The following is a 288,358-nucleotide window of genomic DNA, read 5'->3' on the forward strand; positions in this document are numbered from 1 at the left end:
CCCCACTTTGGAAGTCAGAAATTTAAGTGCAAGCGAGTTTAACATACACTGAGTCATTCAACAAAATTCACAAATAGATTTTGACTAACTAATTCTTTCGGAGAGAGATGTTTTACAATTTCAACAACAGTACAGCCAGAACCATCTAGGACCAAGAGTCGGAACTCGCTGAACACTCTTAACCACCCTACACACAAGGAATTTGGTGCACTGATCTCGGTTCGGCGAAACAAGTTCTTTGGTGTCGCGTGCTACAAACAGGAGAGGAAAATGCCAACAACGGTTCTTCCAAATCGTCTGTTTCCCTATGAATGCAGTGGACATGAGTTATTTCAATTTTGCTGCTGCTGTTATTGTGTTTCATGAGTTCGTTTTTTTAAAAAAAAAAGAAAACAGAAGAAGAGATGCAAGTGGACCAAGCTGTGGTTACGTTTGAGAGATAAGTTGTTCTGAAATGAATATTTTAAATCACCTCAAAGTTAGCAATGTGAGGAACTATCAAAAATATTTAAGAATGACTGAGGTTGAATTCCATTATTCATTAGAAATTTTCAGACCACAAAGCAACATACTCACATGAGAAAATTGATATCGGCAGACATCGCCTCGTTGCTACACTTTGCTACTTGGCTGCTGGGAGAAACATGGAAGACTTGAAATTCAGTTACTCAATTCTGTTTTTGAGAAACTAATTGTCTGCACCGGGAATGGTCTCGCGCGTATTGAGCAGAAGTTTATTCAAAGATTTATCACGCTATTTCTTATCTCGGTACTTGTTACTTTTAACTTTCCATTAACACGGGTACTGCTGATACTCGTCAATAAAATCGTTGAGAAAAGATTGGTTAATAAACTTAGCACTATCTCCATCAGACATTCTAGCTTAGACTGAAATAAAATAAGTAAACACAAACAAACGACAACTGAGTCGTTCCGAGCTGCAGCGTCTCCACTGACAAATTTGTGAACAATGTTGTATGCGTCGTCTGCATACAGGAGAACTTTCGGAGCCCTGGTGGCGAACTAAACAAATATTTTCCACCCCGATGGAAGACCATGTTCGTCAGAAACTTGATTCTTTAACTCCACACACAAGAAGTAAAAGACGAACTTGGTTCACGTGAACCGAGTTGGGTGAACCAGGTTCCCATGTGTGTTACGCTCTTTATATTGGAACTTTTTTCAACACTTAATCATTTTGAACTTTCCAGCAGAAAGGGATTACAGTAAGCGTTAGACAAAGTAGTTTCGAGCTGAATGTATTTTCTACAAAACGTAGTATATTGCTAAAATATATATTATATTTACATATTTCTCAAACCGTTGTATCGTAGCGTTCCAACATGAACGCGGGGATCTTAAATAGGGATGCAATTGCCCCTCCCTGATTAATAATATTAATGGTGGAGACAGCCCTGAACGGGCAGGTACAAATATCTAACTTATCATTAAAATAAACTCATGATTTGGTTTAGACTGAGGTGAGCAATGCGAATGGCAGAATGGGGTGTAGACTAGCTTTCCCTGTTCGGTTTAGAAATAAGACCAGTAGCTCCTGCTTCTCCGATTATTCCATATTAAAATAACTCGTGTCGCTCTAATGCGCACCTATTTAAACCCTCGCTTGGCCTCTCGTCACCTCTAGCCAAAGGCCAGTGTTCTTACCATTTCCTGTGAAAGTCTTACCCTACACATTTCTGAGCAGGAGCTGACAAGGTCTGCCAGAGTCAATATTTCTCAATCGAACAGGATATGCTATGACACCCCTCTTGCAGGACAATTTCCAAAATTGAAATTGTAATCATTAAAAGTTTAAATTGAACCTTCTGCCATTCACCAAAATTTAGAAGGTATTTTATTACATGAAAAAAAAGGTTACATAAAATAAAATTTAAAAAAAAGTGGGAGACCCTTCACCGAAAATTAAATGGAATAAAATTAAGCTCAAAGCTTGACAGCTGAAATAAAGTCTTTTGTGTTCATTAGCCACACGCTGGAAGAGTATTTCGTATTGAGAAAGTTGACGGTAGATCAACATTCGATAGCAAGTGTTGTTCGCAGGTCCGGGGAGACAGCGGAAAGTTCAACACACTGGCTCGTAACTCGAGATATGCGAATGGCTTCTGTGTTTCGCATAACAACTCGGAGAGATAGGTAATGGGATCTGAACAACTGCTAACTAAGCGCCGAACGTAATCCATGAGAAACCTTGAGGCCGTATGCTCGCAGTCTTCCGCCTAGTTAGGTTGACAGTTCAAGAGGCGAGAGAAGAAGACAGTGGTAAACACCAATCTCCGATTGGACTGTGCGGCATGTGTGCACACTATGACCTGCGCAATCAGAAGGCAGGGCAATCCAGATACACGCAAACCCCAGAGTCCTGGGGTACGAAGCATTGCTCCGGGAGATGCACGGTCATGGACCGATCACAATTGCACTGGGGGACCGGGTTCGAATCCCGGTGTGGAAAGTTCAGGAATACTGTTCAGCACAGGTCAGATGAAAACACGTTGGCAGTGGGGTGGGCGAACACAGGGTAGTCCATGGAGAGCCACTCCAAGTAGCGTTTGCAAGCCCCAAAATATGTGTTGTCCTATGGCGGACACTGGGTGGGGTATTTATGATAGGCCCCCGAAAGTTCACAGCAGACGCTATTTCATATTTCCGGCACATATCGTATGGCGACACATTTCGTAAGCTGGTTGCATACGAAAACGGAAGGTGTACCGTGCCGTTCCATACAATATGCAAGGTGTCCGAGGGGTTGCGCTTAGGTTGAAGTTAGGATCATTAGTTACGAAAGATGCATAATAAAATGGACGAATAAATCAATGCGACATAGGGACGCATTGTTAACGCTCACTAGTCAATGTTGGTTTGCGCTTGCATACGCCTGACGTATAGCATAAATAAACAGTTAAAATGAAGTTCCAAATTAGTAATAGGATAACAATAAAGGGAAAATGTGACAAAAATATTTCATGAAATTTTTGTTCGTTCACGATTGACTGATTCAATTTCTTCATGGCCAGTCGAAAGTCAGTCCAAGCAGGAAGAATGACATTTGAAAAATTCACAGAGTTATTAAAAAGTGGAGAAATTGCTCGAATAGCTGTTTCTGTATCTAAAGCTCTAGGAGTGTGGATAATTTCATCATCAAAAATCAATTGATCAAAATTCTTATAATTACAGAAAAAGGATGTTCCTTTTTTAAATTGCCGTTTAAAGTATGTGATTGGAGGAATTTTCCTGTACCGGAAACTATCACTCCTGTTCGAGTGCGAACTTTCGTGAGGTGGCCACCGACGTTGGATTTTATTTCTGTGGAACAGGAAATAGTGGAATTATAAAATAGAATATTTGTTAAGCATTTTATATTATCGTGAATTGAAAGCTCCGTATTAATACAAACGTAAATAAAGCAATTAAATTTACATTGACTGTCAAGAATTTCCACGATTTGGGTTTGACCATTATGTTCCATTTTATATGATAATTGGGGAACCTTAACCCAGAACCATTTATTATCAACAAAAGTGCAAACATTGATAGTCCGAAAAACTGGAGAAATAGCGTTACGGGGTAAATTCGGAGTTTCTAACAAAATTGAAAGAATGAGTGGATAATTCATAATTGACAAGGTAGACATTGGTTAAAGCGTAAAAGAGACCCAGATCCGTCATATATAGGGTGTCTTTAAAGTCAGAATGAAGACTCAGAAAAACACGGAGCCAATCGGGAGAAATCATATGATAAGTTTCATCGAAAAATCGGTTACCATAAAATCAATCCGGGTAAATAATTCTGAAGCGTGCAGAAGTGCCATTAGGTGCCTTTCTTCCATATAGAAGTCAGAAAATGTCGAAACTAAATCCGCTTTAAGAGCAATAAAAGAACGTTTGAATATTACCAAAATGTTATTAACAACTCGGAAAGCCTGGATTTCGTCATTCTTCATTTCCTGTAATTCTGCCTGAATCTGATCTTGATTATATGTTTTAGAGCTTGAACAGAGGAGCTAAGGTGATAAATTGAAAAGGAGTTATAAAGTGAAAGGCCTGCCGAAAATAAATTCATTAAATTAAAAAAAAATCGATCTTTTGCCTCGAATGCTCCCAGATACATTTTTCCACACCCCATGGCAGTACGGCCGGCTATCGCTGGTTTTAAAACGACAAGGGAGTTAAAGTGAAATTTCGCGCAAATATTGCTGAATACGTTCATGGGTATCATTTTGAATAGGTGACCACTTAACACAGCCTCAGTGGTTATAGGTCCGAATGTTAATATCAATATGAATATTGGCAGTTGTATATATGTATTCGGAACTGTGAACCATTAGGCCTTGTTGTTCGTAAAATAAGCCCAACCCACTTAAAAAAATATCTTCATTTTCATTTGCAACTGTATATTGAAAGGTGGGAAGGATTGTCAGGAATGGAAAATACACCTCCAATAAAATTGCGCGATGTCAGCCATGCTTGGTATCTGGAAGGGAGAGAAAAAAAATGTTGGTGACGTAAACAAATTGAAAACGCGATAAAGATTAAGAACAAAAAATCAAATTAAAATTGCTGAAAGCAAATCAGAAACATCCCGGGTGTGACCCTAGGAGGTTGCCTTGGCTGGTCTTAAAACCGTTGGCAAAATAGGGGGGGGAGTGCATTTGTCTCTCTTAGGGAAAAATGTCAATTCAAAGGTGAAACTAATCTGGGTTATTGATTTAGAAGACATTTCGTGGCTATCTGTGAAGTAAATTTACGGTTCTGAGAACAAAAGAAAAAATATAAGGCATTGCGTTAAACAGAAGAGAGGAAAAATTACTCTATGTCATGCTATAGCCCGCCGTGTATTTTCTTTGTCACGTAGCATAAATGCTCGCTGCGTAAGAGATTACACTTGACCCATGACAACTGCAGGCGTCTAAATCCAGTCTTTTGAGTTTTTAGATTAATAAGGTAAACAAAAAAATATTACTTTTTATGCTTGCCTTGGTAAAAAAAATAGAAAAGGAGCCTAAAATGAAACATCATGACGCCGGGCCGGAGAAAAGGTATAGGATTTGGCATGGACAGTCACAATTAACCGGGTTGGTGTTGTGCGACGATTTCCTCAACCCTACAAATAACCTGTAAAACACGTTTCTTTCGTATGATATTACTTCAACTAGAGTCTATGACGTGTGGGACATTAAAATATAAACACAATTACTCGCTATTACCTACTTTACGAAGACTAACACGAAATTAATCTGTAAGAAGTAATTAATATCATTCGTGAAAATCATTTGTGTTTTCACTTTAACCCCTTTAACTTCCTTTACTTTAACAGGATTAGTTTGAACAGAGCGAGATGAGGTGTTAACATCTAACTTTAACGGATTAAGAGTTTGACATGCAACATTAAATGTATCTAGACGGACGGGGGGAATTTCAAGTGGGGAAATTTCGTTTGGAGTACCTGCTTCGTCATGAAAAGGGTCTTGAAAAGTTGAAACTGACTCAAGATTTCGACATATAACGGGTTGGTTGGGACCACTGTGCTAAGAGTCGCTATCCGACTGGGAAATATTTAAAAATTGTACCCTTGAAGACATATTTACTCGTTCCATTTCCCTTTGGCAATTATTTTCCAAAAGTTTTAACTTTTTACATCTTCACTGACAACAAATAAAAGCAATAATTAAAATACAAATATAAACTAGTGTTAACGTAATTACTGAACAAATGATGTACGGGTACTGGAAGGATCTCATGACCACTTTCTTGAAGGATAGGGAATTTACATGAGAGATAAAGGCAATTAAAATTAATAAATATAGGAAGAACTGCATCTTGTTGAATTAGGTAGCAATTATTGAACCTAAAAAGGTAAAAAGGTAAAGTGTTCCCCTGTGCTTAGGACCACGCCATGAAGGAGTATAGGGGGTGTGGGGGTAACGCCCCACCCTTGATCCGGTCGTGAGTGGGGGTGATGTCATCAGCACCACGTCCCTGACCGCCTTTACCCCCAGGGTTTCCCTCGGGTACCCATGTTATTCGACTCTAGGTGGACGCCGGGGCCGCTTCCAATGTTAAAAATGTTCCCGGATTTGAACCGGCCGGGGATCGAACCCGGGACCTTTAGCATGGTAGTCAGACGCGTTACCGCCTGAGCCACCGCGGCCACCTAAACTAGCTTAAATTACCACAACTGTTATCGTTAGTTATAATGAAAAAATTAATTACCTTTTGGCCACTTAATGTCAAATCAATAAATTTGATAAATCACATATTTTTACACAAAAAAATTTAAATTTTCTCGGGTGTTTTTGATAGTTTTAAACACAACGCAATTAGTTCAATGCAAATAGGAATAATTCAAGGAGGGGTAAAGAAGATAATACTCAACCTGTCAGCCAGGAATAATTTTAACTTAAAATTGATAAAAAATATATCTCGTCAAACGTATGAAACTTCACACCTTGCTTATTACAAGCAAAAATTCTAAATGAGAAATTGGTTCTCTGCTTCATTTTAGTCGGCTTACGCAGACTTCTTTCTCTATTTAAGGCTAAATGTCACGGGGACATTAACATGTCTTACGTTATTAACTATAATAACGGGTCTTTTCACACAACTACCGGTAGGTTTAATATACAGAAAGAAAAGACAAATATACACTAAATAACGCTCGTGCCGCACTTTCGTTGTTTTAATTAACTAAGTGAGCACGCTGACAACATATGTAATTCTTTTCATAACTCATGCATGGATGGAAAAATGCACATATATTTCAGAGCGTGTAAATAAATAACTTCATATATAAATCATGCAATTGCCTAACAAATAAGTTTTACATCTACGAGAAAAGAACAATGGTGCGTACATTAGGTTTTATACGTTTGGCGAGAAAACGATTTGTCGTATTGATACTTTAGGGAAATGGAACGAAAAATAAAATTATAATAAAATATATAAAAAATATAAAAATAGGGTCCACACAGAAAGTGAACAATTGCGACATGTGCTTTGGGTTACGTATGGGCGGTTACTGGTTCGAAATCTTCCTATTGAAGAGATACAATATTCGTTTCTTCCTCACCCCCTGAAGGGCGGTGATAGCGTTTTAACCTTTGTACCGCGACTGAATCGGACACAATCTTGACCGTTTATTTTCGTATTCCACTAAATAGGAATTTCTATTTTCCTTACTATTACCGCGGGCCTAAAATAAACACCTGAAAAGCACTTAGTCGCATTTGCTTTCTGAGTGGGGTTATATAATAAAACCAATTTACCAGGAGCGTAACTTGTTGCTTGATGACGTCTGTCATAATACTTCTTTTGGGACTCAAATCGATTACGTAAATTTTCATGAGCAGCTTCTCGTGCCTTGTCTAGCCTTTCAAGTGTGTCTGAGTTTGCAATATTTTCGCAGGGATCTGCGTGAAGCATACTTTCCCAGGGCAGGCGGGATTCGAACCCATGCATCAGGTAAACGGACTAAATCGACTTGAGTCGCCGCGTGTAACATTATACATAAACATTGCTGGTTGTAGATAGGTAATCCAGTCATCATGTTTTGGGGTTACAAAATTCTTAATTATACTCTTTAAAATACCGTGACCTCTCTCCTCTAATTTCGAAGTGTTATGATGATACGCAGTAACAAATTTTAACTGAATACCGAGTTTAGCACAAAGTTCTTTAAACACAGAGGAATTAAATGAACCACCCCTGTCACTGTTTAAAATTTTTGGACATCCAAATCTTAATATTATGTGCTCGTAGAGAAAGTTAGCATCCGTTTGAGCAGTGGTATCGACAATAGGAGCAGCAATCATATAGCGGGTACCAAAGTCCATGCATGATAAAATGCATTTACATTTATTTGGGCCACTAGGAGGGAAAGGTCCCGCGAAATCTATAGCTAGGCGTTCAAAAGGGCGACAGCTCGGAAAGGTCTGGAGCTCGCCTTGTGGCAACCCTGTAGGGCGCTTGTTTGTTTGACAAAATAGGCACTGGCGACATTTGTCCTGTATAAAGCGTTTCATATAGGGAAATATATGCGATTGAGCGCATTGTAATATGTTTTAGTAAACCCTAAATGGCCACCACCACACGGGTGAGAATGTAGTTGTTCTACTACAGTATGGCGTAAGGACTTAGGTATGCAAAGTAATTTCTTACTTCCCCCACCCATCTTATGGTTCCTATACAAAATACCATTTTCCAGCCCATAATAAGAAGCCTGTAGTTCGAAGGGGGGTGGGCGATATCTGGCCCTCGAAAACTTTTTTTGTTTTCTGAAAAAATGAGTCGTCACGCTGGTGTTTTCCCACATCTATTGATTCATCCTGGAGAAGAAATATACGAGGTTCGTCCAATTCTGGCGATTCTTCGTCCGGGGGGTTGGTTGACTCCCTGCTAATAGCGTCGGAAATATTTTGTTTATATTTACAATGTACGACCGTAAAATCGTATGAATCAAGTTCTGCACTCCACCGCGAGAGCTTCGAACTCAAATTACGAGTGGTACGCAAATAACTGACTGCTTTTTGTCTGTTACAATTTCGAAGTGTTTTCCAATTAAACCTTCGGGTTTAAGAAGGCTAGAGAGTTAGTTAGTTTCCAATTAAATAAAACCCAAAAGGTTTTGAGGGCATACAGAACCGCTGATAGTTCTAGTTCCATGATGGAAAATATTTCTTCTTCTTTTTTGAATGTTCGACTTGCATATGCTACAGGAAGGAAATCATTATTTGCATTTGGCTGTGTTAAAATAGACCCAAGACCTTTCAGACTTGCATCACAGTAAACGCGTGTTTTTTGAGAGGCGTCATAGGGTAGCAAGACTGGGGCAGTTATTAAAGAGTGCTTTAAGTTTGTAAAAGCTGTTTCTTGGTAATCCACCCATAGAATTTTTTTACTTTTTCCCAAAAGGGACTGGAGAGCTTGCGCCTTCTCTGAAAAGGATGGGACGTATCTACGAACATATGAACATAAACCTAAAAATCGTTTAACTTGTTTTGTGGTGTAGGGGGTGCGGTAAGTCTTAATAGAAGAAATAAAACGGTCAGTCAAGCGTAGGCCATAACACCCCACCAAATGTCAAAGAGCGAGTATCTCAAAATAACCAAATTTACATTTGTGTGGAGAGATTTTCAGCCAGCGTTTTGTAGACACTTAAACAATTGTTCCAATGTTGTCAACATTTCATTAAAAGTATGGCCCTAGGTAAATAAATCATCCATATAAAAGGCGAAGTTATCACTTTGCATTCCGCTACACGCCAATTGAACAGTTCTGTTCATCGCTGCTGGAGATGTAATATTACCCTGACTTAAAACATTAAATTCAAAATGACCTAGGTTGGTAATATAGAAGGCTGTGTACTGTTTACTGTCTTCTGTTAGGGGTATCTGAAAGAATCCTGAAAGTAAATCTGCGCTAGAATAGTACTGCTTTCCGCTCAATTCATGCATGATAGACTGAATGGAAGGCATGGCCATCGCATCGAACACAGAGCGTTTATTTAAATAGCGACCGTCTTGAATAAAGCGGTAACTTTCGTCACGTTTTTTCACGAGAATAACTGGTAGTTATAATTACTTGTACTATATCGGATTATTCCCTGTTATTTTTCAAAGTCTCAATTTGTTTCTTTATCTCTGTTCCCAAATGTACCGGGATCGGATATTGCTGCTTATGGAACGGCGTGGGATCAGAAAGCTTTATCCTATGTTTGTAATTGGTGGCAAGACCCATGTCATTCTCGGACCAACTGAAAACATTTTTGTATTTTAAGCAAAGCTTTAAAAGTTGATTTTTCTCATGTTCCTCTAATTGTGGATTAATGTCAAATTTGGATATATCCACTTGTGGGATATCGACGTTTTCTGATTCTTCCTTTGTTAAATTAAATGTAACAGAACTATTTTGCTGATCCACCGTTGCCAACTCACAGGATTCTGCACCATCGATCCGAGTACCTTTGCGAAAAACAATTCTATAATTCAAAGGGTTGGATACCCAAAAAAGTTGTGTAGCAGGGTTGAGTATCGACCTGGGTACCATTATGCCATATTTAGCCTGAAAATTTGCATCCGGCTCAAGTAAAGTTAAATTCTGATTTTCTGTATTGACTAATTTTAAAGTGACGCACAAATTTAATCTTGGTTTCACAACAATTCGGTTAGAATCCACATATTCAGATTCAACAGTATGTACCAGCAAACCTGCCACCTTAACGGAAACATCAAAAGCTTTCTTCGAATGAAACCGAATGTGGTTGCGTGGGGGAGTGCCAAATCTGCTCAAAGCCAATTTATTGCTTTCAAAATCTAAAGTTGCATTTTGGGCTATGAGAAAATCATTACCAAGGATGGTATGATGACCAAAATCTTGTACCACTCTGAAGAAGTGCCTAAATGTAAATCCATTTAGAGAAAAATCTAAAAGTCCAATTTCTTTAATTCTTAAACAATTATTCGTGACACCTTTAACTAAGGTGTTAATTTTAAATCTCTTAGCATGGGCAGGAATACCCTTGTCACTTGTTACACTTATTTGGCTACGACAATCGACAATAAACCTTTGACGTTCCCCATTTATATTGGCATTTACATAAATTAGGTCTTCAGACGGGAAGGCAGAGACTAGAATCTTTTTACTGCCCGCAGGTATGTATCCATTACTTGCGGTTAATTGGCGTTTAAATCTTCTGGATTTTGCATATAAATTCTTGGTGGTGGTTAGGAAAACCACATTTATAACAAAGTTGTCGGCCACGCCGGTCACCTTGATCGGGACGACCGCGAGGGGCTGGTGACCCTCGCCCCCAGCCAGGCTGAAAATTGGAACGGTTCTGAAACCGGCCGTTGTTTGAACGATAACCTCTACTTCCCCTGCCCTGAAAGCCTCGTCTGCTGTTATTTGAACCGCGATTGTGATTAAAATTACCCCTTTGATAATATTGGCCTACAGTTTGAAAATATTCATGATCATGTGACTGTATAACTTCCTCGACTTTTAACGATAGGTTGCTGACCTGCTTAGCCAAAGCTTCTACAGTGGACGGTTCTGAAGTTGGGAGAGACGTTTGTTGTATTTTGACGAGGTCCATTTCAGCTTGCAAGGCCTGCAGCTGATTAGTCATGTCTTGATTACCACGAGGTGCTGATTCCGGAGCAACCGCCGTAGTGCTAACTACGGGGTTCTGGTGAGGAATGCGCAACTCAGCAGGAGACGAAAAAGGCGTTTCCTTCTGAGCCGAATGCAAGAGCTCTTGCACCGTTCTACGACGCATAAGGAACTTTGCTTTTTCATATTCTTTAAGGTCTTTAAAAATCTCCTGAACTGAATTATACTGTTTTTTGTATATCTCCTTGATAAATTCCGGTTGAAGACCTGCGTTTATATATTTAAGATGCTTATAACAGCCATGTTAGGGTCCATCTTAAATAAGAGGGTATGCTTATCCCTAATGTAAGATGATACCGGTTCATCGTCCCTGTGGAACCGATATCTGATCTGCTCCTCGATCTGCATCTGATCAAGATAGCCTGTGAATTCTTTAGTGAGCTTCTTCTTGACGTCCTCATACCCAACTAAATTGACGCCTTGTTGCTCGCTAATTGCATTAAACCAACGTAGGGCTGCCCCACATAACAAAGCCGGGAACATTTGTCGCTTTTTCGTCTCCTCCCAATTATTAAAAAAATCCCCGTACTTTCGAAACGATCTATGAATTTAGTAACACACGCCCCCGAGGCATCCTGAAATTGAATGCTCTCGAAAAGGAGGGGATGAACAAAAGGTATTCCCAATAATCATAGACCAGCAAAGCAGTCGCGCAATGCACCCATCCATAGCAGTTTTGCTGGCCAACTAAGGGATTACCGTTTTGTATCAGAGCCAAGATGTGATATTAAGAATTTTTTGAACAGTATAAATTCTGATGTGCAGGCCATTCTAAATTCACAAAATGGTTCTTATAAGCCATCCATCAAATTGTATACACAATATAAGAAACCAAATGGCACAAAATATACACAGCCCCACATAACATAAACTGTACCTGCACACTCAAATATAATCTCAGACAAAATACTAAGCAGGTTGATAGAGCAATTGCTTATCAAACACTCTGAGTTTGCTGCTAAGGAATCGGGTTGGAACCTATGTGGATCTCCACACAAGGCCAGAGATATCAATGGTATCATTATCTATTAATGTATTTATTTGTTCTACTGGTCGTGGCAATTGCTTCACAGAACCTCTCAGAATCAGTACACTTGATGATTATTCCGCTGATTATTATAGATCTGCTCCTAATTGAAGAGGATGGCACATATCATTAAACTCTGATAACAACCTTGAAGCTTTAGTCAGAAAACAACAAGGCAAATCCAATAGAATATACAAGTTGTGTTGAAGATGTTTGACTGTTTATGATGGTCAAAAAGTAATAAATTGTGCTCGTGAACAGAATAAAGAAATTGCTAAAAACAAGTTAGTTGAGCATCTGAAATACTGTGGCAACCATACACCTATTCATATGGTTAAGCCTAAGCCAAATGAAAATGCCAAATTCAAAAAATTTGAGGCCGTGTTGGAACACCCAGCATATATAGTCTGTAATTTCGAATCAAACCTCGAACCTCTTGCATTCTGCAACCCAGATCATGATGAATCTTCAAGTACATCATACCAGCTACATTAACCTTCTAGTTTTTATTATGTGGTTGTACAGGATGGTGTTGTTAGTAAAGAAAATTTATACATGGGACCAGATACCATCAAAGAATTTGCACATAGAATAGAAAATGAGTGCCGTTGCATAGCCTCTAATGTATTATTAAAATCAAAACCTATGATGCCTTTAACAGAGGATCAGATTGAAGATTTCAACAATGCAGAAAAATGCCCGATATGTGATTCTGAATTATCAGACACAAATATCAAGGTGCATCACCATTTCCATACAGATGGTAAATTCAAAATGGCCCTGTGTAATGGCTGTAATATTAAGATCCAGAGACCAAAATTTGTCCCGATATTTTGCCACGGTGCATCCAATTATGATTTTCATCATCTGATCAGATACAAGGGGTTTGACAAGCAGAATTTAAATATTTTAGCAGAAAATGATGAAAAATATATAGCTATTAGCAAAATAATTAGTGTTAATGGTAAGCCTATACACTTAAGATTTCTTGATTCATACAGAATTCTGTCGGCTAGCCTGGCTACTCTGGCCAATCAATTATCTGATGACCAATTCAAAATCACATGTGCTATGTTTCCAAATCAGGACGTGAAATTAATTATGCGGAAAGGTGTATACCCATATGACTATGTTACTGATTTTTCTAAATTTGAAAAAATGTGATCTGCCTTCACAACAAGAGTCCTACAGTAAACTCAGGGCATCCGGAATCACTGATGATGATTATCACCATGCCCTGTTGATGTGGACCAAATTAAAATGCCAGACACTTGGTGATTTTCAGTTTATTTCTACAGTGCTCCAGGCATAGCATGGTCTGCCATGTTTTTGAACACTAAAATGCAATTGGATCTGTTTATGGAACAATGTATACGAGAAGGCATGGTGCAATGTTCTCAGGGATATGCCAGAGCCAACAACAAATATTTTCCCGATTACAATCCAGCACTTTATGTGGATGTCAACAGCCTATATGGCTATGCCATGATGGATAAACTGTCATATGCATTGCTTGAGTGGGTCGAAGATTTCAACATTGACTATGGTCTATTCTTAGAGGTTGATCTGACAATTCCTGATAATTTACACAGCCAGTTTTCTGATCTGCCCCCAATTCCGGAGGTCGAGTGTTCACCTGGCTCTAAACAGAAGAAACTTATGATGACTCTAAAGCCAAAACAGCGTTATGTCATATACTACAAGAACCTCCAGTTCCTGTAGCATCACGGTGTTCAAGTGACCAAGGTTGGCAAAGTCTTGAGGTTTAAACACTCAACATGGTTGAAGCAATACATCGATACAAACGTCGAGCATCGAACACTTGCTGTAACCCAATTTGATAAGACCTTGTTCAAATTGATAGTCAATTCAGAGTATGGTAAAACCATATAAAATGTCAGAAAACATGCTGATGTCAATTTGGTTATTAACCCCAGCCGGAGCAAAATGTTGGTGGCAAAGCCCAACTTCAATTACAGAAGAATTTATGACGATAAGCTGGCACTTTTTAATATGAAAAAAAACAAAGATTAAGTTTGATAACCCTACTTATGTAGGGGCTGTGATATTAGAATTGGCCAAATTACACATGCTAAAGCTCTATTATGATGTGCTGAAGCCTTTTTATGGCGATCGTGTAAAACTGATGTACATGGACACAGATAGCTTTATTCTTGATATTCAGACAGAAGATGTCTATCAAGATATAGCACAACCTGCATTGCTTAAATATTTTGATACCAGTGAACATCCAAAGATTCAACCCTACAACAAAAAGGTGCCGGGTAAGTTAAAAGACGAGACACTTGACGATGTTATTGTGGCATTTGCTGGGTTAAGGGCCAAGATGTACAGCTTTGAAACATGTAGTGGTGCTGTTGCCAAAAAGGCCAAGGGCATTGGAAGAGCTCGAATTTAAAGATTATGAAGATTGTCTCAAATCAAAAAGTTCAATCAGAACATCAGAATGCAGAATCCAGAGTAAAGATCACTTGTTGACCACAAAGGTTATAAGAAAAATTGCTCTGGACCCATATGACGATAAGAGATGCATATTTTCATGTGGCATACATAATTTTCCATGGGGTCATTGTGACTTGATAAGTGGCAAACAATGCCCAATGAACTTATTTGGGTTCAAAAAACAGGCTATTATGGACCTGTCAGCACCTTCTCCTCATATACAATCTATGATATCTAAACTAAGTGGTTTGTTAATTATTAATCTGAACAGCATACTTACAGATGTTGATGATAAAACAGGTAAACCATGGTACATATTTAACAATAACTTGAACCACTACCTGTAGGTGGCCAATTACAATTTATTACAACTCCCGAGGGCAATGTCATGGCTTCAGTAGGCAAAAAATATTTACAGAATAAAGCACTCGGACATGGTTTCTGGCACTGTATATTCTGTCTCTGCCGGGGACTGCTTACATATTGAGGTCCCGGCACACTATGAGAACCTTATATCTCTTTTTATAGAATTAAGAATCAGATACTCTATAATAAATAACTACTAAAGCAAAGTGCCAAATGATATTTTTGGGCATAAAAGGCGCAAAGATCACAGTGATGAGATTCTGATGCTTCATGTCAGAATCAAAAAATTAAGAATTGATTTACAAGCTCTACAAACTACATTCAATGCCAGTCTTCAACTAGAGATTACCAAATTACAATCGCAATGCATGGACCATCTTCTTAAAATTGACAAGGAACTCAAATTGCTGCTTCAGAAATAAACTGACTTGGCCACATTAGATAATTTTCAAAGTTTAGAGGAAGCTGTAGCAGCTCTTCAAGCCAAATTTAAGACTCAGGCTAAAAACTCTGAGCAATTGAAACAGCAAGTAGAAGAGCAGATTGGTAGTGTCCAGACTCAGCTCCAAACAATTGTCAAAAGCATAAAGTCACAAGAAGATTTAATCTAGTAATTTCTAATCTAAAAGAACAGATTCAATCACTGGAGATTCCCAATCTGGACCCTCTGAACAATGCCATAGCCGAGGTTAAAGAAAAAATTGAGACACTTGAGAATTTTATGGACAACCTACAATCTTATGATGCTCTGAGTGCTATCAGTCGTAGTGTTGCCAACGTCAAGCTGCAACTAGAGACATATCAAAATTTTGGAAAAATTCAGAGTACCATAACCCATCTTAAGGGTGCCATAGCAGCAGTACAAAGTGATTTGACAAATGTACAAGAAACTCTAGAATCCCGCTTGTCTGGTATTGTAGACACCCTTGTCAGTGTCCAGCAACAGATCACCAAACTTGAAAACCTCAACACTGAATCTGAGCTATCTCATTTTCATCACTTGATCGATGATATCCAAACAAAGCTTGAAATTTTACAACAATCAACACCTACTCAGGCAGACATAGCCCTGCTCCAAGATGCTATGCGTAGTGTAGCTGATGCTACTGAATTAAATGCTGTGAAATCAGCCCTGGAGTCTTTGCAGAATACCGTAGCCAAACTGCCTACATCACAGGAACTGAAAAATATTAAAAGAGCCGTGAATCGCATACTGAAATCAGAAGATATCAAGAATATCCAGACAGAGATCAAACAGCTTACTCAGACCGTGGCCACTCTTCCAAGACAAGTCCACGATCTTACAGCCCAAAGTTCTAAATTGGCTGTTGTTGAAAATCTACAGCAAATTGTAGCCAACATCAAACAACAGCTAGGGACCCTAGAATCCAACCAAGCAAATGCTCTGTCTGTTTTTACCACACAGCTTCAAGAGATTGTGCAACAATACAAGAAACTTGTTGTGGACATAAAGATCAAGCCGGGCCACGACGATGTTGTTAGGACTATCAATGAGCACCTTCAATCTGTAATGAGTAGATTGCTTAGAGCAGAAAAAGAAATAACTGGCCTAATCGAGAATCCTAAGCATACAGTAATCCTTGAATTGAACAGTATCCCTAACAAAGAATAAGATTCACCATTTACACCAGGTGGCAAAATATGTATCCTGTCCCTGCACAATTTTATTACCAGTTTTTTTTTTGTTGGTGCAAACTCAGACCAATCAAGATCAAATATTGGCTCCAACACAGGCTCACCACTACCCTACCTAATCAATAACCAATGCCGACAACAAACGTAAAGGTCACCAGTGTAGAGTTAGAGGATTTTACAGACCCCGATACATGAGAGACAACTTATGCTGAAGATGATTTTTCTTTGGAACTTAATATACAAATAGGAGACAAACTGTATTTAGAAAATCCCGGGTATCTTCTGCTGAACACCCCATAGCTGCAATATTCTTGTTTAAATACTATGTCTTGACAAACTATTGTTGATGAACTATACAGACCAGCCAGACATAACTATAAGCGACTGCCAGTGGTTACAAAAGGCATAGATGATTTGTGGCAGGCTGACTTGGTTGAGATGGCAAGTGGACAGCTGAAAAACTTAGACAAGATCAACAAGGGCTACTAGTACCTACTCTCTGTCATAGCCACATATATAAAATATGCCTGGGCTGTGCCGCTAAAATCCAAGACTGGAACATGTGTTACAGAAGCCTTCAGGACAATCATCAATCAGAGTGGAAGATCACCGCGCTATGTACAAACAGATAATGGCAAAGAATTCTATAATTTGGTGTTCCAACAATTTATTAAAAGCCAGTCAATACAACATTACTCACGTTACAGTGATCTCAAGGCCTCTATTGTAGAAAGATTCAACAGAACCCTAAAAAAATCATATGTATAAACAATTTACACTTCACGGTAATTATAAATGGCTTACTATCCTACCAGAACTTCTAGATCGATATAACAACTCAGTCCATTCCATAATCAACATGAAGCCCTCTGAGGAAACTTCATCTTATGAGCAGCAATTGATCAACACTGTTTACTATCCTAGATACCAACCAACAACCAGAAAAGCCAAATACAAGGTCGGTGATCAAGTAAGAATCAGCAAATATAAGCACATATTCAAAAGAGGCTTTACCAGAAACTGGAGCACTGAATTATTTACAGTGGTTTAAGTTAAACCTGGGACCCGTAACACATATATAATTAAAGACCATCGCGGAGAAATTCTCAAAGGCCGATTCTATGAAGAAGACCTCAGCAAAACTAAACAGCCGAACACATATCTTACAGAGAAAGTCATTCGCAGAAAAGGCAACAAGATACTGGTTAAATGGCTAGGTCTCCCAGAACACAGCTGGTTCGAGGCACACAAAGTGATACTATGAACCCCAGGGAGGTTATAAAGAGACTACCAGAGCCTGAACAGCAGACTAAGAGAAATGGCAAGCTTCTGCCTGATAATATTAGATGTCTTGGTGAAACTACATTAATGGTTGATATTTTTTTATTGGCACCCAACTGGTTAGACTGGAAAAACAGACATTTGCATGTCTTCTCTAAGAGCTTAGAACAATTAAAATATCAGCAGCTGATGACACTATATGTTAGACTGGATATAGTAACTTCTGAATCAGATGTTAAGCCACTCAATGACTGTCTTGATAACTCTGTTGTTGTGTTTGGTGACATTATACTGGATAATCAAAACAAGGTTAGAAATTTCTTTACACGGGGGCGGCACAAAAACATAGATTGCTTCTACCTGGCACAGACTTTTTCTAAAATACCAAAGCAGCTGATACGAGACAACAGCAATTTTATATGTGTGTTTCATCAACACCATACTAACCTCAAACACATACATGAAGAGTATTTAGGTGGGGACTTGAGCTACAATGATTTTTTTAAGTTTTGCAGTAGGTGCTGGAACCAGGACAGCTATGGGTTTGTCACAATTGATATGACAAGGAAAACCAATAGTGCTAAATACAGAAATAAAATCAACAATTTTCTAGACATTGAGACATATATAAATAACCATGAAAAGGCCAATCATTGATGATCTTAAATTAAGAGACAATCTTGTAAAAAGATTCAATGGATGGAAATCAGAGAACCGAGGTATTTATGAACAACACAAGCAAACAGAACAGCCTATTATTGATGCTATTGGTGAACTGGGTAAAAATATCAAAACTATTACAGAGCAAAATCAAAATTTGATAGTAGTAGGATCAAGCCGCTTCTGCGCCTTGAAGTGGGTCTCAGTTTTGCCAACCCACCCCCAAAAAATTCACCATATGATATTTTACAGGCGAGGCTAACCTTCAAATAGGAGTTGACAGCGTTGCCTTCTAAGATGATAAATATGCAGTAAGATGAAGAAGAATTAATGACGCTAACTGGCGGTGCAGTGTTAATGTTTCCTCTTCTTCTTCTCCTCCTCTCTATCTTCCTCTTCCCCCTCTTCTTCTTCATCTCTGTATTTTCTAGCATACTGATCTATTGCATGCTAACCAAACCTCTTGGTAGGCAGGGGCTCTTGTAACGCCACGGGTTATTCACATGTATGTATGTATGTAATGCGATTTGGGGGAGCCCGACTCTGTGCCCGAGTGGTTAGCACATCGCGCAGCGACGCCAAGGGTCCCGGGTTCGAATCCCGGTCGGGCTTGGTTGTTTGTGAATGTCCATCATCAATTTCATCATTTCATCACTCATCCCCATCTTCACAAATTAGCCAAGAGGCACAAAACGCGAAGTAAAATAAACTAAATCAATCAATCAATGAATCAATCAATTTGGGGGAAGAAGGGGCCAAAATTTTGAACTTACGGCAGGAAAATGTTTTCAATAACATGTTTTTGTTCGAAACAAATTCATAGATAGATATTGTTAATAAATATTAATATTTTGCTATTCATTGTAAATATATATATACTTATTGTATTGTAGCAATTAGTTTTTTGGTATCGAAAAGCGACTGTCATCGTATTTGAAAAATTACGCTTCGCCTGTGGACATCTAGAAACGACAATTTCGTTCCCTCTGCGTGCTAACAATATTGACACAATACAGAAATTTAACAATAGGTATGGCCTTGGGACGGCGGAAGTTATACAATATATTTTTTTGTTTTTTCAGTAGCTGAACGATGGGATTCCTTACTGGCCAATTTTAACCTTACAGCTAGAAATGTTTCCAAAAAATAACCATGCGTATGAAAATGTTTGCCTCCAGGAAGCAAGCTATGGAAGTGCCCGTCCAGCCTACGTCATCGAGCTTCAACGAACTTCTGCCTTCCATGCTATCTAAACTTAACGGTCTGTTAATTATACACTTGGATATAATTTTGACCCAGTGCGACGAAGATGTGGGCAAAATTTTCTATGTATTCTACAACAACTTAAATTATTACCAGTTCCCCATCTCTGGCAAACTTAAGTTCGACATGAACCCTGAGAACAAAGGGGAGGCCAAGGTTTCCTCAGGCAAGAACAGCTATCTCATCAAGCATGATAGGATGGATGCGACTACAACGTACGATGTGTTTGCTGGCGATCGCCTGTACGTGGAGCTCTGGGACGACTACGATAAACTCATCCATCTTTTCATAGAAGTGAAAATCAATTACCCTATAATAAATAAACAGAGCAACAATGACTAACGATATTTTGGATCACACCAACCGCGACACCACGGCGTCGAGCTACTCATGCTAGACGTCAGGGTCAAGAAGTTGCGAAGCGACCTGCAGGCCCTGGACTCCACGCTCAACTCCAGACTTCAGTCAGAGATAGCAAGCCTACAGTCTCAGTGCCTGGACCCCGTACTCAAAATTGACGCCGAGCTTAAATCGCTGCTGCAAAAGTACACCGACCTCGCGTCAATAGACAACTTCGACAACTTGGCACTGAGCGTAGGCATGCTCCAAAACGAACTTGTGAAGCTGCAGGAAGCGCAAACTTCTGACGTGGAACAGCTGAAGCGACACTTGCAGGACCAAACGAGCACCATCCAGACTGAACTGCAAAACATTATCCAGAGTATAAAAACTCAAGATGAGTACCATCGCGTGAATGCCAGTATTTCCAAATTGCACGAACAGTTTCAATCGTTCGAAATTCTTACGTTGGAAAACATCAAGGCTGAGCTTCAAACGGACGCTTTGCATGCAGCCATCAACGAAGTCAAAACTAAACTCCAAACGCTACAGGACTTCATCGACAATCTACCTTCGTCCAGCGAGCTGAATGCTATTGCCCGTAGAGTTGCCAACATAAAACTTCAACTTGAGACCTACGAAGTTTTCGGGATGCTGTAAAGCACCATAGCACATATTGAGGATGCTCTCGCTGTTATTAGAAATGATCTGGAAAACGTACACGAAGCACTGGAATCCAAACTGCCTGGCATCAGGGATTCTCTGGCAAGCGTCCAACAGCAGATCACCAAGTTGGAAAATCTAAACACCGAATCAGAGTTGTCGCATTTTCATCACTTGATCGACGACATACAGGATAAGTTGAAAACTTTGCAACAATCCACCCCCACCCAGGACGACATAACACAATTACAAAAAAGCATAAGCATCCAACATTGCTGCTGCTGCCTCAAAGTTGGACGCGATAAAAAAGCTTTTGGAGTCACTCCAAAACAAGGTGTCCACCCTGCCTACATCGCAGGAACTGAAAAGCGTAAAGAGGGCTCTCAACCGAATACTCAAATCCGACGACATTAAAAACATCCAAACTGAAATTGAATTGCTTCGGGCGTCTGTTGCAACCTTACCCACCAACAAGAACATCTGCGAGCTACTTGGCTTGATTGCGGAAATTAGAACACGACCAGTTCCACGACCTCGCAACCCAGAGCTCCAAGTTGACACTCGTGGAAAGTCTACAGCAGATTATCGCCAATGTGAAAGAGCAAATTGGCAGCATCGAGGCGAGCCAGGAATCGGCCATAACCAATTTCAGTACCCAACTACATGAGTTAAACGAAAAATTCAAGAGACTTATTGTCGATGTGAAGATCAAGCCCGATTACGACACTGTTGTCCGTGCTATCAACGAGCATCTGGAATCGGTGAACGGTAGATTGGAGGATGTGGAGAGCGGGGTTCGAACCAATGTAAACACCCTGAAAGCCAGCATCGGCAATCTCAAGTCCACCGTTGTCATTGAACTGTACACCATTCCAAACAGGGAATTTTCCTCGCTCTTCCATCCGGGTGCCAAACTCTACATGCTGACTCCTGCCAAAGCCTATCAAAAGTTTTTCATCACTGGCACACTTCAGTTAGTCAGGCTTTCATTCTGGTCTTTGCCTTACGCAACCCCCTACCCAAACATGACCGTGACGAACATTAGTGACGAGCTTCAAATAAGAAGAGTGAAGTTGGTCGATTTTACCCACCCCGAAACTCGCGAAATTATCGACATAGAAATAGGTGATAAGCTGTATATAGAAAACCCGGCATTGTCTGCAGCCAGAAATCCCATCCAAGTTATATTCTTATTTTCGCGCAATGTCTAGGCAGGCTATTGTGAACGAGCTGCACAAAGCTGCACGGCGAAACTACAAACGACTGGCAGTAGTGACCAAAGGCATAGACGACTTGTGGCAAACTGACCTTGTGGAAATGAGCAGTGGCAACTTAAAAAATTTACATAAAATCATCAAGGGATACAAATATCTTCTCACTGCTATAGACACTTTTTCAAAATTTGGGTGGGCTTTACCCCTCAAGACAAAAACAAGAACCTGTGTAGTGGAAGCATTCAAAACTATTTTGGATTAAAGTGGCAGGCGACCTCGATTTCAACAAACAGACAACGGAAAAGAATTTTACAACTCTGTTTTTCGGCAAATTATTCAAAATTAAAATATTCAGCATTACTCCACATTTAATCACATCAAAGCCAGCAGAGTGGAACGTTTCAACCGAACTCTGAAAACACGCATGTGGAAACAATTCACGCCTCAGGGGAATTACAAGTGGCTCGACATGCTTCCGGAACTCGTTAACAGCTATAATCACAGTTTGCATCGCACGATAAAAATGAAACCGGCTGACGTCAACAAATCTGACGAGCGACGTTTAATTTCCACGGTTTATTGTCCAAAGTACAAATTTACAAGCAAGAAACCGAAAGACAAAATTGGAGATCAGGTGAGTATCAGTAAAGTTATGCATCCGTTCGAAAAAGGCTTCACAAAAAATTGGAGTACGGAACTTTTCACCGTAGTTCGAGTCTTACCCGGAAACCGTCACACGTATATGATAAAAGATAATCGCGACGAAATTCTGAAAGGAAGATTTATCTTTATCACGTATCTTATTGAAAAAGTTTTACGTAGAAAAGGTGACAAACTGTTGGTGAAATGGCTGGGACTCGAGGAAAATGTTGGATCAACGCAAACGAGGTGATTATGTAACGGGTGCTTGGGATGTGGTACGGCGGCTGCCAGATTTTCCATCGGAACGTCAGGATTGGAAAAATTCCGATCTTCTACCCGACAACATTCGTTGCCTTATTGTTGGACCTTCTGGATGTGGAAAGACAACGTTACTTATTGATAATTTTTTTCTTGCACCCAACTGGTTAAACTGGAAGAACAGGCACCTGTATGTTTTCTCCAAAAGTTTGGAACAATCTAAGTATCGACAGCTGTCGAAACTGTACGAGGGACTAGGCATAGCTATTTTTGCTTCTGAAATGAAACTACTAGACTGCTGTCTCGAAAATTCGGTGGTGATTTTTGACGATGTGATCCTGGAGAACCAGAACGAAATTCGCAATTTTTTTACTCAGGGTCGGTACAGAGGCATAGACTGCTTCTACCTTCTTAGACCTTTTCCAATATCCCCAAGCAGCTACTCCGAGACAATGCTAATTTCATTTGTTTGTCTCGTCAAGACTACACCCATTTTAAACACGCTTACGATGATTATGTAGGTGGGGACATAAACTACAATCAGTTTTCCAAATTTTGCTCTTCACACTGGAACCAAGATGATTTCGGATTTGTCAAAATAGACATGACGAGGAAACCCATTAACGGAAAATACAGAAACAAAATTAATAATTTTCTAAAAGTGGCAACGTTACAAGAAACGTCTTTATCTATTATAAATAACTACATACAAAAAAATGAAACGCAAAATTGCAGACGACAACCTGAAGGTGCGTAGCTACCTGGCAAAACGGTTTAAAGGTTGGAAATCCGAGAATCGTGGAATTTACCGCTCAAAATTATACCATACACACACCGATATCCAGCATTCACACTACTCTGTTCGAACTTGCTCCGGCTCCGAGACGTCAGGCCCTAGGCAGTACCTCTTCGGACAAGCTAGTCGAACTGGGTCCGTTGGCGAGGGATTACATAAGCACCGGGAAATTCGAAAAAGGCGAAGTATTCGGATTGTGCCCGAACATGGAACATAACGAGGGTGTGGTTTGGAAAATTGGAAAATCGAAAGTCACGTTCAAGGGCGACGACGTGAAAATTAATTTGGGCGAGAAGAACAGCTGGACTAGGTATCCCGGCACGGTGGGACTGTGGGAACTTATCACTAAGAAGCAACCTAAAGAATATACAGACGAGGATTACCAAAGTTTAACAGAAATTTTGATCATGACGGACGCCCTGTACCAAAACAACGACGCGACGCAGAATCGCGTCAAATCTAGCAGTGAAGAAAAATACAGGAACCTCATGAAGCCAATATGTACCCAGCTCAAGACTGGCAGCGGTGTCAAACTCTACAATACTCTACCTAAAGAGTTAGTTTGGGTAGACGACGTAAGAAAGCTTCTAGATCGATTGCTGGTTATCGCAGGCGAAGAAAATGTAGGCAATCGCAACTTTCAAAACGAGAAGGCAGACATCATGGACAAGATTAGCACCAAGCTTAGCAACTTCATTGTCAAAGGCATAGGGTACCTCATCAAAATCGTCAACACCCTGCCTCCGAAATTCTGGGTTGTAGCCGAGGGTCGAAGTCTCGTGAACGATTTTATCTACAAGCTGCCCTTCGAGTGCACCTGCCAGGTTACCAAACTTGAAGAGCGACTGGAGAAAGGAGACAAGGGTGTGAACCCCCTAGACGCAGCATCCAAGGACCACGACATTACCTACAATATTCACACAAATCTCGACGCACGTCACGATGCCGACAAGAAGTTGGAGCATGCAGCTTTCGGGAGACTCGTCAGCAGAGATGCCTCGCTAGGTTAACCGGTTGCTGCATTGGGTACGACCATCGCCATGAACACAAAACGAAAATTGGGGTTGGGGCTATAAATAAATAACACCCTGTGAAAAAATCAACTTGTATAACAAACCTATTAGGGGGCAAAGCCTTACCATTTCATGATATATATATATAACATACTATCACCATGAAGCCCAAAGGTGTCGTTTACCAAACACCCTACGCAAACCTCAAGTCTCTCGGAGCTCTTTATGGATTGCTTACCAAAAAGCAGTACGAGAATAAACATTCCTGCTTGGCAATAAGTCATGGAATGAAATTGTTGCTTAGCATTCCTCAGTTGAGGAGGTTACAAGGTTCGCGAAAGCAACAGAAGACTGGAGGTTTCATATTCAGCATCCCGGCTATATTGTTAGCATTGGGCGCTGTATGCAGCTTGGCAAGAGGCAGTGCCGCCATTGCCAAGACCATCATCGATGCAAAAAAGAACAAGGCCGAGCTGCAAGAGCAGAAACGCCACAACCTGGCTATGGAGAAGAAGGGGAAAGGTGTTACCAAAAAGCGAAAGAACAACCTCGAAGCTTTGAAAATGTTAAAAAAAAAGAAGAGCCCTGTCCAACTTCGATATTGAATCTTTGATCGAATTGTTGGGGTCAAGAACTTCAATGGCGTTTTTATGTCTGATTCTCTACCTTTTGTTGTGAAGAAAAAAGAGTGTGGCGTGGTTAACCTGGACAGTTACGAAAATCCAGGTACACATTGCATATGCTACCTCAAAGCCAACAACAACAAAGCATTTGTTTTCGATTCATTCGGAGGCATACCACCTGCTGGGTTGGTAAAGTATCTCAGTGTTGCCAACCTCTACTACAATGACGAACGCATCCAGGGTTTCAGCAATGTGAACTGTGGCCAACTCTGCGTTTCCATGCTTGTCTTCCTCTCGCAATTAAATAACCCAACAATCGATGATTTCCAGAAAGCATTGTGGCACGTAAAGCACTATGGGAGTATTCCATCTCACAAGCGAGACTTAGCTTCTGAAACTCACATTGCATGACGATATCATCTATCATAAATCTATTGCTCTTCGTGCATTCTACAGCATGTACCTGATACCTAATGTGACGGTACACAACAATACCATCAAAATTGGCAGCGAAAAAATCAGCATAACCCCTGGCAAGTACAACCTGTCTACCTTGCAGGCTCAATTGCCAAGAAGTGTACTGCTGTCGCAAAATTCTGTAACTCACAGGGTTAAACTGGTGTCTGAAACGGAAACCGTAGACCTGGGTACCATCGGAGAGCTTTTGGGATTCGAGAACAACACAAAGCTCGAACCTGACATCAAGTACATTGGTGCTAACATTCCTAAATTTCTAGCCATCGAGACTCTGAACATACATTGCAATGTGGAAGAAGGTATGATCACCAAATCCTCGGACGGCATCCCAGGGAATCACAAGCAGACAAGCATTATCGCTACGTTCAAAGCAAACTCTGAGTTCATGGAGCCAATGGTTTACACACCCTTCTCACCGATATACTTTCCCGTATCTCGTAATCGCATAGACAACATAGAATTGGCAATTACCAACGAGAAGGGAGAGGTGGTTGATTTTGCAGGAGCCACGACCACTGCCGTCGTAGAGTTTAACATATAATAAATAACCATCATGGAGCAAATCGAAAGTTACGAGTTGCAGTCCTTCCCTCCCAATCGTCGCACGTTTGCCAACCTCAATGAAGCAAATCGAGAGATAGAATACGACGTGGACGTCGGGGATGGATTTATTCACCCTCACAGAGCTGATATGTATATTAAGTTTGATGTAGTGAATTGAGACAATGGCGAAGCATTTCTTGCCAATGCAAATTTAAGACTTGTAGATAATTTTGTGCCGTACTTATTCTCGCAGGTGGAAGTTAGAAAGCATGGCACCGTCATCGATAGGGTTGACTACCCCGGGATTACCTCTACAGCTGTGGGAACACTGAAACTCGCAAAGACCGATGCAGAATACTACCAGGCAGGGGGATTCGAAGCAGGTACAAAAATCAAATCTTTAAATCACACAGTACTGTTTCCCATGCGCCTGCTTACTGGCTTCTTCTCCGACTACACAGGGATTATGTGGAAGGGTTGTTTGCGCGTCACTTTTCGCAGAAACGCCAACGACAACAATGAGCTGATGCGTTACAGCACCTTGAGTGGAGACGGTTCAGCACTTCCCAACACACTACCTGATCCTGCCAAGTGCATCATACAGTCTATGGAGCTGCGCATGCCCGTAGTGGAACACGAAACTAACTACGCTCTCAAGTACAAAGCAGACATTTTGAAGAATCCCCAAGTACCCATCCAATTTTACGGTTACCAGTGCGTGCAGAAACCTGCTTCCGGCAACCATTTTGAATTTCACGTGACCACACAGTTTAACAGAATCTGGTACGATATGCTAGAGTTTGTGGTCGTGCTCTTCCAGACGGGGGAGGACAAGAACCAAGAAAAAGATTCGAGCCAGTTTGACAATTGCAAGATCAAGAACATCTACCTCAAGAATGGCAGGAACGAGATATTCCCGCGTGAGAACTACAACCTGAACATTGCAAACAAAGACTTCCTGAAACTGTACGAGGCATACACGTCTTACAAGAGAGTGACCTCCGGCAACGTGGACGTGTACTACAACCCCAATGAGTTCATAGCTCGCAGACCCATGTTCGTCATTAACACATCGAGGAGAAAGCTTGAGAAAGCTCTTAGAAATGTAACTTGAAAATTGCTAGACTTGGAATCTGCTGGAATCCAGAAGGCACCAAAGAGACTTAATATAAAAGGAAATTTCGAACAAACAAATTAAATTAAAATTAATTTTTTAACAATGTAAGTGTAGTAAAAACCATGAACATACATTTATATACTTATTATTAATTAATATAATCTAATATAAAGTTTGTTTATCTTTTTTAATTTTTTATTATTATTATTATTATCAAGTCTACATATAATTATTTGCGTATTTTATGTCATATTTATTTATCTATTACATATCTAACAATTACAGTTTCCGCATAATTAGCATTCTATCAAAACTTAGTACCCTGTGTTACTGATTCACGTTAAACTGTGCGGCTGTGATTTCATTCTGAGATCTCATAGCAGCCTCAGTCTGCACGGACATTGAACCTCGCACAGCCACTGTCGCTCCCGTGGAATGCAGAGTCAGCTTCATGTCGCATAACCAAGTTGACACGGAGTGCTGACGCCGGTATCTTATCGGGCGTGTGTCCTCAACACATAAATGCAACAACGGCGAGATAAATAAGGAACTACAAAACCTCTTACAGTAAGTGTATATTAGGAATCGACATCCACTAAATTAATGAATTAGCCCAGTATTTCAGTGCATTTAACTTCCTTCCAAATAGCAAATTCTCCCCACACACTACAATAAAGCCTGATCTGGATACCAGACAGGGAACTTGCGTCCGTGCAGACTAATCCAAGCAATCATTCACCCCAATTTAAACTCTCACCCCATCATACTCTCCCCTCAAGCTTAAAACAGTTCTGGATACCAGAATGGTTGTCCCTCCTGTACATAGCATTTCCTATAGTACTATCTATACGATAACTAAAACTAACCAATAAACTAACATAAACTAATCTATAACTACTATTAACAAGTTTAATTAACAACCAATCATACAAATTCACAGTAAATTTACAAGAAATTTTAAGACTTGTTCCGGTCACCAGAACGGTCTATTAAAATAATACAAACTAAAAATTATTAAATGTAGCTATGTATAGAATCTCCATGTATTTTATTTTATTTTTTTGTAATTGTATTTTATGTATGAAAATAAAGATGAGAACAAGTAGGATAAAAAGGCGGGGGAACCGTTTACATTCAGGAAACTGACGTCCTGGTTTATTTAAAGGTACCAGGACATTGAGAGCATACCCTCGAAATTACGCGGGTGGAGGTGGGCTACTTCGGGAGGTCTCCCCCTTTAGATATGTGTATGTATATATGTATGTATATGTGTATGAATATGTATATGTGTATACATTCTAAAGGCCAATAAATATGTATAGTTGTAGTCCTCCTCAGAGATGCCTGAGCCTCGCAGCTTGCTGTAGAACTTTGCTCGAGGAGGCAGCGACTTCTCCGCAAACTTGGTTGAGTCGGTGATGTATTCGTAGGGGTAGACCCCCTTACGCCTGAAGATACCTGCGTCCAAGTTCGGAAAGATGGCAGAGGTGATGAGCATTTGCTCGTCCATGAGCTTAGTCGCCAGGGCATTGAGACTGGCCGGGAGGGACCTTAGGGAGTCGAGGAAACGAGTTCGATGGAAGAGCCTGATTCTGGGATTCGCACACATTTGCTCAAGCTAATATAACGCTCATCGTTCTGCGCCAGGACGTTGATTTGCATGTCGTCGTACCCAAGATGTGGCACCAGATGGTGGAAGTCGTACCCCGAGCCATTGTGGAAAAACACAGGGATGAAGCGCGAGTCCCGGCCAACAAATTACACCGATTGCACCAAGGACCAATGTATCTACCGTTGAAGTGATCATGGTGTTGAACTTTACGGTTGTTGGTGCTAAACTCACAGGTGCACAAAGGACAGGTAGTAACCTTCTCGTGCTTGATTTTGTCGTCTGAAGACAGCGATTCTATAGACTTGGGGGTCAACAGGAACTCCCCTATCTTGTTGGCTTCCACAACCATCCTTTCTAGAAAATGTTTGACTGCATCGGGACCGCGATTCACATAGGGCTCGGGGTCAACAAGTCGGTCTCGCCACACCACAACATAACCATAACTCGAGGCCTCGTGGAGTTGGTGACGGTTAGTAGAGGAAACTTTTGGATTGGGATCGCATGTGGAGATAGGTTTGCGGAAGGCCTCTAAATCGGCGATGTTGATAGCAGGGTGCTCTACCATGGCACTGTGCATGTGAAATATTTCTACAGTGCCAGGTTTGGGCAAGACTGCCACCCCTATCTCGTTGGCATTGCAATAAAGTTTGTGGCGAGCGAATTTCTCGACAGCCATGTTGGAGCCTCTGATGGTCTGATAATCCAGCTGTTTTTGATTATCAAAAGTGGAGAAGCACCTGCGACAAACTTCTATGTGTTGCTTTAGTTTGCTTGTTTGGCTAGAAACAAGTCTGGAGAGGGAATGGATGAGTTTGTAATGGTGATGGGTCTCGTTCTTGATGAGCTAGAGATGGATTTCTCGAGCATCATTGTTGTCTACGTCGCTTACCCGAATAGGGTACACCACATTTTTCTCAGTGAGGCCATAAACATAGATAGCCAACTGCGGGTTGTGTGTACGGGCCTCGAACTTCCGAATATCCGAGACCTTCACCGGGTAGTCGATCCAAAAAATTGCATCTTCCAGCTCTGGCTCGTACTGCTTGTAGTGGTTAACTCGGCGCGGTTCTTTTTTCCGGTGGACAGGGTGCAACGCTGCAAGCACCTACCAGAGAAAGCACTTGGCGTCACTGTTCTGAATATTCAGAACAGCCTTCTTTGCCACAATGGTACGTGGTAAGGGGACGTAGCTGGACGCGGAGAGAGGCACAAACTTGTTAAGTTTGATACACAGTTCGTGAGGTTCGCCACACAGCGAACCTCCTGAGCCCACAGCTTGATGCTCCTCCTGCTTGGCCACCAGTTCCTCGGCAAACTCGTTGTGGATGGCTTTTAGGTTGTCGACATCCGCCAGATTCAGCGTCTTCGCCTTAGTATTGTGGTAGGAGCTATAAATTTCATCAGACAGCTTCTAGTACTGGCAACATAGCGATGCGTAGATTTTGGTGGAGTGCGTTGCAAGCGCATCGCTGAGGATGGAAATAATTTTGGCTTGCACGTTCTCCAAAAAGCTACGCACGTCACTTGAGCCCTCCGACGTGAGGACAAAGTCCTCTAACAAACCCTCGAAAGCAGACTGGTTCGCTTTCGCCACAGGCCTGACACGTTTGGCGGATGGCGGCAAGTCGGCTTTCGCTTTTCTCTTGGTCGAGCGTGGGACAGGTGCTCCGACGACTTTGCATGTTGTTATATGCTTCTTTAGATTACCAATAGTAATATGTTTACCGCACCTGGGACATGGTTTTGTAGCGGTCACATGCTTCCAAGGTACACAGGTACGGCAGTGTCTTTGGAAATGTTTACTTGAAACACTAGTTTCACACATAGGGCAATTTTTTTCCGATTGCATCTTGTTCAAAAAAATATTTGTGAGGTATGTCATTTTATATATATTTAGTGGAGTGCCACAAAATAAATGCTTTGCAATAAAAAAAAAACAACTTAGAAGGCTAATTCACGATGGTGCTGGGTTTGGCGTGTGATATTCATGCATATGCTATTCTTGCTCCTTAATCAATCCTGTAAAAAAAAAAAAAAAATATTATGTTTGTGTATAGAAAACACAAAAGTATTATGTGTACATAATTCTATTTAAGTTTTTCTACCAACAATCTTTTTTTTTCTAACCCTCAGCCCTCTTGTCGTATGAAGTATAAATCATAATTTCAGAAAAACAGAGTTATTTCTGGTCGCCATTTTTTAAAAATCAAACCATAAACATTATTTATGTTTATAGTATTCATCGAGCAATAGCAGATAAAACAAGAATGGGTTTTCAACACCCCATCGTTTATGAATTACAAGACATCTTAGAAATTACATCTTGAAATTTAAATTTAAAATAACTCGAAAACAGCAAGCACTAGTCATCATACCTCTAATAGGTTGTAGAGTACTTCTAATATTTTATCAAATGCTATTAAAATTTTCGAATTAGGGTAAAAACTAAGCCGGCAAATCAAGTTTCTCAAAAAATAAAAAAAAATGTCTGTAATTCCGAAACTTGAGGGGTAGAATCGATTTTATTTGCCAGTCGAATAGTTCTCCTCGAATCCTATCCAACAAACCTAAAATCATCATCCTAGCTCAATTAGGCGCCAAGAAAATCAATGTCTTGGAAAACGTCTTAAGATTTTTGTCTTAAGAAAATTTTCTTGACAGACCGGAAGTAACATCTTGAGATACCGGAAGCCGTCTTTCTTAAAGATTAAGATATTTGTCTTAAGACGTTTTCCAAGACATTGATTTTCTTGGCTCCTATGGGGCTTAGAAGCATGTAACTTTGATCTATGTATATACTAGTACTTTTCCTACATGTTCACTCACCTTACAACCCACCCGATCAAAAAATAAAATTCACCCCCTTCACGCATGCGCACATGTATAAATTTAAATATAGGCTCGATATTGAAACAAAATATCACTTTTCTTCTTCCCTCTGGCCAAGATTGCAAATAATTGCAGGAATAATACCATAATATTTTAGAATGTAGGTCCAGGTCCCGAGCCAGACAACATTTGAGTTGGTGTTTTTAAGTTCACTTTATGCGCAGTAAGGCTATTCGGGACTGGACCTACAGTTTTTTTTAAAGTGGGATCCGAACCACTTGTGCCTCCACCGGGTATCGAACCCGGGACCCCTTGATTACAAGGCAATGACGCTACCACTGCGAAATAGAGGAGGCCCCAGACAACATATTTGTACTACAACACAAATAAAAAAAATAATATATGTGCATATGCGAAGTCCAATACATCGTTGGCAATGTGTGATGTGATCAGCACCAAAACAATTAATTTATATGTATGTATATTTAAGTTCCGTGCTGCAATCATGAAATTAAATTTTAATTAACTTTTCTATCCATCTCTCAATCTATATAGACTGTTCATATTTGGCACAGTCATTGCAAGGGCCGTAGCAAATATAAACAAAATCTCAAGCCACATCATCGCTATTTTTGCGAATGCTTGCTGTGACCATAAGCATAATTAGATATAGTTGCCGGATTTTTATTTAATTTTAGGTGTAATATCAATAAGCGTGCATAAAAACTAAATATTTTAAATAATAAGATTCGAATAACTATGTACTTCCACTAGATATCAAACACACGGAACTCTTCGATTACACCCCTCCATTTTTCTTGCCTTCCTCTAACAATTTAACACATTTCGACTTTTTATTATTATTTTTGAAATATGCCCCGCACACATATTTCCTACCAACAACGGCACACAGAAGAGAGAAATATTCCAGCTATCCACATACTGAAAAAGCAATATACAACTAGTTTTTTAAGAATTCGCGAATAACATATTGCTCACAAATTCTTAAAAAATAGTTACATTAAATTTTCAACATGCTCAAAATATATAAAGCAGAAAGAGACATGAAAACACCTTCTATATTCTCTCTTTTTGTATGTTTTTGTGAGTATATATAAATCAAAGCCAACTCATGCAAGCTAAGAAGTAAAGTAACTCACTGGTAAATTGTTTTTCTTCACCGTAGTTCAATATGAAACAGAACTTTTCCACACTAGCGCTTTAAGTTTTATCCTTTTTAGTGAGGTCGATGAGTGATATGTTAGCCAACGCAACGTGGACTAATAGAAATCCGAGACAATTCGCTCTAGAAAATAGTCCCCTACATTCCAACCACGATTTCCAATGCTACTAACTGATGTCACTTTTTCTCAACAATTGCCAGGGTTACTGCTGTAACCCTGTAGACACATAGCATCGTTTGTATTGAAACATGAACAAAACAAATTGTATACGCCAGTGAGAAATTCCATCTTTATTGTTCAGCTACTGAAAAAAACCAAAAAATATATTGTATAACTTCCGCCGTCCCAAGGCCCTACCTATTGTTAAATTTCTGTATTCTGTCAATATTGTTAGCACGCAGGGGGAACGAAATTGTCGTTTCTAGATGTTCACAGGCGAAGCGTAATTTTTTAAATACGATGACAGTCGCTTTTCGATACCAAAAAACTAAATGCTACAATACAATAAGTATATATATTTACAATTAATAGCAAAATATTAATATTTGTTAACAATATCTATCTATGAATATGTTTCGAACAAAAACATGTTATAGAAAATATTTTCCAGCCATAAGATCAAAATATTGGCCCCCCTCTTCCCCCAAATCGCATTACATACATATATACATACATACATACATACATCTGGAGGACCCGTAGCGTTACAAGAGCCCCTGCCTACCAAGTGGTTTGGTTAGCATGCAATAGATCAGTATGCTAGAAAATACAGAGATGAAGAAGAAGAGGGGGAAGAGGAAGATAGAGAGGAGGAGAAGAAGAGGAAGCATTAACACTGCACCGCCAGTTAGCGTCATTAATTCTTCTTCATCTTACTGCATACTTATCATCTTAGAAGGCAACGCTGTCAACTCCTATTTGTAGGTTAGCTTCGCCTGTGAAATATCATATGGCAAAATGTTTAAAAAACAAAAGGGTTTGTGAAGCGACTAGTCAGTGTTGCCAACTTCTATTGGTAGGTTAGCTTCGCCTGTAAAATATCATATGGTGAAATTTTTTTGGGGTGGGTTGGCAACACTGAGACCCACTTAATGGCTTAGAAGCGGGTTGATTGTACTACTTTTGATCACAGAGCTTGTGCTGGTAGCTGCTAGGAACATATTAGATTATCCAATCACCCCACTTTCTAGTATTCATACACCTAGTCCTATTCCTCCTCGAAGAATTGAAGCTAGTCAGGATCCTATTGAATAGGGTCTTCTTGCTCAAAAATATTTAAGCACACCAAAAGACAACAAAGATGAGGTCTTTGGTTTATATGCTGACACAGAGCTTGATGGTATCATCATACATAAAATTGGCAATTTCAGAGTAACATTTATGGAAGATGATCTGATTGTATATTCAGAATCTCATCTTGGAGAAAGAGGCAGTTTTGTTAAGTATCCTGGCACACCTGGATTGTGGGAACTGATGACTAGGAAAAGGCCTGGCAACTATACAGATCAAGACTATGAGCACTAAAAAGAAATACTAATAAAATCAGATGCTCTATACCAGAACAATGATCCCACACAAAAAAGAGTCAAGTCTAGCAGTGGAGCAAAATACAACAACTTAATCAAGCCCATATGGTCACAGATCAAGACAGGTAGTGGAATCAAACATTACAACGCCCTGCCTAAAGAATTTGTCTGGGTTGGTGATGTCAGGAAACTTGTAGATATGTTGCTGGTCATAGCTGGGGAAGAAAATGCCGGTAACCATAATTTTTACAATGAAAAGGTTGGAATTATGGACATGATAGCCACCAAATTGTCTAATTTTATAGTGAATGACACTAAGGGGATTGGATATCTTATAAGAATTATTAATACTCTACCACCTAAATTTTGGAATATCTCCGAGGGTCGGGGGCTGGTTAATGACATCATAAACAAGCTGCCATTTGAGCTACACATACCAGGCTATCAATATTGTGGTCCCGGTACCAAACTAGAAACAGAGGGGACCCTGGTGTTAATCCCCTAGATGCTGCTTGTAAAGACCATGACATAGCATACAACACACATACCAATCTTGACAAGCGATATGTGGCAGACAAAAAATTAGAAGAGGCTGCATTTGGTAGATTAATAAGCAGAGATGCTTCTTTGGTGAGAGAATAGCAGCATTGGGGACCACCATAGCTATGAACACCAAACAAAAACTAGGGTGGGGGTTATAACAGACTAAATAAACTGGCTACAACTTAATTAAGCTATGTAATCCCAGAATATACATACATATATATATATATATATATATATATATATATATATATATATATATATATATATATATATATAAACCTACGATGAAGGCCAAGGGTGTTATGTATCAGATACCTTATGCAGGTCTGGGACTATGATAGTCTTCTAACAAAAAAGCAGCGCAAGAAGAAAAGCTCTTGTCTTCCCAATGGCCATGGTGTGAAATTGTTACTTAGCACCCCCCAATTAAGAAAATTACAGCCAAAGGTCTTAAGAGAGCCATGAATAAGTTTAAAAAAAACAAGAGCCGCTTACAAACCAAGATATTGAAGCTTTAATCCAACCACTGGGCATCAAACATTTTAGAGGTGTTTACATATCTGATTCTTTACCAGAACAACCACTCAACAAAGAGTGTGGCATTGTTAATTTGGATAAGTACAAAAATCAGGGCACTCACTGGATCTGCTATCTTAAATATTTGAACAATGAGGCATTTATATTTGATTCATTTGGAGGTATTCCACCTGAGAATTTAGTAAAATATCTAAAATCAACTAATCTTTATTACAATAATGAGCGGGTTCAAAACTTCAAAGATGTTAATTGTGGACATCTGTGTTTATCTATGCTGAGACATCTGTCTCAATTAAATAAACCATCAATTGAAGATTTTCAAAAAGCCCTGTGGTATCTGAAACATCATGGGAGTATTCCATCTTACCAGCCAAAATTCAATATTGAAGCTCAGACTTAGGTTCCGTCCTTAGGACGTCATCATCATCCCATGGAAGGCAATGGCAAACCACCATGGGTTCACCTTGCCCAGCGACCTTCAGGTGTAAGTCCTACGTTCAGGCAGAAAACCCCATCATCATCATCAATATATTATTAACTTATCTGTATTAAAAATACTTCATGTAGAGATGGCGAACAATGAAAGGTTGACCTTAACTCGAACCTGGATATGTGGCATAACGCCACCAATCCCGAACTCTAGCTTTTTAAAGCTGGTCAATTTTCCTATGTGTTTTGCCAGCCAAGCTTGCATTTATCACTATCTCTACATGAAGATTTTGTGATTTTTTTTAAAAAAAATACGTTGTCTTGAATGAAGAGAACTTCCTTTCTTCTTCCTTTGTGAACACTGTAAGAAAAGTTTGAGGTCTACCTGGGTTCTTTGCAAACTTCAACTTCTTCATCTTCCATATATTTTACAGGAATCTAGATATAAATTGAGTCAATATGTTTCACTTATCCGAATATTAATTTATATTTCCTAAGTTTCCATATTTTTTTCTAAATTTGTCATACACTAACACTTTGACAACGTAACATCTTTTATGCCATCTTCTGAACAGAGAAAATAATCCACAGTTCCAGACTGTACCTGAAGTTTAAAGTGAGATCCAATGTGTCACCACTAGAACTGAAACACAGAACTATTGGTAACAACAATATAAATTGATTCCAGATTATTTTACAATGTTTCAGAATTACTTATTATAAAGGTAGAATTGTCTATTACAGTTATCAGTCCAAGTTATGTTGCCGCGTCTCCCATGGCGCAGTGGTAGCGTCATTGCCTTGTAATCAAGGGGTCCCGGGTTCGATACCCGGTGGAGGCACAAGTGGTTCGGATCCCACTTTAAACTGTACGTCCAGTCCCGATTAGCCTTACTGTGCATAAAGTCGACTTAAAAAAACAACTCAAACTAAACCAAACCAAGTTCTGTTATGTGGTTCTACGTTATAAATCTAAGAAACTTTAAGATTGTTACTTGAATTTCGAGTATAAAGTTCGCCTGCTCCATGGGCAATGCAACTATGGATAACCTTACCTAGAAGGTGACTTCATCTTAAAGGCAGCATTAAATATTGTGCATTCGAAAGAAGGCATGAGTTATTCAACCTTATAGGAGGATAGTCATAAAACTTATGCATTTAAAGGGGAGACGAAAATATTAAAGAAAAATCAGCAATTAATGGCTTAATAAACAGTCATCAGAATTTCAAAATCAATATACACTAGAATTTTGAAATCTCAAAATTTAAGAACTCTTAAATTATTCCAATTTCAAATTTGATTGTGGTATTGAGATATTTATTTTTAACTGGTGCCACCCACATCACATCAAGTCCTGGCTAACGGGACAAGATGTGTAAAGCGTACCTCTGAACACTTTCACACCCTCATTTTATGGTGCATGGCTTCTGGAAAATATCATTTTAAGACCTACTCTTACCTACGTACGTTGGCAGAAACCCCCTCCCCAAAGGAATAATCCTGCCAATGCTCCTGAAAACCACTAATCACTCAACTGAAAACAAATATTATTGTAATTTAAAATTAAACCTTTGACAAATATCATAGTAAATAAGCAATGTCCAATATTGAAAGAAAAATAAAACAGTGCACTTAGAATTTTCAATAACGAGAGAAAAATAGAACAAGTGGACTGAGCAGTCTCACCGCCGGGCAATGCGCTCAGCAAATGCCTACGAAATGTCTCTGGTCTCGTGATCCAAGGCTAACAAATGTCACAAGGATGCGCGTTACACGATCAAGTGAAATCTTACATGTTTATTAATGTTCACAATAAAAACAATGCGGAACCCAGAATTTAACGGCGCTCTCTCACCAAGTGGCAAATCATTGAACTAACAAATATACCATATTTGCCATATTATGATTATTACTGCAACCAGGCTATAAAATTTTTGTATATTTCTTTTTTAAATTGCGAATCTTTTTATAAAAAAATAGAAAGTACAGTAGGTAGCGGGTACCAAGAGACATCTATTCGTAAAGTTGTGAAGATGTTAAGCACAGGAGAGAAAAGCAACATAGTAAAGACAATATTGCATCCTTATATAGCATCCATAAACACAAGGCTGGAATTTCAATTGCAATTCTCAAATTGCCATACAATTTATATATATATATATATATATATATATATATATATATATATATATATATATATATATATATATATATATATATATATAAGCTGATTAATGAACCTACCGATTTGAAAAATCGTAAAACTGATGTGAAATTTTAAATCTTTATTCAAGTACTATTTATCTACTCTAATCAGATATAGCAACTTATGTGAAATATCATGTGTACCTTTCACGAACACAGGAAAGCACATTATCAAAGTAAATATGATATTTAAACACTTACCGAGTGCCCTCCACGTACTGCTCCACATTGTATACAGTATTCTCGCATGCGTGATGACACTTACAACGAGACCATGTGGTTGCGTGCTTCAAAATATCTGAGAAAGAAATACATGAAATATCAGTATCAAGAAAGCAAATTAATCAAAGTATTCCAATAGAATCATACACATATATACAGGTTGTTATTTTTATGGCTCCTCCGGACCTCATTAACAGACAGAGGACATCAAAGCAAATAACTTTTCTCCGTAACCTTTTTTTCTCGTAGGTGTTATGTTTCTGCACTACTACAGTCATTAAGAAAAATATTGTCTTGTGAATGATGGCAAGCCGACAAAACATTTGATCGTATCTGTGACGTCATTTTCCGAGGTCAAACAGCGCACGGCAATTTTGGGGAAACATACAAATTTTGAGAAAAATCGACAGGCTACCAACCATATTATGAGCTGTAAAACGAAGACGGTAACGTGTCAAGTATATTCAAAATCGACGTTCTTGAGAGCTGTACGCAGAAAGTGACAAATCCCGATAATCAAGGTATCGAGGTTATGAGGTGTAACCAGTGCCTTGGGGACCCAGTTGCTGATGTTTTCACAGAGGGAAACCTGAATCAGCTAATGCTGGATCTTATGTCAAATATGAGAATGCATACGTGAAAGGGGTTTAAGCAGAAGCAGTAGGAGAAAAAATAATATGAGAAACAGAAACACAAGGAGCAAGAAGAATACGAAATGCAGAGACAGAAAGAAGGAAGATGAATTCCGGAGTATTCTGCAGGAAGAGAAAATGAAGGAGATAGAAGAATACAAGGAACAGAAACTGACAGAGAAAGATTAGAGTTAAGAAATCTTAACATAGAAGGTTAAAAGCAAATACAGAAAGAGAAAGAAGATGGTGAGAAGCAGAGACAGAAAGATAAGAATGAGATTAATCACGTGTTGATGAATTCCAAAGATCTACATGAAGTGATTGAAAATGAATCACATTCTTGGTGCCTGTTTCAAGATTTTGTCTTTTAGCCCATTCTTTCTTGACTCAATGATGAGTCTTTGACGGCTGTCCCACTCACAAATGAATCATGGGAACTTTGTATATCCACCTTGTTGACCAAGAAGCATGGAGATAACTTTCAAATCACCGCAAATGGTCCAACTGTGGTCGGCATATTTTATTTTGTTGAGGACGAGAGCCAGGTTTTCATAGCTTTCTTGTAAATGTACGGAGTGTACAACTGGTACAGATGCATACTGGCTTCCGTGATGAAGAAGGACAGCTTTCAGGCTCCTTGTCGATGAATCTATAAACAGCCTCCATTGATCTTTATCGTAGGTGATATTAAATTGGCTCATCAATCCGGGAACATCAGAACAAAAGACCAGGTTCTCCGCTTCCTCAAAGTACTGAACAAAGTCCTTTTCTCGATTCCTGTACCAATAAAACGTGGTTTCTTTGGTCAATAAATGTTTTTCTTTCAATCTGGAGCCCAACAATTCAGCTGCCTCTTTCGAAAGACCCAGATCTCTAGTCAGATCATTAAGTTCAACCTGAGAGAAGGGCTGAGGTGAATCGCCTCCAGAGGGCTTATATTCGGTATCAGAGCCTTGGCCGTCTGGATGTTCCGAGTCTGAAGACTCTGAAGAGATGACTGGTAATTCGGTTGGAGGCAAAGGCACTGGCACATCAAGTCCATGAGGAACGGGGCGTATGGCCGATAGAATGTTCTCAGGATAAGAGATTAGCTTGTGATTTTTTCGGTTATACCAACGGACATGGCAGGCACAAAAGTAACAGTCATCACAGTGGTTCCTCGGCTCCCTCCATGTCATAGGAATTCCAAAGCGTAAAGCAGTCTTCTTTCCGTTGAGCCATAAGCGTAGATCATTGAGACACTGCACACACACTTTATGAGGAGCCCACGATTTGTCCTGGTCTCCGAGTTTCATGCCAAAATACGAAAGATAAAGTTTTCTTACATAGTTTGTAATGCTCCTCATGCGATGTTTAAGAGCACTATATTCGCCGCATATGTAACAAAAGTCATCTGGCACATTTTCACAACGTCTCGGACTCGAAGCCATGGTTCACGAAACGCACAGAGGAAAACACTAGTTACAATTGTTTTTGTGATGCAGTTTCCACTTGTCACTGTATCAGCGCACGCACGACACTACACATGAAAGACAAATTGAGACGAACCTACAAATTTCCACGTCTTTTATCTTACTATGAACATGGTAAGTACATGATCTGCTGGGTTAAATAGCGATAAACTGAGTCCCTCATGAGGACATCTGTTTTATATCGTTTCTGCTGCCTCCAGACAAGTCGCGAGAATTCAGTCTTATGAATAACACGTTCAGGATCAATCCAGATAAAGCTTGACACAACTGGAAGGTGTCTGCCGATTACGCTGGCTTAGCGAGCGTTCCTGCACAGTCGGCGAACCAAGATAAGGATTTGCGCGACGCTATTGGTCGAGAGCGATTGCGACAGGGAGGGAGGGACGTCGATGGGGGAGTCACTGAGGGGTAACGTTTCACCACGGTAGAATAATGGTCAGGCAGGGAGGAAAGATATTCCATGCCTAAACAACATATTAATGGTAAATGTTCATACAAATCCAAGTACAATTAAATTTTTCAAGAAAACGTGACGTGATAGACATTTTTCTTTATTTTTTTTTAACTCAGCACCACAAAATACATAAAGTTCACCTATCACTTCCCTTGTATTTTTTTCATCGCAGGCCTGTGTTATTTTTAAAACTTTTGTCCTTTATGTCTTTCCGTTTTTGAATATAGTTTGTCATGGTATGTGTGCGTACTGTTTTTTTCTGGTAAGGATCTGGTCACTCTAACCTTGCTACCTCGATATCACAAACAGTTCACCCTTGCGATACGCAACCAAGGTTCAGAAAGATAACTGAATCACCGTTCTCGACGCCGCGTTGGGGGAAAGGAGTGGATTGTTGGTAAATAATCATTTGTACACTCACGGTCAGTTCTGTGTTGTAGCAATGCTATTGACTTTTAATGGGATCATTAATACCAAGAAGAGTCCGTGACTGTACAACCCTAAACTGATGTTGCGTTACGATTTTTTACAAGGTCGGCTAAATTAGCTCTCATAACATGTCGCAATAGAACCAGTGACTACACGAAAAGGGAGGTAGAGGCGATCATACCATTATCCCCCTCCCCCAATCACAAACAGAATTAGTATCTCATAGACCATTCAACTTACATATCCTCAATTGCTTTTTTTTTACCTGGCACTGTTACCTCGGGATGCCGATATTAGAATTCAATTCAATTCATTACTTATATAAAGTTTATCGTGTCATCTAGACAGAACAAAGTGAGTCGACTAGAAAAACAGAAAATCTAAATGTCTAGGCTATTGTGATATACGGCCAAGTTTTATTATTTCTAATTGGGTGTAGTTTAATCAAGTAACCTTGAAAGGAACCGTTTCCATCGACGTACGGATGAAACATTTCCAACCAAAGGCAGAGCAAGACATGTCGCACAGGCGTAGATCGAAGTGAAAAGCCTACGAGCAATAGACGAAAAACCTCTATTTTATGATATATTAGTTTAGATTTCATTGTCGTTGGAGGGAATATGATATGATAGATATCTATTTACCTTTAAACATTTGTCATATTTCAGGATTTATATTACGGGAAATGAAGCATTCTGCCGAAATCCATGGTTAACAGTTATTAAATTGCATCAAAGTTTCCTCACTTTGTCCTACATTGCGCCAATTTTTGTGACATTTAATGAAAATGACGAAACTTTTATTTATGTTATTTATTTTTCTAAATAAGCATTGAAACCAGAGACCTAAACGAATACGTACATGTTAGAGATTTATCCTGCAAGAAAACATATTTAATTACATTATTCTTCGTAATAAAGGAGTTAGTTAACCACCGGTTGCTTAAGCTTGATTAACATCTACGCTCAATTAACGCTCAGATCACCCCTCCCCTCACGGTGCGGTCAAATATTGTTGAATGATTTTGAAATAGAAGCATTCACACCTGGTCAAGGTTCGTTTCGATCGCGCTCAGCTCGGGGTCCGGTTACGATAGGGTGGAAATAATATTTGACCGGAGCATGAGGGGGCGGAGCTTGACTTTGCGGAATCTTAATCTCTAGCTTAATCGTTGATGTCAACATTTGTATAGCTCAACCCACTGTTCAGTAGCAGTCTTCAGCCACGTGTCAGAGGATGCGTAACCCAGTTTTGTGCTTAGACGGTGAAGTGAAACACGTACTGAAACACAGAGAAAGGGGCATGAATTAAAATCCTTAAATCATATTTTTCATTTGTGTGTGTGTTGAAAGGGAAAGAAGATGTTGGTCAACCCTCTACCAAGGGAAAACAATTCTTGATATGTAGACAAACTTGTTCTTCGTCTACGGAATACTAAATAAAATCAATCCTTCTTTTTAGTCCAGGAACACGACTTTTAACACTTTGTGCGTAACAATCGGATCCTTGAAACTAGGCTTAGAACCTGATGCTTATCTGTCACGCGTTCTGTTGGCAACTTTCTGATAAAAGAAGTGGTCAACAATGTCGATATGAAACAAAGAGGCCGAAAATGTTCATGCCAAACCTAGACCGACAATGTAGTGTTTACCACTGTTGACATTTACAGTTTTGCGCATTGTAGCTCCAAATAAATGATTGCCGACTTCATACCGAAAGTATATCAATAAAGAGTATTATATTTAAAAAACCGAACTCCGTGGCCGAGTGCTCCCAGGTTCGAATCCCGGCCTGGTCATTAGTATTCATTCATCAATTTCATGATACCATCACTTATCCTCATCTTCGTAAATTAGCCAAAAGTGGAAAAAAAGCGCAGTAAAGTAATCTAAATCAATCAATCCGTAGTCGAGTGGTTAGCACAACGCGCTACGGCGGCGGCCTGGGAATGGATGTTTCTTGTGATGTCCCTTCATCCATTCCGTCATATCACAACGCATCCTTATCCTTGCAATTAGTCAAAACTGGCAGAAAAGCGACGAAAATCAACCAAATCTATCAATCCACGTTTTCGCAATTCTTTTCCTTCTTTATTTTCTTCCAGTTAATGCCAGTGCTGAAACAGACAAGTCCGTCGTTGAAAATCTCCTAAACATTGTACATTGCAAAATTGTCAGGCTTTTTTTTATATATACAGAAATAACGGTGCATTCTGTGAAGAAAGCATTACCAGAAACGTTGATCGTACCTTGACCGGAGCGAAGCTTGACCGCTAGTGTGGATGGATACCCCTGACCGTGAGCGGAGCGTTAAGCGAGAGAGTGACCTGAGTGTTGCTTGAGAGTAGATATGAAGCAACCCTTACACGATCAGTTTTCTTGTTCCTCGTCGGTTACGGCGTTTCACTTTTGCCTTGAACTGTTTTCATAAGTACACCTGAGTAGTATAATTGATGCTATTATAAACTCACTTATAGCGTAGAAATGAAGAGGTTATTTGATTGAACAGCCCGATTTGCCTAAACTTAAAACAATGTCAAGAGGGGCATATGCCCCAATTCTTCAAGTGTGATATGCTTTTAATTCCAAGAATCCTGAATTCTAGTGTAGAAAAGAAGAAGCCTCAACAGACAGATTTGCCTACACTTAAAACTATGCCAAGTTCCCATATGATTTCATTGTTTACAGTGTGTTTTTCTGTCAAAATCCCAAGAATCTTGAATTCTAGTGTAGAAAAGATGAGCCCCCCCCTCAGATTGATTCCGCCATGTGTACAAAGGCTGAATCTCTCAGTTTGTTGTCTATAAGCTTGTCAAAAATATGCCCCTCTTGATATTGTTTTGGCTACACTTGAAATTAAGTCAAAAATACTTATATTATTATGCTCTACAACTTACAGATCAATACATTAGGGCAAGGGCAGGCTGTTTCATGTTCTTTCAAATCTTTTGATCAGTTGCATGTCCTGGCCAGCAATAAATGATGCACGCCTGGGAGATTTTATATGCTTGCATGCATGAGATAAAATCTATACTGTGCCCTTTCAGGGAAAATTCTCTATACATGCCATCATGTCATTAACTTCAAGGGAAATTCTTAGTAAAGAGAAAATTGGCCTCTTGCATGTTGTCATATATGCCTGAATTGGATTCAGGTTTTGCCTTCTTCTGATAATATATACCCGAGTGGGACTTACAGAATATTTATTGCACATTTTAAAGTCCAACTTTGAATTGTATTTAGCTGATATAGAACTCATAACTCCTGGGTTCTGATGCTCAATAGAATGTGGACATAGTTCCATGGCTTATATGCTTTATAATCAAGAGGCCCCCAGGTTTGAAACCTGGTAGAGTGTGTGGGCCTCCCTGACGGCAAAGTGTTGGTATTATTGTCTTGTAATCAAGAGGCTTCTGGGTTTGAGTCGGACATCTAGAATTGTTCTGTGACTCTCTCATTTCTTACATCATAAACATATGATTTTTCACCTATGAGAATAACATTACATATGATGTCTGCAGGGAGTGTATCGTGGAATTCACAGATAATTTTAATGTTTGTCCTGTCATTAACCACAACTTGTTTTCTTTTTGAAGTGTTGATGACAAACATGGGTCTCTGTGCTTTGAATTCATCTGGTGTGTAATACATGTCAGTATTGCCAGTAGTGACCCTTTTGTATGCTGTAAATGCTTCATATAATTTAAGGAAATCATCCTTGGACATGTCTAAATTATAATTTTCTCTAGGAAATACCTCACTTCTGCCATTTTTAAGATAAATGTTCTTGATGTTGCAGTTATCAAATTTACTTGAATTTTTTTCCTGATTATTGTGTCTTCCAGTCTGAAACAGTACCACCACAAAATCTGGCATGTCATATTGTATACTGGAGAATGAATTTGTAGCATCAAACTCATAATAAGTACCAGTGGCGGGCTTCTGTACACATTGATATGTATAAAATTGTAAAGGAATCTGTGGATTTTTTATTATATCAGCTTTGTATTTAAGAGCATAACTGGCTTCATATTCAACAACCGGGATTCTTAGCTCCATAGTCTGAATAATGCATTTGCCTTCATCAGGTAGGGTATTAGGCAGGGCTTCCCCTGTAGAGTTTAATGCACTGTACCTCATCAAAGCATTATTATCATTGGCAGCTCTTCTAAATGTAATTCTTAAACCACCCTTCCACATAATATATTTGTAATCTGAGAAGAATCCTGGCAACAGGCACATAGGAAACAATACTGTGTGGTTTTTAGATATAATTTTATCACCAGCCTCAAATTGACCTATTTTGTAGTAAGAAGCCTCGGTTTTGGATAATTTTAGTGTGGCCAAAGCTGTGGAGGTAATACCCGGATAATCTACTCTGTTTATAACAACACCATGTTTTCTGATCTCAATTTCAGAGAACAGATGAGGCACAAAATTATCTACCAATCTTATATTTGAATTTGCAGGATAATCTGTACCATCGAGTTTTACAACATCAAGTTTGATGTATAGATCTGCTCTGTGGGGGTGTATAAAGCCATCCCTTACATCAAGATCAACCTCAATCTCTGTGTTGGGTTGATTTAAATTTGCAAATGTCCTCGTGTTTGGGGGGAATGATTGTAGCTCATAACTCTCAATATTTTCCATTTTTTCTTGTATGTATTTTTATTTAAATATTAATCTCTATGATAGCAGTTGTTGTGGTTCCAGCAAAATCAACTAATTCTTCTTTTTCATTAGTGACCATCAATTCAATGTTATCTATTCTATTATGACACACAGGAAAATATAATGTTGGGGATGGATTGTAGATGATGGGCTCCATAAATTCAGAGTTAGGTTTGAATGTTGCAATGATCCCAGTTTGTTTGTGAGTGCCTATGCCATTTGATTTGGTGATCATACCCTCGGCCACATTACAGTGAATATTTAGAGTCTCTATGGCAAAGAATTTAGGTATATTAATAGCAGTGTGTTTGATGGCTGGTTCAAGTTTTGTGTTGTTCTCAAAGTCTAACAGCTCTCCTATAGTACCCAAATCCACTGTTTCTGTGGCAGATGCAATCTCTACTCTGTGAGTGACAGAATTTTGACTTAACACTACACCTCTCGGTAATTGAGCATTTAAAGTAGATAGATTATATTGCCCTGGAGTGATGACAATTTTTTGATCCCCTACTGCAATTGTGTTGTTGTGGTGTGTAATATTAGGGATCAAGTACATGCCAAAAAATGCTCTGAGAGCTATTGTTTTGGGATACACTATATCATCATGTAATTTGAGTTTCAATATTGAATTTTGGCTGGTGAGATGGAATACCCCCATGATGTTTTAAATACCACAAGGCTTTTTGAAAATTTTCAATTGATGGTTTATTTATTTGAGACATATATATAAGAACAGATAAACACAAATGTCCACAATTAACATCTTTGAAATTTTGAACACGGGCATTATTGTAATAAAGATTAGTTGATTTTAGATATTTTACTAAATTTTCAGGTGGAACACCTCCAAATGAATCAAACACAAATGCCTCATTTTTTAAATATTTAAGATAACAAATCCAGTGAGTGCCCTGATTTTTGTACTTATCCAAATTAACAATACCACACTCTTTGGTGAGTGGTTGTTCTGGTAAAGAATCAGACATGTACACACCTCTAAAATTTTTGATGCCCAGTGGCTTGATTAAAGCTTCAATATCTTGGTTTGTAAGCGGCTCTTGTTTTTTTTAAACTTATTCATGGCTCTTGTTTCTCCATGGCCAGATTATGGCGCCTCTGCTCATCTAATTCTGCCTTATTCTTTTTGGCATCTATTACTGTTTTTGCTATGGCAGCTGATCCCCCGGCCAAGCTCCCAACAGCCCCGAGAGCTGCTAAGATGGCAGGGAAGGTAAATATGAATCCCCCACATGTGATTTTTTTCTAGATTGCTGTAATTTTTTTAATTGGGGGGTACTAAGTAACAATTTCATACCATGGCCCTTAGCAATACAAGAATTTTTTTCTTGCGCTGCTTTTTGGTTAGAAGATTATTAATAGGCCCAAGAGATTTAAGACCTGATAAGGTATTTGATACATAACACCCTTGGCCTTCATTGTAGGTTTATTATATACATATTCACAACCCCCACCCCAGTTTTTGTTTGGTGTTCATAGCTATGGTGGTCCCCAATGCTGCTATTTTTTCACTTAAAAAAGCATCTTTGCTTACAAATCTACCAAATGCAGCCTCTTCTAATTTCTTGTCTGCAACATGTCTCTTGTCAAGATCAGAATGTATGTTGTATGCTATGTCATGGTCTCTACAAGCAGCATCTAGGGGATTAACACCAGGATCACCTCTGTTTAATCTATGGTCCAATTTTGTACCGGGACCACAATACTGATAGCCTGGAATGTGTAGTTCAAATGGCAGCTTGTTTATAATGTCATTAACCAGCCCCCGACCCTCACAAATATTCCAAAATTTAGGTGGTAGAGTATTAATAATTTTCATAAGATATCCAATCCCCTTAGTGTCATTCACTATAAAATTAGACAATTTGGTGCTTATCATGTCCATAATTCCAAACTTTTCATTGTAAAAATTGTGGTTTGGTTGCCAGCATTTTCCTCCCCAGCTATCACCAGCAACCTATCTACAAGTTTCCTGACATCATCAGACAACACAAATTCTTTAAGCAGGGTGTTGTATTGTTTGATTCCACTACCACTCTTGATCTGTGACCATATAGGCTTGATTAAATTGTTGTATTTTGCTCCACTGCTAGACTTGACTCTTTTTTGTGTGGGATCATTGTTCTGGTATAGAGCATCTGATTTTATTAATATTTCTTTGTAATACTCATAATCTTTGTCTGTATAGCTGCCAGGTCTCTTCCTAGTCATCAGTTCACACAATCCAAGTGTTCCAGGATACTTAACAAAAGCACCTTTTTCTCCAAGATGAGATTCTGAATATACAATGAGATCATCTCCCATAAATGTTACTCTGAAATTGCCAATTCTATGTATGATGCTACCATCACGCTCTGTGTCAGCATATAAGCCAAAAACCTCATCTTTGTTGTGGGGGTGAATGGATAATCTAATATGTTTCTTGCAGCTACAGGTACAAGCTCTGTGATCAAATTTTGATTTTGCTCTGTAACAGTTTTGATATTTTTACCTAATTCACCAATAGCATCAATAATAGGCTGTTCTGTGCGCTTGTGTTGCTCATAAAACCTCTGTTCTCTGATTTCCATCCCTTAAATCTTTTTACAAGATAATCTCTTAATTTAAGATCATCAATGATTGGCCTTTTCATGTTTATTTATATATGTTTCAATGTCTAGAAAATTGTTGATTTTATTTCTATATTTACCACTATTGGGTTTTCTTGTAATATCAATTGTGACAAACCCATAACTGTCCTGGTTCCAGCACCTACTGCAAATCTTGGAAAAATCATTGTAGCTCAAGTCACCACCTACATATTCATCATGTATGTGTTTGAGGTTGGTATGATCTTGATGAAACACACATATAAAATTGCTGTTGTCTCGGATCAGCTGCTTCGGTATTTTAGAAAAAGTCTGTGCCAGGTAGAAGCAATCAATGTTTTTGTGTCGGCCCTGTGTAAAGAAATTTCTAACCTTGTTTTGATTATCCAGTATAATGTCATCAAACACAACAACAGAATTATCAAGACATTCATGGAGTGGCTTAACATCTGATTCAAAAGTGGCAATATCCAAACCATCATATAGCTTCATCAGCTGCTGATATTTTAATTGTTCCAAGCTCTTAGAGAAGACATACAAGTGCCTGTTTTTCCAGTCTAACCAGTTGGGTGCCAATAAAAAATTATCAATCATTAGTGTAGTTTTACCACAAGCCGATGGCCCAACAATAAGACACCTAATGTTATCAGGAAGCAACTTGCCATTTCTCTTAATCTGCTGTTCAGGTTCTGGCAGCCTTTTTATAACATCCCAGGTGTTCATATTATCATTTTGTTTGCATCGATCCAGCTGTGTTCTGGGAGTCCTAGCCATTTGACAAATAATTTGTTGCCTTTTCTGCGGATGATTTTTTCTATGAGATATGTGTCAGGCTGTTTAGTTTTGGTGAGTTCTTCTTCATAGAACCTGCCTTTGAGAATTTCTCCTCGGTGATCTTTTATTATATATGTGTTAAGGGTCCCAGGTTTAACTTGAACCACTGTAAATAATTCAGTGCTCCAGTTTCTTGTAAATCCTCTTTTGAATAAGTGCTTATATTTGCTGATTCTTACTTGATCACCAATCTTGCATTTAGGTTTTTTTGTTGTTGGCTGGTATCTAGGATAATAAACAGTGCTGATCATTTTTTGCTTATCAGATGAAGTTACTTCAGAGGGTTTCATGTTGATTGTGGAATGGACCGAGTTGTTATATTTATGTAGAAGTTCTGGAAGAATATTAATCCATTTATAATTACCTTGAAGTGTAAATTGTTTATACATATGATTTTTTAGGGTTTTGTTGAATCTCTCTACAATTGAAGCCTTGAGATCACTGTAACTCGAGTAATGTTGTATTGCCTGGCTTTTAATAAATTGTTGGAACACAGAATTATAAAATTCTTTGCCATTATCTGTTTGTACATAGCGCGGTGATCTTCCACTCTGATTGATGATTGTCCTGAAGGCTTCTGTAACAAATTTTCCAGTCTTGGATTTGAGTGGCACAGCCCAGGCAAAGTTTGAACATGTATCTATGACAGTGAGTAGATACTTGTAGCCCTTGTTGATTTTGTCTAAGTTTTTCAGCTGTCCACTTGCCATTTCCACCAAGTTGCTCTGCCATAAATCATCTATGCCTTTTGTGACTACTGGCAGTCTCTTATAATTATGTCTGGCTTGTCTGTGTAATTCATCAACAATAATTTGTCTAGACATAATATGTAAACAAGAATATTGCAACTATAGGGTGTTCAGCAGCTGATACTACAGGATTTTCTAAATATAATTTGTCTCCTATTTGTATATGAAATTCCAGAGAGCCATCATCTTCAACATAAGATGTTTCTAATGTATTGGGATCTGTAAAATCCTCTAACTCTACACTGGTGATTTTTGGTTTGTTATCAGCATTTGTTATTGATAAGGTAGGGTAGTAGTGTGCCTGTGGTTGTAGCCAATATTTGATCTTGATTGGTCTAAGTGTGCCCCCAACAAAAAACTGGTAATAAAATTGTGCAGGGGACAGCATATATATTTTGCCACCTGGTGTAAATGGTGAATCATATTCTTTGTTGGGGATGCTGTACAATTCAAGAATTACTGTATGTTTAGGATTTTCAATTATGCCAGTTATTTCTTTTTCTGCTGTGAGCAATCTACTTGTTACAGATTCAAGGTGCTCATTGATAGTCCTTACAACATCATCATGGCCTGGCTTGATTTTTATGTCCACAACAAGTTTCTTGTATTGTTGCACAATTTCTTGTAGCTGGGTGGCAAAAACAGACAGAGCATTTGCTTGATTGGATTCCATGGTCCCTAGCTGTTGCTTGATATTAGCTACAATTTGCTGTAAATTTTCAACAACTGCCAATTTTGAATTTTGAGCTGTAAGATCATGGACCTGTCTTCTGATATCCTCAAACAGGGCATGCAGTTCATTAATATGTTGATTGGTTGGTAGAGTGGCCACTGTCTGAGTAAGTTGTTTGATCTCTGCCTGGATATTCTTGATATCTTCTGATTTCAATATGCAATTCACAGCTCTCTTAATATTTTTAAGTTCCTGTGATGTAGGCAGATTTGATACAGTATTCTGCAAAAATTCAAGTGCCAATTTCACATTATTTAATTCAGAAGCATCAGCCAGATTTTGAATAGCATTTTGGAGCAGGGCTGTATCTGCCTGAGTGGGTGTTGATTGTTGTAAAATTGCAAGCTTTGTTTGGATATCATCGATCAAGTGATGAAAATGAGATAGCTCAGATTCAGTGTTGAGGTTTTCAAGTTTTGTGATCTGTTGCTGGACACTGGCAAGGGTGTCTACAATACCAGGCAAGCGGGTTCTAGAGATTCTTGTACATTTGTCAAATCACTTTGCACTGCTGCTATTGTACCCTCAAGATGGGTTATGGTACTTTGAATTTTTCCAAAATCTTCATATGTTTCAAGTTGCAGCTTGATGTTGGCAACACTCCGAGTTATTGCACTCAAAGCATCAGAAGATGGCAAGTTGTTCATAAAATTTTCAAGTGTCTCAATTTTTTCTTTAACCTCGGCTATGGTATTGTTCAGAGGGTCCAGATTAGGTATCTGGAGTGACTGAATCTGTTCCTTTAGAGTGGAAATCACTAGATCAAAATCTTCTTGTGATTTTATGCTTTTGACAATTGTTTGGAGCTGTGTCTGGACATTATTAATCTGTTCCTCTAATTGTTGTTTCAATTGCTCAGAGTTGGTGGCCTGGGTCTTAAATTTGGCTTGAAGAGCTGCTACAGCCTCTTCTAAACTTTGAAAATTATCCAATGTGGCCAAATTGAGTTCAGAATCAATTTTAAGAAGAGGGTCCATGCATTGTGATTGTAAATTTGTAATTTCTAGTTGAAGACTGGCTTTGAGTGTAGTTTGTAAAGCTTGTAAATCACTTCTTAATTTCTTGACTCTGGCATCAAGCATCAGAATCTCATCACTGTGATCTTCATGTCTTGTATGGCCAAATATATCATTAAGCATTTTGTTTTAGTGATTATTTATTATTGAATACCTGATTCTTAATTCTATAAAAAAAGGTATAAGCTTGTCATAGGATCCCAGGACCTCAATATATAAGCAGTCACCAGCAGAAACAGTATATACAGTGCCAGAAATCATGTTTGAGTGCTTAATTCTATAAATATTTCTCCCTATTGAAATTTTGACATCACCCTCAGGAGTTGTAATAAATTGTAATTGACCACCTACAGGTAATTGGTAATGATTTAAATTATTGTTAAATATGTACAATATTTTACCTGTTTTATCATCAACATCTGTAAGTATGCTGTACAGATGAATAATTAACAAAGCACTTAGTTTAGATATTATATCAGAAGAAGGTTGTGGTGTTGGCAGGTACATAACAGCCTGTTTTTAGAACCCAAATAAGTTCATAGGCATGTTTATTTATTTCAAATCATGGTCTGTAATTGGGCATTGATTGCCATTTTTCAAATCACAATGACCCCATGGTAGAGTATGTATGCCACATGATAAGATGCATCTCTTATCATCATGTGGGTCCAGAGCCACTTTTCTTACAACATTGCTAGTCAACAAGTGATCCGCACTCTGAATTCTGGATTCTGATGTTCCGATTGTGCTACATGATTTGAGGCAATTTTAGTCATCTTCAAATTCAAGCTCTTTGTCTACAGTCACTCTGCCAATGCCCTTGGCTTTTTTGGCAACAACACCACAACATGTTTCAAAACTGTACATCTTGGCCCTTAACCCAGCAAATGCCACAATAACATCACCAAGTGTCTCATCTTTTAACTTGCCAGGCACCTTTTTGTTGTGGTGTTGAATTTTTGAATGTTCACTGGTATCAAAGTATTTAAACAATTCAGGCTGGGACATATCTTGATAAACATCTTCTGTCTGAATATCAAGAACAAAACTATCTGTGTCCATGTACATCAGTTTTACACGATCCTTATAAAAAGGCTTCAACACATCATAATACAATTTTAACATGTGTAATTTGGCCAATTCCAATATCACAGCCCCTACATAAATAGGCTTATCAAATTTAATTTTTGTTTTTTTCATATTAAAAAGTGCCATATGCTCATCATAAATTCTTCTGTAATTGAAGTTGGGCTTTGCTATCAATTTTTTGCTCCGGTTGGGGTCAGTAATTATTTTAACATCAATATGTTTTCTGACATTTTCTATTGTTTTGCCATACACAGAATTGACCATCAATTTAAACAAGGTCTTATCAAATTGGCTCATTGCAGATGTTCGAAGCTCTGTGTTTGTATCAATATATGGCTTCAACCATCTTGAGTGCCTGAACCTCAAAATTTTGCCAACTTTGCTCACTTGAACACCATGATTCATCAGGAACTGGGGTTTTTTGTAATATATGACATAATCCTGTTTTGGCTCTAGAGTCATCATCAATTTCTTCTGTTTAGAGCCAGGTGAACACTTAACCTCAGGAATTGGGGGAAGATCAGAAAATTTGTTGTGTAAATTATCTGGAATTGTCAGATCAACCTCTAAGAAGAGGCTATAGTCACTGTCATCAAAATCCTTAAGATCTTCAATATTGAAATCTTCAACCCACTCAAGCCCTGCATATGGCAGTTTATCCATCATAGCATAACCATAGAGGCTGTTGGCATCTACATACAGTATATAATTTGATGGCAGTGCTGGATTATAATCGGGAATATATTTGTTATTTGCTCTGCCATATCTCTGAGAGCATTGCACCATGCCTCCTCTTATACACTGTTCCATAAACAGATACATGTCCTGATCCTGGATCAGATCCAATTGCATTTTAGTGTTTAAAAACATTGCAGAACATGCTAGGCCTGGGGCACTGTGGAAATACATTGGATCCAGTTTATAATTTTGCATGGAAGATTTTCTGAATGCCTGAAGTATATCAGCTAAGAGAGTGACATCAAGTTTTAAATATGCCATGTGATAATCACCAAATGTCTGGCATTTTAAATTGTTCCACATCAACTGGGCATGGTGATAATCATCATCAGTGATTCCAGATCCTCTGATTTTGCTGTAAAACTCTTGTTGTGGTGGCAGAGAACACTCATCAAATTTAGAAAAATCTGTAACATAATCATATGGATATACACCCTTCTGCCTAATTAATTTCAGGTCCTGATTTGGAAACAAAGCACATGTAATTTTGAATTGATCATCAGATAATTGAGTGGCCAGTGTAGCCAGGCTAGCAGACAGAATTCTGTAGGAATCAAGAAATCTTAAGTGAATAGGAACACCATTAACTTTAATTATTTTGCTAATAGCTATATATTTCTCATCATTTTCAGCTAAAATATTTAAATTCTCCTTGTCAAACCCCTTGTACCTGATCAAATGATGAAAATCATAATTGGATGCGCCATGGCAAAATATAGGGACAAATTTTGGTCTCTGGATCTTAATATTACAGCTATTACACAGGGCCATTTTGAATTTACCATCTGTATGGGAATGGTGTTTCACCTTGATATTTGTATCTGAAAATTCAGAATCACATACCGGGCATTTTTCTGCATTATTGAAATCTTCAATCTGTTTCTCTGTTAAAGACAACATGGGTTTTGATTTTAATAAGACATTAGATGCTATGTCACGGCACTCATTTTCTATTCTATGTGCAAATTTTTTGATGGCATCTGGTTCCATATATATATATTCTTCACTAACAACCCCATCCTGTACAACCACATAATAAAAACTAGAAGGTTCATGTAACTGATATGATGTAATTGAAGATTCCTCAGGGTCTGGGCTACAGAATGCAAGAGGTTTGAGATTTGATTCAAAATCACAGACTATATATGCTGGGTGTTCCAACAAGGCTTCAAACTTTTTGAATTTGACATTTTCACTTGGCATTGGCATCACCATATGAACAGATTTATGGTTGCCACAGTATTTCAGATGCTCAAGTAATTTGTTTTTAGCAATTTCTGCATTTTTTTCACGAACCCCATTCACCATTTTTTGACCATCAAATACAGTTAAACATCTTCTGCACAACTTGAATATTCTATTAAATTTGTTTATTTGCTTTCTTACTAAAGCTTCAAGATTATGTATAAAGGTGTAATGGTGTGTGTCATCCCCTTCAATTAAGAGCAGATCAATCGGAACAGCAGAATCATCATCAAGTGTACTGATTCTGAGAGGTGCTATCAAGCAATTGCCACGACCAGTGGAACAAAAAAATACATTAATAGATAATTGTTTACCATTAATATCCCTGGCCTTCTTTTCAAATTTATCAATATTCTGAACAGACATTGGATATTCTAAGCCCTTCATTGCATCATCAAAATTGTGTTCATATTGTTTATAATAACTTATTCTCTCAGGATTCCTTAAAACTGGAAACAAAGCAGCTAAAATACACCACAAAAAGCATTTCTCATCATTATTTTCAATATTGACCACGGCTCTTTTGTTTCTAATATTGTCAGGTAATGGCAGATATGTAGATCCTTGTACCGGGCTGAATTCAGAAATATTAACATATAACTTGTGTGGAGATCCGCATAGGCTCCATCCTGATTCTTTTGCAGCAAATTCAGAGTGTTTAATGTTCAATTGATCTATCAAACTGCTTATTATTTTGTCTAAATTTGTATTTGAATATACAGGTACAGTTTCTGTTATGTGGGGCTGTGTAAATTTTGTGCCATTTGGCTTCTTATATTGTGTAAACAATTTGAGGAACAGCTTATAAGAGCCATTTTGTGCATTTAGAATTGCCTGCACATCAGGATTTATACTGTTCAAAAAATTCTTAATACCACATTTTTGCTCTGATACAAACCGGTAATCCCTAAGTTGGCTATTAAAACTGCTATGGATAGGTGGTGCATAGCGTGGCTGCTTTGCTGTTCTAGCATTAACAGGTGTTTCATGCTTCCTTTTCAGACCAGATGTAGATGGTTGTGGGGCAATGTTGATGACTGTACATAAGAATTACACTTTTGCCATTTGTAATATGCCTTGCTTAATATTTTATGGCATCTTGGACACATTTTTGTGGCCTTTCTGCATTTCTTAGAGTCACAAATATGCCGGTGCCTAGACCAATTAGAACTAGATATATTTTTATTACACTGACTACAATATTTTTGATTTTGCATTTTTATTGTTTATTTATATAAAATTTCTTGGTCCAAAAAAACAGAACTATGCCAAAACAATTATAACAGCAGTTAGTGGCTGAGCTGGTGCTTTTATACCCAGACAACAGCAGTAACTAGGCTTTGGTGATCCCCAATGTAGAGTAGTTTTCCTCTATTATGCTGTTGTACAACACACTTTACCAGGTTTCAGATCTGGGAGCTATCAGTTGTATATCAGCTAGCAGTGAATATTCTCAAAATCTCACGTGTGGAGATATTGTTTTGCCACATGTATTTCAATCTTACACATTTTATGAGGACTCAAACCATAGCCTCTTGTTTACAAGGCAACAATATTAACACTTTGCCATCAGGGGAGGCTTCACATTTTATCAGGACTCAAACCCAGAAGCCTCTTGATTACAAGGCAATAAAAACCATGGGGCTATGCACCACACTCTACTGGGTCTCAGAACCCAGGAGCTATGAGCTTTATATCAACTAAATACAGTCAAAATTGGATTTTGAACTGTGCAATAAATATTCTGTAAGTTGCACTTGTGTTTATATTAACAGAACAAGAGAAAACCAGAATTGTGCTCAGGCTTGCATGACAGCATACAAGAGGGCAATGTTCTTTTACTAAGAATTTTCCCCCTATTACACAGAAATATTAATAGAAGTTTTATGCCCTTTCAGTGAATTCTGTGTAGATTATATCTGTTGCATGCCGGCATATAAAGCCACTAGGCATGCAAGCAAAACTTCCCGATCAAAAAGTTTTGATAGATTAATATATTGCTGAGCTAAATAATTGCTTACCCCGGGCAATAAAACTGATCAAAAGATTAGAAAGAACATGAAACAGCTTGCTCTTGCCCTAATGTATTGATCTGTAAGTTGTAGAGCATAAGAATATAAGTATTTTTGACTTAATTTCAAGTGTAGCCAAAACAATATCAAGAGGGGCATATTTTTGACAAGCTTATAGACAACAAACTGAGAGATTCAGCCTTTGTACACATGGCGGAATCAATCTGAGGGGGGGCTCATCTTTTCTACACTAGAATTCAAGATTCTTGGGATTTTGACAGAAAAACACACTGTAAACAATAAAATCATATGGGAACTTGGCATAGTTTTAAGTGTAGGCAAATCTGTCTGTTGAGGCTTCTTCTTTTCTACACTAGAATTCAGGATTCTTGGAATTAAAAGCATATCACACTTGAAGAATTGGGGCATATGCCCCTCTTGACATTGTTTTAAGTGTAGGCAAATCGGGCTGTTCAATCAAATAACCTCTTCATTTCTACGCTATAAGTGAGTTTATAATAGCATCAATTATACTACTCACCTGTCATAAAAAGCTACAAATGACTAAAAATTGATTAGATGTATGGAATTTTAAAAACGAAATCCTGAGTAGGTCACCCCTAAGAAAGCCAGAAACATCACGTTCATTACTGCACTTCATTCTTAATATTATTAATTATCAGAAAGGTGTAGAGTTTCCAGCACAAAAAGTATTTATTAATAATATGAATGTAAAACATGTAAAGGTAAAGTAAAATGCTTTGCACCGTTGCATGGATGTAGCTGTAAGGGTCCACATATTACATCTCACATAATATCCCACTATTTTTAAAATTACTTGATGTAGGGCAACTAATTGGAAAACACTGACCGACGACGAAGCTGCTATTCCTGCAATCATCTGTAAAAAACACAGAAAATCTCCCTCTGGATAAGAGTGCATCAGCTTAATCTACGGCGTAAACTCGCTTTACTTTCGTAATTGTTATTCGGCCCAGATTTGAAAGCACCACTGATGCATGGCCTCTTTTTGAGTGAGCGTGTCATCCGTTTCTTCTTTTCCTCGCTCTAGTGTATGTTGCTGGGATTTCACCTAACGCAAAAAGTGTATAATTTTGAGAGGATGAGAAGTTTCACGAACGTTTACTATACCGTAGCTAAGAAATGCTGATTAAAATGACAGAAATAAAATAATGTTGGTATAAATTATCACATAATTAAGGAAACTATAATAAAATACATTCTTGAAGGCCTATGATGCTAGATCCACAATCACTACAACTCCTGCGGGGTTGTCAAGTATTCTGCGATTTGTCAATTAAGTAGAGAGTGTCCCTCTACAGATGGATCTTACTGTTGTTTTTAGACACGTGTGAATACCGTAGACGTCTTAGAGAGATATTAAGTGAAACTATAGCATTTATGCTTTTCTTCTTTTTTAATGGGATCATATGTTATCGTATTACGAATATAACTAAAAGGAACACGGGCGTGTTCCTTGGCGAAAATCCAAAATTTGCGAAACATCAACACGCGCATTTTATATTGTAAAGCAGTTACGTGAACAACGGTGGCTGATATACTACGTTCAAACTGACCCACTGTGCTCCATCGTTTCTAAATGGAAAAATAACTTCTTCTCAGCCTGACAAAACACAATATTCTGAAACTTCGAGTGGCGCTATGAGCTAGGAACATTGTAGCTATGTTTGTATACTCTGTCCCGGAAATATCTGGAGCGAGAGACAAGAAAACAAGTCTCTGCTCAGGTAGTGACAAGACCAATAAAAGCATGAGAGGGCAATCAATGTAAATAATTTGAAATAAATTAAATGAGCAATATTAATTTGAATAAAATAAGAAAATGTTATATTATACTTACAAACGTTATGAGACTGAAAACGGATGGAAGAGACACTCATTGAATTCAATAGTTTGGCAAATACGAGTCATATTTCAACTTCTGTCTATTAAGACAGAGTTTATTGATGTGCAAGATACTTTGAATGAACTATCAAGGCCGAACAAAAACTCTACAATACATTAAACGCAATATCCATTTTGAGGCTGCATTTTTATTTGGTGTCCAATTTACATACTCACACACCGAATGTGAGAGAGGGCGCTGATAAGGTGTTCCACTGCATGGCGCCTAGAGGTGGGCAGGTTACGGCGAAATATTTTACACAGAATCCAGCAACAACAACCAATGAAACTAGACTTTACAACTAATTATTTTGCTCATACTTTTATGTTGTTCTATTGTTTAATCACATGAATAAACGAATGGCAAGCGAAATATAATTACTTCCTGCCATCTTAGGCAATGTTATGATTTTAGCCAGTATATTTTCCCATGTTCATATTTTCTTCCTGTAAAGAGATTCGTAAGTTGTCAGTACAGAAATCAATGTACTGTACTTAACAAATGTAAATCATATTCTATATTATTTCGTATTTGAATGTAAATTCTAAAATTGTCTATTTCGACTCTTAGTGTCAATTATTATTAATAATAATAATAACCCATGTCTCGACAGCCCTCGAAAGGGCCTGGGCCTATCTCCCGGCTGCCAGTCTCCCTCCCGCAATCCTGCCTAGAGGTGTGGAGATCTTCAACCGGTAATGGAGTGACTTGGGGTTAGCACGTCAAACCCCTAGCCATTGTAGGAGATTTCCGAGACCGGTTTACGCTACTCACTCGTAGCTCCCCAATTTCCTCACGATGGTGGGTTGCCACCGGCCAGTGTCAATTATTAGTGCTTGTAAAGATACTAAAGATGAACAAAATAGCGATAAAACAGCTGCCTTGATATCAATCGGTCTTAGGTTCGATCCCCAGTGAAGGAAATATTTTCTTAAGTGCTTCGGATTGCACCAGAAGCTCTAGCTCTCGTTCAGATTACTCTCTGTGCACATAGTGGACCTCAATACAAATCCATCAACTAATCATTGCAACACGGTGCGAATATTGCTTGGCCAATTTATTTGCTCGCAGTCCTAGTCCTAAACGTTAATTAGTTATAATTCGTGAGGTTAGAAAATAATTTATTTATACAGTACCGTCACAGTGGCGGAGATTGGGTTCCAAAACCGGGAGTGCAATGACAGTATTCCACTTTGAAGATAATGTTAACACAGTGCAAGGGCAAAAGTGACGAAAAGCAGGCGGCAAGTGCCCTCCTCTCTACCCTAATCGCCGCCACTCCTCCACCCTATTATAACCCTCCCTCCGGCCCGTGACAAAACAAAAGACAGCTAGACTGTGTCTTAAGGAGCTATCGTATTTTACAGCAGGCAGATATATAAGCACATACATTTCAATGTTAGATCAGCCTGAAATAAGTGGGGGGCTAGAGATTTCAGAGTAAATTTCTCGGGGGGCTAACTCAATGAGATGTTGCATTCTGTTCCATGATATACAAAGTACTTTAAACACTAATATTTTATGTCAAATAAAATGCAATAATTATGTTGTTTTCTTTTCCTAAGCCATTATTGAGTGGAATAATATCACAGACTTACTATTCATATGAACAATACAAAATATACAATAAAAACTTCATTCATTATGAACTCGCTGGATATAGGTACATATAAATACTACACGTAACACTATTTCTATGTAAAGAGTGCGAGTATTTTTTTGATAATATGAGAAAATTTCCATACCGCGGCAGCTGGCACAACCTTGTTTAAGTCCAAAGATGTTGCAATGTAAATAGCAGAGGATAGAATAGATAGACCACTCAATGTCTCGTTAACAATTCGATTACGAAGGTAAAACTTGATTTGCAGCAATGAAGTATGCGCATTTCAATAACACAAATCTTAAAAAAGTTCGTGAAAGAAAATTTTGAATGTTTCAACCATTTCAAGGAGCTGCTGGAAGTGTCATTAATATCTTGACCTTTCTACCTCGTAGTATGTCATAATTCTAAACTGCCCAAATTAAAACAGATGGGAGAGGAGAAAATTGTCTACCAAACAAATATGTGCCTCCACGAGGCATGAATTCGGACCCTCCATAACAAGGTGATAGCATTACCAGTGCACCATCAATATAAACGGTTTGAAAACCCATTGCGCTTTTGCTCGTTTCAAAAACAGTTTCTTAGTATCAAACGTTCAGTGGCCCCTGTTATCCAGGCATATCTTCAGCTGCCCCCCCCCCCCGACTTTAGAACACATCGTAATAAAGTAATCTTGCGTTGCGATCTAACCGAACTAGAAAATGTACTTGAACATTCTACTTGCCCCAAGAAGTTTATAATGCAAAATGTAAACCTTTTTTAAAATAATGTTTTCGGTCGAAATGATTCTACCATACTGCAAAACTCTAAGGGGGCTTTGGAGTTGTTTGTGAGAGTCCTTTCTTCAATTCCATCACTCATTCTTATCTTCGCGATAAGCCAGAAGTAGTAGAAAAGCGAAAAAAATAAACCCAAGGAATCAGTCAATCAAACTTTATTAAGGCATCTAAATAGGTAGTTCTCAACCTTTTTCAGTCCGGGATCCACTTCATGGGACCCACAAGCATGGGTGCCGGCAGAAGTACTTGAAGTGGTATGCACCCAGTTTATAATCATGTTTTTGCTAATATCGAGTACTTTAATCCTTAACCGGTGACGACCCATTTTGTGTCAAAGACAGTGACGTAGAGTCTCACAGACTCCTGTAAAATAGTTTGACACCTGCCAAGACTGGTTCTTTTCTGATATAAGCAGCAATTGCTAATGTCTTTCTTACTTATTCATGAATATGTTCTGTGCTAATTTGATAAAAAATAGTAACAGGTGCATTTGTGACATAACATATTGTAAGAGTGGTCATTGAAAAAGAAACAAAATTTAGGTAAATGATTTTCTTACATATCAAATAATCAAGAAGGATAAAAAAAATTAACATTGAGATCCTGTTAGACTAATCTAAGAACAGCTTATGTTTTTGAAAAAAACAAAATTATAATGTCAAGCATGACAAAAACAACAATACATAAAAATTAACAAGAAAAGTTAGTCCTTTTTTTTGCATCACACTCTTTGCTTTGATTGAGTGATTGATTTGGCGTTTTAAGTCCACTTTATGCACAGTAAGGCTAATCAGGACTGGGTCTACAGTTTAAAGTGCGACCCGAACCAGTTCTGCCTCCACCTGGGATCGAACCTGGGACCCATTGATTACAAGACGACGACGAAACAACTGCGCCATCGGGGAAGCCACACTCTTCAAATTTTGTAACTGTAAGTCATACAAATTGGCTTTTTGCACCCACAATTAAGAAGGATAAGAAAAGTAAGCATTGAGAACCTATTACCTAATCAAAGAACAACTTATTTTTAGAAAAAAGAAAACTATAATGTCAAGCATAACAAACATTTTCTATTTCACAGTCGGAATCATAACCTGCGTCACTGTCTTCAGATTATAGGCTGTTATACCAAGCCAGAGCTACTTCCTCAAAGCTAGGATCCGTTACACGAACGTTACCTGACGTACTTGCTCTAGAAGCCATTCTAAATTAACCAAAAGCAGATGTAACCGATTCGCCTTTCAGACTCCAACGTGCTGTTCTCGTCAAAACAACTGAACAAACGCTGCCACTAATAACATGTAGACCGACTATCCCCACTCCTAGGAAGGTACTAGGTCACATGTTGCCGGCAGTGAAACCGTTTAAGTGTTATTGAAACAATTTCTTCTTGAGGAGTCTCCCAGATTCCACACCACCGGTTACGCGTTAAGAAGCCCTCTTTCGCGCTTGCATAAACACATTTCACATGCTTCATTATAGAAAAGTACCATAAATATATAATTTTATATGCTGAAATTGAGAGATGCCTGTGAAAAGCATTGGGAAAGTGCGAATATCAGAAATGAAGTGTTTGGACTGCGTACAACCCGATTTGAATTTGAAATGTTGAAACAATATATCTTAGTAATTTAAAAGTAATAGTTTTGGAAGACAGTAAATAAATTCTCGAGCCCGACTTCGCGACCCCACAAACAACCTCTCGGGACCCAGCTGTGGGTCGGGCCTCTTAGGTTGAGAAACGTCTTATTCACCCCAGCATTTGACCGTTGGACAGAAACAAGTTTTTGAAGAATGCTTCTGTAAGCTGGCTGAGTGCATGGCGCCTCGAAGTATGGAGAATGGTCGGCGAAGGGTAGGAATGAAGGAAGGAAAAATATAACGTTTGCTTCCACAAAATAAGCTTTTAATAGCATAATTTTACTTGCAATCTCTTATTTTAAATTTGCAGCTAAAGCAGCAGGCAAGTTGTCCATCACTATATGTTTATTACTTTTCCATATGCAATTCAAAATTTTTAGAAATGAAAGTAAAGCGCAAAGGAGACCGAGGACAACGGCAGAATAAAAAATAGTGCGGCGTACTTTGCGACAACAGAAAGGGGAGAAGGAAGAATGCGCACACTCCCCAGGTCTACAACAACCTCTCACGTTATATAAAACAAGTTCAACCGAAGTACAACAAATAAAGGATATTTGAAAACCCATATATATTTTCCAATGCTATTTTGTTCCTAAAATACACACCCTTCTGTCTCCCTACTTTTCCTGATATTACGTGCAAGTGCAAGGTAAATTAGAACGGAGCAATATTACCATATTGCTACATGGTGTTGGAAATGGAAATATGATTGTATAAACTTACGAAAATACACGTTGCTGGCAATTTACACGACACGAAAATATAAATAGACCTATAAAAGAAATGAAGAATTCAAATACTTACCACAGGCATCAGTAGCATAAAAATCGAATGAATTTGTTGCGGCATTAAAGTCCCGTATAAGGTTCCATGCTTTCTTCCTCTCTTTTTGTGTTGTGTCGTCACTTCGTTTTTAATATATTTTTTTTACACTCTACTACAGGCTTGTACTCGTCGATATGGTTGTGTGTACCATGTTTGTGTAAGAGGGAAAATGTTACAGTGCTGATTTCTACAGAAATAAGCATTTCTGAAGATAACTTATTTTCAAAATTAATTCGAAAGTTGTTAGAAAAATGTGATTTTTAATCTCAATTGCTTGAATTTTCAACGTAGAATGCGCCATTGAGCCTCAAGGACAACGGAAAGTCTTTGCTGCTAGGGGAGTATGTTTTCCTGGTGCCCTTCCTACCACGATAAGTGTGAGTCTCAGAGAAAGCGGCAACAGCTCCCCCTATCAGCAGAAACAAATTCTCAGAACAGTGGCGGCGATGGGGAGGAGTAGGTGCCCACTCTGCTAACGCCCTATGCTAAATCTTATCTACAAAGGGAAATATACTGTCTTTGCCACCCCCCCTTCCCCAAGTGTTTGTACCTCCTCCCCGTTTTTAGAAGCCAATCGCCGCCACTGCACCGGGGGATTTCTTTACAGGCTTCGAACACTTTAGTCTTGCTACTGTGAACACAAAATTAAATCATCTCGATAAAAGAGATAAACTCCGAACTGACCATCACAACAACGCGAACATTGAAAGACACTTACTACCACTGTAACGTAATACCAACTACATCTATATAATGAGGCAAATAAAGAGGGAAATAATGAAGTTTCGAGAATTTCACACAACAATGCCTCTGTTTTCGTATTCTGTAGTTCTTGTGTAGGCGCTTTCGCTCAACAATGTGTTTCAATTCAACTTCCTTTTGAACAGTTGCTTTAAGTCCACCTTATGCACAGAAAGGCTAATCGGGCGGGACTGGACCCACAGTTTAAAGTCGAATCCGAACCACTGCACCATGTGCCTGCACCCGGTATAGAACTCGGGACCCCTTCATTACAAGGCGACGAAGGTACCACTACATCATCGGGAAAGCATGTGCTTCGACTTCCTATTTCCCTCTTCTCCCACTTACTTGAACAATTACTTATTTTATCACAATCATGAGTCTTCGAAATAATATTTTTGGGTTTATTTGTTTGATTTGCAACAACAAATGTATGCAAATGCATTCCAAAAAATGAATAAAAAAATGTCATCATTCCAGGAGATAAAAAAGATTGTCCGGGAGACTCCTGGCCATTCCGGGAATGTTTGGCAAGTCTAGAGGCGACATAACATAAGTTGGCAAAATATTGGATAAACATCGACCTAGTTGTGGCAATGTTACCATTGCGAAACTTATAAACATAGACATCTCTTCATTTTCGCCTAGAGAGGCGAGGAATCCCCCCAACCTGAGAATTTCGATTCCAAATGCTGGAAAAACAGTTTGTCCACCCAACAGCAAAATAAATAGTAGGCGAATTGTCCATCGCCAGTAGCGGCGAAGGATGGCACTTCGACCCCATTTTTTTGCAAATTTTATACTAAACCTTATATACGAAAGGAAGGTAAACTGTCATTGCCACCACCCCTCGTTTTCACACCTTGACCCAGTTTTGGAACCCAATCGCCGCCACTGTCCATCACCATTTTCATTCATTCTGTATTACAAAGTGTGATAATAATGAATTGTAATAATGACATCAATAAGCCCGCTTTGAACAAACATAGTTTTGTTCCTTATAAAAAACATAAGAGGTAGAATGAAAATGTAATGAAATTAGCGTTTGGCAATTTTCCTACCATTATCTTCGCCGCTGACTGTGCTTTGGAAGTGTCAATCCCCGAATAAAATGCGTAGGACTTCCTCGCAATAGATTTTAGATACCAGGTTTCAATGTATGGAAATACTGGTCACATCGAAAGGGCAGATTATATTTTTTGTTGCCAATACTTGGGGGTCTGCAATTTTTAAGTAACATTACCTGTATATTGATATTTCCATCAGCCCTAATAAATAGAATGGAATTTATTTCAAGTATGAGCCTTAACAGCTATACATACCATCCATACATATACATCGCATTCTGCCAAAATTTTATGTTTGGTAATATCTTCTAGTCTGGCACGTATGGCCCCTCCCATCTGCATATCAATTCTCCCCTCTATTCACTCTTCCCACACCCATCCCAGCTTTATACTGTATAATTCCGTCTTTATTTTTGCTACCCATTGCCTCCCATTACTCCCCTTATCTGTGATTGTACACAGAGTGTCTTCAAATTTTCCCCCTCCATGGTGATCAGTTTTGCCCAGTATTTAATGCTCCTCATTTTGGCATGCACTTCTCTTAATTTTCCCATTTCCCTAAGTACCCCAAATGTTGCTATACTCCGCCCTATTCCTAGCCCTTGTTTTAGGAATCTAGACTGCAAGACGTTTGCAGTTTCCCCTCCCTCCCAGACCTATAGTTCGATGCCATAAAACAGTGTTGCCTTAACTGTGGACTCGTAGACCCCCTCCAGAATTTTGATTGGTATATTTGGTACTTTGTATTTTATTTCTCTTGTTTTTTCTAACGCTAACATTGCTTTACATTTATTCCTGTGTACGTGCCTTGCTCACCTGCTCGTCATTGTCATCACTATGTCTAAATAATCGTACTGTTTCACCCTATCGACACTTGTCCCTCCGTATTTCCATTGCACATTATTACCAAATGCATACCCATTTCTTAAATACCACTATTTTGGTTTTCTTCATATTTACTCGAATAACCAATTTACAGCAGTATTCATGTAATGTGACTAGACCGTTCTGTAAACCTGCTGTTGTGTTCGAAATCAGTACCAGGTCGTCTGCGTACAACAAAAGCGGTACCTTTATGTTGGATATCGTTGGTGGATCCGTGTCCCTCTGCGTTATTTCCTCCACGATACCGTTGATGAAGAAAAAAAACAGAACGAAACCCCTGCTTCACCCCCAGTATTTATTCATTTGAACCGGTAACGCCCTCATTCACGCACTTTAAGCAAAACTTAACTTTTTCATGTGCCGCTTGGAGAAATCTGATCATTCTGGCAGACACCCCAACGTCCACAATTTTGCCCACAACCTTTTCCTGTTAACACTGTGTAGCGACTTTCGGTAATAAACCTAGTTTATTTGTATAAATTACCGAAAATTTTAAATCTTCACCAGTGTGGGCTATTTGCGGTTATTCCACTCTGATTACGAACGTAAAGTGACGTACTTCACTAAACTCGCAGTAGGTGTCAGCACCAGTAACGCTCTGCAGCTGATTCCTTAATCACGCCAGGTTCTCGGAAGCGCCGTAAGAAGCGAGCAGACACGGCCGGAACACGCCACAGTTCGTATCACGCATCACAAGGGGAAGCAGCAATTGCCAGTAACGGCAGTTCGATTGGTATCGTGGGGACTTTGCTATTGTAGGCAATAACGATACATGGGGAGTACTACTGAAGCATTTTTTTATAAGCAGCGTCATATACTAATACAGAATAGGAACGTCTGACCTAACACGTGAAATCCAGATGCACGCACAATACGCGGGGACGAAAACACTAATGATTGGTCAAATTCTTCCCGGTAGATCAACATGTTTGGAGTTTGCACTAGAAAGTACAGAAGACTGGCCAGACACCACAGGACATCTTGCAGAACTTAAAAAAAAGGTATGAAAATTACATCTCAAAAGTGCGTCCCACTAGTATTTAGTTGCGTAAAGTGAAGTACATAAGTGGCTAGAATTTGAATTACGTGAGATTGTGCAAGTGAAACCCCCTACCCCCATGAACCCATTTTTACGTTTGAGTATTGTGTGATCTAACTGTACACTGCTCCATTGATAAACAGTTGAAACAAATCTCCATATATATATATACACACACACACATATTTGCTTGAGTGAAGTTAACAAAAAATGATTGTTTTGAACAAGCGAGTTTTGACAATAGGAATTTTGCGTAAATTGGCAAATTGTCGTTAATTGGAAAAAAGCCATGAACCTAAATGTTAGCTTATACAAGAAAACAGAATTAAATGCCACCCGCAATTGTTGTTAAGTTGAGAAGAGTTGAAAGGGAAAATAAACCGTCACAAAAAGACATTCCGGGAAATCGCGACAGTGGTTCTTTGCTACGTATTGTTCTGTCATTGTCATCTCGATTCATAAGAAAGTAAAATAACCATAACCTTTCTTCCTCATGAGCATTTTACATTCATTCGCACTCTTACGTGTCTAATTTACATAATAAAAGTAATGTAAAAAGGAAAAGCCAAGGGTACTAGCCACAATTTATAACGCGCCAATATAAGAATTTAACGCTTAACTATTAAACCATATTTTGCTGGACAAAATTATGAATTGGTTTTAAGCTAAGCGTGTATGTTAGGCAATGTATCAGTTTTACAAAATATAGGTTCCTTGTAAAGTAGTCGTGTTGGATTAAAAGGAGAAATGTTGATATTTAATGAATGTAAAATATTAAGATAAGCAAAGCAATCTTTTAGCTTTGTTGTTGTGAATTGTTATTATACTACTGGATAAATACACGAAATAAATGAATTGTTAAATGAACGCACAAGTGAAAAAAATTGCGGAAGTTGTTATAAAATTGAAGTACGTGTAAGACAATTTAACCTTGTCACGAAAAGATCCAATACGTGTGGGGATACATATATGTGTAGTTAGGAGGTGACGGAACTAACATTAACATTCGGTATACTATTGTTTATGCGTGCGCAACTTGAGATTTTCGCGCGGCGTTCTTTTCTTTACAGGTGAATTTTCTGTGAATACAAAGCCTAAATTTGGATTGACTTGTTGCAAGCAACCACCCATTTCTTGGTTAGGTGTTATATTTCTTTACTATTCTTTATTTGGCCCAGTCTGCATTAAATGAAATTAAGGTGCTGCGAACAACGTGGAAAATACTATCTGACGTTTTCCAACTTCAGTAATCTTGTAATGGTTCTGCGATCTTTATCTTTTGATGACGGCCTCTAATAATAATAATAATAATAATAATAATAATAATAATAATTTTGGTAGCGTAATTTTTTTGATCCATCAAAGCAGAACGTTACAAAATTCATGCTAGCATGACCATTGTTTTACTGACGTACTGTTAATGATTGTTAATTTATAAATTGTAGGACCACAAAAAATGTTTTGGGTGCAGAACTTAGTGGAATTTTTTTCAACCTACTTTAAAATTTTTGGATTTAAATTTCTTTTTAATTTTGTTCCACGGCATAGATAATTTTGAGGCATCTTTTACTTGATTTTCGCTTTCTTTTTACCCTTTTTTATATTTTTTCTTTTCCAGAGAATTTTTGAGGCATATCCTATTTGATGTTGGCTTTCTTGTTATCTCTTTCAGTTTGCCCTTTAAAATAATTTTATTTTTGTGAATAATGTTTTTATTGGTTTAGAAACTATTTTTTTAAAATTTTGTAACTGGTGCATTTGCTTAGATATTTGTTTTTATAACTCGTTACTTGGTCCATTGCAAATTTATTTTTTGAAACTTACTTTCATAATTTTCTTGGTACTATTGGTAATTAGTTTGAGTCTTAGGTGCTTTTTATTTATACTGTTTGAGGGTCTTGCCTTTTTTATTTTATAATATTGAAACTTAATCTTTCCCTTCGGGAGCAGTTTGATAAATTTACTTGTTCGTAGCTTTTTTTGTTGATGTCGTTATCAGTTCAGTCTTCTCCTTTTCCAAATTACATTCCACCCATACCACAACAGGTTCTAGTACCACCTACTCCTTTTCTTCATGTACCTTCAGTTGGGATCCTTCAGGAACTAATGTTACTAACTGAGTCAAATTCTGTCAATAATCAGATCAGATACACCACTGCATTGGATCTGTTGAGGAATTTACCTCTTACTGATGGCTCTGATTCTTAATTATTGTTTCAGTTTCTACTTATTTTGTACCGGACCTTGAATTTGAACTTGTTGTATATTGAATCCATGCTTTTGATGGCATTTTCTAGAACTTTAGGTCCAATCAAGGAAATTTGGTACCAGGCCTTATAAGAGAAATGTCCTTGGCCACTCTTTATTTGTGTCATATGGCACAGACTTTTCTACCTGACTCTATTAGAACTTTAATCAATAAACATTTATTGCGTGTCCAATTGCCTTCGGAATTTCTTTCACCCTACTTGAATAGCGTGTATGAAGCATTTCGTATCTTACCAATTGATTGGAAAGAGGAAAACTTAATGTATTCCATACTGACCGGTCTACAATCATCAACTTGTCTCCATTTGGTAGGATATCAACGTCCGTCAACAATAAAAGCTTTTATGCACATAGAACGTGAAATTTGGTTAACGGAATTACGTTCAATAACAATGTTAGGTTCAAAGCCATCCATGATTAATGACTCACAACATGAACTCCCCCCCACCAAGTTCTATTTCTGTTAAGCCTGATGTTTCACTTTCGACTACATATAAAGTAAAGGCGGAAAGTAACATAAACTCTAAATGATTTTCGACATTACCACAATTTCGTGAGGAATTTTCTTCATCATCTCAGTCCTCTATTGCTCCAGTATACATAGCGACCGCAGAAAAGACCGCTTACCTTGATTTAATTCTCCTCGATCATCCTTTTCAGATGAATGAAAAATCAGTGCCTGTCGTACAAGCTTTTATTACCGTCTCGTATACTTTAGACTCCGGAAGTTCATTTTCTTTAATTGCCCGTGGGTTTCTTTCAACTCTAAAGATTCGCTCACCTCTTTTGCAGGACCTTACTCGAACACTTCATACCGTGGATAGCAAAATTTTAAATTTGAATTTTAGGGTACTTCTTTCTATCAAGATAGATTATTTGTCCTGGAAATGGCATTTTTGTATTTCTGATGCTCATCCCTTTCCTGGCATCGTGGATTCTGACTTTATATCGAATTCACAGGTTAGTATTTCATTTGATTTCCATTCCATACTGGATCGGTTTCTTTTGTTCGTAAACCTCCAGTTCAGCAAAGGATCGTGGATTCTTCTTTGTCATCCACTCCAGTAGAACCTGTTTCAATTCCTGTCTCCATTAGAGTTTATTGAAGGATTTTCAAGGTGTACTTACTGAGCGTGTTGCTGAGTGTAAGTTAGATCCGGTTACTATTCCCATTGCTACAGATGTACAGTCATGTTCAAAAAATATGTCGCATGGATTTTTTCTAAGTCCAACGTCTTACGAAATTATGTTGGTAGCTCTGAAACAAGGAAGTGCTGTGAAATATACGATCCTCCAATCAGAGTGAAGTTCGATTCGGAGGAGCAGGAGGCGTGACTCACGGTCTTGCCCACACGAAGTTCAACCAATGCAGCATTTCCAAATATGAGATAACGTCCCCATTTATTAAATATTGTTTCAATAATGCGAATCGGCAGAAAGATTGCGCAAAAATTTACTTTGTCGTTTTAATTGCATTTAATCGTTTCAAATTAGTATTAAATTGTCCCAATTATAGTTCACGAGCTTAATATAATGTATTCATGTATGTGTTTGACAATCATATATCACTCATTAGAACAATTTTCACATTGTTTTCACTATGTGAGATGACATTTCATTTACATTTACGGTAAAATAGTGGTTTGGGTGTAATAACAGTTTTCATTAATGAATTTAGAGATGCATTTTTATTTGTTGAGTTAATGATTAGGTTAATTCGTTATTTCTCGCGAGAAGAGAGAACCACAGCTGAAAGAAAATACACAACTTGTGTTATTGAGGTCAACAGTTTGTTTTAACATCACGTTTTGCACACATAGGCTAATCACGACTCGGGATACATTTAAATTGGAATCTGAAACATTATGCGACCGGACTGGAACTCGTAAAAGGACACACTGATTACAAGACGTCGATACATTACCACTTGGTCTGGCGAACGCCAATAATAATGAGGGTTTGTGGGAGTGGGAGAGGGGTGACTGAAAGTAGAAAATAAATAGTATTTTGGGGGTATTTAATGTTAGTATAATGTCTGTGTGTGGACCTATGTGAAATGACTTAGTGTACTTTGTGTATAATATAATAATGTATAATTTTAAATGTATGGTTGAGTGGAAGAAAAGGCTTTGTACGGCCTTAACTCCGCCATTTAAAACAAGGCATTAATAAATAATAATAAATAAGTAATAAATATTTATACACATACAAACCTAAGAAAATATTTATTTTGATACATGTGTGTGTGGGTGGGGAAGGGGGAAAAGAGAGGGACAGAAATATATTGGGAGAGATGGGACGAAGAGGTGATTGTGGAAAATGTTTTATTTGACGTTCAGTAATAAAAACAATCAAATCAATGATGATTATCTTATAAATACCATATTTAATGTAAATTTGTTTTAAAAATGGGGGCGGGGAGCTGTTTGTTTTACGTTCAGTGCAGGATAAGAACTGGAGACACATAGTGGTTCGTATCTCACTTTAAACTGTAGGTCCAAGCCCCATTAGCCTATCTGTGTGTAACGTGGAATTAGAATTCAGTAGAAAATAACATCGATCTAGTATTTTGGATTTTAGATGCGTTGAGACCACTAAAATTTCCAATTCTTATAATAAAAAACCTGTCTTCATGTTACCATTTTGAAAGAGAGAGAGTTAATTGTATAATCTTTCGTTGTTAGTTTCAAAGAAGACTAATTCAAATAGTAACGAATAAAGTTTACGAAAAGTTTTTGCCACCGTGGGGATTTGAACCTACGACCATTAGAGTGACAACCCAGTGCGATAACTACTACCCCACGAGTTCGTTCCTTCTTACGACATGATTATGAGTTAAGACCAATTCGTTCAATATGTATTAGAAATATAATCCCCACCCGCCTCTTTATAAACAACACACCCAAACGCTCCTTTGTAGCAAATGAAATAAAGGTGGTATGAATGTCACCAAACATTTAAGCAAAATCTACTATATTTACGACGCAATCGTTTTACATGGAGAGGCTACAGCTTCGAAAATTGAGGTTGTGACGTGGCTTCTTGTAGTGGTAGGGTAGATATTCGTATGGCAAGGTTCCAGCGTGCACTAGCCAGTAATTTCCGAGAAAAAAACTTCAATTTTTTTATGTTGGTGAAGTGGTTCGGAGATAGGCTATCAGTATTACACGCCGAAGATTATAGGTTTGCCTTCTTTTCGGTTACCCCTATTATTATTATATATAGCAACTAAATATTGTATTTAATTAATAATTTAAAGAAATAAAAATGTTATATGTTTTTTTAAAAAAATAACACTCCTTTCTAATGATTTTTCAATGTTATTTTTGAAAATAATTTTTCAGAATATGTTTTTGAATTTCTCATCATTTTACTAGGATTTGCATAAAAATGATCCATGTGTCATATTCGACGAAATGTCATGTATAGCGAAAGTTATACATTTTTTTATGGAAAATTATCAAGAAACAAAAAAAATACTATTGACATCCTTTTGTGAATAGTATTTATTTTATTTTATTTTTTGTTCACCATTGCATAGTTGTATTCTTGTAAAAAGCATGGAAAACAATATATTCTCTACATTTCGCAAAGCAAATAATATACGAATTTTCGTAATAAGTAAAATGCAATAAATAATATTTCGGTTTAATAAGAAATAAAAATCGCAGAGTTAACCGAACGGTGAATCGAACACAGAATTTTACAACCCATAAAATGCCTTGTAGCCTTTGCAATGAAGTGATGTAGATTCAAGTAATAACATTTCATGCAAAATCCCACGTTATAAGATTGTTCAAATATATTAAATCAATGTGTCCATAAGTTATTATACTATCAGCCATTTGGCACATCTCGTTACAAAATCTCAGCATATCACCATTCACTAGTTAATCGAATTGAATATTGATTCACTTCACAGTTCAATGTGCAACAATAGTTTCGACTCATATCACGTGAGATGTAAACTCAATTCAATTCTCTCATTGTATGTAACTTGTATGTTGAGCTCATGTAGAAATATCAATTATGAGCTCTAAGCTAAATTTGGCGCTACAATCGCTTGATCAACTCTTGCGTCTCGCTGCCAGACATTCTACGTTCCTGTTTGCTCCAGGTCGCTTCTGCATTTCATTATCATTGTTTTTACCTCTGTTTCATTCACATCGTCGTTATAAACCTACGTAATTTCTACTGTTTACAGTAGACAGAATCTACTGTTATCAATTGTAGTACTCTACTGTGTCTCTCGGAAATCTACTCAAAATCAATGATTTCCTACCGAAAGTTTGTGTAATTACAGTTGAGGAACTACAAGTGAAATATTCTCTTCAGTATTACATGTAATATTGCATGTAGTGTGTTTGAATTTGAATTCAAAATTTTGGGTGCGTCAGCACTTAGGCTAATTTGCACCTGTCACTTTAAACAGGGTCCAGCCCCTTACCAGAACTAAAATAACATAACTGTAACGTCGTGTTGTAACTAAAATATTAAAATATTCTGAATTCGGTTAAAAGCTGAGTCTGTAAAGGGGCACTCAGCACCCACAAGGACCAAACACAGGACAGCACAGAAAATAATACTGGGCATGGGGCCAGTCGAAAGAACCTCGTTCGTCTGCAAACTCAAGTCCAGGGTGTACTACGTGGAAGCAACAATTGTGTACATACTTCGCGGAAGGTCATCCCTTACACCCTTGTAGTGTGTTTAGCTCATCATGTTAGCTGTAAATATAACTTTTTATTCCTCCCCACTAACAATTTGTTTTTATATCTATTTAAAATTTAAACCAACCTCACTTCCATGTAGTACACCCTGAACAGCATTTTGCAGACTAACGAGGCTCTGGTGACTGGACCTACTGTTAGTATAATCTTTGTAGGACTGCGTGTGTGTTGTCCTTAGTTTGTGCTGACTGTCTGTCGCTTTACAGGCTCAGCTTTTAACCCAGGTAAGGATATTTTAGTTTTCAGACACGCTTTTATTTTTGTCATGATAAGGGGCTGGACCCCGTGTAGCGTGACGGGTGAAAAATGCCCTAACTTTTGTGGCACACAAATTGTAATTCAAATTTAAAAAATCTTAACATAGATGTTTCAAAACACCTATTGATCTACTGAAACCAGTACAGTAGAGAAACTGCAAGTGAAATTAATGTATTCAGTATAGTGTATAATATGTTAAGTTAATATTTTGGCTGTAAATATTAATTTCATACCCCCTTATTATTTTTTGAATTTATATCTTTTTGAAAATCTGAACATAGTAGATGTTTCAAAACACCTATTGATCTACTGAAAACAGTAGACAAAAGTTTCATTGGAGTAAGTAGAAAAGAGTCATGAAATAATACCCAAAGAAGTCAACCATTATGAATTAATGTTACATACTTTCTTTTATTTCACTTTCCAAAACCTAGGAGCTCGAAATAATACATGGCATGTGATTTAGTAGACAGTCTGCTTTTCTGTGATTGATTCGTCATGTCCAGTCGAGGATTACTACCGTTCAAGGTAAAAGGGGAAGGGGAAGAAATCCACCACAGCACCATGACGTATGAAGTAACATGTTCACAGGCATCCAATACAACTGATAAGGGTTCACCTGAACTTGGAAGTGTGGGAAACACGTTTCACGCTGGTTTCCAGAATGCTGTGGCTAAATCTGGAACTAACGGTGGAATAAGAAATAGTTTGTAACATTTAACAATGACATTTCGCATTTACAAAATATGAGATATGTAGACTTTGATTTATTTATTATAGTAGACGGTAGAGAATTACTTACCACGGAAGTCAAGGTCTAAATTGCAGACATCAAAATCTATCCCCGTTGTAAAATACATTTGTGATAGACAGCAGATAGGTTAATAAGGTTTACAAGATTGCTAACGACTCTTAAGACAGACGTTCAACGTAGGTTATTGAGTGAGAAAATGGGTAATTGTTAAAAATAACGGCCTAGTTGAGTGAAGATCGAAGGTTCGAATCTGTTATAGAACCGGCTATTTTTTGACACTAATTTTTGGTGCGTAATATATTTAATGTATTGTCGACATTTATAAGAAACAAAATATGAAAACTCTCCTCCTCAAAACGGTGCGGTCTAAGACTCTGTGCTTTGAAATCCGACTGCAGCGGGACGGCATGGATTCGAGTCGTCCTAGGTTCTCGGCCTGTTATCTGTATAGGACCGGTGGCAACCCACCATCGTGAGGAAATTGGGGAGCTACGAGTGACTGGTGTAACCTGGTTTCAGATATCTTCTATAACGGCTGAGGGTTCGAAATGCTGACCAACGTCACCTCGTTGCCAGTTGAAGATAACTCTAGGTAGGATTGTGGAAGGGAGACTGACAGTCGGGAGATAGCCCAAGGCCTTCGAAGTTTTAAAATATGAAAACCATTCCTTCCGAAAATATAATTTCTCGTCATTGTCACGTGAGATTTCTTTTCAGTATGACTCTTGCAATACTAATTAGTTCCTAAGTGAGATAATGAGATGGACAGAGATATATTAAATTATGAGTTCACTGTTTAAAAAATAAGCATTAACACATTATTATATTCACATACCTCTTTACAAATTCCTGAGCACGTCACTACAAACGAACCAATCTAGTGCACACTAGAGCCTTGGCTTATACCTATGGGGTATCCTACAATTACAGCCAAACCACAACCTCAATTCTCGAAGCTGTAGACTCTCCATGTAAAACGATTGCGTCGTAAATATAGTAGATTTTGCTTAAATGTTTTGTGACATTCATACCACCTATATTTCATTTGCTACAAAGGAGTGTTTGGGTGTGTTGTTTATAAAGAGGCGGGTGGGGATTATATTTCTAATGCATATTGAATGAATTGGTCTTAACTCATAATCATGCCGTAAGAAGGAACGAACTCGTGGTGTAGTGGTTATCGCACTGGGTTGTCACTCTAATGGTCGTAGGTTCAAATCCCCACGGTGGCAAAAACTTTTCGTAAACTTTATTCGTTACTATTTGAATTAGTCTTCTTTGAAACTAACAACGAAAGATTATACAATTAACTCTCTCTCTTCAAAATGGTAATATGAGGACAGGTTTCTTATTATAAGAATTGGAAATTTTAGTGGTCTCAACGCATCTAAAATCCAAAATACTAGATCGACGTTATTTTCTACTGAATTCTAATTCCACGTTATACACAGATAGGCTAATGGGGCTTGGACCTACAGTTTAAAGTGAGATACGAACCACTATGTGTCTCCAGTTCTTATCCTGCACTGAACGTAAAACAAACAGCTTCCCACCCCCATTTTTAAAACAAATTTACATTAAATATGGTATTTATAAGATAATCATCATTGATTTGATTGTTTTTATTACTGAACGTCAAATAAAACATTTTCCACAATCACCTCTTCGTCCCATCTCTCCCAATATATTTCTGTCCCTCTCTTTTCCCCCTTCCCCACCCACACACACATGTATCAAAATAAATATTTTCTTAGGTTTGTATGTGTATAAATATTTATTACTTATTTATTATTATTTATTAATGCCTTGTTTTAAATGGCGGAGTTAAGGCCGTACAAAGCCTTTTCTTCCACTCAACCATACATTTAAAATTATACATTATTATATTATACACAAAGTACACTAAGTCATTTCACATAGGTCCACACACAGACATTATACTAACATTAAATACCCCCAAAATACTATTTATTTTCTACTTTCAGTCACCCCTCTCCCACTCCCACAAACCCTCATTATTATTGGCGTTCGCCAGACCAAGTGGTAATGTATCGACGTCTTGTAATCAGTGTGTCCTTTTACGAGTTCCAGTCAGGTCTCATAATGGTTCAGATTCCAATTTAAATGTATCCCGAGTCGTGATTAGCCTATGTGTGCAAAAGTGATGTTAAAACAAACTGTTGACCTCAATAATACAAGTTGTGTATTTTCTTTCAGCTGTGGTTCTCTCTTTTCGCGAGAAATAACGAATTAACCTAATCATTAACTCAACAAATAAAAATGCATCTCTAAATTCATTAATGAAAACTGTTATTACACCCAAACCACTATTTTATCGTAAATGTAAATGAAATGTCATTTTGCGCAATCTTTCTGCCGATTCGCATTATTGAAACAATATTTAATAAATGGGGACGTTATCTCATATTTGGAAATGCTGCATTGGTTGAACTTCGTGTGGGCAAGACCGTGAGTCACGCCTCCTGCTCCTCCGAATCGAACTTCACTCTGATTGGAGGATCGTATATTTCACAGCACTTCCTTGTTTCAGACCTACCAACATAATTTCGTAAGACGTTGGACTTAGAAAAAATCCATGCGACAGGTTTTTTGAACATGACTGTACCTTTTGGCACCAAACCCTTCCAATTCAACCCAAATCAAACAGCGATATTGCGTGAGCAAATTCAAGATCTTCTGTCACAAAATATCATAGAGGAATGTTCATCGGCTTATGCTTCACCTTGTTTTTTGGTGGACTAGAAGGATGGAGGACATCGTCTCGAATGCTCTTACAAGAATCTTAACAGGTTAAATGTTCATGACAATTTTCTCTCTCTCTCTAGCCTTCTTAAACCCATAGGTTCATGCCTGCAGCAACACATACATTCCATCTTTCCCTATCTTGAGCAAGATCTATATACTCTTTTCCATCCCTACGGATTCCCCTTAGGTCCATCTCAACGTTGTCCCTCCATATGACAATTTTCCACAACTGAAAATTGACCTTACCTTCCATCACTTACAATCGGCAAGAGTTTTTTCATGTTTGGAGTTATGTCAGAATTTTCTCCAGATCCGATTAGATGAACAGAGTAAAAATCTCACTTCTTTTGTTACATCACTTGGACAGTATCTTTATACTAGGGTTCAATTTGGGATTAACCTTGGCACACAGTTGTTAACTCGCACATTGGAGTTACAGTACAGGCATTGCGTGAGGCCGGTCTAACAGTTAACCCATCAAAATCCACTTGGATGCAGCGGAAAGTAAAGTATTTAGGGTATATTTTGCGTGAGGGTCAGCTTATTTTGGATCGGCACAAGATTTCTCCGATTAAAAAATTACCTCCTCCAAAAAATTTGAAAGCTCTGAAGGGGATTCTTTGGTTTACTCGCTTACTATGCTAAATTTATACCTTCCTATTCCGATCTCACTAACTTTTTGACTAATAAAAAGAAAGAGGGAGTTACCTTTATATGGACAGAAAATGATCAATTACAATTCGAGCGTTTAAAACAGTTTTTTAAAAAACATAATACGGTATCAGCCTTGCCTGACATTTTACGGGACTTTGTGCTGCAGCCTGACGCGTCTGGGTTGGCTCTAGGAGCCACTCTAAATCAACGTGAACAGGATGGTTCCTTACGTCCCATCGCATTCGTCTCCCGCAAACCCACAGAGTTGGAGCGTCGACAGTCAATTTATGAGGCAGAATGTTGCGCAATTGTTTTCGGATTGAAGAAATTCGAGACGTATCTTACAGCCAAACCTTTCCCTTACAGACGGATAATCAAGCCTTGTCTTGGCTCCTCAGACATACTGAGCAGTATGGTAAATTTGGGCGTTGGCTACTATAAGTTTTCATACTTGGTGGAGGATATCCCGTCCTGTCTCAATCCAGTAGCTGATTGTTTATCTCGAATGTATTCTCTGGAAGAATTCTAGTCCTCTCCCCAACCAAATACCTTTCTGGCTTGTGCAGCAACTAAATTTCAGGTAATACCATTTAATAAGCCAGATATTATTGACGTACAACATAAGAATTCTGATTTGGTTAAGATTATCCAAACTCTTAAATCAGGACAATCTAATAAACATTATGCCTTGTATCAGGATATGTTGGTATTGTAACCTCCTCGGACAAATTCATCGTTGGTGGTTGTTCCACAGTCTCTCCAACATTTGGTCTGTCGCTATTATCACGATACTCCTGCAGGTGGATCACATTTAGGCATTCATAAATGTACGAAAAAGATCAATTCTTTATTTTGGTGGCCTACCTCTCGCCAAGATATCAAACAAAACATACAATCGTGTGATATATGTCAAAAGGCTAAATTAGCCATTCGTAAGCCTCCAGGTTTTCTCTCCTCTGAGATCATTCGCCATCCATGGCGTCGTCTTTATATTGATCTTATGGGACTTTTGGGCCGCTCTTCAAAAGTAATCACCTTCATTTGGTGCTGGTCGATGCCTTCTCCAAATGGGTTTCTCTCTATCCTATTTATTTTGCTACTTCTCTTCAGGTGGTAGACAATTTACGTTCCTTGTTTCTTATCTTTGGGGCACCGTGTGAACTTGTTACGGATAACGCTTCGTACTTTAGGTTTCGTTTTTTCAACAATTTATTCTTTGAGTCTCAAATCAAACAAATTTATACGAGTGCCTATTATCCAAATCCATCCTTGGCGGAACGTTTTATACGCAATTTAAAGGCCTCACTTATTTGCTATCATTCGGATGACCATACAAAATGGGATGTTTACCTCCAAGATATTGCTTTCGCCTTCAACACGGCTATCCATGACGGTATTCAGACATCGCCGTTTCAAATCCGTTTTGGCCGAGACATTGATTGACCCATGAAATTTCACCGAGACCTGCAATCTGAAGTGGAATTAGCCGGAGCTCATTCTCCTGAACGGGCTGAATGCTGGGCACAGGCATATCACTCTTTGCAAAAGGCCTGGTGTACTCGTAAAGATAAATACAAGCCAAAAACGTCAAGATTGTAACATTAAGGTTGCCAGTAGGGTAAACGGTGCGTTTTAGGCCACCCCCGAAATTTTGGTTTACTTTTATTGTGTACACCTATACAGTAATATACTCAAAATCGAACTTTGACTGTTACAAAAAGTGATACAATACAAGCGCAAAAAAAAGTCAAAGCTCAAATTCCAATTTTCATAGTGCAAGATTGCTAATTTTCGAAAATCCCTCTATAACTTTTGCTAAAATTTTATTTTTCAATAATTAAAGCGAAGTGCTAAGTTAAAAATAAGTGCTAAGTTACTTCCGGTCCACTTCCTGTCTACTTCCGGTCCACTTCCGGTCCACTTCCGGTTTACTTCCGGTCCACTTCCGGTCCACTTCCGGTTTACTTCCGGTCCTCTTCCGGTCTACTTGACAGACACTTGTGGGTTACTGTGGTGTTTTCTGATTGGCTTACTATTTCAGATGCGGTTTGCGCTTAGGATACTTAAAGGGTTTTCGTATTACAAATTAGTTAATATTGTAAGAATAGTTGAAGAATATAGAGATGTTTTTCCAGTGCTCCTCAGTAGTCAGAGAAGGGGGTACGAGTAAGTACCCACCTCCTCCCCAAAATCTAACAATTTCATAGTGAGCTCTCTTAGTGTAATTTAACTGAAAATCATGATTTTAGCTGATTTTACAAGTTTAAAAACTGAAAATTTGTTTTATGCAAGAGTTCAAATTCTAATTTAATTGTATAAGAATTATTTTATAGTTGCAAAAGTTAAAAAAAGCACAGTTCTACTACACTTGCCTGGCACTGGGATGCACTTGCATTCCACAATATGTCTAAAAGTATATCGAACTAGACGGGTCTAATAATTTCTTAAATGCAATTATTTTTCTAAAGAAACTTCTTCAAAACAGAAATGTTAGCAAGAATTCCCATGTAACCTAGTTGTTAACAAAATCAATAGTTTCGCATTCCCCGAGTGTGCGTGCGTGTGTGTAGATGTGACGTCAACTTCTTAAGAATGTCACGTCAATAATACTAGCTTGGGAAGGTCGTGACATTCCTTTTTCTCTATAAAAAAAGAGATAGAGGATCATGTAACTTGCTTGACGTAGACAGGATGTCAACAATGCATTCATAACTAATATGTGATTATTCAAAAATTCAAATAGTGCAGTGGAAAACAACTAACTAACTAAATCTCTAGACATCTTAAACCTGAAGAGAGCTAAAACAAGCACAAGTGTAAATAATTAAATAAGTTACAAGGAGCTGAGACATGGTTCGAATTTTTTGATCTAGGTATGGATGCAGACAGGCACTAAATTTTGTGTGGATCAATAATTATTCTACCTGCTTAGTGCTCAAGGGTCGACTTTAGGTATCACCACTGAAGTTTCTGGGTTCGAACCCCTGCATAGGAGATTTTTATAAGTGTTTCTTATCCAATTTCATCGTTGCGATTAGCTAAAATCGAAAGAAAGGCGGCGTAAAATAACAAAATTACAAACAAGAAGATATAATAAGAAGAAGAGATGCAATGCGTAACATGTAGTTTTCGAGGATTACTCTCAAGAAAGGGCCCAACACACTTCCATGCGCCTGAACCCAGAACTCGGATTAGTTGGGGAGTAATTATCTGTGGGGCTTCTAATACAACATAGTTTTTATCATAGAATAGTTATAGGAAATTTGCTATCAGATGTATGCATATGTGTTGGTTTTAGATGTTGATAAGTATAGGGAAAGGGGAAAAAAGAGGTTCTGAAAATGTGATTATATTAGTAATTTTAAATTGTATTCTTGGGGTCATGTACACACTTGAATTTTGTATTATTTCCCGAGAAAATTTATATATAAATACCAGAGCTGAAAAAAAATATTATAATTATAATTATTGTTTTTTAAGTTATATTTTATCAATTATCATAAGTTTAAAAGTGTTTTTTTCTAGTAAATAGAATCTTATTAAATTTTGACTTGATTGTGAGTTTTGTGTTTTTCCCCGAGAAAATTTATATATAAAACTTCTATTTAAATAACATTTTGCAAAAATGACAACTTGTATAACTGATTTGCCACTTGAATTGCGGTACAAGATTTTTGAGTATACAGGTGAGGATGATGTTGCAAGGCTTGTTGAGTTAAGCAAAATAGTGCCTGAATTTCGTCCACCGTGCGAGATGATTTTTATGGATATTCTTCGCAAAATAAGTGGTATTAAAAAGTTACAGAATCCCGAGTCTCTTTTTCAAGCTGCAAGCAAAAAATTGGCCGATAGAATGGACGAGCTTTATGAGGCGAGGGAAGGAAGGAGACGATATACGGATGATTGGTATAAGTCAAATGCTGAAACAGATAACATTATTACACAACTTATCGCATTGACTGAGGCACGAACTTTTTTTCTAACCTGACATGATATATAAATAAAATACTATTACTAACAAGGAGATAAATGGATTAATTTTTGCAGGTGACCAAATCTCATGAAATATTGATAAAAGATATTAACAAATAAAAATTATATTAAAAAGGAAATAAAATAAAAAAGTAGACTTAATTCAGGAAATGCATGTTACTTCTCTCTAAGAAACTAAAATTTAAAATATACAAAACAGTAATTGTACCTGTAGTATTATATGGATGTGAAACTTGGTCAAATATAAATTGAAAGTATTTAAAAATAAAATTGTTAAGAAAATATTTGGACCTAAAAGGGATGAGAAGACAGGTTAGTGGAGAAGGTTACATAATTTAGAACTACATAATTTATATTTATATCCAGATATTATTAGAACAATTAAATAAAGAAGTCTTAGGTGGACAGGATATGTGCTACAAAGCCTGAATGGGAGAGAAAAGAGGAGTTTACAGAATTTTTGTTGGGAGACCTGATGGTAAGAGGAGGCCAAGACGAAGATGGAAGGATAATATTGAGATGGATCTAAAGGAAATTGCTAGAGATGGTTAAGAATATATAGATGGAAGGCCTGTGTTGCTGCAGCTACGAACCTTTGGGTTTAAGAAGACTAGAGAGTTAGTTAGTTATGAAATTACATGGCACTATAAAAAAATACAATCCCTGGCAGTTAAGTTGAATTTAAAGATGCTAAAAAGATAAATTATTTGAATTTAAAATACCTAAAAATCTTGTTAATATGTCTGACAAATATACAATTTATGAAAAGTTATAAAACAAAGATGCAACATATTTATTGCTCTTTAATTTTGTCTTAGAATATGCTATCAAGAAGGTAAAAGAAACTAACGAAGTACTGTGACTCAACTGCAGATGATGTAAATACAATTAAGAATAATGCTAAAATATATTTTAAAGCAACTAAGAAAGTTAGTAAAGAGAAAAGTACAGGTCGAAACTAACTTGTTTAATCTAGTTTTTAAATTTAAGTAATATTTACAAATGAAAATGATATTAAAGAAGAAATGAAAAAAGAAAGCTTAATGCATGTTATTTTTCTCTGTCTTCTTGTTTAATATCTAAGATACTAAATGTTAAAATATACAATAACAGTAATTGTGCCTGTGGATGCGAAAACGTGATCCCTTGAAGATAAATTAAGGTGTATTTGAAAATAAGATCCTTAGGAAAATATTTTAGCCTAAAAGAGATAATGAAACAAGTGAATGGTGAAGGTTACATAATTTAGAAGTACATAATTTATGTTAGTTTCCAAGTATTATTAGATTGATGATTAAATCACGAATACTTAGGTGGGCACGAATGAGAAAAGAATAAAAAAGATTCTACAGGAGTTTTGTTGGGGAAAACCTGATGGTAAGAGACCAAAACGAAGAAGGAGGCGGACCTAAAAAGAAATCGGTAAAGATGGAATGGAATATATAAATCTTGCTCAGGATAAGGACAAACGGAAAACTGCAGCTATGAACTTTCGGAATTAAGAAGGCTAGAGAGTTAGTTAGTTAATTGATATTCAATGTAATATAATTTAACATATTTCAGAAACTACAAGGCAGCAACATGGTATTCATATTGACAAGGGAATTCCTACAAAACTTATTTTTTTTCCTCGTAAGTTTACTAATAGCACTTACTTACTAATTGTGAAGATGAGGATGACAATACGTTCCATTGTTCCTATATAAACGTTTCAACGTTTCGGTAAACGTTTTGGTAACGTTTCAACGTTTCGATAAACGTTTTGGTAATATTACGATGGGGAAAAAAAATGTGGGTTGGCCCACTTAGGACCACCAAACTTGGTATACATTACCTAAATTGACAAAGGTAGCAATATCTTTTACTATTTTCATTTACCTCTAACCGTTCTCGAGATAGGCTCCACTGACGAAATTTCGGGGGTGGGCCATATTAATCGTAGCGCGCTAGAACTTGGTACGGGTATTCTCAAGTATCATAAAATGTTTCTTCGAAGTCAAACTCGCGGTCTGTTTTGCTCTATCTCTTACCGTTTTCGAAATATGGTCCAATAAAATTAAATATTGGGGGTGAGCCAACATGGTTCCCAGACAACAACTATTGAAAACATCATATACGTAGTGGTGATTGACGGGTTCACCAACATCAAGAGTAGTGGTACTTGACCGGTTCACAAACATCAAGTGGGTCTCAGTGTTGCCAACCCACCCTAAGAAAATTTCACCATGCGATATTTTACGGGCGAGGCTAACCTACAAATAGGAGTTGGCAACACTGACTAGTTGCTTCTCAGCGTCTTGGAAAACGTCCTAAGACAAATATCTTAATATTTAAGAAACTCGACTTCCGGTTTGTCAGTTCCGGTCTGTGAAGAAAATTTTCTTAAGACAAATATCTTAAGATGTTTTTCCAAGACATTGATTTTCTTAGCTCCTAATTAAGCTAGGATGATGATTTTAGGTTTGTTGTATAGGATTCGACGACAGAATGAACAATAGGTAGGGGCCTTGGGACGAAGGAAGTTAATATATATATATATATATATATTCGGTAGCTGAACGATGGAATTCTTCACTGGCCAATTTTAACCTTACAGCTAGAAAAGTTTTTATAAAATATCCATGCCTATGATACTGTTTGGATTCAGAAAGCAAGATATGGAAGTGCCCATCCAGTCCACGTCCTCATCGAGTTTCAACGAACTCCTGCCTTCCATGCTAACTAAACTTAACGATCTGTTAATTATACACTTGAATAGCATTCTGACCCAGTATGACGAGGATGTGGGCAAAACTTTCTATGTATTCAACAACAACTTGAATTATTACCAGTTCCCCATCTCTTTCTAACTTAAGTTCGACATGAACCCCGATAACAAAAAGGAGGCCTAGGTTTCATTTGGCAAGAACATCTATCGCATCAAGCATGATAGTATGGATGCGACTACAACGTACGATGTGTTTGCTGGCGATCGCCTGTACGTGGAGCTCTTGGACGACTACGATAAACTCATCCCCTTTTTCATAGAAATGAAAATCACATACCCTATAATAAATAACCACAGTGGTAACAATGCCTAACGATATTTTTGGTCACACGAAACGCGACGACCACGGCGACGAGCTACTCATGCTCGACGTCAGGGTTAAGAATTTGCGAAGCGACCTGCAGGCCCTGCAGTCTACGATCAACTCCTGCATCCAGTCAGAAATAGCAAGCTTGCAGTCACAGTGCCTGGACCCTGTACTAAAAATTGACGCCGACCTTAAATCGCTGCTACAAAAATACACTGACCTCGCGTCAATAGACAAATTCGACAACTTGGCGCTGAGCGTAGGCAAGCTGCAGAAGGAACTTGTGAAGCTGCAGCAAGCGCAAACTTCTGACGTGGAACAGCTGAAGCGACACTTGCAGGACCAAACGAGCACCATCCAGATTGAACTGCAAAACATTATCCACAGCATGAAGACTCAAGATGACTACGATCGCGTGAATGCCAGTATTGCCAAATTGCACGAACAGTTTCAATCGTTCGAAATTCCCACGTTGGAAAGCATCAAAGCTGAGCTTCAAACGGAAGCTTTGCATGCAGCCATCAACGAAGCCAACTCTAAACTCCAAACGCTAGAGTACTTCATCGATAATCTACCTTCGTCCAGCGAGCTGAATGCAATTGCCCGTAGCGAGGAAAATATAAAACTCCAACTTGAGACCTACGAGGATTTAGGGAAGCTGCAAGGTACCATAGCCCATATTTAGGATGCTCTCGCCGTCATCAAAAATGATCTGGTAAACTAACACGAAGCACTGGAATTGAAACTGCCTGGCATCAGGGATACTCTGGCCAACATACAAGAGCAGATCACCAAGGTGGAAAATCTGAACACCGAATCAGAGTTATCGCATTTTTATCATTTGATTGACGACATACAGACTAAGTTGGAAACATTCCAACAATCCACCCCCACCCAGGACGACATAACACAATTACAAGAAGGCATACGCGCTGCTGCTGCTGCCTGAGAGTTGGACGCGATGAAAAAAGCTTTGGAGTCGCTCCAAAACACGGTGGCTACCCTACCTACCTCGCAGGAACTGAAAAGCGTGAAGAGGGCTCTCAACCGAATACTCAAATCCGACGCCATCAAAAACATCCAAACCGAAATTGAATTACTTCGGGAGTCTGTTGCAACCTTGCCAACCAAGCAGAACATCAGCGAGTTACATGGCTTGTTTGCGGAAATTAGAACCCAGGTCCACGACCTCGCAACGCAGAGCTCCAAGTTGACACTCGTGGAAAGTCTGCAGCAGATTATCTCCAATGTGAAAGAGCAAATTGGCAGCATCGAGGCGAGCCAGGAATCGGCCATAACCAATTTCAGTACCCAACTACATGAGATAAATGAAAAATTCAAGAGGCTAATTGTCGATGTGAGGATCAAGCCCAACTACGACCCTGTTGTCCGTGCTATCGAGGAGCATCTGGAGGATGTGGAGAGCGAGGTTCGAACCAATGTAAACACCCTGAACGACAGCATCGACAATCTCAAATCCACTGTTGTCATCGAACTGTACAGCATTCCAAACAGGGAATTTTCCTCGCTCTTCCATCCGGGTGCCAAACTCTACATGCTGACCCCCGCCAAAGCCTATCACCAGTTTTTCATCGCTTGCACACTTCATTTCGTCAAGGTTTCATACTGGTCTTTTCCTCACGCAAACCACTACCCAAACATGACCGGGACGAACATCAGTGACGAGCCTAAAATAAGAGGAGTGGAGTTGGTCGATTTTACCCACCCCGAAACTTGCGAGACTGCCTATGCCGAAGATGCCATTCAAATTATAGACATAGAAATAGGTGATAAGCTGTACATAGAAAACTCGGCATTGTCTGCAGCCAGAAATGCCATCCAAGCTAAATTCTTATTTTCGCGCAATATCTATGCAGGCTATTGTGAACGAGCTGCACAAACCTGCACGGCGAAACTACAAACGACTGGCGGTATTGACAACAAGCTGACCTTGTGGAAATGAGCAGTGGCAATTTAAAAAAATTACATAAAATCAACAAGGGGTACAAGTATCTTCTCACCGTTATAAACACATTTTCAAAATTTGCGTGGGCTTTATCCCTCAAGGCAAAAACAGGAACCTGTGTAGTGGAAGCATTTAAAACTATTTTCGATGAAATTGGCAGGTGACCTCGAATTCTTCAAACAGACAACGGAAAATAATTCTGCAACGCTGTCTTTCGACAATTTATTCAAAAACAAAATATTCAACATTACTCCATATTTAGTCGCATCAAAGTTGAACGTTTGAACCGAACTCTCAAAACACGGATGTGAAACAATTCACGCTTCAAGGGAATTACAAGTGGCTCGACATGCTTCCGGAACTCGTTAACCGTTAACAGCTATAATCTCAGTTTGAATCTCACGATAAACATGAAACCAGCTGACATCAACAAATCTGACGAGCGACATTTAATTTCTACGGTTTATTGTCCAAAGACAAAATTTACAAGCAAGAAACCGAAATACAAAATTGGAGATCAGGTGAGAATCAGTAAAGTTAAGCGTGCGTTCGAGAAAGGCCTCACAAAAAATTGGAGTACGGAACTCTTCGCCGTAGTTCGAGTCTTACCCGGAAACCGTCACACGTATATAATAAAAGATAATCGCGACGAAATTCTGAAAGGAAGATTTTACGAAGAGGAACTTTCTAAAACAAAATACCCCGACACGTATCTTATTGAAAAAGTATTACGTAGAAAAGGTGACAAACTGTTGGTGAAATGGCTGGGACTCGAGGAAAAAAGTTGGATCGACGCAAACGAGGTGATTGTGTAACGAGTGCTTGGGACGTGATACGGCGACTGCCAGATTTTCCATCGGAACGTCAGGATAGGAAAAATGGCGAGCTTCTACCCGACAACATTCGCTGTCTCATTGTTGGGCCTTCGGGATGTGGAAAAACAACGTTGCTTATTGATAATTTTCTTCTTGCACCCAACTTGTTAAACTGGAAGAACAGGCACGTGTATGTTTTCTCCAAAAGTTTGGAACAATCTAAGTATCGACAGCTGTCGAAACAGTACGAGGGAAATGCTTCTGAAATGGTACCACTAGACTGCTGTCTCGAAAATTCGATGGTGGTTTTTGACGATGTGATCCTGGAGAACCAGAACCAAATTCGCAATTTTTTTACTCAGGGTCGGCACAGAGACATGGACTGCTTCTACCTTGCTCAGACTTTTTCCAAAATCCCCAAGCAGCTACTCCGAGACAATGCTAATTTCATTTGTTTGTTTCTTCAAGACTACACCAATTTAAAACATGCTTACGATGATTATGTAGGTGGGGACATAAACTACAATCAGTTTTCCAAATTTTGATCTTCATGCTGGAAAAAACATGATTTCGGATTTGTCACAATAGACATGACGAGGAAACCCAAGAACGGAAAATACAGAAACAAAATTAATAATTTTCTAAACGTTGCAACGTTACAAGACCTATTATAAATAACTACATACAAAAAAAAATTAAACGCAAATTTGCAGACGACAACCTGAAGCTGCGTAGCTACCTGGCAAAACGGTTTAAGGGTTGGAAATCCGAGAATCGCGGAATTTACGAAGAGAAAAAGCGTCAGGACCAACCTATCATCGATGCCATCAGTGGACTTGGTAAATAAATCAAACATGTCACCGAGCAAAAAAAGAGTTAATCAACGAGCTTGTGCCACTCACCGCTCATAATTATACCATACCCACACGGATATCCAGCATTCACACTACTCCGTTCGAACTTACTGCGGCTCCGAGACGTCAGGCCCTAGGCAGTACCTCTTCGGACAAGCTAGTTGAGCTGGGTCCGTTGGCGAGGGATTACCTAAGCACCGGGAAATTTGAAAAAGACGAGGTGTTCGGATTGTACCCGACCATGGAACATAACGAGGGTGTGGTTTGGAAAATTCAAAATCGAAAGTCACGTTCGAGGGCGACGACGTAAAAATCAATTTAGGGGAGAAAAACAGCTTTACCAGGTATCCTGGCACGGTGGGACTGTGGGAGCTTATCACCAAAATGCAACATAAAGATTATACAGACGAGGATTACCAAAGTTACACAGAAATTTTGATCATGACGGACGCCCTGTACCAAAACAACGATGCAACACAGAATAGCATGAAATCTAGCAGTGGAGAAAAGTACAGGGACCTCATCAAGCCAATATGGACCAAGCTCAACACTGGCAGCGGTGTCAAACTCTACAATACCCTACCTAAATTTTGTTTTGGTAGACGACGTAAGGAAGCTTGTAGATCGATTGCTGGTTATCGCAGGCGAAGAAAATGCAAGCAATCGCAACTTCCACAACGAGAAGGTGGGCATCATGGACATGATTAGCACCAAGCTTAGCAACTTCATTGTGAACGACAGCAAAGGTATAGGGTACCTCATCAAAATCATCAACACCCTGCCTCCCAAATTCTGGAATGTAGCCGAGGGTCGAGGTCTCAAGAAACGATATTATCAACAAGCTACCCTTCGAGATGCACCTGCCAGGTTACCAGTATTGCGGTCCGGGTACCAAACTCGAACAGCGACTGGAGAGAGGAGACAAGGGAGTGAACCCACTGGATGCTGCATGCAAGGATCACAACATTGCCTACAATACTCACACAGATCTCGACGCACGTGACGATGCCGACAGGAAGTTGGAGCATGCAGCTTTCGGGAGACTCGTCAACAGAGATTCCTCGCTAGGTGAATGGGTTGCTGCATTGGATACGACCATCGCCATGAACACAAAACGAAAATTGGGGTGGGGGCTGTTAATAAATAACACACTCTGGAAAAAAGCAACTTGTATAACCAACCTATCATCACTTCATTGCATTATGGGGCAAAGCCTTACCTTTTTCACGATATATGTAAATTACATACTATCACAATGAAGCCCAAAGGTGTCTTTTACCAAATACCCTACGCAAACAACAAGTCTCTCGGAGCTCTTTTATTGCTTACCAAAAAGCAGTGCGAAAAGAAACATTCCTCCTTGGCAAAAGGTCATGGAATGAAATTGCTGCATAGCATTCCTCAGTTGAGGAGGTTACAAGGTTCGCGAAAGCAGCAGCAGAAGACTGGAGGTTTCATATTCAGCATCCCGGCTATCTTGGCAGCATTGGGTGCTGTATGCAGCTTGGCAGGAGGCAGTGCCGCCATTGCCAAGACCGACATCGATGCAAAAAAGAACAAGGCCGAGTTGGAAGAGCAGAATCGCCACAACCTGGCTATGGGGAAGAAGGGGAAAGGTATGACCAAAAAGCGAAAAAACAACCTCGAAGCTTTGAAAAAGTTTAAAACAAAGAAGAGCCCCTGTCCAAAGAGTGTGGTGTGGTTAACCTGGACAGTTACAAAATCCAGGTACACATTGGATATGCTACCTCAAAGCCAACAACAAGAAAGCATTTGTTTTCGATTCATTCGGAAACACGCCACCTGCTGAGTTGGTAAGGTATATCAGTGTTGTCAACCTCTACTACAATGACGAACGCATCCAGGCTTTCAGCGATGTGAACTCTGGCAATCTCTGCGTTTCCATGCTTGTATTCCTCTCGAAATTAAAAAATCCAACAATCGAGGATTTCCAGAAAGCAATGTGGCACCTAAAGCACTATGGGAGTATTCCATCTCACAAGCGAGACTTCGCTTCTGAAACTCACATTGCATGACGATATCATCTATCATAAATCTATTGCTCTTCGTGCATTCTACAGCATGTACCTGATACCTAATGTGACGGTACACAACAATAACATCAAAATTGGTAGCACAAAAATCAGCATCACCCCTGGCGAGTACAACCTGTCTACCTTGCAGGCTCAGTTACCAAGAAGTGTACTGCTGTCGCAAAATTCTGTAACTCCCAGTGTGGAACTGGTGTATGCCACGGAAACCGTAGACCTGGGTACCATTGGAGAGCTTTTGGGATTCGAGAACAACACAAAGCTCGAACCTGGCATCAAGCACATCGGTGCTAACAATCCTAAATTTCTAGCCAACGAGACTCTGAATATACATTGAAATGTGGCAGAAGGTATGATCACCAAAAGCCTCGGACGGCATCCCAGAGAGTCACAAGCAAACAGGTATTATCGCTACGTTCAAACCAAACTCTGAGTTCATGAAGCCTATTATCTACACATACTTCCCACTGATATACTTTCCTGTATCTCGTAATCGCGTAGACAACATAAAATTGGCAGTTACCAACGAGAAGGGGTATGTGGTTGATTTTGCAGGAGCCACGACCACTGCCGTCGTGGAGATTAACATATAATAAATAACCATCATGGAGCAAATCGAAAGTTACGAGTTGCAGTCCTTCCCTCCCAATCGTCGCACCTTTGCCAACCTTAACGAAGCGAATCGAGATATAGAATACGACGTGGACGTCGGGGATGGATTCATTCACCCTCACAGAGCTGATTTGTATATCAAGTTTGATGATGTGAAGAGAGGCAACGGCGAAGCATTTCTTGCGAATGGAAATTTAAGACTTGTAGATAATTTTGTGCCGTACTTATTCTCGCAGGTGGAAGTTAGAAAGCATGGCACCGTCATCGATAGGGTTGACTACCCCGGGATTACCTCTACAGCTGTGGGAACACTGAAACTCTCAAAGACCGATGCAGCATACTACCATGCAGGGGGATTCGAAACAGGTACAAAAATCAAAACTCAAAGTCACACATTTTCCCATGCGCCTGCTTCCTGGCTTCGTTTCCGACTACACAGAGATTATGTGGAAGGGTGGTTTGCGCGTCACTTTTCGCAGAAGCACCAAGGACAACAATGAGCTGATGCGTTACAGCACCTTGAGTGGAGACGGTTCAGCACTTCCCAACACACTACCCTATCCTGTCAAGTGCATCATCCAGTCAATGGAGCTGCGCATGCCCGTATTGGAATACGAAACTAACTACGCTCTCAAGTACAAAGCAGACATTTTGAAGAATCCCCAAGTACCCATCCAATTTTACTGTTACCAGTGCGTGCAGAAACCTGCTTCCGGCAACCATTTTGAATTTGACGTGACCACGCAGTGTATCAGCATCCGGTACGATATGCCAGAGTTTGTGGTCGTGCTCTTCCAGACGGGGGAGGACAACAACCAAGAAAGATATTCCAGTCAGTTCAACAATTGCAAGATCAAGAACATCTACCTCAAAAATGGCAGGAACGAGATATTCCCGCGTGAGAACTACAACCTGAATATTGCAAACGACGACTACTTGAAACTGTACGAGGCATACACTGCTTACAAACGATTGACTTCGGTAACGTGGATGTGTAATACTATCCAAACGAGTTTATAGCCCGCAGACCCATGTTCGTCATCAACACATCTAAAAGAAAGCAGGTGGTTGTTAACGATCGTACCAACATCAAGATTGTCTGTGAGTTACATGACGCCTTGCCTGCCGATACTCTATGCAGCGTCATTCTTATTGCAGAGAAAATGTTTGTTTATGATGTCAGGAACGAGCGAGTGAGAGAGCAGTTTTAAATATGCATAGGAAATAACAAGAAATAAAAAAAGCCATGCTTTAGCACGCAAAGGTACTTCCCCTTTGGCTCTGCACATGCCCCCAAATTTTCGTCCCGTAGGACACGGCGGGAGTTAGTTCCGTTAAAAAATATACATACTATATATTTGCAGACATTATTAATTTTTTGTATTTTTTGTGTAGGTCAACAAAAAATTCTGTTGCTTGAATATATAGTATGTATTACAAAAAAAACTGCGAAATTAATATTTTGAAAAAAATATCCCACCTCCACCCCATCGTTTTGCATTCGAGAGCAAAAAACACTAGTAAATCAAATTGCTTTCTTTTTTTGGCACACAGAGCAAGTTTTACCTGTTTTCAGGCGATAGTGACCCCACGGCAGGGTATAAATCCCACATTCGAGAAGACATCTCTTGTCTCGTGCATCCAGAGCAATTTTCCTGACGGTGTTGGTTGTAAGCATATGTTTAACACACTGGATGCGATACTCTTTTCGCAGAATCGGCTTTTTGGTTTCGAGGCACTCGATGTAGTCTTCAAACTTGAGTTTTCTCTGAACCACCTGCTTGCCTATGCCTTTAGCTTTTTTGGTCACAGAACTCTCAGCTTGAATTGCATATAATTTGGCACGAAGACCAGCAAACTCTAATATAATATCCCCATCTTTTTCATCCTTTAGTTTGCCAGGTACTTTTTTGTTTCGAGCCAGGATTTCATATCGATTTGGTTTGGGATAGCTCCACGTGTCGAACAAGTTAACGAGGGCTGGAATCGTGGTGCTATCTTTATATGCGTTAGCAGTGTGGGCGTGATATACCAGACTGTCCCTATCTGTGTAGAGAAAGTTGATGTTGTTACCATAGTGCAAACGTAGTATATCATAATATATCTCGAACATTTGCAGCTGGCTTAACTCTAACACTTTGGCACCAACATAGACTGGTTTGTTGTATTACCCCACCACGATTCACGTGTACCAAAGCAAGCTGTTCGTTGTAGATTGTTCGAGATTTAAACAGTGGGCTTGCAACATGTTTGCGACAACGGTCGACGCTAGTCTTCACGATTTCGTGTGTTTTCCATTGTTTTACCAAATATTATATTATTCATGTCCTTAAAAAAATTGCGATCAAGTTCCGAGGTAGCAGCAGTACGATGTTTAGAATTGAGGTCAATGTATGGCTTCAACCAATTTGAATGTTTAAACGTGACGACTCGGTGAATTGCTGTAATCGTGACCCCTCGTTGCATCAACCACCGAAGATTTTGGTAGTGCAACCCGTAACGCTTTTTGGGTTCAAAATCCATGATGAGTTTTTTCTGCTTCGACGCAGGTGGACACTTGAATTCCGATGCTGGTGGGAGGTCACAGAACACATCCTGCAGCTTCTCGGAAAACTCGAGGTCCACCTCGACAAAGAAGCCTCGTTCCGAGTCGTCGAAACCTTCTACGTCGAATTTGAAAGATCAGCCCACTCAAATCCTCCAAATGGAAGTTTTTGCACCATGGAGTGCCCGTAAAGATTATTAGCATCCGTGTACATGATGTAGCTGCGTGGTTGAGAAGAGTCGTACCCGGTCGACATGTGTTGGTTGTTGGCTCGAGCGTACCGTTGTGACACCTGGACCATGCCACCCCGAACAAGCTTTTTCACAAAAAGCATCATATCCACATTGGAAATAAGCTCAAGCTTGACTTTTGTTAGAAGAAGCATGGCCGACCATGCCAGCCCGGCGAGACCGTAGAAGTATGCAGAGTCCAGCTTGTAGATTTGCATTGCATTTGCGCGAAACGCTTGAAAGACGTCTGCGAGGAGTGTTACATCGAGTTTTAAGTAGGCATCGTGGTATTCTCCAAAATTTCGACAACCCAGCTTGAGCCACATGGATTGAGCGTGCTGATATTTTTTATTGCTTATGCCCGAACCTCGCAGCCGCCTGTGAAACTTAGCTTGGGGATGCAACACCTCCTCCTCGAACTTGGAAGGGTCGCTGACATACTCGTAGGGGTAGACCTCCTTACACCTGAAGAGACTAGCATCCAAGTTCGGGAAATTGGCTGAGGTAATAATTAGTTGATTGTTGTTGAGCATCCCAGCAAGAGCATCGAGGCCTGCCTGGAGAAACCTTAGAGAATCGAGAAACCGAAGTTCTATGCCTTGCACCCATTTAGAGATGGTAATGTAGTGCTCCTCATTTTGTGCTACAATATTAATGCGCGCATCGTCGTATCCGAGATGCCTGATAAGGTGGTGAAAATCGTACCCGGAGCCGTTATGGAAGAATACGGGGACGAAGCGCGGGTCCTTAGTCTTCAGGTTGCACCCGTTACACCAAGAATCAATATAGCTTCCGGTGAAGTGATCGTGACGTCGAACGTTTTTTTTTCTTACTATCAATAAATTTTTCGTTACAAACTGGACAGTGTGTAGCCTCTTCGTGTTTACGCATTTCTTCGGGAGTTAAGTCTCGCATAGCTATAGGATCTAACAATACTTCTCGTATCTCGTTCACTTCTACAATCATCCTCTCCAGAAAATGTTTGGCTGCATCGGGACCGCCGTATACATGTGGCTCAGGGGCAATTATTTGATTTCGTCGCACCACAACATAGGCAAAACTGGAGACCTTGTGAATTTGACAAGGCATGGCAGAAGAAACTTCTGGGTTGGGTTTACAGGTGGACAGCGGTTCAAGGAAGGCCTCTAAATCTGCAATAATAATAGCAGGGTGCTCTCCCATAGCACAATGCGCCCGAAATTGCTTCACAGTACCAGGCTCGGGTAAGACTGCAACCCCAGGTCTGTTGTTGTTACAATAGCGCATGTGGTGTGCAAGCTTCTGGGCATCAATGTCGGGACCTTGAATGTGTTGGTAATCTTGTGGTTTTTGATTATCGGACGTGGACAAGCACCTTCGACAGACTTCTATGCAACCATTATGCTTGTTTTTTTACCTGAAACTAACCGGGAGAGAGAGAGAATAAGCGTGTAATGATGGCAAGTCTCGTTCTTGATAAGTAACAAACTGATTTCTTGTACAGCTTCACCTTCCATGTTGCTCACTCGAATAGGGTATACAATATTTGTGTTCTGAGTAACGCCGTAAACATGGATAGCTAGTTGAAGGTTTAGTAAGTTGTGTACACTGGTCTCGAATTTGTTTATGTCCTACAACTGAACTGGGTAGGTAATCCCAGCCATCGCATTTTCTAATTTTGATTCGTAGGGTATGTAGTGGGTAACACGATGCGGCTGATCTTTCCAGTGGGTACGATGCAGCGCTGCCAGCACCGACCAAAGAAAACATTTCGAGTCGCTATTCTGGATGTTCAGAACAGCCTTCTTGACTGCAATTATTGCCGGCAGTGGGACATAACTAGACCCAGACAGTGGAACAAACTTGTTAAGATTCAATTTAAGTTTATGCGGAGTACCACACAGCGAACCACCCGAGCCTTCAGCCTGATGTTCTTCCTGTTTGGCAACCAGCTCCTCCAAGAATTTGTCGTAGATACTCTCGAGGTTGGCAATATCTGCCAAGTGCAATATTTTTGCCTTGGTATTATGGTGAAAGCTGTATTTCTCATCAGATGGTTTTTTGTATTGGCATCTCAGCGATGCATAAAATTTTGTAGAGTTTAAGGCCAGTACATCACTTAAGATAGAAATTATCTTGGGTCGCACACTCTCTAGGAAGCTACGTACATAGGAAGCTATCTGAGGTAAAATCAATATCTTATAATATATGATCAAAAGCAAACCGGCTTGCTTTTGTTGCCGACTTGACGCGTTTGGCAGATGGTAATATGCTAAAAAATATGCTTCAGCCTTCCTTTTGATCGAGGTCGATGGTTGCAACACATGGTCTCCAGTACCCTTGCAATTAGTCATATGCTTTTTGACACGTGCAATTGTAAAGTGTTCGTTACACTTAAGACACAATTCGGTTGCTGTTAAATGCTTGCCAGGCACTCAGGTACGACTATGTCGTGCATAATGAGCACTGGAAATATTTTTCTTACATGTAATACAAATCTTCGTAGGACGCATATTTTTGGGGGGTGTTTATTTATATATGCAGATATGCTGATGTATGATTTTTTTAGATGTCGAATCCACACGTACTGTTGTACAATTAGGTACAAAATGTTGTACAATTATGTATAAAGTGCAGTACAATTAGGTATAGAGTATTGCACAATTAGGTACTGAGTGTTGCACAAATAGATACCCCCAAAAAAAAGCACTACAAGAAAAATAACTACTCTTAAATCAGTCTCACAAAAGCTCAACTACACTGCACTGTGTATAAAATTTTTAAGAATCAAACAAAAAATAATTGCTACTCACCATGTAAGGCAAATCTACGAGGAACACTGCGACAGGACGTCCGTACTTTTAAGCTGCTCACGCAGACTGTGACTGACTGCTCTGTGCACCCCCTTATATAACCTCGTTTTTTCTGACGTATTTTTCCTCCAATCAGAAGAGACCACGTTCAGTATGACGTATTTTTCCGCCAATCAGAAGAGACCATGTGAGATATGAGTCATCATATTACTTCATAATTTGTTGCGCAATCAGAAGATATGAGTCATCACATTACGTATTTTTTACCTAATCAGAAAACACCATATCAAAAGCATTCGCCTCTAGCGCAGTCTAATTATTTGCCAGTCGAATAGTTCTCGTCGAATCCTATACACCAAACCTAAAATCATCATTCTAGCTCAATTAGGAGCCCAGAAAATCAATGTCTTGGAAAAACGTCTTAAGATATTTGTCTTAAGAAAATTTTCTTGACAGACCGGAATTGACAAACCGGAAGTCGAGTTTCTTAAAGATTAAGATATTTGTCTTAAGACGTTTTCCAAGACGCTGAGAAGCAACTAGTCAGTGATGCCAACTCCTATTTGTAGGTTAGCCTCGCCCGTAAAATATCGCATGGTGAAATTTTCTTGGGGTGGGTTGGCAACACTGAGACCCACTTGATGTTTGTGAACCGGTCAAGTACCACTACTCTTGATGTTGGTGAACCCGTCAATCACCACTACGTATATGATGTTTTCAATAGTTGTTGTCTGGGAACCATGTTGGCCCACCCCCAATATTTAATTTTATTGGACCATATCTCGAAAACGGTAAGAGATAGAGCATAACAGACCGCGATTTTGACTTCGAAGAAACATTTTATGATAGTTGAGAATACCCATACCATAGTTGAGAATACCCATACCAACATCTGGACATGTTTGTAACTGCAATGACGGCAGCTTCTCTTTAATCTTCTTCCAAATGGCGTAGCTCATGAGATTACATTCGCTGCCAGTGTCCAGAACACAAATAAAATCGACGCCTGTTACAGTTGCTTTAATTAATGGAGCCCTGGGTAAATTTTCCTTTCTAACTGCCTGTTGTAGTGCTCTATCAAAACTTTGTTTTCCTTCATTGACGTTGCTCGTTCGTCAAACGTGAATCAGAAGGTTCAAACGGAGGCGCCGTCGCTCTGAAGTTACTGGGTTCAGAGGCGTTACGTGAGGAGTCACGGGAATGGTCTTCTGGATCAGATCTGGAACGATGCGGCCCACGTGCGTAGTTGTTCCTGCCATCCCTTCTAGGAGGATAACGTCGTCTGTTGTAATTGGAATATCCATTCCTCTGGTTCTGCATAACTTGTCTGACTCTGGGTTGTTGGTTTCCAATTCTATTTTGTCTGGGAGCATTTCCCTGGCCTGCACCTTCCCTATTCCACACAGGCTTCCAACTGTCCTGCTCTTCAAGCACCTCGAATCTTTTAAAAAAATCAGCAAGCTGTCGTACAGTTCGAGGAGAATTAGCCAAACTCAGGCTGCGGGCTCTATATGGAAGCTGAGAGATTATTAAGTTCACTGTCTCTGGTTCTACATAACGGGCAGACAGATTGCCGTAGGCTGAGTAAATGGACCATGCGTATTCTTCCATACTCATACCAGACTGCTTTGAATATCGACGAGATCTCACTGCCGTCAGCTGCCTCTCTTTGGCCTTTTCAGAAGCATATAGTTTGCGAAAACGGCGGCAGAAATCAGAATAGGATCTGAACTCCAACTGATTTGCTGGAAACCAATGCTCAGCCTGGCCTTTGAATAACCGAGGAATAATTTCCAATCGGTATTCGTATGGAACTTGCATTAAACCAAAGTTGATATTGAGTTCCTTCAAATACCGTTCAGCATTCTGGGCTTCCAGGTCTCCCTTGAACTTGGACAACGAATTAAGGTCTGCCATCCTTGGGGTTCCTGTCGTCGTTGATCGCTGAGTTCGCGGTGGTGACTCATCTGACCCGCTTCTCACATTTCCATGCCTTCGTGTTCGCTTCCTGATATTCGCTTGTACTGAGAGTCCGAGCTGGTGCTGGAAGAGGAGGAACTGCGATCTTTCTTCCTTGCTAGACGTTTCCTCTTTGCCCCTTCTTCATAGCGACGATGCCGTGCCCTGGGAGATTCACGCTCTCTGTAACCTCTATCATCGCCCGAAAGACTAAAGGTAGGTGGAATAGCAGGGGCCACTTCATTAGCTCTTGAATCAGCAGTAACTCGTGGGCGACATACTTGTTTCTCTTTTCTAGTTCTCTCTCCACCGGCTCTGTCCATCGCTTCATTTAGTTCAATGTTCATGGTTGGCAACGCTGCACTCTCAGCAACTGCAGACGGATGACCATCTGTTCGAGATCCAGTTTCTGTTTCAGTTTGCCGGGAAACGTGCATAGTCTCTAAGTGATTCATAAGTTGTTCTACTTGAGTCTTTATTTCCTCAACATCCTTGCTTCTTTGAGACACAACGACGGAAATCTGACTAATATTTTCTTGGACCTCAGCCCGGAACTGTATTTTGTCAGTCACGGTCTCGGCCAATATCTGTTCCATCGTCAGCTGTTTTTCAATAATCTTATTGCACTCCTCAGTGAATCTCGAATTAATATCCTCTACATCGATGTGAACACTTTCCGTGGCTTTATTAACATCGGCTGCCAAGCTACGCCGGAACTCATCAAAGTCCGTCTCTCTAGCCTGCCGAATTTCTTCAGAGAATCGGGCCCTAGTATTCTCGTTCTCAGACTTTAGTTGTTGTATTTCACAGGCCAACTCGCCTATTTCAGCTCTTAAAACTTTCATAGATTCATCGTGCCTTTAATAGCGTACATTGTCTACAGATATCAGCTTTAAGTCGTTAATGGAATCAGCTTGCTGTTTAATGTCAGCCTGCAATGTTTCAGACTGTTTGCTAATATCAGCCTTCAAGTTATTAATGGAATCACCTTGCTGTTTAATGTCAGCCTGCAATGTTTCAGACTGTTTGCTAATATCAGTCTTCAAGTTATTAATGGAATCAGCTTGCTGTTTAATGTCAGCTTTCAATGCTTCAGACTGTTTACACATATCAGCTTGCAATGTCTGAGACTGTTTGCAGATATCAGCTTTCAGTGCTTCAGACTGTTTGCTAATATCAGCCTGTAATGTTTCCATACTTTCAACTTGCTGCTTGCTAATTCCTTCAATCATTGCTTTTAATGCTTTGAACATATTTAATGGATCAGATGAACTATCCGTAGACAATGATTCACAATCTTTACAAACCAAATCGGTAGATTCGTGGCTTTCAGTTCGAATATCTAGGCCACAACATTCATAATGAAGCTTTGTACATTTCTTGCACACAAATGTGGTTCTTTCTTTATCAATGTCCCGACAACAATCAGGAACATTAAGTCCTGAACTCCAAGTATGATTTCTATTTGCGCTACGCAAATGTTTCTTTTCCATTTCGAAACGATATAACTATGTGCTTTTCTATAAATATAAAAGTTTAGTGCTCTTGCACAATGAATCTCAACTTTAAACAATTGTCTCGCCACAAAATTGAGCCAACACGTTGAGCTGCCATTTGATACGTTCTAACAATTTAGACGCGTCGTATTATTTTACTATTAATATTAACTTAATAATACTCAGCGGTGAACGATGAGACTCGGTGAAGTACACAGACTCACTCCCCTCAGGTGCAGGGATAGTGTTAGGTAAAGACAATATTCACAGCACAGATAAATAAAACCACCTTACTGCCGTATGTATAAACTGAAAAGTTTTATTCTATATTTATTGCAATTATAATGCAACTATACTTGAGACGAAGGCGAGGATTTAGCTTTGTCGATGAATTGACTCAATTAAAACGCATAAACTCAATGCGTGGCTATCGGCAAGCCTATGATCACATAGACCTAGCTTGCGCCCCGAACTACCACACCAAGAGATATGCAATGATAACTGAACCAATATTTGCTCTTTAGCCTTTTATTTCCAAATTAATCTTTAGGCTAACTTTATTATTTGACGTAGAATGGTTGCAGTATTGTGCATATCATCAATGCATGGTTATCGGCGTACCTATGATCACATAGGCCTAGCTTGCGCCCCGAACTACCATACCAAGATGTATGCACAACACCGAGGAGTTCTTTTTAAGTTTAAAAGCTTCGTCGATCCGTGGCGAAAAAGTGTGTTGATTCTTACGCGATATCCTCGCTTTTATACTATTTTCGAGAACACAGATTAAAGTACAGATGAATCATTCACTATCTACAAAAGGATACTATCAACAAAACTGACATCTATACATCTTTAAAAATACACATTCGTATAGTGCACTCTTTGAAACATAAAGATACATTAAACTACTCATAACAGAGCATAAAATACAATAAACATTAAACAAAAGATATATATTACAAACAGGGTGCAATATTACATATAATAACAAAGAAATTACGCTTTCTTTTACAAAATAAATACATTAGTGACATATCTTCTACTGGTGACCTCACATAAAAATGTGGATCATATCAAGTAATCACATAATAAAACATGATCACTCTTGTCCACTAAGTCCCGTCATAAGTAATACGCTTTATGCTCCCCACAAACCCTTCACAATTGGTTTATCTCCCCCACAAACCCTGCACATATGGTTTATTTCCCCCCACCCCTTCTCTCAAGAAAAGAAATCACATGTTAAATATCAATTTAGTTTAGGGCAAGTCAGGGGCCCTTAAACCCCTGCACACGTAAACAAGAATTCATCCTCAAAAAAATAATAATAATCTCAAAATACTAGAGGGAAATATCTAGTACACCCTACAGCAAAATTCTTCCCCGGCGGTCCCTTCTTAATCAGTTATATCATATCGTTCCCTTAACTGCACTTGAACAACCTTACTCTGGCAGTCTTTTTCACCATCTTCTGATTCGGGCTGGAAATTTAGTACAATCTTGGATAAAATTGCACTTATAAAAACAATTTGCAACTGTTATTAACCAATGAGGCAATATGGAAGAACATTTTGAACAATATCAGGTAGACACACTGGCAATACACGTGAAGAAAACGTAAGAATTTCTGCAACTGAACTGGATAAAATCTTTGACTCACTGGAACGTCACTGGACAGATGAATGTCACAAACTAAGCCTTTTTCCGTGCCAGGCCACTCTGAAAACACCTTACTATGTGCAATAAATATCTCGAACAATTCGGCTCTTTGTTCCTTAACCAATAATTCCGTGAGTCAATCTTTTCTCTTATATCCTCTAGCGGTGTAGCCCATTTATCAATTATCCGGACGCTCATTTGCTTATCAACGGAATCTTCATCATCTAGCTTTTGCTCAATTGGCTCTCCATCCACCATTAGATACAACTTTTTATGCTTTAGATTGATCTCTGCTTAATATTTCTGCAGAAACGAATAACCCAATAATAAGTCTGAAGGCAAATCCTTCACAACAAAAATTTCTAAAGGTATGGTGCTCTCAGCAATTTCCACCACGATTCTGCGCTTTCCCACAACTCGAGTTCGACTTTTTCCAGCGACATCAATAACTCGCACCTCTGGAGTAGATTGTAACATTGCCCCTTGGCAAATTTTGCTTTATTTTCTTCCAACTCTCGAGACTCAGAACAGATATTTCAGCTTCAGTGTTCACTATACAAGTGATATCAACATTTGCTACACGTGCCTTGAACTCAGGCGCTGTTCCAAAGTTTTTAGACTGACTAGCCTGACACAAATTGTAAAGAAACTCACTCTCTTCATGATTAATAACAAACATCAGCTTCAAATCATTATTTACAGACTGGGAATTATTTTCTGCAGACCCCAGTTGTATCCGAGACCGCTTGACATCAGAAGGGGGCGTTTCTATGCCAGGCGTGGGGTAAAATCCCGCACCTGGTCGAGATTTGCTCCATTCTCCCAGCAAAAAATTCTGGTCAGCTCGACGCTCTGTTGTTGCTCCTTACTAGGGTACGACATTGCAGCATCTGTTTGTATGCCACTGCTCACTGCTTGCAATCGTGGAGAGCTACGACCTTCCCTCAAAGGTTCACAGTGCTCCGGTGCAGATAAACGGTTCTCAGTTCGTGGTCTCTCATAAGGTTCGTATCTGGCAGCAGCATACTCACATCTCTGCCGATTTTGTCCTTGTTGACGATAACGATTGCCGTTTCTATATAAACCTGCAGAGCGATTTTCACGGTAATTATTCTGCCTCTGGACCATACGAACCCTCGGGTTTCTGTTTAACGAGTTGCCTGGAATATCTCGGTTGTTCTGTTGAGTAGGATTCTCCTCCCTCCACGCAGTTCGCCAAGCATCCTGCTCTTCCGCTTGCTCGTATCTCTTAACGAAATCTGCAAGCAAATCAACAGTTACGGGAGCATGGGCCATACACAATTGCTTCACTCTATAAGGCAATTGGTCGATTATGAGGTTTACCACCTCCTGCTCTGTGTAGTGGCTACTCAGGTTTCTGTAAGCGGAGTATACAGACCAAACATATTCTTCCAAATTATTATCATTGTTTCTGTTGTACCGTTTTGCCCTAACAGATGCCAACTCCCTTTCTTTTGCCTCCGAAGAAGCAAAACGCTCCTTAAACGCCCTACGGAAATCTATATATGTGTGGAAATCATTCTTATGAGAGTAGAACCAATGATAAGCCATGCCCGTTAGCAAACGAGGGATAATCTCCAGCCTGTATCTCTGCGGGATTTGAAGGATCTCAAGGTTGGTATCTATTTCTTTCAGATAAATCTCAGCCGAAGTGGAATAATATTTCCGTCGAATTTCCGCATGGAATTCAGGTCCGCCATCCGGGGAGTCATCCCACCTCGCGTAGCATTGGTTCGAGATTTTCTTTCTTTTCGTTTTTCCGATAAAGTCGACTCGCTGGAAATGAGTCTGGAACTGGAAACGATCTCTATGTGGCGTCTTTTCTTTACATGTGTACGGTTTCGTTGTCCCGAAGAGACCTCAGAACGACTAGGAGACAATATCCTTTGAAAAGGCTGTCCCAGCTGGTCCACCCGCGGTAACTCTGGTTCACCGGAGAGTGGCAACTTGCTTAAAGTGGTTGAAATTTGAGCCACTTCGTCACAAAGATTACGCATGTTTGAAGAAAGCTTCCCTTGTTTGTATTCAATATCATTTTTCTACTCTTCGGCATTCTCTCTAGGCACCTCTGTGCTTCTAAGTATTTCTGCCACCGTCTCTTCAACTCGCAAATTCAGGTTTTCTCTCAGCTGATATGCCATACTGGTCACCTGGTTGTCCAACTCTCTGAACATTTCTTCCCTCAAGCCGCTATTCGTTTCAGTGATTTCCTTTCGGATTCCAGTTGTTGAGAATTTGACTGACACACTTGAAGTAAGCTCATCATCTCAATTTCAAAGCTTTCGTTCAATTTCTGCTGTCCCTCAGACATTTGCAGAGTCAGTTGTTCGATCCTACATTCCATCTCTGAATTGGACGCAGCGAGTTGTGATCAACTATGGGACAGTTTCGCCTCCATCCTTGCTTCTAGCAGGCACTCAAGAGTTCTACTACTTTCTTCTAGTTTTTGTTGTAAACTATGCTCCAAGATATTCATATTTTCCTGGAGTTTATCCTCTAACATCCTAGAGTTCTCGTGTAACTTAGCCTCCAAGCTATCAGATTGGTCGAACCAGGGATCCCTTTAATCTTTTCAAACTTTGACACGGTCGTGCCAGGTTCAACCATAGGATATTATTAATAGTCATAAGAATATATTTATCCGAATACAAATTGAGAATGAGCAACATGAGACTGTATATTGGTATACACGTGATACCGCCCAGGGCACGGGAAAACATAAGATTTGCAGTAAATAGAAACAAAAAACTCAGAACTTACGTTTTAACATATGAATTCATGATCTATTTATCTTGATTATGCAATTTAAAAAGAACTAAAGTTGTACATCATAACGAAACTCAAAAATAAAAATCACAGTAACAGCAAAGTCTCTCTCTTATGCACTTCCATTAATCTCCTCACTTACAGCTACAAGATTCATATATACCAGGCGGGATGGTGTACTTCAACAGTCTGTTCATACGTCCGGGAATGACATGTTAACTTGTCGTCAAGAGTAAGTTTACTGTTCAGTTTTCTGCTAATCAAAGGTTTTGTGTCGTGTGGTGTTTAATTGCTTCATCGCAGATCTGTGCCAATCTAATGGAAGAGAAAGAGTAACAGTGCAGTGAATTATATAACCTGAGAAATTTCCGAAAAACTAATACACCCTGGAACATTTTTGGATACTCTTTCATTCTTAACCTTGTAAAACGTGTGTTCAATTTTCAATTCCAATCCCCACCCACATCTTTACTCTCTTTCATTCTTCGTACCTTTAACGTACACTACCTGATTCACAAGCCCAAAATATAAAAGGTCTCCTAAATTCTCATACGAGAGTCACCCATTACCCCAGTTGAAACAGCCTTTGTAGCTGCTGATCCAGTAATTCACTCGGCGATACTTTTCACTCAAAAAGTGTAAACCATATGAAGATTTCATTAACAGTCAAATGCACTGTCGAAAGAATTTTTTTTAAAAAAAAACTTCTTTCCACATAAATTATCCTTCTGCTCCTCGAAGACCTTGAACGTCCAAAAACTGACATCCATTATTTCAACGGGTGAAAACAGTTTATGTCTCTTTAATACTGCCCCGCATACGGCACACTTGTCCAATTGAGAAGCACAAAATCCGATGCAAAAATAATGTCGACACGGAAGAATTACAACACTGCATGGATTCTCAAAATATATTTTGCATACTGTCACAGAATCCACACTAGGTTTATCAGACGTTTTCTCAGAAGTTTCTACACTGTCGCAATACTTGCAACTCTTGGAGTTACGTTGTAACGCCGCAACACTCTGTATAAAAGGACAATGGGGAGTAATAGGAATCGACCAGTTCACAAACATCTTTTGGGGCACAGTGGGCTCACAGTTTTGCTATCCCACCCCACGGAAATTTTACCATATATTTTAGAGTCGAAGCTAACCTGCAAATAGGAGTTGGCAACACTAACTAGTACCAGAAAGTCGCTTCACAAACATTTTTTTGGACTCAGTGATGCAAAACTACCTTATGAAAATTTTGCCATATGATATTTCACAGGCGAAACTAACCTACAAATAGGAGTTGACAGCACTGACTACGATCTATGTTGTATATTTTTGTAGCCTTCTAAGATGATAAGTATGCAGTAAGATGGAGAGTTGGTGACAATGACTAACATCTAACACAAGCTAACTGGCAATAGTGGTGCAGTGTTGATGATCTTATTAACCCCCTCTGTATTTTCTAGCATACTGATCTATTGCATGCTAACCAAACCCTAAACAATATTGGGAGTCTGGCTCTTCTCTTGTAATGCCACGGACGGAAACATGCATACCTCTGTCCCCCACATTTATGTAATGCGATTTGGGGGAAGGGGGCCAATTAACCTTACAGCTGGCAATGCTTCTATAATACAAGCATATAAATTAACAATGCCTATGAACTCTGTTTGTAAATTTCCGAGCATAGGTTGTATTCATACGTTTACTTATCTTCGAGTGTACATCAATAATCTGAAAACAGATTTTAGCTATGTCCAACAGTTTTCGAAATAAACCCACTTCTGGTCGCCATGTTGGATTTTTGAGCAGAGGTTGTATTCATACTTTTACTTATCTTCGAGTGTACATCACAAATTCGCAAACGGATTTTGGCTAACTCCTATCGTTTAAGAAATAAACCTACTTCCGGTCGCAATTCTGAATTTCCGAGAATAGGCTGTATACATATTTTTTACTTCGAGTGTACACTTCGCAACATCTTATTTGACCGCCCCGAAAGAATTCTAAGTCCCGAAGTCGTAAACTTAGCAACATTGCACTTCAGCTCCAGGTGAGAGTAGCCAACTTTGAGTAGGTCCTTCCACTAGACGAAAAACGCTACGGTGATAGGTTTTCAATTAAACACTTTCCATGAACTTACAAACTATAAACCGCTATTAATAATAAATTGGAAAAAGAACCTTGAAAGATATTTACGACTCTGCTTGCTCCACTAGAAATTTGGGGGATTTGAAACACTGAATAGAGTTTTTCTCCACCTGGAGGAAATTGCCATCAAGTTTGTGCAGAAAGAAGCAAATTTGTGAGGAGTTCATGGCACATTTTATTTACAATACCTTGCATAATATCGAACAGTTCTCAAAAACATAAATTTATAAGAAGTGTCGAGAAAATATGCTTGAAACACAGGAAGGTGGGAGTCTTCATAAACGTCAACATGTTTTTAAAGGTATAACGTCATTAAGTAAACGTAGAGCAGTTGGTTACGTGCTGTTTTCCTTATTTTTCATCAAGCGTGAATGGTCGCGGGTTCAAATCCCACCCTCTCCTCTTTATTTTTTAAATTTGTTTTGTTTGCTGGACAGATACCTTTGATATTAGAATATTTAAAAAAAAATGAATCCGATGCATACTTGACGGACGTCCTTCTGCGCATATTTCCATTTAGAAGTTGGAGATTTCCAGGATTTAAAGTTAATTTTTTTCTTTTTAGTTATTGTTCATATGTTGAGTTAACACAAACTTCATGATTAATTCACAAATCACATACATGTATTCAGGATGGAAAATGTAATGTTATTTAAGTTATGTATTGTTTGTTCTTCACTGACACCTAAAATATTGATTATTTGATTTCGATATACTAAAAAAAGATATACAGTTATGTTAAGTAGTGCATTACTGTAACGTAGGAGTGCGTTTAATGAGTTCAAATTGCTAAGATTTGTAATTTTATGGCCGTTCCTTCGTAATGACTGTTGTCAATCCCCTCACCACCATCTTACCATGCGCCTAAAACTAATAGTAAATCGCTAATTAACATAAATAAATTGCTATTGCGACGGAGGCCGATTCGATAAGAAACTACTAATACGTATTTACATAGTGAGTGACAAACAAATAATTCAAAACCTCATAATGATCGTTAATTCTTCACTGCTTTGTATCTAAAATGTTTGTCTTCTTTGAAGAGAAAGTACGAGTATCAGATATAACAAACTTTCCGCACTAACTTTGCAATATTCGAAACCACCATTACAGACTTAGCTCTATGTAACTTGATTCTGTGCATTCCACGTGGCATATGACTTCCTCCTATCATCGAAATAACTTTATCTTACTATTTCGTTTCCTCTCGTGAAATACAGAGAACAATGTTAACTTCTTAGCACGGTGGATAAACTTTACACCCAACGATATACTAGTGAGAAAAATCTTGCCTAGGTGGAGAATCGAACCTACGACCTCCCTGGAAAGCATCATGCAGGTAGCTCATGTTAAAATGTGCTACCAGTTTGAAGAAACCAATTCACACATAATGTCATATCTATAATTTCCTCATGGCAATTTTCATGAGGAAACGAATTCAGATAAAATCGAGAAACGCTGAAAGGGAAAATGATGAACATGTATGTTGGCGTTTTGTCATATTTTGTAAATTGTGTAAAAATTCCGTGTTTTGAACAAACAATCGTTTAGTTACGAAGTATTTTGTTGTTTGTTTAAAGTGTGAACAGGAGAGCGAAAAGGAGTCATTTGAACCAGAAGCCGTTTGACAAGAAACTTCAGCTTTTTTCCAAAGAATGTATGAAAAGAAAGAGGAACGTATGAAATATAAAATATGTGTGAAACTAAAACAATTGAAACCTTGAAAGATAATACTAACGAACTTCAAACTATGAAAAACATATTTTCTTGATGGAAAAATCGAAGTCATTTTCGAAATATGAACTTCATGTTTTTCTTTATTATGAAGTGGAAATATGGGACGATACGATCCCTCAGCAAGAAAATTTTATGTAAGCTACCTCCAACTTTTTCAATGGTCATAATTACTACTTAGGGTCAGGAAGTTAAAGAAAAATCAACATTTTTTCTGACACTTAAAAACAATGCTAAACCTGATATCATGTCCGTTTCCCTTCAGTTAGAGCCGGAAAACACTTTCTGTTTTACATTTTTTTGTTGCATTTTTCGGCCTTTTTTGGCTTTTAGTTTATTTGTCAGTCCTCCTCCGTAGTCGAGCGGGTTAAGGCGTTCACTCGTCTTGAGATCGTTCGCTGCGGGACGGCGTAGGTTCCAATCCGGCTCTGGTCGGAATTTATTCGGCCTAAGTACAGGGCCGGTGGCAACAACAACGGCTGGGGGTTCGTCGGGCTGATCACCCGTCACCCCAATACTGGTCTAAGACCTCCACGCTATAACAGGTGACGGAGGAACAGTGTGGGAGCGAGACCAGCAGTCGGTAAGTAAGCCCTGGCCCTTCTTGGGCTGTCGCGCTATGGGTTATTTTGTTAAGTTAATGAAAAATCAACATTTTTTCTGACCCTTAAAAACAATGCTAAACCTGATATCATGTCCGTTTCCCTTCAGTTAGAGCCGGAAAACACTTTCTATTTTACATTTTTTTGTTGCATTTTTCGGCCTTTTTTGGCTTTTAGTTTATTTGTCAGTATTTTTAACAGTTTTTGTTGCATTTTGACTTATTTTTGCGGTTTATTTTTCTCCTCCTCTGTTGTTTCGTGCATTTTAAATTCATTTACTAGTAAAACTTACATATTTAGATTTCTTGACATGGTCCTTTTATCAAATTTACCGTGAATCGAAAATACGGTCAATGGAAAAGCATAATATTATTCTTAACTGAAACGTTTGCCAATGGATTAAAATACTTTGTGTGAATATCTACTTTGAGGTTCTTTATCTGGACAATATTATCGCTTTAATCTGTAGTTTTAAAGTAAAATTAGTCACAATATTAAATGCAATTACACTCTGGTATACGCGAGGCAGAACTGTATTTTCGGGTGCTGGCCGACTACAGTATCATAGAAGGCCCACTCTGTAAGGAGATGAATTGGTTGATTTGGTGTTTTAAGTCAACTTTATGCATAGTAAGGCTAATCGGGACTGGACCTACAGTTTAAAGTGGGATCCGAAACGAGTGCATAAAATAATGCGAACCGCGTGATGTAGGGGGATCGTTTGCTTATGAAATGGAAGGTGATGGGTTCAAACCTACTTCTTTGCAAAATCTTTTTTGGGAAGTATACGGCTTTGGACGACAATACTTATCTATGTTTCTTGGATATTTCCGTTGATATGTATGCGATTTATGTCCAGCATTTCGGGATGCAGAAAGTTGACATGTAAGTTTTAATATGTGTTAACTTATAACAGCTGAATGAAAGGAAAAGTATTTCCTAAAATCCTACCAGTCACAAAGATTAAAAACATTAGTAGAAGCATTACTTGAGGCATGCACAGTGGCAACGATTATGGAGTGTGGAGGGGCAGATGACCCAGCACTATGCTAAACATTATCTACCAAGGCAAAGAAACTGTCCGAACCAAAGGGTCCCGGGTTCGAATCCCGGTCGGGCTTGGTTGTTTGTGAATGTCCATTCAATAATTTCATCATTTCATCACTCATCCCCATCTTCGCAAATTAGCCTAGAGGCACAATACGCGAAGTAAAATCAACTAAATCAATCAATCAAACAAACAAGAAATGTTGCAAAGTTGGTTCTGAAGCGCTATGCTGCCAAGTTTACGAATTCCGGACTTTAAAATTTTTCAGGGCGGTCAAATAAGATGTTGCGAAGTGTACATTACAAATCTGCAAACAGATTTTGTCTAACTCCTACCGTTTAAGAGATGAACCTAATTTCGGTCGCCATTTTGGATTTCCGAGTATAGGTTGTATTCATACTTTTACTTATCTCCGAGTGTACTTTAGAAATCTGCAAGGAAATTTTGGCTAACTCTTACCGTTTGAGAGATAAACCTACTTCCGGTCGCCATTTTGAATTTCCGAGCATAGATCATAGATTGTATTCATACTTTTACTTATCTTCGAGTGTTCATTAGAAACCTGCAAACAGAATTTGCCTGTCTCTCTCTATTTTAGAGATATTCCAAAAAAAAAAAATTGATAAGTGACAACAAACAGCAAATGTCTGAACTCGGTGAACACGTGGGAAAAAGTCAACTTTTTTCAATACTACATCATTTTAAACTTTCTTTGCCAGCAATAGGGAATGGTAGTAAGCGTTAGACAAAGTACTATGGAGTTGAATATGCCTTTCTTAAGACGTCGTATATATTTAAAATATCATTAATTTACATATTTCTCATACCTCCGTATCTTGTTCTATTAGTCATCTTCAAGAAAACTAATTAAGTACAACAGCAAAAAGAAGCTAATAGGACAAGCATACAATGATATGGGGGATATGTGAATTGTTGGTTTCCTCGATTCAGATAAATGGATCGAATTGAAACAGAGATATTTTGCAAATTTAGAAAATGATTGAAGAGTAGGCAGCGATTTTTGTTAACTGAGACCAAACTGTACCCAAAGTACGAGAAAAAATATATATATTTATATTATATATATATATATATTAAAAATGCATTTTATCTTATAATCCGCTGCACTGCATACTGTGTATAAATAAACATACCACCCTTAAAATCTCAGCATGATGAGCTCCATGAAGACTTGCCCTGTGTGCGAGAAAAATATTTCAAGTAAATATTATACACAACAATGTAGTACCTGTGTGCCTGGCATATATGTGGCTGCTACCGAACAGTGTTCCGGATGTGGTAAACATATTACTATTAATAAGATAAAAAGGCATCGACTTTCTTGCAAGGGTGACGTAGCCTCAGTTCCACAACCGTCCACCTCGACCAAGAGGAAGGCAGAAGTAGCTCCCATCAACGCACCATCTGCCAAACGCGTCAAGCCTTTGGCAAAAGCAGACCAAACCGCTTTCGAGTGTATATTGGAAGACTTTATCATCACTTCGAACGGCTCACGCGGCGTGCGATGTTTCTTGGATTGTAAACGGGACAGGATAATTTCCATCCTTCGTGATGCATTGGTCACGCATTCTACTACGTTCTGCGCCTCGCTACGTTGCCAGTACAACAAACCAACGAATAAAACGTACAGCTTCTGCCACAACAACAAAGCAAAGACATTGCATCTGGCGGATGGCGACAACCTTACAAACATCTACGACAAGTTTGTCGAAGAGCTGCTGGCCAAACAGGAGGAGCACGAGGCTAAAGGATCGGGTGGCTCACTGTGTGGCACCCCGCACAGACTTTGTGTCAAACTTACCAAGTTCATGCCACTGTCGGGGTCCAGCTATGCTCCCCTGCCATCCACGTTTGCGGCAAAGAAGTCTGTTCTGAATATTGAGAACAGAGACACCAAGTGCTTCCTCTGGTCGGTGCTTGCAGCATTGTACACCGTCCACTGGAAAAAATAACCGCGCCGTGTTATTCACTACAAGCAGTACGAGTCGGAGCTGAAAGATGCAATGGTTGGGATCGACTACCCGATGGAGGTCTTGGATATTCGCAAGTTCGAGGCCCGTACACACAACCCGCAATTGGTCATCAATGTTTATGGCCTCACGGAGAAGAAAAACAAAGTATACCCTATTCGGGTAAGCGACGTAGACACCATTGATGCTCGAAGCTCGAGAAATCCATCTCTTACTCATCAAGGATGAAAATCACCATCACTTCACTCTTATTCGCTCTCTCTCGGCTTCTATCTAGCCAAACAAGCGAATACAAACACCACATAGAAGTTTATCGCAAGTGCTTGTCTACTTTTGATAATCAAAAACAGCAGGATTACCAGCGCATTCGAGGTCCCAATATTGCTGCCGAGAAGCTTGCTCGCCACAAACTCTATTGCAATGCCAACGAGCTAGGGGTGGCAGTTTTGCCCAAACCTGGCACTTTAGAAAAATTCCACATGCACAGTGCCATGGTAGAGCACCCTGTTATCATCATCGCAGATTTCGAGGTCTTCCTAAAACCTATGTCCACATGCTATCCCAATCCAAAAGTTTCCTCCACTACCCCTTACCAACTCCACAAGGCCTCGAGTTTTGCTTATGTTGTGGTGAGGCGAAACCGACATGTTAACCCCGAGCCTTATGTGTATCATGGTCCCGACGCAGCCAAACACTTCCTCGATAGGATGGTTGCGGAAGCCAACGATGTAGGGAAGTTCATGATGACCACCACGACTATGCTACCGCGGTCTCCTGACGACGAGATCAAGCACAAGAAGGCTACTACCTGTTCTGTGTGCACCTGGAAGTATACCACCAACAACCGTAAAGTTCTACACCATGATCACTTCAACAGCAACTACGTTGGTTCTTGGTGCAACCAGTGTAATTTGTTGGACCGGGACCCGCACTTCATCCCTGTGTTTTTTCACAATGGCTCGGGTAACTACTTTCATCATCTGGTGACGCATCTTGGGTACGACGACTTGCAAATCAACGTCCTGGCGCAGAAGGAGGAGCGCTACATTAGCTTGAGCAAGTGGGTGCCAATCCCAAGATCAAGCTCCTTCATCGAACTTCGTTTCCTCGACTCCCTGAGGTTCCTCCCGGCCAGCCTTGATGCCCTGGCTGGAAAGCTCAGCAACGAACAACTGCTCATCACTTCTGCCATCTTTCCGTATTTGGAAGTTGGTCTCTTCAGGCGTAAGGGCGGTCTACCCCTACGAATAAATCACAGACCCTACAAAGTTTGCGAAGAAGTCGCTGCCTCCTCGAGCGAAGTTCTACAGCAAGCTGCGAGGCTCAGGCATCTCTGAGGACGACTACAACCATGCTCAGTCATGTGGTGCGAGCTGGATTGCCAAAATCTTTGGGACTACCACGATGCCTACCTAAAACTCGATGTGACGCTCCTCGCTGATGTGATCGAGGCGTTTCGTGCAACTGCGAAGACCATCTACAAGCTGGACCCTGCGTACTTCTACAGTCTTCCTCAACTGGCATGGTCGGCCATGTTCCTCGTTACAAATGTAAGACTTGAGCTTCTTTCGGACGTGGACATGATGCTGTTTGTAGAGCGTACCGTCCGAGGAGGAATGGTCCAGATGTCGCGCTACACTCGCACGCCAACAATATGGCCACCGGTTACGACCCGTCCCAACCGTCCAGCTACATCATGTACACAGACATTAACAACCTGTACGGGCGCTCCATGATGCTGTCACTCCACTCCGGAGGGTTCAAGTGGGCTGATTCCGCCGATTGCAATATTAAAACCTTCAAGCATTTCGAATGCGGGTTCTTTGCCAAGGTAGACTTCGAGTTCTCCGAAAAGCTGCAGGATTTGTTCTGCGACCTCCCGCCAGCCCCGGAATTCAATACATTGAATTCTTATTTTCGAGCATTCTTCATGGTTGAGACCATACATCGACCTCAACACCAAACACCGCACAGTCGTCACTGTTGATTTCGATCGCGATTTCTTCAAGTTAATGAACAACACAGTTTTTGGGAAAACCAAGGAGAATATGTGAAATCGTGTGGAAGTGAGACTTATATCAAATAATGCACAATGTCGCAAGCTTGTAGCAAGTCCGTTATTCAAGTCACGAACTATTTACAATAAGCAGCTTGCTCTGATACATATGAGGAAGAGCGAAGTGACGCTAAACAAGCCAATCTACATTGGTGCCTCAGTATTAAACCTGAGCAAGCTGAACATGTTTCAAGTATATTATGGGATACTACGCCAGCACTATAACCACAGCCCGACCCTGTGGCCGAGTGGTTAGCAAATCGCGCTGCGACGCCAAGGGTCCCGGGTTCGAATCCCGGTCGGGCTTGGTTGTTTGTGAATGTCCATTCATCCATTTCATCACTCATCCCCATCTTCGCAAATTAGCCAAGAGGCACAAACCGCGAAGTAAAATAAACTAAATCAAATCAAAACTATAACCACAATATCAGACTACTCTACACGGACACGGATAGTTTCGTGTACCACTTTCGCACAGCCGACGCGTAGAGGGATATAGCCACGTTACCAACTCTTGTTGAACCTCTTCGACACGTCAGGCTATCCCCAGCCAAACCGATACGAAATTTTGGCTCGCAACAAGAAGGTGCATGGCAAAGTCAAAGACGACAAGGAGCCAGATGTGATTGTTGAGTTTGCCGGTCTTCGTGCCAAAGCCTATGCTATCCGGGAAGAGGGTTCCATCACAGAAAAAGGTAAGGGTGTTGACAAGCAGGTGGTCCAAGAGCACCTCAAGTTTAAGGATTACGTCGATTCCTTGAAGAAGACCAGAGCGCCAATTCTAGGAGTTTAGCAGCGCATCCAGGGCGTCGACAATGTGTTGACCACCAACAAGGTGAGAAAGGTTGCCCTGGACGCACGCGACAAGAGGCGTGTTCTGAAATGTGCGAATCACACGCTCCCGTGGGGCCACTATCATCTAGAGACTAGTAAGACATGCCTCAAATGTAGTATGGAGTAGTAGTAGAGAGTATGTAATGATGATAATGAAAAATTTTGTATAAAAACTCATGTAACAGAAGTTCCAATTTAATAAAGCTAATCTACTGGAACAATAGTGTTTATCTTCAAATGCAAACAGGTGGAGGTTTGGGATTTTAACGGAACGAACTCCCTGCCGTGTCCTACGGGACGAAAAAGGGGCACATACAGGCCCAAAGAGGTAGTTTCTTTGTGCACTCAAGAGTGATTATTTCTAAATGCATCAATTTTTTTTCAGATTATCCTCAAAAAATCTTCTCCATTTAAAGAACAGCATCGCACAATGTGTTGAGAGGCAGAGTATCGTGAAAGACGCATATAATCTTAATATTGTAAGATGTTCCATGAAGTATGCTAAATTATCAACCTCCACTCTTCGCAGTACATCCTGGACACTGCGTTGCAGGTTAACAAAAAAAATAGTGTTTGGTCCTACGGTCAGTATAAACTTTATAAAATTATGCGGTTTTTTTCTTGTACATATAACTGTTCGGTCACTCTTTCATTCTTGACATCATACACAAAAGTTGTCTCTGCAATAAGGATGACACTGCACAGGATGTCGGCCGGCAATGCATTGTGGAACTCACACAAAATCTTGATATTCATGTGATCGTTAACAACCACCTACTTCCTCTTAGATGTGTTGATGACGAACATGGGTCTGCAAGCTATAAACTCGTCAGGGTTGTAATACACGTCCACGTTGCCGGAGGCCACCCCCTTGTACGCTGCGTACGCCTCGTACAATTACAGGGAATCTTCGTTTGCAATTTTTAGGTTGTAGTTCTCGCGTGGGAAAACTTCGTTCCTACCATTTTTGAGGTAGATGTTTTTAATCTTGCAATTGTCGAACTGGCTGAAAACTTTCTCCTGATTATTGTCCATCCCTGTCTGGAAGAGTATAGCCACACACACTGGCATATCTTTCCGGATGCTGTTGAACTGTTTGGTAACATCGGATTTAAAATGATTGCCAGAAGCAAGTTTCTGCACACACTGATAACCGTAAAACTGGAAGGGACTTGGTGATTCTTCAGGATGCCTGCTTTGTAAACTGCTCACAAAAAGTTTTGCATCACCAACGAAAACTATTCCTGGGAAGAAAATAAACATAAAATTGCTCAATCAGTACAAGAAAGAAGAAAACGTGGAAAACATGGGAATGGCATGAAAAAGAACGTTCACACTAATCCAAAAAAAGAAAAAATGACACACTGCTGAAGTAGCAAAGGGAAACAAATGGCACAACAATGCTATCTGCCTATTTGTTATGTCAGACAGGATGTTTACCACCTGGTATGTCCCCCTCGAGCTGCAATGAGGTCTTCAACACGCCGGGGCATGCTCGCAATGAGATGATCAAGGTCATCCTGTGGTAAACTATCCCATTCCTCCTGTGCTGCCAAAAGAAGCTCACGTGTAGAGTCTGGGAGCACAGGACGGTGTGCCATTGCATTCCTCAACATGCTTGATACAATTCATGTCTGGGCTTCCTGGCGGCCAGGGCATTCTGTTAATTTGGGCCTGCTGCATATAATCTTGCACCACCCCTGCACGATGTGGCCGGGGATTATCATCCATGAACACAAGAGTTGGACCAATGTTCCGACGGTATGGTTCCACAGTTGTTTGTAGGATGTCTCTGATGTAACGCGGTCCTGTCAGTGTCCCTTGAATTGCAATTAGGGGCGTTCGGCGGCCGTGCATAATCCCTGCCCAAACCATAATGTCACTTCCTTGGAATGGATGAACAGGTTTCACACGACGAAGTCTCTCCCGCGGTCCTACGCCTCTCCACACACTCTCACGTCTCGAATCAGGCCTCAGACAAAGCCTACATTCATCTGTAAAGAGTACACACGACCATTCTGCAGGTCTCCAATGCACATGTTCGCGTGCCCACACCAAACGATCACGCTGTTGGTTTGCACTTAGAGGTTGCCGACGCATGGGTCTTCGGCAACGTAAGCCTCTTGCTCGCAGTCTATTGCAAACAGTCTGGGTCGAAACACGTACGCCTGAGGCTTGTTGGAGGTCATTTCGCAACTCATTTGCGGTCCTGGTATTTTGCCGCAGGGCTGGGATTCCTAGCAAACGGTCCTGGGCTGGTGTTGTTATCCGTGGTCGACCTGAACGGTGGCGATCTGCTACTGTCCCACTGTCTGAGTACCTTCTCCATGTTCTGCTGACATCGCTCTGTGCGATTCCCATCGTCGCGGCTACCGACCGTTGTGACATCCCACTCTGCACGAAGGCGATAACCCTTGCCCGATCGAACTGCGATATTGTACGCATGGGCATGTCTACAACGCACCTTCACTACTTGAGTCTCTCTACGTAAGTGGGAGATATAGCCTTGACCATTACCACCCACAATACTGAGATGTTCGAACACACAAATATGCTCAGCTGGTCGTGGCTGTCGTCTGAAGAGCGAGTTATGCTGGGTTAAATGGGTATCTTGCACAGCACAGTGTGCTTTCTCACAGCTGGCCCAGTGGGACATGTTGCGATTGTTCGTTCTATAATTTCTTGGGTGATGCAAAACTTTTTGTGAGCAGTTTACTTGAGGGTAGAGTTAGATTCGCTTTCCAAAACAGGCATGCGCAGCTCCATAGACCTCACAAGACACTTGGCAGGATCGGGTAGTGTGTTTGGAATCGGGGTGGTCCCGTCCGCAACCAAGGTGCTGTAGCGCATCAGCGCATCGTTGTCGCTGGCGCTTCTGCGGAAAGTAAAGCGCAAACCACCTTTCCAAATGATCTCTGTGTAGTCGGAGATGAAGCCTGGAAGCAGGCGCATGGGAAACAGGACTGTGTGACTTTGGGTTTTGATTTTTGCACTTGCTTCGATTCCCCCTGCCTGGTAGTATGCTGAATCGGTCTTAGAGAGTTTCAGCTTTCTCACAGTTGTCGAGGAAATCCCAGGGTATTCAACCCTAACGATGACGGTTTCTAACTTCCAGCTGCGAGAACAGGTACGGTACAAAATTGTCCACGAGTCTTAGATTTGCGTTGGTGGGGAAAGCTTCGCCATTGTCTCTCTTCACTACATCAAACTTGATGTACAAACCAGCTCTGTGAGGGTGAATGAATCCGTCACCGACGTCCACATAGAACTCAATCTCTCGGTTCGGTTCGTTGAGGTTAGCAAAAGTGCGACGATTGGGAGGGAAGGATTGCAACTCGTAACTTTCGATTTGCTCCGTGACGGTTATTTATTACACCTTGATCTCCACGACGGCAGTGGTCGTGGCTCCGGCAAAATCTTATCGGTGAGGAGGGTGTGTAGATAATTGGCTCCATGAACTCTGAGTTTGGTTTGAACGTAGCAATAATTCCTATCTGCTTGTGGTTGCCTGTGATACCGTCCGAGGATTTGGTGATCATACCTTCTGCCACGTTGCAATGTATGTTCAGAGTCTATATGGCAAAAAATTTTGGAAAGTTGGCGGCGATGAGCTTGATGCCAGGCTCAAGTTTGGGCTTGTTCTCGAATTCCAGATGCTCTCGGACAGTACCCAGGTCCACGGTTTCCGTAGCAGACACCAGTTCCAATCTGTGGGTTACGGAATTTTGTGACAGCAACACACCTCTCGGCAAGTGGGCCTGCAAGGTAGACAGGCTGTACTAGCAAGGGATGATGCTGATTTTTTCGTTCCAACCTTGATGGTGTTGTTATGAACTGTGACATTGGGTATCAGGTACATGCTGTAGAATGCGCGAAGAGCAATGGGTTTAGGATAAATGATGTCGTCATGCAATGCAAGTTTCAGAACTGAAGTCTCGCTTGTGACATGGAACACTCCATAGTGCTTCAGAGGGTACAATGCTTTTTGGAAATCCTCAATTGTTGAGTTATTTAATTTGCGAGAGGAAGACAAGAATGGAAATGCAGAGATGTCCGCAGTTCACATTTCTGAAACCCCAGATGCGTTCGTCATTGTAGTAGAGGCTGGGAACACCGAGATACTTCACCAGCCCAGCTAGTGGTGTGCCTCCGAATGAATCGAAAATAAATGCTATGTTTTTGTTGACTTTCAGGTAGCATATCCAATGGGTATCTGGAACTGTCCAGGTTAACCACCCCACACTGTTTTATGTTCACAACAGAGGGTATAGAATCGGACATGAAAAAGCCCCTGAAGTGCTTGATCCCCAACGGTTCGATCAGAGATTCAATATCGAGGATGGACAGGGGCTCTTCTTTTTTAAAATTTTTCAAACCTTCGAGCTTCCTGGTCACACCTTTCCCCTTGTTCTCCTTAGCCACGTTGTGGCGTTTCTGCTCTTTCATCTCAGCCTTGTTCTTCTTTGCATCGATGACGGTCTTAGAAATGGCGGCACTGCCTCCTGCCAAGCTGCCTACAGCGCCCAAAGCTGCCAAGATAGCTGGGATGCTAAATATGAAACCTCCAGCCTTCTGCTGTTTTCGCGAACGTTGCAACCGCCTCAGCTGAGGGATGCTGAGCAGATATTTCATCCCATGACCTTTGGCCAGGCAGGAATGTTTCTTCTCGATTTGCTTTTTGGTGAGCAATCCATCAAGAGCTCCGAGAGACTTGAGGTTTGTATAGAGTACCTGGTAAACGACGCCCTTGGGTTTCATGGTTGCCATTTTCACAGGGTGGTATTTATTTACAGTCCCCACCCTAATTTTTGTTTGTGTTCATGGCGATGGTTGTACCCAACGCAGCAACCCGTTCACCTAGCTAGGCGTCTCTGCTGACGAGTCTCCTGAAAGCCACGTGTTCCAACTTCCTGTCGGCATTTTGATGTGCGTCAAGATCGGTGTGAGCATTGTAAGCGATGTCGTGATCCTTGCATGGTGCGTCCAGGGGATTCCCACCCGTCTCTCCTCTCTCCAGTCGCTGTTCGAGTTTGGTAGCGAGGCCGCAGTACTGGTAACCTGGCAGGTGCATCTCAAAGGGCAGCTTGTTGATAATATCGTTCGGCCATATTCACAAATTTCGGAGGCAGGGTGTTGATAAACTTGATGACGTACCCTATGCCTTTGCTGTCGTTCACAATAAACTTAGCAAGCTTGGAGCAGATCATGTCCACGATGCCCACCTTCTCGATGTGGAAATTCCGATTTCTTGCAATCTCTTCGCCTGCGATGACCAGCAAAAGGTCCACAAGCTTCCTCACGTCTCCACCCACACAAATTCCTTGGGCAGTGTTTTGTAGAGTTTGAGACAGCTGCCAGTCTTGAACTGGGTCCATATTGGCTTGATAAGGTTCGCGTACTTTTCGCCGCTGCTGGATTTGACGTGATTCTGTGTTGCATCGTTGTTTTGGTACAGGGCGTCCGTCATGATCAAAATATCCATGTAATTTTGGTAATCCTCATCCGTGTAATCTTTGGGTTAGTTTTTGGTGATGAGCTCCCTCACTCTCACTTTGCCGGGATACCTGCTACAGCTATTCTTCTCGCTCAAATTGATTTTCACGTCGTCACCCTCGAACGTGACTCCCTCGTTGAGTCCCATAGTCGGATAGAATCCTAACACGTCGTCCTTTTCGAATTTCCTGGTGCTTACGTAATCCCTCGCCAACGGACCCAACTCGACTACCTTGTCCGAAGAGGTGCTGCCTAGGGCCTGAACTTTCGTTGGTGGTGCAAGTTCAAACGGAGTAGTGTGAATGCTGGATATCGGTGTGGGTATGGTATAATTTCGAGCAGTGAGTGACACGAGCTCGTTGATCAAGTCTTTGTTTTGCACGGTGACATCTTTCATTTCTTTATCGAGTCCGCTGAGGGCATGGAAGATAGGTTGGTCCTGGCGCTTTTTCTTTTCGTAAATTCCACGATTGTCGGATTTCCCCACCTTGAACCGTTTTGCCAGGTAGTCGCGCAGCTTGGGGTTGTCGTCTGCAAGTTTGCGTTTCGCCATTGTTATTTATAATATATCAAGACGTTTCATGTAACGTTGCAACGTTATTAATTTTGTTTCTGTATTTTCCGTCATTAGATTTCCTCGTCATGTCTATTGTGGCGAATCCGAAATCATATTGGTTCCAGCATGAAGAGCAAAATTTGGAAAACGTATTGCAGTTTATGCCCCCACCTACATAATTATCGTAAGTGTGTTTTAATTTGATGTGGTCTTGACGAAACAAAGAAATGAAATTAGCATTGTCCAGGAGCAGCTCCTTGTGGATTTTGGAAGAAGTCTGAGCGAGGTAGAAGCAGTCCATCCCTCTGTGACGGCCCTGAGTAAAGAAAATTGCGAATCTCGTTCCGGTTCTCCAGGATCACATCGTTGAAGACCACCACCGACATTTCGAGGCAACAGTCTGGTAGCATCACTTTAGAATCAAAAATAGTTATGCCCAGACGCTGGTACAGTTTCATCAGCTGACATTACTTGGGTTGTTCCAAACTTGTGGAGAAAACATACAGGTGCCTGTTGTTCCAATCTAGCCAGTCGGGGGCAGTTAAAAAATTGTCTACAACCAACGTTCTTTTTAAGCACCCGAAGGTTTAACTACAAGGAAGCGAATGTTGTCGGGTAAGAGTTCAACGTTTTTCCTAACCTGACGTTCCGAGGGATAATCGGGCAGTCGCCTCAGCACAAGCCAAGCAGCCGTTACACAATCACCTCGTTTTCGTCGATCCAACTTTTTTCCTCGAGTCCCAGCCATTTCACCAACAGTTTGTCATCTTTTCTACGTAATACTTTTTCAATAAGATACGTGTCGGTGTATTTAGCTTTAAAAAGTTCTCTTCGTAAACTCTTCCTTTCAGAATTTTGTCGCGATTCTCTTTTATTATATACGTGTGACTTTTCCAGGTAAGACTCGAACTACGGTGAAATGTTCCGTACTCCAATTTTTAGTAAAGCTTTTTTTGAACGTATGCTTACATTTACTGATTTTCACCTGATCTAAAATTTTGTGTTTCGGTTTCTTGCTTGTAAATTTGTACTGTAGATATGAAACGCCGCTGGTCAGATTTGTTAACGTTAGCTGGTTTCATGTTTATCGTACGATGCAAACTGTAATTATAGCTGTTAAAAGTTCCGGAAGCATGTCAAGCCACTTGTAATGCGTGAATTGTTTCCACATGTGTGTTTTGAGAGTTCAGTTGAAACGTTCCAGTACACTGGCTTAGATGTGACTAAAGGTCGAGTAAAGTTGAAAATTTTGTTTTTGAATAAATTGCCGAAAGACAGAGTTGTAGACTTCTTTTCCGTTATCTAATTGAAGAAATCGAGGTCGCATGCCACTTTCAATGAATATAGTTTTGAATGCTTCCACTACACAGGTTCCTGTTTTTGTCTTGAGGGGTGCCCACGCAAATTTTGAAAATGTGTCTATAACATTGATAAGGTTCTTGAATCCCTTTGTTGATTTTATGTAAGTTTTTCAAGTTGCCACTGCTCATTTCCACAAGGTCAGCTCCCTACAGGTCGTCTATGCCTTTGGTCACTACCGGCAGTCGTTTGTAGATTCGCCGTGCAGGTTTGTGCAGCTCGGTCACAATAGCCTGCGTAGACATTGTGTGAAAATAAGAATATAATTTAGATGGGATTTCTGGCCGCAGACAATGTTGGGTTTTCTATGTACAGCTTGTCACCTATTTCTATGTCGATAATTTGACTGGCATCTTCGGCATAGTCTGTCTCGCAACTTTCGGGGTGGGTGAAATCGAACAATTCTACTCCCGATATTTTAGGCTCGTCACCTATGTTCATCACGATCATGGTTGGGTAGTGGGTTTCGTGAGGAAGAGACCAGTAGGAAACCTTGATGAACTGAAGTGTGCCAGCGATGAAAAACTGGTGATATGCTTTGGCAGGAGTCAGAATGTAGAGTTTGACACCCGGATGGAAGAGCGAGGAAAATTCCCTGTTTGGAATGCTCTACAGTTCGAGGACAATTTTGTACATGTGATTGTCGATGCTGGCGTTCAGGGTGTTTACATTGGTTCGAACCTCACTCTCCACATCTTTCAATCTACCGTTTATTGATTCCAGATGCTCCTCGATAGCACGGACAACAGTGTCGTAATCGGGCTTGATCTTCACATCGACAATAAGGCTCTTGAATTTTTCGTTTAACTCATGTAGTTGGGTACTGAAATTGGTTATGGCCGATTCCTGGATCGCCTCGATGCTGCCAATTTGCTCCTTTACATTGGTGATAATCTGCTGTAGACTTTCCACAAGTGTCAACTTGGAGCTCTGGATTGCGAGGTCGTGGACCTGGGTTCTAATTTCCGCAAACAAACCATGTAGCTCGCTGATGTTCTGGTTGGTAGGCAAAGTTGCAACAGACTCCCGAAGCAATTTAATTTCGGTTTGGATGTTTTTGATGTCGTCGGATTTGAGTATTCGGTTGAGAGCCCTCTTCACGCTTTTCATTTCCTGCGAGGTAGACAGGGTGGCCAACGTGTTTTGGAGGGACTCCAAAGCTTTTTCACCGGGTCCAACTCTGAGGCAGCAGCAGCAGCGCCTATGCCTTCTTGTAATTGTGTTATGTCGTCCTGGGTTGGGGTGGATTGTTGCAAAGTTTCCAACTTAGTCTATATGTCGTCGATCAAGTGATGAAAATGCAACAACTCTGATTCGGTGTTTAGATTTTCAAACTTCTGCTGTTGGACGCTAGCCAAAGAATCCCTGATGCCAGGCAGTTTCAATTACAGTGCTTCGTCTAAGTTTGCCAGATCATTTTTTATGACGGCGGGAGCATCCTCAATGTGCGTTATGGTGCCTTCCAGAAATCCTCGTAGGTCTCAAGTTGGCTTTTGATGTTGGCAACACTACGGGCAATGACGTTCAGCTCGCTGTACGAAGGTAGATTGTAGATGAAGGCCTCTAGCGTATGGAGTTTACTTTTGACTTCGTTGATGGCCGCACGTAAAGTATCCGTTTGAAGCTCAGCCTTGATGCTTTCCTACGTAGGAATTTCGAAGGATTGAAAATGTTCGCGCAATTTGGCAATACTGACGTTCACGCGATCATAGTCATCTTGAGTCTTGATGCTCAGGATGATGGTTTGCAGTTCAATTTGGATGGTGCTCGTTTAGTCCTGCAAGTGTCGTTTCAGCTGTTCCACATCGGAGGTCTGCGTTTGCTGCAGTTTCAAAAGTTCGTTCTGCAGCTTGTCTATGCTCAGCGCTAAATTGTCGAGGTTGTCTATTGACACGAGGTAGGCGTACTTTTTCAGCAACGATTTGAGCTCGGCGTCGATCATTATTACGGGGTCCAGGCACTGAGACTGCAGGCTGGCTATCTCTGACTGGAGGCTGGAGTTGAGCGTGGACTGCTGGGCCTGCAGGTCGCTTCGCAGCTTCTTGACCTTGACGTCGAGCATGAGTAGCTCTTCGCCGTGGTCGTCGCGTTTCGTGTGGCCAAAAATATATTTAGGCCTTGTTACCCTGTGGTTATTTATTATAGGGTAGGAGATTCGCATCTCCACAAAAAGAGGCATGAGTTTGTCGTAGTCGTCCAAGAGCTCCACGTATAGGCGATCGCCCGCAGACACATTTTATGTTGCAGTGGCATCCATCCTATCATGCTTGATGCGATAGATGTTCTTGCCGAAAGAAACCTTGACCACCTCTTTGTTCTCAGGGTTCATGTTGAACTGCAGTCTACCGAAGATGAGGAACCGGTAATAATTCAAATTGTTGTTGAATACATAGAAAGTTTTGCCACATCCTCGTCGTACTGGGTCAGAATGCTATTCAAGTGTATAATTAACAGACCGTTAAGTTTAGATAGCATGGAAGGCATCAGTTCGTTGAAGCTCGACGACGACGTAGGTTGGACGGGCACTTCCATAGCTTGCTTATTGAAACCAAACACTTTCATAGGCATTGTTATTTTTATATGCTTGTACAAGGGTCGTTCAAGGTTGACCGGGATTTTCGTACGTAAAAATCGATGAATAGCCGGTTCATGATGAAACGTGCGGGTGACGTAAAGTATTCCTTCGCGAGTAACTAGCGCCCGGCATGAGGTATTTTGCGCATACGCAGCAGTTGCAGCAAACATGGCGGCAAGCAGTGTGTCTGTGGCTGTGGAGCAGCGGTGTGTAATCAAATTTCTCGTGAAGGAGAAAGTGAAACCAGCTGAGATTTTCAGACGATTGCAAGCACAGTATGGTGAACAAACGATGTCGCGGAGAAGAGTGTACGAATGGTGTGAGCAGTTTCGCGAAGGGCGGGAGCTGGTTACAAGTGAAGCGCATAGACACATTCGCCCGACTGCAGTCACACCAGTGAATATCGCAGGTGTTGAGCAAATGATTCTTGAGAACCGGCAAGTAACAGTGCGGGATATTGCTGCAGAGGTGAAGATCGGTGTCGGGAGTGTTGAGACAATAATTCACGACCACTTACGCTTCCTCAAAATCTGTGCAAGGTGGGTTCCCCACCAGCTGACATTCGATCAGAAGTGGACACGAATTACGGTCTGTGAACAGCTTCTGAATCGGTTAGGAGCAGAAGGTGATGACTTGTTGCAATCCATCATCACGTGTGATGAAACATGGTTGCACAATTCAACCCCAGAGACAAAAAGACGCAGCATGGAGTGGCGGCATAAAGGTCCCCCTAGAAAAGCAAAACTCTGCCGTCCGCTCGAAAGATCATGGCAAGTGTCTTCTGAGACATGAAGGGCGTTATCCGTGGATTTTCTGAACAAAGGGAGCACGATTAATGCCCAGTATTACTCCACATTGTTGAGTGGTGCTGTACGAAAGTCCATTCGCAAGAAAAGACGTGGGATGTTGTCTGGAAATGTTATTCTTCTCCACGACAATGCCCGCATTCACACGGCCAATGTGACAACAACAACTCTGGCCGACATGCCTTGGGAAGTTCTGTTCCATCCCCCCTACAGTCCGGATTTAGCCCCCAGTGATTATCATTTGTTTGCACCTCTTAAAGACCTAGCTGGGAGGGAAGAAATTCACGACAGACGAAGCACTGCAGAGCGATGTCCTCCAGTGGCTGCGACAACAACCAAGTTCTACCTGCGCCAAAGGGATTCGGGAGCTGCCAGAACGATGGCAACGGTGCCTCGGCGCCCACGGAGAATACTTTGAAAAACTGACATAATTTGGTGTTTCTTCTGCTACCTATTTCCTCTGCAGAAATATAAGTCCCGGTGAACCTTGAACGACCCTTGTATTATAGAAACATTGCTAACTGTAAGATTAATTCAAATCTTCCTGGGCATGCCCGCAACAACTTTACAAATTTTCATCGCAATCCCATGAATAACATAGGAACACATAAGAAACATACAAAGAAACATTCGTTTTTATATATATAGATATTGCACAATGTTGTGTCAACGTAAACTGTACGTTGTAACAACGTTAGGTATGTTGGTGGCTAACGCTGTCAAAACGTTGTAGCAACGTAACCTTGTTCGCTGGGATGGTAATATATATATATATATATATATATATATATATATATATATATATATATATATTCTGGTACTCAGAGTTCAGTTCAGTCCAAGTTAAAAAAAATCACTGCCTACTTTTCAATCACTTTCTAAATTTGCAAAATATCTGTGAAGGTTGATATACGTTATGTAAATACCATCCAACCACAGCTTCACTCTTGTCTGCACATACGAGAGTGAAATATGCCACGTGCCAAATAAGTCACTGATTGTTACGTAATGTATCAAGTGGCGCAGCCTTCTCGATATATGGCGCTCGCTGCCTCGGCACGTAACTTCGCGCATGCGTAAAATATACTTGTCGACCGATCAGCGTTGGGAACTGGGTGAATGAGAAACAGAAACAGTACAGTTCCGATAGACACAAGACCAAGGACAGACCAGCACTAGACGCCAGCCGGAGTGGAGAGACTACAGGTATATCAACTAGTTCGCGTAACAGGTGCCGGACATTTTACCTCCACTTTGTTGCGTAATGGGCATGGTATTTTAACTGGCGTTACACGTTTGAGTTGCCTTATTTTCCAAGCCATCTGGATTCTGCCATGTTGCGTAACGGGGAAGGAAGGAGGTCAGTATGGGGCTTTTGTCTAATTCATTTATTGTAACTCGGCTACACGACTTATTTAGTAACAAGAGATTAATACTAAAAAAAGGTAAATGTAAAGTCCTCCCTTGTGCTAAGTACCACGACATGATTAATAGTTCTAAATTAATGAGCAATTTGAATTTACTTCCTTATTATAAAATAAAAGAAATTAAGGAGGGATAAATATTATTTTGTTTGTCTCTCCACTCCATAACCGACTGGATTATTACTTATGCCCTTTTTTTATAAATAATTCTATCAGTGACTTGTTTCGGCACCACTTCAATAGTGTATGCACGGTTGTTCGGATGTGTTTCAAATGGGTGTATCCATATATATATTGGGTTTTAATATTTGAATGAAGAATTGGGAGGGGAATTGAAAGCGTGTATATATAGAAATTAAATTTGGGAAGAGTCCATTGCTGTTTATTATAGGGTGTTTAGAATAGGAACAAAAATAAGTAAACGACAAAAGTAAGGGATAGAGTGAATGCATAAATGGTATTTGAGGTCCGCTGGACATTATATTGTGAACATTATTGACAATTCTTTGAATTGTTATATTCCGGGGTATTTAAGATACTGAACCTATTGTTGTGGTCAAGTCGCTGTTATTGTTTATTATTTTTAGAATATTTTAAAAAAATGAATCCGATGCATTCTTGACGGACGTCCCTTCTGCGCATATTTCCACTTAGAAGTTGGAGATTTCCAGCATATAAAGTTAACTCTTTTTTTTTTAGTTATTGTTCATATGTTGAGTTAACACAAACATCATGATTAATTCACAAATCACATACATGTATTCAGGATGCAAAATGTAATGTTATTTAAGTTATGTATTGTTTGTTCTTCACTGACACCTAAAATATTGATTATTTGATTTCGATATACTAAAAAAAGATATACAGTTATGTTAAGTAGTGCAGTACTGTAACGTAGGAGTGCGTTTAATGAGTTCAAATTGCTAAGATTTGTAATTTTATGGCCGTTCCTTCGTAATGACTGTTGTCAATCCCCTCACCACCATCTTACCATACGCCTAAAACTAATAGTAAATCGCTAATTAACATAAATAAATTGCTATTGCGACGGAGGCCGATTCGATAAGAAACTACTAATACGTATTTACATAGTGAGTGACAAACAAATAATTCAAAACCTCATAATGATCGTTAATTCTTCACTGCTTTGTATCTAAAATGTTTGTCTTCTTTGAAGAGAAAGTACGAGTATCAGATATAACAAACTTTCCGCACTAACTTTGCAATATTCGAAACCACCATTACAGACTTAGCTCTATGTAACTTGATTCTGTGCATTCCACGTGGCATATGACTTCCTCCTATCATCGAAATAACTTTATCTTACTATTTCGTTTCCTCTCGTGAAATACAGAGAACAATGTTAACTTCTTAGCACGGTGGATAAACTTTACACCAAACGATATACTAGTGAGAAAAATCTTGCCTAGGTGGAGAATCGAACCTACGACCTCCCTCGAAAGCATCAAGCAGGTAGCTCATGTTAAAATGTGCTACCAGTTTGAAGAAACCAATTCACACATAATGTCATATCTATAATTTCCTCATGGCAATTTTCATGAGGAAACGAATTCAGATAAAATCGAGAAACGCTAAAAGGGAAAATGATGAACATGTATGTTGGCGTTTTGTCATATTTTGTAAATTGTGTAAAAATTCCGTGTTTTGAACAAACAATCGTTTAGTTACGAAGTATTTTGTTGTTTGTTTAAAGTGTGAACAGGAGAGCGAAAAGGAGTCATTTGAACCAGAACCCGTTTGACAAGAAACTTCAGCTTTTTTCCAAAGACTGTATGAAAAGAAAGAGGAACTTCATGTTTTTCTTTATTATGAAGTGGAAATATGGGACGATACGATCCCAGAGCAAGAAAATTTTAAGTAAGCTACCTCCAACTTTTTCAATGGTCATAATTACTACTTAGGGTCCGGAAGTTAAAGAAAAATCAACATTTTTTCTGACACTTAAAAACAATGCTAAACCTGATATCATGTCCGTTTCCCTTCAGTTAGAGCCGGAAAACACTTTCTATTTTACATTTTTTTGTTGCATTTTTCGGCCTTTTTTGGCTTTTAGTTTATTTGTCAGTATTTTTAACAGTTTTTGTTGCTTTTTTACTTATTTTTGAGGTTTATTTTTCTCCTCCCCTGTTGTTTCGTACATTTTAAATGCATTTACTAGTAAAACTTACATATTTAGATTTCTTGACATGGTCCTTTTATCAAATTTACCGTGAATCAAAAATACGGTCAATGGAAGAGCATAATATTATTCTTAACTGAAACGTTTGCCAATGGATTAAAATACTTTGTGTGAATATCTACTTTGAGGTTCTTTTTCTGGACACTATTATCGCTTTAATTTGTAGTTTTAAAGTAAAATTAGTCACAATATTAAATGCAATTACACTCTGGTATACGCGAGGCAGAACTGTATTTTCGGGTGCTGGCCGACTACAGTATCATAGAAGGCCCACTCTGTAAGGAGATGAATTGGTTGATTTGGTGTTTTAAGTCAACTTTATGCATAGTAAGGCTAATCGGGACTGGACCTACAGTTTAAAGTGGGATCCGAACCGAGTGCATAAAATAATGCGAACCGTGTGATGTAGGGGGATCGTTTGCTTATGAAATGGAAGGTGATGGGTTCAAACCTACTTCTTTGCAAAATCTTTTTTGGGAAGTATACGGCTTTGGACGACAATACTTATCTATGTTTCTTGGATATTTCCGTTGATATGTATGCGATTTATGTCCAGCATTTCGGGATGCAGAAAGTTGACATGTAAGTTTTAATATGTGTTAACTTATAACAGCTGAATGAAAGGAAAAGTATTTCCTAAAATCCTACCAGTCACAAAGATTAAAAACATTAGTAGAAGCATTACTTGAGGCATGCACAGTGGCAACGATTATGGAGTGTGGAGGGGCAGATGACCCAGCACTATGCTAAACATTATCTACCAAGGCAAAGAAACTGTCCGAACCAAAGGGTCCCGGGTTCGAATCCCTGTCGGGCTTGGTTGTTTGTGAATGTCCATTCAATAATTTCATCATTTCATCACTCATCCCCATCTTCGCAAATTAGCCTAGAGGCACAATACGCGAAGTAAAATCAACTAAATCAATCAATCAAACAAACAAGAAATGTTGCAAAGTTGGTTCTGAAGCGCTATGCTGCCAAGTTTACGAATTCCGGACTTTAAAATTTTTCAGGGCGGTCAAATAAGATGTTGCGAAGTGTACATTACAAATCTGCAAACAGATTTTGTCTAACTCCTACCGTTTAAGAGATGAACCTAATTTCGGTTGCCATTTTGGATTTCCGAATATAGGTTGTATTCATACTTTTACTTATCTCCGAGTGTACATTAGAAATCTGCATGGAGATTAATAGTTCTAAATTAATGATCAATTTGAATTGACTTCCTTATTACAAAAACAAAAGAAATTAAGCAGAGATAAATATTATTTTGTTTGTCTCTCCACTCCATAACCGACTGGATTATTACTTATGCCCTTTTTTTATAAATAATTCTATCAGTGACTTGTTTCGGCACCACTTCAATAGTGTATGCACGGTTGTTCGGATGTGTTTCAAATGGGTGTATCCATATATATATTGGGTTTTAATATTTGAATGAAGAATTGGGAGGGGAATTGAAAGCGTGTATATATAGAAATTAAATTTGGGAAGAGTCCATTGCTGTTTATTATAGGGTGTTTAGAATAGGAACAAAAATAATTAAACGACAAAAGTAAGGGATAGAGTGAATGCATAAATGGTATTTGAGGTCCGTTGGACATTATATTGTGAACATTATTGACTCCGTAAATATTCTTTGAATTGTTATATTCCGGGGTATTTAAGATACTGTACCTATTGTTGTGGTCAAGTCGCTGTTATTGTTTCTTTACCTAGTAAAACTGTTCTTGAATAAAACCTTGTTAAAAGTTGAGTACAATTTTTAATCAAAGAGTATACTAAGATATTATTTTTCTATAAATAAGATGTTAACGTAGAATAATCTAGGGCAAAAGAGATCTGGGTTGTTTTTGGGCGTATGTAATTTTCTCGGAAGGGGGAAATAGACGATTCTCCCATTTCTTAATAAGATTGCGTTAACCCGGATTGGTGCACTCGGCGATTTGAGTTCTTTGTCTCCTGGAGCAAGCCAAAAATCGATCCACGTAGTTCAGGGTAGTATATTGGGCTGGGCTAAATTATACTAAGGCAGCAGCTTCTTAAACATCATACGCTTCAATATTGTATTTTGAGAATTTTGGTATCGGGTAGCCGTGGTATATGCAAAATTGAAGCGTGTCAAAAAATATGATAGTATTCGTCACATATCCCAGTTTCAATTCGATACATTTATCTGAATCGAAGAAACTGACAACACACATATCATTGTATTCTTGCTCTATTAGCCTCTTTTTCTGTTGTGCTTAATTAGTTTTCATTAATTGGCGATTTTCTTGAAGATGTCTAATTGAGCAAGATATGGCGGTATGAGAAATAATTAAAATTAAAGATATTTTAATAATATTCGAAGTCTTAGGAAAGGCATATTCAGCTCCAAAGTACTGTGTCTAACACTTATTACCGTTCCCTCATGCTGGAAAAAAAAGTTTATATGACTTGTTCCCAAGTGTTTACCGAGTTCAGACATTTGAACATAGATGGCTCTGTTGTTGTCGCTTATCAAATATTTTTTTGGAATATCTCTAAAACGGAGAGAGACAGGCAAATTCTGTTTGCAGTACACTAGAAGATAAGTAAAAGTATGAATGCAATTTATGCTCGGAAATTCAAAATGGCGACCGGAAGTAGGTTTATCTCTTAAACGGTAGGAGTTAGCAAAATCTGTTTGCAGATTTGTAATGTACACTCAAAGATAAGTAAGAGTATGAATACAACCTATGTTCGGAAATCCAAAATGGCGACCGGAAGTAGGTATATCTCGAAAACTGTTGGACTTATATAAATCTGTTTCCAGGTTTGTGATGTACACTCGAAGATAAGTAAAAGTATGAATACAACCTATGCTCGGAAATTTACAGAGAGAGTTCATAGGTATTGTTATTTTATATACTTGTATTATATAAACATTGCCAGCTGTAAGGTTAATTGGCCCCCTTCCCCCAAATCGCATTACATACATGTGGGGGACAGAGGTATGCATGTTTCCGTCCGTGGCATTACATGAGAACGGGCCTACCTCCCAATATTTCTTAAGGTTTGATTAGCATGCAATAGATCAGTATGCTAGAAAAGACAGAGGGAGGTTAACAAGATCATCAACACTGCACCACTATTGCCAGTTAGCTTGTGTTAGATCTTAGTCATTGTCACCAACTCTCCATCTTACTGCATACTTATCATCTTAGAAGGCTACAAAAAATATACAGCATAGATTGTAGTCAGTGCTGTCAACTCCTATTTGTAGATTAGTTTCGCCTGTGAAATATCATATGGCAAAATTTTCATAGGTAGTTTGGCATCACTGAGTGTAAAAAAATATTTGTGAAGCGACTTTCTGGTACTAGTTAGTGTTGTCAACTCCTATTTGTAATTTAGCTTCGACTGTAAAATATCATATGGCAAAATTTCCGTGGGGTTGGTTGGCAACACTGTGAGCCCACTGTGCCCCAAAAGATGTTTGTGAACCGGTTGATTCCTACTACTATGGAGTATCAACAGGTAATGTCCTCAAATCGGACAATCTTTGGATTTTTAATCGCAAAATTCATACGAACAATGAAAACACAATACCCTGTCGCTAAAGCCTAAACAGTAAAATCCTTCACTCACTAATTCTTCGGAAGTCCTACAGAATCCTATAGGCCACTTTCTGTACGATCTGTATCTCGAATTCACTGATACGTTATTAATACCATACAGCTCGGCGCGCATCCAGCAATCGTGGTAAATAAACACTCTCATATGTCACAATACGAAAAGTAATCGGATACTTCAGATGATGGCGTGCTTGGTATCTGCGATAAAAGTGCAGCCAGAATATCCTCGGTAACGCGTCTGACTACCATGCTAAAGGTCCCGTTTTCGATCCCCGGCCGGTTCAAATCTGGGAATTTTCTAACGTTGGAAGCAGACCCGGCGCCCACCCAGCGTCGAATAACATGGGTACCTGGGGGAAACCCATGGGTGTAAAGGCGGTCAGGGGTGTGATGCTGATCACATGACCCCCACTTACGACCGGATCAAGAAAGTGTGGGGCGTTACCCCCACACACCCTATACACCTTCATGGCGTGGTGCTAAGCACAGGGGAACACTTTACCTTTTTTGAATATCCTCACGATCGTCGGGGAACAGTGATCTCCGAACACCGAAACCTTCGGCAGGAACCACAGTAAATCACGGATATCCTTCTAATTTACGTTAAAATGGACGATCACAGCCTGAACCCGCAAGGAATCTCTGTTCGCCAACAAAGAAAGCCACTCTTTAACTTTCTGTTTCAAAGCTTCGTTGATCTTGTCCTCTTCCTTCCTGCCACGTAGTTCGCACATACATCCGTGACTTGGAAATCCTTTTATCTGGTACGCTCTTCTTTTTCTCTCTTCTATCTCCTTCAACGTCTCGCAGTTATAATTAACTCCTTTTCCTAATTCGTTGAACAGGTAACACACACACTAGGGAGATTCACGTATCGCTACATAAATAAACGGGAAATAACTCAGCAGCTGATGAAGTGCTGTCCGATCATTGTCCAGGTCGCTTCAAGATTAGAACAAGTTCCCAGAACTCCTCGTAGCTTGTCTCGAAGAAAGTCACAGTCTTGTACTGCACACACCCATTCACAAACATGATCCTCTTATCTTGTGTCCCTTCTATTTCTATATTTTTGTATCATACGTCACGTTTTCCGTTAAACATATATGAAACAGTCATAATTCCGAAGGCTATGCCCACAAGATGTTCAGACATGTTCAATATGTTGAAACATGTTCTCACATGTTCCCTTTAAAACGATTTTACCTCTACATATATCTATATATCTAACATACAGCTCACTGATTCAATTTAAGTTTTTCTATGTAATCTTATCGGAAATAGTTAACAGTCTTCACCAGATGTTTTCCTGACATATGAAAGCTTATATACAATCACGTCGAGACGTTTGAGTAGAGCGTTGGAAGGGAATCTACGATTGAAAATAAAGAATAGGAACCGCCGGTCCTCATTACAGATTTGGGCGTGTTCGGTACCATGTATTAAAACTTTAGGCCCTATACTAAAAGCCCACGGTTAGTTCAATTGTTTGCACAGGCACGTTATCCATTTTTCGGTTGTAAGTGTTTAGTTTTAAACACCTGTGAATCTGTGGCAGGATGTAACAAAAAAGTCTTGCTTCTATGAATAGTCATCTATCATATTCGCATTCCAGACGGAAATCGTTATATGAAAACGATAACCGCTACTAATTAGTCTATATCAAACATATGTGTATGTGTTCTAACCATTACAGAAGTTTCCTTCTCTGCCGACGCTTCAACAGTACATGGTCAGCAACAAAGTTACATCCGTTCCGATAATGACTAAACTCTACACCGAAATTAAAATTATTTTTTGCACGCATACTCAAAGAGGAAGATGTGGTTGGTTATCTCTGGCATGCATAATCAACAAGGAAGTTGCATCCGTTCCGTTAATGACTAAACCCTACACAGAACTGATATGTTTGTGTTGTAACCATTACTGCAGAGTTTTCATTCTTCCGTAACGTCTTTACTAGCAGAGTGTTGTATGGATGGGGGGACACAATTTTGTACATATATTACATCTATTTATTTCGATACTTACAATAATAACATTTACTTGTATGTACAAACTGTTTTATTACTTCAAATCTTAGTACAGTATTTTTTTAGATATTTCGTTACACATACTTCGTTAAAATACTAGTACTTTAGTATAGGTTTTTCGTAGTGGCGACGATTAGGCTCCAAAACTAGGAGGGCAAAGTGCCAAAACTGGGGGAAAAGACAGTTTACTTTTTACCTCGTAGTTGAGGTTTAGCATAGTGCCCTGGCAAAAATGAGAAAAAAATGGTGTGGGGGGGGGGGGCGAATCAAATTCTTAACTACACTTTCCATTGTAAGTGTTTAATTGAGGTTCGTAGACATGGAGGTGATGACTGTGAGAGTGACCACTATTTAGTATTTGCTAAATAAAGAGAGAGACTTGCAGTGATAAATCATAAGCAACAAAATCTACAAGATATAAAATGTAATACAGGCAAATATACTGATGAAAGAATTTAGAAAGATTACCAAATTAAAATGTCAAATAGATTCCATGTTTTGCAGGATTTAAGTGATGATGAAAATATAAATGGATCAGACGTAAGTAATAATTGGGAGCGCATACTTAATGTAATAGAATCAGCATCTAAAGGAAGTATAGGATATCATATACCAAGAAAAAGTAAGCCATGGTTTGATAATGCATGTCATAATGTAATAGAAATAAGAAAGTAGGTTAAATAACTCTCATGATCATACCTATGCAAATATAATATAAATTATCGAGACGTTAACCGCACGTTTAGTTGTAAACAAAGAGATTACTTGAAAAGCAATATTAACGAAATTGAAAAAACAGCAAAAACAAAAATTTCAGAGATTTACATAAAGGTGTAAATAAATTTAGAAAGGGTTGGCAACCTGAAGTAAATTTGATGAAAGATAAAACGGTGATTTTCTAGCTGACCCAAGGGATATTCTAAATAGATGGAAAAACTACCTTAATGATCTTTTTAATGTTCATGTAGGAGATAAATCAGAAGTAAATGAAGTCCACACAGCAGAAGCTTTCCTTACAGAACCTAACTTGACAGTAGTTAAAGATACTATTAAAAGGCAAAAGATTAACAAAGCACCTGGCAATGATTTAATACCAGCTTAGTTTATTAAATATGGTAGAAATTCTTTAATATGTCAAATTCATAAATCAATTTTTTAATATGAAATAAAGAAGAAATCCATCAACAGTGAAAATAATCCATAATTCTTACTGTATTTTAAAAAGCTGATAAAATAAACTGCAATAATTAACGTGGAATTTCTCTACTCTCAACAACATACAAAATATTATCTAACATTCTTTTAACAAGACTAACCCTATATGCAAATGAAATTATAGGTGATTTTCAATGTGGATTAAGACGTAACAGGTCAACTACAGATCAAAATTTTTACATTAGACAGACACTTGAGTAGAAGTGGGAATATAATAAAAATTACCATTAGCTATTCATTGATTTCAAAAAAAGCATATGATACGGTCAAAAGAGATAAATTATATAATATATAGTAGAGTTTGGAATACCTAAGAAGCTTGTTATTATGATAAAGTACGCACCGGTGAAACAGAAAGTAAAATTCGTGTGGGTATTAATGTGTCTGACAAATTTACAATTCATGATGGATTAAAAAAAGATAAAAATATGCATTATCTCTAATGGCCTTTAACGTTGCCTTGGAATATTCTGTTAGGAATGCAAAAGAAACTAACGAAGAACTAAAATTAGAAAGTGTGACTCAGTTGTTAACATATGCAGATTATATAGACTTATTAGGGGATGATAAAAATACAGTTAAGAATAATGCTAAAATATTATTCAAAACTGCTAAACAGATAAGTTTTTGAGTTAACAAAGAGAAAACTAAATATATGCTTACATGCCAAAACCAAGTGTTAGGTTATAATCGAAATCTAATTATTGCTAACAACTCGTTTGAATTAGTTTCCAAATTCAAATACTTAGGAGCAATATGAAAAAGTGGGAATTATATTAAAGATGACATAAATAGTAGGTTTATTCAAGAAATGCATGACACTTCTCTCTTCATAAACTTTTGTCTTCTCTTTTTAATATCTAAGAAACTAAAAGTTAAAATATACAAAACAGTAATTTTGCCTGTAGTAATATATGGGTGTGAAACTTGGTCCCTTACATTGAAAGAGGAACATAAATTTAGAGTATTTGAAAATAAGATCCTTAGGATAATATTTGGACCTAAAAGGGATAAGGAGACAGGTGAGTGGAGAAGGTTACATAATTTAGAACTACATAATTTGTATTCATGTCAAGATATTATTAGAATAATTAAGTCAAGAATACTTAGGTTGGCATGCCATGTGGCACAAATGAGAGAGGAAAGAGGTGTTTACAGAATCCTTGTTGGGAAACGTGACGGTAAGAGACCTGTAGGAAGGCCGAGACGAAGATGGAGGGACAACGTTGAGATGGACCTAAATGAAATCGGTAGGGATGGAAAAGAATATATAGATTTTGTTGAAGATAGGGACAGATGGAAAGCCTGTGTTGCTGCATCCATGAACCTTCGGGTTTAAGAAGACTAGAAAGTTAGTTAGTTCGTTGGTTAGTATGTTTTCTATAAAATCACCGAACACTGACGATTTCATTTCCTTTAAATAATGAAGCTGAATAACTTGACCAATGTGTCCACCATTACTTGATTTGGACCGGGGTCTATTTTTGGTCCGATAGCTCTTTAATTTCTCTTTTATGCACATGTAGGGAAATTGGTACAGGGCGCAGGGGATACCCAGATTAGGATGTGTTATGTGCAATTCGAGATCACATTTGGAATGTTTTCGACACAAGTGGAACGTTTTCTGAACAATGTGCTTCAGTTAGACATTTTTGTTCTTATTATGGATATTGTCTGGATACAAAAATACATTTTCGACTACATTTGGATCTTATCTGGACACGATTTAGATATGAAATGATGTTATTGGAATGTACAAAAGATGTTTCCTGTCTGGAACATATTAAGGATATTTTTCTAGCATTATATGAGTATAACAGGGTATCTTTAAAAATTTATAATAACACTATTGGGACATCTTTTATATATCAAATAGCTGTACCTTAATTAATTTGCATATAACCTACAGTGAAAGTTTTCGTATATTCGGAATCTACACAACAAGACCTTTCAACAGAATACATGGAAAAAGGTCAACGACCAAAACAACAAAAAACAACATGGAGGCCAAGATGGCGTCCAAAATTGTCATGGCGAACTGAGATAACAATTATTTTGTATAATATTTCATATAAATCGTGGGTGATGATTATTGTCAGCTAGTTGTAGATAAATTTGAAAACCTGAAACACCTGTCCGAAAAATTTTAAAAGGCTTTCCAACCGGACGTAATTGAACTAGAGTGAAGATTAGAGATTCGGATTCTGTACGTCAAGATTTTTCCATACAGTATATAGAAAGGGTCTACGGTCATAATAACTCAAGAAGGTACCATGTCCTCGTATATTTCTGTGACAATTAGCCTTAGTGTATAAAACTAATTTGAAACTTAGTTCAATCCGTCATTCGATTGGACCTTCAAGAAAATACCACATTTTCTACAATGCCATCATGTATTTCTGTTTCGATTAGCCCTAGTGCGTCAGATGGATTTGCAATATCGGTTCAATCCGTCACTCGATAAATCGATCAGACCCTCAGAATGTACAACGTTTTCTATTATACCCTCAAACGTTTATAAACAATTTATATTTCCCTTATGTTTTTACAAATGAAATAAGTATACTCTAGCATGTGTTTGATTTAGAAGGCTGTGTTTTTGTTGGATATTCTGTGCACAGTGAAACACGGAAGTTGTTGAATCAACTTATGTCTTTCATGCAGCGTACTAGAGGAAGTTGTGGTTATCTCATGAATGATACAAAAAAATTGTATCTGTTCCGTTATTCAACACGGAAGTGATATGTGCATATGTTCTGACCATCACTGCAATGTTTTCATTATTCCTTAACATCTTTAACGGTACAGAAGTTATAGTACAACGATGAGCGGAGAGAATTTCGAAAGTATAGTTCAACACAATAACATTAATTTGTATGTATATACTGTTTATTTCTCGGACTCAATATTCACTACAGGTTATGGATATATATATTTCATTACACATTTTGCTCTATTTCTAAATCATACTACCAACATCCGAACACCATCTACAGTCGGATCAATAAATATTATGCAGTATTTTTTTTCACCGTATAAGAGCTTCACAAATTCAAAACGGCTACAACATCAAGATTATTGCTTAAATGGTCATAGACAATTTGAAGATTAATAACCATTGCTCTCACTGTACCTATAAGAAAAATAAATAAACAAATGATGTAAGTTTGTTAGCAATGTTCTGTTTATTCGTTTATTTTTCTTTTCTTAAAAAGTTCCAACATTCGCTTCTCCATTTTTTTCTTCAGCTTCGACAGAAACTCGTCACACCCAATTCAATGAATTTCAAACTCATCTACGGCCCAAACCGGAAACACAAATTCCTAGAGATTATGGTCATAGACAATTTGAAGATTAATAACCATTGCTCTCACTGTACCTATAAGAAAAATAAATAAACAAATGATGTAAGTTTATTATCGATGTTCTGTTTATTCGTTTATTTTTCATTTCTTCAAAAGCTCCAACATTCGCTCCTCCATTTTTTCTTCAGCTGCGACAGAAACCCGTCACACCCAATTCCATGAATTTCAAACTCATCAACGGCCCAAACCGGAAACACAAATTCCTAAATATTACCGCTTAAATGGTCATAGACAATTTGAAGATTAATAACCATTGCTCTCACTGTACCTATAAGAAAAATAAATAAACATATTATGTAAGTTTATTAGCGATGTTCTGTTTATTCGTTTATTTTTCTTCTTCAAAAGTTCCAACATTCACTCCATTTTTTCTTCAGGTGCGACAGAAACCCGTCACACCCAAGTCCATGAATTTCAAACTTATTAACGGCCCAAACCGGAAACACAAATTCCTAGAGATTATTGCTTAAATGATCATAGACAATTTAAAGAATAATAACCATTGCTCTCACTGTACCTCAGAGAAAAATAAATAAACAAATGATGTAAGTTTATTAGCGATGTTCTGTTTTTCGTTTATTTTTCTTTTCTTCAAAAATTCCAACATTCGCTCCTCCATTTTTTCTTCAGCTGCGACAGAAACCCATCACACCCAATTCCATGAATTTCATACTCATCAACGACCCAAACCGGAAACACAAATTCCTAGAGAAACATTTTCCTCCTCCCCAGAATGATTCATCAACGCCATCTCTCCTCAAACAACGGAAACAAATATCACAATTCGCAGAATTTCAGACTCATCAACGCCATCTGTTTTCAGACACCGGATACACGGTACTCCAATTCCGAAAAAACCAACAGTCACCGTCACCCACTTTTTCTCCTCCCCAACTACCAATCAAGACACTCCTCACAAATTAAACCCCAAATATTTTATGACATCAGACCAATCAAAAACCTTCTTACAAAATCAGCCACGCCCATTTCTATGACGTTATCTTTCAAAACAATACCCTTGCTTGACCACAAAGCAACATCATAAATTGATCTTTGATCGATTTTTTCCAATCAATTGATTCATCGACCTCAACGGGGTTACATAACTACTATAGTGACACTCGCAAGGTCGTTGAACTCCAAAACACCCATGTTACCCCTAGGCTTTGGGGAGCGAATGGTGTGACTTTTAGAAATAATCAAACACCAACGATACTATTGTGGAATCAAGAGTTTTTGTGGTTGCTTAGTTGAATAGTGACTCTTCCAATGCAGTTCAACTCCAAAACAACTCTGGCTCGTTTAGGTGTTGGAGCGGGAAAGGGATGACATGTAAAACGACTGCTATTAGTGTGAAATCCCTAGTTTTTGGGGTCGCTAAGATTAAGAGTGAAACTCAAAAAGCCGTTCATCTCCAAAACAAATGTGGCAACCCTGAGAGTGGTTGGGAAAGGGGTGAAATGTAAAATGACCGTTATTACTGTGGAGTCCATAGTTTGCGGGGTCGCTAATATGAATTGTGACCCTCCTAATTCCGTTCAACTACAAGAGACACCTGGCTCTCCTAGGGATGGGGTTAGGAAGGGGCTTATTTTTATAAGAACTATATTAATGTGGAATCCATAGTTTTCTGGGTCAATAAGATGAATAGTGACACTCCCGATGCCGTTTAATTCCAAAACATCCTTGGTACCTTTAGTCGTGGGGAAGAGAAGGGGTTGACACGTAAAACTACCGATATTAGTGTGGCATCCATAGTTTTCTGGATCGATAAGATGAATAGTGACACTCAAAATGCCTTTCAACTACAAAACACATCTTGCACCCATTGGAGTGGGTTTGGGAAGTGGATGACACCCCTGGTACCTCAAGAGTTGGGGGTGGAATGGGTGATATGTAAAAATAATCGAAATGGACCGATATTAGTGTGGAATCCAAAGCTTTCGGGTTTAATAAGATAAATAGTGACACCCCAATTTCGAATGGCTGCGTCGGTAACGCGTCTGACTACCATACTAAATGTCCCGAGTTCTATACCTGGCTGGTTAAAAACCCGGAATTTTTAACTTTGGAAGCGGCCCCGGTGTCCACCCAGCGTAGAATGACAGGGGTACCTAAGGGAAACTATGGAGGTAAAGGCCGTCAGGGGCGTGTTGCTGATCATATCACGCCCACTCACGACCGGTTCAAGAAAGTGTTGGGCGTTTCACCCACGCCCCATATACGCGTTCATGGCGTGGAGCTAAGTATGTACAAAGTAGCACATTACCTTTTTTGTTTTACTTCCAATACTGATCAAATCCAACACACCCTTGTACACCTAGGCGTGAGGGTGGGAAGGGATGGCATGTAAAAATTATCGAAACAACCAATATTAGTGTGGAATCAATAGTTTTCGGTGTAGGTAAGATGAACAGTGACACTCCCAATGCCTTTCAACTTCGAGACAGCCCTGGCACCCCTGGGGGGGGGGGGGGGGGGTAGGTGGTGACTATTAAAATGACCGATATTAATTTTGAAACCATAGTTTTGGAGTCGTTTATATGAATAGTCACACTCCCAATGCCATTCAACTCGAAAACACATCTGGCACTCCTAGGGATTGTGTAGGAAGGAGGTAACTTGCAAAAATAATTTTAAAAAACGACCGATATTTGTGTTGAGTCCATAGTTTTTGGGGTCGCTAAGATGAATAGTGACACCCCCATTAACGTTCAACTCCAAAAAACCTCTCGCACCTCTGAGAGTGGGTTTGGGAAGGAGACTACATGTAAAACCACCGATATTAGTTTGGAATTCATAGATTAAGTGGTCAATAAATGAATGGTGACACTCCCAATGCCTTTCAAGTACAAGGCACCAACGTTACCCTGGGCAGGGGTGGGAAAATGGTGACGTGTACAAATAATCGAAACAACCTAATTTTGGTGTGGAATGAATAGTTTTCGGTGTCGTTACATTCTATTGTACACTCCCAATGTCTTTCTACTCCAAGAGATTCCTGGCATTCCTAGGGGTGGGGTTGGGAAGGGGGTAACTTGTAAAACGACCAATATTAGTGTGGAATCCATGGTTTTGGGGTCTATAAGGTAAATAGTGACACTCTCAATGTCGCTCAACTCCAAGACACCTCAGGTAATCCTAGGCGTGAGCTGGGAACGGTTCATATTTAAAAATAATCAAAGACCACCGATATTAATTTGGAATCAATAGTTTTCGGGGTTGCCGAGATGAATAATAACTCTCCCAATGCCGATCAAATCCAAAACACCTCTGGCTCCTATAGGAGTGGGAGCAGGAAGGGGATGAAATATAAGACGACCGATATTATTGTGGAATTCATAGTTTCCGGGGTCGCTAAGATTAATCGTAACACTCAAAAAACCGTTCATATCCAAATACATATGGCACCCCTAGGAGTGGGGTTGGGAATGAAAAGACATGTAAGATGACCGTTATTAGTATGGAATCCATAGTTTTCTGGATCAAAAAGATGAATAGCAACACTCCCAATACCGTTCAACTCCAAGACACCAGTGGTAGGCCTAGCATTGGGGGAGAGAAGGGGTGAGTCGTAAAAATATTGGAAACAACCGATATTAGTGTGGAAGAAATTAGTTTACGGTCTCGCTAAGCTGAATAGTGACACTCCCACAACCATTCATATCCAAGACAGCCCTGGCACACGTAGAGGTGGGTTGTGGGAAGAGGGTGACTTGTAATACGAGCGATATTAGTGTGGAATCCATAGTTTTCTGCGTCGCTAAGATGAATAGTAACAATCCTAATGTCGTTCAACTCCCAGACACCCATGGCACTCCTAGGGATGGGTTTGGGGGGTGACTTGTAAAAATAATAAGAAACGACTGATATTAGTTTGGAATCCATAGTTTTCGGGTCGCTAAGATGAATAGTGACACCTCCCAATGCCGTTCAGCTCCAAAGCACCTCTGGCACCCAAGGACTGTGTTTGGGAAGGGGATTACATGTAAAACGACCGATATTACTTTTGAATCCATGGTTTTCGTGACCATTAGATGAATAATGACACTCCTAATGCCGTTCAACTCTAAGACACCGAAGGTACCCCTAGGCGGGGGTGGAAAGGTGTGACATATAAAAATAATCGAAACAACCGATTTTAGTGTGTAATTTATATTTTTTGGGATCATTAATTTGAATAGTGACACTCCCAATGTCATTTTAACTCCAAGACATGCCTTGCACCCCTAGTCGTAGGGTTGGGAAAGAGGTAACTTGTAAAACTACCGATATTAGTGTCAAATCCATAGTTTTCGGGTCGCTAAGATGAATAGTGACACTCCGAATGACTTTCAACACCAGGCTCCCATGGCACTCGTAGCGGTTTGGTGGGAAGGGGCGACATTTCAAATTAATCAAAGACCAGATATATTATTGTGGAATCTATATTTTTTGGAGTCGATAAGATGAATAATGACACTCCCAATGCTGTTCAACTCCAAAACACCTGTTGCACCCCTAGGAGTGAGTGTGGGAAGGGAATTACATGTAAAACGACCGATATTAATTTGTAATCCACAGTTGTCGTGATCAATTGATGAATAGTGACACTGGTAATGCCGTTCAACTCCAAGGCACAGATGTTACGCCTAGGCGGGGGTGGGAAAGGGTAAAAAGTAAAGTGCTCCGCTGTGCTTAGCACTACCCCACGAAGACGTGTAGGGGTGTGGGGGTAAAGCCCCACACTTTCTTTATGTGGGGATGATGTGATCATCATCATAGCCCTTACCTCATTTACCTCCCTCGTTTCTTCAGGTACCCATGTCCTTCGACGCTGGTTGGGCGCCGGGGCCGTTTCCAACGTTAGAAAATTTCCGGATTTGAACCGGCCAAGGATCGAACGCGGGATCTATATCATGGTAGTCAGACGCGTTACCGACATTCTTTTAATACTATTATTACAAGTTACATCTTATATGATGCAACGATCCTGCGAGATCGCCACAAGTTACGCATTTGTTCTTTTTATTGTCATTGTTGAATAGCATTGTATAATCTTATCTATTGTGTTATCGCTTCTGCATAGGGTTTCACTGCTATGCTTGGTAGAGAAAGTAGTTCTACCATATATCACTAGGGAGCGTTATTGTTTCTAATAGTTCATTATTAATCTGTATAGATGGCACCTCATGTTAAGCAGCGCTCTCGTAGTTCACGAGAATTCTCTAGAGGCGCTGGCGCTGCGCTCGGAATTGTATATAAGTAGCGACGCTGCCCCGGCCAGGAGTTCTGTGTTGACTCTTCGGCGACTCATGGTCGAGCTCTGCTCCCGCAAATAGCCCAGCATTGCAAGCACACGGGTGCTTAGGGATACAAGAGGGCTTCTTACAGTGTGGCCTACTCTGGTAGATTATACGAGAGGTAGCAATATTTCTCGGCCTACCGGGTAGAATATACGCATTGTTTCAAGCTCAATCTCCTACAGTGTGGCCTGCCTGTAGAACAGAAACGTACTCCTTGTGCGGCCTACAGGTAGATTATACGCATTGTATTGGGTTACGGTTTAGCTCGTGGACATATTTACTGTTGGGAGACGGCCTACTAGTAGATTATACGAATAGTATCCGTATTCTTTGGCCTACTAGTAGATTATACATTTCACAACAGTCGATGCAGAAATGACGTCATCTTTTGGCCTACTGTGGTAGATTATACGAGCGATAGCAATATTTCTTGGCCGACCAGGTAGAAAATACGAAGGGTGATGTTCATCGTTAGTTAATTTTTCATTAAGGGAAAAACGAGCAGTGTTTTATTACTGCCTACAGCTTAGCATTATTCAAGTAATTAATTAAAGTAAATAAAGATTAACTAAGCATTATCCTTTGTAAGCTTATAGTAAATTTCCGTTGCTTTGTTGATATTACTCTTTACTAGGAAAGCAGATTTAAATGTTCCTTCAGTCGTTTAATTAATGCCCTATTGTCCCCAAGTCAGCACAGAGGCGACCCAATGCCATACAAGAAAAATAAGGTCCTTTATTCCCCACTGGAGAAAAATTGAATGGTCCCTGTCCTCCCTCTCCAAGACATCTGCAGAGGAGATTCGAACCTGGACTTCAAGAACGACAAAAGTGCAGTGAAATCTTATCAGGAGATATTGTGACTTTGTTTTGTGCGGATATCTAATTTCACCCCAGTTCAATAAACTGTTTACGTCGACGCTAACATTCATTATACATATATACCCGAACCCTGAGTGTATAAGAACATCATATCTCCGGCTAGAAAAGAGCTAACATCATGGGTAAAACTGAATAATGTTCCCCGTCACAACGTCGAACCCGGTACGTTGCAGTCAAGTACTATTCTGAGAAACCGCAACTGCAACGTCGTGTGTGTGTGTGAATCGAACCTCGAGGGGCGTTACAATGAACATGGTTAAAAATAAGATACCTTCTTTTTATTCATATACAACCTTTAGGAAATTTGCATAATTCTTTCTTTTATAAACAATAGTATTTTGCATTAATTCTTGTTGTAAGAAATCTTTAAAATTACATGCGTACTTAATATTTGTGCAGTTTAATGTATAGTAAATAGATTTGCTAATAAGCCATTGTAAGGATCGGTCGTAGCATTATCGCTGTGTAGCTATCTGGTTGTTGTATAAGCATCTGTAGATTACGCGTGTTGAACAAAGCCGCTGCTTTCCATTCCACGTGCATTGGTCCCAATCCACCTGCCATTCGCTGTTGCAGAGCAGTGTTATAAGCTACTCTGAAAACCTGATCTTGCCACAAGAAATACGTAGCTAGCGATCGTAAACGTGTTTCAAAAATTCATGACAAAGGGAAGAGTGCTGCAACAAACCAAATTTTGCGAATATGTATCTGTTTAAATAATACACTCATGATATAAGCGATAAATTTCTTAACACATTGGTTTTAATCAAACCTTGTATGTTATTTATTATTGTCTCAAAATTATATTTATCATCGATTGTAATTTTTTCTGAAAAACTACCCCAAATATTCTTACGTTATCTTTAGTTACAATTTCACGTCCATAATTTAAGTTTGTTTGCTTTCCCAGTGGCAACAAATATGATTTTTTATAATTAATTGTTGCACCTGATATTTGCATGTATTCATTTAGACAGACTATAACTTTCTCATAATCAGTTAACGAAACTTGGTACATCATCCATATACCCACATACCGTGCGTTCATTTCGATCTGCAGCCGAGAGATCGGGCGAAGCGTGGCGGGCGGCGCTGGCGGAGATGCCGACATTTGCGGCCTGTAATGCCTGCTTATTTTTATGGACATATGCAGACATTTATATAAATATTGCAAAACGGGCACTAACCTGTGTTATAAGGGTACAGTTTTAATTTTAGTAGCTTTGTGGCTGTATGTGCTCATGATTTTGACACTCCCATCTCCTGTGAAACACTGCGTAGAGGTTTGTTTGGAGAACGTTCTAACGCTGCACCAATTTCATCGAGTTTTCCTTCGGTTAGAATACGTCGTTTTGCTTAGGTATTATAAAATTTAACGATCAAGTTTCTCGTAATTTAAGGACAAGATGTCTAACCGTATCTCTATGTGGAGGTGAAACACCTGGGAATTTCTGTAGAAATTGCCTACACACGTCTCGACACGAGTCTGTTTTCACGTAAGTGTCATACATAAAAATTATTTGTTCTAACGTGAACCTTGCGGTTGTCATTCCAATCGTCTCACTGACACAACACACATACACACTGCAATAACACAAACAAGTAACGGCAAGTAACCAAGAATAACACTCTTGGGCACAGTACGAAATTAACATGCTCTTTGTTTACATCTGCTCGCCACGATAGTCGCGAAGGAACAAAAAACTCGAGCTCTGAGATTTCGGATTGCAAGAAAGCTCACGAACACCACTGACTTTTAACGGTTTCGTCTGCAGTGTAATCTTGATACAGTGTTGCACATTCGAAACCTCCAAACGATCCCCATCGACACAAAACTCTTCCAAGGATATAAACTTAAGCAGGACGTTACTGGTCAAGACTATGATTAAAATGTTTATTATCTGTGGCTCTTAACATCATTTCTAAAGCGTATTTATTTGTGTATATAACGGCAGAACTTGGATGAATTACAGAAGAACTTTTGCGTGTTATAACACAGGTTAGTGCTGGTTTTGCAATATTTATATAAATGTCTGCATATGTCAATAAAAATAAGCGGGCATTACAGGCCGCAAATGTCGGCATCTCCGTCAGCGCTGCCCGCCACGCTTCTCTCGATCTCTCGGCTGCAGATCGAAATGAACGCACGGTACATGTAACTTATTTTCACAATATCTCAGTGATGACAATTTTGTTTGTATCATGTTCAGTTAAGTTGATAAGGATAACATGAACAAATATGAACTTAACGGGGATCCTTGTAAGACTCCTATTTTCACCTGTATTGTCGATGCTAGGAGCCCATTAACAAGTACCTTAATATATATATTTCTAGTTAATAGTTGTACCCAATTAATAAATTTGTCACCAAACCCAAGTTTTTGTAAAACTAATTTCAAGTATTTATGGCTAACATAATCTTATGCAGATGCAATGTCAAGCATGAAAATAGCTGCGTCAGTGTCATTCTTCTCTTCATATGTTGCTATTATATCTCTAGTTATCATTAATGCTTGGTGTATGGTGCCAACACTTGGCATTCCATATTGTGTGTTACCTACTAACAATGACATATATGGTTTTAACCTATTTGATAGTATTTTTGTTAATATTTTATACTTAACATTCATTAGATTAATTGGTCTGTAGTCATTAAATGTTATCGGTTTCTTTATCGTAGGTATTAAAACAGTCAATCCAGAACTACAATTTTTTTCTTATCTAAATTTTGTGAAATAACTGTTGAACCCAATTAGTTACTATGGGTCCTTCACTTGTAATACCATTGATACCTGGTGATTCATTTCCACGTAAACTGAAAACCGTTTTAGTTATTTCATCCTGAGTAAACTCTTTTTCTAATAAATTTCTATCTTCATCCTAAAGTATTGTGGGCATATTATTTATTATTATGTTGCCATCTATTATGTCGATCGTTTCGGTTTCAAATTTTTTGTTGAAAATGTTCCTTTACTACTTGTTGAATTTAAGATTGCATTATAATTTCTTTCTCATGTTTATTTTTAATTTTATTTATAATTTTTCTCTGACCTCTATTTCTTTCTTGCTTTGTATAATATAATGTGGTTATTTCCCCGTGATCAAAGAGCTGTACCTTACTTCTTACTTGAATACCTTTTATTTTATTTCTATGAAATGCTAATAATATCGCCTGAACCGGCTCAGTTTTATCTTGTACTAACTTACCTTGCAATACTAGATATTTTATGCTTGCAAAACATTATAGTAAAAATTGTACATACTATTTCTGCCTTTATGTTTTTGTTTTCCATAGTATTTCCAAAGTTTTTGGAATTCTATTTTAAAGCAACTATCCCACCACTCCAAAGATTTGTCTTATAAGTAATTTTTGTTGAGCACGTCTTCCATTTTTCTTGAAAACGTACTATGAATTCCTTATCTTGAATCCATGCATTATTTAAATGCCAGAAAGTGGTAGTTCCGAATCTATTTTGATCCTAACGATATATGCAAAATGGTGTGTAAAGCAAATTGGGAAAGTTTGCATATTAGAAACATGGTGCTTAATATTATTAGATACACAAATTCTATCAATGCACCAGGCAAGATTTGGTTTGATGTACGTATAAACTTATTCATTTCCTTTAACATATTCCAATGTATCAACTAATTGTAATCCAGCTATTAATGCTTGTTAAGTTGGGGAGTAGTTGTAACATGGTTTCTGATCAATGTTTCTTAGAACTGAATTAAAATCACATCATAAGATAATAGATGTAATATTACCACTTAATTCCGCCGCCACGTCTTCTAGAAAGAAGTGGTTCTACTGTGTTATGTTTTGTGAACCAGAAAGTGCGTAAATATTACAAAGTTTTATTCCGTTTAATATTGCTGTTATTATTCTTCCTCAATAGTAACATTGTACGTGTTGTATCGTGCTGTACCATGATTTTGTGGAGTAAAATCATTATACACATCATATATGTTACCGTCTTCTAAATATGGAGTTCCAATTTCTTGCAAAAAGGCTATATCCACATATGCATTTTTAAGGAAGTCTAATAAAGCTTCCTGCTTAATATTACTATACGACTTATTATATTTAACAGTACCTACTGTATGGGTAAACATATTATGAATGTATAAAGGAAAACTAAGAATTACATATAGATATATAAAAATATATGTAGAATTATAAGAAAATAGTCTTTTCCAGTTAATTTAACCTTAATTTTATTCTGGCTATATATGCAATATTTTACACCAATTATCAAGATCAAACTATTTGATAAATTATTGTTTTGATTTAATTAAATCACCTACCCTGCGCCTAGATCTTATTTTCGCTAAGTTCATGTCGCTCACTTTCGCCGCACACTTAGTCCGTTTTTTGTGCCAGTTGCATTTTCCACTACCATTTTCATATTTACACTACTACTCTCACTATTCTCATCAGTAATCAACTCACAATCCATATCGTCTTCCATTGCGTCTGGTTATTTTTCCTGTCTTTCTCCTGTCTTCTGATCCTTAATATCATTGCTGAGTACCACGTCATCCTCTAGGACTATTTCTCTCACTGATTCCGGTTTGTAGTTTTCTTCCTTAGTTACCAAACATGGTGTACCATCTTCCTCTGAGATCTTCGAAGCCGCAACTACCACTTCTGCTTCCTTCGTGGTGTCTTCTACGGGGTTGGTAGGGGTTCCGTCCTTCTGGGGGTTAGAGTGTCTTTTTGTAAGTTTTTCAGTTGATTCCTGCTGATTCGCAAGGATAGTAGAAGGTGTTTCACTGGATGGAACTTCCTGGTATGGTCCCAAGGTTCCTACGTATCCTTCTCGATGTTGCGCCACTTGACTGTAGTTTCGTCTGTGCCTGACCGGAACTCTCAAGACAGTGGTATGACGAAAGTCGCACATCATACGTTCGTGACCAGGCTGGTGACAAATTTGACATGTCCGTTGCTGTCCATCATAGATAACGTGACACTGAAACGAGCGGATTACTAGAAATGAAGGTATGGTTTTGTGACTTCCATTTCATCAACTCGCACTCCATTATACACTGGGTATCGAAAGTTCCCCGACCCTTGTGCTTTGTCTACCCTATCGACAGTCAAAATTCTCGCAGTGTTTCTTTCACACTATCATCGTCCATTTCCAATTGGAGATTAAAGACACGCACACATTTCACATCCCTTCCCCCATCTTCTAATGCCACGTTCACACTATTGCCATCAGCGTAGCGAAAGTCCATGTCAGGCCTTTGTTGATCTAATTGAGTAGTGGGATTGATGATATAACCAGGACCACTTATAAGTGTAGAAAAGAAGAGGTTATTTGATTGAACAACGCGATTTGCCTACACTTAAAACAATGCCAAGAGGGGCTTATACCCCAATTCTTCAAGTGTGATATGCTTTTAATTTTAAGAAATTTTGAATTCTAGTGTAGAAAAGATGAACCCCCCTCAGACAGATTTGCCTACACTTAAGACTATGCCAAGTTTCCATATGATTTTATTGTTTACAGTGTGTTTTTCTGTCAAAATCCCAGGAATCTTGAATTGATATAAAGCTCATAGCTACTGGGTTCTGAGACCCAGTAGAGTGTGGTGCATAGCCCCATGGTTTTTATTGCCTTGTAATCAGGAGGCTTCTGGGTTTGAGTCCTCATAAAATGTGAGGCCCCCCCTGATTGCAAAGTGTTAATATTGTTGCCTTGTAAACAAGAGGCTCGGGTTTGAGTCCTGATAAAATGTGTAAGATTGAAATACATGTGACAAAATAATATGTCCACACGTGAGATTTTGAGAATAATTATTGCTAGTTGATATACAACTGATAGCTCCCAGATCTGAAACCTGGTAAAAAGTGTTATACAACAGCATAAAAGAGCAAAATTATTTTATATTGTACAAAGGCTTAATCTCTCAGTTTGCTTATTTTCTCATGCTCTACAACCCCCCGATCAATACAATATGACAAAAGCAGACTGTCTCATGTTCTTTCTAATCTTTGATCAATCCCATGCCCCGGCCAGCAATAAATTATGCACGTGGGAGATTATATCTGCTAGCATGCAGGAAATATAATCTACACTCTGTCTTTTCAGAGGAAAAATACATGTCATCCATCATGTTATTTACTCAAAGAGAAATTCTTAGTAAAAACAATATTGGCTTCTTTCTGTATGCCTGGGAGATTATATCTGCTGGCATGCAGGAAATATAATCTACATTGTGTCTTTTCAGGGGAAAATTACATGTTATCCATCATGTTATTTACTCAAAGAGAAATTCTTCTCTATACTGTGCCTTTTCTGGGAAAATTACATACCATCCATCATGTTATTAGCTCAAAGAGAAATTCTTAGTAAAAATTAATATTGGCCTCTTGGATGTTGTCGTACAAGCCTGGTATTCTGGTTTTGTCTTGTTGCAATAATATAAACCTGAGTCTGTAACTTACAGAATGCATATTTCTGTATTTGAGCTTTCCTGCAATATGCAGAAGTGCTGTTTATATGAGCTTTCCTGCAATACACAAGAGCTGTTTATGAGCTCTGTTGTAATGCAGAAGTGCTGTTTATATGAGCTTTCCTGCAATACACAGGAGCTGTTTATGAGCTCTGTTGTAATGCAGAAGTGCTATATTTGAGCTTTCCTGCCACGAGCAGAAGTGCTGTTAAATTTGGGTAGGTAATATATATAAAAGCTTTCCTGCCACGAGCAGAAGTGCTGTTAAATTTGGGTAAGTAATATATATAAAAACTTTCCTGCCACGAGCAGAAGTGCTATATTTGAGCTTTCCTGCAATACACAAGAGCTATTTATGAGCTCTGTTGTAATGCAGAAGTGCTGTTTATATGAGCTTTCCTGCAATACACAGGAGCTGTTTCTGAGCTCTGTTGTAATGCAGAAGTGCTGTTTGATATGAGCTTTCCTGCAATATGCAGAAGTGCTGTTTATATGAGCTTTCCTGCAATACACAGGAGCTGTTTCTGAGCTCTGTTGTAATGCAGAAGTGCTGTTTGATATGAGCTTTCCTGCAATATGCAGAAGTGCTGTTTGATATGAGCTTTCCTGCAATACACAGGAGCTGTTTATGAGCTCTGTTGTAATGCAGAAGTGCTGTTTGATATGAGCTTTCCTGCAATATGCAGAAGTGCTGTTTGATATGAGCTTTCCTGCAATACACAGGAGCTGTTTATGATCTCTGTTGTAATGCAGAAGTGCTGTTTGATATGAGTTTTCCTGCAATATGCAGAAGTGCTGTTTGATATGAGCTTTCCTGCTACGAGCAGAAGTGCTGTTAAATTTGGGTAAGTAATATATATAAAAGTTTTCCTGACGGAAAAATGTTGGTATTATTGTCTTGTAATCAAGGGGATTCTGTGTTTGAGTCGGCCCTCTAGAATTGCTCTGTGACTCTCTCATTTCTTACATCATAAACATATGATTTTTCACCTATGAGAATAACACTACATATGGTGTCATCAGGTAATGCCTCATGGAATTCACAGATAATTTTAATATTTGTCCTGTCATTAACCACAACTTGTTTCCCTTTTGAAGTGTTGATTACAAACATGGGTCTCTGTGCTTTGAATTCATCTGGTGTGTAATACATGTCAGTATTGCCAGTAGTGACCCTTTTGTATGCTGAAAATGCTTCATATAATTTGAAAAAATCATCCTTGGACATGTCTAAATTATAATTTTCTCTAGGAAATACCTCATTTCTGCCATTTTTAAGATATATGTTCTTGATGTTGCAGTTATCAAATTTACTTGAATTTTTTTCCTGATTATTGTGTCTTCCATTCTGAAACAATACCACCACAAAATCTGGCATGTCATATTGTATACTGGAGAATGAATTTGTAGCATCAAACTCATAATAGGTACCAGTTGCGGGCTTCTGTACACATTGATATGTATAAAATTGTAGAGGAATCTGTGGATTTTTTATTATATCAGCTTTGTATTTAAGAGCATAACTGGCCTCATATTCAACAACAAGGATTCTTAGCTCCATAGTCTGAATAATGCATTTGCCCTCATCAGGTAGGGTATTAGGCAGAGCTTCCCCTGTAGAGTTTAATGTGCTGTACCTCATCAAAGCATTATTATCATTTGCAGCTCTTCTAAATGTGATTCTTAAACCACCCTTCCACATAATATCTTTGTAATCTGAGAAGAATCCTGGCAACAGGCGCATGGGGAACAGCACTGTGTGGTTCTTAGATAATATCTTATCACCAGCCTCAAATCCACCTATTTTGTAGTAAGAAGCCTCGGTCTTGGATAATTTTAGTGTGGCCAAAGCTGTGGAGGTAATGCCGGGATAATCCACTCTGTTTATAACAACACCATGTTTTCTGACCTCAATTTCAGAGAATAGATGTGGCACAAAATTGTCCACCAATCTTATATTTGAATTTTCCGGATAATCTGTACCATCGAGTTTTACAACATGAAATTTGATATATAGATCTGCTCTGTGGGGGTGTATAAAGCCATCCCCTACATCAAGATCAACCTCAATCTCTGTGTTGGGTTGATTTAAATTTGCAAATGTCCTCCTGTTTGGAGGGAATGATTGTAGCTCATAACTCTCAATATTTTCCATTTTTTTCTTGTATGTATTTTTATTTAAATATTAATCTCTATGATTGCAGTTGTTGTGGCTCCAGCAAAATCAACTAATTCTTCTTTTTCATTAGTGACCATCAATTCAATATAATCTATTCTATTATGGCACACAGGAAAATATAATGTTGGGGATGGATTGTAAATGATGGGTTCCATAAATTCAGAATTAGGTTTGAATATTGCAATGATGCCAGTTTGTTTGTGAGTGCCTATGCCATTTGATTTGGTGATCATACCCTCGGCCACATTACAGTGAATATTCAGAGTCTCTATAGCTAAGAATTTAGGTATATTAATAGCAGTGTGTTTGATGGCGGGTTCAAGTTTTGTGTTGTTCTCAAATCCTAACAGCTCTCCTATAGTACCCAGATCCACTGTTTCTGTGGAAGATGCAATCTCTACTCTGTGAGTGACAGAATTTTGACTTAAAACTACACCTCTGGGTAATTGAGCATTTAAAGTAGATAGATTATATTGCCCTGGAGTGATGACAATTTTTTGATCCCCTACTGCAATGGTGTTGTTGTGGTGTGTAATATTAGGGATCAAGTACATGCCATAAAATGTTCTGAGAGCTATTGTTTTGGGATATACTATATCATCATGTAATCTAAGTTTCAATATTGAATTTTGGCTGGTGAGATGGAATACCCCCATGATGTTTTAAATACCACAAGGCTTTTTGAAAATTTTCAATTGATGGTTTATTTATTTGAGACATATATCTAAGAACAGATAAACACAAATGTCCACAATTAGCATCTTTGAAATTTTGAACACGGGCATTATTGTAATAAAGATTAGTTGATTTTAGATATTTTACTAAATTTTCAGGTGGAACACCTCCAAATGAATCAAACACAAATGCCTCATCTTTTAAATATTTAAGATAACAGATCCAGTGTGTTCCCTGATTTTTGTAGTTATCCAAATTAACAATGCCACACTCTTTGTTGAGTGGTTGTCTGGTAAAGAATCAGACATGTACACACCTCTAAAATTTTTGATGCCCAGTGGCTTGATTAAAGCTTCAATATCTTGGTTTGTAAGCGGCTCTTGTTTTTTTTTAACTTATTCATGGCTCTCTTAACACCTTTGCCTTGTTTCTCAATGGCCAGGTTATGGCGCTTCAATTCATCTAATTCTGCCCTATTCTTCTTGGCATCTATTACTGTTTTTGCTATAGCAGCTGATCCCCCAGCCAAGCTCCCCACAGCCCCGAGAGCAGCTAAGATGGCAGGGATGGTAAATATAAATCCCCCCACATATGATTTTTTTCTTTATTGCTCTAATTTTTTTAATTGGGGGGTGCTAAGCAACAATTTCATACCATGACCCTTGGCAATACAAGAATTTTTTTTCTTGCGCTGCTTTTTGCTCAAAAGGCTATCAATAGTTTTAAGAGATTTGAGACCAGCATAAGGTATTTGATACATAACACCCTTGGCCTTCATTGTAGGTTTATTATATACATATTCACAACCCCCACCCCAATTTTTGTTTGGTATTCATAGCTATGGTGGTCCCCAATGCTGCTATTTTTTCACTTAAAGAAGCATCTTTGCTTACAAATCTACCAAATGCAGCCTCTTCCAACATGTCTCTTGTCAAGATCAGAATGTGTGTTGTATGCTATGTCATGGTCTCTACAAGCCGCATCTAGGGGATTAACACCAGGGTCCCCTCTGTTTAATCTATGGTCCAATTTTGTACCGGGGCCACAATACTGATAGCTTGGAATGTGTAGTTGAAATGGCAGCTTGTTTATAATGTCATTAACTAGCCCCCGACCCTCAGAAATATTCCAAAATTTAGGTGGTAGAGTATTAATAATTTTTATAAGATATCCAATCCCCTTAGTGTCATTCACTATAAAATTAGACAATTTTGTGCTTATCATGTCCATAATTCCAACCTTTTCATGGTAAAAATTGTGGTTGCCAGCATTTTCCTCCCCAGCTATCACCAATAACCTATCTACAAGTTTCCTGACATCATCAACCCACACAAATTCTTTAGGCAGGGTGTTGTATTGTTTGATTCCACTGCCAGTCTTGATCTGTGACCATATGGGTTTGATTAAATTGTTGTATTTTGCTCCACTGCTAGACTTGACTCTTTTTTGTGTGGGATCATTGTTCTGGTATAGAGCATCTGATTTTATTAATATTTCTTTGTAATATTCATAATCTTGATCTGTATATCTGCCAGGCCTTTTCCTAGTCATCAGTTCCGACAATCCAGGTGTGCCGGGGTACTTAACAAAAGCACCTTTTTCTCCAAGACGAGATTCTGGATATACAATCATATCATCTCCCATAAATGTTACTCTGAAATTGCCAATTCTATGTATGATGCTATCATCACGCTCTGTGTCAGCATATAAGCCAAAAACCTCATCTTTGTTGTCTTTAGATGTGCTTAAATATTTTTGAGCAAGAAGACCCAATTCAATAGGATCCTGAGTAGCTTCAATTCTTCGAGGAGCAATAGGACTAGGTGTATGAATACTGGAAAGTGGGGTGAATGGATAATCTAATAAGTTCCTAGCAGCTACAGGTACAAGCTCTGTGATCAAATTTTGATTTTGCTCTGTAACAGTTTTGATATTTTTACCTAATTCACCAATAGCATGAATAATAGGCTGTTCTGTGCGCTTGTGTTGCTCATAAAAACCTCGGTTCTCTGATTTCCATCCCTTAAATCTTTTTACAAGATAATCTCTTAATTTAAGATCGTCAATAATTGGCCTTTTCATGGTTATTTATTTATGTTTCAATATCTAGAAAATTTTTGATTTTATTTCTGTATTTGGCACTATTGGGTTTTCTTGTCATATCAATTGTGACAAACCCATAACTGTTCTGGTTCCAGCACCCACTGCAAATCTTGGAAAAATCATTGTAGCTCAGGTCCCCACCTACATATTCATCATGTATGTGTTTGAGGTTGGTATGATCTTGATGAAACACAGATATAAAATTGCTGTTGTCTCGGATCAGCTGCTTCGGAATTTTAGAAAAAGTCTGTGCCAGGTAGAAGCAATCAATGTTTTTGTGCCGGCCCTGTGTAAAAAAATTTCTAACCTTGTTTTGATTATCCAGTATAATGTCATCAAACACAACAACAGAATTATCGAGACATTCATGGTGTGGCTTAACATCTGGTTCAAAAGTGGCTATATCCAATCCATCATATAGCTTCATCAGCTGTTGATATTTTAATTGTTCCAAGCTCTTAGAAAAGACATAAAAGTGCCTGTTTTTCCAGTCTAACCAGTTTGGTGGCAATAAAAAATTATCAATCATTAGTGTAGTTTTACCACAAGCAGATGGCCCAACAATAAGACATCTAATATTATCAGGCAGCAATTTTCCATTTCTCTTATTCTGCTGTTCAGGTTCTGGCAGCCTTTTTATAACATCCCAGGTGTTCATATAATTATTTTGTTTGCGTCGATCCAGCTGTGTTCTGGGAGTCCTAGCCATTTGACAAGTAACTTGTTGCCTTTTCTGCGGATGATTTTTTCTATGAGATATGTGTCAGGCTGCTTAGTTTTGCTGAGCTCTTCTTCATAAAACCTGCCTTTGAGAATTTCTCCTCGGTGGTCTTTTATTATATATGTGTTAAGGGTCCCAGGTTTAACTTGAACCACTGTAAATAATTCAGTGCTCCAGTTTCTTGTAAAGCCTCTTTTGAATAAGTGCTTATATTTGCTGATTCTTACTTGATCACCCACCTTGTATTTGGCTTTTCTTGTTGTTGGCTGGTATCTAGGATAATAAACAGTGCTGATCAATTTTTGCTCATCAGATGAAGTTACTTCAGAGGGTTTCATGTTGATTGTGGAATGGACCGAGTTGTTACATTTATGTAGAAGTTCTGGAAGAATATTAATCCATTTATAATTACCTTGCAGGGTAAATTGCTTATAAATATGATTTTTTAGGGTTCTGTTTAATCTCTCTTCAATTGAGGCCTTGAGATCACTGTAACTCGAGTAATGTTGTATTGCCTGGCTTTTAATAAATTGTTGGAACACAGAATTATAAAATTCTTTGCCATTATCTGTTTGCAAATAGCGCGGTGATCTTCCACTCTGATTGATGATTGTCCTGATGGCTTCTGTAACACATTTTCCAGTCTTGGATTTGAGTGGCACAGCCCAGGGAAATTTTGAAAATGTGTCTATTACAGTGAGTAGGTACTTGTAGCCCTTGTTGATTTTGTCTGCCATAAATCATCTATGCCTTTTGTGACTACTGGCAGTCTCTTAAAATTATGTCTGGCTTGTCTGTGTAATTCATCAACAATAATTTGTCTAGACATAATATGTAAACAAGAATATTGCAACTATAGGGTGTTCAGCAGCTGATACTGCAGGATTTTCTAAATATAATTTCTCCCCTATTTGTATTTTAAATTCCAGAGAGCCATCATCTTCAACATAGGCTGTTTCTAATGTTTTGGGATCTGTAAAATCCTCTAACTCTACACTGGTGATTTTTGCTTTGTAGTCAGCATTTGTTATTGATAAGGTAGGGTAGTGGTGTGCCTATGGTTGAAGCCAATATTTGATTTTGATTGGTCTAAGTGTGCCCCCAACAAAAAACTGGTAATAAAATTGTGCAGGGGACAGCATATATATTTTGCCACCTGGTGTAAATGGTGAATCATATTCTTTGTTGGGGATGCTGTACAATTCAAGAATTACTGTATGTTTAGGATTTTCAATTATGCCGGTTATTTCTTTTTCTGCTGTGAGCAATCTACTTGTTACAGATTCAAGGTGCTCATTGATAGTCCTAACAACATCATCATGGCCTGGCTTGATTTTTATGTCCACAACAAATTTCTTGTATTGTTGCACAATATCTTGTAGCTGGGTGGCAAAAACAGACAAAGCATTTGCTTGATTGGATTCCATGGTCCCTAGCTGTTGCTTGATATTAGCTACAATTTGCTGTAAATTTTCAACAACTGCCAATTTTGAATTTTGAGCAGTAAGATCATGGACCTGTCTTCTGATATCCTCAAACAGGGCATGCAGTTCATTAATATGTTGATTGGTTGGAAGAGTGGCCACTGTCTGAGTAAGTTGTTTGATCTCTGTCTGGATATTCTTGATATCTTCTGATTTCAATATGCGATTCACAGCTCTCTTAATATTTTTAAGTTCCTGTGATGTAGGCAAATTTGATACAGTATTTTGCAAAGATTCAAGTGCCAATTTCACATTGTTTAATTCAGAAACATCAGCCACATTTTGCATAGCATTTTGGAGCAGGGCTATATCTGCCTGAGAGGGTGTTGATTGATGTAAAATTTCAAGCTTTGTTTGGATATCATCAATCAAGTGATGAAAATGAGATAGCTCAGATTCAGTGTTGAGGTTTTCAAGCTTTGTGATTTGTTGCTGGACACTGACAAGAGTATCTACAATCCCAGGCAATCGGGATTCTAGAGATTCTTGTACATTTGTCAAATCACTTTGCACTGCTGCTATGGTACCTTCAAGATGGGTTATGGTACTTTGAATTTTTCCAAAATCTTCATATGTTTCAAGTTGCAGCTTAATATTGGCAACACTCCGACTTATTGCACTCAAAGCATCAGAAGATGGCAAGTTGTTCATAAAATCTTCAAGTGTCTCAATTTTTTCTTTAACCTCGGCTATGGCATTGTTCAGAGGGTCCAGATTAGGTATCTGGAGTGACTGAATCTGTTCCTTTAGAGTGGAAATCATTAGATCAAAATCTTCTTGTGATTTTATGCTTTTGACAATTGTTTGGAGCTGTGTCTGGACATTATTTATCTGCTCTTCCAATTGTTGTTTCAATTGCTCAGAGTTGGTGGCCTGGGTCTTAAATTTGGCTTGAAGAGCTGCTACAGCTTCTTCTAAACTTTGAAAATTATCCAATGTGGCCAAGTCAGTATATTTTTGAAGCAGCAATTTGAGTTCAGAATCAATTTTAAGAAGAGGGTCCATGCATTGTGATTGCAAATTTGTAATTTCTAATTGAAGACTGGCATTGAGTGTAGTTTGTAAAGCTTGTAAATCACTTCTTAATTTCTTGACTCTGACATCAAGCATCAGAATCTCATCACTGTGATCTTCATGTCTTGTATGGCCAAATATATCATTAGGCATTTTGTTTTAGTGGTTATTTATTATTGAATATCTAATTCTTAATTCTATAAAAAAAGGTATAAGTTTGTCATATGATCCCGGGACCTCAATATATAAGCAGTCACCAGCAGAAACAGTATATACAGTGCCAGAAATCATGTTTGAGTGCTTAATTCTATAAATATTTCTCCCTACTGAAATTTTAACATCACCCTCAGGAGTTGTAATAAATTGTAATTGACCACCTACAGGTAATTGGTAATGATGTAAATTATTGTTAAATATGTAGAATGTTTTGCCTGTTTCATCATCAACATCTGTAAGTATGCTGTTCAGATGAATAATTAACAAAGCACTTATTTTAGATATTATATCAGAAGAGGCTTGTGGTGTTGGCAGGTACTTAATAGCCTGTTTTTTGAACCCAAATAAGTTCATAGGCATGTTTATTTATTTCAAATCATGCTCTGTAATTGGGCATTGATTGCCATTTTTCAAATCACAATGACCCCATGGTAGAGTATGTATTCCACATGACAAAATGCATCTCTTATCATCATGTGGGTCCAGAGCCACTTTTCTTACAATATTGCTTGTCAACAAGTGATCCACACTCTGAATTCTATTTTCTGATGTTCTGAAAGTGCTACATGATTTGAGACAATTTTTGTAATCCTCAAATTCAAGCTCTTTGTCAACAGTCACTCTGCCAATGCCCTTGGCCTTTTTGGCAACAGCACCACTACATGTTTCAAAGCTGTACATCTTGGCCCTTAACCCAGCAAATGCCACAATAACATCACCAAGTGTCTCATCTTTTAACTTGCCAGGCACCTTTTTGTTGTGGGGTTGAATTTTTGAATGTTCACTGGTATCAAAATATTCAAGCAATTCAGGCTGTGACATATCTTGATAAATATCTTCTGTCTGAATATCAAGAACAAAACTATCTGTGTCCATGTACATCAATTTTACACAATCACCATAAATAGGCTTCAACACATTATAATACAATTTTAACATATGTAATTTGGCCAATTCTAATATCACAGCCCCCACATAAATAGGCTTATCAAACTTAATTTTTGTTTTTTTCATGTTGAAGAGTGCCATATTTACATCATAAATTCTTCTATAATTGAAATTAGGCTTTGCAATCAATTTTTTGCTCAGGCTGGGGTCAGTAATTATTTTAACATGGGTATGTTTTCTGACATTTTCAATAGTTTTGCCATATACAGAATTGACCATCAATTTAAACAAAGATTTATCAAATTGGCTCATTGCAGATGTTCGAAGCTCTGTGTTTGTATCAATATATGGCTTCAACCATCTTAAGTGCCTGAACCTCAAAATTTTGCCAACTTTGCTCACTTGAACACCATGATTCATCAGGAACTGGAGGTTTTTATAATATAAGACATAACCCTGTTTTGGCTCCAGTGTCATCATCAATTTCTTCTGTTTAGAGCCAGGTGAGCACTGAACCTCAGGAATTGGGGGCAGATCAGAAAATTTGTTGTGTAAATCATCAGGAATTGTCAGATCAACCTCTAAGAACAGGCCATAGTGACTGTCATCAAAGTCCTGAAGATCTTCAATATTGAAATCCTCAACCCACTCAAGCCCTGCATATGGCAGTTTATCCATCATAGCATAACCATAGAGGCTGTTGGCATCTACATACAGTATATAATTTGATGGCAGTGCTGGATCATAATCGGGAATATATTTATTATTTGCTCTGGCATATCTCTGAGAGCATTGCACCATGCCTCCTCTTATACATTGTTCCATAAACAGATACATGTCCTGATCCTGGATCAGATCCAATTGCATTTTAGTGTTTAAAAACATTGCAGACCATGCTAGGCCCGGAGCACTGTAAAAATACATTGGATCCAGCTTATAATTTTGCATGGAAGATTTTCTGAATGCCTGCAGTATATCAGCTAAGAGAGTGACATCAAGTTTTAAATATGAATTGTGATAATCACCAAATGTCTGGCATTTTAAATTGTTCCACATCAACTGGGCATGGTGATAATCTTCATCAGTAATTCCAGATCCTCTGATTTTGCTGTAAAACTCTTGTTGTAGTGGCAGAGAACACTCATTAAATTTAGAAAAATCTGTAACATAATCATATGGATATACACCCTTTCGCCTAATTAATTTCAGGTCCTGATTTGGAAACATGGTACATGTGATTTTGAATTGATCATCAGATAATTGAGTGGCCAGTGTAGCCAGGCTAGCAGACAGAATTCTGTATGAATCAAGAAATCTTAAGTGAATAGGAACACCATTAACTTTAATTATTTTGCTAATAGCAATATATTTCTCATCATTTTCAGCTAAAATATTTAAATTCTGCTTGTCAAACCCCTCGTATCTGATCAGATGATGGAAATCATAATTGGATGCACCATGGCAAAATATAGGGATAAATTTTGGTCTCTGGATCTTAATATTACAGCTATTACACAGGGCCATTAAGAATTTACCATGTGTATGGGAATGGTGTTTCTGATATTTGTATCTGAAAATTCAGAATCACATACCGGGCATTTTTCTGCATTGTTGAAATCTTCAATCTGTTTCTCCGTTAAAGGCAACATAGGTTTTGATTTTAATAAGATATTAGATGCTATGTCATGGCACTTATTTTCTATTCTATGTGCAAATTCTTTGATAGCATTTTCTCCCATGTATAAGTATGGTTCACTAGCTACACCATCCTGTACAATCACATAACAAAAGCTGGAAGGTTCATGTAGCTGGTATGGTATAATTGAAGATTCTTCAGGATCTGGATTGCAGAATGCAAGAGGTTTGAGATTTGATTCAAAATCACAGACTATATATGCTGGGTGTTCCAACAAGGCTTCAAACTTTTTGAATTTGGCATTTTCACTTGGCATTGGCATCACCATATGAACAGGTTTATAGTTGCCACAGTATTTTAAATGTTCAATTAACTTGTTTTTGGCAATTTCTGCATTCTCTTCCCGAACCCCATTGACCATTTTTGAACCATCAAATACAGTTAAACATCTTCTGCACAACTTAAATATTCTATTAGATTTGTCTAGTTGTGTTCTGACTAAAGCTTCAAGATTATGTATCAGAGTGTAATGATATGTGTCATCCCCTTCAATTAAGAGCAGATCAATTGGAACAGCAGAATCATCATCAAGTGTACTGATTCTGAGAGGTGCTATCAAACAATTGCCACGGCCAGTGGAACAAATAAATACATTAATAGATAATTGTTTACCATTGATATCCCTGGCCTTTTTTTCAAATTTATCAATATTCTGAACAGACATTGGATATTCTAAACCCTCCATTGCTTCATCAAAATCGTGCTCATGTTGTTTATAATAAGTTATTCTCTCAGGATGCCTTAAAACTGGATACAAAGCAGCTAAAATACACCACAAAAAGCATTTCATTTCTCATCATTATTTTTTTATATTAACCACGGCTTGTTTGTTTTTAATATTGACAGGTAATAGCAAATATGTAGATCCTTGTAATGGGCTGAATTCAGAAATATTAACATAGAGCTTGTGTGGAGATCCGCATAGGCTCCATCCAGACTCTTTTGCTGCAAATTCAGAGTGTTTAATATTCAATTGATCTATCAAACTGCTTATTATTTTGTCTGAATTTGTATTTGAATATACAGGTACAGTTTCTGTTATGTGGGGCTGTGTAAATTTTGTGCCATTTGGTTTCTTATATTGTGTAAACAATTTGAGGGACAGCTTATAAGAGCCATTTTGTGCATTTAGAATTGCCTGCACATCAGGATTTACACTGTTCAAAAAATTCTTAATACCACATCTTGGCTCTGATATAAACCGGTGATCCCTAAGTTGGCCATTAAAACTGCTATGGATAGGTGGTGCATAGCGTGGCTGCTTTGCCGGTCTAGCATTAACAGGTGCGTCATGCTTTCTTTTCAGACCAGAAGTAGATGGTTGTGGGGGCAATGTTGATGACTGTACATAAGAATTACACTTATGCCATTTGTAATATGCCTTGCTTAATATTTTATGGCATCTTGGGCACAATTTAGTAGCTTTTCTGCATTTCTTAGGCTCACAAATATGCCGGTGCCTAGACCAATTAGAACTAGATATATTTTTATTACACTGATTTCAATATTTTTGTTTTGGCATTTTTATTGTTTATTTATATAAAATTTCCTGGTCCAAAAAAACAGAACTATGGACAATATGCCAAAACCATTATAACAGCAGTAACTATGCTCTGGTGATCCCCAATATAAAATAATTTTGTTCTTTTATGCTGTTGTATAACACTTTTTACCAGGTTTCATATCTGGGAGCTATCAGTTGTATATCAACTAGCAATAATTATTCTCAAAATCTCACGTGTGGACATATTATTTTGCCACATGTATTTCAATCTTACACATTTTATCAGGACTCAAACCCGAGCCTCTTGTTTACAAGGCAACAATATTAACACTTTGCAATCAGGGGGGCCTCACATTTTATGAGGACTCAAACCCAGAAGCCTCCTGATTACAAGGCAATAAAAACCATGGGGCTATGCACCACACTCTACTGGGTCTCAGGACCCAGTAGCTATGAGCTTTATATCAATTCAAGATTCCTGGGATTTTGACAGAAAAACACACAATAAACAATAAGATGATATGGGAACTTGGCATAGTCTTAAGTGTAGGCAAATCTGTCTGAGGGGGGTTCATCTTTTCTCCACTAGAATTCAAAATTTCTTAAAATTAAAAGCATATCACACTTGAAGAATTGGGGTATAAGCCCCTCTTGGCATTGTTTTAAGTGTAGGCAAATCGGGTTGTTCAATCAAATAACCTCTTCTTTTCTACACTTATAAGTGGTCCTGGTTATATCATCAATCCCACTACTTAATTGTTTTCTCATTGTCGCTTCTCTCACAAATATAATATACACACAACGCAAAATTGTCGGGAGTTTTATTCCCATCAATTCGTCAACATGCAGACGGAAATATCCGTGAACAAATTAATGTATATCCGTTGAAATTACTTGAAAAGCAAAATAAAGGAAATTGAAACAAACAGCAAAAACATAAAAATCAGATATGTATATAAAGATGTAAATGAATTTAGAAAGGGGTGGCAACCTAAAGTAAATTTGAAAAAAATAAAGATGGTGTTTTTCTAGCTGACCCAAGCGATATTCTAATAGATGGAATAACTACTTTAATGACCGTTTAAATATTCATGTAGGAGATAAATCAGAAGTAAATGAAGTACACACAGCAGAACCGTTAGTTCCAGAACTTAACTTGACTGAACTTAAAGATGCTATTAAAAGGCAAAACAATAACAAAGCACCTGGCATCGATTTAATACCACCTGAGTTAATTAAATGTGGTGGGAATTCGTTAATATGTAAATTCATAAATTGATAAGAGTCTAGTTTACGTACTTTTCATAAGGAATACGTGTCATATATCGCTGGAAAGGTTATTGTATAAGGAATTCAACAAACTAAATCCCAAGGCGAGGAAAAATTTCCTGGAGGAGAAAATCGAGAAAAACCGATGTTGTCCGGATATGCGTGATTGAACGTACTGAGGACATTTTTCGATGATGAAGCACATATTTAGGAGTGAAATGAGTGCTAATGGATCCTAACCTAACAGGCCTAACCTAACCTCGTAGGCATACATCGTTCCCGTGAATGGTTAGTGACAGAAAGTGTAAAAAGAAAAACGTACTTACCTACGGATGCCGGAGCGCCGGCTGTCTGCTAGCACGTTTTTGTAAACGGGCAAGAAGGAGTGCGCAAGAAGGACGTAAACGGGCAAGAAGGAGTGGACAAGAAGGACGTAAACTAGACTCTAGCGCATAAATTAATTTGTTTAATATGGAATGAAGAAGAAATTCATCAACATTGGAAACAATCCATAATTGTTCCTGTGTTCAAAAAAGGTGATAAAATGAACTGCAATAATTACGTGGAATTTCTTTACTCTCAACAACATATAAAATATTATATAACATTCATTTAACAAGATTAACCCCATATGCTAATAAATTATAGGTGATAATCAATGTGGATTTAATCGTAACAGATCAACTACAGATCAAATTTTTCACATTACACAGACACTTGAAAAAAGTGGGAACATAATCAAAATGCCCATCAGCTATTCATTGATATCAAAAAAGAATATGATTCGGTCAAAATAGATAAATTATATAATATATTAGTAGAGTTTGGAATACCTAAGAAGCTTGTTAGTATGTTAGAAGTATGCACCTGTGACACAGAAAGTAAAATTCGTATGGGTATTAATGTGTCTGACAAATTTACAAGTCATGATGGGTTAAAACAAGGAGATGCATTATCTCCATTGCTCTTTAATTTTGCCTTAGAATATTCTGTAAGGAAGGTAAAAGAAGGACTAAAATTAAATGGTGTGCCTCAGTTGTTAGCATATGCAGAAAATGTAGACTTATTAGGTGAAGGTATAAATACAATTAACAATAATGCTAAAATATTTTTCCAAACTGCTAAAGAGATAGGTTTGGAAGTTAACAAAGAGAAAACTAAATATCGGCTTACAGGCCGAAACCAAGTGTTAGGTAATAATCAAAATATAAATATTGATAACAACTCGTTTGAACCAGTTTTCAAATTCAAATACCTAGGAGTAATATTAACAAATGAAAATTATATTCAAGCGGAAGTAAAAAGTAGGCTTAATTCAGGAAATGCATGTTACTTCTCTCTTCATAAACTTTTGTCTTCTCGTTTAATATCTAAGAAACTAAAAGTTAAAATATACAAAACAGTAATTTTGCCTGTAGTATTATGAGTGTGTAACTTGGTCCCTTACATTGAAAGAGGAACATAAATTGAGAATATTTGAAAATAAGATCCTTAGGAAAATATTTGGACCTAAAAGGGATGAGGAGACAGGTGAGTGGAGAAGGTTGCATAATTTAGAACTACATAATTTGTATTCATGTCCAGATATTATTAGAATAATTAAATCAAGAAGACTTATGTGGGCAGGCCATGTGGCACGAATGGGAGAGGAAAGAGTAGTTTGCAGGATTCTTGTTGGGAAACCTGATGGTAAGAGACCTTTAGGAAGGATAAGACGAAGATGGAGGGGCAACGTTGAGATGGATCTAAATGAAATATATAGGAATGTAAAAGAGTATATAGATCTTGCTCAAGATAGGGACAGATGGAAAGGCTGTGTTGCTGCAGCCATAAACCTTCGGGTTTAGGAAGGCTAGATAGTTAGTTAGTTAGTTAATATCCGTTGCCCTTGGTTTAGGAGCATTCACTGGAAAGCTTATCTTTATCGTACTTAACCTATTCATCTCGTTATTCTTACTTGGTATAGTACTTACTGGTTTATCCATTTGTCTCATATTTTACAAGTCCAATTTTTCAGACTTAGTTGACTCACTAGCTGCACTCGGGGAACGCACTAACAGAGAACGATATCCACACGTCCAACACCAACGGCGTCCACCGAGGAACTACCGACTGAGCCACCGCGGGATGAAAAGAGGATGACATGTAAAATGACCGACCTTAGTGTGGAATCCAGAGTTTTCTGGGTCTCTAAGATGAATAGTGATACTCCAAATACCGTTCAAATTTAGTTATTTCTGCTCTTGGTGGTGGAACTAAAAATGTTGTTTCTAAAATGCTGTTAAATTTATATTATAGTTATTTTGTAAAATATATTACTTTGTAATGTATATACTATACTTATAGTCTTTAAAACTTGTAAATAAAATTTACATTTTCCCTATATCTGGAATTCATGAAACACTCGAGCAACGCCGGGTAATCAGCTAGTATTTAATAACTAACTAAACATCTCTAAAGAGGAAATCAAGAATCGATACCATAACAATATGGTATCCTGAAATTTAGAGATCAAATTAAATGTGGTACTGTGAGGCCCCTCATCAAGTACGTTTCTTGTATAGACGGGTAAGCTAGTGTTGAGACAGTTGTTTTTATACGAGTTTCTGCTCTTTTTGCAGAAAAAAGTTGAGATTTCGCCTGCTGTTCGAAAGTAAATTTGGACACCGTATTTAATCATTTATTGCAATTCAAGGTAGTCCTTGAACCTTTTCAGAAACTAAAATTTAACTCAATCGAGTGTGCCACTTTTAAACAAAAGTGTATATCATCCATCAAACATAAGCGAGTATAAGTACATCCAATGTTAAAATTATAAATGGAAGAGTACATAAAAAGTAAATAATATTTGGTGTGTAATATTTACAATCAAGAAATAGAACTTTGTTCTTACCATTGTCTTGAACGCAAAGAAGACCTCGAATATCACATTCCTTGTCATTGTCTGTAATAAGAAATGCGATGAAATAATAATCATACATTGTTTTGAAACGCGCATTTTAGGAAATTAGTTACAAATTAATTTGATAATATGTATTAGATAATATTTATTGAATTCTGATTTATCTTTACGTATAATTTATGTAGTTGATGTACGACGTAAGTGAGATCCACTTGCAAACGAGTTCATGCGCGAATAATTATTACGGATCAAGGATATCTAAGATGTTACCAAAGCGTAAAAATAATTTGTAATATAATTGCTTCCATATTAAAAACACTAAGACGTTGAACAAGGTTGTTTTTTAAGATATAAAAACAATTAACATGTAACTTTGTAACCCTGTATCCGGGTTTTTCTGAGAAGAACGAAAAAAGTTTTAAATACACACACAAAAAAACAACATACACACATCAGGGTGTCTAGCCACAAAAAAAAATCAAGGTGACAGTTCTTATTTTGGACGATTTCTCCCAAGGATTTAAACATATCATCTCTTGGGAGTTGACTAAGTGTGGTAGACACATTAGGTCCCTCCTTTCCTGTAAGTTCTTATACCCACTTTCCTCAGCACAATGCATATCTTATATGTGACCTCTCCCATACTATTTATACCAAACCATCTCTCTTCTTAATTTTCATCCTTCTTTTCCAGTCCTCTCTTTTTAATTTATTTTCTTCCTTTGCTGATGTGTCTGTCTTCCATTTCAAATCCATTCTCTTCCAGTTGTTCTCATATACTATTTTTCTTGATTTCTTCTTCCCCTTTCTCAGTGAATATCTTCCTTATTCTGTCTTCCATTTTTCTCATAAAATTACGTTTTGTTACATCACCACATTACTTCTTTTGTGAGAAAACACTCCTACCGAACAAATATTTTGATACCATGTAGCTACAACCCCTATTCATCTCTCATTTTTCATCATAAAATCAAAGAAATTTAAAATCATTTCCTCTTACATTTCGAGCTTAAGGAATATTTCTGTTCTCTCATATTCTATATCTTTATCTAACTTAATCATCCAACTATTCGTTCCCTTCCATATCGCAAAACAATCATCCACATATCTACAAAACAGAATTAACTTATATCCTCCCTTTACTATCAATTCCTTCTCCTATTCATTCACAATCAATTCCTACAGCACAGTGCTCAAATAAGAGCCTATATTGAGACCCTCACTGATATTGATGATTTTACTTCCGGCTATGCTGTACCCTTGTCCCAAATAGTTTCTAGTGCCTGCACCACTTTTTCCCTATCCCATTCTTCTATAATGTTTTCCCCACTTTCTTTCTAACTATATCCACTACGTTTCCCTTTTGATGATTGGGAACCTGCTTCCCACATCTAGACTAAACATTGCGTTGTATCCCGAGACCCCTTCGGACCTTTTATAAGGTTGTGCACCTGCTCAGTGTTTATCCCTGCTCTGCTTTCTTGTTTTCTCACTAAAACTTCATTTATTTCTTTAACATCTTCTCCAAATTTTCCAAATATTGCCCCTGGAATCCATCACTGGACTCAACTTTATATCTTCTTTATGTATTTTTGGAAAACCTTTTCAACTGGATACTCTTTATGCTTCCTTCGTGAACTCTTTAAACCCTCACAATCTCTTATGATCTCATGATGGGTACAGCAGAGTTGGAATTAAAATCATCAAGATTAGTGAAGGTCTGAACATAGGCTTTTGCTTGAAACTTGTGCTGGCGGAATTGGTTATGAATCAATGGGAGATTGAAGTTGAAGAAGATGAGAGATCAGGAATATTCCATGAGCTCGAAATGGAAAAGGAAGATACATTAAATTTCTTGGATATAATGATTAAAAATGAGAGATGAGCATGGATTTTAATTACATGGTATTGATTGGATTGAGTTGTTGTTTTAAGTCCACTTTATTCACAGTAAGGGTAATCGGGACTGGACCTACAATTTAAAGTGAAATCCCAATCACTATGTGCCTCCACCTTCAATCGAACCCGGGACCGCTTCATTACAAGGCGACGAGGCTATCACTGCGCCAACGGGGAGGCCTAGTTACATGGTATCAAAAGAAGTGTTCGGCAGGAGTGTTCTGTCAAAAACAAGTGATGTGATTATGTTACAAAACGTAATTTTATAAGATACATGCAAGACCGAATAAAGAAGATATGCAATGAGAAAGGGTAAGAAGAAATCAAGAATAATAGCCTATGAGAACAACTTGAAGAGAGTGGTTCTGAAAAGGAAGACACACACAACACCAACAGAAGAAGGAAAGGAATAAAAGAGAGAGGACCGGAAGAGAAGGAAGAAACATAATAAGAAGATCGTTTGGTATAATGGGAGAGGCTACAGAGATGATATGCAAAGTGCTGAGGAAAGTGGGTACAATAACTTACAGGAATGGAGGGCGCACTGATTTAAGTACAGCCAGCAAGAGGAAGGAAGAAAAGAGAAAGGATGGAGAGTTGTTATCAACAAGGTGAATTGCAGAGGATTAGAAAATGTATGTATAGGAGAAACGAAGAAGTGATTGATGGACGGATGAAAGCAACACGTGGATGATGTGAGATTGAAGATAGACGTGAACACCATATTCAAACACACTAGATAAAAAGGATATGATCTGTATGCTTTTTATCTTGTACGCAGGAGCACATTTTGATTTCTATCCATGGTAAGGAGCTTGGCACCATTAATGTGATGGACACAAAGAGCCTAAGTTCTCATGCAAGCACAATTTTATTTTCAATGAATTAATAACATTCTCAATGGAAACTGGTAAAAATAAACAAAATCCATGGTTAGTTTTCACTAGTACTTACACCACAACGACAGCCGATACCAGTAGTAGAACTATTTCTACAACCAGTACTACTAATAATAAAAGTCATAGTATTACATATTTTACTTACATTACACTACAAGCTACAATAGGCATAAAACTAGCATCGGGAAATACAAATCTGGCAGGAATTGTTCCCGAACCGAAAAAATTTACACGTCAAGTTTAAGATAATTTCGCTACAATATTTGTGTGTAACATGTTCTTTTCAGATATATAAATAAAGATATTCATAAATATACCTGGTCTTCTCCAGATGGTAAAACTCATAATCAGATATATCATATTCTCATTGATAAGAGAAGGCATACTAGTATAATTGACGTTTGTACACATAGAGGTGCTGACTGTGCCAGTTACCATTATTTAGTAATTGCTAAATTAAGAGAAAGACTCTCAGTGATAAATCATAAGCAACAAAATCTAAAAGTTCTAAAATTTGATACAGGAAAGTTTACTGATAAAATAATTAAGAAAGATTACCAAATTAAACTGTCAAATAGATTTGATGTTTTGCAGGATTTAAATGATGATGAAAATATAAATGAAACATACGTAAATAAGAATTGGGAGCACATACGTAATGCAATAGAATCAGCAGCTAAAGAAAGTATAGGATACCATAAACCGAGAAAAAGTAAGCCATGGTTTGATAATGAATGTCTTAATCTAATAGAAATAAGAAATCAGGCTAGACTTAGGTGGTTAAATAACTCGGATGATACAAATCTAAGCAATTATAATAGAATAAAGCGAGAAGTTAACCGCACGTTTAGAAGTAAAAAAAGAGATTACTTGAAAAGCAAAATTAACGAAAATGAAACAGAAAAAATAAAAATATCAGAGATTTATATAAAGGCGAAAATGAATTTAGAAAGGGGTGACAATCTAAAGTAGACTTGATAAAAGATAAAGACGGTGATTTTCGAGCTGACTCTAGCGATATTCTAAATAGATGGAAGAACTACTTTAATGACCTTTCAAATGTCCATGTAGGAGATAAATCAGAAGTAAATGAAGTCCACACAGCAGAACCTTTAGTTCCAGAACCTAACTTGACTGAAGTTAAAGATGCTATTAAAAGGCTAAAGAATAACAAAGCACCTGTCATTGATTTAATACCAGCTGAGTTAATTAAATATGGTGGAAATTCATTAATATGTCAAATTCATAAATTAATTTGTTTAATATGAAATAAAGAATAAATCCCTCAACAGTGGAAAGAATCCATAATCTGCACCAGTAAAACAGAAAGTAAAATTCCTTTGGGTATTAATATGTCTGACAAAATTTACAATTCATGATAGGTTAAAACAAGGAGATGCATTATATCCATTGCTCTTTAATTTTGCCTTAAAATATGCTGTAAGGAATGTAAAAGAAACTAAAGAAGGACTAAAATAAAATGGTGTGACACAGTTGTTAGCATATTCAGATGATGTAGACTTACTAGGAGATGATGTGAATACAATTAAGAATAATGCTAAAATATTTTTCAAATCTGCTAAAGAGATTGGTTCGGAAGTTAACAAAGAGAAAACTAAATATATGCTTACTGGCCGAAAGCAAGTGTTAGGTAATAATCAAAATCTAATTATTGATAACAACTCTTTTGAACCAGTTTCCAAATTCAAATACTTAGGAGTAATATTAACAAATAAAAATGATATTAAAGAGGAAATAAAAAGTAGGCTTAATTCAGGAAATGCATGTTACTTCTCTCTTCATAAACTTTTGTCTTCTCGTCTAATATCTAAGAAACTAAAAGTTAAAATACACAAAATAGTAATTTTGCCTGTAGTATTATATGGGTGTGAAACTTGGTCACTTACATTGAAAGAGGAACATAAATTGAGAGTATTTGAAAACAAGATCCTTAGGAAAATCTTTGGACCTAAAAGGGATGAGGAGACAGGTGAGTGGAGAAGGTTACATAATTTAGAACTACATAATTTGTACTCATGTCCAGATATTATTAGAATAATTAAATCAAGAAGACTTAGGTGGGCAGGCCATGTGGCACGAATTGGAGAGGAAAGAGGAGTTTACAGGATTCTTGTTGGGAAACCTGATGTTAAGAGACCTGTAGGAAGACCAAGACTAAGATGTAGGGACAACGTTGAGATGGACCTAAGGGAAATCGGTAATGATGGAAAAGATTATATAGAATTTGCTCAAGATAGGGAAAGATGAAAGGCCTGTGTTGCTGCAGCCATGAACCTTTGCGTTTAAGAAGGCTAGTGAGTTAGTTAGTTAGTTAACTAAAGAGTAATTTATTGAAGAAAATATACGAAAGTTATTTACCAGTGTGCGATTTACTAACGGTTGCTCAAATCGAAAAAAAATGATAACCTTAAATATAGTTCAGGTCTTGTGATTTCATCGTAACAAAATAATATTGAAATCAAATCATTAGTTTCAGAGATATAGTCGATTTATGAAAAGTTAGCATCTGGAATGTTATATTGGCCCCCATTTCAATTAACTGCCACTTCAAAATGGCAATCATGGCATTTTGCTATCAATACACACCCATATAACTGTAGTATCAATTAAAATGTAGAGCTCACAATTTAAACTAATTCTTCACTTTTCTCACTTTCCCCATATAATATATATATATATGTTATATATAAGTTTTGTAGTAACACTTGCAAAGTATTTGCAACTTATTAACGTCAAATAAAATTAAAGACATTGTAAAGGCTGGTAGTGCTCGACTGGTTCAGGTGGTTCTGAAACTGTGAAGCGCGGAATCAAGATTGGCCATGAGGAGTATCGCAACCCATCCGTACAGCATATTGTTAATTATTTATTTAGTTTTAATTTTAAATATAAATTTTACTTTGAAGCAGATCTTAAATTAAGAGTATTTGATTGATTGATTGACTGATTTGCTTTATTTATTTTTTCACTTCGCTTCTTATGCCACATTTGACTAATCTGGGAAGATTGTCATTAGCGTTGATATGAATAAATTGATAAATGGACACTAACAAACATCCATGTATAAGCCAGGATTCGAACCTGGTACTCCTGCCATCGAAACGCTATGTGCTAACCACTCTGCCACAGTAGCCGATAAGAGTATTTTAAAATAATATCCTTAGGAAAATGTTTGAAGCAAAAAGGGAGGAAAATATATGTGAGTGGAGGAGGTTAAATAATTTACATTCATCTCCAGATATTATTAAAATGATTAAATCAAGAAGACTTTGTTGGACAGACCATATGACACCAATGGGAGAAAAAATAAGTACTTACAGCATCCTTGTTGGGAAACCTGATGGTAGAAGACCTTGGGAAAAGCCAAGAGGAAGACAGAGGGATAACTTTGCGATATACCTAAAGTAAATCGGTAGGGACGGAAAAGAGTGGATAGATCTTGCTCAAGATAGGGACACATGGAAGGCTTTTATTGCTGCAGCTATGAACCCTCGGTTTAAGACGGCTAGAGAGTTAGTTAATTTAGTCATTTTTATGTATCTCTCTACGAATTTGCCTATTTCATTTAAATCTCGTAGTGAAAAAAAATCATAATAAAGTTCACAAAGTATTAGCAACACGGCCACAGATTTTCGAAGTACACTCTTTGACAAACATTGAAGATAATATAGTGGATAATCAACACTCATTGTTGCTGTGATTAGTTGCAATTTTAAGTGTGTTATCCTACAAAGTATCAAAACGAAGCTCAAATCTATCCTGTTAAATGATTTTCTAATTTCTTACTTACGGTACATATAATGTAAAAACAAATATTCAAAGATGAAAAATAATTTAAGTCAATTCGTAATGTTAATATCTTGTAGATATTCGTTTAACGCTATCATTAAACTAATATTTTGTGCAAATTTTATTACATTAAAAAATGTGAAATGAAAAATAATATACTTGTGGAAAATGTTTGGATTAATGAACAATAAAAAAATGTTTGGCTATTTTCTAAGCTGTCAATCACTACGACTGATACATTAATTACACATTTTACCTGGAATATTGTAGATATGTGGAACACAATTGCACATCTTCTTGTAAAAATCCACCTTACACTGCAACCTACAAGAACTGTAGCTGTAGGTTGGAGCCACGTCCAAATGTATTTCGTCCTTGAACACACAGTTCCTTTGTTTTATGGATAGTGCCTTTACATCTGGCTTACTGACGGTAACATCCAACGTATAATAATACGTTCTAAAGGCGAAGTAATGTGCATTGACTTTCATGTCCAAATGTGATGGATAATCATATGGTGAAGCAAAAAATACCTGTAAAAATGTAATCCTAAAATAAATGCCGGATTGATGCAAAATTGAAGCATGTAAAGATCAGTGTTTTTGTCATGATGCGTACACATAGTAAGCGATTCAATATAGCTCTTCAAAAGTATATTAAGACATGAACAATAATTCCAGTCACTAATGAAGACTGTTATTCTACAGCTAGACATCAGTATTATATTCACACTGAAACAGGTCCCAGCCGAGACGCATGTTTCTACATCGAAAACAAAAAAAAATATTCTCCCGGTGCTCCATTTTCAAGCGAAAAGACCGTCGAATCGGCACGCGCTCTTTCACAAGAAAATACATTGTACGTTAGTTACTCTCTTCTAGCTTCCCGCTTCATGCACGTTATTACCAGCATCGAATTCTGAAATAGAAATCCCTAGAAAGTTCAAACTCTCTGAGAAAGCTGAGAAAGCAAGTTATTATGAACTTATCAAACCACAAGAAGAGATATGAACAGTATTATAATGGGTTAGCCTAATAAATAGATAGTCTAAACGGTTAGGAAATTGAAAATTGTTGTTTACATCAGATACCATTTAGTATTGTTCTATAGAGAAATCCTCAAGTTTACAACCTCACCTATTATGTTGTCTTCGTGACATCAGCATCACGCGAGCACCGAGTCTAACAGTTTGACCTCTAGCCAGTATTACGAGGAATTTAACGTCTCACGAAGATATATCGTTATGCATATTTTTTTACGCTTCTACCGATCACCATATATACATCATTTCATTACAGAACGAATATCAACTCCTTTCCGTTGATTCTTGCCCCAAAACTAAGATAATTCTACTTCTCAGGACTTCACTCTACGAGCGCACTATTTATCATAGAGCTGACGTTCTCTGCTGTTTAGCACGTAAGAGTCCTTACTCCGTCCGCTCATCAGTGCAGTACATATTATTTGATCTACGAGCGCAATATTTAGCGCACTTTCCCAACTACTGGACAAGAAGTAATCTGGAACAGAGCCTGTATACAGAAATACACTTTTAAATACATATTTCCCATCTTAGAGCTGTGTGCGTAACAAACGACACAGCATAGCACCCTCTTTTTTCCTTTAAAAGAAAAAAAGAACACAAACAATATCTCTTACCAGAATCTTTCAGATTCCAGTAGAGTCCTTCACCACACATCCATGAGTCTCAGCAGTATGTGAACATTTCAAGTAAAGAACAATACACATTACACAGTCACAAAACACAAACCCACAGCATCATCCCCCTCCTGAAAGAAGGATATATACTAAAAGCAAAAAAAATAACAACACAACACTTCACTAGTCACAGATCATATTCACTTATACAGATTCTTTCACCCGCAAAATAAAGTCACCTAAAAAAAAATGTCTTCACTCGCCAACAAAGTCACATGAAAATATTTCAATTATATTCCTGGCACATCCGGGACGTCGTGTTGATCCTCTGAAACCGGGAAGTCCTTCTCTGCTAGTCGCACTACTTCCTTTTTCTCCTGCGTCCTTGTTACGGGTGCGACCTTTGCTTCTTGCAACCTGCTCAGAAAATCCTGGGCCATTTCCGGTTGCAACGTGTCAAACTGGTTACCTAACTGGCGGATGTAAAGGAAGTGGTATGGTTCATATCCAGTTTTGCTTGTGACTGTACCTTCGATATCAAAATCTAGACTAGGCAAATTATTTCTTTAATCACGGTGGTTTTTCTTGTAAATTGCAGTGCGTTTCTCAATATTCTTCACGGGCGTCTCGCTTTTATTCTCTTGTGGACTCATCCGCAACTCGACAGAACTGTCGTCATACGGCACCTCTTTAGGCCCGGGTACCCTCTTCTCCCCGCAAAAGAAGCGCTAAACCTACGTCTTCGTCCTGGGTGACATCGGATTTTCTTGAAACAAGTGGATGCAGACGGACGGCCGCCTTGCATTACCTCGGTGTATTTTAATGCGGATACTATCTCCTTCTTGTTTGTAACAAGGTCACGGTCAGAATCCAACGTGCTTCTCGTTTCTTTTCTTTATTCGAACGGCCGGACCAATACAGGAACACTTAGTACATGGACATCCTCCATGACCAGTCTTTTTAGCTGTGCAGTTGCAACAATGCAGCCGGTATTCTCGGTGCTTTTCTTGGAGCGTCAGTGTAAAACATTTCATCTTTTTACCCATAGAAACTTCACGCATTGGCGTAGATATGCAGTATCGTCCTTCCTTTCTTTATAAAGTCCCTTCCCAACACAAAGGACTTTACTGCATATTTCAACACAAGGAATATCTGTTTAATCATTCGTCCCCTTCATTCCTCAAATAAGACCATCTGGCAGACAGTGTGAGTGGTCTGGCTGCCAAATTTAATTTAGTGCCATCATGATAAACCTTATCCCCCTTTTACTGTAGCAACTTCACCGTTTTTATATCTAGAAAGGAACAACTGGTTCTCCATCGACGAATGCTAAAAATTCCAGGCGTTTTATCCTTCAGCTAACAAGAGGTTCTTGCGTATATTTTTGGAATGGTGTTGCACTTTTTTTCGACGAGACTTATTTCTGCATGCCGTGTTTTCTGGTCACCAACATTCATCCTTATTCCAACGAGTGCGTTGGGAACTTTCACTTCTTTTCGATCTTTTACCAAAGCGAAGACTACGATACTGTGATTGACAACCCCAGCAATGGATTCCATTCTTGTTCCTTGGCGTCGTAACGAACGTGCTTCCGAAGAATCTCTGCTGCTGGACTTTATCGGCTTAACCGTGACCCTCTGCTGTGTCACCACGGGAGCAGAGTACTTTTCCTTGAGCTTCGAACAGAATATCTTACAGTATTTACCACGGCAAAAGAAAAAAAGGACATCCCTCTTACGACCCTCTTCTTGACCTGAAGTCGCAACCCTGTCCGAGCTAACCCTATGATGCAGCTGTCTATTTAAGTCGGGAATTTCTTTGTTCTCGGGGTCATTAGCTTTTTCAGGCCAAGTCCCTTTTGTTGAGAGCTATTTTTGCGAAGAAAACCTGAGTTCTGGATTCACCAGCGGCTTTGATACAACGAAAAAAAAACGACGCCCCCTTTGCGATTCCTAACGACAGCATTTGCTTGTTTCCACATGTAAGGATGGGGAGTCATAAGGTGTTCTTCCTGGCTATTTTGTGTCGTCAGATGTTCGAAAGAATCCAGCTAAAATCTCTGGATTCAGCATCCTTCTTCGTACATATCAGCGACTGTTCAGAATTTCTGTTTTTATGAATACTGGCGAAGCAAAGGGTGCTCTTTCTTTGCAATAAATTGAACCGTCTGAGCTTCAATTCCATTTCAAACAAATTCTGCATTATTCAAATGAAAGCCATAAAAAGACTTCGCTATTGACTTGCTTTGCCTTACGTCTTTTTTCAGGGAGTACTTCCTCATGTGAGGAAAGAACAAATTCACCCAAAAATTATATGCTAAACGCATTCATACCGCGAAGCAAATTTCGCCTTTATTTGGACAATTTAAACGGATCCCCTGATAACACGACAAACAATAAATGATCTAGCAATATTTAATCCGATATAAGTAGTGATAATTGCCCGTTTCTGCGCCATCAAGTGGGTCTCAGTGTTGCCAACCCACCCCAAGAAAATTTCACCATGTGATATTTTACAGGCGAAGCTAACCTACAAATAGGAGTTGACAGCGTAATATTTTGTAGCCATCTAAGATGATACGATCAAGAGTTGGTGACAAATGACTACGCTAACTGGCAATAGTGGTGACGGTACAGTGTTAATGTCCCCCCTCCTCTTCTGTTTTTTCTAGCATACTGATCTATTGCATGCTAACCAAACCACTTAAGCAATATTGGGAGGCAGGGCTTTTCTCTGTTGTAACACCACGGGTCCTCCACATGTATGTAATTATGTATGTAACGCGATTTGTGGGAAGAGGGGGGGCCAAATTTTGAACTTACGGCTGGCAATGTTTCTACAACATGTTTGTTGTTCGCAACAAATTCATAGATATTGTTAATAAAAAAATATTAATATTTTGCTATTAATTGTAAATATATACTTATTGTATTGTAGCAATTAGTTTGTTTGGTATCGAAAGCGACTATGCTCTCTCTCTGTTATCGTATTTGAAAATTATTTTTCTGTGGACATCTAGAAACTACAATTTCGTCCTTCTGTGTGCTAACAATGTTGACAGAATGACAGATTGAACAATAGGTAGGCCTTGGACGGCGGAAGTTACTTCCTGGTTTTTCAATAGCTGAACAATGGAATTCCTCACTGGCCAATTTTAACCTTACAGCTAGAAATGTTTTTTTTTTATAAAATAACAATGCCTATGAATCTGTTTGGCTTCAGGAAGCAAGCTATGGAAGTACCCGTCCAGCATACGAGCTTCAACGAACTCATGCCTTCCATGCTATCTAAACTTAACGGTTTGTTGTTAATTATACACTTGAATAGCATTTTGACCCAGTACGACGAGGATGTGGGCAAGACTTTCTATGTACTCAACAACAACTTGAATCATTACCGGTTCCCCATCTCCTGCAAACTGCAGTTCAACATGAACCCTGAGAACAAAGGGGAGGCAAAGATTTCCTCTGGCAAGAACATCTATCGCATCAAGCATGATAGGATGGATGCGACTACAACGTACGATATGTCTGCTGGCGATCGCCTGTACGTGGAGCTCTTGGACGACTACGATAAACTCATCCCTCTTCTTGTGGAGATGCGAATCACCTACCCTATAATAAATAACCACAATGGTAACAATGCCTAACGATAATTTTGGTCACACCAAGCGTGATGATCACGGCGACGAGCTTCTCATGCTCGACGTCAGGGTCAAGAAGTTGCGAAGCGACCTGCAGGCCCTGCAGTCCACGCTCAACTCCAGCCTCCAGTCAGAGATATCCAGCCTACAGTCTCAGTGCCTGGACCCTGTACTCAAAACTGACGCCGAGCTTAAATCGCTGCTGCAAAAGTACACCGACCTCGCGTCAATAGACAACTTCGGCAACTTGGCGCTGAGCATAGGCAAGCTGCAGAACGAATTTTTGAAGCTGCAGCAACCGCAGACCTCCGATGTGGAACAGCTGAAGCGACACTTGCAGGACCAAACGAGCACCATCCAGACTGAACTGCAAATCATTATCCAGCGTATAAAAACTCAAGATGACTACGATCGCGTGAATGCCAGTATTGCCAAATTGGACGAACAATTTCAATCGTTCGAAATTCCTACGTTGGAAAGCATCAAGGCTGAGCTTCAAACGGACGCTTTGCATGCAGCCATCAACGAAGTCAAAACTAAACTCCAAACGCTACAGGACTTCATCGACAATCTACCTGCGTCCAGCGAGATGAATGCTATTGCCCGTAGCGTAGCGAACATAAAACTCCAACTTGAGACCTACGACGATTTCGGGATGCTGCAAGGCACCATAGCACATATTGAGGATGCTCTCGCTGTTATTAGAAATGATCTGGCAAACGTACACGAAGCACCGGAATCCAAACTACCTGGCATCAGGGATACTCTGGCCAGCGTCCAACAGCAGATCACCAAGTTGGAATATCTAAACACCGAATCAGAGTTGTCGCATTTTCATCACTTGATCGACGACATACAGGCTAAGTTGGAAACTTTGCAACAATCTACCCCCAACCAGGACGACATAACACAACTACAAGAAGGCATACGCGCTGCTGCTGCTGCCTCGGAGTTGGATGCGATGAAAAAAGCATTGGAGTCGCTCCAAAAGACGGTAGCCACCCTGCCCACCTCGCAGGAACTGAAAAGCGTGAAGAGGGCTCTCAACCGAATACTCAAATCCGACGACATCAAAAACATCCAAACCGAAATTGAATTGCTTCGGGAGTCTGTTGCAACCTTACCCACCAAACAGAACATCAGCGAGCTACTTGGCTTGTTTGCGGAAATTAGAACCCAGGTCCAGGACCTCGCAACCCAGAGCTCCAAGTGGACACCCGTGGAAAGTCTACAGCAGATTATCGCCAATGTGAAAGAGCAAATTGGCAGCATCGAGGCGAGCCAGGAATCGGCAATAACCAATTTCAGTACCCAACTACATGAGATAAACGAAAAATTCAAGAGCCTTATTGTCTATTTGAAGATCAAGCCCGATTACGACACTGTTGTCCGTGCTATCGAGGAGCATCTGGAATCAATAAACGGTAGTTTGGAAGATGTGGAGAGCGAGGTTCGAACCAATGTAAACAACCATGACCGTGACGAACATCAGTGACGAGCTTAAAATAAGAGGAGTGGAGTTGGTCGACTTCACCCACACCGAAACTCGCGAGACTGTCTATGCCGAAGATGCCACTCAAATTATCGACATAGAAATAGGTGAGAAGCTGTACAGAGTAAACCCGGCATTGTCTCCGGCCAGAAATCAAATCCAAGCTATGTTCTTATTTTCACACAATGTCTAGGCATTCTATTGTGAACGAGCCTCTCAAACCTGCACGGCGAAACTACAAACGACTGCCGGTAGTGACCAAAAGCATAGACGACCTGTGGGAAGCTGACCTTGTGGAAATGAACAGTGGCAACTTAAAAAATGTACATAAAATCAACAAGGGATACAAGTATCTTCTCACCGTTAGAGACACATTTTCAAAATTTACCCCTCAAGGCAAAAACAAAAACCTGTGTAGTGGAAGCATTCAAAAATATTTTTGATATAAGTGGCAGGCTACCTCGATTTCTTTAAACAGACAACGGAAAAGAGTTCTACAACCCTGTCTTTCAGCAATTTATTCAAAATCAAAATATTCAACATTACTCCACCTTTAGTCACAACAAAGCCAGCATAGTGGAACGTTTCAACCGAACTCTCAAAACACGCATGTGGAAACAATTCACGCTTCAGGGGAATTGCAAGTGGCTCGACATGCTTCTGGAAATTGTTAACTTCTATAATCACAGTTTGCATCGCACGATAAATATGAAACCAGCTGACGTTCACAAATCTGAGGAGTGGCATTTAATTTCTACGGTTTATTGTACAAAGTACAAATTTACAAGCAAGAAACCGAAAGACAAAATTGGAGATCAGGTGAGAATCTGTAAAGTTAAGCGTGCGTTTGAAAAAGGCTTCACAAAAAATTGGAGTACGGAACTTTTCACCGTAGTTCGAGTCTTACACGGAAACCGTCACACGTATATAATAAAAGATAATCGCGACGAAATTCTGAAAGGGAGATTTTACGAAGAGGAACTTTCTAAAACAAAATAAACCGACACGTATTTTTTTGAAAAAGTATTACGTAGAAAAGGTGACAAACTGTTGGTGAAATGGCTGGGACTCGAGGAAAAAAGTTAGATCGACGCAAACGAGGTGATTGTGTAACGGTTGCTTGGGATGTGGTACAGCGACTGCCATATTTTCCATCGGAACGCCAGGATAGGAAAAATGGCGAGCTTCTACCCAACAACATTCGTTGCCTCATTGTTGGACCTTCTGCATGTGGAAAAACAACGTTACTTATTGATAATTTTCTTATTTCACCCAACTGGTTAAACTGGAAGAACAGGCACCTGTTTCTTTTCTCCAAACGTTTGAAGCAACCGAAGTATCGCCAACTGACGAAATTGTACGAGGGACTAAGCATACCTATATTTGCTTCTGAAGTGATACCACTAGACTGCTGTCTCGAAAATTCGGTGGTGGTTTTTGACGATGTGATCCTGGAGAACCAGAACCAAATTCGCATTTTTTTTTTACTCAGGGTCGTCACAGAGGCATGGACTGCTTCTACTTTGCTGAGACTTTTTCCAAAATCCAAAAGCAGCTACTCCGAGACAATGCTAATTTTATTTGTTGTTTCGTCAAGACTACACCAATTCAAAACACGCTTACGATGATTATGTAGGTCTTTACATAAACTACAATCAGTTTTCCAAATTTTGCTCTTCTTGCTGGAACCAAGATGTTTTCGGATTTGTCACAATAGACGACGAGGAAACCCAAGAACGGAAAATACAGAAAGAAGTTAATAATTTTCTAAACGTTGCAACGTTACAAGAAACGTCTTGACCTATTATAGATAACTACATACAAAAAAATATAAATGAAACGCAAACTTGCAGACGACAACCTGAAGCTGCGTAGCTACCTGCAAAAAAGGTTTAAGGGTTGGAAATCCGAGAATCGTGGAATTTACGAAGAGAAAAAGCGTCAGGACCAACCTATCATCGATGCCATCAGTGGACTTTGTAAAGAAATCAAAGATGTGACCGAGCAAAACAAAGAGTTATTCAACGAGCTTGTGCCACTTACTGCTCGAAATTATACCATACCCCACCGATATCCAGCATTCACACTATACCGTTCAAACTTGCCCCGGCTCCGAGACGTCAGGCCCTAGGCAGTACCTTTTCGAACAAACTAGTCGAGCTGGGTCCATTCGCAAGGGATTACCTAAGCACCGGGAAATTCGAAAAAGACGAGGTATTCGGATTTTACCCGACCATGGAACATAACGAGGGTGTGGTTTGGAAGATTGGAAAGTCAAAAGTCATGTTCGAGGGCGACGACGTGAAAATCAATTTGGGCGAGAAAAACAGCTGGACTAGGTATCCCGGCACCGTGCGATACTATCAACAAGCTACCCTTCGAGATGCACCTACCAGGTTACCAGTACTGCGGTCCGGGTACCAAACTCGAACAGCGACTGGAGAGAGGAGACAAGGGTGTGAATCCCCTGGATGCTGCATGCAAGGATCATGACATTGCTTACAACACACACACAGAACTCGACGCACGTCACGATGCCGACAGGAATTTGGAAAATTCAGCTTTCGGGAGACTCGTCAGCAGAGATGCCTCGCTAGGTGAACGGGTTGCTGCATTGGGTACGACCATCGCCATGAACACAAAACGAAAATTAGGGTGGGGATTGTAAATAAATAACACCCTGTGAAAATAGCAATTATGAAACCCAAGGGCGTTGTTTACCAGATACCCTATACAAACCTCAAGTCTCTCGGAGCTCTTGATGGAATGCTCACCAAAAAGCAGATCGAGAAGAAACATTCCTGCTTGGCAAAAGGAATTGGAATGAAATTGCTGCTTACCATTCCTCAGTTGAGGAGGTTACAAGGTTCGCGAAAGCAGCAGAAGACTGGAAGTTTCATATTCAACATCCCGGCTATCTTGGCAGCTTTGGGTGCTGTAGGCAGCTTGGCAAGATGCAGCTTGGCAAGAGGCAGTGCTGCCAAAAATCGATGCAAAAAAGAACAAGGCTGAGTTAGAAGAGCAGAAACGCTACAACCTGGCTATGGAGAAGAAAGGGAAGGGTGTGACCAAAAAGGGAAACAACAACCTCGAAGCTTCGAAAAAGTTAAAAAAAAAGAGCCCTGTCCAATTTCGATATTGAATGTTTGATCGAATCGTTGGGGGTCAAGCACTTCAGGGGCGTTTTTATTTCTGATTCTCTACCTTCTGTTGTGAAGGTCCAGGGTTTCAGCGATGTGAAGTGTGGCAATCTCTGCGCTTCCATGCTTGACTTCGTCTCGCAATTAAATAACCCAACAATCGAGGATTTCCAGAAAGTATTGTGGCACCTAAAAAAGTATGGGAGTATTCCATCTCACAAGCGAGGCTTCGCTTCTGAAACTCACATTGCATGACGATATGATATATCCTAAATCTATTGCTCTATGTGCATTCTACAGCATGTACCTGATACCTAATGTGACGGTACACAACAATACCATCAAAATTGGCATCAAAAAATTCAGCATCACCCCTGGCGAGTACAACCTGTCTACCTTGCAGGCTCAATTGCCAAGAAGTGTTCTGCTGTCGCAAAATTCTGTAACTCACAGTGTGGAACTGGTGTCTGCGACGGAAACCGTAGACCTGGGCAACATCGGAGAGCTTTTTGGGATTCGAGAACAACACAAACCTCGAACCTGACATCAAGCACATCGGTGCTAACATTCCTAAATTTCTAGCCATCGAGACTTACATTGCAATGTGGCAGAAGGTATGGATCACCAATTCCTCGGACGGCATCCCAGGGAGTCACAATCAGAGAGGTATTATCGCTACGTTCAAACCAAACTCTGAGTTCATGGAGCCAATTATCTACACACAGTCCCAATCGATATACTTTCCTGTATCTCGTAATCGCATAGACAACATAGAATTGGCAAATACCAACGAGAAGGGAGAGGGGGTTGATTTTGCAGGTGCCACAACCACTGCCGTAGTGGAGATTAACATATAATTAATAACCATCATTTATCAAATCGAAAGGTACGATTTGCAGTCCTTCCCACCCAATCGTCGCACGTTTGACAACCTCAATGAAGCGAATCGAGAGGTAGAATACGACGTGGACGTCGGGGACGGGTTTGTGAAGAGAGACAACGGCGAAGCATTTCTTGCCAATGCAAATTTAAGACTTGTAGATTATTTTGTGCCGTACCTATTCTCGCAAGTGGAAGTTAGAAAGCACGGCACCGTCATCTATAGGATTGACTACCCCGGAATTACCTCTACAGCTGTGGGAACACTGAAACTCTCCAAGTCCGACGCAGCATACTACCAGGCAGGGGGATTCGAAGCAGGTACAAAGATCAAAACTCAAAGTCACACAGTACTGTTTCCCATGCGCCAGCTTCCTGGCTTCTTCTCAGACTACACAGAGATTATGTGGAAGGGTGGTTTGTGCGTCACTTTTCGCAGAAGCGCCAACGACAACAATACACTGATGCGTTACAGCACCTTGAGTGGAGACGGTTCAGCACTTCCTAACACACTACCCGATCCTGTCAAGTGCATCATCCAGTCCATGGAGCTGCGCATGCCCGTAGTGGAATACGAAACTAACTGCGCTCTCAAGTTCAAAGCAGACATTTTGAAGAATCACCAAGTACCCATCCAATTTTACTGTTACCAGTGCGTGCAGAAATCTGCTTCCGGCAACCATTTTGAATTTGAAGTGACCACACAGTTTAACAGCATCCGGTACGATATGCCAGAGTTTGTAGTCGTGCTCTTCCAACCCGAACATTGCAAACAACAACTACCTGAAACTGTACGAGGCATACACAGCTTACAAGAGAGTGACCTCCGGTAATGTGGACGTGTACTACAACCTCAATAAGTTCATAGCTCGCAGACCCATGTCCGTTATTAACACATCGAAGAGAAAGTAGGTGGTTGTTAATGATCTCACCAACATCAAGATTGTCTGTGAGTTCCACGATGCCTTGCCCGCGAACACCCTGTGCAGCGTCATCCTTATTGCAGAGAAAACTTTTGTGTATGATGTCAAGAATGAAAGAGTGACCGAACAGTTTTAAGTACAAGAAAAAAATCGCATAATTCTATAAAACTTATACTGACCGTAGGTTCAAACATTAGACTTTTTGTTAACCTGCAACGCAGTGTCCAGGAGGTGCTGCGAAGAGTGGAGGTTGATAATTGAGCATACTTCACGGAACATCTTCTTACATTTGTGGAGAAGATTTTTTTAGGATAATTGGAAAAAAATAATAAAATTTAATTTTGATGCATTTTAGAATTAATCACACTTGAGCGCCCAAAGAAACTTCCTCTTCGGCCCTGCGTGTGCCCCTTTTTCGCCCCGTAGGACACGGCAGGGAGTTAGTTCCTTTACAAAAAAAAATCCCAAACCTCCACCTGTTTGCTTGAGGTGCTCTTGGACGACCTGCCTGCCCACACCCTTAGCTTTATTTTGATGGAACCCTCTGCATAGGCTTTGGCGCGAAGGCCGGCAAACAACTCCGTCCTTCTCGTCTTTGAGTTTGCCAGGCACCTTCTTGTTGCGAGCCAGGATTTTGTATTGGTTCGGCTGCGAATAGCCTGACGTGTCAAAAAGGTTCACAAAAGTTGGTACCGTGGACTGAGCATGGTTGTAGTCGTCCTCAGAGATGCCTGAGCCTCGCAGCTTGCTGTAGAACTTCGCTCGAGGAGGCAGCGACTTTTCCGCAAACTTGGTAGAGTCGGTAATGTATTCGAATGGGTAGACCCCCTTACGCCTGAAGAGACCGGTGTCCAAGTACGGAAAGATGGCAGAGGTGATGAGAACTTGTTCGTCCCTGACCTTTTTGGCCAGGGCATCGAGGCTGGCCGGGAGGAATCTTAGGTATTCGAGGAAACGAAGTTCGATGCGAGAGCCTGATTCTGGGATTCGCACCCACTTGCTCAAGCTAATATAACGCTCCTCGTTCTGCGCCAGGACGTTGATTTGCATGTCGTCGTACCCAAGATGTGGCACCAGATGGTAGAAGTCGTACCCCGAGCCATTGTGGAAAAACACAGGGATGAAGCGTGGGTCCCGGGCCAACAAATTACACCGGTTGCACCAAGGACCAATGTATCGACCGTTGAAGTGATCATGATGTTGAATTTTACGGTTGTTGGTGCTAAACTCACAGGTGCACAAAGGACAGGTAGTATCCTTCTCGTGCTTGGACCAATGCAAGAAAGGTGCGATAGAGGCGGCCATTTAAACGTGGTGGCAGCAGGTATGGACCGATAATCTGTTCATCGATGATACCTGGCCAGATATTCACTGCAAACTGGGTCTGATGGTGCACCTCGACTGCTGCATGTGGATTTTCATAATCCCACACATGGCTGTTTCGGCAATTGAAGATGCCCTCACGGGTGAATGTTGCCTCGTCCGTGAAAAGCACATGGCGCAAAAAACGGGGATCGTCGGTACAAAACTGCAACAGTCGTTGACAGAATTCCACACGTCGTGGGTAATCCCCAGCCTGCAACGCGTGGACTCGCTGTGGATGATAGGGATACAGCAGAATATTATGAAGGACACGCCACACTGTCGACTGTGATACTCCCACTTCACGTGCAATGCTACGGGTGCTAGTGGACGGTGTGTCGTCCACGCGAGCAAGTACGTCCTCCTCGACCGCCGCGGTGCACACATGTCTTGGGTGACCGACATGATGGCCTGCACGTAACACACCCGATTCACCAAGGGTACGGTGCACGTTCGAAAACAACCTGCTGTCGGGTTGTCGCCTCTCCGGATACCGTCCGCGATAAAGGCGTGCAGCTCCTCCACCATTGCCATCTGCAAGGCCGTAGACAAAATGCATGTCCCTCAGTTCTACAAATATGTAGCGTTCCATGGTACGGTGAGGATAGTGCCAATTATGGAATACTGTACTGCAGTGCACAGGTGGCACACACACTGGTCACAACGGCTTCGAAACAACGTACTCAATTGCCGTACGTCAAGCACACCACCACCGAACCGGCTCTTTCACTGACACGCTCCCTGACGCTGCACTTCCAATCAGCCTACACGTCCGCACGGCGCTGTGGTACAATCAGCTGACGTTCCTGAGCCACCCTTGCCTGTGTTCTTCACTACCTGAACACTGCCGTCAGGTGGAGCCATGTACTCTGTAGCCTTGTCATCGTGGAACACATATAGCGTCCTTCATTCTTGCCCCATTCACCCACAACACGTACTTCGTCCGTCCTGCTCGAGTCGACGAGGAGCACTACGTACAATCGTGTGGTGTTTGTGTACACTAATGTGGGGTAACCCAGTAGTTGAACAGACGTGCATACCCCCCAAGTAGCTGCATTACACGATTGTCCAACGCAGTTTATCTGTCCAGCCTTGCTCGGCCCGGTCTCACACCCACGCGGCAGTGTGCGGCTGCGGTGGTGTGAGGCCACGCTTGGTTTCGGAGCGGAAGGCTGCGGCCGAGGAGGGACTCGAGTTGTTCGGCTGGGGTTGCGCTCGGAAGCAAGCAGCCGCGTCAGGTCTGGGAACGGTGGACCTGGTGATCGGGATGGAAACATTCCGACCTCGTCCATTAGTGTCGTCCACCGTACGGAGTGGTGGGGTCCGTACGATACTCCAGAAGCCTTTCGCCCGCTCCCACCCAGCGATGTGCCTCCGGCTTCATTTCTAATAGGCTGATTGGGCCCCATCACGTCGTTTGTTACAACGTCAGTACGGGGTACGTGGTCCTATCTGTACGTGCACCTTTCATTAGCAATAACCTCCTGTGCCCGTAGTTGCTGTGTTTGTCCTGCTGGCGCACGACCTCTGTGTGACATCCCCTCGGTGCTGCTACGGGGAATCCCTCGTCCCGCATTTGTTGTCTCCTTGACAGGTATCCTTCCCCGTCCGGTCCTCTTTCTCTTTTGTTGAACCGTCCTTTGTTCTTGCTGCGGTGTCTCCCCACTGTGTTTGGGGACTCCCCACGCGCTGCATGTGTTTGTTTCCCGCTGTGCAATTGTTACTTCATGCTTCATTGCTTCTTTTGTCCCTACCGTTGTCGATCGATACCCTTTCCCTTCACTTGTCTTGCGGGACACACCTATTTCCTTTGTGGAACCCCATGCGCATACGTTTCGCAGCTGCCGCCTAGTGTTTTTCGGATGGGCAACTTTGGTGTTCCTTTTGACTTCGTTTGTTCCGCCTTTCTATCTTCACTGGTACTGGCTGTACAGAGGTGTGAAGTTCATTTTCACACATTTTCGGCATTGTCTAGCTCCTCACGGAGGCATCTCTCGGCAAAGTGGAAGGGGAACTTTCGTCTCTATTTCATGGGAGGTATCTGTGGTTTTCGTTTGTACTATACCTTTAGAATCACCCTGTGTATATATATATACCAGGTAGGATTGATCCGTTGAAACTGATCACTTTTCTCACTATATTATCCGAAACCTGACAGGCGATTTTGCTGGCTGAGCTGTGGACAGTTATCCTGCAGACAATTGTACCTCTTATGATGCATATCTGGTTCGTTCCTTTTTATATACCTTCCTCCCGACGATCAACACAGTCATATTCGATTCGTAATAACTCGCGCAGAGCATCCAACGCCCACGTGCCTCTCCTATCTTCTTCCTGTCCTGGAACACTTTACACACTCAACTCTTCCGAGAATCGTATTTTTTTTTTTACTCTGTATAATTTATCTACATCCGTCTTCTCCGGCATTTTTTTCCTTATGCTCTTTCTCCATCACGTGCTATCCCACATGCTTTGCAGAGAACACTCCTTCCAGCACAGCATTCACCAGACTTCTAAAAATACAACACTCCATTCTTCTGTCACACTCATTCCGGAAACCCATATCTCGACATTTCCAGACCACCGCTTTCATCCTGCTCATTTCAGCCATTCCGCACATCATTCATCCGGTCCACGCATATCACTCTCAACCGTCCACACGCACACATATCGCTCAACAATTCCTGGAACCACTTAACGATAATCTTTCTCGCAACAGCAAACCGATTAACACCAGACATCAAACATTACTCATTCCCCGAAACCCTACTCTCATCCCACACAATTTATAGAACTCGAACACTCAACACTTCAACGTCATCTGCTCGAACATTCACCAGACCCTGAAATAATCTCCCAACAAAATTCCTTGAAAAACAGCCCTTAAAACACTTGACTCAAACACGCAAAAGCAATTACCACTCCAAACCCATTATACAAACCACATACATTAATTCTCACAACATTTCCTCGAACCAACACTCAACAAACCCCATTTTCCAAGAACAGGTACTTAACATTCACCGAACCCCTTACAAGCCTCACCAACGCCATCTGTTTTCAGACGCCGGATAATCCGAGAAAACCAACCTTCACCGGAAAATCGTCGATACTTTTCCTCCTCCCCAACCCAAATTCCCAGAATTTCAGAAACATCAACGCCAGCTGTTTACAGACGCCGGCCGACCAAACCGGGAAAAACCCGTTTCCTCCTCCAACAACCAATCAAAACAATCCTCACAAAATTAAGCCACGCCCATTTTAAAACATCCCACCAATCAAAATCATCCACACCCACCCATTTTATGACGTCATCGCTCACAACAATACCCCTTGCTTGCCCACACAACTACGTCATTAATTGATCTTTTATCGATCTTTTCCAATCAATTGATTTATCGGACTCAACGCGGTACCATATCTACTGCGACTTTACAAGATGCCTTTCTGCAGAAGAGAAAGGTAAAATATACATAAATGCTGTTCATCTAGGTTATACAAAAAAAAGAGAATTATCCAATTAATGTAATGAAAAATGTAATGAACTATCTGTTTACTACCAGAATGTTAGAGGGCTAAATACGAAACTACACAAACTCTACTGTAGTATATCCCTCGACAATTTTGTTGAAATTTTTCTAACGGAAACTTGGATAAATGTAGGTGTATATGATGGAGAGTTCATAGATATACGGTACAAGGTTTATTGTCAAGATCGGGTCCGCAAAGGAGAGTGAGGTTTCTTCGTTGCTGTAGTAAAGACATATGCTGCTGAGGAATTTAAAATCAGTATAGAACATGTAGAAATAGTATGTATCAACTTTATATTTGAATATACAAGAGATTTTTTTTGATATCAGTATATTTTCCACCCAAAGCACCAATTAAGAATTATCAGGATTTTTTTAGGAGATTGCTAACTGTCATAGGTTAACAGTAATTATCGTTGGTGATTTTAATATTACCACAATAATACATGATCAATTTGATTTATTGGAACGTGGACTTACAAGTACCTTTCTTGCTAATATTTTACCAATGGGCTATCTCAAATCTGTTAATCCTGTTAAACATAAAAATGGTAAAACACTCGATTTATTGTTGACAAATGTAAGGGACAGACACTTATTAGAAATGTACACCAGTTTCTTGAGGAATACCATCACAATCCATCACTACTTATCCTCTTTGTAAACAAAAAGGTCACTTGTGTTAAATGAGATCCAGTTATTGTATACAATTACGGAATGACAGATATCTACATTACGTACAAACACTTGGAAAATGAAAAATGGGCGAACTTAGCTACTTACAAGAATTCCAATGAACCCTTATACTATTTTTACAAGGTAATTAATAGTGTTATACATATATGTGCTGAAAAGATCAATATGTAAAAAATTTTCTTATCCATGTTGGTTTATATCGGATAACATAAGAAATTTAAAAGAAATAGAAACAAACAGAAGAAAGATGAAATATTCAGATTAAAATCATTCTAAATTTGTTGAATTACGTAAAAAACTAAAAAGCTTGATGAATATAACATATAAAAACTATGAGAAATAGATAACAATTTAATAAGCAAGAGCTAACAATTTTCGAATTTTATAAGAAACAAGAAAAAAAATACGAAAATAGCTCATATGATGTATAGCGGTAATAGATTGGATACGAACATATAAGTTGCTAATGGTTTTGCTGAATATTTTCAAACAGTATATGCTTCAACTTCTCCATCATATAACATATTTGAATCCTCTGACAGGATAGTATCTCAGTCGTTGGTGGTAGAATCTATCACCAACGCATAATGCAAAGAAACCAAAACAAACTGAAATCATCGAAATCTAGTGGTCCCGACCAGTTGCCAACATACATATTAAAAGGTTGTGCTGAATTATTGTGTACCCCTTTGTGTTATATTTACAATATTATTTTAAAGACGCATTTTTTTCCTAATCTTTGGAAAATCAGTAAAACTTGTCCTGTTTTTAAAAAAGAGGCCCCAGGGAAATTACAAATTATCAACCCATATCATTAATCTAAGCTCCATCAAAAATATTTGAATATATATTATATGACAGGATATGCAACCATATTAAACCTTATATAACAATAAATCAATATGGATTTTGTCCTGGAATATCAACTTCAACTAGACTGGTCAACTTCACACAGACTATATCCGATTCCCTTGATGATAGGAATTCTGTTGACGCAATATATATGGACTTCGACAAGCCATTGATGCTCTTCATCACGATGTATTGCTGAGTAAATTGTCTAAGTTTAGTCTCTCTCATGACTGCCTTAAATTAATATCTTCTTACATACGCAATCGAATGCAAATTCTGACATATAATCATGCTAAGGCATATACGTACACAGTCTGTACAAAACTACAATCCTGGACCATTTTCCTTTCTATTATACATTAATGACCTAACAACAATTTTAAAATACTCAAAATATTTACGTTTAACTGATGATTTAAAATTCTATAAAGTAATGGAAGATCGAAACGATGCACTTAAGTTGCAAAATGACTTGGAAAATGCAGAAAAATGGGGCATCAAAAAAAAATTAAATTTTAATGTCACAAAATTATTTGCATTAATTTTTCCAGGCAAACCAAACCTATTATTTATCAGAATACAAAGAATGAACGTGCAATACAAAGAGTAAATGAAATAAGTGACTTAAGAGTTACATTAAATAATAAATTATCTCTTTGAACACATATTCATCAGATTAGTAATGGTGCATTTAAGGTTCTTAATTAGAAAATTCACAAGACATACATAGTGAAAGAGCCCTGACAAGCCTGTTTAATTGCCTTGCTCGAAACAAATTATAATATGCAAGTGTAGTCTATTCATCTTACACACAAATTAATAGCAAAAAGATTCAACGAATTCAGAAGAAATTTGTACGCTACTTGTATTACAAAAAATACAAAAGATAATCTTTTCAGGATCAGGTATCATATAAACAACTGCTCAGAGAATTCAATGTTATGCCTTTGTACGAAAGGAGAGTAGTGTCACAACAAATATTTTTATATAAGTTAGTCAACGGGCTAGTCGAGAGTCCAAGTCTTCTCCAAATATTACACTTTAATGTTAAGAAGGACATGTTATTGTTCAGGTAGGCTTTTTATTAAGGTAAATCCCACTCAAGAGTACACTAGAATGATAGTGAATACACTAGAAGAGTACACACAAATGATAATGAATGTAAAATGTTGACAATTATTACGAATTACCTGACACAAGCAACATTAAGCAGACTCGGTGGGCAAGCTTATTAAGTGGTCAACCTTCGATCTCGTCACCAAAGTTTCCGGATTTGAGTATCGTCCTTGTCAGGGGTGTTTGAGTATTTCGTCATCCATTTCATGTAATGGTCACTCGTCAGCGACTAGGAAGGAAAGTGATGTTACGTAACAAAAAAAAATAAAAATAAATATGATCGAAGAGTACTTATTTCATCTCTCACGAAATCTCCTATAAAACCGGAATATATGAAATAATATTCACATACGTTTTCGATTTCTATATTTAACTAGTCGAGACCAAGAACGGGAAACCGACAGCCGGAAACACTGTCAAGTCTTGTTTCTTTCTTGACATCTCTCTAATTGAGTTGTTGTTCTGTTTGTTATTGGCTTTGTATTGGCAATAATTGTTATTATTCTTCCCCTGTAGGTGAACCATAACGACGATTTATGATGAAATAGAGCACATAAAAGGGGAAGATCAAGAGAGTCGTGCCTGCTCTGGACTTCAACCCAGAACCTTACTTAACGAGATTTGAAATTCTGGAGAAGGCATCCGTGTTTCGCTTGGCTTTCTCTTTCCTCTACTTCTGTTATTTTATCATACACGTATAATTAAAATGGATCTGAGAAAATATGTTGCGATCCATAATTATGTTGGTTAAATGCAACAGATGTGAACTCCAGCATGGAATAAATTATTATTTTTTGTTTCGTATGTGGTTGAACATCACATTTTCTTACACTGTGACAATTTATTATTTTAGTATTTGTTTTGTGCACAGATAAGCTAATCGGGACTGGACCTTCAGTTTAACATGGGATACGAACAACTACGTGCCTCCACCGTGTATCGAACCCGGGATCCCTTGATTAAAAGGGATCACCACGTTATCACTACGCCATCGAGGAGGCTCCATGACAAAAACTTATTCACTCGATCTCTACAATAATTTATTTCAACATTTACATTTTGGTTTTTGTTAACTAATCTTAAACGGCTCTTTTTGCATCTTGGATTTTTGTTGTTTTAGGAAGAGAAAAATAATACATGCAGGCTGTCTAAAAAATACCAGTGCAAATAGATAGAAAGCTCATTCTCGAGAACTAATTTATAAATAACGTAACCATTAGGAAACTATTCGAACGTTAACTGATATAACTGCAGATGAAACAATACTTACAGATGCTAACGAAATATCAATTTTTGTACTAGAAGCTCACAGGCAACAGGTATCTGGTGAGTCATTCACTCTTGCTAACTACGAGCGAAGGTCACTGAACCAAAGGGTGGCAAACAAGCTTTTGCTCTGCGAAACTAGGGTTACAGACGGGGTCACGTGTTCCTGTTATCAATGGCGTACGAAATAAGGAGGAACACAGCTTTTGTATGAAACTATTTTTCTTAGACGTATATTTTGGTACTGTCATTGCATGTAGAACACTTTCTCGTCGTGGCCTTGAAGGCCTACGTAAAGGCTTCTCTCCAAGAAAGATATCTTACCATTGAGCGAAGGAAACGTGTGTGTGTATCGAGGTCCTTCTACTTTCCTATTCTTCTTCATTTCAGAACGCGTCCTGCATCGTCGAATTAATCCAATCTATCCGTTGTAGATTTTAGGTTCTGTATCTGTTCGTTAATTTCACATTGTCTTCCTGCTTATGTTATTCGCGACGAAGGTTCTGGATTCGATAATGTGGACAATAACGGGATAGTGTTGGTTGGTTGATTTTGTGTCTTGAGTCCACTTTATGCACAGTAAGACTAATCGGGAATGCACCTACAGTTTAAAGTTTGATCCGAACCACTATATGCCTACACATTACTTTGCTACTAGATATTTGCATGCTAAGATGTAGGAAGTGCTAAATTTTCAGTGTGTGGAATTGAGAGTTATTTTGGATACGAAGGATCGGACAATGGAGTAGTGGGAAAGGATCATATCACATGTTTGAATTATAGCCCCCCACCCTCCATACACACAGGATATCGGCCGTGGTTTTTATAACGAAATATAACATGGATGAATTTTGTCAAGAAAAACTGGAGACTATTAACATCCCTACGGAACTTGAAAGAAAGTCCACGTAGAGATTAGAAAGTTCTGTTCTGACCAAATCTGACGTATAGTAAATGAAAGAGAAAAGTGCTACCTTGTGCTTTGCACCAAGTCATGAAGGCGTATTGGGGGTGTGGAGTTAGGGCACCACACTTTCTTGTTACTGCCGAAGGTTTATATAATATGGTCAGCACCACGCCCCTGGTCGCCTTTAACCCCCCTTTCAATTTCCTACAGGTACCCACTTTATACGACGCTGGGTGGGCACCGGAGCCACTTGAACAGTTGAACAAAATTCCAATCTCCCCAGTCGGGGATCGAACTCAGATCTCTCGCATGGTAATAAAAAGCCCTAACGACCGAGCTACCGCGGCACATATAGCATAGTAGCCTTTGTGATTAAGGCAATAATTATTTTAGCGTTTCGTTCAACACTTTTAGGCGAATCATTTTCGGACATGTAACGAATAGCTCTTTTCGGTTCTGCGACTTGGCTTGAGAACAGGCGATATTCTGAAGAACAACATTTCACCTGAGAAGTCACGTGACTTTCCTACATTTCTTGTGTCTGTTGCCTATTGCATGAAAGACGAGTTGCTCTTGAGACAAACAGAATCACCCGATCACCTAAACGTGCAATCTGTGTTGCCTACCTTTCCGGCATTATTTACTACAATTAAAATCTTATGGGGAAGAACTTTTTTCCACCACTGTACACTAAATGTAGTAAAATGTTTTGTGCATTTATTTCGTGCAATCTACATCTTAAGTACGTGTTTAAAATATATCTTATGTTTTTATGAATTTCTTACGATTATATCCTTATGTAGTTCATGTACTGTAATGTGTATATCATCCTCGTATAAGGTAACAGCCACAATATGAAAAATGATATGCCTTCCCTTCAGAAACGTGTAGCTCCTGAAAGAAAATATAATGCTATATCAGAACTTGATCGAAGGTGTCTCTTACTATTTTCTGCAATATGACAATTGCTTTCTAATTTTTTAAAAAATATATAATTATGAATAAATAATACAAATTGTTCAAAGCGTGTGCCTCTATCAACAATGTTGATTGTCTCCATTCATAACATTTATTTTTTTCCATTCATACATATATTAAATCAAACATTGATCATGTGACATGACGAATTATCAATAGGTTGCTCATTTCTTGATATAAATAGTTACATCAAGCTTCTTCTACAATTAAAGAAATATGAAAGTTTTATTAGTAGTGTAGATTGATTCTTTCTGGGTCATCCCAAGAAGGTATATTTTATTTTTATTGATTTAGCATCACTTGTATCATATTATGACGATTTATTGTGGATTTTATGTCGTTCGACGACGATCAAGTACAATTTTCACCGCAAGTCTGTTTTCTCCATCTCATCCTTTGTATGCCACGATCTTACGTGATATAACTTAACCTATTTACTATTTTACGACCTTTTACGGGCTAAATTAACCTACAAGGCTTGTTTATAGTTACGTCGTTTTTCCGTTACGATCTTACGTGATATAACTTAACCTGTATTTTTTTTTCCGCGATCGTTCATTACGGACTATACTAACCTACGTGTGGCCGCGGTAGCTCAGTCGGTAACGCGTCTGACCACCATGCTCAAGGTCCCGGGTTCGATCTCCGGCCGGTTCAAATCCGGGAACTTTTCTAATGTTGGAAGCGGCCCCGGCGCCCACCCAGCGTCGAATAACATGGGTACCTGGGGGAAACCCTGGGGGGAAAGGCGGTCAGGGGCGTGATGCTGATCACATCACCCTCACTCACGACCGGATCAAGAAAGTGTGGGGCGTTACCCCCACACCCCCTATACGCCTTCATGGCGTGGTGCTAAGCACAGGGGAGCACTTTACATTTTTTATACTTACCTACGTATGCAGGTATTTTCTGAAATTTGACCAATTTTTGTAAACCGTTTTTCCATTTCAGGTCTCAATTTTGAAAGGGAGATGATGCTAACGAAAAAATCCTCATTTCTCTACGACCATCGTTTCGAAAGTTACGAGCGATGAAAAAATATCGCAATTGACCTACCCTTGACCTCAGAACATCCAAATTTTGAACGCGTACTCTAAGCAGTCGAAACCGACAGGGGGTTTATTAGGGGTGGATTTTTCGAGTTAATTTCACTATACCTGTTTTCGTTTCCGAGATACTTCCACTTCTGGTCACTCTTTTCAGAAAGTTTGAGAATTTTGAGAGGCGACGACTGAGCCATCTATTTTGGTTGTATCACTTACAATTGTGTAAACTATTGCATCACATTTTGTAACAAGTTATTACGTAATGTGGTAACTCATTTCTTACAAGGATAAGTTATTGCACAACATTTTACACTAAGTTTTACGTAATGTCATGACTCATATCTAACGTGGTTTCTTCTGATTGGTTAAAAAACTATTACACAACATTTTGCAACAAGTTGTTACGTTCCAGTGGCAAAGTTGAAAGCAAAATGGGGAAACAGAGAGTTTCGAGCATATATATTATCCTCAATCCTCATTTTCACGTTCAGTCAATGACAGAAAAGTCACTTTAAAAAAAAGAAAAAAGCTTACACTTGACATAAGACCGCGATCGCGGCATCTTTTACCGGAAACTTCAAACGCTTATATAGGAACGATGGAACGTACTGTCATCCTCATCCTGACGATTAGTCAAACGTGACACGAGAAATGGTTAAATAAGAGAGAACGAAAAAATGGAATCGTCGGATCGCCATCTTTAACCGACCGGTCCCCGGGAATGCTACATAAGATTTTCAAAAATTGTACTGGACGAAGATGAAAATATACATTGAATGATCGACATTTTCCGATATTTCTGGATAATCGTGAAAAGTTACATTTATAAAATTCTAGGGAAAAGAATTGATAATCTAGAAGTCCCGATTGTGATAACGGGAGAGATGAACGCGATTCTGGACGAATATGATAAGACGGAGAAGAATATAAGGAGATTAACTGATGAAGGTATCATGCGAACAAGATAAAAGATGACCTGATTTAAAAATATTACAGCACTCAGTGCCATGTATTCCTTCTTCGTTCGTAATAAAATTAAAAAGTTATGTAGAGGATAGCAATCCAATTACGGAATTTGTCATTTGACATCCTTAACGGAGCATGTTCTAAAAAATAAAATTATTGGAAGTTTCCGGTTCGTCTCATTTCGTAATTCATCTTCATAGCCACGATGAAATTAGGAGGCACATGTTTGTGTGTGTTCCATCTCACGCCTGGACTTGACTTACTTGAGTTAATTCCTGTTGTTCCCTGTGGAACATAGAGCATCAACAAAGCATCTCCACCTGGTCCTACTGACGGCAATTCTCTTCACTGCATTCCAGCTCTTTCCTTCCTCCAAGGCCTCAGCGTGAACAGATCTTCGCCACGTCTGTCTAGGCCTCACTCTTTTCCTTCTTCCATGCGGGTTCCAGTCTACTGCCTGTCTCTCGACAGCCTAATTTTCCTTCCTCAACGTATGCCCTATCCAATTCAATTTTCGCCGCTTTATTTGTATGGACACCTCGGTTTCTCCAGATTTTCTCCAAAGTTCTTGGTTTTGAATCACTTCTGGCCAAAAGATATTCAAAGTTTTTCTCAGGCAGCGATTGATGAATGTTGCAATGTATTGTTTCGAGCTTTCAACTGTGTTATAATATCAGTAGAGGCACATATTTTTGGTAAATAAAAAAGCAAAATTTCGGTATAAAAACTTCTTATGTAGTGGGATAATGATATTTTTCCTCCATTCATTTGGTATTTTGTTTTCCTTCCATATTCTTTGAAACATCTTGGTTAAATTCTTAACTACTTCCATACCTCCATATTTTTATTAATTCTGGATTTATTCCATCTGATCCTGCTGCTTTTCCTGTCTTCATCAGTTCTATTACTATTTGTAATTCATCTTCCTTTATTTCCCCTTCTATATCTGAGTCTTGTACCTCCATGTATGGTCCATATATCACCCCTACCTCTTCTGGGTTATTATATTCTTCCTGGAATTTTTCACCATAGTGTTTCCACCATACATCCAACACATCCTTTTTTTCTGTGATCAATTTATCTCCATCTTTAATGGTTCTTATTGTTTTTCCATATTTTCCTCTCAAGTTCTTTACAACTTTCCAAAATTTCCTTGTATTCTTTTCTCTAGCTTTATCTTCAACCATATTTCCAAATTTTTCCCAGGATGTTATTTTAGCTTCCTTCACTATTTCCTTGACTTTATTTCTTTTTTTTCAATGTATTTCCTTCTATCGTCTTCTGTCTGAGACATAATATATTTTTTTCCATGCTTCCTTTTTGTTTTTTACTTTTTGTTTCACTTCTACATTCCACCAAGATGTTTTCTTTTTTCTTGTATCTACTATTTTCTTTCTGCATACTTCTTCTGCAGCTTTTATGAGTGCCTTTTTAATTCTCTTCCATATTTCTTCTATCTCTAGTTGTTCTACATCTGGTATTTCTGTCAGTCTGGCTGTTACTTGTTCTTTATACTCTTCCTTCTTCTCTTTTTCTGTTACTCATTTATCTTAATTGTTTGGTATTTTTTCATTCTGGGCTTTGGTGGTTTCGTGAAGCGTGTGTCCACTATTAGTAATCTATGGTCTGTACCCAGTTCAGCACCTCTTATAACTTTAACATCCATTATGTTTCTCCTAATACTACTGGTATATATTATGTAGTCTATTATGCTTTTACCATTTCTTCCTTCAGCCTGGAAGGTTATTTTATATGCCTCCTTATGTGGGAAGAAGGAGTTTATAAGAAGCAACTGATTTTCTACACAAAACTCCAGTAATCACTTGCCATCCCCATTCAATGTCTTTTCTCCCCCGTAGCTTCCCATACTACCATGGGCTACCTTCTTATATTTACCTTTTCTTGCATTTAAGTCTCCCACTATCATTACATACCGTCCCTCCATTACTTCTTTATCTACTGTCCTCTGGAGTTGTACATAAAATTCTTCCTTATCTTCTGTTGGTGCATATACTTGGATATATGATATTTTATATTCAATATCAAATTTAACTAATGTATTTGTGTTCGTCTTGTGTAGTAATTGTGCTGTCTAATGTGTTTGTCTTGTTTAGTAGTTCCTCCATTCGTATTGGGGGTTAGGCGTAGAGCTGACAACTCTGCACTGTAAAAAGCCATGTCAAGAATCAGCAATATAAGGCCATGGATGTTCCCAAGGTAAAATATTCCGGAGGTAAAATAGTCCCCCGTTCGGATCTCCGGGTGGGGACTACTTTGGGAGGTCCCTGGACTAAGGAAAAGATCTACGTTAGGAATAAGGATATTAAATTAGGCACCTGGAATGTTCTGAGCCCTTACCGGCCTGGGGCATTTCAGTGTACAGTTAATGAGATAGTTAAGTATAAATTAGATGTAGTAGCTGTCCAGGAAGTTAGGTGGCCAAGAGAAGGGAATTGTAAAACTAAAAATTATACTTTTTTCTATGGTGGTACTGAAAATCATAATTTTGGAACAGGCTTTTTCATAAATAATAGAATTATCTCGGCTCTTAAAACAGTAGAATTTATTAATGATAGGATATCATATGCAGTTTTACAGTAGGTGGTGTAAAATTATTTTAATAAACATACATGCACCAACGGAAGATAAAGATGATAATACTAAAGATGATTTTTATACAGAGTTAGAACAGGTCTTTGATAAATTTTCTCAGTATGATATGAAAATTCTGTTAGGTGACTGTAATGCACAGATTTGCAAAGAAGAGACATTTAAACCCACGATTGGTAAAGAAAGTCTTCATGAATTAAGTAATGATAATGGTATAATATTGATTACTTTTGCAACCTCAAAGAATTTAATTGTGAAAAGTACCACTTTTAAACATAAAGATATCCATAAATATATCTGGTCTTCTCCAGATGGTAAAACTCATAATCAGATAGATCATATTCTCATTGATAAGAGAAGGCATACTAGTATAATTGACGTTTGTACACATAGAGGTGCTGACTGTGCCAGTTACCATTATTTAGTAATTGCTAAATTAAGAGAAAGACTCTCAGTGATAAATCATAAGCAACAAAATCTAAAAGTTCTAAAATTTGATACAGGAAAGTTTACTGATAAAATAATTAAGAAAGATTACCAAATTAAACTGTCAAATAGATTTGATGTTTTGCAGGATTTAAATGATGATGAAAATATAAATGAAACAGACATAAATAAGAATTGGGAGCAGATATGTAATGCAATATAATCAGCAGCTAAAGAAAGTATAGGATACCATAAACCGAGAAAAAGTAAGCCATGGTTTGATAGTGAATGTCATAATCTAATAGAAATAAGAAATCAGGCTAGACTTAGGTGGTTAAATAACTCTGATGATACAAATCTAAACAATTATAATAGAATAAAGCCAGAAGTTAACAGCACGTTTAGAAGTAAAAAAAGAGATTACTTGAAAAGCAAAATTAACGAAATTGAAACAAACAGCAAAAATAAAAATATCAGAGATTTATATAAAGGTGTAAATGAGTTTAGAAAGGGGTGGAAACCTAAAGTAAACTTGATAAAAGATAAAGACAGTGATTTTCTAGCTGAGCCAAGCGATATTCTAAATAGATGGAAGAACTAATTTAATGATCTTTTAAATGTCCATGTAGGAGATTAATCAGAAGTAAATGAAGTCCACACAGCAGAACCTTTAGTTCCAGAACCTAACTTGACTGAAGTTAAAGATGCTATTAAAAGGCTAAAGAATAACAAAGCACCTGGCATTGATTTAATACTAGCTGAGTTAATTAAATATGGTTTAAATTCATTAATATGTCAAATTCATAAATTAATTTGTTTAATATGGAATAAAGAAGAAATCCCTCAACAGTGAAAATAATCCATAATTCTTACTGTATTTTAAAAAGGTGATAAAATGAACTGCAATAATTAACGTGGAATTTCTCTACTCTCAACAACATACAAAATATTATCTAACATTCTTTTAACAAGACTAACCCCATATGCTAATGAAATTATAGGTGATTATCAATGTGGACTTAAACGTAACAGATCAACTACAGATCAAATTTTTCACATCAGACAGACACTTGCAAAAAAGTGGGAATATAATCAAAATGTCCATCAGCTATTCATTGATTTCAAAAAAGCATATGATTCGGTCAAGAGAGATAAATTATATAATATATTAGTAGAGTTAGGAATACCTAAGAAGCTTGCTAGTATGATAAAAATATGCACCAGTGAAACAGAAAGTAAAATTCGTGTAGGTATTAATATGTCTGACAAATTTACAATTCATGATGGGTTAAAACAAGGAGATGCATTATATCCATTGCTCTTTAATTTTGCCTTAGAATATGCTGTTAGGAAGGTAAAAGAAACTAAAGAAGGACTAAAATTAAATGGTGTGACTCAGTTGTTAGCATATGCAGATGATGTAGACTTACTGGGGGATGATGCGAATACAATTAAGAATAATGCTAAAATATTTTTCAAAACTGCTAAAGAGATAGGTTTGGAAGTTAACAAAGAGAAAACTAAATATATGCTTACAGGCCGAAACCAAATGTTGGGTAATAATCAAAATCTAATTATTGATAACCACTCGTTTGAACCAGTTTCCAAATTCAAATACTTAGGAGTAATATTAACAAATGAAAATTATATTAAAGAGGAAATAAAAAGTAGTCTCAATTCAATAAATGCATGTTACTTCTCTCTTCATAAACTTTTGTCTTCTCGTTTAATATCTAAGAAATTACAAGTTAAAATATACAAAACAGTAATTTTGCCTGTAGTATTATATGGGTGTGAAACTTGGTCCCTTACATTGAAAGAGAAACATAAATTGAGAGTATTTGAAAATAAGATCCTTAGGAAAATCTTTGGACCTAAAAGGGATGAGGAGACAGGTGAGTGGAGAAGGTTACATAATTTAGAACTACACAATTTGTATTCATGTCCAGATATTATTAGAATAATTAAATCAAGAAGACTTAGGTGGGCAGGCCATGTGGCACGAATGGGAGAGGAAAGAGGAGTTTACAGGATTCTTGTTGGGAAACCTGATGGTAAGAGACCTGTAGGAAGGCCAAGACGAAGATGGAGGGACAACATTGAGATGGACCTAAGGGAAATCGGTAATGATGGAAAAGAGTATATAGAACTTGCTCAAGATAGGGAAAGATGGAAGGCCTGTGTTGCTGCTGCCATGAACCTTCGGGTTTAAGAAGGCTAGGGAGTTAGTTTAGTTAGCGATTGATGAAGGTCTGTAATTTAGAGGTAATCGTTTTTGTTACTTTCCATGTCTCAGACCCATACAACAGTACAGACTTAACATTACTTCGAAAAATACGAAGTTTGGTCTTCATACATATCTTCTTGTTTTTCCATACTGGATAGAGCCTCACAAAGGTGCCATTTGCTTTCTGGATCGTTGAGAAACATCCTGTGCCGCCCCTCCGTCTTTTGCTACCACACTACCCAGGTAAGTAAAGCTATCCACATTTTCAATAATCTCTTCACCAATATTAAACGGGTCTGTTTTTGTGGAGTTAAGCCTCAGTGCCTTGGTCTTCTTGCAGTTAATCACAAGTCCTGCTTTTTTTGCACTTTCTATCAGATCTGCTAGTTTTGTTTGCATATCACCATGTGCTTCAGATAAGAAGCACAAATCGTCTGAAAAATCAAGGTCTTCTAGTCTGTTATTCAATCCCCATTGGATACCACGTCTTTTCCCTCCTATTACATTTCGCATCACTGCATCGATCACGATCAGGAACATTGTAGGTGATAATATACAACCTTGCGTCACTCCAGACTGCACATCTATTGGTTCAGATACACGGCCTTCATGTATAACTTCACATGTATAATCACGATAAGTTTCTCGGATAATATCAAGAATTTTTGTGGGCACTCCATATCGTTTCACTTCCTTCCACATTGCATTTCTGTTGACCGAGTCAAATGCTTTCTTGAAGTCAACGTAAACTGTATAGAGACGAGATGACCATTCTATACATTGTTCCAAAATTATCCGCAAGGTGTTAATTTGATCAATACAGGAGTGATTTGGTCGAAACCCTGCCTGTTCTCTTCTGAGTCTCAAGTTAACATGCTCCTTAATTCTGTTTAGGATAACTCTAGTGAAGATCTTACTCGGAATGGAGAGAAGTGCTATACCTCTCCAGTTGTCACACTTTGATGTATCCCCTTTTTTCGGTAGCTTCACCAACAGGTCACTCCTCCAGTCCTTAGGCATCACTCCCTCTATCCATATCTTCTCAAATAAGGGCTGCAACATATTTGCTGTGGTGTTTATATCACTTTTCAGCACTTCCGGTGGTATGTTGTCGACACCAGCTGCTTTACAATTACGTACCTCTCTCAGAGTCTGTTTAATCTCTCCTACTGTTGGAACATCCGTCCTAATTCTTACACTGGGGCCAACATCACCATCATTATCATCTTCCTCTTCCCCCTGGTCTATCTGAGCACCCACAGAGCGATTAAGGGTTACAGAGAAGTTCTCCTTCCAACGTTTCAGTTGGTCCTCAGTATTCGTAAGGAGGGTACCATCTTTACTTCTCACTGGTCGATTTCTATGCATCTGTTTCCTTGACAGAACTTTCGTGACGTTGTATAGTTCTTTAAGATTCCTCTTTTTTGCTGCTTCCTCCGCCTGCTGAGACAGATTGTCTACCCAATTTCTTTGATCGCTACGAACACTACTCTTTACTTCTCGATCCTTCTCTGTATACTTTGTTTGCAATTCTGCCTTCCTTGCCCTTGTCCTGCTTGAGTTCATTGCCTCCTTAATTACTTTTCGCTGGAGGGATAACATAAACCGAGCAACTAACCAACCTTTCAATGATGATGATAATAATAATAATAATAATAATAATAATAATAATAATAATAATAATAATAATAATAATAATAATGACAATGTTTATGAATTTGTTCGCATTCAGAAAACACAAAATATCATGAAAGAGTCTTTCCGTGTTCCACTTCCTTTTGAATATCCCCTCTCTTCTAAAGCATGCATTCGCTGTTCATATTTTCCGCTTGATTTTTAACATGGTTTCCGCTCGTCATAGTCAACCGTTTTTCTGGTCTTTGAGCACAGCTCTTTAATTCACATTTCCATTCTTTTTTCAACACACAAATTCATGTTATCAACTTATGGATATTCCTATCTACTTTACATCGTAATGATGAGAATGAATAATTGAAGGTTTGAAGTAAAATAGGATGTAAGTGTTATTTGTAAATTTACGAATAAAATGAATTTCTAGGGATTATTTTGTCAATATCAATATCTTGTTGTTGAAATATGTAAAATTATATCATATTTAATATTCATTAATTAATTATTTTTTTATTTGTTTTTTTTTTAAATCTGAAGGTTCATGCTTGCAGTAACATAAGTTTTCTATCTATCCATATACTGAGCAAGATCTATATATATTCTTTTCTATCCGTATCAATTTCCTTTAGGTCCATCTCATATTATCCCTCCATCTTCGTCTTGGTTTTCCTATTGGTTTCTCATCATCAGCTTTCCCAATAAGAATCTTGTAAATTTTTCTTTCCTCTCCCATTAATGTCATATGATCTGCCCACCTTCCTTTTTACGTGATTTAATCAATCTAATGATATTTGGATATGAATATGAATTATGTATTTCTAAATTATGTAACCTTTTCCATCCATATGTTTCCTCACCCTTTTTTAGGCCTTAATATTTCCCTAAATATCTTTATTTCTAATACTCTAAATTGATGTTCCTCTTTCAATGTAAGAGATCAAGTTTTCGCATCCAAATAATAATATAGGTAAACTTATTGTTTTTAATTTGTTAGATATTAAACGAGAAGACAAAGGTTTATGAAGATAAAAGTAACATGCATTTCCCGAATTAAGCAATCTTTTCATTTCCTCTTTAATATAATTTTAATTTGTTAGTATTACTCATAAGAATTTGAATTTGGTTATCACTTGGTCTCGGCATGTAAGCATATATTTATAGTTTACTCTTTGCTAACTTCCAAACCTATCTCTTTAGTTGCTTTGACAATATCTAAGCATTATTCTTAATTGTATATCCATCATTCCCAGTAAGTCTACGTACATCATCTGCATATGTTAACAGTTGAGTCACATCGTTTAATTTTAGTCCTTCTTTAGTTTATTTTACCTTCCTAACAGCATATTCTAAGGCAAAATTAAAGAGCAATGGAGATAAAGCATCTCCTTGTTTTAAACCATCATGAATTGTAAATTTGTCAGACATATTAATACCCACACGAATTTTACTTTCTGTTTCAAGGGTGCATACTTTTAGCATATTTACAACCTTCTTAGGTATCCCAAACTTGACTAATATATTATATAATTTATCTCTTTTGACCGAATGCATATGCTTTTTTTGAAATCAATGAATAGCGAATGGACACTTTGATTATATTCCGACTGCTTCTCAAGTGTCTGTCTGATGAGAAAATTTGATCTGTTACTTTTAAATCCACATTGATAATCACCTATAATTTCTTTAGCATATGGGGTTAGTCTTGTTTAAAGAATGTTCGATAATATTGTATACGTTGTTGAGAGTAGAGAAATTCCACGGTAATGATTGCAGTTCATTTTATCTCCTTTCGAAAACACAGGAACAATTATGGATTCCTTCCACTGTTGAGAGATTTATTCTTTATTCCATATTAAACAAATCAATTGATGAATTTAACATATTAACGAATTCCCACCATATTAAGTTGACTCAGCTGGTATTAAATCAATGCCAGGTGCTTTGTTATTCTTAGCCTTTTAGTAGCATTTTTAACTTCAGTGAAGTTAGGTTCTGGAACTATAAGTTCTGATGTGTGTACTTCATTTACTTCTACTGCATGAATATTTAATAGGTCATTAAAGTAGTTCTTCCATCTATTAAAATATATAGCTTGGATCAGTAAAAAAATCACCGTTATTATCTTTTATCAAGTTTACTTTAGCTAAATACCCTTTTCTAAATTCATTTACTCTGTGATAATTTTGTGTTCCGCTGTTTTTTTTTTTCAATTTCGTTAATGTTGCTTTTTTACTTCTAAACATGAGCTTGCCCAAGTGGTTAGCACATCCCTGTCGGGCTTGGTTGTTTGTGAATGTCCATTCATCAATTTCATCACTCATCCCCATCTTCGCAAATTAGCCAAAGAGGCACAAAACGCGAAGTAAAACAAACTAAATCAATCAATCAATCAATCAATTAAACATGAGCCTATCTTCTCCCTTAATTGCCTAAATTTGTATCATCACAGTTATTTAACCACCTACGTCTAGCTTGACTTCTTATTTCTATTAGATTATGACATTTGTTATCAAACCATTTCTTTCTTGGTTTATGGTATCCTATACTTTATTTAGCTGCTGAATCTATTGCGTTACGTATGTGTTCCAAATTGATATTTACGTCTGTTTTATCATCATTTAAATCCTGCAAAACATCTATTTGACAGTTTAATTATGTTCTTTCATCAACAACTTTTCCAGTATTATATTTTAGAACTTTTAGATTGTGTTGCTTATGAGTCTTTCTCTTAATTTAGCATTACTAAATAACGAAAACTAGCACATTCAGCACCTCTATGTGAACGAACGTCATTTATACTAGTATGCCTATCTTATCAATGAGAATATGATCTATCTGATTTTGAGTTTTACCATATTGAGAAGACCAGAAGTAAATGGTACTTTCCACAATTAAATTATTTGAGGTTGCAAAAGTAATTTATTTTATACCATTATCATTACTTAATTCATATAGACTTTCTTTACGAATCTTTTGTTTTTAAATGTCTCATCTTTAACAATCTTCACCTAACATAATTTTCAAATCATACTGGGAAAATTGATCAAAGGTCTGTTCTAACTCTACATATAAATCATCTTTATCTTCCGTTGGTGCATGTGTGTTTATTAAAATACTTTTACCCCACCTAACCTGTAAAACTGCATATGATATCCTATTCTACTGTTTTAAGAGCCGAGACAATTCTATTACTTACGAAGAAGCGTGTTCCAAAATTTGAATACATACAGAAGTAGTAAATTTACGTCACGGGGTACAGTTAGTTCAGTTGTCAGAATGAGACACAACGTCTCGTTCACATCAACGCTGTTTACAATGGTAAAAAATTGAAAGAGGGAGCACTGGTGTAAAACCTTTTTTCAATCAGAACAAAACTTTATGGTCTATGCATTGATTCTGGAAGTCAACTAATTCTTTGCACCTCTTCAAAGAAGCTCGGTGCGATCTGGAGAGGGGAGATGAACGTGCAGAAGCAGAAATGTTGCCACATTGATATGTGCGTTTATTCAGAGAACTGTGGAAGTTTTAACATCTATGGACAATTCTGTAATGCGACTTTTGGAAAGAGTCACGCCCTTATGTAAAGTGTAAAGTGTTTTCTTTTCTGATATTGGCTGAACGTGAAAATGAGGATTGGAAGATCCATGCTTCAAACTCTCTGTGTCCCCCTTTTGCGTTCAACTTCAACACTGGAACGCAATAACTTGTTGGAAAATGTTGTGCAATAGTTGTTCAACCTATCAGAAGAAACCACGTTAGATATGAGTTACCACATTACGTAATAACGTGTTGCAAGATGCTGAGTTTACCCTTGTAAGTAATGAGTCACCATACTACGTAACAACGTGTGGCAAAATGTTGTGTAATGGCTTACCCTTGTAAGTAATACAACAAAAAAACAGATGACTCTGTCGTCGCCTGTCGAAATTTCAACATCCGAGGTATCAAACTTTTCGTTCATGGATGGCTCTGTAGTCGTCGCCTACCAAATTCTTCGAATAAAAAGGATACAAATTAGAAAATCATAAAAATCGCGAGCGGATCTCGGAAACGCCGAGAGATATCGCAAAAATAACTCGATAAAACCCCCTTCCAAATACGCACTGTCGAAGTCGACGACGTTGAGTATGCGTGCGAAATTTGGAGGTCCTGAGGTCAAGGCTGCGTCAACTGCCTATTACTTTTCTTTATCGCTCGTAACTTTCGAAAGGATGCTCGTAGAGACATGGGTTTTTTTGCGTAGCGTCATATCGGTGTCCTATCCGACTGGAAATTCAAAATGGCGTAGGACATCATGTAACCCTTTCTGAAAATTTTCCTTGTCCAGCGTTAAAAATTCTTAAAATTGCGAATATTTCGAAAACGGTGAGAGATACGACGAAAATAAATACAAAAATCTTCACCAAACACACACTTGTCGATTTTGAGATTCTAGAATACATATACGAAGTTTGGAGGTCCTAAGTTCAAGGGGAGGATCGTCAATTGCCGAATTTTCTTTTCATAGCTCGTTAACTTTCGAAAGGACGATCGTAGAGACATAGGGTTTCTTGCGTTAGAATCGTCTCGGTGTTTGCAAGAAATTCAAATTACCGACCGGAAATGAATAAACGGTTTACACAAATTGTCAATACTTTGAAAAGACATGCATACGTATGTCAATATAGTCCGTAAAAAATGTTGTCGTGACTTTAGTGAATGTATGTTACCTAACTCGTGAACGATCGTAGAAAAAATATAGGTTAAGTTATATCACGTAAGATCGTAAGAAAGAAAAAAAGGTTATAAAAAACTCTTGTAGGTTAACTTAGCCCGTAAAAAAGTGAATAGGTTAATTTATATCACTTAAGATCGTGGCATACCTACAAAGGATGAGATGGAGAAAACCCGAGTTGCGGTGAAAATTGTACTGGCACGTCGTCGAAAGCCATAAAATACAGAAACAAATCGTCCTAATATGATACAACTAAGGCTAAATCCATAAAAATAAAGGATACCTACTTGGGATGACCCAGAAGGATTCAATATACACTACTTGTATTCAACTTTAAAATAGCTTAATATCATTTTTTGCTGTGCAACTTTCCACATTTTCATCCAGGATCCAATTTTATAGAATGATTCAACAGATGTCAAATCCACCATTCCCCTTCACCGGGAATCGAACCCGGGTGCCTCTCATGATAGTCAGACGCCATATCAACTAAGCCACGCGTCAAATACGACTACGGTATATTGGTCAAAATTTTGAAACGACATGTATACGTAGGTTAGTTTAATATAATATTAATATAATATAATATAATACAATATAATATAATATCTACTTTTTATAGTATCATCCACTGCCTGCAAAAATTCATAGAATTAGGTCGTTTTATTTGAGAAAGAATAACGAGAAATGTTATTGTTTTACACAAAATCTGGCATGTTTGGTAAGAAATCAAATTACACCATATACGGTAAAAATACAAAATGCTTTTTCTGTCTATCAATATTTCATGTAAAAGGATATTAGCACATTCAACATTTGTTATCAATATCTGTCATCAACAAATAGAGTACCATCCCAAACTAAAAAAAAATATATTTCAGAATTAGTGTAACATCAATATGTTATATATTCTCTTTTCGAAAGTAAGAAATTCCTTACAAACACAGAAAGACAGAATCCAATTTAGCATACATATTTTAAATTTCTCAGTTTCAGTTTAGATTTGTAATTAACATGTTCTCTTGCAATTGTTAATCAGAAGCAATGTTTATATGAAGTAGAAAACCCTTCAAAAGGAATCATCCGAATCGTAACGTTCCCTTACATCTTACAAGGAGAGAAACCTATAAATAATCTTACACCTGAACATAAACTTAAGCACTACAGCAGTAAACTGAGACGTCTGCTAAATACTTCTGATTATACGAATTACAATGGTCAACAACGATTTTCTTAATTGAAGAATTTTAACTGGTTCTTATGTGTTGGTGTGCTGATTCGGAATATGGAGTCCGAATATATATATATATATATATATATATATATATATATATATATATATATATATATATATATGTATATTCTCCTTGTGTCCCATGAGGGGATCTGAACCAGTTGTTTATGCAATTAATTGCTGGGGTAATGTAAACTACTCATCATTCATCCTCTGATGAGACCACTCGTCATTGGCATGACGAGTTAACGCTTGGTAATGCGAAAGGTACAAAATCACACTAAGGAACTAAATTACAGAAAAGACAATGGTCACTCGTTGGGTTTTGTGAACCGTTGAACCTGAATCATGTCTGTGTGTTAGGATAATTACCTGCCTATCTGAAGTATTAAGCTGAATCAAATAAGCGAAGTCCTCTGTAAGCTTCTCCAATTCGTCGACCAAAGCGTCGTTCCACTTCTGACCTACTGCCTTGCTGACCATCTCTTCTCTCTCAACTCAATCCCAAAAGTCAGTTCCCCCCTCAGCTTGTCTCACCTCTATATCACTAGGCCATCGAGCTCTTCCTCCATGCCGAATCGTGTTTTTAATTGCCACCATGCAAACCGCTGACTCTATAACCAGAAGTATTACCTGTTTCCTGAATGCTCAGAAGGTTTGCATGGCACAACACAATGCATTGTAAACATGCCTCAGAGGCTTGAGACAACTGAGAAAAACAAGTGATTGCCCTGGTCAACATGAAGCGTTCAGAGAGACTTAAATAAACATATAATCTTAGGGATTGATACGTTCAGCCGCGAGGGAAAAAAATTTCCATGTTGAAAATTTAAAAGTCAAAGCGCAAAGCTTGACATGACCCAGGTTCGCCAATTCCATGTATTTTCTTAGAAAAACAAACAGACAAAAAATATAAAAACAACAAAACATAACCTTCTTTTCATTCCCTAAAAAAATCCATTCCCTAAAACATTAAAATTGATAATAACCAATACCTACGTCGATATGATATAAAAACAATATTATGTATGATTATATGACTAGTAATTACAAAATTTTAAGACATTAAGTGATATTACTCGCAATGTAACGCAATTGTACGTGCGAAAGTTGTTTTGATGTAGAATTGCTCGTTTTCTACAAATCGCAAGCGCGTGGTCATTAGTCTGTGCTCCATCGCCAAGCAAATGGCTGGAATGTTTTGGTAAGGAGAACCGTAGTTCGCAATGTTTTTGTACATTGGAACTCTACGTGGACCCTCCAAAGAGCTAGTAACAACTAAAAAGGTTTGTAAGTAAATACACAAAACGTACATTGTCCCATATGTGTGTGAAATCGAAAATAAGCAGGTAAACACAAATATTCGCTGTATCATTCTCACTCTATACACATCTCATTGTTTTGCATGTAAAAACCTGGGTACCCCAAGATGTAATATGTTTGCTAATTGTATAGCCACTTCACTTATGACAACGTGAAAGGAAAATATTGGTATGCACTGTTTATAACAAATCTTCCCTTCTTTGTAAGCCAACTAAACTTCTTCAAATATATGAACTTTTTACTGGCTACCTTGCGTATTCCGATGTTTGATTATAAAATATTTGAAGCGCACAATTAATTACACAGAAAACTGTCGGAGGCAAAAACCTGAATATAACGTTTGGTTTCCATTCTTATGTTATAATGTACATTATAATGTATATATAGCTTTGTACATATTGGTGTGTAACTACACACAAAAAAAAATCTTGCAAGTATCTACCAACTGTTTGCTCTGATTGTAAACATCAGAAAATGTCCATGTTGGTGAAACAAAATTAACTGCTTAGAAGAAACATTAGCACAAAACATTGACACTAAACAATACTTCTTGAAATGTTCGAAAATAATTATGCTTGTTAGTGCTTGCATGTACGGTTGGTTATCCGTTGTAAAAATTACTTCTTAAAACAAATTAACACACTAATTGCTATCGTTGGATAATTGACACAACTGGCGCTTGTCGTCTCCTTGTAATGTAATGTACATTATAATGCACGTAAAAACTGGCTAGCATGCATGGTACGAAACTGAAGATGTGTAGAAGGGCTATGGAAAAGTATTGTTTTCCATAATGCAGGGTGAATATTCACATGAATACACATGATATAAACTTGCATGCGTATGTGTGAGAAAACATTTTAGCACAATTTGATCAACAATTCTGTACTTATTGTTCTGACCGAAACTGCTGCTTGTAGAATATATGTTCTCTCTACTTCTCTTCTTCTTCATATTGCTTGTCATCTTGACTTTATTTGGGGCAATGTAAAGAGTGTGGTAAATGACCCGTAAAACTTGGGAGATGGGGAAAAGTTGTCCCAACTGGAAACAGTGTGGAGGGAAATTTTATCTGGTTCCTTCACTAGGTGTCGTTGATAGTCTGTGACACTAAATTGAAAAATTCCTGGGTGAATACAGGCTTTCCGGGAAAAATGTAGTCCTCTTGTAGTAAAAAATGTCTGCATGCTTCCTTGTAGTATGGTGATGAGTATTTCTGTGTAGTAATTGACTGCATGCGGACATCCTTCATAAAAAAAATGCCCATAATTGGTGTAGGCATTGCTTGTCCACTTCGTTCCGTATAGACAGGTTAGGTTAAAGAAGGGAAAATTATAAGAATGAAAGGACACTGCGTGGGATAGGAATATATAATTCTGGTAAAGCACAAGACCAAACTTTTTCCATTGCCTTTTCTTAAAACTAAATTAAATTAAATTAAATTGTCTCATCAAGATAAAATAAAATTAAAATAAATTGATTAAATAATTGCCATAACTCTTTGAAAATAAATAAGGAAAATTTAAATAAAATATACAACCGTAATTAAAATATTAATGTCCATGATTGATGTGTTGCCTTAAATTATTAATTATTACTGTGCTGCTCTGAATGAACCTCTCTCGCAAGTTGATGGTGCTTATAAAAATAATACACCAGTGCTGTAGTTAGCAATAAATTCCAAATTATAAATACTAATATAGACATGGGCAAAGGGTTTAAAACTAATTCCTGAAATGAAATGCCCTTACTAATAGATTGATTAAGTTTCTTTAAGGCAAGTTCAAGCGAAGTCCATTGGGGAATAGTGAAATCAGAGAAATTCTTGGGAATATTAAGTAATAATTCAATTTCCTTCATTTTTACCTGTTCAAAAGCTAAAATTCTAGTATGTAAAATTTGTTGATCCACAATAATCTGAGAAAAATCCTGATAGTTAAAAAATATAGATTGCCCCTCGTTAATCTGAATTGATCTGTGGGTGTTCAAATTATTATTCAAATTCTGAATGACAATAAATTGACTTGAGCCTGATATTAAAATACCATTACGTGTTCTGATAAACTGAAATAATATATTGTCAGTAATAGACTTCATTCAAAATTACAAGAAACTGATCTGTTGTGTAAAAGTAAATCTTCCAAACACTGTACATCTCTATCGATGGTATCTTCACTATGCGAGCAGAGATTAAAAAAAAATTAAGCTCGCATGCGCTCTCAACAATTTGCACTAATCGTGGACTTCTCTTATGTTGCATACTGTAAATTAACTCTGGGATTCTAATGCGAGACCATGAATTGTTATGCAAAATGCCTAAATTAACTGCTCTAAAAACAGGAGCGATGTCATTCATCTGTACTAAAGGTGTTTCAAGAAGTAAATGAAATGATCTACTACTGGGTTCATAATTAATCAAATATACTTTGGTCAAAGAATAAAATAATCCTATGTCTGTTTTATAAAGCGAATCTTTAAAATCGGGATGATGCTGAATAAATGTACGGAGCCAAATAGGAGTTAAAATATTATACGATAATTTTCCTGAAGCTATTTCCATAATTATAAAATCTAAACGCTCAATCATCTCAGAGGCGTGCAATAAAGCAACTATATATCTCTCTTCATTATAATCGTAACAAAACTTAGCAAGTAATTCTTCTTTTAAATGCAAAATGGATTGCTTTAAAACTACCAAAATCCCATTAACAATGTTGACCATCTTTACTTGGCTTTGTTTCATATTTTGTACTTCCTGAATGATATGATGTTGATTGGCTGCTAAAGTTTTAACTGATTGAGATAAATGATGAACTAACATGGTATTGAAAACAGAAAGTCCTGCACTGAACAAATTTATTAAATTAAGAAATATCTGCCTCTTTTCCCTGTTATGGGTATTAGTAACATTCTGATATAAATTTTGACAATTAGGCCTTACGTCTACTACTGTAAATTTACATGGAAAATACTGATAAATTTCAGTAAGATAATCATGAATTTTGGTGCTAGTATCATTATGAATGACTTTCCATCGCGCACATGCGGAATCATTGTCAACCTGCATATGCGCATCGATGAATATATTCACAGTTGTAAAAATATTCTTACTGCTATGAATGGTTAACCCTTGTCTCTCATAATATAAGCCTAATGATTTAAAAAATATGTCTTGCGGCTGTTCATTGTTGGGTAGGGATCCAGTAAAATGAATCGGGGATAGGAGTAGGATTAAAATCCAAAGTAGGAAAGTAATTCTGCTAGTCGCCATGCTTCTGTAATAAAAAAAATCCCTCATCAGTACAACTTGACGTTGGGATATATACCTTAGTAAAGCTAAAATTATGCTGATGTAATAACTAAGTATGGGATCAGATAAGTAACTTGATCGGTGTTAGGGAAGGGGTGGGAAATAACACATCAGCAATATCATTCGAAAGATGGGAAAGATACCGTAACTCTAAAGCCAATACCTTCAGTTGTCTACCAATCATGGGTCACATCAACATAGATCCGAATGATGTGTGGCTTAGCGAATTAGAAAAAGTGCAGGGTATAACTGACAATATAACAAACTACATCCCCCTAATCGCCGAAAGTCCAACGTGGTTGTTACGAGTACGCTACCTAGTAACGTACGCCATCAGTGATAGGCTGTGCCAAGACATAACCACCCTGTCCCAACTAAAAGAATTATTACAGGAGTACTGGGAGCGAATACAAACCCTAACACAACTAATATCGTCCTGCCCCAAAAACTGGAGGAGGATATTTGGCGCCCTCCAGGTAGAACTGGAGTCAGCAGAAGAAGATTTCCTGTGGCTGGAAAACTTATTTCTCAGCTGCAGGGAGTGGCGTCTGTTCCAGGAGTAGGGTAAGTGATCAAACTTTTCCTAACACTAAATAATAATAATAATAATTTCTCAAATTATAACATTTGTGGTAAACCACAATGTTTAAATTTGGAAAGGCTAACGGTGCCGTGGCGACTTTTGCTGCACATGCCTGTGCTAATCACCGAGGCTTAGCCTGGGCATGTTGCTAACAATTTTGATTACTCTATGTGCATAAAGTGCTAAAATTAACCTTTTGTAAAATTTCCCTGATTTTATCAAAATTTCGTTTATCTTTATCCTGATTCTAATGAAAAATGCGTCAATTTACCAAAAATTTACTTACAATAAATATCTCTATAAGAACGGGAAAATTTTGCGAGAAAAACGAAAAAAAAAATTCGTCTTGTTGTTCCTTTGTAAAATTATTGGTCGTGATTAATCTTAAGTGCATAAATGCGACGTTTTATGGCTAAAGTTATTTATGTAGAACAAATTCTATCGTGAAAATCAATATCTGATGGCTATATTCTTAACCAAACTGGTCCCATGAAATTTGAATGAGCAAACGCCACTGGTTGAAAAAAAAAGCAAGGTCTAAAATCTTCCGTTGTAGTTACCATGCTAAGTTTTTCTGAGCTACCAACGTGCTCAAAGTACTCGGGAGAGCATCAGTTCGGAGAAAGGAATTTGCTGACATCAGATATTCTAAGTAGTGCAAAGTTGCATATAGTGGTTGCTGGACGTAACTGATAATTTCTCAACCGCTACAGCGAGAAAACTCGCAGGCTCGCCGTCGTGACGGCGACTTCGGGTAAGTTCGGGTTCCGTCCGAATTGCGGACGAAAAAATCGTTGCTTTGAGCAACGAGCAAAGGTGACATTCCAACACGCGGAGGATGAAAATGAAGAGCGATGATTCGCTGACGCGCTGAGTGATGCGTGAATATTTATAACACTTTAAATTACTACGAACAAGGTTTAGTAAGAGCTGCGAGAATTCGAAATGAAGTCAAGGACTTTTGAAATGACGTCATAGACGGGATGGAGAGAGAGAGAAAACTTCGTCGCGCTTTGTCAGCGTGGTTACTTGAACACTTCCGTGCTCGTATAATAACAAAACTTGGGAAGCTGCTAGAAAAATAAATGACTAATAAACCTAGCATAAAGTACACTCAAACCTAAAAAATGAATTATAACTTAAAATTTAAAATGTAATGAATATAATGGAAATTCTAGACAAAGGTATAGTCTTAAAAAAATATGATCAGTGAAAGATGCGACAGGTTCGGAAACCTGAGAATTTGGCTTACTTTCTGCTTTTAGAATGACATTTGAAACACTTGAAACTTTCTCGACTTTTGATGTTAACTGATGTACAAATAAATCTTGAACTTTTACAATTGGCTGGACACAGGGTGAAATAATCAATTCACTTTCAGTTTTGCGATTGTTTTGAACAAAACTTGGACCCTTGCTTACGGCAAATTCCTGAACTCTATCTTTAACAGATACAATATTCTTCGGCAAATCTAAAATGTCGTCTTTAGTGACTAAAATATTTAGAGATACATCTTGAACTCCTTCTTGTGTACTGGATTAAATATTAACGGACGGAGGAAGGGGTGGGGGAATTGGCGGCTGACTCTTTTTCAATGGTACTACTTCAACCATTGAAGCAACATCGTAAATCTGGTCAATGGACGGTAACTGTAATTCGTTGGTACACTCATGGTCATAAATAATAGATTTCTTGCGTTGACATTGACAGTAACAAATTATGAAAATTATAAAAATACTAATAATAAATGTTGTTAATAATAAAATTGTAATTATATTATAAGGATAGTCAAAGGACTTGTTCAACAGATAAATAAAATTAGAAGCTTTTACGTATGGAAGAAATCCGCGTAAAATAACTAAAATCGCAATGATTTTCATGTTGCTTAGGCAATCAAAACAAACAGTTCTTCATAACTAATACGCACTTTAAGTGCCTAGTTTAAATTAGTAGGTATTTTAACTCAACTTTAATTATTTCTGACTCTAGGCTCAATTTACCTGCGTAATTTATTTATTTGATATAATTGATTTATTCTCTAAATTTTTTCGCACTGTTTAACTTATCTTATTTTAAATTTTACTGCAAACTTATCTTATTTAATTTCAGGTGTTATATTTATTTTTAAATACTTAAAATCAATCGAACCGTACTTAGGTGCAAGGTAATGGAAAAATTGGGACTGATTTACTCCTGACTACCTTAAATAAAATAATTATTATTATTTATGCGATCTTTAAATGCATTAAAATACTAATATCACTAAAAACTTGAAGAATCTTTAATTCTCTCAACTTATTCTAAAATATGCTTAGCATATTATTGTGGCAAAGTTAGAAACTAAAACCGTTGTGGTTTAATCATTATCATTCTGCAATGGCAGAATGGATTTCCAGGATTTTGGTCTAGATCGAATATCCGAAGGAAAATACTTGTTAATGAAGCGCAAAAAAATCTTGACGTCGACGTCTACATATTCATATAATATAAATATTCTCATAACTGGCGCTTAAAATAAACTTTGCTAATATAATTATATACCTTCTTCTGAAGAGTAACTATAAAATTCTGGTGATGTATTCGCTTAGCTAGTATTATTACATACTGCAAAAAAAAACCTTTTGTGCCTAAAGCACATTATTAAATTATAAGTCTGCTTTTAACCTTTAATATTATTAGTGCCATTTTATTATAAATTATTATTATGTCATTCAAGTGAAATTAAAAATGTTAAACCTGTTACTTATATGAATTTTTCATTTTTAGTGACCATTAGCCATGCGTGAGTCCACGTTGTCCTCTTGATGATCTTCATCTTCATTTTGACCTGCCAAGTTCTCCTCGCCTTCACCGTCATTTGGCGCATAGTATTTTTTCAGTCTCTGGACGGCAATAGAGTCCACTAATGTCTTTCAGAACTTGTTCTGGAATTCCACCAGGTATCCCATACAGCACAACATGGTTTCAGATATGTTACGGATACGTAACTCGTGAAACATTGTAACATTGCAGCAACATTGCGAAACATTACTGTGATGTTTCAGGTATGTTTCAGCAATGTAAAAATGTCCGCGAATCTAACATAACATTCGTAATGTTACAGAAACATGTCAGTGCAACATTACAGAAACGTGTCAATGTAACATTGCAGAAACATGTCAGTCTAACATTACAGATACATTTCTATAAGGTTTTGTGATATTTCAGCTACATTACAGTGATATAATTTTACATTACGGTTATATTGAATGGAATCAGTACTGTATTCACGAGTGAAATATTTAAGGGGGCTTATTGGCGTTAAGCCCCTTTATTTCAATATTTATTTGTAAATCATTTCCTGAAAATAAAATTCACAATGTTTGATACCTAATTAGGAATGATATTTAATTATATTTATTTTACCTCTCCTCGAATGACCACGTATCTCAATTGCTACAATTATTCTCGAAGGGGGGGGGGGAGTGCATAAAAGTACGAAATACACATACATTCACACCAGACAACAGTTACAACTAAAGAAAGAAAAATGCTCGTATTCGCCACCAAATCCTAAACTACCTTCAAATGTGTGTAAAGTTTTACATGCAATAATAAGCTCTCCGTGGTTTGTATCACTCTGTCACAAAGAAGGTGGGATTTGAGTGATGTGATCAGCATAATGCTCCCGTCCCCTCTACTAATAGATGAGAGGCTGGAAGCATTTTAGTGTTGTAAGAAATTCATTCCTGATTCTATGAGTCACGATCATCTGAAAATTCTACTCTAATGTCATATCTGTATGAATGAAAACATTTTCCTGGACAGAATACATGTTCCACATGTATGGAGTTCGAAATTTCAGAATTACACAGCAATATTCCAAATTAATTTCAAACATCACAAATTGAGCACTTGTCTTCAAATATTACTTTCGGATACTAAAATTTATTATGTGACATTCTCACCTTTTACGTATCTCAAATAAAAATTCAAAATGAATATAATAATTAAATAGCAAACTTGAATGCTTGTAATTTAGCAAAACCTTGTACATAGCTACTGGAAACTCTGGTAGAGGTACATTGCAGTGACACGGATCCCATTTTGAATTGTAGGTCCAGTCACGATTAGCCCATTTGTACATAAAGTGGACTTAAAACATCAATTCAAAGAACCAAATAAATATAAATAAGCATACTTTGATACACTTTTTTACACCAGCGAGTGATCAGACACTATCCATGTCACCATTGAACTCTAAAAATTGGACATGAATCACTTCAACGAAAAATTATTATAAAAATAATATTTTTTCATAAAATAATATTCTTTATTTGTCTAAATTTGTCTAAATACAATTGCTTCTGTTCTGTTAAGAAGTATTTCATTGCAGGTTGTCCGCTATAACCTCTTGTTGGAGTGCAGTAACATTCCTTTCTTCCTGAAAGCAAATAATGTCATAATATCAATTCTGGTCAGAATTTTCATTTCAAAAAACAATATTTTGCACAAGTAAAATAAACATCTTAGCCTTGAAGAAAATTGCAAAGCAACATCAAGAATTTACATTCTTCATGTCAGCACCATTCAGTTTTTTTTATAAAAGTAATCAGGGAGAATGCCGTAAAATAGTTTGAATTTTGGCAAAAAAATTGCTTTTACTTCATATTATTTGCTCAGAACTAGCAAAGAGATTTTTAGTGAATGCTCAATATGTTATGCAACATCCAAATCTATAATATTAGTGAAAATCAGTGTTTCCATCTACTTTTTTAGAAAATTCCTCTGCATTCAGCAGAAAAAATTTCATATTTCATCTTTCTTTTAACATGCCAAATTAAATACAATATCTGCAACTTGTGCAATCGTGCAGTATCATAATTAAATTTTAACCTTTTACTTTATTTTTGTCAATAATCCATAATTCTACCTACCTAATTACGAAGAAATTATGATTGTATGGATTTTTAGCAAAAAAACAAATATTTTAAAACAATTTTTTACCTCTTGAAACTTAATAATAACAATTGAACCACAAATGACCTAAATCTAGTATATTAAACTTGTATTGTTTCATACTTTTGAATTATTGTAACTTGAAATCCAAATTTTGTCCAAAAATGATCATTCTTGCAAGAGAAACTAATCTTAAATCAGCCATAAAATTCTCAATTACTGCTCAATCTGCATAAAAGCTAACTGTTAGAGTCATAAACATCATAGCCTTGAAGAAAATTGGAAAGCAACATCAAGAATTTGCATTCTTCATGTCAGCACCATTCAGTTTCTTATAAAGGTAACCTCGGAGAATGCCATAAAACCGATTCAATTTTGCCAAGAAAAATTGCTTTTACTTTATATTATTTGCTCAGAACTAGCATAAAGATATTTGTGAATGCTCAATATGTTATGTAACATCAAAGTCGTTAATATTAGTGAAAAGCAGTGTTTCCATCTATTTTTTTAGAAAATTCCTCGGCATTCCGCATAAAAAAATTCATGTTTCATCTTTCTTTTAGCATGTCAAGTTAAATACAACATCTGCAACTTGTGCAATCGTGCAGCATCATAATTACATTTTAACCTTTTATTTCATTTTTGTCAATTATCGATAATTCTACCTACCTAACGAAGAAATGATGATTGAATGGATTTTTAGCATAAAAACAACTAAATATTAACAATTTTGTACCCCTTGAAACTTAATAATAACAATTGAACCACAAATGACCTAAATCTAGTATATTAAACTTGTATTGTTTCATAGTTTTGAATTATTGTAACTCGAAATCCAAATTTTGTCCAAAAATGATCATTCTTGCAAAAGAAACTAATCTTAAATCAGCCATAAAATACTCAATTACTGCTCAATCTGCATAAAAGCTAATTGTTAGAGTCATAAACATCATAGCCTTGAAGAAAATTGCAAAGCAACATCAAGAATTTGCATTCTTCATTACCCCCACACCCCCTATACGCCTTCATGGCGTGGTGCTATGCACAGGGGAACACTTTACCTTTTTTGTCAGCACCATTCAGTTTTTTATAAAGGTAACCTCGGAGAATGCCATAAAACCGATTCAATTTTGCCAAGAAAAATTGCTTTTACTTCATATTATTTGCTCAGAACTAGCATAAAGATATTTGTGAATGCTCAATATGTTATGTAACATCAAAGTCGTTAATATTAGTGAAAATCAGTGTTTCCATCTACTTTTTTAGAAAATTCCTCGGCATTCCGCATAAAAAATTCATGTTTCATCTTTCTTTTAGCATGTCAAGTTAAATACAACATCTGCAACTTGTGCAATCGTGCAGCATCATAACTACATTTTAACCTTTTATTTCATTTTTGTCAATTATCGATAATTCTACCTACCTAACGAAGAAATGATGATTGAATGGATTTTTAGCATAAAAACAACTAAATATTACCAATTTTGTACCCCTTGAAACTTAATAATAACAATTGAACCACAAATGACCTAAATCTAGTATATTAAACTTGTATTGTTTCATAGTTTTGAATTATTGAAACTTGATATCCAAATTTTGTCCAGAAATGATCATTCTTGTGAAAGAAACTAATCTTAAAACAACTATAAAATACTTAATTACTGCTAATTCTGCATAAAAACTATCTGTTGGAGTCATAAACATCTTAGCCTTGAAGAAAATTGCAAAGCAACATCAAGAATTTACATTCTTCATGTCAGCACCATTCAGTTTTTTATAAAGGTAACCTCGGAGAATGCCATAAAACCGATTCAATTTTGCCAAGAAAAATTGCTTTTACTTCATATTATTTGCTCAGAACTAGCATAAAGATATTTGTGAATGCTCAATATGTTATGTAACATCAAAGTCGTTAATATTACTGAAAATCAGTGTTTCCATCTACTTTTCTAGAAAATTCCTCGGCATTCCGCAGAAAAAATTTCATGTTTCATCTTTCTTTTAGCATGTCAAGTTAAATACAACACCTGCAACTTGTGCAATCGTGCAGGATCATAATTTGATTTTAACCTTTTATTTCATTTTTGTCAATAATCCATAATTCTACCTACCTAATTACGAAGAAATGATGATTGAATGGATTTTTAGCATAAAAACAAGTAAATATTACAATTTTTTTACCTCTTGAAACTTAATAATAACAATTGAACCACAAATGACCTAAATCTAGTATATTAAACTTGTATTGTTTCATAGTTTTTAATTATTGTAACTTGAAATCCAAATTTTGTCCAAAAATGATCATTCTTTTGAAAGAAACTAATCTTAAATCAGCCATAAAATACTTAATTACTGCTAATTCTGCATAAAAACTAACTGTTGGAGTCATAAACATCTTAGCCTTGAAGTAAATTGCAAAGCAACATCAAGAATTTACATTCTTCATGTCAGCACCATTCAGTTTTTTATAAAGGTAACCTCGGAGAATGCCCTAAAACCGATTCAATTTTGGCGAAAAAATTGCTTTTTCTTCATATTATTTGTTCAGAACTAGCATAAAGTTTTTTAGTGAATGCTCAATATGTCGCATAACATCCAAATCGTTAATATTACTGAAAATCAGTGTTTCCATCTACTTTTTTAGAAAATTCCTCGGCATTCCGCAGAAAAAATTTCATGTTTCATCTTTCTTTTAGCATGTCAAGTTAAATACAACATCTGCAACTTGTGCAATCGTGCAGTATCATAATTTGATTTTAACCTTTTATTTCATTTTTGTCAATAATCCATAATTCTACCTACCTAATTACGAAGAAATGATGATTGAATGGATTTTTAGCATAAAAGCAAGTAAATATTACCAATTTTTTACCTCTTGAAACTTAATAATAACAATTGAACCACAAATGTCCTAAATCTAGTATATTAAACTTGTATTGTTTCATAGTTTTGAATTATTGTAACTTGAAATCCAAATTTTGTCCAAAAATGATCATTCTTGCAAAAGAAACTAGTCTTAAATCAGCCATAAAATACTCAATTACTGCTCAATCTGCATAAAAGCTAACTGTTAGAGTCATAAACATCATATCCTTGAAGAGAATTGCAAAGCAACATCAAGAATTTGCATTCTTCATGTCAGCACCATTCAGTTTTTTATAAAGGTAACGTCGGAGAATGCCATAAAACCGATTCAATTTTGCCAAGAAAAATTGCTTTTACTTTATATTATTTGCTCAGAACTAGCATAAAGATATTTGTGAATGCTCAATATGTTATGTAACATTAAAGTCGTTAAGATTACTGAAAATCAGTGTTTCCATCTACTTTTTTAGAAAATTCCTCGGCATTCCGCATAAAAAATTCATGTTTCATCTTTCTTTTAGCATGTCAAGTTAAATACAACATCTGCAACTTGTGCAATCGTGCAGCATCATAATTACATCTTAACCTTTTATTTCATTTTTGTCAATTATCGATAATTCTACCTACCTAACGAAGAAATGATGATTGAATGGATTTTTAGCATAAAAACAACTAAATATTACCAATTTTGTACCCCTTGAAACTTAATAATAACAATTGAACCACAAATGACCTAAATCTAGTATATTAAACTTGTATTGTTTCATAGTTTTGAATTATTGTAACTTGAAATCCAAATTTTGTCCAAAAATGATCATTATTGAAAAAGAAACTAATCTTAAATCAGCCATAAAATACTCAATTACTGCTCAATCTGCATAAAAGCTTACTGTTAGAGTCATAAACATCATAGCCTTGAAGAAAATTGAAAGCAACATCAAGAATTTGCATTCTTCATGTCAGCACCATTCAGTTTTTTATAAAGGTAACCTCGGAGAATGCCATAAAACCGATTCAATTTTGCCAAGAAAAATTGCTTTTACTTCATATTATTTGCTCAGAACTAGCATAAAGATATTTGTGAATGCTCAATATGTTATGTAACATCAAAGTCGTTAATATTACTGAAAATCAGTGTTTCCATCTACTTTTCTAGAAAATTCCTCGGCATTCCGCATTAAAAATTTCATGTTTCATCTTTCTTTTAGCATGTCAAGTTAAATACAACATCTGCAACTTGTGCAATCGTGCAGGATCATAATTTGATTTTAACCTTTTATTTCATTTTTGTCAATAATCCATAATTCTACCTACCTAATTACGAAGAAATGATGATTGAATGGATTTTTAGCATAAAAACAACTAAATATTACCAATTTTTTACCTCTTGAAACTTAATAATAATAATTGAACAACCAATGACCTAAATCTAGTATATTAAACTTGTATTGTTTCATAGTTTTGAATTATTGTAACTTGAAATCCAAATTTTGTCCAAAAATGATCATTCCTGTGAAAGAAACTAATCTTAAATCAGCCATAAAATACTTAATTACTGCTAATTCTGCATAAATTACTAACTGTTGGAGTCATAAACATCTTAGCCTTGAAGAAAATTGCAAAGCAACATCAAGAATTTACATTCTTCATGTCAGCACCATTCAGTTTTTTATAAAGGTAACCTCGGAGAATGCCCTAAAACCGATTCAATTTTGGCGAAAAAATTGCTTTTTCTTCATATTATTTGTTCAGAACTAGCATAAAGTTTTTTAGTGACTGCTCAATATGTCGCATAACATCCAAATCGTTAATATTACTGAAAATCAGTGTTTAAATCTACTTTTTTAGAAAATTCCTCGGCATTCCGCAGAAAAAATTTCATGTTTCATCCTTCTTTTAGCATGTCAAGTTAAATACAACATCTGCAACTTGTGCAATCGTGCAGTATCATAATTTGATTTTAACCTTTTATTTCATTTTTGTCAATAATCCATAATTCTACCTACCTAATTACGAAGAAATGATGATTGAATGGATTTTTAGCATAAAAGCAAGTAAATATTACCAATTTTTTACCTCTTGAAACTTAATAATAACAATTGAACCACAAATGTCCTAAATCTAGTATATTAAACTTGTATTGTTTCATAGTTTTGAATTATTGTAACTTGAAATCCAAATTTTGTCCAAAAATGATCATTCTTGCAAAAGAAACTAGTCTTAAATCAGCCATAAAATACTCAATTACTGCTCAATCTGCATAAAAGCTAACTGTTAGAGTCATAAACATCATATCCTTGAAGAGAATTGCAAAGCAACATCAAGAATTTGCATTCTTCATGTCAGCACCATTCAGTTTTTTATAAAGGTAACCTCGGAGAATGCTATAAAACCGATTCAATTTTGCCAAGAAAAATTGCTTTTACTTCATATTATTTGCTCAGAACTAGCATAAAGATATTTGTGAATGCTCAATATGTTATGTAACATCAAAGTCGTTAATATTAGTGAAAATCAGTGTTTCCATCTACTTTTTTAGAAAATTCCTCGGCATTCCGCATAAAAAATTCATGTTTCATCTTTCTTTTAGCATGTCAAGTTAAATACAACATCTGCAACTTGTGCAATCGTGCAGCATCATAACTACATTTTAACCTTTTATTTCATTTTTGTCAATTATCGATAATTCTACCTACCTAACGAAGAAATGATGATTGAATGGATTTTTAGCATAAAAACAACTAAATATTACCAATTTTGTACCCCTTGAAACTTAATAATAACAATTGAACCACAAATGACCTAAATCTAGTATATTAAACTTGTATTGTTTCATAGTTTTGAATTATTGAAACTTGATATCCAAATTTTGTCCAGAAATGATCATTCTTGTGAAAGAAACTAATCTTAAAACAACTATAAAATACTTAATTACTGCTAATTCTGCATAAAAACTATCTGTTGGAGTCATAAACATCTTAGCCTTGAAGAAAATTGCAAAGCAACATCAAGAATTTATATTCTTCATGTCAGCACCATTCAGTTTTTTATAAAGGTAACCTCGGAGAATGCCATAAAACCGATTCAATTTTGCCAAGAAAAATTGCTTTTACTTCATATTATTTGCTCAGAACTAGCATAAAGATATTTGTGAATGCTCAATATGTTATGTAACATCAAAGTCGTTAATATTACTGAAAATCAGTGTTTCCATCTACTTTTCTAGAAAATTCCTCGGCATTCCGCATAAAAAATTTCATGTTTCATCTTTCTTTTAGCATGTCAAGTTAAATACAACATCTGCAACTTGTGCAATCGTGCAGTATCATAATTTGATTTTAACCTTTTATTTCATTTTTGTCAATAATCCATAATTCTACCTACCTAATTACGAAGAAATGATGATTGAATGGATTTTTAGCATAAAAGCAAGTAAATATTACCAATTTTTTACCTCTTGAAACTTAATAATAATAATTGAACCACAAATGACCTAAATCTAGTATATTAAACTTGTATTGTTTCATAGTTTTGAATTATTGTAACTTGAAATCCAAATTTTGTCCAAAAATGATCATTCTTGTGAAAGAAACTAATCTTAAATCAGCCATAAAATACTTAATTACTGCTAATTCTGCATAAAAACTAACTGTTGGAGTCATAAACATCTTAGCCTTGAAGAAAATTGCAAAGCAACATCAAGAATTTACATTCTTCATGTCAGCACCATTCAGTTTTTTATAAAGGTAACCTCGGAGAATGCCCTAAAACCGATTCAATTTTGGCAAAAAAATTGCTTTTACTTCATATTATTTGTTCAGAACTAGCATAAAGATGTTTAGTGAATGCTCAATATGTCGCATAACATCCAAATCGTTAATATTAGTGAAAATCAGTGTTTCCATCTACTTTTTTAGAAAATTCCTCGGCATTCCGCAGAAAAATTTTCATGTTTCATCTTTCTTTTAGCATGTCAAGTTAAATACAACATCTGCAACTTGTGCAATCGTGCAGCATCATAATTACATTTTAACCTTTTATTTTATTTTTGTCAATTATCGATAATTCTACCTACCTAATTACGATAAAATTATGAATATAGTATATGGAGGGCATCACAAGCCTCATGAGAAACAAAACTATACAACACTACATGAGAGAGAAAGAGAGAGATGATTAACATAAGTGAGTAACCTAACAAGTGATTAAGAGAGAAATATAATTAGGAAATATGTTTTGTCACACAGAAAATTACCCATGTGGTGATTGATTGCTGGAAATTTTGGAAAAGCTAGCTTTGCACATTATCTACCTATGAAAAAATGGAAGTATTTACCCATGTAGTGATTGATGATCTCTTCTGATTTTGCATGTATTTCATAACAGGAATTTCTCACATTATAGTGGATAATGAGACAGGTCAAAATACTTATATAAACACTAGCTTGATAGCCTGGCATAGCTAGTCATTTTTTAATAATATACACTGTCTAGTCATGGCACTGTAACACTACTAGTAGTCATGGCATACTGTCACTTTCAGCGGGCTGTTTTTTTGTTTGTTTTTTAAAGCCAGTATCATGTTTGTTTTGTTTATAGTTGCACTTCATTGTAAACAGAATTTTGATTATGACTGCTATGTTCATTTGAGCTATTATTAAAGGTTTTTTCATAGGATAATTTTATTCTTGATAGCTTGTGCAACCAATCGAGAGCTGATCTAACAAGTATGACCGTGGCTGTGGTCCTGCCGTAGACTTACATTGCGTAACGATGTCACAGAACAAATTAGTTGATTCGTAATTTGTATTAGATAGAGGCTCTGAACGTAACAACTTACATGGTATTCTACGCCTCTTCTCTACGCGCAGGGAAGTGAGAAACAACTTTTTTTTTTAAAAAAAAGAGGACAAATGTTGAGCAAAATTTTGAGAGGGGTGGGTCATATACCGTAAACGAAAACTATATAGCTATTTTTAACAGTAAAAACATGCAGGGAAATACTTGGCGTCCCGACCATTCACTTTTTCCCTACACACAATGCAGGCAACTTATTTCTCGCGATTATAGTTTCATGAGGTGGAGAAGTTCAGTGCTTCCTTACGTCCACATATTTTAATTAAACAAACAAAATACTTCTTTAAACACTGGCTTGAACTGCCTTGTTTCCACTCACTTTTTCACACACGTTACACAACACAGATTAAATATGTAGCGTGCATAAGTATAACACAATTCAACACACTTTGTCATTAATAATATTCAACTTACCGCTCAATAAACAACATTATTCTTCATAAGATGTGCACGACTCCCGGTCAGCGTTGAAGCTAACAACATGGCCGCCACAGAAAATGTCCCGGATAGCCGCCACGCATGACGACTGAATCCAACGTTGCGGAAATGTCTCTGAAACATTTCTCAGAGATGTAAGAAAAAATAAGACGTTGCAGAAACTAGACAATGAAACTATAACATTGCAATGTTTCAGAAACAAAACTGGGACTTCATGTGATGCTTTCTGTAACGTCAACGCGAAACCAGAATGTTAGAAACGTTAATGAAACATTGTAATATTTCTGAAATATGTCTGAAACTTGGTGTGCTGTATGGGATGTGTTAGGATTCTCTTCTAGGATAATTGTGGCTGGGCCTTTATAAATACCTGAAGAGCACCGTGCGGTTCCAATTTTCTGGGTGTTGTCAAAAATTAATACTTTATCACCTCGTTGAAATTTGATCTGTTTCCTCTTCCGATCATAATATTTCTTTACTTCAACATGTGGCTTCGCCAAGTTATCCGTGGCATTGGTTCTTGCTTTTTCCAATACTCGGAACCGTACATCATTCTCCACATTTTCACAGCTTTTTGTTTGTAATGCAAGCTCCCAGGGCAAAGTAGGTTGGAATCCATGTACTAAAAAGAATGGGCTATACCGCAAATTCTTATTCCTTGTAGTGTTATAACTAAATACACTTGTCTGTAAATACTGGACCCAATCAGTGTGTTTTGAATTAACATAACACTTCATGATACTCTGTAATACCCCGTAGTTACGTTCAGAAAGACCTATGGAGTTATGTAAACCGACTGGCGAAAACTTGATTGTTATTCCCAATTTATTGCCAAGTTCCTGGAAAAGCTTAGATTTGAATGCAGATCCGCGATCGGTGTAAATATCCTGTGGGGTTCCGTAGCGTAACACTATTTCCTCATACACAAATTCAGCTGCTGTACTGGCCGTGCAATCTGCAACTGGTTTGGCTATTAAATAGCGCGTCCCAAAATCTGTTGCAGCGATTATGTATCGATGACGAAGATTGGATGGGGGAGGATATGGACCTGAAAAGTCCAGGCAAATCCGCTGAAATGGCTTCTGTGCGGGAAAAGTGCACAGTTCTCCTGCTGGTAGACCTGGACGGCGTTTATTCTGCTGGCATGTAATACATTCCTTAATTTTCCGTTGTATAAATAACTTCATATTTGGAAAATAAATTCGTGGTAATGCAACGTTGTAACATTTGGTAAATCCAAGATGAGAACCTCCGATGGGTGAAGCGTGGAGTGTCTCAATCACAGAATCACGTAACGTCATTGGAATGCATAACAATTTCCTGGTAGTGGCTCCTAATTTCTCTTGTGTTTATAATACACCATCTTCCAACACATGATGATAAACCTGCTTTGGATGGATAAAGGTAGTGTTCCATCGTCCCTATCTGGGTCCTCCAAAATTTTAATAATTGCGCCAAAAAAGGAATCCTGTCTCTGATGTTCCGCGACATCTGTGGTTGCATCAAATAATATAAGTGTCCTGGGTTCGGGATTGTCCTCTTCAGTGTTGCCTTCCTCTACATTTTCTCCACTTTCTCTGCTGAGGGGATCAGCGATGTTCTCCGTAGTTTTGACATGTATAGGAGTGAATGAAAAATCCATCAAAAGGTTACTCCATCGAAGAAGCTTTGAGCTTAAATTACGGGATGTCCTAATATACGTAATTGCTTTATTGTCCGTGTGTAAATCGAAATGGTGCCCCACAAGATACAATCTAAATGATTTGAGAGCATATAAAATTGCTGTTAGTTCTTGTTCAATGACGCTCAATCTTTTTTCAGTGTCTGTCAACGTTTTACTGCAGTACGCACATGGCAAGTACTCTCCTTCTGCATTGGGCTGCATCAATACGGCACTGCCCGCATGAGATGAAGCATCGGTAAAAACCTTGGTGTTCTTCGCTGGATCGTAAGGTAACAAAACAGGTGCAGTAATTAGTGCTTCCTTTAATTTCTCAAAAAATTATTGTAGTTCAGGACCCCATGTTAATTTCTTGCCCTTACGAATGGTGATGCAATGTCAGAAAATTTTTTGACGTACTTCCTCACATAGCTGCAAAGACCTAAAAACATTTTAACCTTTTTTGTGGTGGTGGGAACCTTATAATTCTTAATGGATGACAATATTCTATCGATGATACGGTAACCATATCTGCCCACATTGTGGCCTAAGGCAATTGTCCGTAGTACCCAAATGAACATTTAGGTACAGCCAATTTAAATCCGGCAGATCGTAAACATTATAACATTTTCTCTAAATTCACCAACATATCCTTAAATGTATTTGCAAATACAAACATGTCATCAATATCAAAGGCAAAATTATTATCATTCATACCCGCTGTAGCGAGCTGAACACATCGGGTCATCGCCGCGGGAGATGTCACATGTCTCATAGGTGTAAAATTCATGGCAAATTGTACCCTGGCTGGTATAGTAAAGGCAGTGTATTTTTTCGATTCTTCCGCTAATAGTATCTGAAAAAATCCTTGTTTCAGGTCGGCACTACAGTAGTAGCTCTTACCGGCCATATAATGCAATATCTCTGAAATGTTTCCTATCGAAACTGCATCGAAAACAGACCTAGCATTAAGTAATCGAAATTCCTGCACCATGCGATAAGCTCCTGATTTCTTCTTAACAAGAAAAACTGGTGAATTGTAGGGTGATGTCGTAGGACTGATGACCCCTGCTTCTAGCAAGTTGTCAATTTGCTGATTAATTTCCTTACGCAGGTGTACAGGTATAGGGTAGGCTGGGACGTGAAATTCAGAATCGTCTTTTAACTTTATACGATGCGTATAATTAGTGGCACAACCAATGTCTTGCTCAGACCAAGAAAACACATCTACATACCTCTCTAGTAATAGTCTAAGTTGCAACTTCTGATCGGGCTCTAATGCTGGATTAATGTCAAATTTAGTAATGTCGTGCACTGGTTTTGTCACGGTACCAGTCTCCTTGGTCACCATAACGTTAGGTACTTCGTCATCTGCAATATAACGCGAAGCTGGTACTGAATTTTGCCACGCCTCTGCGGTACCTAAGCGTGCCCCTTTCCTAATTTTAACTTTGTAAGAATTTGGGTTAGTAATCCAAATTAAAAATTACTCCGGATTTACAATGGCTCGAGGCACCAGTAAGCCTGTGTCCATTTGAAACTGTAAATCTGGTTCTAAATAAGTTAAATTCTCATTACAAGAATTTGTCAATTTGACAGGAATACACAAATGAGATCTAGGTTTGATTCTAACTTGTCTGGAAGTCACAAATTCTGGCACATATAAATCCCTGATCAGACTAGCAACTTTTATGGATACGTCAAAGGTTTTTCTGTGTTCCGTCCTTAACTGGTTCCGCGGAGGAGTACCAAATCTCCTCAATGTGAGTCGATTTTGATCAAAATCCAAATTTGCTTTATGAGCTCTTAAAAAATCATTTCCCAAGATTGTCCCATGGGTAAAATTGATGCCGTTTATTGCAAATGTTAACAGGACAATCTCTTTAATTTCAATTTGTTCTTTTGCAACTACCCTTATGGCCGTATGAATTTTAAAACGTTTGGCGGTTAGAGGAATACCTCGATCACTGGTAACTGATACTTCGCTTCCGGAATCCACAAGAAACCTCTGACGTTGTCCCCCTAACACTGCGTTCATGTAAATTAATTCCTCATAGGGGAAAGTAGAGACTGAAATTTGTTTTCCAACTAAATCTGCGCATACGTCTCTTCTATGGGCAGTTACTGCTCGTTTAAAGCCTCCTTGTTCTGAAAACAAGTGGCTGCCGAGTGATTAGGGTAATTACAAATAGAGCATCGTGGTCTCCCCCGTTGCTCTTCCCTTTCTTCCTGGCTTCGCCCTGCTGAAGACGAGGAACCCCGCGAGTTCTGTCCGCGGAAGTTTCCACGTCCTCGCCATTGTTGGGTATTGCCATATCGCCTATTGCGATCTGAATTGTTGTTTTTATTTGGGCGTCCATTCCTATACCCCCTATTGTACTGTGGTCGTCTATTATTGTTACCCCTGTAGGAACCTCTATAATTATTTCCTGTCTGATAATGCTCTCTATAACATGGGTCTCTAAATTGTTTCTGACTAGTTGAGTTTGTGCCCGGGTGCTGTTTCTGATCCTCAATGCTATCCAGTCTAAAAGTAAGACTCGCTAATCTTGCTTCCAAACCAGTTTCCTGAGCCTGCACTTGAGCTTTGTTACTTGGAGGATTATTAGCTGATTTCAATTGCTCGACCTCCTTTTGCAAGGCATTGAATCTTGCTTCGATCCCAGAAGTAGGTCGCGATTGTGCAGACTCAGCAGGAGCCAGATTGTTATTCTGCAATAAAATCTGCTGCTGTTGCGAAAGTGTTGGTGCACTGTGCTAAGGAAGGAATAAACTGTCCCTTTGATCTTCGCACCTCAGCTCTTTCAGTTTGCGCTGCCTCATCAAAAACTGAAGCTTTTCGAAGGATTTTAAATCTTTAAGCAACGCATGCACTGATTCATACTCTTTATGATGGATATCCTTCATGTAATCCACCTGCAGTCCTACTATAATCTGTTTAATCTGCTGTTGAACGCTCATTTTGGGGTCTGCCTTAAGTAAAAGTAGCTGCTTGTATCTTACATAATTTGTAACTGGCTCAGTTTCCTTATGCAATCTGTATCGAATTTGTTCCTCGATCTGGAGTTGATCCAAGGACCCTGTAAATTCATTCTTAAATTTTTGTTGTATATCCTCGTAAGACCTATCTTGATTTTCTGGAACATCTTTCCAACTCTGATACCATCGTAAAGCTGGTCCGGCCAGGAGAGCTGTGAATAATTCCTGCTTTCTGGTGCTGTTCCAACTATTTAATTTGTCTAAAAATTTCGAAACGTCTTCCCCGGCTATCCCCTGAAATGGGATACCCTCTAAAATAGTTGGGGGAACAAACTGAGACTGAGCCATAGTTACAAATTGTGTTGGGCCTAAATCTCTAATATCCTGACCTTGGTACTCTAATTGCTTTTCCTTTTCCTGTTGTTCTAATAACTGTCGCTGAAGGCGTCTAGTTAATATTGGGCTACGTTTAAATTTGGGGGTGGAACTTGCAGTTGGACCGCTGACATCTAGATTAAAACTTGTAGTTCCTCGTGCTATATCTAATACTTGATCTAATGTTTCATCGAGTTCATCAGCAAGGTGAAAGCTCGACATCTATCATGGCATATATGAATTCTTCTCCCCCATTAATGTTAGAAACCTTTAAGCCCTATGTATTTTCAAAATCAATTGTGGCAAGGACATACCAAAAAACTAAACAAGTGAGCAAAATTTTGGGGTGGGATTAATTAAAACTGGTTGACCACGTGTCAATTGTTGGGGTGGGGTTGAATTTAATTAAAAACTGGTTAACAATTTTCCATCCCATTTCCGAAAAAAAATGGATGAAAACCCTAAACATTTCCATCACGTGTCACGTGTGAATTGGCCTCAAACACTCCACCACGTGTCATTCTAAAGAATGAGGGGATCTGAACCAGTTGTTTATGCAATTAATTGCTGGTGTAATGTAAACTACTCATCATTCATCCTCTGATGAGACAACTCGTCATTGGCATGACGAGTTAACGTTTGGCAATGCGAAAGGTACAAAATCACACTAAGGAACTAAACTACAGAAAAGACAATGGTCACTCGTTGGGTTTTGTGAACCGTTGAACCTGAATCATGGCTGGGTGTTAGTATAATTAAGTGTCTATCTGAAGTATTAAGCTGAATCAAATAAGCGAAGTCCTCTGTAAGCTTCGCCAATTCGTCGACCAAAGCGTCGTTCCACTTCTGATCTACTGCCTTGCTGACCACCTCTTCTCTCTCAACTCAATCCCAAAAGTCAGTTCCCCCCTCAGCTTGTTTCACCTCTATATCATGTGACGTTTTTCTGCGCGAGTCGTAATAAAACTATTACGTTTAGAGTACGCCTAGAAAAGCCTCACATTTCCTCCTTCGTCGGTACGCTTTGCGTCTTTCTTGTGGTTATTGGTTGTGCTATTTACCGCTAGAGGTCTCCACTGTTATTTGTTCAGTGCTGCGATTACGAGCGTGCAAGCACTGTAGTCCCGATCCAGCTGGCACTCACGTAACCAGCCAGCGAGCTTTGGAGGAAACGAGAGGGAGAGAGTATGACGCGTGTGTAGAACGGAACAGGAACTCGCGGGACGAAACTTCACCATTCGCCGTTGATTACACGCTGGGGTATTGGACTCTCTCTATATTCGGACTACAACACAAACTGCCTCGTTTTTTATTACGTCTCTTGGAGTAAGACATATACGAACTGTATTTTTGTGAAGACGTGAAAGTGGAAGAGCAGAGCTTCGCCTGACCTTAGGACAGCTCGATTCTTCAAGGTACCATTCGCTGCTAGGACCATTTGGTTACAGATGGGATTTTTGACAGAGAAGGAAGTTTGAGCAAGGTATCCAGAAACTACGTGGGAGTATGATGAGCGAGCGAGAAGGACACCAAAATCCTATTTGATTCCATGGTGCCGGAGTTTGGTTTGCCAGCGGGACGAGTTCTATCCTGGTGATTGAGGTATGTACTTTATCATCCCCATCTTTTTTGACATATTGTGAAAAGTGAAGTGCGCTGGATACACCCATCTTTCTGAAACGAGTCACGAGTTTGAATATTGGGAGGAAGAAGGTACGAACGGTGAAACCTTCGAATTACCAGACAAATAACGATATATTGTTGGTCAAAATTGAGTCGTCGTTGTGCTTCGTAATAAAGGAACGTAAAGGTGGCGTTCGAACTTTAAATGTTGAGCAAGCAAGGCGTACACTAGCGTAATTTGCTAAATTACTTCAGGGAAGGGAGAATACTGTTAATGATAATGATTGATTGGCACGCATAAAATATAAAATAAACGGGAGCACCAAGGTTAAAAGGGGGAATTGGTTGCAAAGAAAAGAGTGGACATTAATGTACTGTTGAAGAATGACCTTGTTAAATTTTAGATGTTATGAATGCCGACGTGTTTTTTGATGATTGTATTTTTTTGTTCATTCTCTTGCGGTTTAATGTATAAATCTCATAGCAAAAAGAGATAATTGTTGAATCTATTTGAAAGTTGATTGCTGGAGTTAAATGGGAAGGGTTGTTAATAATTATTCAATGTACATGTTATTTGATTGAAACGTTAATCGAGCTTCGTTGGGTGATTAGTGCAATTGATTATTCGGAGACGGACACGCGGATATATATATATATATATATATATATATATATATATATATATATATATATATATATATATATGTGTGTGTGTGTGTGTGTGTGTGTGTGTGTGTGTGTTGGCCCGTCAATCTAGTGTGAATTTTTCCCAGTAATCTTGAATGTATTTTTGTTTGGTGTCTTTTGATGGATCCCACATTTTTGGGTACTTACTACATTAAGTTTGGTTCTCGTTAGAGACTGAGGCGACAGTGCTAAACACTTATCAAAGGCCCCAAAAAACCGCGACTTTTGTAACTGGTTGGTTCTTTGTTTTTTAGCGTACGTCTATTAAATTGATCCCGGACTCTTTACGCGCTTTCCAGAAATTTTGATTACTTTCCTTACGTTCGCAACCGCCACGTTACAAAGTTCCTGGAAGCAGAGCTGGTTCTATAATATATACAGTAGAAATATAAACATATTCCCCCCCTTATATCACAATTGTTGGTAGTATTGGTGTTACAACAACTCCTCCTCATAATTTTTTTCTTTTCTCGAATCTTTTTTTTGGAACTCACTTTTGCCCCCCCTTTTTTTGGGAATACAGGCTTGTAAAATTTTTTGGGGAGAGACTAGTCATCTTAGAAATCTCTGTCAATTGATTACAATTCCATTACGACATATCTTTATGTTGTACTTCTGCAATTTTCTTGTATTTCTGACATTACTGGTTTCAATTTTGTTCTGGTTAATTATTTTTGGACATTCGGTGTATCCTCACCGAGCGGTCTGCATAATGTCTGTTCCTCTTCATGGCCATTTGCACGGGTCGTCTCCTTTATCCTTTCCGCTCGTAAACATACAACCTTCACCCTTTTTGCAGACTCCAAACCTTCACACACCCAGAGAACTTTTGTTACCTCCCGACTATTCCCATATTACAAATCATATTAGATATATGATAGCCATAGATCTTTTACAGGCGTTACCGCAGACGGATGGTTCTGATCCCGACCAGTTATTTCATTTTTTGTTAACCCTGCACAAAACCTTTAAACTAAATCTTTTAGATTTAGAGTCATTATTTTTAATGGCATTTGCATCAACAAAGGGACCCCTTCAAGAGACTTGGTTTGACTCCCTCACTGCAAAATTTCCATGGCCGATGATTATACGCGTTATTTGGGATCGTCTCGTTCCTTTTCCCAAAATGCAAACGTTGCTCGATAAATACCTACTTCGTCCTCAACGAACCCGATGAATTTCTCTCCACCTATTTAAATGACATTTACGATGCTTATCATGTATTACCTATTGATTGGTCTGAACCTAGCCTTTTTTAATTTTCGTTACTGAGTTTGCAGGTTACCACTCGTCTGCATTTAATGGGGTTCGATCGACCGACTTCAATCTCCAATTTTATCTGTTTATCTAGGGAAATATGACCTATGAAATTACGCCGGGTGGAGCAACAATTGGAGAAATGTAAATTACATCCTATCGATTCTCCTCTCCCACAGGCGCTTGTACCTGTAGTACACCCCCTACCAACCTTACCTGTATTTTCTTCTCCTTCCTCTTCCTTGGATGGTTTAAAACAACCCGATGATTTACCTTTTAATGTCGTCCCACACCATAATAATGACTTATCGAATATTAAGCCCTCTCATTTCGTTACGGACCAATCTTCACCATCGGAGGCCACGACTATAACTCATATAGAACACCCCTTGACGATTATTGAAAAAGCAGTGCCAATTATACACGCCACTTTGAATTCTACACCGAGTCGCCTTCTTGTCGATTCGGGAAGTTCCGTGTCATTAATTGCGAGGGGATTTTTAGCCACCTTACGTCCCATACCATCTACTCTTAAAGACACTACTCGTACGTTACAAACAGTCAATAGTCAATCTATATCCCTTGACTCGCGCGTGGTTTTGACATTGAAGTTACAGGGGTTGTCCTGGAAATGGACCTTTTGGATTTCTGAAACTTTACCCTTTCCGGTTATTCTCGGTTCTGATTTTTTTTCACATTCTAAGGGTACTATTTCCTTTGACCATTTAGTTGTTTCCTTTTCCTATTCCAATGATTCCATTCCTTTCGCCTCTTCTGTACCTCAGGCAATAAACCATCAGGTACAACCTAATGAGGACGTTAGTCCCCCTCCAACCAACAACTTGTCTCCCAGTATTACTAGTTTCTTACAGGAACATGATGACGTTTTTACAGAACGTGTGAGTAGTTGTACGCTGGAACCTGTTTCTATTCCCTTAATTACTAATGTTCCCTTTCGTTCAAAACCATTCCTATTAAACCCCACGCAAACAAATATTTTACGTCAGCAAATTCAGGAGTTGCTGGACCGGAACATTATAGAGGAGTGCGCCTCCCCCTATGCATCCCCTTGTTTCCTCGTCGATAAGAAGGACGGCGGTCATCGCCTTGTATGCAGTTATAAGCATTTAAACCGACTTATTGCCTATGACAATTTTCCACAGAGCCGTATAGATTTGATTTTTCAACATTTACAAACCGCTAGAGTATTCTCCTGTTTGGATCTTTGCAAAAGTTTTCACCAGATTAGGTTAGACGAACCTAGTAAAGACTTAACGGCTTTTGTCACCTCCTTCGGTCAATACCGGTATACCAGGGTTCCATTTGGTATTAATCTTGGCACTCAACTATTGACACGCGTTTTGGATAAAATCTTGGGTCCCTTTAAATACAAATTCCTGGTTAACTACGCTGATGACGTTTTGATCTTTAGTCCAGATGAGAAAACCCACTTGACTCATCTTAAATTGGTTCTTCAGGCATTTCGAGAGGCTGGGTTAACTGTAAACCCAGTCAAATCCAAATGGATGCAAACCGAAGTCAAATACCTCGGCAACTTGTTTTAGACCCCGACCGTATCTCTGCGATTCAAGATATGCCTCCCCCTAGGAACGTCAAAGCTGTCCAGCGCGTTTTGGGTTTATTGGGGTACTACTCGCTCTTTATACCGTCGTATTCTGGCCTTACCTCCTTGTTAACAGATAAAAAGAAAAAGGGTCTTACATTTGTGTGGTCTCAGAGTGATCAACAACAATTTGATCATCTTAAACAGGTTTTTCTTAAGCATACAGTTTTAGCTTTGCCAGATTTCTCAAAAGAATTTGTCTTGCAATGCGATGCTTCAGGATTGGCTCTGGGGGCTACCCTGAACCAACGTATGCCCGATGGGTCATTACGTCCTATTGCCTTTACCTCTCGCAAACGTACGGACATAGAACGTCGACAATCCATATACGAGGCCGAATGCTGTGCCATTGTTTATGGATTCAAAAAGTTTGAGACCTATTTAACCGAGAAACATTTCACTCTTCAGACTGATAACCAGGCACTTTCTTGGCTTTTACGCCATCCTGAACAATACGGCAAATATGGTCGTTGGTTGCTCTACTTATCTCGTTTTTCTTACTCCGTCGAGCACATTGTCTCTCGACTTAATCCAGTTGCCGATTGCCTATCAAGAATGTATTCGCCTGATGAATTCCAGGTTTCTCCTTCACCTGTTACTTCTCTTGCATGTGCTGCTCCAAAATTCCAAATTATTCCTTTTAGTAAATCAGACATTCTTGATCTGCAACAAAAAGATTCTACTTTCCTTCCAATCATCCAGCAATTACGTGCCGGTCAATCTTATAAATATTATGCTCTTTATCATGACTTACTCGTATGGCAACCCCCACGTTCTAAGGTATCTTTAGTTGTCGTTCCTCATACCCTTCAACACCTGATTTGCCGTTATTATCACGATACACCTGTGGGAGGTTCACATTTGGGTATTCAAAAGTGTACCAAGAAAATAATGTCCGTATTTTGGTGGCCATCATGTATCCAAAATATCAAAACCTATGTTAAATGTTGCGACATTTGTCAAAAAGCAAAATTAGCCATACGTAAGCCTCCTGGTTTTTTGTCATCTGAGATCATCAAACACCCTTGGCGACGATTGTATATTGACCTTGTCGGTCCCTTTGTACGTTCGTCCAAAGGTCATTCCTATATTCTGGTGGTCGTAGACGCATTTTCCTAGTGGGTTTTTCTCTATCCTCTTCGGGGGCCCACATCCAATCAAATAGTGGAAAAACTTCGGTCTTTGTTTCTTATGTTTGGGGCTCCTTGTGAATTGGTGTCAGACAATGCTTCGTATTTTCGATCTCGTCATTTCAATTCCTTTTTGTTTGAGTCTCGGGTAAAGCATATTTATACAGCTCTTACTATCCTAATCCTTCATTGGCTGAACGCTTTATTCGCAATTTAAAGGCCTCCTTGATAGCGTACCATTCAGATGATCACACCAAATGGGATGTTGATTTACTTGCAATTTCTTTTGCATTTAATACAGCTGTACAGGATAGTATTCAAACCACACTAGCACAGATATTGTTTGGACGGGACATTGACGGACCTATGAACTTTTTCTGGGAATTTAAATCTGATTCTGAATTGGCCGGTCCTCATTCCGCTGACCGTGCAAAATGCTGGGCGCAGGCCTTTCATCACTTGCAAAAGGCTTGGGCTACGCGACGTGATAGATATGATCCTAAAAGGCAATCATCTTCCTTCAAAGTCGGGGATTTGGTCCTCTATAAAACCTTCCCACACAGTAACGCCTTTCAGAAAGTCACTGCAAAACTCCAACAACGTTGGGCAGGTCCTGCTAAAGTTTTTAAGATTTTGGGTCCCGTAACTGTACTGTTAGTCGATCCCGAAACGGAAGTTTTTCTTCGGAAGGTTCATATTTCACATATTAAACCCTATCATATCCGAGAGGAACCTTCAACAGATGTGGAATTATCGGACACACATATAGCCTTGCTATTGCAATCAAACCGGGGTCCGAATTCAAATCGCCCTTCTCGCCAATTTCACCCTTTATACTGCGATTTTTGCCGCAGAACTGGACACACTACTTCCCACTGCCGACGTCGTCCCTCTCCGAAAAATTACTCTTCTCATGACCCAGTTCCTCATATGTAACAAGTATATTGAATATCACAATTTGGGTCTTGTTTTCTGGTTGTTTGTTTGCCTTAGAATATTAAGAATTTATTGATGGTTTATACTTTATACAATTTTTTGTGTAAACATCTTTTTCTATGTTTGGTATTTTGATATGCCTTAACTTATATCCATGTATATTTTGTTTTCCAGAGTCCATTCATATTAAATGTAAATCTTAACTTCCTTGGTAATAATTGTTTTTGTATATCATTTATTGCAATTTTTGGAGTATATTTATGATTGACTGTTTTAATCCAAAATTGTAATTGATGCTCATATTTTTTATTGTATTCCCCTCCCTTTAGGTTTCCTCTCCTCTTTCCTATCTTTTTTCTCTTCTATTTCTCTCTTCTAATTCGCCTTTTTTTATTTTCATGTTTCATGAGGAAACTTATACATTGAGTGTACCACCTTGGAATGATCATTCGACGCATCAATTGGGAAAGCCAACTTATTCCACCTGGAATACTACCTTGATAGTAAAACGTCTCCTTTTTTTGGGAAATTATCATCTTCACAGTGTTTATCTGGACTCCTTTTCTGCATATAAGTGATATGTAACAGGAATATTTTTATTGTGTGTACTGCTAACTGAACGTCTATCTGATGTAATGCCTTTTTTTAACGGCGTCTATACTCATACCCCATGTAAAGGGTATTGTTATGTATTTTTCATATTTGTCATGTTAACCTTTTCAACTAGTTCGTTCATCTTCATGTTTTTTTAAAGATTTCAATCGCTTTATTCATATCTATTTCTTTTCTTCTTTACGTTCATTTGTATAGTATTTATCAATCATCTTATTTATTGTGTTTAAATTTCTTATCAATATTGTGTATATTTCAGACATTATCTAGTCTAGTCTAAATGTAATCAGTTTTGCATAACATTTTTTAGGTACTTGTTTGTATATATTACCACCTTGTCGGTGTGGTCTTATTTATTGTGTGTTTCTTATGGTCATTCAACACAGGTCAACAACTGGGTAATTAACGCATATGTATATATATATATTTTTTTGTCTTTGGGGAATTTGTTTACTTATATATTAGGTGCTCTAGGGAGTAGATCCTTATTGGTGCATAGTTTACGTACCCTTTTTTGCAATTGATTTTTTTTCTTTTCGCTAGTGGGGGGAGTTTGTCACGTTTTTCTGCGCGAGTCGTAATAAAACTATTACGTTTAAAGTACGCGTAGAAAAGCCTCACATTTCCTCCTTCGTCGGTACGCCTTGCGTCTGTCTTGTGGTTATTGGTTGTGCGAGTTACCGCTAGAGGTCTCCACTGTTATTTGTTCAGTGCTGCGATTACGAGCGTGCAAGCACTGTAGTCCCGATCCAGCTGGCACTCACGTAACCAACCAGCGAGCTTTGGAGGAAACGAGAGGGAGAGAGTATGACGCGTGTGTAGAACGGAACAGGAACTCGCGGGACGAGACTTCACCATTCGTCGTTGATTACACGCTGGGGTATTGGACTCTCTCTATATTCGGACTACAACACAAACTGCCTCGTTTTTTATTACGTCTCTTGGAGTAAGACATGGAAGAACTGTATTTTTGTGAAGACGTGAAAGTGGAAGAGCAGAGTTTCGCCTGACCTTAGGACAGCTCGATTTTTCAAGGTTCCATTCGCTGCTAGTACCATTTGGTTACAGATGAGATTTTTGACAGAGAAGGAAGTTTGAGCGAGGTATCCAGAAACTACGTGGGAGTATGATGAGCGAGCGAGAAGGACACCAAAATCCTATTTGATTCCATGGTGCCGGAGTTTGATTGGCCAGAGGGACGAGTTCTATCCTGGTGATTGAGGTATGTACTTTATCATCCCCATCTTTTTTGACATATTGTGAAAAGATAAGTGCCCTGGATACACCCATCTTTCTGAAACGAGTCACGAGTTTGAATATTGGGAGGAAGAAGATACGAACGGCGAAACCTTCGAATTACCAGACAAATAACGATATATTGTTGGTCAAAATTGAGTCGTCGTCGTGCTTCGTAATAAAGGAACGTAAAGGTGGCGTTCGAACTTTAAATGTTGAGCAAGCAAGGCGTACACTAGCGTAATTTGCTAAATTACTTCAGGGAAGGGAGAATACTGTTAAAGATAATGATTGATTGGCACGCATAAAATATAAAATAAACGGGAGCACCAAGGTTAAAAGGGGGAATTGGTTGCAAAGAAAAGAGTGGACATTAATGTACTGTTGAAGAATGACCTTGTTAAATTTTAGATGTTATGAATGCCGACGTGTTTTTTGATGATTGTATTTTTTTGTTAACTTTCTTGCGGTTTAATGTATAAATCTCATAGCAAAAAAGAGATAATTGTTGAATCTATTTGAAAGTTGATTGCTGGAGTTAAATGGGAAGGGTTGTTAATAATTATTCAATGTACATGTTATTTGATTGAAACGTTAATCGAGCTTCGTTGGGTGATTAGCGTAATAAATTCAGACCTAGCGTCTCAAATTGAATATTGATCTATGTTTTGACCCTTTACTCCAAACAAACGTAAAAAAATGCAATATCTGAATTTGTAAACAAATTGATTTGTAGTGCAATTGATTATTCGGAGACGGACACGTGAATATATATATATGTAAAAGTGTTCCCCTGTGCATAACACCACGCCATGAAGGCGTATAGGGGGTGTGGGGGTAACGCCTCACACTTTCTTGATCCGGTCGTGAGTGGGGGTGATGTGATCAGCATCACGCCATATATATGTATGTATAAGTAGTGGGGTTTGTGGTATTATTGGCGCGATAAAGTATGAGCCCCCCTCAGGCAGATTTGGCCACACTTAAAACTAGCTCAACATGCCCATATGAGCTTTTTGCTCAAGTGTGGCACCCTGTCTAATCCAAGATTTTTGTAAAAATGCCCTCGGGAATTTACCGTGAAAGTATGACCCCCCTCAGATTGATTTGGCTACACTTACAAAAGCTGCATCTGCGAGATTTTTGTCCATAAGCTCGTCAAAAATATGCCCCTCTTGATATTTTTTTTTGGCTACACATAAAACGAAGACAAAGAGCCACCCACACCCACACCCACCCACATACACCCACCCACACCCACACATATTTACATCCGGTCCACTTCCGGTCCACTTCCTGTCCACTTCCGGTTCACTTCCGGTCCACTTCCGGTCCACTTCCGGTTTGCCTACGTCCGGTTTGCCTACTTCCGGTCCACTTGTGGCCCACTTGTGGCCTATTTCTGGTTTATTTCTTTTGCATCATGTTTTGCAACAAATTATTACCCAATATTATGCAATAAATTATTAGGCATGTGTTGTTTTCTGATTGGTTGGTTATGACATAATGTGATGATGTGTTATATTCTGATTGGCTTATTGTTTCAGATGTTTTCAATGCGGTCCGTGCTTAGGCAATATAAAGAGATTTTGCATTGCATATCAGCCAGTATTATGAGAGCTGTTGAAGAGTAAAGGTGTGTTGTTGCAGTGCTTCTCATATTTTTTAAACACAAAAATATTGCAAATTTATATAAATTGAATTACAAACATATTTGTAATATATTGAACAAAGGGTTTATATCTGCCCCAGTTTGTTATACATGACACATGGTATTAGGTTATTGTTCTTCTAGGACATGCCTGTGTAGACAAGCATTTGTGCTAGGGCAGTGCTTCTGTACTTATTCTATTTTTGTGCATGTAGGCTATCAGCTTTAAACAACCTGTCATAGGTTTATTAAGTATAGAGTTTTGATTTGAACCCAAGAAATTTTATATAAATACCAAAGCCAAAAATATTAACACACTTACACACACACACACACACACACACACACACACTAAATATACAAAACACACTGCTGAACCCAACTGATATTTTTTATTAAGTATAGAATTTTGATTTGAACCACAATAAATCTTATAGAATAAACAACAAAAATGCCAAATCAAAAATATTGTAATCAATGCAATAAAAATATATCCAGCCCCAATTGGGCTAAGCACCAAAAGAATTGTAATCGAGACAAATGCAGAATTCTCACAAAAATATGCCCTAAATGCCATAGAAAATGTAGCATGGAATATTTCACATATAAACATAAGGGTACTTGTTCTGCACAGTCATCAACATTGCCCCCACAACCATCTACATCTGGTCTGAAAAGGAAGCATGAAACACCTGTTAATGCTAGACCGGCAAAGCATCCACGCTATGCACCACCTATCCATAGCAGTTTTAATGGCCAATTAAGGGATCACTGTTTTGTATCAGAGCCAAGATGTGACATTAAGAATTTTTTGAACAGTATAAATCCTGATATGCAGGCAATTCTAAATGCACAAAATGGCTCTTATAAGCTGTCCCTCAAATTGTTTACACAATATAAGAAAGCAAATGGCACAAAATTTACACAGCCCCACATAACAGAAACTGTAGCTATATATTCATTTGCAAATTCAGACAAAATAATAAGCAGTGTGATAGATCAATTGAATATTAAACACTCTGAATTTGCAGCAAAAGAGTGAGGATGGAGCCTATGCGGAATTCCACACAAGCTCTATGTTAATATTTCTGAATTCAACCCATTACAAGGATCTACATATCTGCCATTACCTGCCAATATTAAAAACAAATGAGGCGTGGTTAACATAGAAAATACCGACCAGAAATGCTTTTTGTGGTGTATCTTAGCTGCTTTGTATCCAGTTTTAAGGGATCCTGAGAGAATAAGTTATTATATACAGCATGAACATGATTTTGATGATTCTATGGAGGGTTTAGAATATCCAATGTCTGTTCAGAATATTGATAAATTTGAAAAAAAGGCCAGGGATATCAATGGTAAACAATTATCTATAAATGTTTTTATTTGTTCTACTGGCCGTGGCAATTGCTTGATAGCACCTCTCAGAATCAGTACACTTGATGATGATTCTGCTGTTCCAATTGATCTGCTCTTAATTGAAGGGGATGACATACACCATTACACTCCGATACACAGTCTTGAAGCTTTAGTCAGAAAACAACAAGGCAAATCCAATACAATATTCAAGTTGTGCAGAAGATGTTTAACTGTATTTGATGGTAGAAAAATGGTGAATGGTGTTTGTAAAGAGAATGCAGAAATTGCTAAAAACAAGTTAATTGAACATTTCAAATACTGTGGCAACCATAAACCTGTTCATATGCTTATGCCTAACCCAAATGAAAATGCCAAATTCAAAAAATTTGAAGCCTTGTTGGAACACCCAGCATATATAGTCTGTGATTTTGAATCAAACCTCAAACACCTTGCATTCTGCAGCCCAGATCCTGATGAACCTTCAATTATACCATACCAGCTAAATGAACCTTCTAGTTTTTATTATGTGGTTGTACAGGATGGTGTTGTTAGTGAAGAATATTTATACATGGGACCAGATGCCATCAAAAAATTTGCACATAGAATAGAAAATGAGTGCCGTTGCATAGCATCTAGTATCTTATTAAAATCAAAACCCATGTTGCCTTTAACAGAGAAACAGATTGAAGATTTCAACAATGCAGAAAAATGCCCGGTATGTGATTCTGAATTTTCAGATACAAATATCAAGGTGAAACACCATTCTCATACAGATGGTAAATTCAAAATGGCCCTGTGTAACAGCTGTAATATTAAGATCCAGAGACCAAAATTTGTCCCTATATTTTGCCATGGTGCATCCAATTATGATTTTCATCATTTGATCAGGTACGAGGGGTTTGACAAGGAGAATTTAAATATTTTAGCAGAAAATGATGAGAAATATATTGCTATTAGCAAGATAATTAAAGTTAATGGTGTTCCTATTCACTTAAGATTTCTTTATTCCTACAGAATTCTGTCTGCTAGCCTGGCTACACTGGCCACTCAATTATCTGATGATCAATTCAAAATCACATGTGCTTTGTTTCCAAATCAGGACCTGAAATTAATTAGGCGGAAGGGTGTATATCCATATGATTATATTACAGATTTTTCTAAATTTGGTGAGTGTTCTCTGCCACCACAACAAGAGTTTTACAGCAAACTCAGAGCATCTGGAATCACTGATGATGATTATCACCATGCCCAGTTGATGTGGAACAATTTAAAATGCCAGACATTTGGTGATTATCACAAGGCATATTTAAAACTTGATGTTACTCTCTTAGCTGATATACTTCAGGCATTTAGAAAATCTTCCATGGAAAATTATAAACTGGATCCAATGTATTTTTACGGTGCACCAGGCCTAGCATGGTCTGCAATGTTTTTAAACACTAAAATGCAGTTGGATCTGATCCAGGATCAGGACATGTATCTGTTTATGGAACAATGTATAAGAGGAGGCATGGTGCAATGCTCTCAGAGATATGTCAGAGCAAATAACAAATATATTCCCGATTATGATCCAGCACTGCCATCAAATTATATACTGTATGTAGATGCCAATAGCCTGTATGGTTATGCTATGATGGATAAACTGCCATATGCAGGGCTTGAGTGGGTTGAAGATTTAAATATTGAAGATCTTCAGGATTTTGATGACTGTAACTATGGCCTGTTCTTAGAGGTTGATCTGACAATTCCTGATGATTTACACAACACATTTTCTGATCTGCCCCCAATTCCTGAGGTTAAGTGTTCACCTGGCTCTAAACAGAAGAAATTGATGATGACTCTAGAGCCAAAACAGGATTATGTCATATATTACAAAAACCTCCAGTTCCTAATGAATCATGGTGTTCAAGTGACCAAAGTTGGAAAAGTTTTGAGGTTCAGGCACTCAAGATGGTTGAAACCATACATTGATACAAACACAGAGCTTCGAACATCTGCAATGAGCCAATTTGACAAGACCTTGTTTAAATTGATGGTAAATTCAGTGTATATCAAAACCATAGAAAATGTCAGAAAACATACTGATGTTAAAATAATTACTGACCCCAGCCGGAGCAAAAAATTGAATGCAAAGCCTAATTTCAATTATAGAAGAATTTATGATGAAAATATGGCACTTTTCAACATGAAAAAAACAAAGATTAAGTTTGATAAGCCTATTTATGTATTGGCTGTGATATTGGAATTGGCCAAATTACACATGTTAAAGCTCTATTATGATGTGCTCAAACCTTTTTATGGTGATTGTGTAAAACTGATGTACATGGACACAGATAGTTTTATTCTTGATATTCAAACAGAAGATGTTTATCAAGATATAACACAGCCTGCATTGCTTGAATATTTTGATACCAGTGAACATAAAAAAATTCAACCCCACAACAAAAAGGTGCCTGGCAAGTTAAAAGATGAGACACTTGGTGATGTTATTGTGACATTTGCTGGGTTAAGGGCCAAGATGTACAGCTTTGAAACATGTAGTGGTGCTGTTGCCAAAAAGGCCAAGGGTATTGGCAGAGTAACTGTTGACAAAGAGCTTGAATTTAAAAATTATGAAGATTGTCTCAAATCATAGAATCCAAACAGAACATCGGAATGCAGAATCCAGAGTGTGAATCACTTGTTGACCACAACTATTGTAAGAAAAGTGGCTCTGGACCCACATGATGTTAAGAGATGTATTTTATCATGTGGCATACATACTCTACCATGGGGTCATTGTGATTTGAAAAATGGCAATCAATGCCCAATTTCAGAGCATGATTTGAAATAAATAAACATGCCTATGAACTTATTTGGGTTCAAGAAACAGGCTATTATGGACCTGCCAACACCAGCACCATCTTCTGATATAATATCTAAACTAAGTGCTTTGTTAATTATTCATCTGAACAGCATACTTACAGATGTTGATGATGAAACAGGTAAAACATTGTACATATTTAACAATAATTTAAATCATTACCAATTACATGTAGGTGGTCAATTACAATTTATTACAACTCCCGAGGGTAATGTCAAGGTTTCAATAGGCAAAAATATTTACAGGATAAAGCACTCAAACATGGTTTCTGGCACTGTATATACTGTTTCTGCTGGTGACTGCTTATATATTGAGGTCCCGGGATCCTATGACAAGCTTATACCTTTTTTTATAGAATTAAGAATTAGATATTCAATAATAAATAACCACTAAATCAAAATGCCTAATGATATATTTGGCCATACAAGGCATGAAGATCACAGTGATGAGATTTTGATGCTTGATGTCAGAGTCAAAAAATTAAGAAGTGATTTACAAGCTTTACAAACCACACTCAATGCCAGTCTTCAACTAGAAATTACAAATTTACAATCACAATGCATGGACCCTCTTCTTAAAATTGACTCAGAACTCAAATTGCTGCTTCAAAAATATACTGATTTGGCCACATTGGATAATTTTCAAAGTTTAGAAGAAGCTGTAGCAGCTCTTCAAGCCAAATTTAAGACCCAGGCCATCAACTCTGATCAATTGAAACAACAATTGGAAGAGCAGATAAATAATGTCCAGACACAGCTCCAAACAATTGTCAAAAGCATAAAATCACAAGAAGATTTTGATCTAGTGATTTCCACTCTAAAGGAACAGATTCAATCACTGGAGATACCTAATCTGGACCTTCTGAACAATGCCATAGCCGAGGTTAAAGAAAAAATTGAGACACTTGAAAATTTTATGAACAACTTGCCATCTTCTGATGCTTTGAGTGCAATAACTCAGAGTGTTGCCAACATTAAGCTGCAACTTGAAACATATGAAGATTTTGGAAAAATTCAAAGTACCATAACCAATCTTGAAGGCACCATAGCAGCAGTGCAGAGTGATCTGACAAATGTACAAGAAACTCTAGAATCCCGATTGCCTGGGATTGTAGATACCATTGTCAGTGTCCAGCAACAGATCACAAAACTTGAAAACCTCAACACTGAATCTGAGCTATCTCATTTTCATCACTTGATCGATGATATCCAAACAAAGCTTGAAATTTTACAACAATCAACACCCACTCAGGCAGACATAGCCCTGCTCCAAGATGCTATGCGTGGTGTGGTTGATGCTTCTGAATTAAATGATGTGAAATTGGCACTTGAATCTTTGCAAAATACTGTATCAAATCTGCCTACATCACAGGAACTTAAAAATATTAAGAGAGCTGTGAATCGCGTATTGAAATCAGAAGATATCAAGAATATCCAGACAGAGATCAAACAACTTACTCAGACAGTGGCCACTCTACCAACTAATCAACATATTAATGAACTGCATGCCCTGTTTGAGGATATCAGAAGACAAGTCCATGATCTTACAGCTCAAAATTCAAAATTGGCAGTTGTTGAAAATTTACAGCAAATTCTAGCTAATATCAAGCAACAGCTAGGGACCATGGAATCCAATCAAGCAAATGCTCTGTCTGTTTTTGCCACCCAGCTACAAGAGATTGTGCAACAATACAAGAAACTTGTTGTGGACATAAAGATCAAGCCAGGCCATGATGATGTTGTTAAGACTATCAATGAGCACCTTGAATCTGTAACAAATAGATTGCTTACAGCAGAAAAAGAAATAACTGGCCTAATCGAGAATCCTAAACATACAATAATTCTTGAATTGTACAGTATCCCCAACAAAGAAATTGATTCACCATTTACACCAGGTGGAAAAATATATATGCTGTCCCCTGCACAATTTTATTATCAGTTTTTTGTTGGGGCCACACTTAGACCAATCAAGATCAAACATTGGCTACAACCTCAGGCACATCACTACCCTACCTTATCAATAACAAATGCTGAGAACAAAGCAAAAATCACCAGTGTAGAGTTAGAGGATTTTACAGACCCCAATACATTAGAAACAGCTTATGCTGAAGATGATGGCTCTCTGGAATGTAATATACAAATAGGAGACAAATTATATTTAGAAAATCCTGTATTATCAGCTGCTGAACACCCTATAGTTGCAATATTCTTGTTTACATACTATGTCTAGACAAATTATTGTTGATGAATTACACAGACAAGCCAGACATAATTATAAGAGACTGAAAGTTGTTACAAAAGGCATAGATGATATATGGCAAGGTGACTTGGTCTCACTGTCATAGATACATTTTCAAAATTTGCCTGGGCTGTGCCACTCAAATCCAAGACTGGAAAATGTGTTACAGAAGCCTTCAGGACAATCATCAATCAGAGTGGAAGATCACCGCGCTATTTGCAAACAGATAATGGCAAAGAATTCTATATTTCCGTGTTCCAACAATTTATTAAAAGCCAGTCAATACAACATTACTCGAGTTACAGTGATCTCAAGGCCTCAATTGTAGAGAGATTCAACAAAACCCTAAAAAATCATATGTATAAACAATTTACACTGCAGGGTAATTATAAATGGCTTAATAATCTTCCAGAACTTCTACATAAATATAACAACTCGGTCCATTCCACAATCAATATGAAACCCTCTGAAGTAACTTCATCTGATGAGCAAAAATTGATCAGCACTGTTTATTTTCCTAGATATCAGCCAACAACAAAAAAACCTAAATACAAGATTTGTGATCAAGTAAGAATCAGCAAATATAAGCACTTATTCAAAAGAGGCTTTACAAGAAACTGGAGCACTGAATTATTTACAGTGGTTCAAGTTAAACCTGGGACCCTTAACACATATATAATAAAAGATCACCAAGGATAAATTCTCAAAGGCAGGTTCTATGAAGAAGAGCTCAACAAAACTAAGCAGCCTGACACATATCTTATAGAAAAAATCATGGTGAAATGGCTAGGTCATCCGGAAAACAGCTGGATCGATGCAAACAAAGTGATACTATGAACACCTGGGATGTTATAAAAAGATTGCCAGAGCCTGAACAGGAGATTAAGAGAAATGGAATGCTGCTGCCTCATAATATTAGGTGTCTTATTGTTGGGCCATCTGCTTGTGGTAAAACTACACTAATGGTTGATAATTTTTTATTGGCACCCAACTGGTTAGACTGGAAAAACAGGCACTTGTATGTTTTCTCTAAGAGCTTGGAACAATTAAAATATCAGCAGCTGATGAAGCTATAAGATGGATTGGATATAGCCACTTTTGAACCAGATGTTAAGCCACTCCATGAATGTCTCGATAATTCTGTTGTTGTGTTTGATGACATTATACTGGATAATCAAAATAAGGTTAGAATTTTTTCACACAGGGCCGACACAAAAACATAGATTGCTTCTACCTGGCACAGACTTTTTCTAAAATTCCTAAGCAGCTGATCCGAGACAACAGCAATTTTATATGTGTGTTTCATCAAGACCAAACCAACCTCAAACACATACATGATGAATATGTAGGTGGGTACCTGAGCTACAATGATTTTTCCAAGTTTTGCAGCAGGTGCTGGAATCAGGACAGCTATGGGTTTGTTACAATTGATATGACAAGGAAACCCAATAGTGGCAAATATAGAAATAAAATCAACAATTTTCTAGACATTGAAACATATATAAATAACCATGAAAGGCCAATCATTGATGATCTTAAATTAAGAGATTATCTTGTAAAAAGATTTAAGGGATGGAAATCAGAGAACCGAGGAATCTATGAACAACACAAGCGCGCAGAACAACCTATTATTGATGCTATTAGTGAACTAGGTAAAAATATCAAAACTGTTACAGAGCAAAATCAAAATTTGATCACAGAGCTTGTGCCTGTAGCTGCTCGGAACATATTAGATTATCCAATCACCCCACTTTCTAGTATTCATACACCTAGTCCTGTTGCTCCTCGAAAAATTGAAGCTAGTCAGGATCCTATTGAATTAGGTCTTCTTGCTCAAAAATATTTAAGCACACCTAAAGACAACAAAGATGAGGTATTTGGTTTATATGCTGACACAGAACTTGATGGTAGCATCATACATAGAATTGGCAATTTTAGAGTAATATTTATGGGAGATGATCTAATACTATATTCAGAATCTCATCTTGGAGAAAGAGGTGGTTTTGTTAAGTATCCTGGCACACCTGGATTGTGGGAACTGATGACTAGGAAGAGACCTGGTAGCTATACAGATCAAGACTATGAGCACTACAAAGAAATAATAATAAAATCAGATGCTCTATACCAGAACAATGACCCCACACAAAAAAGAGTCAAGTCTAGCTGTGGAGCAAAATACAACAATTTAATCAAGCCCATATGGTCACAAATTAAGACAGGTAGTGGAATCAAACAATACAACACCCTGCCTAAAGAATTTGTGTGTGTTGATGATGTCAGGAAACTTGTAGATAGGTTGCTGGTGATAGCTGGGGAGGAAAATGCTGGCAACCACAATTTTTACAATGAAAAGTTTGGAATTATGGACATGATAAGCACCAAATTGTCTAATTTTATAGTGAATGACACCAAGGGGATTTGATATCTTATTAAAATTATTAATACTCTACCACCTATATTTTGGAATATTTCTGAGGGTCGGGGGCTGGTTAATGACATCATAAACAAGCTGCCATTTGAACTACACATTCCAGGCTATCAGTATTGTGGTCCCGGTACAAAATTGGAACATAGATTAAACAGAGGGGACCCTGGTGTTAATCCCCTAGATGCTGCTTGTAGAGACCATGACATAGCATACAACACACATTCTGATCTTGACAAGAGACATGTTGCAGACAAGAAATTAGAAGAGGCTGCATTTGGTAGATTTGAAAGCAAAGATGCTTCTTTAAGTAAAAAAATAGCAGCATTGGGGACCACCATAGCTATGAACACCAAACAAAAATTGGGGTGGGGTTGTGAATATGTATATAATAAACATAGGATGAAGGCCAAGGGGGTTATGTATCAAATACCTTATGCAGGTCTTAAATCTCTTAAAACTATTGATAGTCTTTTAACTAAAAAGCAGCGCAAGAAGAAAAGTTCTTGTCTTGCCAAGGGCCATGGTATGAAATTGTTACTTAGTACCCCCCAATTAAAAAAATTACAGCAATCTAGGAAAAATCACATGTGGGGGGATTTATATTTACTATCCCTGCCATCTTAGCTGCTCTCGGGGCTGTTGGGAGCTTGGCTGGGGGATCAGCTGCTATAGCAAAAACAGTAATAGATGCCAAAAAGAATAAGGCAGAATTAGATGAGCAGAGGCGCCATAACCTGGCCATGGAAACAAAAGGCAAAGGTCTTAAGAGAGCCATGAGTAAGTTAAAAAAAAAACAAGAGCCGCTTACAAACCAAGATATTGAAGCTTTAATCAAGCCACTGGGCATCAAAAATTTTAGAGGTGTGTACATGTCTGATTCTTTGCCAGAACAACCACTCAACAAAGAGTGTGGCATAGTTAATTTGGATAAGTACAAAAATCAGGGCACTCACTGGATCTGTTATCTTAAATATTTAAAAGATGAGGCATTTGTGTTTGATTCATTTGGAGGTGTTCCACCTGAAAATTTAGTAAAATATCTAAAATCAACTAATCTTTATTACAATAATGCCCGTGTTCAAAATTTCAAAGATGTTAATTGCGGACATCTGTGTTTATCTGTTCTTAGGTATCTGTCTCAAATAAATAAACCATCAATTGAAGATTTTCAAAAGACCCTGTGGTATCTGAAACATCATGGGGGTATTCCATCTCACCAGACAAAATTCAATGTTGAAACTCAGATTACATGATGACATAGTGTATCCCAAAACAATAGTTCTCAGAGCATTTTATGGCATGTACTTGATCCCTAATATTACACACCACAACAACACAATTGCAGTAGGGGATCAAAAAATTGTCATCACTCCAGGGCAGTATAATCTGTCTACTCTAAATGCTCAGTTACCCAGAGGTGTAGTGTTAAGTCAAAATTCTGTCACTCACCGAGTAGAGATTGTGTCTGCTACAGAAACAGTGGATCTGGGTACTATAGGAGAGCTGTTAGGCTTTGAGAACAACACAAAACTTGAACCAGCCATCAAACACACTGCTATTAATATACCTAAATTCTTAACCATAGAGACTCTGAATATTCATGGTAATGTGGCCGAGGGTATGATAACTAAATCAGATGGCATAGGCACTCACAAACAAACTGGCATCATTGCAACATTCAAACCTAACTCTGAATTTATGGAGCCGATCATCTACACTCCATCACCAACATTATATTTTCCTGTGTGCCATAACAGAATAGATTACATTGAGTTGATGGTCACTAATGAAAAAGAAGAATTAGTTGATTTTGCTGGAGCCACAACAACTGCAATCATAGAAATTAATATTTAAATAAAAATACATACAAAAAAAATGGAAAATATTGAGAGTTATGAGCTACAATCATTCCCCCCAAACAGGAGGACCTTTGCAAATTTAAATCAACCCAACACAGAGATTGAGGTTGATCTTGATGTAGGGGATGGCTTTATACACCCCCACAGAGCAGATCTATACATCAAATTTGATGTTGTAAAGCTCGATGGTACCGATTATCCGGCAAACACAAATATAAGATTGGTAGACAATTTTGTGCCACATCTGTTCTCTGAAATTGAGATCAGAAAACATGGTGTTGTTATAAACAGAGTAGATTACCCTGGGATTACATCTACAGCTTTGGCCGCACTAAAATTATCCAAGACCGAGGCTTCTTACTACAAAATAGGTGGATTTGAGGCTGGTGATAAAATTATATCTAAAAGCCACACAGTGCTGTTCCCCATGCGCCTGTTGCCAGGATTCTTCTCAGATTACAAAGATATTATGTGGAAGGGTGGTTTAAGAATCACATTTAGAAGAGCTGCCAATGATAATAATGCTTTGATGAGGTACAGTTCATTAAACTCTCCAGGGGAAGCTCTGCCTAATACCCTACCTGATGAGGGCAAGTGCCTTATTCAGACTATGGAGCTAAGAATGCCAGTTGTTGAATATGAAGCCAGTTATGCTCTTAAATACAAAGCAGATATCCTAAAAATCCACATGTGCCTTTACAATTTTATACATATCAATGTGTCCAGAAGCCTGCCGCTGGTACCTATTATGAGTTTGATGCTACAAATTCATTCTCCAGTATACAATATGACATGCCAGATTTTGTGGTGGTACTGTTTCAGACTGGAAGAAACAATAATCAGGAGAAAATTTCAATTAAATTTGATAACTGCAACATCAAAAACATATATCTTAAAAATGGCAGAAATGAGGTATTTCCTAGAGAAAATTATAATTTAGACATGTCCAAGGATGATTTTCTTAAATTATATGAGGCATTTACAGCATACATAAGGGTCACTACTGGCAATATTGACATGTATTACACACCAGATGAATTCAAAGCACAGAGACCCATGTTTGTCATCAACGCTTCAAAAAGAAAACAAGTTGTGGTTAATGACAGGACAAACATTAAAATTATCTGTGAATTCCACGATACACTCCCTGATGACACCATATGTAGTGTTATTCTCATAGGTGAAAAATCATATGTTTATGATGTAAGAAATGAGAGAGTCACAGAGCAATTCTAGAAGATTTCTGCATTTTAATTCTCTGAACTTAAACCGGAAGTGGACCGGAAGTGGACCCGAAGTGGACCGGAAGTAAATATGTGTGGGTGTGGGTGGGTGTATGTGGGTGGGTGTGGGTAACTCTTTGCCTTAGTTTTAAGTGTAGCAAAAACAATATCAAGAAGGGCCATATTTTTAACAAGCTTATGGACAAAAATCTGGCAGATGCAGCTTTTGTAAGTGTAGCCAAATCAATCTGAGGGGGGTCATACTTTCACGGGAAATTCCCGAGGGCATTTTTACAAAAATCTTGGATTAGACAGGGTGCCACACTTGAGCAAAAAGCTCATATGGGCATGTTGAGCTAGTTTTAAGTGTGGCCAAATCTGCCTGAGGGGGGCTCATACTTTATCGCGCCAATAATACCACAAACCCCACTACTTGTATATATATATATATATATATGTTGGCTCGTCAATCTAGTGTGAATTTTTTCCAGTATTCTTGAATGTATTTTTGTTTGGTGTCTTTTGATGGATCCCACATTTTTGGGTACTTACTACATTAAGTTTGGTTCTCGTTAGAGACTGATGCGACAGTGCTAAACACTTGTCAAAGGCCCCAAAAAACCGCGACTTTTGTAACTGGTTGGTTCTTTGTTTTTTAGCGTACGTCTATTAAATTGATCCCGGACTCTTTACGCGCTTTCCAGAAATTTTGATTGCTTTCCTTACGTTCGCAACCGCCACGTTACAATCATTAGGCCATCGAGCTCTTCCTCCATGCCGAATCGTGTTTTTAATTGCCACCATGCAAACCGCTGACTCTATAACCAGAAGTATTACCTGTTTCCTGAATGCTCAGGAGGTTTACATGGCACAACACAATGCATTGTAAACATGCCTCAGAGGCTTGAGACAACTGAGAAAAACAAGTGAATGCCCTGGTCAACATGAAGCGTTCAGAGAGACTTAAATAAATTAAACATATATTCTTAGGGATTGATACGCTAACAAAAGCACAAGTATTATAAGTTCGAAAAACATGAATACAAATGACTTTGCTTAAAATGTTGCTTGTAAGACAATCGTTGATGAGCACAATGGCATTGTTCACAACAATGATAAAATTCTGGTTTATTGCAATCAGAAAAATTAGCATTGACAACATTTTAGCGGATATATAGTTATCTTAAATTTGTGACATCAATATATTTGTTGACACTAATTTTTTGCATACATTGTCTTATACGCTGGTAGACAAAATGAACACCATGATATGACACAAACATCTTTACTCGTAGGAATTTGACCCACCCTTGGCTGAAATAAGAGCATGTATCCGACGTGGGGTGCACAAATGCAGATCGTGCACCTTGAAAATAATACGCATACATTCCTCGTGCAAAACTGTCGAGTTAACAAAGTTTGGCTGGAGGTGGAAATCTATCACACTTCAAAATACTTCACACATCGTTAATTATTTTAAGATAAATCATTTGAGGAGCCCAGATGAAATGATCTACGTCATCATCGTATTCATGGAGGAATGTTTTGATGCACCGATGAGTGTGAATGGGATTTGGTCGTCTTGAAACACAGGTCTTTCGCCGGGAAAAGAGTATCTTTCATAGAATGGAGATGTTTGCAAATAATGCTGCCATATTCCGCATCTGTGATCTCCCAATGGAGGGTTACAAGCGGTCGAAGACCACACAAAAATATCACTCCCACACCATGACGATACCCACTCCATGCTTAAGAGCAGGAAGAAGATAGTCAATATAAAATGCTTCTGTACGTGTTCTTCACACCCTAACATGTCCGCTTGATAGTTGGGTGATTTCGTGTTTCAAGTCCACTTTATGCACAACAAGGCAAATCTAGATTGGACCTACAGTTTAAAGTGGGATCTGGACCAATCATGTGAACCCACCGGGTATAGAACCCGGGACCCCTTGATTACAAAGCGACTACACTTCTACCGTGTCATCAAGGAGCTCTCAAGCACGCAAGGTTGTTTCGAATAATATGAATGTAGAGTTGTGAGTCCAGATGACCTGTCCCCAATGATGTTGGGTTCAGACTCTGTGCCCCCTGTTACATTTTTCAGGCTTCACACCATTACGCGGTGATACAAATGAGCCGCCTTGCCATAAGTGTTCACAGTATACAGTTCCAGATGGAGAGCTTTGGTTGTACACGGCCCTGGAGATGGTAGTTCATTTCGAAGGTTATCTAAGACACTGCTATCTTGTGCTTTTAGGCCACTATCCACTTCAACACTCGTCTACATCTGTCGGAGAGATTCAACGTTTACCCCGCTGTTATGTTCTGAAAATGTTGTCATACCTTCTTTACTGTAGGTTTTCATTACAGTTGACACTGAGCTCCTTGCAACCCCACGAGTTCGGCTGTTTCTTGTCACTGAGTCTCCAGTTAGATGCACTCCAATGATCATGACAATTTGAAAGTTTGAGAGGTTCAACATAATGGCGTTTTGCTGGTAGCAGAATGTTCATTTACAACCTATTACACTGCTAAAGCTGATGCACTGATTCCTCAAACTTCAAGGTCGCTAGGTGGTAGATTTCTGTACGAGGTTGTGTGGTTGTACTGTTTGGATCAATTGCGACTGATTCTATATTGGTCACTTTGTCCGCCACCTGTTATATATATATATACACAGGGTGGTTCAAAATTCCGTTTACAACGCTTGGGAGGTGATTCAACAAGTAAAAACAAAGAGAAAATGCCATGTGGAAAAAAGTCGAAATCGGCACCGTTTCCAAGTGACAGGAGTGCGAAAATCGCCTCACACCATGTTAATAGCACAATAACTCAAGAAGGAAGAAAGATATCAATGTCGGAATAAAATAATACAAACAAAATCGTACCTGACGAATACAATGGTGCAGCAATTGAGGCCCAGTGTAAATTGCGCAAGGGGACTCTCAAAGAAACTGTTGGAATCCCCTGATAGAAAATACAAGAAATACATAATGTTGAGATCGGAATGTAGGCAGTAAGAAATGACGAAGTATGTGCACATGTACCACTACTGCTAAGACACCGTCCCACACCCGGGAAATAGGACACGGTTCACATTGCGTTACGAAGAAGAAAAGAAACGAATTTGTCGCATGTCCCACTACTGCTGGGATACTGTTAAGTTTTGGGTTATTTCAGTTCTTCCGTAATCCAGAAAATAGAGTTAAGAATAAGACAGTATTTGTAACACAAATAAAAGTGTATAATTCCGGAACACAGTAATAGAACAAGTACAAAATTTTACATATCGGTATAATACAAAGAAGTCTCGTCAACGAAAACGGCTATGACTTTTTAGACATACATGACAGGAAAAATACACAGACTGATAACAGACAACATTTAATAACCAGGTCTGGTGTTCACTGCTGATGCAGATCAAGTCCGGCGTATATGTTCAATTGGTATACGACACTCTCCCCCCTTTGGTTGACTAAACTCCCGTTTCATAGAGTTTGCCCATAGCGGTCAGGCGGTCGTCTTGGTCTCTGTGATCTCCTAACCGGTTGATTGTCGCAGGTCGCATTTGGAGGTTCCACGAGATCTTCAGTAGCAGGTACTAGAAGATAGTCCTCCTCTCTAACAAGCATTGGGTTGTTTCTGCGCGGTCGGCTTTGATTTCGGACAAAGGTGTCTTATCCAACCTTGTCGGGATACCTCTTGATCTTCGTGAGATGAACAACAATCAGGTCATTATCTACAATCTCCTTCGCCATCTTCCGGCCCATCAATTTAACAATTTCGCCGATTTTGTACTTGTACCCATGGCTGAATTGTTTCTTGGGAAGTTCCACAAGTTCCATTTCCCCCGGCATAAACGGAACGGGACTAATAGGCTGATTCTTGGAACCATTTGATGTGTCAAAAGTGGAAATGTCTGTTCTTGGCCGAAACTTAAGCAAACGTTCTGGACTGGACTATGCCGTACACTGGAGTATTCCTTAATCTGCCCAAAAGCTCAAGAACGAACTTGTCCATCTCTCTCTCTCAACGTGATGCATGAACGATTTGAAAAGTTCTTTTCGAGTAAGTTCTTCACCACCCCAACATTCCTTTCAGCAAGACCATATGATTGTGGGGTGTACGGAGCTGAGTGAAGAAGCTTGATATTCCTCTTTGAGCAATAAGAGTCGAACTCTGAAGATGCAAATGGTTGGCCATTGTCTGTAACATAGGTTTTCGGATATCCAAAGCATGAAGTAAATTCATTTAAATAACCAATCATGGTGTCAAATTGCATATTATTCACTCTCCATACAGATATCCAATGAGAATAAGCGTCAACCAGCAACATTAAATTCATGTCTGAGAAATGGAAGATATCAAGATGAACACGCTCAAAAGGCTGCGATGCAATAGGCCACGTTTCGAATGCGGTACCCGGTACGTTGGACCTGTTATTGTATCGCAAACATGTGTCACACAAAGACGTAACCCTCTCAATATCTTCGTTCATCGTGTTCCAGAAGAACGATGAACGAGCTATTTCCTTTATTTTGCATGTTCCCTGGTAGAATTTGTGCAACAGAGATAGGGCACTTTGGATACAAGATTCAGGTACGACCAGTCTTTCGTCCACGAAAATACATCCCTTCTGTATGTGGACATCATATCGCCTGTCGAATATTTTTCTGAGATCATGACCTTTTGTTCTTCCGATGAATTGTGGCCATCTCCCTTGAACATATTCGAAGACTTTAGAAAGCTCAGGATCACGTTGTGATTCCAGCGAAATGCGCGTCAACACCGAAGATTCAATAAGATTAAGGACAACCGACTCAGCTGTCAACTGACATGCGAAATCATCATAATAATCATGAACTGGATCGTCTGCAACACAAATTCTAGACAGTGCATCAGCCAACTCAACATGAGGCGTGTAAACAGTTTTGAAGTCATATTCGTCCAATACTAACTTCCATCTGTTGATTCTGCTGATGGCTAAAGCAGGCAGGTTACTTCTAGGATCCAGCAATTGAGATAAAGGTTTCGAGTCGGTGAACGCAACAAAATGTCGTCCAATGAGATACTTGTGAAAGTATTTGACTCCACGGACTAATGCAAGTGATTCCCTTTCCAAATTGAGTGTAGTTCCTTTCCGCAGCGGATAAAGTACTGGCCATACACTTGATAGGCTTTAGGACTCCGTTTATTTTGTGCATTATGGCTGCTCCCGTAGCGGTAGGAGATGCATCCGACATGAGGTATAAGTAAGGATCATATACAGTAAGTACTAAGTCCTTAGATAGCAGTTACTTGACATCCTGGAATTCCTTCTGATGAACATCTGTCCATGACCAGCGCACCCCATTCTTCAACAAATCATATAAACTGGGAACACAGTCAGCTATGTTTGGCAGGTACGAAGCGTAATACGTAACCATACCGAGAAATGACTTCAATTCGTCAACATTAGTGGGTGGCTTACACTGAATTATTTTATCAATGTTTTCTTTCAGAGGACGAATTCCCTCCTGTGAAAGAGAATGTCCCAGATACTTCACACTTTGCACAAAGAACACAGACTTTTGTTCATTTATGCGGACGCCATAATCGGAGAAAGTATTCAGCACCTTTCGTGCTTTATCATAGCACTCCTCAAGAGTAACTCCTCCTACCAAAATGTCGTCTTGCAAAATGGAAACCTTGTCTACACCCATCAATATCTGCTCCATCGTGGCTTGGAAAATGGCACTGGCAGAGTTTACTCCGAAGGGAAGCTGCAACTGTCTGAATAACCCGAAATCCGTGTTGAAGACAAGAACCTTCTGAGCCTGTACATATAGGCGTAACTGAAGGTAAGCCCTTCGAAGGTCGAATGAAACGAACGAACTGCAACCAAGCATCTTGTTGCAAAGGTCCTCTATTTTAGGTAACGGGTGTTCCATCTTCCTAAGTTGCGGATTTACAGTGTTCTTGTAGGACACACATAGCCTTATTTCACCGTTTTTCTTGAACAACAACAAGAGGAGAAGCCCACGATCATGATTTGATCGGTTCAATGACTCCGTCACTAACCAACTTCTGCAATTCATCTTTGACTGGTTCCTTTAGCTAGTATGGGACGTCGTAATATCTGTTGAACACTGGTGTAGCATCGTCTTTCAATGGCAAGTCTATCTCGAAGCGCTTGATCGACTTGGACATGTTACCATCAAAAGGTATAGGAAAATCTTTCCTTAGATTCGCAATCAGTTCCTTTATTGCTGATGATTCAACAGTAGTTGCAACCATCTGAGGAACATGTGAAACAAAAATGTTTCGCCATTCAGGCATGAAAATGTCAATCCAAGACAAAACCATAATAGCGCAATTCAATTTTGTCTTTACAACAATCATATCTAAGTTATGTCTCATTCCTCGAAATACAACTTCAACGTAAACTTTTCCTAAAACACCAAGATTATTACCATTTGCTGTCTTCAAGATGATAGGAAAATTGTGTATAGTGCAATGAAGACTCAAATTGTCTACTGTCAATTAAAGTATAAACAGAACCTGTATCCACTAGGAATGGAATCTTAGAATTGTTGACTTGTAAGTCGATAAACAACGATCCCTGTGTATGCCAAACAGATTCACTTTCTTTAGTAACGAAAGTAGTGAAAATTTCTGGACAGTGAGCGTTACATTGGATAACAACGGCGCTGTAATTAACAAATTTGCTCTTAGATTTTTCTTCTTGAATATCTGAAAATTTGTGATCTATGGGAATTCACGGCACATTAAAATCAGAAAAATCAATGGATGATTCTCGGATTATATGTTTGAAATTGCTGGGATTGTTTGGTAATGTTTGAAATTGCTGGGATTGTTTGGTACAATCGTGGGTTTTGAATTAACTGGAACATTGTTAGATCTTTCATTGATATGTGTGTTAAGCACAATGTTTGTGCTCGAAACCAATTTGTTTTTGCTGGAATTGTTATATTCTCTTTTCTTGCTGTCTGTTAAGAAATGATTTTTCTTTTTACAATATCTGCAAGTAGCCCCGAAAGCTGGGCATTTCCCGTTAGGATGAAAAGAATTACAATTATCACACGGTTTACCAGAATCATTGTTTGATTTGTTACCAATATTCCTTGTATCAGCTCTATTTTGTCTGATGTTCATTCGAAGATTGTCTTGGATTTACGAATTGAATTCAGTCGGGATTTCAGAATGTTCCACAGTATTCTTTGAGCGAATTTGGTTAACAATTCCCTCATTTAATTCTAGCTCGTTGAGATACATGGCCGTATCTATTTCCTATTTCAAGGTCAAATCAGGATCTGATAACAGTCTATTTCTAACGCGCACACTTCTCATACCAAGAATAAATACGTCGCGACACATTGAATCAATGAGATCACCAAAATCACATTTTGAGGCTTGCTCTTTGATTTGCACAATGAAATCAGGGATGCTTTGATTATCTTTCTGTTTAATAAGAAAAAACTTATGCCTTTCAAGTACGAGATTCTTCTTTGGCTCATAATGGCGGATCAATGTTTGTTGAATTTGAGCAAGACTGAGCTCTGATATTGATTTAGGTTGTATGAGATTGTATAAATCAGCATACGTTCTGTGCCCTATTACTGCTAATATAAAATGTTTAACCTTATCATCGGGAATGTCTGAAGCTTTGCAGAAATGCTCGAATCTATCGAAGTATTGTTTAATACTTTCCTGCTCCCTGCAGAATTCAGAAAATTGTGACAACTTTTGCATTGTGTACAGAGATTCTTACCTCCAACAGACAGCTTGAAGAACAATCACAAGAAATATGTAAAATTACGAGAAGTAAGTATCAAATGAAGTTTCCAAGATCCTCGTCGCCATTGTTGAGTTTTGGGTTCTTTCAGTTCTTCCGTAATCCAGAAAATGGAGTTAATAATAAGACAGTATTTGTAACACAAATAAAAGTGTATAGTTCCGGAACACAGTAATAGAACAAGTACAGCAACTTACATATCGGTATAATACAAAGAAGTCTCGTCACGGAGAACGGCTATGACTTTTTAGACATACATGACAGGAACAATACATAGACTGATAACAAAACACATTTAATAACCAGGTCTGGCGTTCACTGATGATGCAGATGAAGTCCAGCATATATGTTCAATTGATATACGACACGTACATGGTTCACATTGCGGTACCAAGAAGAAAAGAAACCAATTTGTCGCATGTCCCACTACTGCTGGGACACCATCCCAAATGAGAAAAAAAACGAAAAAATCATAAAAAAAAGTTTTCAATCCCTTAATGGTTGGTTGATTTGGTGTTATAAGTCCACTTTATGCACAATAAGGCTAATCGGGACTAGACCTACATTGTAAAGTGGGATCCGAACCACTAGGAGCCTCCACCGGGTATCGAACCCGGGACCCCTTAATTGCAAGGCGACGACGCTACTACTGCGCCATCGGGGAGGCCCTTTCAATCACTTATTTTTGACACACTACTTTGCAGTACGAAAAACAAAAGTTAAACAATGGCCACATGTCGTCAGGCTGTACATACTACAAGAGAGCTCCCCAAAGAAAGTGGGTAATCCTCGAAGGAATGAACACAGAGAATGGCGAGAAAACGCACATAATGACATGTAACATTTCCAAGCACAGCACATCTTGAAGGGATTCCACTGAGAAGCGCACAACCTCCGCACATGCAGATCGATGGTATGAAGTACAGCAATCTCCAGCATCTTCACACGCACCTTTCACTAAACGACACAATGCGGTGCTGATAGGGGCACAACAACACCGGTATACTCAGAGACTTTGTTGAAAATGTCCGCCATTGACTTCAAGACAAAGATGGCATCGGCGAAGCACTGATTGTCTGGTACAAGCAAATACCTCTGGCATGTCAACAATTGTCCCAGCAGCGGCACTAATACGAGCAACGAGATCCTCAGCACTTTCCACAGGGGTTTCATACACGAGCCTTTTCATTTCTCCCCACACAAAGAAATCCAGTGGTGTGAGGTCGGGGGAACGAGGTGACCACGGTAAAGATCCACCCCTGCTAATCCAACGATCGCCGAAAATATCGTTGAGTAAGGCTCTGACTGCCCGGTCGAATTGTGCTGGAACGCCGTCGTGTTGAAACCAGATACGTTGTCTACCTGCCAGTGGCACGTTTTCCAAATGTTCAGGTATTACGTCATGTAGAAACACCCGATAATTCCCACCACACAAAGTAGAGGGCAAACTGTACGGGCCTATCAATTGGTCACCTACTACGCCACACAACACATTCACTGCTAACCTATGTTGATGATGGCGCACAATGATTGCATGCTGATTGTTCATATCCCAGAAGTGGCTGTTGTGACTATCGAACATGCCGTCCCTGGTGTGCATTGCCTCATCAGTCTACAAAACGATTGCTGGAAATCTGGAATGGCAAGAATTATTTGCACATATCATTGGCAAAATCCATGCGAAAGGGAAAGGGAGGGAAAGTGGGTGGGCAGTATGTGGTGCACCTTATTCAATTTGTATGGGTGCAATCCCTCCTCCTGAATAACGCGGAACACATTGCTATGGTGGGTTTGTAGCTTACGAGCAATGACACGTGCTGATGCAAGGACGGTCTGGTATCACGTCCAACACCTCCTCTTGAAATTCCACAGTACACACCGTGCGGGGTCTTCCACAATCCAACCAACGAGGTAGTAGAAATCCAGTTTCAGGCAGTCAAGCATCAAGTCTTTGAAAGAGTGAATGTTCTGCTAACCGCCTTTTGGGAAAATCGTTTGTAATACGAACGCCGAGCCTCACGGCTGTTTCGGTTTGTCTCTCCATAAAAGATATTCATGTCAACAAGTAAGTGGGTAGAGTACTCCGCCATTGTCCTGTTCGAGATCTAACCAACAACGGGTAACACTTTCCCTCAGAGTGACGGATAACAACTACCGTGATTAGCACCCACGTAAAGCAATACAGGTGTCCACGGAATTGTTGGAAACAGAGACAGAAGACTGTAATACGTACTCTACGTACAATACTCCTTGGCGCAATTCAACCACACACACACGCTGAGATTATGCTCAAAGCTGCGACACGCAGCACAGACAGGAAGGTCAACGGTCAACTATACTCTCCACGTAGTATCCACCAACACTAATACGTAACAGGTGGCCTACACTCCAAGCGCCTCTAGAGTTGGCTTTCTGTGTCACATAGATTAAATCAATCTCATAGTAATCTGACGGCATATCGTCATTTAAGGGTGAATTCCCTATTTCCTTAGTGTGGGACGGTGACCCAGCAGTAGAAGGGCATTTGGACATACGTAAGTAGTATAAAATACTATATGATGATGAAAAAATCATACAAATGAAGAGCTCATACGATTAAACAAACTGATTTGGCTATACTTAAAGCAATGTCAAGATATCTATATGAGTCAATTCCCCAAGTGTGCTACACAGTTAAATCTAAAGAATCTTGAGCCCTAGTGTACAAATGAAGAATTAAAGTGTACAAATGAAGAAGCCTCAACAGACTGATTTGGCCATGTGTACAAAAGCTGAATCTGTCAGTCTGTTGTCTGTAAGCTTGCTAAAAATATAGTTTTCTTGACATTGTTATGGCTACACTTAAAACTAAGCCAAAAATGATCATGTAGGTGCCTCTAACAACTTACAGATCTAATACAATACAGGATTACCTTGGACAAAGGAAGGCTGCATATTGAGCTGTTACCTGCTTGTTTACTAATTGCACTAATTACTTAGCTCATAAATACTTCAGTCTGTCGCCTAGACAGTTTTGATCGGGGAGATCGATGCATTGCTTGGCCTGGAAATGAATTATGCAGGCTTGGGACTTTCATATTCCCCTTTGCATGCTCTCATGCAGACCTGACACACGCTACGCTGGAAGGGCATGAAACTTTAATTGATATTTCTGAGTAATTCTAGGGAAAATTCTTACTAAAAGGACATTACCCCTTTGCATGATCTCATGTAGACCTGACACGCGCTACTGACTCCAATTCCAGAAGTATATGCTCTGAAACAATATCCTCACACGTGAGACTTTGAGAATATTCACTGCACATCCAAAGTCTAACTTTGACTTCTGGCTCCCGGGTTTGATAACCGGTAGAGTGTGGGCTTAGTCCCGATGGCTTATATGCCTTGTAATCAAGAGGCTCCCGGGTTTCATAACCGGTAGAGTGTGGGCTTAGTCCCGATGGCTTATATGCCTTGTAATCAAGAGGCTCCCGGGTTTGATACCTGCTAGAGTGTGTGGGTCTAGTTCCGATTAGCTTTACTGTGCATAAAGTGGACTTAAAACACCAACTCAACAACAACAACTCTAGAATTGTGTTTTTAAAAACATATAAGCAATTGCTGGACTGTGGAATATTTATGAATAGCTCTATTCTGTTAAGCATTTGCTAGTACTTAAATTGTCTATTGCTGTGGGCAAATCCAAACTGATTGGCTTCTTGGATAACAATTGTGTTAATTCTATTTGGTATAATATAATTGTACCCAACTAATTTCAAGTCTGTTATACAACAGCTTAATAGAGCAAAAGTACTCTACATTGGGGATCACCAGAGCCTAGTTACTACTGTTGTCTGGGTATAAGAGCACCCGCTCAGCCACTAACTGCTGTTATAATTGTTTTGGCATATTATCCATAGTTCTGTTTTTTTTGGCCCAAGACATTTTATATAAATAAACAATAGAAATGCCAAACTTGAAATATTGCAATCAGTGTAATAAAAATATATCTATTTCAAATTGGGCTAGACACTGGCATAATTGCAGAAAGCCTACTAAAATGTGCTCAAAATGCCATAACATATTTAGCAAAGCTTTTACAATAAGCATAAGTGTACTTGTTATGTACAACCTTCTACTTCATCACAGCCATCTACATCTGGTCTAAAAAGAAAACTTGAAACACCTGATAATCATAGACCAGCAAAGCAGCCGCGCAATGCACCCATCCATAGCAGTTTTAATGGTCAACTTAATGATTACTGTTTTGTATCAGAGCCAATATGTGACATTAAGAATTTTTTGAACACTAAAAATCCTGATGTGCAGGCTATTCTAAATGCACAAATAGATCTTATAAGCTGTCTCTCAAATTGTATACACAATATAAGAAATCAAATGGCACAAAATTTACACAGCCCCACATAACATAAACTGTACGTGTATACTCAAATATAAACTCAGACAAAATACTAAGCAGGTTGATAGAGCAATTGCTTATCAAACACTCGGAGTTTGCTGGTAAGGAATCGGGTTGGAGCCTATGTGGACCTCCACACAAGTTTTATATTAATATTTGTGAATTCAGACCACTACAAGGTTCTACATATCAGCCTTTACCTGACAATATCAGACACTAAAAAGCTTTGGCAAACCTAAAAAAAAAAATATGATCAAAAAAGCTTCTTGTGGAGTATATTGGCAGCTTTGTTTCCAGTTTTAGATAATCCACAGTCAATAAGTTATTATAAACAGCATCAACTTGATTTTGATGATGCTATGGAGGGCTTAGAATATCTAATGTCTATTATGAATATTGATAAATTTGAAAAAAATGCCAGAGATATCAATGGCAGGCCCTTATTTGTTAATGTATTTATTAATTCTACTGGTCGTGGCAATTGCTTGATAGAGCCTCTCAGAATCAGTACAGTTGATGATGATTCTGCTGTCCCGATTGATCTGCTCTTAATTGAAGGGGATAGCACATACCATTAAGCTGTGATACACAGTCTTGAAGCTTTAGTCAGAAAACAACTAGACAAATCCAACACAATATACAAGTTGTGTAGAAGATGTTTGACTGTATTTGATGGTCAAAAAATAATAAATGGTGCTCGTGAACAGAATACAGAAATTGCTAAAAACAAGTTAGTTAAGCATCTGAAATACTGTGGCAACTATAAACCTGTTCATATGGTTATGCCTAAACCAAATGAAAATGCCAAATTCAAAAAAATTGAAGCCTTGTTATGGCACCCAGCATAAATAGTCTGTGATTTTGAATCAAACCTCAAACCCCTTGCATTATTCAGCCCAGATCCTGATGAATCTTCAAGTACATCATACCAGCTACACGAACCTTCTAGTTTTTATTATGTGGTTCTACAGGATGGTGTTAGTAGAGAATATTTATACATGGGACCAGATACCATCAAAGAATTTGCACATGAAATAGAAAATGAGTGCCATTACATAGCATCTTATGTATTATTAAAATCAAAACCTATGATGCCTTTAACAGAGGATCAGATTGAAGATTTCAACAATGCAGAAAAATGCCCGGTATGTGATTCTTAATTTTCAGATACAAATATCAAGGTGTATCACCATTCCCATACAGATGGCAAATTCAAAATGGCCCTGTGTAATGGCTGTAATATTAAGATCCAGAGACCAAAATTTGTCCTGATAGTTTGTCACGGGGCATCCAATTATGATTTTCATAATCTGATCAGGTACAAGGGGTTTGACAAGCAGAATTTAAATATTTTAGCAGAAAATGATGAAAAATATATAGCTATTAGCAAAATAATTAGTGTTAATCGTAAGCCTATACACTTAAGATTTCTTGATTCATACAGAATTCTGTCGGCTAGCCTAGCTACTCTGGAAACTTGAAACTTGATGTGACTCTCTTAGCTGATATACTTCAGGCATTTAGAAAATCATCGATGGAAAATTAAAAGCTGGATCCAATCTATTTCTACAGTGCTCCGGGCATAGCATGGTCTGCCATGTTTTTGAACACTAAAATGCATATTGGATGTGATTCAGGATCAGGACATGCATCTGGAACAATGTATACGAGGAGGCATGGTGCAATGCTCTCAGAGATATGCCAGAGCCAACAACAAATATATTCACGATTATGATCCATCACGGCCATCAAACTATATACTTTATGTGGATCCCAACAGCCTGTATGGTTATGCTATGATGGATAAACTGCCATATGCAGGCCTTTATTGGGTTGAAGACTTCAACATTGAGGATCTTCAGGACTTTGATGACAGTGACTATGGTCTATTCTTAGAGGTTGATCTGACAATTCCAGATAATTTACACAACCAGTTTTCTGATCTGCCCCCAATTCCTGAGGTCGAGTGTTTACCTGGCTCTAAACAGAAGAAACTAATGATGACTCTAAAACCAAAACAGGGTTATGTCATATATTACAAAAACCTCCAGTTCCTGATGCATCACGATGTTCAAGTGACCAAGGTTGGCAAAGTCTTGAGGTTTAAACACTCAAGATGGTTGAAGCAATACATTGATACAAACATTGAGCTTCGACCATGTGCAGTAAGCCAATTTGATAAGACCTTGTTCAAATTTATGGTCAATTCAGTGTATGGTAAAACCATAGAAAATATCAGAAAACATACTGATGTCAAGTTGGTTACTGACCCCAACCGGAGCAAAAAATTGGTGGCAAAGCCCAACTTTAATTACAGAAGAATTTATGATGATAATCTGGCACTTTTTAATATGAAAAAAACAAAGATTAAGTTTGATAAGCCTATTTATGTAGGGGCTGTGATATTAGAATTGGCCAAATTACACATGCTAAAGCTCTATTATGATGTGCTGAAGCCTTTTTATGGTGATCGTGTAAAACTGATGTACATGGACACAGATAGTTTTATCCTTGTTATTCAGACAGAAGATATCTATCAAGATATATCACAGCCTGCATTGCTTAAATATTTTGATACCAGTGAACATCCAAAGATTCAACTCTACAACAAAAGGGTGCCTGGCAAGTTAAAAGATGAGACACTTGGCGATGCTATTGTAGGATTTGCTGGGTTAAGGGCCAAGATGTACAGCTTTGAAACATGTAGTGGTGTTGTTGCCAAAAAAGCCAAGGGCATTGGTAGAGTAACTGAGTAGCTCCAATTCAAAGATTATGAAGATTGTCTCAAATCATATAATATAATCAGAACATCAGAATGCAGAATCCAGAGTGTGGATCACTTGTTGACCACAAATGTTATAGGAAAAATTGCTCTGGACCCATATGATGATAAGAGATGCATTTTATCATGTGACATACATACTCTACCATGGGGTCATTGTAATTTGATAAGTGACAAGCAATGCCCAATCACAGAGCATGATTTGAAATAAATAAACATGGCGATGAACTTATTTGGGTTCAAAAAACAAGCTATTAGGGACCTGCTAACACCAGGACCCTCTCCTGATATACAATCTATGCTATCTAAACTAAGTGGTTTGTTAATTATTCATCTGAACAGCATACTTACAGATGTTGATGTTAATACAGGTAAAACATTGTACATATTTAACAATAACTTAAACCACTACCAGTTACCTGTAGATGGCCAATTACAATTTATTACAACCCCCGAGGGCAATGTCAAGGTTTCAGTAGGCAAAAATATTTACAGAATTAAGCACTCAAACATGGTTTCTGGCACTGTATATACTGTCTCTGCCGGTGACTGCTTATATATTGAGGTCCCGGGACACTATGACAAGCTTATACCTTTTTTTATAGAATTAAGAATCAGATACCCTATAATAAATAACCAATAGAAAAAACAAAATGCCAAATGATATTTTTGGGCATACAAGGCGCGAAGATCAGAGTGATGAGATTCTGATGCTTGATGTGAGAGTCAAAAAATTAAGAAGTGATTTACAAGCTCTACAAACTACACTCAATGCCAGTCTTCAACTAGAGATTATCAATTTACAATCACAATGCATGGACCCTCTTCTTAAAATTGATGGTGAATCACATACATGATGAGTATGTAGGTGGGGACTTGAGCTACAATGATTTTTCTAAGTTTTGTAGTCGGTGCTGGAACCAGGACAGCTATGGGTTTGTCACAATTGATATGACAAGGAAACCCAATAGTGGTAAATACAGAAATAAAATCAACAATTTTCTAGACATTGAGACATATATAAATAACCATGAAAAGTCCAATCATTGATGATCTTAAATTAAGAGACTATCTTGTAAAAAGATTTAAGGGATGGAAATCAGAGAACCGACGTATTTATGAACAACACAAGCGCGCAGAACAGCCTATTATTGATGCTATTGGTGAACTAGGCAAATATATCAGAACTGTTACAGAGCAAAATCAAAATTTGATCACAGAGCTTGTGCCGGTAGCTGCTAGGAACATATTAGATTAGCCAATCACCCCACTTTCTAGTATTCATACATCTAGTCCTGTTCCTCCTCGAAGAATTGAAGCTAGTCAGGATCCTATTGAATTTGGTCTTCTTGGTCAAAAATATTTAAGCACACCTAAAGACAACAAAGATGAAGTCTTTGGTTTATATGGTGACACAGAACTTGATGGTAGCATCATACATAGAATTGGCAATTTCAGAGTAACATTTATGGGCGATGATCTGATAGTATATTCAAAATCTCATCTTGGAGAAAGAGGCAGTTTTGTTAAGTATCCATGAACACCTGGATTGAGGGAACTGATGACTCGGAAAAGGCCTGGCAGCTATACAGATCAAGACTATGAGCACTACAAGGAAATATTAATAAAATCAGATGTTCTATACCAGAACAATGATCACACACAAAAGAGTCAAGTCTAGCAGTGGAGCAAAATACAACAACTTAATCAAGCCCATATGGACACAGATCAAGACAGGTAGTGGAATCAAACATTACAACACCCTGCCTAAAGAAAAACAAGCTTCCATTTGAGCTACACATACCAGGCTATCAGTATTGTGGTCCCGGTAGACCATAGACTAAACAGAGGGGACCCTTGTGTTAATCCCCTAGATGTAGCTTGTTGAGACCATGACATAGCATACAACACACATACCGATCTTGACAAGCGACATGTGGCAGACAAAAAATTTGAAGAGGCTGCATTTGGTAGATTTGTAAGCAAAGATGCTTCTTTGGGTGAAAAAATACCAGCATTGGGGACCACCATAGCTATGAACACCAAACAAAAACTGGGGTGGGTGTTGTAACAGACTATATAAACTGGCCCTGCAATAAGTGTTACAACTTAAATTTAAACCACTTAATTAAGCTATGTAATCCCAGAATGTGTATATAATAAACCTACGATGAAGGCCAAGGGTGTTATGTATCAGATACCTTATGCAGGTCTCAAATCTCTTGGGAATATTGATAGTCTTCTCACCAAAAAGCAGCGCAAGAAAAAAAGCTCTTGTCTTGCCAAGGGCCATGGTATGAAATTGTTGCTTAGTACCCCCCAATTAAGAAAATTACAGCTATCCAGAAAAAAATCACAAGTAGGTGGCTTCATATTTAGTATCCCGGCCATCTTAGCAGCACTCGGGGCAGTTGGCAGCTTAGCAGGGGGATCAGCTGCCATAGCAAAAACAGTAAAAGATGCCAAGAAGAATAAGGCAGAATTAAATTAACTAAGGCGCCATAATCTGGCCATAGAGAGACAAGGCAAAGGTGTTAAGAGAGCCATGAATAAGTTTAAAGAAAACAAGAGCCGCTTACCAACCAAGATATTGAAGCTTTAATCAAACCACTGGGCATCAAACATTTTATAGGTGTGTACATGTCTGATTCTTTACCAGAACAACCACTCAAAAAAGAGTGTGGCATAGTCAATTTGGATAAGTACAAAAATCAGGGCACTCACTGGATCTGTTATCTTAAATATTTAAACAATGAGGCATTTATATTTGATACATTTGGAGGTATTCCACCCGAGAATTTAGTAAAATATCTAAAATCAACTAATCTTTATTACAATAATGACCATGTTCAAAACTTCAAAGATGTTAATTATGGACATCTGTGTTTATCTATGCTTATATATCTGTCTCAAATAAATAAACCATCAATTGAAGATTTTCAGAAAGCCTTGTGGTATCTGAAGCATCATGTGAGTATTCGATCTTACCAGCCAAAATTCAATATTGAAGCTCAAACTACATGATGATATAGTATATCCCAAAACAATAGCTCTCAGAGCATTCTATGGCATGTACTTGATCCCCAATATTACACACCATAACAACACAATCCCAGTTGGTGACCAAAACATTGTCTTCACTCCAGGGCAGTATCGTAACGCAACTCCCATGCTGCGTTTGGGATCGAACCAAGAACCTCTAGATTGAATTGGGTGATGTAGTTATTTCTCATTCATCTCTCAGATGGTTATCACTCGCTTGGCCTAAATGTGATAAATGCAAGAGGTTACCTTTTAAAAGAATGGCGATAGAAATTAACTTAGATTAGATATGGGTTTTATACTCTCCATGACTGAACCGATATGGATTGGTTAAGAAAAGGATATTACTTGCCTTACAAATATATGAAGATTGTTCCTACACTTGTCCTCTCAACTATCACTTGTCTGACCTCCCTATCAGACTTCGAATCTATCAAACACCATCGTCCAATAATCGTTCTCCACTTTGCTTTTCTCTCCCAATCCGCAGACCTTACTCTCTCTTCTATTCTCGCCAACTGATCACACCTCCTGACAATCCCAACACTCACCTAACGTTTGCCTAATTGCTTATTCTGCATTCCTTTCTCTGCTTCCTGCTATGCTAAGACTTTATACTTCTTACCCAATACCTTGGGTACGATACGCTCCTCTACCCCCTAATGAAAATCTTTTGATTTTCACCTAAAGATGAAAGATTTAAAGTTGTATTCCTATCGATCCTTTCTATGGTGAGATTTTTTTATTACAAAATATAGTCCCAAAATTATTGAATTAGCATACCATAACCGAAAATATGAAATTTGATTAATATTGTTCTTGAAAAGTTAAAAGGAATGGAGAAAAATAGACAATAAATAAACAAAATAAATAAACAATACTTGTCAGCGTAGGAAAGGTGAACACTGACATGTGAGTTTGTTATGCTGACTCATGTATGCAATGATTGTTAGTTTTACGTCACAAACGTTGACGTTATGATTGTCTAACGCATAAAATATGTAAACACACACGACGTGACACAATTACATATAAGGTTATTGTTCCATCCGTATTGACCTATTTCAAAGGTGTATGGCACAGTAACACACTAACGAGGTAGTATGTAATCAATCCTATAAACACTTACACTGCACAACACTATTGAATATTTTGAAGTTAATAATTACAAAATCAGCAAAGTTTGTGATACTCATCCATGTTACACTTGCACACATATGTCATATTATCGATGTAAATTTCACCGTCTCTTACTTTAGTGTATCATGTAATTATCGCTGTCGTTTTTATTTATAACATATGTCAACTATCAAAGTAAATATTTGATTAGAAAACTTGAAGTTAATCGAAATATATACACTGTATCAATAACTGTCCTTGAATAATAATATATGTACATGAATTTATGTATTTGAAAAAAAGAATATAATAGTGTTCGATAGATAAAATCACAGCACTAACATTTGTCCATAAAATAATCCTTGAGTTATCCTGATTCTCACAAAGAGTTTAAGTAAAATACCATAATTTTACTCTTGTTATCATCACTTAATAGTCTCTGCGTATAGCAATGAAGTTTCTTCTTGAACCAAACCACGTATATATGTATATATTAGTTCCTTGTCGCCGTGAAAAATGTTTTTCACTTTCATGCATTAACTTTGCAGCTACAAAGATTGTCATTGATGAAAAACGTACAGTAGAGAACTGCATATCGTCGAATTGTGAATGTGAAGTATTTAGTTGTATGTAAATATTCCTTCAAATTAATGTATGTATTATCAGCGTTGAATGTCAGGTCTCACTACTACTTGACTTCAGTAGGAATTAATTAGAATAGAATGAAGGAGATCCGTGTTAAACGATTTGGTGCTTATCGACTGATTTCGCTGAACTGCGTAATTAAATCTGATGAAAGGTCTAATTGTAATTCATGTTTCCACGTGTGAAAAAATTAAAATAAAATCTTAGAAAAAAAATCTTGAGAAATTCTAAAAAAAATCGTAGGTCAAAATAAGTTGTCTGCGTCCTTCAGGTGTAAATCATGTTGATTTTTTATTTCTCCAAGGTTTTAGCTGGTGACCATCTCTAGACGTTAACATCTGTGAAAAAGCTGAATTGAAGACTGTTAACATGGTTTCATAATATTGTTAAAATGTTCATTTCACCGTTAAAATTTGAATTATCTGTGAGGCAATGCAGGTAGGTTTAGGAAATTAAATTTGCATCATATACCGAACAGGCATTTCCTCCTGATCGTTAGTGTAATGTTGTTTGTGAGAGAACTTAATATGTCGGTATGTGTAGAGGTTTTGTTGAGACAAGGGCGCCTCTAAGTCACCCTTATTTTAAGAAAGTAGTACTTGTAAATATTTCAAGTATGAAAAATCTTTTAGTTGAGGGTTGTTATACTTTAGGAAATGGTATTTGAAAAGGAGTACCGATTCAGTCCTAAAATTTACTCTTACTATAAATTACCAAATTTTTTAATTAATGCCATTATAACCGATGTGCAAATTACAAATCCCCAGATGTGCCAATTACAAATCTCCATCGGTCTTTCTACGCTTTCCCTCAAGATCTTATTTTCTGCTCTCTGAGAAGAAACCCAGCTGCCTCGAGAAACCAGCGTTCGTTCCCATGAAGCCTCCCATATATCACCGCCCCTACTTCAAGGTGAAGGAAACAGTGTGTCCGGCAATAAACTCCCATATCTGTCCCGTACAAATTCATCTAAACTCTGGCTCTACTCTCTACTCTTCTGGACCATGCATAGATTCCTAGCTTTGTGATTTCAAAATTCTTTAACTTAACTGATTAGGAAATGTGCTAGAGTATAGTGTTTACGTACAGCGTCAACCATCAGCGGTCTGCGCTGCTAGCTTGTTTTGACCCGGTGCATTATGGGTCGGCGAGTGTTTTGTCTTGTGTAGATGAGCGACCAGAGGTTGTAAGTATCTCAACAGAAATGTATTAAACATTATTTCGTAACATATTTCAGTGTCCAGTGTTCTGATTTCTGATTTCCGATTCCTGATTCTTAAATTCATGATAAATTCATGGTAAATTTGGCTAGTAAACTAAGACCAATGTAGAAGGAACATCACCGTCCTTTTCCATTGGCCGAACTTCAGACCGTTCACGCGATGAATAATTCCGTGTAGCATTTAAGTTGGTACATTTTAAATCACATTACCTGAAAGAACATCCATGCCTTAAATAACGTAGCCTGGTTCGAACCCCAAACGCCCCCTTTCTATTTTTAATTACTGTTATAAATGGCTTTTCCCGAACAGGGACTTGTTTACAAAGCCAAGTTGTCATTTGTTATGTACTTCTAAAATTCTAATTTTGCCCTAAATTTTATAAATTTCATAAAGAAATCAGGACACTAAATAGTTTCTTTTTGCATGCCACGCGAGTGCACTAACCTCCGCTAAAAATAACAACAAACACTTGTTTGATATTTTTTCCTCTCTTTTGTAAACTTGAATGCCTATAACTAGAAAAATGGCAACCTCAATGGAAGAGCTCAGGGTTTCCATGAATGAAGTGTTAAAAGCAATAGGGCAATTACATCTAAGAATAGAATTCACTAATGAAAAGATAGATGCAAGTAACGCAGGTTTGAGTCGAAGAATAGACTCATTAAATGAGGAATTAGGAAACAGGATAGAGCAATACAGGGAGGACACTAATGCTAGGATAGAGGCACAAATAAAAAAAATGTGAAGCAACAAGAGGGAAAGTAGACCAGTTAGAGAAAAGAGTAGAGAAGTCAGAGGGAGAAAATAGAGAGCTAATTGTTAGGGAGGTGCAGCAGGCAGAAGGTAGGCTTAACAGGGAGGCTGTTAGCTACATGAATTCATTAAGGGATGCCAGGGAACATGAGTTCAATGCTTACAAGATTAGCTTTGAAGCGAAAAGTAAAAAAGAGCTCGAAGTGATCAAGCGCAGGGTAGCTGGTATTGAAGATCTTAATAAGGAAGGGAATGATCAAGTGAATGCTAAGTTGGTGAGTTAGAGAAGGGAAAGGTAAAATACTGAATAAGTTACAAAGCAGATTAGATAGAATTGAGAACCTATCTAAAAAATGTAAAAGGAAAGAAAGATAATAGTGGGGAAATTACCAAATTAGAGAAGGCTATCGAAGAGCTAGAGAAAAAAATATGAGAGCAATCAGGGGGAGATTAGCCAGCTAAAGATAAAAAGGGAAAAACAGGCGGTTATGCCTAAGGTTCAATCCCAAAGCACCCCTTATGCTTCCTCGGACTCGGATAGTGACTCCGGGGTAGAGCATAAGCCAAGGAAAAGGACTACCGTCAGGTTTGGGGACCTAGATAAACTCCCCAAATTCAGTGCTGCAAGACCTGAGTACCTAGCTTCTCAGTTCTTGGCAGACATTGAAGAGTCGTTTTGCTTGCTGGGTGTGCAGGAGGAGGATATCTTATCCTACCTGCCGAAGTTACTAACTGGCGTAGCTAAGAACTGGTACCTCCAAGTAAAGGGGAATTTTGATACCTATTCGGGGTTCAAGGCATTGTTTCTGTCAACGTATCAATCAGATACGTGGAAGTCAACGTACCTAGCCAAGGTAATGAATAGTAGGTATACTGACCACAGCAAGGGCTCCATGCTTTCCTATTTTTGGCAACAGGTCAACTTACTAAATAACATACAAACGGGCATGACGGACCAGCAAAGGACGGTCATCATAGCCAACCAACTCCCCAACAAGGTTAAGGAGGCACTCTTAATCCACCCCTATATTAGCCTAGAAATGGCAGCAGAGATTGTGGCCAGGTTGGACATAGTGTCCCAATCCAGCCAAAGGGAGGACCAAAAGAGGTTCCAACCCCGGTACCCCCAAAATAGGCAAGACAACTTTCAGGCTAGGCAGGTCAGAGTACGAAGACCTAGGTTCGAACCCAGTCCCCCACGAAGAACTGAAAATAACTTCCGTCGGGGTAGCACTTGGAATAGCAACCCGCGATGCAACAATTCATACCGGGGCAGGTCAAACTCTTATACCGATAATCGTAACGGGGGAGGAAATAGTTTCAACTACCGTAATGGGAGGGGAAACTCCCCGGTACGTAGAACCAACAACCAGGCTAGCCAGGGTCGGGGTCCCACTTATGCACAAGTGGTGGCTGCGGATCGAACCCGAGCACCAGAACAAGGCCCCACCTTAAATCCTAACAGCCCTCCATTTAGAACTGGTAACCAGCCTACCAGATCTTTAAATGCCTAGGCTCTCCTCTTACAAAAGGTAGGCAAGGGGGAAGCTCCATTGATACCGATGACAGGGAAACACAAATAAAGCAACTGGTGAATGATGACAATAAATATGAAATTTGTAGGGTTGATTTGAATTTTTATGAAGATTTTGAAGATAATGAGGAATATTATAGTGCAAAAAGCCTTTCATTGCCAGTAAATATTAGGAACAAAGTAAAATGTAGTTCATTTGTTAATGTAAGTTTCAATAATAGAGAATATAAGGCACTTGTAGACTCGGGAGCGGAAATTTCTGTAATGGCTGAGAGTGTTTGGAGAGAAATAACAAGTGAAATTTCAAGACCTACCTTGCTTAATACTGATAATATAATGCTTATAGATTACAGTGGGAAAAAGAGACAAAAATCACTAGGGAAATTCATTACAGATGTGAATATTGGAGGTAAAATAGTAACCGTACAATTTTTAATAGAGAACTACCAGCAAGAATTTTGATTGGGTTGGATTTACTTTTTGCACTAGAGGCTAAGCTAGACCTGAAGGAAAGAGAATTGTTATTAAACACTGAACAAGGAAGTAAAGTAGTACCGTTGTTACCCCTACCACTTGCTGAAGGCACTCAGGATTTAGATAATCCTTGTAACCAGGTACACAGGCAACCTAGGTATACAGTACCAGTTGGGAATACTAATTGTAATACACAGGCCACATCCCAAGAACTTTTTCAAAAAGCACAAGATGCAGAAATGCTGAATCCTACAGAAAAGGATGTACTTTTAGATACATTATTAGAATTTAATGATCTTTTTGATGATAAGCCTGGGTGTTGCAATAAGTATGTGCATAAAATAGAGGTAGATACCGCGGAACCTTTGGTAGCGAAGACTTATCCCATACCATATAACTATAAATCTCAAGTCAGAGAACACTTACAGAAACTTTTAGAGTGGGATATAATATAATTTAGTGAATCTGGTCACCTCAACCCCCTGGTGGTAATGCCGAAATCTGATGGGTCGCTGCGCATTTGCACTGACATGCGTAATGTCAACTTGCACCAGAAATTAATTCAAACAAAGCCTATTAGGATAGATGAGGCTTTGCAAGGTTTTCAAGGCAAGAAATACATAACCACCATATACATGTTTTCAGGTTTTTACCAGATTTTGATTACAGAAGAGTCTAAACCACTTACAGCGTTCAGTTTCGATGGTAAACTATACCAGTATAAAAGGTTAGTTTTTGGTTCTTCGAACGGAGTGCAAGCTTTTACTGAAGCTATGAATAGAACACTGGGGGATACACTTTCAGATAAGGTTATGATCTATGTAGATGATTTGTGTATTCGGACAGAGACTTTTGAAGAACACATAGAGCTTTTAAAAGAAGTATTTTCAAAGATTAGGGCTGCTAACATGACCATCAAACTGAAGAAAAGTTTATTTTGCAAGGAGAAAATAAACTATTTAGGCCATACAATTGATCAGAAAGGGATTCACATAAATCAAGATAGGATACAGTCAATAGTTGAACTTCCTAGACCTAGGACTAGGAAACAACTACAGAAAATTTTAGGTGCTTTTGGTTGGTTGAGAAAATTCATTCCCAGTTATTCAGAAATCTGTAAACCACTAACAGACTTGCTTAAGAAAGACAAAAAGTGGGAGTGGGGTAGAAAATAAGAAAATAGTTTCTTATCTATGAAAGATGCCATAGCCAGGGATGCTACATTACATCACCCTGACATGCAAAAGGAATTTTTCATACAGACAGATGCGAGTGGAATTGGCATAGGGGGATATCTATTTCAAATTGATAACTGGGAGCCTCGTGTCATCTATTATGTAAGTAGAACATTGAGACCATATGAAGAAAAGTACACTATTACTGAACTAGAGTGTTTGAGTATAATCTTTTGCATTTCTAAATTTAGACAATATGTAGCTGGTACCAAATTTACAGTCATTTGTGACCACCATGCTTTGCAGTGGCTAAACAGCTCAAAAAACTGGAATGCTAGGCTAACCAGGTGGTCTTTACAGTTGCAAGCCTACCAGTTTCAAGTACATTACTGCAAAGGCAAAAAAAATGGTCTGGCAGACCTGTTAAGCAGGACTTTTGAAAGTAAAGAAACCGAAAACTTACATATAAATGCCACAATTGAACCATTCCGTAACGAGTTACTTGACTTTTCCGTTGACTTCGTAGCTGCGGAGCAACGAAAAGACCCCATACTTCTTCCTATCATACAGTTTTTGGAGGGTACCCACACAGAAAATTCAACCAGGTCTAGAAATTGGTTTAAGTTTTACAAAATTTTGCCAAATAACTTGCTAGTTACTAGGGATTATCATTTTCTGAATGAATGGAAGCTATGCATACCAGAATCATTTGTACCAGTAGTTCTTAGAGCTTACCATGACAATTTAGGACATTTTGGGGTAGATAAAATGATGAGAAGGATTTTAAAATTGTATAATTGGAGAAATATGAGGAAAGATGTCAGATCTTATGTTGCAGACTGCATTACATGTCAAAGTACTAAAGATAACACACATCCACCTAGACAAACACTGTTAATGCACAGTATGGAAGGTAAAGATATTGTTTTGTTCATAGATATTCAGGGCCCATTACCAAGGGGTAAGAGAGGTGAAAGATTCTTACTAACTATTCAAAATGCAAAAACTAGGTTTCTAACTGCATACACCTTACGTAACAGTACTACCGACAGCATACTACGGAAGCTAATTGATATCTATTTTTTACATTTCGGGATCCCAAACTTAGTAGTAAGTGACAATGGAGTCCAGTTCAAGGCAAATAAATATGTACAGTCGTTAGCCTCTCTAGGCATAAAGGTTGCTTACACCCCGGTATACAAACCAAGCAGTAACCTAGTAGAGAGGATACACAAGGATTTGAACAGGCTTATGCGAGTGGTCTGTGAAGGCGCGCATAATGCTTGGCCAGAGCATGTCACCAAAGTTGTTAACTTGTTGAATGGAAGTGTCAACCATTCCACTGGTTTTGCACCCATAGAGCTTCAATTAAATTATCCCATAGACAATGCAGTAAAAACACACTTTGACTTGCCAGCTGGTGAAGAGATGAACTGGGAACATAAGCTGTACATGGCTAATATTAATACAACGGGTGAAAGGAACAAAAGAAATACCAGGATAAGTGCACAATTGTCCCAAAGGCAAAATGTCTCTGTAGGTAACTTAATCTTTTTGAAAACACACTTTCTTAGTAGCTTATTGGATGCAATAACCAGGAAATACTGCAATACCTTCTCCGGTCCTTATTACTGCTACCAGGAGAAGAGAGTTGACGTGTTCACACTGTTGGACTGCTGTACCGGCCAGATGGTAACCAAACAGCATGTGGAAAACATGAAGCTGTGGCACTGTACCGAAAGTAAAAGGACATTGTACCTCAGGATGTTGAATGGTAAGAGACCAGATCTTTTTCCACAGGATGTTAAAGATACACATGTTACATAACACACATACTTTAAAAAGGGAAGTCCTCTTAAAGGACTGGAGGCTGGGAGACTCTTTTACACTTGATTCTCAGGATGGCGTAAATAGAATCTTGTTCTTTATTTCTCCTTCAACCTAAAAATTGGTTTTTAAAAACAATATTTGGCTTATCTTTTATTTTCCAAACTTAAAAGCATTACGCTGTTAAATAAGGCACTTAAAATGAATTTTGAGCATAAAAGCTACGATTTTTGTAACAAATTTTTACACTTAGAACTTAATAATAACAATTAAACTATAAATTACTTAAATATAAAGAGTTAAGCTTGTACTGCTTCATAAAATTGAACTACTGTGACATCAAAATCAAAATTTTGTCTGAACTAGTACTTTTGCGGAGAACTTTAATTTTAAATCAACCATAAAATGCTTAATTACAGTTGGATCTTTATGAAAACTAATTACTGGAGTCATAAATAGACTACCCTTGAAGGAAATTACAAAATATCAACCAGGACTTGCATAATGTTATTTTTAAATATCCAGTTTTTATACGAAGGTGTCGTATCGGAGGCTCGTAAACCGAGAAACTTCGAATTTATGTAAAAATTTTACTTTTATTTCAGGATATTTACTTCAAACTTGTGTAATTATTTAATATAAGTGTTCAAGAAGTTTTGCAACCAACTACCATTTAAAGTTAGTGAAAATTAGTGTTGCCAGCTAATTTTTTAGAAAATTTTTGACGTTCCGAAGAATTATTTTCCGAAATCACCTTTCTTTGATGTACTGATTAAACCAGCATACCTGTGACTTGTGTAATCATACAGTATAATAGTTACTAAGTAACAATTCATTATAAATGGTTTTGCAACCATCAACTTTAATAATTTTCTCAGCATGCGTGCTTACCTGTACCTGCTGAATGCGGCGGATGACCTGATGATAAATAAGAACTTATAATGAAAGGGAGACCAATTTCTTCATTTTATATATCTCCCTAGGGTTAATTTCTTGTTATAGAGAACCTCAAAGATCAAAATTTCTATTCTCAAGGGAGACTAGAACCCGAAATTTATTTTGCCACCATTTTGGATTCCTTTTGGTATACCCCGGGTAACTTGAAAGATTTTTTTGGTGTGGAAGTTAAGGAGTTAGGAAGAGGAAGATTGGATCACACCGCGTGTCACCTGTCCTCCCAACAG

The 288,358-nt window shown here is 38.3% G+C and overlaps 1 long non-coding RNA gene across 1 annotated transcript; it reads right to left on the minus strand.

Annotated features, from left to right (window-relative positions):
• Nucleotides 1-38,725: 38,725 nt before the first annotated feature.
• LOC145998633 (uncharacterized) lies at nucleotides 38,726-177,346 on the minus strand. Its single transcript, XR_014443332.1, has 3 exons — nucleotides 177,311-177,346; nucleotides 170,438-170,488; nucleotides 38,726-38,751 (listed from the first exon to the last, which is right to left on the minus strand). It is a non-coding gene; the product is annotated as an uncharacterized LOC145998633 (long non-coding RNA).
• Nucleotides 177,347-288,358: the final 111,012 nt, after the last annotated feature.

Source organism: Lepisma saccharinum, chromosome 14 (genome assembly GCF_977018435.1).
Source record: "Lepisma saccharinum chromosome 14, izLepSacc3.1, whole genome shotgun sequence".
Classification (NCBI taxonomy): Eukaryota; Metazoa; Arthropoda; class Insecta; order Zygentoma; family Lepismatidae; genus Lepisma; species Lepisma saccharinum.